Source organism: Rhinoderma darwinii, chromosome 1 (genome assembly GCF_050947455.1).
Source record: "Rhinoderma darwinii isolate aRhiDar2 chromosome 1, aRhiDar2.hap1, whole genome shotgun sequence".
Taxonomy (NCBI): domain Eukaryota; kingdom Metazoa; phylum Chordata; class Amphibia; order Anura; family Rhinodermatidae; genus Rhinoderma; species Rhinoderma darwinii.
In genome coordinates this window covers 449,515,515-449,803,872 of record NC_134687.1, presented here as the reverse complement: position 1 = coordinate 449,803,872, position 288,358 = coordinate 449,515,515, and the positions used below count along the sequence as shown (strand labels likewise).

Here is a 288,358-nt window from a genome sequence, read left to right as displayed (position 1 = left end):
CATGGACTACGCGGAGTCAGGTCGTCTTCTGCTGTACAATACCTTCTAAAAACCAGCCTAAAGACATTTTTTCTTCTTCTACCCCTCTTTAGTTTTTCTAATCAGCCTGCTGGACCAATGCTAGAAAATCCCTTTTGTTCAGCATGGCGTTGCACCGTGGTGGTGTCTGTTTTCTGTGGTACTATATGAATATTATGTTTAAGCTATAACATTTGCTTTTTGCGGTTTGCACATTTTCCTGTTTGGATGTGATGAGCACATTATAGGGCACATGATTTTTATGTGAAATGCACGAGTTATAAATTTGTTGCATGTTGCACTCAGGTTTGTGTATATAAAGCATGCACGTTCCAACGTGGGGTTTTCTTTGGACATTGGTGGGCTTTAACTAATGTGTGGTTTAGAGGAATTTTCACAACTATTAGGAGATTGATGTATTGTCTTACAGGCTGCAGTGGAGTCTGGTCTTGACTAACCAGTGCTATATAAAGCCTTACTACTCAGGCGGAGCCACCCATAACTTGGTGGTCACAGTAATGTGTCCTATGTATAGAACTTAATATCTGTAAATAGATTTTATTTAAAAAAAACTGTGAATTGTATCTCATAGGAATATGTCCTTGTCGTAAAGGCTGTTTTTGATGTCATTTTTAATTTAATTGGAAAGTGAAAATGTTGAGATGTACATTTGTGGGTCAGTGTCCTATTGCACCTTTAATAAATGTCCGTAACAAAGAAATGTGTTATGTTTAAACTTGAAATGCCTCTGGGCCCATTTATTTGTGACTGTTAGGATATAATCTACGTATCACAAATTTATAGAAAACACTACCAATGCATGATAAATTAAGATATCATTTTCACTAAAATATCGCTGCTTGAAGATCTCTCGAGGTTGTGACAAGGTGAAGGCTCCAGTCAATGCGGAGTGGACTGCTAAATGTTTTTACATTTCATCTCCGCATGGACCTAATTCCGTATTCTGTGACATATTGGATGAAGTTGATCTAGAAAATTCTCTTTAATGCATTATTAAAGGCTATGGACACCTTTTGAGGGCATTTTTTTTAATACAAATATATTAGTCAGTGTGTTTAGTGTAACTTTGTAGTTAGTCTTTATTAGAAAATCACTTTCATTTTGGAGATACAGCGGCTTTGTATTCTCTATACAGAACAGCTGTATCGTTCGTTTTACGCTGAATCCGTCAGTCCCACGGACATAACTGATCCAGTGTCGGCGGGTCCTGCGTGTCTCTGACATGCAGGATCTACCTGAAATCGATCACATCTATGTTATGAACTTAGATGTGATCGATTACAGGTGGATCCTGCATGTCAGACACGTAGGACCCGCCGATACTGAGCTTAGATGTGATCGATTACAGGTGGGTCTGACCCGCTGACACTGAACCAGTCAAATCCACGGGACTGACTGAGCTGTTCTGTATAGAGAATACAAAGCAGCTCTATCTCCAAAATGAAAACGATTTTTTAATAAAGACTAATTACAAAGTTACACCAATCACACTGACTAATCTATTTATTAAAAAAAAAAAATGCCCTCAGTGTCCATAGCCTTTAACCCCTTAATGACCGCCAATACGCCTTTACAAGGCGGTCATCAATGGTTTTTATTCTAGGCCGCCGCCTTTTCACGACGGCCTAATCAACGTCCTGCACGGGTCTCCCCTGCAGGCTGGAGCAGGGGCTCGGCTGTCTGATGACAACCAGGCTCCTGCTTCAACGGTAGCCATCGTAGTTTACTTCGATCACGGCTGTTTAACCCCTCAAATGCCACGGTCATTAGCGACCGCTTTGAGTTGTTTACAGAGGGAGTGAGCTCCCCATCGGCGGCCCGCAAATATAATTGCGGGCATCCGATGGGGTGCCATGGCAGCTGGGGGCCTAACAAAGGCCCCCAGGTCTGCCCTGGCTATATACTTATAAGGCTGTGCCAGAGCCATGCCCTAATAGATGCCTGTCCGTTTTATACGGACAGGCAATAATGCTCTGGTATACAAAGTACACCAAAGCATATCTGCGATCTAAAGATCGCATAGTGAAGTCTCCTAGTGAGACTGAAAAAATAAATGTGAAATAAAAATTAATAAAGGTACACAAAAAAATAAAACCATTTTTTTGCCATAAAAAAAATGGTTTTATTTGGTAAAAGTGTAAAAATAAAATAAAGTAAACACACCTATATGGTATCCCCGCAATCGTAGTGACCCAAAAAATAAAGTTATCATATTATTTAAACCGCAAGGTGAACCCTGTAAAAAAAATAAATTGTATTTTTTACATTCCCCCACAAAAAAAATTATGATTAAAGGTTAATCAATAAGTCCCATGTACCCCAAAATGGTAGAAATGAAGTCCCGCAAAAAACAAATCCTCATATGGCGACAGTGACTGAAAAAGAAAAAAAAGTTATAGCTATTGGAAGTTCAAAAGTGTTTTTATTCTGCAAAAGTAGTAAAACATAAAAAAAAAACTATACATATTTGGTATTGCCGTAATCGTACCGACCCATAGAATAAAGGTAGCATTTTATTTACGCCGCACCGTAATCCGCCTAAATGTAAAATGCATAGAACAATGACTTAATTGCTGGGTTTTTTTATACCCCCCCCCCCCCCAAAAAAAAGTGAATTAAAAAATTCTATATACGCCAAAACGGTGTCGTTAAAATACAACTCATCCCGCAAAAAAAAAAAAAGGCCTAGTACAGCTATGTCCACGTAAAAATAAAAAAGTTAGAGCTCTTTGAATGGGACGATGGAAAAATTAAACAAAAAAATTGCTTGGTCATTAGGGCCCAGAATGCATGCAGGGGGAAGGGGTTAAACCGCAAGGTGAACACCATAAAAAAAACAACTCTCAAAAGACTATGGTGGAATTGCTATTTTTTTCCGTTGCCCTCCAAAAAAAAGTAATAAACGTTAAATAAGTCCCATGTACCCCCAAAAAGTACCAATGAAAAATATGTCGTCCCGCAAAAAACAAGCCCAGATATAAATACATTGACGGAAAAATTAAGTTATGGCTCTTTGAAAGTGACAATGCAAAAACAAAATAATTTTAGTTCAAAAGTGTTTTTATTGTGCAAAAGTAGTAAAACATAAAAAAAAAAAACGTAATAGTAGAATAAAGGAAACTTTAAAACTCCTAAAACAAAGGCGGATTTTTTTTCTGTTACCCCCAAAAGTTAATAAAAAAAAGCAAATACATTATAGGTACCCCAAAATGGTGCCATTAAAAAAATACAACTAATCCCACAAAAAAGTCCTCCTACCGCTATGTCGACGGAAAACTAAAAAAGTTAAAGCTCTTTAAATGAGACTATGGAAACACTTAAAAAATTGCTTGGTCATTAAGGCCTAAAATAGGCTGGAAACGAAGGGGTTAAAGTGAAATCATGGATTCTTGATGCGCAAAATAGTGAAATGTGATCATCACTAAGCAATTTTTAAGTTCATTACGAAACTTGCAACATATCGTAATTTAAACTAGAATTCCACTTCTACCTATATACAATGCAAGGTAGTAGTAGATATAGCAATGAATACCTTACAAAGTCGACGTTTATTTCAATGAACCACTCTTCCTTTAGCTCCTACTATTTATTGAGCTCATATATTTTATAAGATGACCTCTTTCTTCATAAAGTTATTATCCAGTAATGTGCAGGAAAGATGACGTGAGGTGTTTTCTGTCCATAAAGTTATAGTGAGCCGTGTGATATCATTATTCCTAGGGGCTCCCATGATAACAGCTGCACTCACCTCCCGCCCATGACTCGTATGGCTGCTGGATGTGAATTCGCCGTCCACTTTGACTTTGATGTGTAAACGTCCTTTTGTCGTCGTGTGGCCTTGTGTCTCTGGTCTTTCCTCTGTGTCTGGCCTCTCCTCCCCTCGCTGCTTTTCATTCCCTCACCCCCTCCAAATCCCCTTTTCTTCCTCTCGCCTCTTCTAGACGACCTGACAGAGAGATACACAAAATGTTGGTCCACTCTGAGGAGGACTTTTAATATGTATTGTACCAGATGCCCTACATTGCTGGAGAATTACATTTATTTTTTTATTTTTTTATACCAATTTTGGGGTATTTATACTATACTATAGTTATACTTATACTATAATTTTAGAAAATTATTATAATTCTACACAAAACTCCAGCAAATGAATAGTGTGGAAAATGTATAAATAGTGTAAGTTTATATCTGTAAAAATGTTGCCATTTTCACAAAAACATTAGAGAAAATTAGCATGGATGTATGTGAATTAAGTACCATATACTATAAACCACAGAAACACAAGTGACTTGTCACATCTGCAATGTATTGTAAATCTGGAGAAGGTTTTTGACAAATTAAGGGTCCCTTTGTTTTTTCTGTTACGTTCGTCACATGTGCCCAAAAAATATCTCCATATATATATATATATATATATGTGCCAAAGCTCTGATGTTTGCAGCTGTATAGCATACAATTACGAACATTAATTTATTGTTTAAAAAATATGTATACCTCGCAGTATACTTTTTTTTGAGGTGCGCCTATCTGTTTAAAACAGGGTTGGCGCGATCCCGGTTAGAAAAAGATATTGGTATGTATTGAGGGACATAGTAAACATATATGATCAAGTGAGAGTATAACATCTATCTAATGTAGAGTGTCAAGGGGTACTGCGATACGGATCTACCAGCAACTTTGCTTGTTGTATTTTATATTTAAAAAAATTCTTACTTATACATATAGTGCATACAGCAAACAAGGGGAAGTCAGACTCCCACATCGGTGGGTTGGTAATGGAACTATAACATTCCATTTTTTCATCCCGGTGATGCCTCGTGTGACTCATTTTTATTTGTTTTGTATGTAATTAACAATAAAGTCTGTAACAATTTTCTACTATTGCCATTTTCTGTCTCCTGTCATTTTTGTAGGTATATATAGTCTCACACAAGAATTGGGCTCTGTTCACATCTGCATTGGGGTCCCATTCTGATGTTCCGTCGGAGGTTTCCGTCAGAACGGGACCCTGAGCAGACCCAAACTGACACCGACGGAAACCAGAGGTTTCCGACTCCATCACCATTCATTTCAATGGTGACGGAGAAGGTGCCGATGGTTTACGTTTGCCTCTTTTGTGCACCGTATCAGTCGACTACGCTATTGCTTCCGGCAAAACGAAGGGTCCGGTGCACCGGCTCCGTCACCATTGAAATCAGTATTTTGTTTCAGTATTTGGAAGCCAAAACCAGGAGTGGAACCTACACAGAGAAAAACTATAAGGGTATGTTCACACGTGCATGTCCGTTACGGCTGAAATTACGGAGCTGTTTTCAGGCGAAAACAGCTCCTGAATTTCAGACGTAATGGCAAGTGCAGGCGTTTTTCGCAGCGTCCATTACGGACGTAATTGGAGCTGTTTTTCTATGGAGTCCATGGAAAATGGCTCCAATTATGTCCCAAGAAGTGACAGGCACTTCTTTGACGCGGGCATCCTTTTTACGCTCTGTCTTTTGACAGCGGCGCGTAAAAAAAATGACCATCTGCACAGTACATCGTAAAACCCATTCAAATGAATGGGCAGATGTTTGCCGACGCTTTCAAGCAGTATTTTCGGCCGTAATTCCAGGCGTAAAAAACGCCTGAATTACGTCCGTAAATAGTGCGTGTGAACATACCCTAATGGAAAGATTTGTACTTTTTAACTCTGTTTTGGATCCACGCCTGGTTTTGGCTTCCAAATACTGACCAACATACTACCATGTGAAAGTAGGCTTTGGAGTTTTTCTTCCCAGTCACAGCACAACTTCATACCCAATTGAAGTGAATGAAGCTCAACTGCGATACAAAAGAAAGCGCACGAACAAGAGTGGCACCTTGTTCTTGTAAACAGTGGGGGTTTTCGGCTGGGTTCCTACGTAGCGTAAACGCTGTGGAATTTTCGCAACGGGAATCTGTGCGGAAATTCCGCAGAGTTTACAGTAGCAGCAAAGTGGATGAGATTTAGAAAACCTCATGCCCACGCTGCGGGAAAAAAAAAGCAGCGTAAACGTTAATAACTTCACCTGTGGTGCGGAATTTAATTCTGCAGCATGTCCATTTATGCTGCGTTTTTGTTGATTTTTCCATTGTGGGTTCTCCTGGGATGACGTTGCATCCCATGTGACAGCTGCAGCCAATCAAAGGCTGCAGTGTCACAGGGCCTGAAACGTCATCTATGGAGGCCGGAGTGGATGTCAGAGATGGGGGGGGGGGGGCTAAGTATGAACGGCTTTCTTCTGCAACAGAATTTCACCCGAAAAATCGTACCACGACAATGTCCTGCGGGTTCCAGGTCGGACTTGCTCCGTGATTTTTACGCAGCGTATCCGTCCCATGGGAACCTGGCCTTAGTATTTGCACTCGCATCGATCACATACAGAACCCCTAAAACAGCTCATATCTCAGCTGCTTAGTTTTGGAGAGAACGTAAGGAATGAGGAGGAATCGATCCTGGGAAATTTAATTGTTCCTCCTCATAATGACGGAACTGTACGTAATAATGAGTGAGAAGTATGGAGCAGGTCTCCGGAGCTGAGCCTGCTTCGTGCGCTGTGGGTGTCAGCTGTTTATTACAGCTGACACAGTTGTCTAACAGAATTGGAGATAACTCAGATCCCGGCCGTTTACCTATTTAGAAGCCGCGGTTGCATATAAGCTGTTAGAAAGAAGAGGGCCCCTGTCATCCCAGATTGCGGGGTGCTGATGTTTGTCATGGCACCCTCGGGGCTTAACAAAGGCCCCCAGGTCTGCCATCTTTCTCCTCCTATTAAGCCCAGTTGTGCTATTCCTCTGTTATGCCTCCTAGTAATGTATGAATAAATTGACAATTGGGTGTCACCAGTTGGGGGTGTGTCTCCAGTTTCACTCTGTCAGCACTGATTCACTGATTGGACAGTGTCAGACTGTGTATAGACACAACCCCAACTGGTAACACTGTTGTCAATTTATTCATAAATTTCTAGAAGAAATAACAAAGGAAAAACGTAGAGTTCTAACTAAAGATGGTACAGAATTTTTATTTCATGGGGAGTACATGCAGAGCTGCTGGACATCACACTTAGGCCTTATTCACACGGACCTGTCCGTATTGCGCATGCAAAAAACGCTGCGTTTTGCGCGCGCAAAATGTCCGTGTGTCATCAGCATATGGTGCGCGGCTAGGTGATTTTTGCGCAGCCGGCATCATTATGACACTCTGGTTTTATGTTTACAAACAGAAAAGCACGTGGTGCTTTTCTGTTTTCATTCATTCATTTATTTTCCTACTGCAGCGCGCATCACGCGTGGCACCCGGAAGTGCTTCCGTGTGCCGAGCGCGATTTGCACGCACCCATTGACTTCAATGGGTGTGTGCTGCGCGAAACACGGACAAATATAGGACGTCATGAGTTTCACGCAGCGCACAAACGCTGCGTGAAATTCACTGACAGTCTGAAGGCCCCATTCATTACGGGCGTAGCGCGGACGTATAACACGTTCGTGTGTATAAGGCCTAAGGCTATATTCACACGACATTGAAAAACAGCCATGTGACTGGCTGTATTCAAAATGTTTTTTTTTAACCCCTTCAGGACTGAGCCTGTTTTGGCCTTCAGGACGAAGACTATTTTTCAAATCTGACGTGTTGCTTTATGTGATAATAACACTGGAATGCTTTATTATTTATTTGTAAAAAAAACACCCAGATTTGGAGAAAATGTGCAAAAATTAGCATTTTTCTAAATTTAAATGTATCTGCTTGTAAGACAGATAGTAATACCACACAAAATAGTTACTAGTTAACATTTTGCATATGTCTACTTTGTTTGCATCGTTTTTTGAACGTCCTTTTCTTTTTCTAGGACGTTACGAGGCTTAGAACTTTAGCAGCGATTTCTCATATTTTCAAGAAAATTTCAAAAGGCGATTTTTACAAGGACCAGTTCAGTTCTGAAGTGACTTTGAGGGCCTTATATATTAGAAAGTCCCCATAAATCACCCCATTTTGAAAACTGCACCCCTCAACGTATTCAATACAGCATTCAGAAAGTGTTTTAACCCTTTAGTCGTTTCACAGGAATTAAAGCAATGTAGAGGTGAAATTTACAAATTTAATTTTGTTTTTTTATAAAATTCATTTGTAATACATTTTTTTTTTTATACCACAAAGTTTTACCCGAGAAATGTAACTCATTATTTATTGCCCAGATTCTGCAGTTTTTAGAAATATCCCACATGTGGCCCTAGTGCGCTAATTGACTGAAACACAGGCCTCAGAAGCAAAGGAGTACCTAGTGGATTTTGGGGCCTCCTTTTTTTTTTTTTAGAATATATTTTATATGTCAGGTTTGAAGAGGTCTTGTGGGGCCAAAACAATAAAAACCCACAAAAGTGACCTCATTTTGGAAACTACACCCCTCAGGGAATTTATCTCGGGGTATAGTTAGCATTTTGAACACACAGTTTTTTTGCTAAATTTATTTGAATTAGTATGTGAAGATGAAAGTCTACTTTTTTTCTGAAAAAACATAGAAATGTTTAATTTTTTCAAGGAATAAAAGAGAAAAAACAGCCCAACCTATGTAAAGCAATTTCTTCCAATTATAGCAATACCCCATATGTGGTAATAAACTGCTGTTTGGTAATAAACTGCTGTTTCCCAGCAGAAGGGAAGGAGCACCATTTGGATTTTGAAATTCTGATTTTGCTGGAATAGTTTCCAGTGTCGTGTCGCGTTTGCAATGCACTGGAGGGAACAAAATAGTGGAAACCCCCGAAAAGTGACCCCATTTTGGAAACTACACTCCTCAAGGAATTTTTCTAGGGGTAAAGTTAGCATTTTGACTCCACAGTTGTTTTGCTGAATTCATTGGAATTATTCTGTAAAGGTAAAAATCTACTTTTTTTTCTGAAAAAGAGTAGCCATTTTTCATTTTTACAAGGAATAAAGGAGAAAAAGCAACCCAAGATTTGTAAAACAATTTCTCCCGTTTACAGAAATATGCCATATGTGGTAATAAACTGCTGTTTGGACCCACAGCAGGGCATAGAAGGGATGGAGCGCTATTTGGCTTTTGGAGCTCAGATTTAGCTGAAATGGTTTTTGGGTGCCATGTCGCATTTGCAAAGCCCCTGAGAGGCCAAAACAGTGGAAACCCCCCAAAAGTGACCCCCATTTTGGAAATTACACCACTTAAATAATTTATCTAGGGGTATAGTGAGCATTTAGACCCCACAAGTATTTTTCAGGATTTATTAGAATTAGGCCGTGAAAATGAATATCAACATTTCTTCCACTAAAATGTTGCATTTTTTCAATTTCACAAAGGATAAAGGAGAAAGGAGAAAAAAGCCACCCAACATTTGTAAAGCAATTTCTCCCGAGTATGGCAATACCCCACATGTGGTCATAAATGGTTTTTCATTAGAAAGTAATTAACCCTTTCCGAATGGAACCATTTTTTTCTTTTCCTTTTTAGTTTGTCCCTCCCTGCTTTCCAAGAGCCATAACTTTTTTTTATTTTTCCGTTACTAGAGTGGTGTGAGGGCTTATTTATTGAGGGACGAGCGGTCGTTTTTTATTGGTACCATTTTTTGGTACATACAACTTTTTGAGCACTATTTATTAAATTTTGTGGTAGAGCAAAGGTGACTACAAAACAGCGATTTTGTTGTTTTAAATTCTTTATTTTTCACATGAGCCCACTCCATACATCACCTGCCACACTACGACATGCTATGTCGTGGTGAGCGAAGGGGTTAATGTGCAGCGGATGGTGCAGAGTGAAAGTTACAATTTTCCACTGATATGACATTTTAGTGCACTATATGTTATGCCCAGTTTGTGCCACTGAAGACAAATACCTCATAAAATATTAACCGGGTTCTCCTGGGTAGGGCGATGCCATATCAGTGGACATAAACTTCTGTTTGGGAACGCTGTAGGGCTCAGAAGGGAGGGAGTGGCATTTGGTGCGCAGATTTAGCTTGTTAGTTCTGTTTGGGGTTTTACTGGTATTTCAGTTTATAATGTAGGGGCATATGTAATCTGCGCGAAGAACATCAGGGCATAATAAGAGGGTATAATAATGGGGTAAATAAATAATAATCCGCAGATATGTGGCCGGTGTCGCACTGATAAATGTGCCCAATCTTATCCGCTTTTGGAACACTCTGCACATTTTGCAGCGCCATATTCTGGGAGCCAGAACTTTTTTATTTTTTCTCCACCTGAGCTGTGTGAGGCTTTATTCTTTGTGGGACAATCTGTAGTTTTCATTGATACCATTTTGGGGTACCAGAAATTATTTTGATCACTTTTTATTCCCTTTTTTGGCAAGCAAGGTGACCATGTTTTTTATTTATTTTTTTATGGCGTTCACCCTGGGCTATAAATGACCATTTCACTTTTTACTGCGGGTATATATATAGTTTTTTCATGTTTTATTATAGGAAAAAAAGGATTTTTTGTTTATGTCACTTATAACTTTTATTTTTACAATTTATAAAAACATTTTTATTATCTTATTTTTACTTGTCCCACGAGGGGACATTTAGACTTGAAGCTCTGATCGCTGCTGGAACACATTACACTACCTACGTAGTGTAATGTGTTCTAACTGTCAGGCCGGGTTTACACGAGCATGTGCGTTTTGCGCACGCAAAAAAATGCTGCATTTTGCGTGCGCAAAAGGCACTTAACAGCGCCGTGTGTCATCCCCGTATGATGCGTGGCTGCGTGATTTTCGTGCAGCCGCCATCATTATGAACCTCCGTTTGGATGTTTGTAAACAGAAAAGCACGTGGTGCTTTTCTGTTTACATTCATAGTTTGACAGTAGTTGCGCGAATCACGCTCGTCCCACGGAAGTGCTTCCGTGTGGCATGCGTGATTTTCACGCACCCATTGACTTCAATGAGTGCGTGATGCGCAAACAACGCACAAATATAGGACATGTCGTGAGTTTTTCGCAACGGACTCACATTGCGCAAAATCACAGACTGTGTGCACTGCCCCATAGACTATTACGTATTACACGTTCGTCTAAACAAGCCCTCATTGTGACGTGACAGTCACACTGACAGGAAGCCTCGGAGGACGGCCGGTGGCTGCTCCTCCGAGGCTTCCATACATGGCAGCCCGGAAGCCATTGTCTGGCCTCTGCTTGCCGTGATAAGGATCGCCAGCCCCCGCAAATGCATGTAGGATGCTGCCGATCTGCTCTAAACCTCTTCAATGTGGCGATTGCAATCGACCACCGCATCGAAGGGGTTAATTGCCGATTTCATCGGCGATAGGCCGCTGATCGGCAACGGGGAGAGTAGGGCATACACCCTGCACAGTTAACCGCCGCTGCAGAGTAGCGCCGCGTGGCGGTTAACTGTGAAAGCGCGGATGTAACTGCACGCCCAGGTGCGCGGTTACTGCTCACCTGGGCGTTAATGTATGCCAAGGTGCGGGAAGGGGTTAATGGCCCGTGAATACTGGTCGTCAAAAAATAGAACATGTTCTATTTTTGGCCGTTTTCACGACCCAACGGCCCCTATCGAACTCAACAGACGGCCGTTAAAGGAAATTCAATCGTATCCGCGGCCTTAGGTCACGGATACAATTGACAGCGCTGGAGAGGCAAGGAAACCAGCAGATCCCTTCCTCACCGTTCAGTAGGCAGAAGTAAATTCATCATGGACATTAAAAAGGCCAGTAATGACAAGACCCTCTGTGTGATACATTATAGTATTTAAGATCACAAGTGCAGGCGATTTAGGTCAGAGAGAATAAACTGTATTTGAATAAGAGGTAAATGGAATATATAGGCCTACAGTGCCATTAGCATCAGGGCCACATGGGTTCCCGATGCCTTTTATTATTATTTTATGCTGATGGACCTTCTCTATAACCCTGGACTTTCTGGAGATTCGCGGTCTTGTTCACCTGGAGCACTGCGGGACCTGTATTCTGTATTGTAGTCGCGGTCTCTATAGTGGGGTTGTCACCCATTTAAATAGGGTTAGACAAAGGTTATTCTGCTATTTTAATGAACTTTTTGTGGCTTGAGTCATTTGGGGCTAAGCCTTATCTTTATTGGTGAATTTTTATTTGATTTAGGGTTATTTATTAAAATGTTAAGGTAACCCAGAACAAATACCATGGCAATATTTAATCCATATTGAAGTCTCTTATGACTTATTATTATGTCTGCATTTGTTTTACGGCACCTGTGAACCAATGGGTTTTTAAATGTATTTCATAGAATTAGTCCCTGTGACTCCTCTACGCAGAGCATTTTTTCCTTCGGAGCGTATAAAGGACAATATTCTGCAGTTGTCATGACAACTGAGTGTATAACAGTCTCTCACACTCATACCTGTGTGCACACGTGCTGTACACCTGCTGGGCAGCACATTCACCGCCTCCACGTCAAATATTCTACCACAGGAACCTCGGCATAATTTCTCTTTACAATATCAGCCCCATCTGCGTCGCTGTGAAAGAGACTTTGGCTAATTTAATGTAGATATTTAATTTTTCTAAAAAAACACAGTCCAGTGAATTCTTTTATTGTGGCCTCCATTTGGAAGGGACGCTCATTAAAAGTTAGGACGGGTCATCCTCTTACCGGGTGCTTTATTTCTGAACGATCTCCTCCGATCCCGGCCATCGTTAGGTCACACGGCTGGTCGATTTCTACAGCGTCTGCTGGGTGGAGCGGTAATCACTTTCACTATGCATTCCTAGGAGACTCACATTGAGCGTCTCATAGGAATGCATAGTAAAAGTGACTTCCGGTCCACCCAGCAGACACTCTAGGCATTAGGAAATGACTGCGGTCACAGGACATAGAGGTAGCCAAGATTGGCGGAGATAGCTTGGAAACTAAGCGCACAGTAAGAGGATGACCTGCTCTACCTTTTACCAGGTGTCCTTCACCAATGGAGGCCACACCAAAATAATTTACTGGAATGTTCCTTCAAAGTTTAGGAAAATTAATACTATAAAACAGTATTGGAGAAGATATTGAGCAACACAGTAATGTGGATGGTCAGCTGGAGAGGAGATTGGTTACAATCCCCTTGCTTGTATGCTACGACCCATGACACATCTACAACTTACACTACATGGTGCATGTTTCAGGCTCATTCAGACGAGTGTGTTCCTCCTCCGTGTTTGCACGAAGGTGAAAAATGGATGCCAGACACAAATCGCACTGATGGCAGACGAACATGAAACTCAGGAAATACGCTATGTTTTTTGTGCGCGCAAAACAGACACGCTCTTGTCAATGTAGCCTTAGATGAACAGTTGTAAATCAGAGCATTATTGACACATGGGAGACCTACGTAGGGGCCCATGCACAATGGCACAGAGTTTGTAGGGCTCGTTTAGTATGGAGCCATACAGGCTCCATGTATAAGGAGATTTTTATTTACTTTTTTCCCTAGAAGCAATGATTCTAGCAGAGAATATCTCTAAACTTTTTTTTTTTTCCCTGTCAGATTCAAATGGAATCCAACAGAAAAAAATTTGCCATGAAATTGGGAGGCAAAGTAGAGGACTCATGTACCTGTAAGGAAGCCCTATTACAGTTCAGTAGAAAATGAAGCCACTTAGGCCAGTGGTCTCCAACATTTGGCTCTTTAGCCTTGTAAAACCAGAACTCTGGAAGTTTAAAACTCACGACAGCTGGAAAGCCACAGGTTGGAGACCACTGCCTTAGGCCCCATGCACATGGCCGTGCCTGTAATCCCAACCCATGATTGCGAGTACAGCTGGCCGCCGCTGACGACCGTCCGCATTTTCAGGCCGTGCTCCCATACAAATTATAGCACGGCCCGTAAAATACGAAAAATAGGACATGCTCCATATTCCCCAGTAAGGACACCCATTGGTAGCGCTACGGAAAGGTGTCCGCAACCAATAGAATCTAATGGGTCCATAAAACCATGGGGCTTAGGCCCCGTGCACACGATCGTAATAAAGCTCAGTAATTGCGGTCCGCAATTACAGACCCGGCCATTCTATTGGCCGCAGACACCTTTTCCGTAGTGCTACGGAAGGGTGTCCGTGCCGTAGAACCGTGCCAGGAAACATGTAGCATGTCCTACTTTTCTGATTTTACAGGCCGTACTCCCATACTTTGTATGGGAGCACAGCCCAAAAATGCAACCAGCAGCTATCAGAGGCTGGCCAAGCCCACAATCGCAGGCAGTGATTACGGGCACGGCCCTGTGCATGAGGCCTTAGAAAGCGATAAGGCCAGCCACCAGAGCACCTCACGTCACATACAAGATTTTATCACGCTTGGGCAACGTTCATTTTATTTAGCAAGCTACACTTTAGGGCCATAAAGAGCACGTGAACCTTTCTAGCCATTTCCTTAACCCGACATTTTAAAATATTTTTTTTCTGGCTACTCTGGCTATTAAAGAGGCTCTGTCACCAGATTTTCAAACCCCTATCTCCTATTGCAGCAGATCGGCGCTGCAATGTAGATAACAGGAACGTGTTGTTTTTTTTTCAAAAACAAGAATTTTTGGCCAAGTTATGACCATTTTTATATTTATGCAAATTAGCCTTTCTTAAGTACAACTGGGCGTGTTTAAAGTTAAGTCCAACTGGGCATGTATTGTGTATGTTACATCTGGGCGTTTTTACTTGTTTTACTAGCTGGGCGTTGTGAATAGAAGTGTATGATGCTGACGAATCAGCATCATCCACTTCTCTTCGTTACCACCCAGCTTCTGGCAGTGCACAGACACACAGCGTGTCCTTGCTCATCCGACGCGATGCATTTCCTGTGGGAGGAAGTGAGTGACGTCACAGCGTGATCTCGCGAGGACACGCTGTACGTCTGTGCACTGCCAGAAGCTGGGTGGTAACGAAGAGAAGGGGATGATGCTTATTCGTCAGCATCATACACTTCTATTCACAACACCCATCTAGTAAAACAAGTAAAAAACGCCCAGATGTAACGAACACAATACACGCCCACTTGGAAATAAGATTAAAAACGCCCAGTTGTCCATAAGAAAGGCTCATTTGCATAAATATAAAAATGGTCACAACTTGGCCAAAAATGCTCATTTTAAAAAAAAATAAAAACGTTACTCTTATCTACATTGCAGCGCCGATCTGCTGCAATAGGAGATAGGGGGTTGAAAATCTGGTGACAGAGCCTCTTTAAACTGTAATTTGGTGAACATGGATGTGCAGAATACGTGCAGCGCTTTCGCAACATACATGGAGAGGCCACGGAATTAGATTCTTTAGAGAATGTCAATATCCGCACATCTTTTCTGCAGGGATTTTCAGCAGCGTGTGGATGAGATTCGTTTATTCACTTTGCTGCTACCGTTAGGCTGGGTTCACACGACAGGGTCCCGCCCGAGTGTCGGCCGGTAAAATCGGCCATTTTGCCCGGCCGGTTTGCATAAAGTTTTGCATCCGGGCCAGGCCGATCTGGACAGTGACATCAGCGGCAACTCCTGAAGGGGAATCCCCATGTGTTTGGGGATTCCGCTTCAGGAGTTTCCCCTGATGTCACTGCCCAGATATGGACAGAGACATCAAGCGGTCTGTCCAGGAGCGAAATCCCCGAAAATACGGGGATTCCGCTCCTTCAAGGAGCTAAAGTGGGGCTAGCACATAGCAGAGCGGGGCGATACCTCCCTGCTCTGCTATAGTGGCATCGCTACAGTAGTAGCAGCCACCGCAGCTGCTAGCGACGCCATGGACGCTGTCGCCGGGCCAGGGCGCTTTTAAAACAAGGAGGGGAAGGGAGCCAGCGCAGGGCTCCCTTCCACCTGCTGTACACCCCGGCCCTGCCACACAGTGTACAGCGTACAGCCATTCGTCCGAATGGCATAAACTCCTCCTCCTCACATGCACTCTGGGATGTGAGGAGGAGATAGAGCGCAAGCGACAGATAACCCGGCCATCACTCGGGACACATTCCGGTGATGGCCGCGTATTACCCGGCCCCATAGACTATGGGAGCCGGGCGGCCGGGTACCCGGCCGAAAATAGAGCATGTCCTATTTTTTTTGACGGCCGGTTTTCCCGGCCGTCAAAAAAAATCGGTCGTGTGAATAGCCCCATTAGGGGTCTATTATTCCTAATGCAGCCGGGTGCCGGCCGATTTATGAACGGCCGGCACCCGGCCGGGAAACCCTGTCGTGTGAATGAGGCCTTAATGTTGAGGAATTTCCACAATATTTACTCTATGTGTGGCCTTGACCTAGTAACATCTTCCGCAGCAGATCTCAACATTTCCCCCTACCCACAAAACGTTCCTGCTGGCGTTTTAAAAGTATGTCATTACTGAACAGACCGCCTCACGGATACTGGTCAACTCCGACTAGCTGTGAATGGCACCACACAGCCAATAATCGTTTCAAACAACTATTGGCGGTAAGTCTATGCAAGTTCTCAGTGCTGTTCAGAGAAACGCAACATCTCAAGACAGTTCAGTAAGCAAGATTATGTAGGAATACGCTACTGGAGGAATTGGCATTGATCCTGCTGTGGAGGCAAACAGTGTACTCAGGGCTGGTCTGTAACCATGTCTGTATAGGAGCTGTATACACAAAACAGACAGCTATTTTTAAGTCAAGGCTATTTAAAAAGTTGCAAACGGTGGACATCGCTTTTAGTTTGGCTTAAAGATTGCATATTTCAAACACGTGATGAGAACTCAGGCCAGCCCTCAAACCTGAACGTATTGCATGTCAGCAGTGAACTCCATGTTTTGGGTGAAAATGAGAGGATTAGGCACTTTGCAGAGATGTCCTATGAGGTTAAAAAAAAATAATAATCTAAGAGCTCTTAGGCCCAGTTCACACGCAGTTTTGACACTTGACGCAGAAACCACGTCAGAAAACTCGCCAAAAGACGGCCGAAAAATGCCTCCCATTGATTCCAATGGGAGGCAGACACGTGTTTTTTTTTCCCATGAGCGGGAAAAAGAAAAAAAAATAAGAGATATGGCCTATCTTTGGGCGTTTACACCTCTGACATCAATGGGAGGCAAAGAAAGCATACTTTGCTGCATTTTTTTTTTTTTTTTTCCCAACGGGCATGAGCGAACGGAATTTTTAGGCAGAATTTTCTGCCTGCCAAATAAAAGTGTGTGAACTCCACCTAATAAACACTACTGACCAACAGTGTGACTGGCTAACCAGAGCTCTGGTGGAAACATTTAAACAGACATTTCGTTGCCATAGAAAATATTTTTCTTTAAAAAAAAATAAAAAATTTAAATTTGTTTTCTGTATTTAAGCGGTCATTAGCACCACCCTGTGGCCAATGCTCCTGTTACACCTAACTATGAGTGAACTCCAGCTGTGGAATCTGCAGGCACTCATATCTATGGGTACAGCAGTCCACTGATCGAGGCTTCTCCTCCCACTCCCACCCCAAACCCAAACCGCAGGCACACGTTAGATTTGGTCAAAAAAACAAAATATCAGCCGTGTGATATATACTTAATGCTCATCGCACATACCAGGCAAGGCACTAGAAATACAGAATTTATGCAAACTAATTGAGACTTCTGCCCCCAAAAGAGTCATTACAAAAGTGTATCTATGCTATTATAACTAAAGGAGCAGGGACGTCTTGTCTATTGGGATTTAACAGAAAAAGTTGCTTCTAGAACTTTCTATTAGGCCCCCTGCACACTGGATGGAATGCTGCGGATTTGCTCATGGAAATTCTGCAGCGGATTACAATACCAGCCATGTAAATGAGATCCAACCAAATTCCAGAAGCGAATCAGAGCATGCTGCAGATTTTTACATTTGCAGCGTGCTCATTCTGTTATGGATGTTCACCGCGGATTTTACCCTTTTCAATGGAACCCCTCAACGGAAAGACAACACTGATGTGAACAGGCCCTTAAAACAATTCATTCTGATTAGAAAGGTCCCCTGATAAGCGGAGAATCCCAGCAATCAGCTGTAACCTATGGGAAAATCTGACCCAAAAACAAAATTTAGGGCACTTAGAATCTGGCGACAGAGCCTCCATCCCCTACATAATCTGATCGGCGCTGTAATGTAGATAAGTGGTTTTTATGTTGAAAAACTATCATTTTTGAGCAAGTTATGAGCAATTTTAGATTTATGCTAATGAGTTTTAGACAACTGGGCGTGTTTTTACTTTTGACCAAGTGGGCGTGTTTTGTACAGAGGAGTGTATGACGCTGACCAATCAGTGACTAATCAGCGTCCTACACTTCTCATTGTTCCAGCCCATTGTTAGTGTGATTGTGCAGTGAAAGAAGCTGGGCTGGAACAATGAGAAGTGTATGACGCTGATTAGTCACTGATTGGTCAGCGTCATACACTCCTCCGTACAACGCCCAGTTGGTAAAAAGTAAAAACACGCCCAGTTGGTCAGTAAGAAACTAATTAGCATAAAACCTAAAAACGGTTTATAAAACATGGTAAAAAATTATCGTTTTTCAAAATAACAACCAGTTCTCTATATTACAGCGCCGATCAGATTATGTAGGAGATCGTGCATTTATAATCCGGTGACAGAGCCTCTTTAAGCGGCACAGCATCTATGCGAACAGCAGCAGTATTTAATGCTACACTATCAGTTTATTACTGTTCCGCATAGCCCATATACTGCAGAGGACTAACTTGTGAAGAAACGCGTAGGTCTCGGATAACGTAGCTTACCTGTCTACTCGCCATATGTACATAGCCTCTGCTCTTTCTAGAAATCTTGCTCTCCCTTACTCTACTGGGTGTTAGGGTATGTTCCTACTGCTAGTTTTCAGCTGTTTCTCGGGCCATAAATGGAAGGAAAACTAAAATAAAAAAAATCGGAAGCAGAACGCCTCCAAACACCTAGCCATTGATTTCAAATGGGAAAAACTGCGTTCTGTTCTGACAGGGCGTTTTATTGTGCAGCCGTTTTGAAAAACAGCCGCATTAAACATTTGCCCACGAAAAAGAACTGCATGTCACTTCTTGAGCCGTTTTTCATTGCTTTTATAGAAAAAACACTCCAAAAACAGAGCAAAAAACGCTAATTAAAAACCGGCTGAAAATCAGGAGCTGTTCTCCCTTGAAACTAGCGCCGTATTTTCAGATGTTTTTTGCCAAGCGTGTGAACATACCCATAAAGTGAAAAAAAATTAAAAAATGCAGAGCCCACTGTGGCTGTGAACTCGTACCAAAGAAAAGGTATCCGTAGACAATGGAGTGCAGCGGGAATACAATTAGACGCTCCTGTCACTTCACGCACCCCAATACATAGGTCATGGGTGTTTGTTTAAATTACCTTGAGATTGTTTTTTAATCTAAATGTAATATTTTGAGGTTATAATCCCCATACACAAAAAACCCCCAGAACATTTCAGTCAATTGTTTCATGATTGTCCAATAGTTAAAGCAAACCAGTTATTAAAAGTAGATACATCTGAAACATTGTTAATAGTGTAGTCCAAATGAATGGCTGAAAGGAAAAAATTTATTTATTTTTTTTTTTTTTGCAATATAGAGTTTGGAATTACAGTTACGCATATTGCACTTGTACCCAACAGACCTTGGAACTGACAAACCTGGCTGATCAATTCACTGCCATTCAGCGTAGTCGGAATTCTTTTTTACGTACACATAATGAAGACACTTTGTATTCTAAGAATATAAGTCATTTAATACTGTTAATTTTACAGCACAAAAAAAATAAAACTCAAAGCTATGATTTCTTCCCCCTTCAAAAACAAATTTAAAAAGCATACACCTACAACAACATGTATTCTACGTAACCAAAATTGAGAAACATGACCCTCCCGGGTCACCCCCTCGGAACAGTTAGAGAAATCATCACGCAGGAAGAAAACCTGCTGCTCATGAACTTGACGTCAATGGCTTGAAAACAGTTAAAAATGTTAATTACATTGAAACTGAAAACATAAATCCCTCCTGTAAAAAGGTAAATACAATATAAAATTACAATTTACAAGAAAAACCAAATGGCACAGACATAGTTTAACCTCCCTTTACAAAAATAAAATGAGACATTGCCCTCCATTAGCAAATGTTCCCAAGTGACAGATTCCCTTTCGACATTTGTTGGATTCGTAAACAACCAGAAGAATAATGAAATTCTAAAACGCGGAGCGTGGCCAAAGCAGCGACTCGATGGCCCTTAGCTGGAAATGTCCCAGATCCAACAGAACCCATTATTAAGCAGCAACCGATCTGGGTCACATTGGCATAATATTACAGCGGTGACACTGAACAGGCAATGTTCTCAATTTCTCATTCAAATGTATAGGAAACCAACTCTTGCTGCCGGAGAGGCCTGGAAATTAGATTGAAGACCCCCAAACTCTGGAGTCAAGGCAGTTTTCCCTTGCATAGTCTTTTTGCAGCATTCCAGGGAGTGGGCAAAACAGGATTCAGACAGAATTAAGGAGTTGGCTCATTGTGAGAATCGGTTTCCTCCTTTTGTGCTATTACGCCGCAGCAGAGCACTAGTGCCCCCTGCATAAAAAGGCCAACAAAGGAATAAATTAATAGATCTGGGATATCCCAAGGATCGGAACACATGCAGAAACTATTTTATACTTGGATTCTTAGGCAATACAGACATTCGGCAACGGAGGGGTTAAGCCTGTCTTGTTTTGATGACGCAAAACAAAAAAGTCCAGAAAAATCACATTCAAATGTAGAATCCCTAAGATCTACCCGCTAAACAACTCACAGTACAAACTGATAATGGCACCAAGTAGTTAAGAATCACACTGCAGCAGAGCGCAATAGAAAACTGGGATCCCGTCATTTGCTGGAAGGACCGGCACGTGGCATCATCTTCTGCTGCAGCGACACCACTCTGCATTTGAAAGGGGAAGTAGTCATCTTAAATTCCTGCGCAGAACAACAATTGCCATGGTTTGCAGTATAAATAAAGGCCTCAGTTTAACGATCACACACCTAGATCTCCCCACAAGCCAGAGGGATTGTAGCGATCACAACAGATCGGGCACAGATAATCTCTTTGTACTCAGTGATTTATAGAAATGTATCCGCTTCTGTCATTTCTATTTTGTAGCAATGTGCGGGTCAATAAAACAATAATGCTTTAGGCATGATTTCAAATTGTTCGAGAAGAAAAAAAACCAGTAAGCTTCAGAATGCCACCACGTATTGTTCTCCACGGTAACGGGATTAGCGGCTGGCAGCACGGCATGTCTAAGTAAGCTTGTTCTGACCCTTGAAAACGGGGTAAGCAGCAGCTTTGCATTATGGACAAACACGGCTATGTTACATGCGTCAGTAGGTGAACTTTGCAGTGTTATTTTCAGAAGTGTCAAATAACCAGGCAGCTGAAGGATTGACTTGTAGAATGGGCCAGGGAAGCTTCATAGGACCTGGAGGAGGGAAAAGGGAATAAAAGGAGCTACAAGTATATTAGACCGGTCAGTCACTCGTTATCATCCGGATTCTGAGGGTCAATTATTTTCACATGCGTGAAGGGAAAAAGCCCTTTTCGGCCATTCACTTCTCCTTCCCACTGGCCGTTAATATTCATGCGAGTCACTTTCACCAGGTCACCCACCTAAAAGAGAAGAAAGATGGATTATAGGACAGAGCAGGAGATATGCAACGTACCTGTACAGTGAAATCAGGACTAGAATTTGTGCACCAAATAAAAAAAGCAGCCATTATTTATAAACGGTGACTGTGCATAGTCCTATACACCAATTACTTCTAACAAAAAGGAGTTACCAAGGGCTAATGCTTCCCAGCAGCAGGACACTGAACGGCTTAGAATTGGAAAATTATTTGATCAAAAAAGGTATTATCCAAGGTAGGTTGCCTCTTAACCCCTTCCCGACATTTGTCGTAAGTATACGTCATGGAAAGCCAGTGCTTCCCGCAAAATGTTGTATACTTACGACAAATGTTTGGCACCGGCTCAGAAGCTGAGTCGGTGCCATCATCCCCGGATCTCAGCTGTATCTGACATCCGCCTGTAATGGCGGGGACCGAAATTAGCTTCGATCCCCGCCATTAACCCCTTCAATGCAGCGTTCAGACGTGAACGCTACATTTAAGCTGTATGCAGCTCATCGGAACCCCAGAAATGAAATCGCCGGGGATTCCGGTGGCTGCAATTGCAACCGGAGGCCTAATACTGGCTTCCCGGTTTGCCTAGCACGGAAGCCGGTCAAGATCTGCCCGGCGGCGGCGGCGCCTGATCGGATTCCGTAGCCGCCGGCAAGATGGCGCCGGCTCAGGTGCTGATCCGGCGTCATCAGCGGTGGAAGTCAGCTGTATGTTACAGTTGACATCCACCTGTAACGGCAGGAACCGGAGCTAGCTCCGATCCCTGCCATTAACCCCTTCGATGCAGCAATCGAAAGAGATTGCTGCATCATAGCGGTTACTAGCAGATCGCCAGCCCTGACAGGCAATCAGGACTGGCGACTGCTGCTATGGCAACAGGAGACACAATGGCCTCCTGCTCTGCCATTACAGAAGCCGATTAGGCTCCGCCGGGAGGCGAAGCCTAATCGGCTTGCCGTCAGTGAATAACTGACAGATCTAATACATTGCACTACGTAGGTAGTGCAATGTATTAGAAAAAAAATAATCTGACAGTTGGACCATCAAGTCCCCTAGTGGGACTTGAGAAAAAGTGTAAAAAAAACATTTGAAAACAATAAAAGTTTCAAGTAATAAAATAAAACACAATCCCCCTTTTACTCTCATCAAGTCCTTTATTATTGAAAAATAATAAACCATACGTATTTGGTATCGCCGCGACTAACGACCTGAGGTATCAAAATATTATATTATTTATTGCACGCGGTGAACAGCGTAAAAAAAAAACGTAAAAACTATACCAGCGTTTGTTTTTTGGTCACTTTGCCCAACAAATATTGGAATAAAAAGTGATCAAAATGTCACACGTATCCAAAAATGGTACCTATAAAAACTATAGCTCGTCCCGCAAAAAAACAAGCCCTCATACAGCTCAGTCGACAAAAAAATTGAAGTTATGGTTCTCACAACTTGGCGACAGAAAAATTACATTCTTTTTACAAAAGTGATTTTTATTGTGCAAAAAGTTGTAAAAAACATAAAAAAGTTCTATAAATTCGGTATCGCCGGAATCGTACTGACCCGCAGAATAAAGTGAACATGTAATTTAGAACGCGTGGTGAATGCTGTATATAAAAAAAAACACAAAGAAAAACTATGCCAGAATTGCGTTTTTTTGTCTACCTGGCATCCCAAAAAAATAGGATAAAAGGTGATCAAAAAGTCACATGTACCCCAAAAACGGTACCAATAATTACAGCTCGTCCCACAAAAAACCAGCCCTCATACCGCTACGTCTATGAAAAATAAAATTAGTTAAGGCTTCAATAAGTCAGGAAATAAAAAAATATGCAGTTGTGCCGACCCGGAGGGGGAACATTTCTTCTGTTTCAAGAGACGATTTATCAAGGACCTAAAATTAAGGAACCAGGATGGGGAGACCCCAAACATATCCGCTGGAAGCGACGGTGCCCATATTATACCAGGACAACACTTTCCCAGCAAAGTTCCCCAAACTGCAAAGGTGCGGAGTGTGGACCAAAAGGGGCATAAGAAAGGACGCCATATATCAGTGCGACACCAGCCTGTGCAGAAAGGATTGCTTCACAGCGTAACACACATCTATGGATCATTTTATTGTTTTTTTACCCCATTATTATACCACCTGACTATGCCCCTTATATACTCCGCCCCGCTTACATGTACCCCACATTATAAATGGAAACACCAGCAATACTCAATCAAATCTACTACCAAGAAAAATCCGCTCTCCAAAAGCCAAATGGCGCTCCCTCCGCTCGGAACCCTACAGCGTGCCCAAACAGCAGTTTCCTTCCACATATATGGCATCGTCATACCCGGGAGAACCCTTTCAACAATTTGTGGGGTGTGTGTCTCCAGTGGCATAAGCTGGGCATTACATATTTGCCACTGAATGGTATATCTAGTGAAAAATATAAAAAAAAAAAATTTGCACCATCCGCAGTGCAATAATTTATGGAAAAGACCTGTGGGGTGAAAATGCTCACTACACCGCTTAAATGCCTTGAGGGGTGGAGTTTCCATAATGGGGTCACTTCTCAGGGTTTTCTTTTTATTATTTCACATCGGAGCCTCTGCAGTTGTGAACCAATACTTTGTATATCGCAAGATTAGGCCTCAATTTTACATGGTACGCTTTCACTCCTGAGCCTGGTCGAATGTCCAGGCAAAAGATTAGTGCCCCATGTAGGGTGTTTCTAAAACCAGGAAACCCAGCATAATAATTCTAGAGCTGTCTTGTTATGGTGGCACAAGCTGGGCACCACATATTGGCATATCTATGGAAAAAAATCCCATTTTCACTCTGCACACCAATTTCTACAAAACACCAGCAGGGTTAAAATGCTTACTACACCCCTAGGTAAATGCATTGAAGGGTGCAGTTTCCAAAATTGGGTCACTTCTGGGGGGTTTCCACTGTTTTGGGCCCACAGGCGCCCAGAAACCAATTCAGCAACATCTGCACTCCAAATGGCGCTCCTTCCCTTCGGAGCCCTGCCGTGTGCCCAAACAGCAGTTTATGAACACATATGGGGTATTGCCATATTTGGCAATAAATTGCTTTACAAATGTTGGGTTCTTTTTTTCCTTTATTTGTTGAGAAAATGAAACATTTTGCGCTAAAGCTACATCTTATTGAAGAAAATAGGATTGTTTTTATTTTCACTGCCCAAGTCTAATAAATTCTATGAAACATCTGTGGGGTCAAAATGCTTACTACACCCCTAGATGAATTCCTCAAGAGGTGTCGTTTCCTAAATGGTGTCACTTTTTGGGCGTTTTCATGGTTCTGTCCCCTCAGGGGCTTTGCAAATGTGACATGGCCTCTGCAAACCATTCCTGCTAAATGTGATCTCCAAAAGCCAAATAGCGCTCTTTCCCTTCTAAGCCCTGTTGTCTGTCCAAACAGCCGTTTATTACCACATGTGGGGTATTGTTTTACTCGGGAGAAATTGCTTTACAAATTTTATGGTGCTTTTTCCTCCTTTAGTCCTTGTGGAAATGAGAGAAAAAAAAACAAAAAAATAAAAACGCTAAACCTACATTTTCTTTGTAAAATCAAAATTTTAATTTTCACAGCCTACTTCCAATAATTTCTGTAAAAAACCGGTGCGGCCAAAATGCTCACTATACCCCTATATAATTTCCTTGAGGTGTGTAGTTTCCCAAATGGGGTCACTTGTGGGAAGGGGGGGGGGGGGGTGTTTCCACTGTTTTGGCACCACAAGAGCCCTTCAGACCTGACATGGTGCCTAAAATATTTTCTAATAAAAATAAGGCCCCAAAATCCTCTATGTGCTCCTTTGCTATGTGCTATGTGCTTCAGCACATTAGCACGCTAGGGCCACATGTGAGATATTTCCTAAAACTGCAGAAACTGGGCAACAAATATTGAGTTGCATTTCTCTGGTTTCCGTTTGTCAGTCAGGGCCCCGTTCAGACGATAAGCTCCGACGGAACATCTGAAGGGGACCCTGGCGCAGATGTGAACGAAGCCTAATGGGTTTATCCCATCACAACAGCTTATCACCTATTCACAGGATAGGTGATATGTGTTTGATCGCTGTGGGTCCCACCGATGGTACCCCCACAGATCTAAACAGGGAAGGGGGTATCTCCAGCAGTCCAAGAGAGAATGAATGGAGCAGCATGCGCGACCGCCACTCCATTCAGGGGGACTTGATCGGTGGGACCCCCAGTGATCGAACCCTTATCCTGTGGATAGGTCCTAAGTTGCTGTGGTGGGATAACCCGCTTATTATCCCTACCGTACATAGATATCAGTGGGCAGGTGCACACAACTAAGCTCCTCCTTGGCTGGGAAGAGGACACTGCTAGTTAGAAATGGAGCATGAATGACTGAAAAATCAGGTATATATACACAAGTTAATATTATCCAAGCTCCATTATTACTGGTGTCCTATTCGCGTCCTGCAGTGGAGTAGTCATCATTGTAAAATTAGGTTATGCTGTTTGAGAATATTTCTTATACGGACTCAGAGCGGTGCTGTCCTTCAATTATTATGGTAGCACAGGCTGTAGCTGCGGCCTAGTAGGGGAAACCAGGGAATCTCTGGAACGGCATCATTCAGGTAAACTAAACTTTGGTGGCCTGTAGAGCTCCATGACTGACCAAAAGCTGAATTTTTAGTTTATGAATGGAATGATCCTTCAAAGCTCTGCCATGCACAGGAAACGTGGTCACTGATTTGACTAGTATTCCAAAATGTTTCGCTGGTCTAGAGGGAAATCTACAATGTAAGGCCCCATGCAAACGACCGTAGATTTAGTCCGTAATTACGGACCCATTCATTTCTATGGCAGACGGACACCTTCCCATATATTTACGGGAAGGTGTCAGTCGGTGCCTTAGAAGCCATCCGTAAAAAACAGGACATCCTATTTTTTTTATTTTACGGACTGTGCTACCATATGTTATATCGTTATATCGGGAGCATGGCCCGCAAATGTGGATGACTGTCCGCACCCGGCATCACGGACCGTGATTACGGACACGGTCGTGTGCATGGGGCCTAAGTGTAACAATGGCAATAATTTTACTATTTATATACACAGCTGCCCATTTTCGTCTCATGCAATATCTGAACACTACTTCTGCAGTATTTATTCAACGTAATAAAAAAATACCCAGATTCCAATTGGTCTGAACCAATAGCTGTGACACAACATTAAAGGGCTTATCGGACATCTGAAAAAAATAAAATAAAAAAGGCGGAAAATACAATGGAAACAAAAACAAATACTCATTTCCCCACCAGGCTTTGTTTACGAGCGGCTTGTACGTGACTAAAGTAGTCAAGTAGTGACCTCAGCATGATGCCATGATGTCATGATGCCAGTAGTACAGCACATTAATGCTGAGGCTATGGATTGGCTGCAGCGGTCACATGCAAGACGCTGGAAAACAAGGGCTGAAGGGGACAGCCTGCGCTGGATAGGCGGCGGATCAGTGAGGCAAGTATTTTTATTACTTTATAACGTTTGCTGCTGTTTAATAATAGTACTTTAATAGTTAATTATGAAAATTAAGAATAATTGTATATGGACACCATGGCAAATGATGCAGGTTATTGTCGAAGCTCAGTCTTCTCAGTCTATGATTTTTTAGAGTAGGGCCATATGAACATGGCAGTAGCCGGCGATTGGCTCATACCATACCTCCAACTTTATACAGAAGCAGTTTCTCAAGGATTCATAGGATTGGTGAGAGAAAAAAATAAATGACATGCTCCATTTAATACCATACCAGCGAGTTTTCCCCTAGATGCACCCATATCAATGCTTCTAAGGGAAAACTCAGTCCACGATCACACACCCCACACGGAACTACAACACGGTTTCAGGTGATCTGTATTACAAGCCGAAATGCAAACGGTCGTGCGCATAACCTGAATCAGTAAAGAGCAGAAACTATTTTATTAAAATTTGAATCAACATTTCAGAATTATATTTAGAAATATTTTAGTATAAACGGTTTACCGGATATCGCTATATATTTTTTTTCAAAATAGCAGAAATAACCAGCCCGGCACTCACCCAGATCGCTTTACGACTTAACTTCATGTTAGTCCACATCCAGAGATGGACACATTCGGCAATAGAGCTAGCAGAGCTCCGTCTATAGATGCCGGTTCTGGTTATTTCTGCTATGCTATTTCCTGAATTAATTGCTTCTGTTCTTGCACTGAGCACCATCGGATCCGGTGTTCCGCACCATTATCCATTTGTCTACCTGGAGCCTGTATATGGGTATAGTGCAGATTACTAATTTCAGAATAGATTGTCATTTTTGCTGTGTACAAGGCGTGCCCATTATTTACCAATAGAACATTTTTAATTTTCTAAAATACCTCCGTGTTCAACATCTGTGCAAGAAGAATTTTAGGAATTTAGAGGGGGGGGGGGGATTTATCAACTTTTCGAAGGCTCTGTTCACATCTGCATTGGGGTCCCGTTCTGACGTTCCGTCAGAGGTTTCCATCAGAACGGGACCCTGAGCAGACAAACTGATAGACGGAAAGCAGAGGTTTCCGTTTCCATCACCATTGATTTCAATGGGGACGGAGCTGGTGTTCGTGGTTTCAGGCTGTCTCTTTTGTGCACAAGATCCGTCATTTTGCCGGAAGCAATAGCGTAGTCGACTATGCTATTGCTTCTGGCAAAAAGATGGATCCAGTGCACAGTTTGTCTGCGCTCAGGGTCCCGTCGTGACGGAAACCTCCGATGGAACGTTAGAACGGGACCCCAACGGAGATGTGAACAGAGCCTTAGTCAGGTTTCTAGCATAGAAGAGAAAAGAAAAAAAAAAGTCAAAAGCATAAATTGTCACAATTTGCTCAAAAATAAAAAGAGAATATGACTATTGATGCATTTACAGTGCTCACGCCACGGTGGAGCCAAGGAGTGGGGTCTGGGGCCAATATTTCCCTTTCTGGCTATTGGACAGCAGAAGACGCGACAAACCTATTAAGAGGTGTGCGCCTCTTAATAAATTAGCCGCATCTTACTCCTGTGGGCTTAATACCAAGATTGGCATATAAAATGATAGTCTTAGTAAACCTGCCCCTTAGTGTTCACTGCTATCAATAGCTACTTCTTTCTATCAAGCCATGTAACATCTCATATACATTAGACATGCGTATTACGCATCAGTATTTCTAAGCCAAACCAGGAGTGGAACAAACACCGACCTAACTTTGTGTTTTGCATTGTACATTTGGGGGTGGTGACTGCCTCCATCTTGGTCACGTCCTCCCACCTGTCTATGGACCCTTTGTTAAAAAAAAAAAAAAAAAAAAAAAGCACTCCCGCAAAAGTTTTTATTCTCTGGCCCCTTGGAGGCACATTATGTAGTTTGTAGTGAAGGTATTTTTCTTACCAGTGGCTGTATTTGAGTTATCCACTCCCTTCTGCTTATCAGCTGTGTCATGTGACCAGCAATAGGACTCTCCGACAGCCACAGCGTCTCATGTGGACAGGAAGTCAGTTTCTCCATTCATTCCTATAAGACTGACATCGAGGCTGTGATAGTAATGGAGAGAAACAAACTTCCTGTCCACACGAGACGCTGTGGCTGTCGGAGAGTCCTATTGCTGGTCACGTGACACAGCTGAGGAGCAGAAGGGAGTGGATAACTCACAAATACAGCCACCGGTAAGAAGAATACCTTCACCACAAGTTACATAATGTGCCTTTCCAACGGGCCAGAGTATAAAACTTTGTGGGAGTGCTTCTTTAATTACTATAGAATAAATCTGGTTCCGATCTACCCTGGGATCGTTTTGTAGGCCTACACCCAAGAGAGAGTAGTCTTTGTACATACAGGTATAATGTTTAGTGTAGGGACCCATCCGAGAGAGGCCGCCTTGTCGTGGCAGGTGGGTCAACAAAATTTTATTAAAAATGTGCACGAAGAGCCTCACATTTACAATTAGAGAATAAGGCAGTAATGCAGTTTAAAAAAATAAAGATATTAAATGCTTGCATCTATCTTCAGACTCGCATCAGTGCCGCTGCATCATTGTGTTTGTTTATACAAACACGGACAACATACGCCAGTGTGAATGAGGCTTTATGAAGGAGCAGGATCTTTTTGAAAACGTTTGACCACCGTTGGCAGAGTGAATTTTTTGCAACTTGTATACGTGTAGCTCCCAGTGAACATACACCGTATTAAATTCAATTGGAGACTCAAAAATGCCGGTTTTATCAAGCATTCTAAATTGAAACTTTAGTTGGTTTTTAATTTTCCGCTTGCCAACTGTAACCAATTATACAATCCATATTACGAAGGTGTCCTTGAAAAAACATGACATTAACAAGCCATAATTGGCTCTCGTCTTTACTAGAAATCCTTGCTATTGTTTGCACCACGCCCAAAAGAAGGCCGCAGGTAGCTTGCAGTGTGATCTGCGCTCCATGGGTTATTCCTGGAATCCTTCCCCTCAGGGAACAGTGGTTTAGAATATGACAAGCCTCCCGGTCACACCTGAGAACACGCATGTGAGTCAGTGAGGCGCTGTCCTGCCATGTGTCACTTCCTCCTTACTATATATTTACTGAGAAATCCTGTCCTTTCTGGCCACAGACTCACGGACAAACTGTTCTGGCTGAGAACACCAGTCTCCTTCTGAGAGAGTATTCATGACCACTGGGCGGTGGAACAGAGACGCCACATTTATATTACATTGATGCTACTGTAGCATGTAAGTGTCACAACAAAAAATGAACTCAAAAAATAAATATCAACTGATATAATGTATCAGTCACTATAGGTTGCTCATGTTTACATAAAGTTACGATAGTTTCCGTATTTTAGCTACGGCTAGGACCACTCTATTTTCACTTGTATAACGTGTATTTATTCTCTTCTGCTATATGATAACTGCCCTCCAAAAAAGCACTAATGTAAGCAAAGTTTTACCAAGATCCGATACTAAACTGGAAGCGTTGTTACACGTACGGGACTAAATACAAGAGGCCGGTTAATACTCTACTGCCCTGGTCTGAACACTTGATGGCACAGACATCTATATAATCCACACCATCTATACAAATACCTAATATGAAGCGGATTACCCCAAACATTGTCCAAAGTCAACACTTATCTTATCCCCTCCCTTCCCTCCGCAGCCATTATTCGGATCTTCACTTTTGTTTTTTCCTCCCCACCTTCCAAAAGCCATAACTTTTCTTATTTTTTTCCATCTATATAGTCCTATGAGGGCTTGTTTTTTGCGGGACGAGTTGTAGATTTTCACACCACCATTTTTTTTGTACCATATAATGTAGAGGGAATCGAGAAAAATAATAAGTATATGTGGGGTGGAATAGGGAAAAAAAAAACAGCGATTCCTCAATCTTTTGGGTGGTTTTGTTTTTACGGCGTTCACCGTACGGTAAAAACGGCATGTTAACTTTAGCCTGCGGGTCAATACGATTGCAGCGATACCAAATTTATATTGTTTTCCTTCTGTTTTACAAGGAAAAATACTGATTGTTAAAAATAAAATTTGAACTTTGTCGCCAGTCTGAGAGCCATAACTTTTATTTTTCCGTCGATTTAGCGGTAGGAGGGCTTATTTTTTGCAGGGCGAGCTGTAGTTTATATTGGTACCATTTTGGGGTACATGACTTTTCTTTTTGATCACTTTATGGGAGATGAAGGGACCAAAAACAGCAATTCTGATGGTTTTTTTATTTTTTACGGAATTCACCGTGCAGACTAAATAATGATATATTTTTTTACATTGTACTTGAGGGAAAAATGGAAAAGCAGGGGTTTTTTTTATTATTAAAAAAATAAATAAAAAAAAAATATTTTAATGTTTTGTTTTTTTTTACTTGTCCCCCTAGGGGGACTTTAACCAGTGATCTTTAGATCGCTTGCACGATATTCTGCAGTACTAATGTATTGCAGTATATCGTGATTCTGACAGTTACCTGTGAAGCCCTGCCGGAGGCACTGCTTCATAGGAGTACAAAGAGTAAAAGGAGTAAATTCATCAGGCCCCCCCATGCCAACCAGCACCCCCCCCCCGATCTCATTGCGCGCAGCTGGGGTGGTTCAGTGGAACGTTACAGGGTGTCGTCCCCCGTTTTTAGTGATTTAAATGCCACGGTCACTATTGATCGCAGCATTTAACGAGTTAAAGCGGGATCGCGCTCGAGCGGGAACCCGCTTGTTACCCGGAAGTGTCGGCTGTAACACACACGCTCTATGGAGCGGGCTCAGCCCGTGAGCCCGCTTCATACTCACCCACCCGGCGCGCAATGTGTATATATACGGCGGATGTCAGGAAGGGGTTAACCGTAATACATGCCAAGACTATAGAACACTGTATACTGGTAGTCAAGCTGCTCTTTGAGAGTTCACTTAGAACAAGCCGACCTACTTGTTAGCCTTCCAAAGTGCCTCATTCTTTCCAGCTAGCAACCTAATTAGAATGGCAATCCATGGAGACTGGTGCGATTATGATACTAATTGACACACTTTATATAATAAGATGGCCCAGACCTAGTTACAAGGATGTGAAGAAATCTTTACGCAGCTAGACAAACTAAAAACTACATTTTCCCAGGGTTAAAGGGACATACCGACCAAAGGCATTTATGGAATATCCACATGCTATGCTATAAATGTCTGATAGGTGAGGGTCCTAAGGGTTGTCCTGTGGTATCTTCCGGTTTTACAAAACAGTAGGACAGCAGAAGCCCCAAATGGGGTAACCAGATGTGCAGCCAGCTCTTCCCCCGCTGCTGCTCCTCCTATTTAAAGCGGTTGTCAGCCAACTACCAAAAAGTGAGAGCCCCACATAAGAAATATACAGCTTCTCCTGTGGACATACAAGGAGGGTACGTCCAGCAGTCTTTCAGGCCGTAAACGTATTGAAAAATCGGAAGCAGAACGCCTCCAAACATCTGGCAATTGATTTAAATGGGAAAAACGGCGTTCTGTTCCGACGGGGCATTTTTTTTTACGCGTCCGTTTTTCAAAACAGAAAGCACCGAGGCACGTTCATTTCACTGGGGCCATGCACACTTCCGTTGTTTTAAAGGAACCGTGCAGCCGTTCTGTCAAAAATAAGACTGGTCCTACTCCTGTCCGTTTTTGACTGCACAGTCTCGGCCTTTTCATTGATTTGTTCCATGAAACGGACTGCACACGGAAGCGGTCCGTGTTTCACAGAACAGTCATTAGCGGCCGTACAACGGCCGACGGAAGTGTGCATGAGGCCTAAAATGTACAATTCTCACTGACATTAGACATTCACATGCATGACACTTCTGCAAAGTAAAAGTCAGCTCATGTCTAGAGGGGCCTGTTAAATTAAAGGGGTTTTCCAGTCCCAAATTTTTTTTTTTATTGACTATCCTCAGGATAAGCCATCAATATGTGATCAGTCTGGGTCTGACTCCCGGTACCCCCACCGATCGGCTGTTTTGAAGGGGCTGCAGCACTCGTACGAGCGCTGCGGCCCTTCAAAACAGCCGATAGGCAGGAATGCCGAGAGTCGGACCCTGACCGATCACATACGGAGGATAGGTCCTTAATTTTGTGTTACTGGACAACCCCTTTAAACTTACCGTGCTCTTTCCTGGGCTCACTGTAACCTAACTTTAGCAGGCAATGCCCAGGTACAAGCATGCGGCACATGAGTTGGAGTGGATTTCTTTTCTGCCCTGTTGTGTGTGCATTTTTACTGTTTGGAGAAGACCTACAACGAGCAGTAAAATCAATAAGTCATTAACTTCTTGCAATGAAAGTAGAGAAACTCCGTCAGTAAGCGACAGCGCTGCATTTCCGATTCCTCGGAATGGTGCAATGGGCAGGACACTTACCTCTAATGCAAGGGCCGTTTTATCATAAGCGCAAGGAACTCGTTTCTGAATGGCTTTAGCATAGACAGGTCCATTCTGCGTGGATGGTAACGGGTTGATGACTGCGCCTGGAGGGGTAGAAGAGACAGGCAGGGGACTGGGAGTCTGAGGCTGAGCATAGGCATGTGCAGGCTCGGGGATGCCATAGCTGTTTGAAATCCGGTTTCCCATCATTCCATGAAGCGACACGCGAGGTAGCTTCTCCACATAGGGCACAGGGATCATACCAACGCGACCTTCCTTGTTGCGGGCACTCCACCATTGTTCCTCAGGCTTTTCTACAATTATCAAGATTTCCCCTTTTTTAAAAGGAAGGTCCTCAGCGTCATTACCAGGGAAGTCATAAAGAGTCCGTACATACTCCACGTTTTCTTCCGTTGCGTGTACATTAGGGGCAGAACCTGTCCCCACCGGTGGGCTTGGATATCTGTTAAGGGAATTGAAAAAAAAAATATATATATATATATGATTAAATTAACAAAATGATAATAATGTCTACCTGGAGGCCATGTCTAGATCCAATAAACCGGAATATGATCAATAGGAGAGCACTTCCGGTTGCCCTGATATAGACGATGCCTTCCGCGTGTCCTTACTAGAAAGTGGGATAATGGTTCTATGACTTGCGTGTCACAAAAGACTTAAAGCTGAGATAACAAGGACACAATACCCAAGTAATCACATTCGGTAAATGAGTTTAGCAAATAAATACAAAGAATCTAAGAGCCAACTAAGTGGATTATCAGATTAAGAACAGATAAACGCATCCGGCTGAGATTATGCCAGCTGCTCGCTTCATTCCATGCGCTGCTACCAACTCTGGATACCTTGACAACTCGCCCAGCTGCCCAGAGTGATGCAATGCAGTGGTCACAGAGTAAAGCACGCTGCAGTCTGGAGGTCTAGAAGAAATACTGACATCAATACATTCATTTACTTCTTCACCACCAGAATACATGGTCAAATCCTAGATCCCCACTAAGACGGTCCTCTTAAATGGCTGTAACATTGCAGACGCCATTGATCAGTTTAGATGTGCGCACAAGCTCTCCACATCCACTGCACGCTAGTGGCGGATCAGCAGTTTCACAGCCTGGGATGTGAAACCAGCAAAGTCTGCATCAGCAACTTGTTTTATGTCCCTGAACAAACTACGGACTCGTCGTCTGACACTGAACAGGAGTAATGATGCCGGCGGCAAACAGGCCACTGACTATTTACCACACAGAACACTGGGAATGCCCAAGAATGGCAAACCGCTCTGCCAACTGTAAACCTGGCGCTGCTTGTGTACACACCGGAGGCCAAGAATTTACATCTCGCACAGGACGACTTCCAACTATTTAGTTTAGGGACCAAAACAAGTGCATGACAATTTATACACCTTAACATTGAAGCCAGGCACCCCAGCAGAGGTATGCAGCTTGTTGCTATCCAGCTATTGTGAGACTACAACCCCCAATATGCTCTGACAGCCACCAGCTGTGACATGAAGGAACAGGAAAGCCATTACGGTTCAGGAATGGGAGAACAATCTTTAGACTTCTCAGAAAGTCTTTCAAACTTTTTGCTATGGCATAGAACACCAGTTGGTGTGAACATAGTGTACTCTCCGGGACCGGCAGGCTATCCCCTGATCGGGACTGGCAGGCTATCCCCTGATCGGGACCGGCAGGCTATTCCCGGGACTTCCGTGTCTACTAAAAAAAAAAGCAAACACCACAGGATAGGGATTTAGATGTGTCCCTTTAAAAATAATCAACTATTGCTTGGATATGTGAAAAAAAAAAAAACATGAAAAATGTATTCAACTTCTAACAACCACCAATGATCAATAATTTGACAAAATCGTTACATCTCTGACCAGCTTCAGTAAGGACTGGATTCAACCTCTTCATTGACAGTAGATCCCACTAGATCTCCCGAGAAAGCTCCTCATTAGTCACAGCTCTGTCAATGAATTGACTTCCTCACACAAGGAGCTTCCTGAAAACTCAGAAGGGGAAACCCCCATAGACCGGCGCTATTCAGAAGTCAGGGGGCTCACCTGGGTGCCGGCTCTATGAGAGTGGTGGTGTCCAAGTAATGGATCTTGTAGAAGTCCAGCAGAGCAGGTAAGTTGTCGAACTCCTGGTCGCCGATCTTGAAGTGACGTCCGGGCAGAGAATTGATGATGTAGTGGGAGACCCGCGAGTTCTCAGAGACGGATAACACGTGATCCCCGGGGCAAGTGGACGAATCTCGGACAAGGAAGACCCCGTGTCGCTGACCCTGCAGTCGCGTCTGTGCCTCCTGTCGCGACACCGGACCGAAGTACCAGCTCGGACGATCCGATGATTCAAAGCGGGCGGACGACATGATGGGCGCAATCGCCTGGGACAATTGGGAGATAACGGTTGTGAGCGGCGTGAGGCTCTGCTGAAGCTGGCTACTGACAGGCGGCTCCTCCAGCTGCTCTGGGTTTCATGGTCACGGCGGAAGCAGCAGGTCCTGTCAGGCCCGCGTAGTCTGTTTGTAACCCTCCTCGGGTCCTCTCGCTGCTCTGATCTGATCTGTAAGACCACAGGGGAGACACTAAAGATGGCGGAGGAACTGCAGGCTTTCACGTACAGCCAAACGGATACGCGTCACCGACAAGCGGCAGCCAATCAGCAACCGGCTGTATTCACACAATTGGATGCTGCTGCAGTCAGTTCACAGAGGGTAGACGTGAACGCGCGTTTTCATATGGTCGTACAATCAGCAACCTGGTCATGTAGCCAATCAGCAGAAGCTTGGCTTTGACGTCAGCGAACGTTAAGCGTCCGGAATCTGTATTGGTTGCTATCCCCTGCAGGGTGTTCTTAGCTTGTGACGTCAGTGTCATCCATAGATTACATCAGTCTTTAAATTTAGGGTGTTTGACAATTCTAGGAAGCGCTCACACTATAATCATTTACTCGCTTTTCTCAATCAGGGAGGAAGAATTATAGTTAAGCCCCGCACTAAAAAGCTATTACCCTCCCCCCCCCCCACTATTTTCATAAAATCATGTCAAAATGGTTTTGCAGTTTTTCGCAGCAAAAAAGTTCATTTTGATGTCTGAACCCAGCATAAAATAGATGCAATACAAAAACATTATCTAAACGTGTCTAAAGTCTTTAAAAGGCAGGACAGAAACCTTTTTTTTTAAGGCCTTATTCACACTGTGACCGATTTTGTATCCAGAAAAAAAACTCATGCATCCGTGTGTATGTTTTTCTCATCCGGACAGCCAAGGCATCAAAAGCGCTCTGGCCGGGGACTCCAGGAAAGGAGGAGCCCCTGATGTCAGCCAGGGACTTTTAACTACGGAGTTCCCATGCCAGAGCATTGGTAGTGGGGAAGCCCCTAACGTCACTGTCCATATATGGACAGTAACGCTAGGGGCTGTTCCAATCTCGAAGTCGGGGACTCCGTAGTTGAAAGCTCTTGACACCACTGCGTGATGCTTTTGGAAACCTGGGAAAGCTCCCCAAGGTATACGTTTAACGTATACTTGTTACGCATTACATACAGTGGCACCCGTCACATATAGGCTCCCATGTAAAAAAAAAAACTGCATACCGTGCGGTATACATTTTTTCTTGAGATCCCTCAGGATAGAATAACGTAGTATACTACATTATTCCGTCCTTCAAAAAAAAAGTTATATCGACGCATACAAGCCCGACGGAGGTCAAAATGACACTCTTTTGGACTAACGGATAGAGCTTTCTCAACGTGCGTGCTAAACGTACGGCCAAAACGTGATTTGGACATAGCCTTATTGGCCTAAAAACCACTGTAAACAAGAAAAGTTCTACAACTTTATAATATACATTGGCGGGAATATATCACAAACGAAAATTTGCGACTTTTTGCTTTTCTCGCTATTTTCTGAAATTGGCAAGAAAGGGGGCGGGGTTTAACCAAAGAGGACGGGGGCCTCTGATAGAAGAAAATAATTACCATAATTAACACCATAAACTGTTATAGCAAGTAGATTTGCATGTCTGTTGCGCGTATAGCCAAAGATGCACTAAATTTATTTAGAGGTGGGCACCTATTAATAAATTTGGCGCATTTTCCACCAACGGAAATGAGTTTAAGACTGGCATTCGAAACGCAAGTCTTAATATATTCCTCTTTTTGTTTCACATCACGTTTTAGCCCAACATTTAGCGTGTACATCGGGAAAGAGTGTACATCCATTAGCCTGACGAAGACCAAAAGAGTGCCCTTTTGGCCCCCTGTTGGGCTGGTGTATGTCAGTATAGTTTTCTTTTGGAGGATGGAATAAAGTAGTAGACTACGCTATTCCTTCCTGAGGGATACTGCAAAAAAAAAAAAACATATACTAGTTTTGTTTTTTTTTAGCATGGGAGCCTTTGTGTGACGGTGTCTGATATATAGATACCTCGGGGAGCTTCCCCGGGGCCGGAGTTCCCAGGAAGAGCATCAGGTAGCACTCAGCCCGGGGATTCCGGCCCTAGGGTAGCCCCTGGTGTCACTGTTTATAAATAGGCTGCTGATTCCGGGTTCGTAAAGCTCTTAACGACACTGTCCATATATGGACAGTGATGTCAGGGACTCCTCCAAGGGTGGAATTCCACACCACAGTGTTGCCGACGCTCTGGGCAGAAAATCTGGCATCTTAACGTCTCTAATGTCACTGTCCATACATGGCTCAGAAATCCGGCATTGAAAAGCTCTTGACATCACTGTCCACATATGGACAGGGCGCTTGTAAAGCTTTGGCCAGGGACTTCGGCATTGTAGCTTCTGACATCACTGTCCAGTGACACCAGGAGCTTCCCCGGGCACAGTGCTCCAAGTAGTGCTCTGCCTGGGGGGGGGGGGGTGGTTGTGCTTCGTTTCCCACCGTATGCCTATACATCTCTACTGCCGACGGAAGGTAAAAACTAGATGTAAGTGAGGCCTTAGAAGTGGATTAACTTTATTAAGTCTCGGCAGACCGGTGAAATGTTTGAAGAATAGAAACACAACGGAGGAGATTTATTAAGACTGGGTTTCCCTGGAATAAGATGTGCCTAATTTATTAGTTGGCGCACGCCCCTCGCGCATCTTTGGCTGTGTACCAGTGTAAAAACTATGCCAGTTCATAGATTTGCGCTATTATTTACGCCTTTTTTTGAGCAAATTATAGTAAATGTGTCACACCAAGGTGGCCTCGCCCCTTTCACTAAGTCCCGCCCACTTTTCTAAAAATAAAAAATAAAATAAAAATTAAAAAAAATTTAAAAAAAAAAAACAAAGAAAAAACTGCCACTACTGGGGGAAATGGCACAAAAGTCTACAGTTTTACCGCAGATTGCGACTTTTGTGCCATTTGCGACTTTTTCTTGACAGAAATCTGGCGTACATAAGTTCAGAAATTCCTCCTAATGGGGAAGATTAACTAAGGGTATGATCACACGTAGCATAAACACTGCAGAATTTCTCTTGGGAATTTACGTGCGTAAATTCCGCAGCGTTTTCGCAACTAAAATTTAAATGCTATGGATTGAAAATCAATATATCAAGTCAATATCTTCACGTCTTTTGTGGTGTTTTTTTCTGCAGTGTGTGGATGAGATTTGTTGAAATCTCATACACTTTGCTGCTACTGTTATACACTGCTGAATTTTCGCACAGAAAATCCGGATAGAAATTCTGCAGTGTTTACACTTATTGTGAATTACGGTCACAATACCAGAATTTGGACTGCAATACGAATACTTTGTGTAGTATTGCGATTCTCGATACCAAGACGATACTTTGCCAACAACAAAAAAAGTCCTTCCATTTTCTGATGTGAGGCACTTGGTGTGATGAATCCTGTACCTCCATGTGCCTCACATTAATAGTAATTAACCCATCATGTACCTCAGTCATAAGGGGCAACATTGGGTTAATGTGTGAGCTACATAAATAGAGTTAATTACTTTTAATGTGAGGCACATGGAGGTTCAAAATTCATAACACTTCATGCCTCACATTAATAAGTGAACGAAAGCAGTTTTTTTGTTTGTTATGCTTTTACAGCGTACACATCATAAATGACGCTATAAATTTGTTGTGCAGGTTATTACGGTCGTGACGATACCAAATATGTGTATTTTATTTTATGTATTGAGACTTTTATTTTAATAATGTTTATTGTAAAAAATGTGTGTGCATTTTGTTTTACAGATTTTTTTATTTAACATTACTTAGTTTTTTTACTTTTCTATTTGTAAACATTTAATGTGTCGGCATACATGCCAGCAATTAGCCTGTGTACTAATAGTACACAGGCAGTTGTTAGGGCATACCTAAGTATGCCCTAACAGGATATATGGTCAGACAGCCCTGGGTTCCTTCAATGGACCCTGGGCTGTCTGTCCATATAAGGTATGAGCTTCGATTGATAACAGGGATTCCCTGTGACTCAATGAAAGGGGTGTCCCCCCTTCCCATTTAACCCTTGAATGCTGCTGTCAGCTTTGATTGCGGCATTCAAGAAGATAACAGCGGAGATCAGAGGTTTCTCTGATCTCCGCCGTTCGAGCGCGGCTGCGGTTGTGTATTACATCAATTGCCCAACTCCTGATCGCATGGGCACACTTGCTATGCCCGCACGATCAGCATGATATGATGCGGCTGGTGCTGCACTAATGAGTATCTGCACTGAAGACAGGGAACATGGGCACCATGTTCTCTGTCCTCAGGGCCAGTGCCGCCGCTCATTAGTGCAGCACCAGCCGCATCACATCATGCTGGTCACCAAATTCATGTATTACAATACTAAGCTGTGCAGCCGCACAGCACAGTATCGAAATACATGAATTCACTGTATTGAACCGTTTGAAGGTGCACAGCATCGAAACAGTATTGATATTTTGATGCATCGTGAAACCCTATTGTGAACATAGCCTAATACTATCTAAGATTTAGACAGTGTAAACGCTCTATGACAAATTTGGCACATCTTGCTAGACATGTTAGACACTTTTTTCTTCCTTATACCAACTCGTTGGCTTAGCGTACGACAGTTTTTTTGCATAAAAATTTTGGCGCACGTCGGTGCATTTTCACTTGCACCCTTCCCGAGTGTGGCGCAAAAAGTGTCTAAAACACTAAATAAATGTGGCACACAGCATGTGCACCAAAATTCTGGTTGAATAAGGGTATGTTCACACGAATAACTAAAAACGTCCGTAAAATCCGTAGCTGTTTTCAAGGGAAAACAGCCCCTGAATTTCGGCCGTTTTTAAAGCATCATGCGTTTTTTACGGACGTTTTTGGAGCTGTTTTTCTATTGAGAAAAAACGCCCCATTGGATTGAAATGCTGTTTTTCCCATTAAAATCAATGGACAGATGTTTGGAGCCGTTCAGCCTCCGTAATTGTAGCCGTTTTTTCAGGGGGGGTTTACAGCCCAAAAATGTCTGGAAATAAGCCGTGTGAACATACCCTTAGAATAGTAAATCTGCCCTAATGTATATGAGAAAGGCTGCTTTCACATTATATATAATCAATCACTTAGATGCTGTGGTCGCTATTGACAGCAGCATCTAAGGCAGCGGTCCCCAACCTTTTATACCTTGTGAGCCACATTCAATTTTGAGTGATGGCCGGGAGCCATATTTAAAGAAGCGTTAAAGAGAGTCTGTCACCAGAATGTACGTATTAAACTAGTAACAGGGTATTGTAGAGGAGAAGGGTGGCGTAACTACCGCTATAACGCTATAACGGCTTCTACGGGGCCTGCGGCATGAGTGGGCCAGTGCCGCCCAACGACACAGCCCCCATATGCCCGGTGTCGCCGCTAGCAGACGTTATGGCAACTACAGCGGTAGCGACACTACTACGAGGCCCGCACCGCCGAGCCTCTAACATTTATGGACCGGGAGGCACGGGCCCTCTCATGCCCGGTGGCGTCGCTAGCATCGGAGGGGGCCCCGGTGCTAGCTAAAGCCACCCCCTCTTGCAGTAATTGTACCTGCGGCTATAGAACGCAGGTATAAATACATGCATTAGCGCTGAATGGCCGGGCACGTTCTTTCACGCCTTTCAACGACGCTAGCAGCGCGATGCATCGTTCAGCTCCAGCAGGCCTGCTTAGAAGAGAACAGGTCTGCATTGCCACCGGACTGTGCGGGAACGGGATCAGGGTATGTAAAGTTTTGTTTTTTTCTACTAAAACTGTGAGTGGCATTATCTACAGTGGGGACTCTATCTCCTGGGTGTTCTATATGTGGGAATGTGGAACACTATATACAGGAGGAGCTACAGTGAAGGAAATAAGTATTTGATCCCTTGCTGATTTTGTAAGTTTGCCCACTGTCAGTCATGAACAGTCTAGAATTTTTAGGCTAGGTCAATTTTACCAGTGAGAGATAGATTATATTTAAAAAAAAAAAACAGAAAATCACATTGTCAAAATTATATATATTTATTTTCATTGTGCACAGAGAAATAAGTATTTGATCCCCTACCAACCATTAACCCCTTAATGACCAGCCTATTTTGGACCTTAATGACCAAGCTATTTTTTACGTTTTTCAATCGTCGCATTCCAAGAGCTATAACGTTTTAATTTTTTCGTCGACATAGCTGTATAAGGTCTTGTTTTTTGTGGGACGAGTTGTATTTTTTAATAGCACCATTTTTAGGTACATATTATTTATTGATTAACTTTTATTAACTTTTTTTTGGGGGGGAATAGAAAAAAAGCATAAATTGCGCCACTCTTTTTTGCGTCCTAAATCTACGCCGTTTACCGTGTGGTATAAATAACACAATAACTTTATTCAGCGGGTTGTTACGATTGCAACGATACCAAATTTGTATAGTTTTTGTATGTTTTACTACTTTTACACAGTAAAAACGCTTTTTTTTCAAAATTATTTGTTTTTGTGTCTCCATATTTGAAGAGCCGTAACGTTTTTATTTTTTCGCCGATGCGGTTGTATGAGGGCTTTTTTTTTGCGGGACGACTTGTAGTTTTTATTGGTACCATTTTGGAGTAGATGCGACTTTTTGATCACTTTTTATCACATTTTTTTAAAGTCAGTATTCACAGAAAACAGCAATTTTTCCATAGTTTTTTATTAATTTTTTTACTGTGTTCACCGTGCGGGTTAAATAATGTAATAGATTTATAGTCTGGGTCGTTACGGACGCGGCGATACCAAATATGTGTAACTTTTTAACTTTATTTTGTTTTTTTAATAGTAAAGCAGTTTGTAAGGGGAAAAGCTGGGTTTTTCATTTTTTTTCACATTTTTTTTAAATTAACTTTATTCAACTTTTTTTTCACTTTTTTACTAGTCCCATTAGGGGACTATAATATGCGATTCTGCGATCGCATTTATAATACACTGCAATACTTTTGTATTGCAGTGTATTACTGCCTGTCCGTTTAAAACGGACAGGCATCTGCTAGGTCATGCCTGCGGCATGATCTAGCAGGCATTCACTCCAGGCAGACCTGGGGGCCTTTATTAGACCCCCGGCTGCCATTAGAGACACAGACACTCGGCGATCGTATCGCCGGGTGTCGGTGGGGGAGAGAGGGAGCTCCCTCCCTCTCTCCAAAACCACTCAGATGCGGTGCTCGCTATTGAGCACCGCATCTGAGGGGTTAAACGTGTGAGATCGATACTAATATCAATCTCACACGGCAGAGCAGGGACGCTCCCAGCCCTCAGCTACCTCTGGCAGCTGAGAGCAGGGAGATTTGACAGCTCCCTGCTCTGTTTACTTGTTCCGATGCCGCGACGTAAAAAGTCTATGGCATCGGAATAAGGCCCGTTAGTGACCGACGTAGAAACACGATGGGCCGGTCACTAACGGGTTAAGAGTTCAGTCTCCTCCAGACCAGTTACACGCTCCAAATCAACTTGGTGCCTGCATTAAAGAGAGCTGTCTTAAATGGTCACCTGTATAAAAGACTCCTGTCCACAGACTCAATTAATCAGTCTGACTCTAACCTCTACAACATGGGCAAGACCAAAGAGCTTTCTAAGGATATCAGGGACAAGACCATAGACCTGCACAAGGCTGGAATGGGCTACAAAACCATAAGTAAGACGCTGGGTGAGAAGGAGACAACTGTTGGTGCAATAGTAAGAAAATGGAAGACATACAAAATGACTGTCAATCGACATCGATCTGGGGCTCCATGCAAAATCTCACCTCGTGGGGTATCCTTGATCCTGAGGAAGGTGAGAGCTCAGCCGAAAACTACACGGGGGGAACTTGTTAATGATCTCAAGGCAGCAGGGACCACAGTCACCAAGAAAACCATTGGTAACACATTACGCCGTAATGGATTAAAATCCTGCAGTGCCCGCAAGGTCCCCCTGCTCAAGAAGGCACATGTACAGGCCCGTCTGAAGTTTGCAAATGAACATCTGGATGATTCTGAGAGTGATTGGGAGAAGGTGCTGTGGTCAGATGAGACTAAAATTGAGCTCTTTGGCATTAACTCAACTCGCCGTGTTTGGAGGAAGAGAAATGCTGCCTATGACCCAAAGAACACCGTCCCCACTGTCAAGCATGGAGGTGGAAACATTATGTTTTGGGGGTGTTTCTCTGCTAAGGGCACAGGACTATTTCACCGCATCAATGGGAGAATGGATGGAGCCATGTACCGTCAAATCCTGAGTGACAACCTCCTTCCCTCCACCAGGACATTAAAAATGGCTCGTGGCTGGGTCTTCCAGCACGACAATGACCCGAAACATACAGCCAAGGCAACAAAGGAGTGGCTCAAAAAGAAGCACATTAAGGTCTTGGAGTGGCCTAGCCAGTCTCCAGACCTTAATCCCATCGAAAACTTATGGAGGGAGCTGAAGATCCGAGTTGCCAAGCGACAGCCTCGAAATCTTAATGATTTACAGATGATCTGCAAAGAGGAGTGGGCCAAAATTCCATCTAACATGTGTGCAAACCTCATCATCAACTACAAAAAACGTCTGACTGCTGTGCTTGCCAACAAGGGTTTTGTCACCAAGTATTAAGTCTTGTTTGCCAAAGGGATCAAATACTTATTTCTCTGTGCACAATGCAAATAAATATATATCATTTTGACTATGTGATTTTCTGTTTTTTTTTTAATATACTCTATCTCTCACTGGTAAAATTAACCTAGCCTAAAAATTCTAGACTGTTCATGTCTTTGACAGTGGGCAAACTTACAAAATCAGCAAGGGATCAAATACTTATTTCCTTCACTGTATATGTAGGGCACTATCTACAGGGGTGGGCTATATGTGGGACACTATATACAGGGGTGGGCTATATGTGGAGGACTATCTATAGGGGGAGCTATTTGTAGTGCACTATCTATAGGGGTGGGCTATATGTGGAACACTATATACAGGGGTGGGTTACCTGTGGGGCACTATCTAGAAGGGGGCTATATGTAGGGCACTGTCTACAGAGGTCGTCTATATGTGGGACACTATATACAGGGCGAGCTATGTGAGGCACTATCTACAGAGGTGGGCTATATGTGGAGCACTTTCTATAGGAGCTGTTTGTAGGGCACTATCTACAGGGGTGGGCTATATGTGGGACACCATATACAGGGATGGGTTACCTGTGGGGCACTATCTACAGGGGGGCTATATGTAGCGCAGTGTCTACAGGGGTGGGCTATATGTGAGGCACTATCTACAGACGTGGGCTATATGTGGAGCACTATCTATAGGGGAAGCTATATGTAAGGCAGCATGGTGGCTCAGTGGTTAGCACTATTGCGTTGCAGCTCTGGAGTCTATATGTGGGCACTATCTACAGAGGGCTGTATGTGGGGCAGTATCTACAGGGGCTTCTATGTAGGGCACTATCTACAGAGGCTCTATGGGGTCACTATCTACAGGGGGGCTATGGTGGCACTATCTACAGTGGGCACGGTGTGTGTGTGTGGGGGACACAGTGTATGGTACTATTATAATCAGGGACACAGTGTATGGCGCTATTATAGTTAGAGGTGCAGTGTATGGGGCTATTATATTTAGAGGTGTTGAGAATTTTATCTTCGTTTATAGGTGCAGAAATGTTTTAAAAGTGAGAAGCTGAAGACATCTGAGCGGTAAACTGCAGAAATGGGTCGTGGCCGGGAGAAATCCATCATAGAGGTTTGGACCGGAGGGAGAAGAAAAGAGAAAAAGAACTAGAATCTGAGACGTCACCGGTGAGTCAGTTAATGTAGATGTTTATTCTGCCTCTAATCAGTACTGTAGTCACTGTATCATCTGCACCGAGATGATGGGTGGTATGATTTTTTTTGTGAAACAGCATCTCCCAGCATATCCTTACTATTGTTTGGGCCATGCTGGGAGCTGTAGTTTTACGCCGTACAAACCTATATGGCAGGGGTTGTGCTAAATTGAGCTATATTTGTTCTGGTGCTGTATATATGTACTAAGCTTGGTTCTGATGCTGTATATATGTACTGAGCTTTGTTCTGGTGCTGTATATATGTATGAGCTTTGTTGTGGTACTGAATTTATGTACTGAGCTTGGTTCTGGGGCTGTATTTCTGTACTGAGCGTGGTTCTGGTGCTGTAAATATGTACTGAGCTTGGTTCTGGGGATGTATATTTGTGCTGAGCATTGTTCTGATGCTGTATTTATGTATTGAGCTTGGTTCTGGGGCTGTATTTATGTACTGATCTTGGTTCTGGTACTGTATATATGTATTGACCTTGGTTTTGGTATTGTATATATGTTCTAAGTATCACGTTGGGTATGTGGACCCACTGGGCCGTACAGGCTTGACGGTATGGCAGCTGGCCAACAGGACACAGGTCACAGTCTATAGTTCGTATAGTGTACCTGTGGTAGCACAGACCGTAGCAAGACAGGCTCGGCTGGGACTAGGCAGCAGGCAGGTGCCAGGCGTGGTGTAGCAGGACAGGCGTGGTATACAGCACAGCACGACTTCAGCTCAACACGGCACTTGACCAGGATAGCACGGGATACAGGTTACAGGTAGCAGGAACGGGGAACACTGGGAACTGGAAAACACTAGGGGACCATTTGCATAGACAAACATTGGGTATGACAACAACGCTCAGGCATGAAAGGAAGGGGCTGGGCCCTTCCTATAGTCCAGGGTACTCATGGGCTTATTTTACATAAAAGTCCGGCATAGGCAGTAAGCAGAAATTGAAAATAAACGCTAGAAACAGGTTAGCCTCCTCTACAATACCCTGTTACTAGTTTTATACGAACATTCTGGTGACAGACTCCCTTTAATATATTAAATGTAGATAAATCATGAAATTTCAGTTTGAAATTTAACACACTGGTATTCCACCATCCAAACTGGTACTTTGCTGGGGATAGGATGTCTGCAATATTGTTAATGTAGATGTCATATTGTAGCAAAAGCATATGGTTAGAACTCAGGTTTCCTATAGCGAGCCACACAGCAGAGGGGTGCAAGCCACTGGTTGGGAACCACTGATGTAAGGGGTTAAACAGCCGGGATGAGCAGTAGTTTTCTTTTTAAAAAATATTTTGGGGTACACTGCGGGTGTGAAATACAGTGATTGTGTCAGTCTTGACTTCTGTTGGCCACACAGAGCAGCATTGTGGGCCCTAGTTTTAGGGCATAGTAAACGTTATGCAGATCGCAATATCATTTGTCCACGTAAAGGAACCACTGTATATGAGGCACATGTCCCCTTTTGTATTTTTCAGTTTCCTTTCTACATGCTTACTCTTTCCAGAACTGCCTGATAGTCGCTAATCTACCCCTGCTTCATAGAATTAAAGGATTATTCCCATCTAAAACATTTATGGTTTATCCATAGGTTATGCCATAAATGTCTGACATATGCCGATCTAGCCGGGGACCGATACCTATGTTGAGAATAGGGGTCTCTCGACCCCCATCCTGCTTGGTGAGGCGGTCGCCACATCCATGCAGGACTAGGGTGGGTCGGTTGACCCCCTGTTCTCAACATACAGTAGACATAAAAAAGTCTACACACCCCTGTTAAAATGCCAGGTTTTTGTCATGTTACAAAATCAGTCCAAGATGAATCATTTCAGGACTTTTTCCACATTTAATGTGACCTATAATCTGTACAATTCCATTAAAAAACAAACTGAAATCTTTTAGGGTAGAAAAATAAAAATAAAGAACACAAATAATGTGGTTGCGTATATATGCACACCCTTAAACGAATAATTTGTTGAATTACCCTTTGACTTTATGACAGCCTTTAGTCTTTTTGGGTAGAAGTCTATCAGCATGGCACATCTTGACTTGGCAATTGTTCCGCACTCTTCCTTGCAAAAGCGCTCCAAATCTGTCAGATTGCGAGGGCATCTCCTGTATACAGCCCTCTTCAGGTCACCCCACAGATTTTCAATGGGATTCAGGTCTGGGCTCTGGAAATGCTAATGCATACTGCAGAGGTGTTCAATAAGCTGCCTTATTGTAGTGTACGATCGCAAAAAAGTACCAGCTGGCTCTGGGTGGTCACATAAAGAGTGACATATCTATTTGATGTTACTGGTGAAAAGACCCCTTCAAACATTTTCTACAACGGAATTCATTTTTAGGACAAACTGCTTAACACTAAAGTCTAAAATGAGGAAATTAAGACCCCGCCAAAGCAGTTTTTGATCATCTTATGCCAGTGCCAATCCATCGCAACCAGTCTTCACGATTAGGTTGTCAGTTAGCAAATCCCTAGCAACCAGTCTGTTTCAGATTACGCTATAGCTCAACTAAGGGAGAGAAGTGGCAAGTAGGCTTGGCAGGACAAAAACCACAAATTTCTCTATGTTATAGTATTGCATTAAAGTTTATGTCCTGAAGCGAACTGAAAAATGACATGTAAGCCAATACTTCTAGAAGAAGATTACCTGATATTTATTTTCCTTTGTACTTGCTGCTCGGCTGCGGTTTAGCTCAGCTCCATTAGGTCAGAGCTGTTATCTGTAACTTCAGATTAACTACAGTGTCTACAGAGAGTCTGAAATTCACCTCCTGTCTCATCATTGGCTTAGGCTGCTGCTCCCGCCCCACTGCAGCACCGCCTCTTCAGATTGGCTGCTGTGAAACACAAGTCCATCACATGATCACCAGGAAGTCAGTGCATAGAAAGATGATTTCCATTAGAGCAAGAGCAGAATGATTATAAAGTACTGACTCCCAAACCATTTCTGAGAGCACAATTAATTGAAAAACATATAATATAGTGAAGCCCTGTTCACAATGAGTTTTTTGCAGGCAGAAAATTCTGGCTGTAAAAATCAGCTCCGTTTTTTTTAGTGGTTTTGCACCACACGCTTTTTTTTTGCGTTTTTGACGCGTTTTTTTGCCGCGTTTTTTTAGGCTTTGTTTTAGCTATCTCTTTCAACGGAAAGATGGAATAACCGCAAACTTTTTTTGCTGAAAAACGTATCAAAAAATGCGTTTATTTCCATCTTCCATTGATTTCAATGGGGTTTTTGAGGTGGAAAACGCCTCAAGATAGGGCATGTCTCTTGTTTTGCGGTAAAAAAAAACGTCTCCATTTCCCATTGAAATCAATGGGAGTCAATTTCGGACGTTTTTTGCCGCGGCAAAAAACTTCATGTGAACAGGGGGAGCCTGGTGCCTGGAGAGTTTATTACACCACGTTCAACGGGATCGTTTCAACCCTTCTGCTATTGACGTACCTTGTGTGATGTTTTTGTTTTTTTTTGCATTGAAAAGTGTGTGCTTTTCAATATAGTTGAAGCAAATGTATACTGATGTAAACCGTTGAAATGTATGCCAAAAATGTATCCAGATCGTCCTCTTTTGGTATTGGAGAGCATGGTTCTTCTGGCTAAAGAATCTAGCCATAGCATAGCCCTGGGTGCTGCCGGAGCAAAAAGGCCTTTTATATCAGGAGCAATTCTCCATCCAAAGACCAAAAATCGGCATGGATTCTGAAAGGTCCTTACTGAAAAAGAAGGGTCTGTCTGTCGCCACCTCGATCAAAAACCTTACACCAATCGCATCCATATCTTAAATTTTTGGGTTTTGCATTCCACAGGTATTAGACTTCCTTCTTTCAGGGTTAGATAGAGGTTCGAAACCAGCCACCCTTAGGGTATGTGCGCACGATAACGACAATTACGGCTGAAATTACGGAGCTGTTTTCAGGAGAAAACAGCTCCTGCATTTCAGACGTAATTGCTCGTACTCGCGTTTTGCGAGGCGTCAATTACGGCCGTAATTTGGAGCTGTTCTTCATTGAAGTCAATGAAAAACGGCTCCAATTACGTCCCAAGAATTGTCCTGCACTTCTTTGACGAGGCTATTATTTTACGCGCCGTCTTTTGACAGCGACGCGTAAAATTACAGGTCGTCGGCACAGTACATCGGCAAACCCATTGAAATGAATGGGCAGATGTTTGCCGATGTATTTGAGCCGTGTTTTCAGGCGTAATTCGAGGCGTAAAACGCCTTGTTTACGCCTGAAAATAGTTTGTGTGAACCCAGCCTTACGGTGCAGTCACACGTGAGGTATGTGCCTTGACGTATTTTGCTGCAGAAAACTTTAAAATGTAATACAATGGAGAAAATATTCCCCAACCCAGACAGATTTCTGAATTGCTTGCGTTGAGGAATATTTTTTCCACAGGAGTGCATTGTAAAGATTTCAAAGGCAAATTCACCAGGTGTCACTGAACCCTTAGGCTTTATTCAGACGAACGGGAAATACGCGCGTGCAACACGCGTGATTTTCACGTGCGTTGCACGGACTTATATTAGTCTATGGGGCCGTGCAGACATGTGCGTGAGTTTTGCGCTGCGTTAAGTCCGTTGCAAAAAAACTCACGACATGTCCGTTGATTCAGCGTTTTCAACGCATCACGCACCCATTGAAGTCAATGGGTGCGTGAAAACCACGCATGCCGCACGGAAGCACTTCCGTGCGAACTGCGTGATTCGCGCAACAGCTGTCAAAAGGATGAATGTAAACAGAAAAGCACCACGTGCTTTTCTGTTTACAAACATCCAAACGGAGTGTCTTTGAGAAGAGCGAACTCGGCAAAAAAATATCCGGTACGCGACGTCAGGAGATAGTCACTGTCCAGGGTGCTGAAAGAGTTAAACTGTTTCAGCACCCTGGACAGTGACTTCCGATCACAATATACATGAACGTTTAAAAAAAAAAAAGTTCTAACTTACCGATAACTCCCGGCTTCTTCCTCCAGTCTGACCTCCCGGGATGACAATTCAGTCCAAGTGACAGCTGCAGCCAATCACAGGCCAAGCACAGGCTGCAGCGGTCACATAAACAGCCGCAAAAACGCCACGTTCGTGTGAATCCAGCCTTAGGCCCACTGCACACGCACATAGTTTTTTTCAGTAATTTTGGCGACTCAAAATCAGTTCCATTTATCTTAATGGGGTTGTTTCTGCAGCAAGTACATCTGCCACGTATGAGGGGGCCTTGGGTGGATTCACTTCTGCAGCAAATTTTGCTGCAAAAATTTCTGTGACTGAAATCTGTTGCATTTATCTGAATGGATCTTGCATATATCTATGTGCTTGCTGCAGAAACAACCGCATTTAGATGAATGGAACTGATTTTCAGTTGCAGAAATTTCTGCAACAATATCTGTTGTGTGTGAATCCCCACTAAAAGTTCAGGTTTTAGCTTTATTCCATCAAAAGCAGTTTAGTGATCCATGGATAGGAAGATTCGTTAAAGCAGACTCCAGCATTACTCCAGTCTGCTATTCCAGGGCGTCATCCTGGAACCTAAGCATGGATGTCAGGCGTGTTCTCCAGTCAGTTTCTGGAGAGCACAAAAGGCTGGAGGTTTGTTAAATTCTGTGGAGAGAACGAGAGTAGAGAAGAAAACAAGCAAGGATATCATAGCCAGACAAGCTGGGCCATGGCTTCTTTTTAGTTGGACAAAATGGAAGCTTCCTTCAATCAAATCTGGGGGCAGTTCTGTGGTCCTCCTCTACTTTTTTCCGATACCACAGGCTGAATCCGATGTTCATCTCTGCTTTAACTTTGGACGTAAAGTTGTTCAGACCGTGGTCCCCTTAAGAGCTTGACTGACATTACTCTTTATGATTAATGCCCACGATGCATATTACGTGTGCTTTTGCCATGCATATTTGCTTGCGGCAAAACCACAGCATAATACAGTACCAGCATATTCAATGAGATTCTCATGTACACGCTGCGGTATTTTCTGGCAAGTTAATTGACCTGCGTTGCGGATTTTAAAATCTGCAGCATGTCGATTTATCTTGCATTTCCGCTTGCGAGTTCTATCTGCCTAGTGCAGAGGAAAATCGCACCAAACCACACAGCATGAAAACGCAGAAATTTATGCATCAAAATGTTAAAACCGGACCAAAAACCGAATCAAAAAACGCACATTCATGTGCGTTTTTTCCCTGCGAATTTCTTGCGTTTTGCTGCGTATTTTCAGAGCAAAATACGCAATCTGTGCATGTAGCCTAAGGCTGAGTTCACACGTGGCGGATACACTGCGTAATAGCACGCAGCGTATCCGCCCTGTGCGCCGCAGGGAATTCCAGACGAAAAAGCGCACCAATCTGTGGTGCAGTTTTTCCCCCGGAATGTCCGCTGCAAAAAACTGCAGCACTTACCTGGCAAGCAGCAGACCGGCCTCCTGGGATGACGTCTCATCCCAGGAGACCGCTGCAGCCTGTGATTGGCTGTAGTGGCGGTCACATGGGATAAAATGTCATCCAGGCCGGCCCTCTGGGGTGACGTTTCATCCATGTGACCACCGCTACAGCCTGTGATTGGCTGCAGCGGCGGTCACGTGAGATGAGCTATGTGTGTATGTGTAGCAGGGCTGTGTGTGTGTGTGTGTGTGCGGCAGAGCTGTGTGTGCGCGCGCGTGTGGCAGAGCTGCGTGTGCGCACGCGCGTGTGGCAGGGCTACGTGTGCGCACGCGCGTGTGGCAGGGCTGCGTGTGGCAGGGCTGCGTGTGTGGCAGAGCTGTGAGGAGCTGGTGTGCAGGGTGCTTGTAAAGGGGGTTGTGTGATGGCGTGCGTGCGTGTGTCAGAGCTGTGCGTGTGCGCCATGTCTCTGTGTTTTTTTAATACTTTATTACCACCTTAGTAATGCCAGTTGTCTGTTTGACGACGTCCATTACTAAGGCGGGGCTTAGTGTTAGTAAAAAGCTAGCACTAACCCCCCATTATTACCCCGGTACCCACCGCCACAAGGGGTATCGGGAAGAGCCGGGTGCGATCCAGTACCCGACCATCTCTTGTGACGGCCGCAGGCTGGTATTATTAGGCTGAGATAGGGCCGGAAACTGTGAACCTTCCTACCCTGGTAATGCTAGCCTGCTGCTGCTGTATTGTATCTGGCTGGTTATGAAAACGGGGACGTCGACCCCGCGTCGGTTTTTAAAAAAAATTAAAAATGACGTGGGGTCCCCATTTTTTTTTTAAAACCAGCCAGAAACAACACAGCAGCAGCCTAGCATTACCAGGGTGGGAAAAGTCATGGTTTTTGGCTCTTCCCAGCCTCATACCAGCCAGCGGCCGCCCCATTACTACAGATGGTCGTGTACTGGATCGTACCCGGCTCCTCCCGATACCCCTGGTGGCGCTGGGTACCGGGGTAATAAATGGGGGTTAGTATTAGCCTTTTTACTGGGTAAAATTAAGCCCCGCCTCAGTAATGGACGTCGTCAAACAGACAACTGCTATTACTAAGGTGGTAATAAAGTATTAAAAAAAAGAGACATAAGAAAATATTTTTAATCTGTCACCACATTATAAGTGCCCTGTCTCCTATATAAGGAGATGGGCGCTGTAATGTAGGTGACAGTAATGCTTTTTATTTAAAAAAACAATCTATTTTCACAACGTTAGGAGCGATTTTAGTTTATGCTAATGAGCTTTCTTAATGCCCAAGTGGGCGTATTTTTACTTTCGGCCAAGTGGGCGTTGTACAGAGGAGTGCATAACGCTGACCAATCGGCATCATGCACTCCTCTCCATTCATTTACACTGCACTAGCGATATAGATATATCACTATGTGCAGCTACATACACAAGCCCTAACATTACTACAGTGTCCTGATAATGAATACACATGACCATCCAGCTTGGACGTCATGTGTACTCAGAATCCTGACACTTCTGACTCTTTTTTTGTGAGATTCCGGCAAGTGAAACCAAATCTCGCGAGATTATGGAGCTAAACGAGATTTGGTTTCACTTGCCGGAATCTCACAAATAAAGAGTCAGAAGTGTCAGGATTCTGAGTACACATGACGTCCAGGCTGGATTTCATGTGTATTCATTATCAGGACACTGTAGTAATGTTAGGGTTTGTGTATGAGGCTGCACATAGTGATATAACTATATCGCTAGTGCAGTGTAAATGAATGGAGAGGAGTGCATGATGCCGATTGGTCAGCGTCATGCACTCCTCTGTACAACGCCCACTTGGTCGAAAGTAAAAGTACGCCCACTTGGGCATTAAGAAAGTAATTAGCATAAACCAAAATCGCTCCTAACGTTGTGAAAATAGATCGTTTTTTAAAATAAAAAGCATTAGGGTATGTTCACACGGCGGGGGTCCGTAACGGCTGAAATTACGGGGATGTTTCAGCCTGAAAACATCCCCGTAATTTCAGCCGTACCGGCATGTGCAGGCGCTTGAACGCCGCGTCAATTACGGCCGTAATTAGCGCTGCTATTCATTGGAGTCAATGAATAGCGGCTCCAATTACGGCCAAAGAAGTGACAGGTCACTTCTTTGACGCGGGCGTCTAGTTACGCGCCGTCATTTGACAGCGGCGCGTAAATATACGCCTCGTGTGAACAGACAAACGTCTGCCCATTGCTTTCAATGGGCAGATGTTTGTCAGCGCTATTGAGGCGCTATTTTCAGACGTAATTCGGGGCCAAAACGCCCGAATTACGTCCGTAAATAGGCCGTGTGAACATACCCTTACTGTCACCTACATTACAGCGCCAATCGCCTTATGTAGGAGATAGGACACTTATGATGTGGTGACAGAGCCTCTTTAAACAAAAACCGTAGATCATCGCAGTAGTCCACCGAATCTACAACGTAGTCCAATAGGTCCAGCGGAATCTACATAAAAAATAAAGTTAGGCCTAAAGCACACTTCAGTGAAATGCTTCAGTATGCGATCAGTGTTTTTTTTTGTTTTTTTTTTTAACGGATAGCACACTGACCCATTTATTTTTATGGGGCCATGCACACTTCCTTTTTATTTGCGTTTTTTTTGCAGTCTTTGTGTGCGCTTTTTACAGTCACTGGTTGCTCCTACCTGGACATGTTGAAGGAATGGCTTATGCCACAGATAGAGGAGGATCTGGCAAATGTAGTCTATCAGCAGGATGGTGCACCTCCACATTTCCATTTGGAAGTTCGCCGATAATGAAACAATTCACCAATGTTGCGCTGGCCTTCATGATAGCCAGATCAAACACCCTGCGATTTCTTTCTGTGAGGCTACATTAAGGACTCATCAGTCTATCTGCCCCCCCCCCCCAGGCACAGGATCTAAACTACCTGTGACAACGCATCACTGAAACAGTGGAGTCTATATCCAAGGATATGCTGGCACGCGTCTGGACAGAACTGGACTACCACCTAGACATCTGCTGTGTCACCAATGGAAATCACTTTAAACATTTGTAGTTTATAGATAAAACATGGATAGATAGTGTGTCATGTTCTCTAGGATATGAATACCGAGGCTATAATTTTGCACTATCCTTTTTGAATCACCCTGTATATAGAAGCTGCAGCAGCATGGAGGAGATTATACAGCAGTAATGGGCAGTGTAGCTGAGAATCCAGCACTGGGATGAGATATAACTCTTACCAGAAGATGAAGCACACCTCTCCTTTGTATCTCTTTCACTCTGCTCCTGCACCCTCATCTCTCCATAGACTTATATGGGCAGCTGTAACATGATCCTTCAGTGAGCTGAGAGTCCAAGAAACTAGAGTGCTTAAACAGGGTGTCAGTCACTACGTTATGCTGCCCTCAGTGAGGGCAGCATAACTAAGATGACAGATTTCCTTTAAATGCTTAACAAAAGCTTTACTGCTTTTTATATAATACATTTTCAGGAAAAGCAATTAATCTGCCTAGTAGACAAAGAAAAGAGTATGTATTTAAAAAAAAGCCAAAGCACCAACTTTGGTCAAGTTTGTCTCAGTGTGTTATCTAAGAATGCCAACAGGTTCACTAAACATGAAAACAAATCAATTTAATATGCCCCAGCAATTTGTTATAGAGGGAAATTTCATGTGCTTACAAATTTAAAAAGAGGCAAAAACTAAAAACCAAAACAAAGAAAAAAAACATATGTATATATACATATATAAATGTGTCAAGATGCATAGGATCATTTGCATCATGTGACTGTGCAATAGGATGTGTAGTTTGTGCAGATATGTCAATGTGTCCTTATCCAAGATTAGATTTTACCATCTTAGGTGTAAGACACTGAAAAATATTGCAGTAATTAATACTGTACATCCTGGTTTACATTTGGCATTGTGTTATCCATCGTGCAAAAACTTGGTGCTTCCAAAGTCAAAAAGTGAGAAAACGAGACTAAACTCTATTCCAGGAAAAAGTTGGGAACGTGAACAGCACCATCCCATGCAGAGGACAAGTCTGTTGAAATATGGCACTCTACATGTTACGTGGAAAAAAGATGAGCAAATAATTTCCTTTATAGTTCCTGTACGGTACTATGGGAAAAAAAAATAGATAAAATAAAAACATGTAGAGCCAAGGGATACCTAACTATATGGAAGGAGGCGATAAAAGGGTCCGAAAAACTCTTAAAGAGGATCTGTCACTAGTTTAGTAATGGCCAATCACCTGGCTAATCTAATATGTACTGTCACACTGATAATGCTAGTGACAATTGTGTCACAAATCTTTTATTATTATTAAAAGTTATGAGCTTTTTCTTTTTAATATGCAAATGAGACCATACTAGACAAAGGGCGGCAATGTTGCTCTCTTTCTCTGTGCGCGGTGTCTTTGTTGTCTGTTCCTCACCACATCGCCTCAACACTCATCCAGGAAGATGGTCTCTGCTTCGAAGATGATTGGCCATTACTAAACTAGTGACAGATCCACTTTAAAGGCAAACATTGCTGATTTTACACAGATGTCAATCTTCTCCAGAATTATCAAGGTCCTCCCAGTCTGAAACACTGATCCCTTGAGATATATGGTCAGCTGGATGCTGCACTCTCTCCATGTAATGCATGTACATCTCCTGCGTCCAGACATCTGCATCAATGAGAATAGATCTGGGAAGAGTCAGAACACAGGCTGCCATGCCTGAAACGTCGTCCTCTAATTGAGGTCCTTCCTCCCATAAGTCTTTTTCTGCATCATATATATGTACGTAATCCATACGATCGCCTTGGTTATGTGATCTTCCTCCTAGAACGTACATTTTATTTTCAAGAACAGCAATCCCAGGCTCTCCATGACCTGCTGAAACAGGTGTCACCAATGACCAATGGTCTGTCTTTGGACAATAACAGGCCACCTAGGAACAGTACAAACGACACAATCATTGACAGAAGGTCAAAAAAAGATAGTGTATAGACAATATATTATTGTTAAGGTACTCTTATACTTATGGCAACTTATAATTAATTGTTCGCTAGCACAAGCAGTATATATATACATATATATATATATATATATATATATACACACACACACACACACACACACACACACACACACACACACACACACACACACGGACGCACACACTTATAAAAATATACATTGTGTTCTGTGCATTTTCAGCAAGTACAGCTGTATCTAACTTATTCTTAGTTTGGTGGGCCCATTATGAAATTGGCCGTGTGTGTCGGAGATGATGAAATTGCAATGAGAGACTGAGGCTAGAGATCAAGGTTAGTACATTCTCTGTACAGAGCTACGGAATACGTTGGCTCTATATAAATAGCGTAAGTAAAGCATGACGTCTGTAAATCCTAGTATCATTTTACCAGCAGTAAGCGTTAGAAGAACAAGGTTCTCTCAAATTTGTACCTCCAAGACATCTTGCCGAAAGCCCTCATCATCATTGCTTCCTCCTATGGCATAAAGTTTATCCAGAATTGCCACCAAACCATGCCAAGCCCGTCTCACTGGCCCCTGAGCAACATGTGTCCATTGATCTCTCTCTGGGTCATAACAGCAGGTTTCTTTCAAATATGTGTTCTCTCTCCTGCCACAAGCAATGTACATTTTACCATCCAAAGCAGAGCCAGCATGTGCGTGCACCTGTAGTCACAGAAATAGCAGATTTTGTATAAAAAGAAACATATAATTGTATTGTAATACTGTTATGAGCCTTATGAACCGTTTCCTCTAGTTGTTGGATAGATACAATTCCTTTGCTGTGAAAATAAACCTACTAACACATAATTTCTTCTGTATTACTTTGACTGCTAGTAATACGTAGACATAAGCATGAATGCCTGGCATGGATAATATGCCCAGGGTTATAGGCCCACGTTTATCAATGAATTTGCACCTTGATTTGGTGTATTTTACTCCAAAATAATGTCTAATTTGATATGCGACATATTAACCATTTGCGCCAGAATTTATGCCAGTTTGTAAAAGTGTAGCAAAAATTGTGAGGATTTACACACATTTATGAACTGAGACTTTTATGGTTAGTTTATCCTCATTTTACCTGTGCAGCAAGTTTAGTACAGTCATAGCTATTTTGTATATTTATGGTGACAACCAAGTCACTATTCATGGGTGATTCGGTGGTATGCGTTCGAAAATGGATCTGGAATAGCGGTCATGGCTCCATTAGAAATGCTATGAAGCTAGTGTGAATAGAGCCTAATACCACTGAACGTGTAATACTTCTTCGTTTTAAGGTCATTCAGAACAAAGTTCTGGGGCGGTAGAATCTAAACTGATTTAACGGTAACCATCGATTTAATTTTTTCACCATAAATTAATAGTACAACCGGTGAGAAGAAACTTTGTAATAAATCTTATTACAGAAAAATGCATCTCTCAATTTATCAGACACCTCTCCTCCCCCTCGAACTGGTCATTGACTCTCAATCCTCTGGTAAAATCAGTATTCAGTGAGGCAGAGATTAAGATGGATTATCAATTTACTTAGAGATCAGATTTCAGCTGCTGCCCATAAAAGTCTATGGAGAAGGGAAGGGGGAGGCAGAGGAAAGAGCAGCTGCAGAGAGGCAGATACTAGAAGCAACAGCAGCATCTGTCTCACCCCAAAGCTGGATTTTCAGCTACAATGCTCATTACTGCTGTATAAATGTCCCCATGCTGCTGTAAGCTTTTTTTTCTCTCTTTCTCTCTCTCTTCGCCCCCTGTGAAGGTGAGTTCAGTGAAAACTGACGATAAATGCAGGATACATACACTATATGGACAAAAGTATTGGGACACACCTCTTACTCTTTAAATTCATGTGTTTCATTCAGTCGCATTGCCACTGGTGTATAAAATCAAGCCCCTAGCCATGTAGTCGGTCATTACAAACATTTGTGAAAGAATGGGTCCTTCTAAAGAGCTCACTAAATTCGAATGTGGTACAATAATAGGATGCCACTGTTGCAGCAAGTCAGTTTGTGAAATTTCTTTCTATTTCATGATAAATGGCGAGTAGTATTATTGCAAACTGGAAGCATTTACGAACCACAGCAACTCAGCCACGAAGTGGCAGACCACGTAAAGTTACAGAGGGAGGTTGCCGAGTACTGAGACGCATAGTGCATAAAAGTCGCCAACGCTCTGCTGACTCAATAACTGCAGAGTTTCAAACCTTCTCTGGCATTAATATCCGCACAAAAACTGTGCCCGAGGAGCTTCGTGGCATGGGTTTCCATGGCCGAGCAGTTGCATACAAGCCTTACATCACCAAGCTCAATGCCTAATGTTGGATGGAGTGGTGTAACAGTTCGGGGAAGACCCTTTTCTGTTCCCGCATTAGGTCCATAAAGGCATGGCTAGGTGAGTTTGGTGTGGAAGAACGTGACTGGCCCGCACAGAGCCCTGACCTCAACCCCATCGAACACCTTTGGGATGAACTAGAACGGAGATTGTGAGTCAGGCCTTCTCGTCCAACATCAGTGTCTGATCTCACAAATGTTCCTCTGGATGAATAGGCAAAAATTCCCACAGGCACACCTCAAAATCTTGTAGAAAGCCTTCGCAGAAGAGTGGAAGCTGTTTTAGCTGCAAAGGGGGGGGACCAACTCCATATAAATGCCTATGGATTTAGAATGGGATGTCAAAAAAGCTCTTGTAGGTGTAATGTGTGAGTGTCCCAATGCTTTTGACCATATAGTGTATAATGGTCAGTTATAGTGTTACGCGACGGCTTATTCTTAAAAAAATAAATAAAAAAAAAGTCACCTGAAACGACAGTTACATTTTAATCTAGAGAAAACGATCTTTGAATTCCAGTGATCAGAATGCAAAGTAAAGTATGTAGACAGGCAAGAACTTGCTTAACTCTAAGCCGAAACATAGAACTAACCACAAATAAGTAGTATTTTTTCTTTTTAATGAATCTGTTAGAAAGCAAACGTAAACTTTAATTTTAACAACCAGTTCACCTTAAAGGTGTTATCTCATCACAGGCAATATGGGAGCCACTCAAACCCCAGAGATCCTCAGCAAACAGTAGATTTTGCTGGGGAAAGTTGCGATCAGCTTTAGAAATATCGTATTACCTGCGGCCATTCAAATAAATGGCCGTCTGTTTTTTACATGGATGGACTGGATCTGCCATAGTGAGGGAACACCCCAATAAGATATCAATATTCTCTAATGAGGCATGTGGAAAGGGGTTGATGAGACTATCCCAGTATAAAATGACCACCTGTTATCTGTTGGTTTCTGAACTCCCACTGAAAGACATTAAAATTTATTTACCGAAACAATAAAGCACATGTAGAAAAAAAAACAAAAAAGCACAGTATGAACCCAGCCAAAGACTTCTTGATCATAGAGATCAGATCTAGGGGATCTAGAGAACCAAGGCTAAGGAGACACCCTGTTTGTTAATACTGTTGCATCTGTAAATGTAGCTTTCAGATTGAGATGCATATAAAGAAATGAAAATACATCGCTGTTTATAGGTGCTGTGTACATGGACACAATAGTAACACAAGGAAATCCAGTTACTTAGATCTGACAGAAAGAGTTCAGAAGCTTTTCTATGGCTCTGTTCACATTTGCTTTGTGGCTTCCTTTTATAATGGCAACCACGACATATAGCTGCATCCTTTGGATGACAGATACCATTGGTGCCTGACGGCCCTATTGACTTACAATGGGGTCCAAACATGTAAAGATCATTATGGAAGGACAGCACTCACGTCTAAGCTCAAGTTGTAGTCAATCTTTACTGCACCAATACCGTTACATAGAGATGTTTCGACTCATCCTCACAACAGAATCTTTCTCAAGCAATGAAGAAGTATTAACATACCTCACCCCCACAACAAAATATTTAATTTTAAAACAGACCAATCACATTAGTATCTTAATCAGCCAATCCAGTGCGAACAATGTCATACATTTTTTTTCAAACAATCAACATCTGCATTAGTAATAAACATATTAAACCGGTGTATGTTAATATATTATCAATCCCTCCTACCTAATTATATATATATGTACACACACACACACACACACACACACACACACATATATATATACTGTGAGACAGTGACAGGTAAAGTCATTGAGGGAAGGTACATTTCCCCTAGAATCCTGTCATATGTATCCTAGGCTCCAGGGAATGAGTATTTTTTGCAATAGAAAGCTCTAGCTTTCCAATCTCGGCTTAAGGAAAAGCCGGAAAAAGGGCCTGGAGTTGGATTGGGGAAGAGCAGGGCGGGTTCCCCAATCCCTAGTCCATCTCTGTTTGTAGGACAAGGCTGCTACTCAATTAGCTGCACCTGCAGCCTGTGTATAAAAAGGTGCAGACACAGTGTGTGTGAGTCTCACCCCTGACTCAGACTGGAGACTACTAAGTCTGAAGTAGCCTGTATTCTATGTGAGTAAAGACCTGTGTTACTTTGTGTCCAGTGCCTGGTAGGAAGGCACTCGGTATAGTTAGATAATATCTTGTTTAGTTAGTGCTCAGCCGAGCAGGATTTATTTTTGTATTTTGCCTTGTTGTACAAGAGGCTGTTTCTTTGACAAGAATAAAAGACAGGCAAAGCCCTGTTATGAACTTTAATGCACGGTGTCCCTGTCTCTGGCTACTAAGAAACCGCTGTACCAACCTCTCCTGATGCTAAACCCTCACAATACACACAAAATTAATAAAACCAATCTCAGAGCCAATTTCCCTAGAACATATTCATACCAATTGCTTCTAAGAACGAATCTACAAAATGGAATCTATACAGAGCGTACTCGATTAACAAAACAGACAATGTATCCACATACACTAGCTTCTTTATGTGAGTCTTATAATAAGTTTGATATTTCAAAAACAGTTTTGGAGCTCGCTCACCGCTCCCAAGAGTATTTGGTCTCTCCTCCGATATTCCGTGTTGTTACAATGCTCCGTCTCGGCATCCTCCCAGTAGACACTCGCTCTCCTCACTTCTGCAGCTACGGATCCAGTGATCCAGATTCCTCATAGGTCGCTTGGGGAATCATGACCCAGCATTCATTATATGCTGCAGGTGAAAAACCACGGAGAAAAGAAAAAGCCGTAAGGTAAAACCGGTCAGGTACCACTTGTGATATTTTTATTTATACGCCATTACTAGCTTCATATCCTGTTAGTAGAATAACGAAGCAGGAATTACTCCTTTTTAATCTGGTTCCACTCAGTGTTGCTTTCTATTTTCTCTGTGGGTTTTCACCTGCAGCATATACCGAATACTGGGACGCGATTACCCAAATGACCGTCAAGGAGTCTGGATCACTACGGGTATCTGTAGCTGCAGAAGTGAGGAGAGCGACTGTCTACTCGGCGGACACCGAGACGAAGCCTTGTAACAATGTGGAGTATACGAGGACCCGAACGCTCTTGGAAACGAGCTCCAAAAAGTTTTTTGACTTATCGAACTTATTATAAGACTCATATAAAGAATCTAGTGGATGTGGCTACATTCTGTTAATAGAGGGCTAAGATTGAGGGCTACGTGCTCAGTCGGATAGACAATATTTTAGAATTAAAAATTATGGAATATATATATTTTCTTTCTTTTTTATAAGCATTTAGTATGATCAGGTTCTAGGAAAAATTGTCTCAGAGATTGGTTTTATTTATTGTCTTTTGGAAATATCCAAAGAATGGAATATTGGTTCATCTCGTGGAAGCCATATTTAGTACCGATCACTCTATTTTCCAGTGATATATATCACCGCATGTGGACTGATAAATAGATGCCGTGCTTTAGTGTACTGTATTCCCTATTGCACATGCACACAGAAGTACATCACAGCAAAACTGTACATGTGAGTTGTCATAATAATTTCTCGTAATAGGCTGCCTTTGTAACGCACACACAATTCAGATATCCAGCCCAAACGCAGTATCCAAGCCAAGTTGCCAGTTCTTACTAGGAGGCAGTTGTTTGTTGATCTAGGCCTGCTAGAAGAGTTGGACTGTTAGAGCTATAGCGGGCTTTCCCCTAAACATGCATGCTTATAACATCTGAGCGTGCAAGTTTACTGCTAAAGGGAGATAAGCTGAAGCCAGACACCTCTGGCAGCGCTTATATGCCAGGGGAAGATCGGGTATGTTGAAATCAAACATGCCTGATCCGCTTACCCACCTTAGCAAATGTTAATAGAGAATCGAGTTGCCCACATACACATTTGACTGTCAGTCACCCCACAGAAATGGCCGGCATATCTGTAGAAAGCTAGTAAATATTACCAATAAGTAAGCAGAAAAATTATTTTCTTGCCTGTTTCTGAAGCGATGCCACGTATTCCCATGAGTTGGTGTATGGATCATACCTTTCCACCTCCTTAAGCTCATCATGGTAATCTCTCCCTGCAACTGCATATATAAATTTTCCTAAAACACAGACAGTTAGGTCAGCCCGAGGCTGCTGCATGGACTGGATCTGGAACCAGCGGTTGTGCCGGGGGTCATATCTTTCGAGTTGTGGGGGAAAAAAAAAAAAAAAAGAGAAATATTTTTTCTTTTCATCGGTAAAGAACACAATCTCAAGTACAAAAAAAAACCATTATGAGTTAAATTTAAAAAAAATAATAAAAAAAAACAAAAAAAACATGCAAGCTGCATTTCCTTTTACTATAGGTACAAAGACAAAATCATTGGTCCTAGAAAAACAAAAAAAAAACCATAACATGTTGTGGTGTTGGACTATCAAGAATCTGTCTAAATAAAATATCAAAACAAGTCTAAACTGCAATACAGGTGAATTCAAGAGGAATCAAACACTACTTTCCCAAATGTCCTTTCTGATACTTGCCTAAAACAGCACTAAAAGTATGAGCTTTACAACACCTATAAAATTATGGAAACAGATATATTCAAATAGAATGTCATCTGAAGAACTCTAGCCAATAAGGCTCTGTTTACACGAGCGTCATGGCTTCCATTTCTAAAAGGGTCATTCTCAGATTTTCTGAATCAGTTATGATGACGTATCGGCGCGTCATTATTAGAAAAGCTCCAGGACTTCCGGGAACAATTCACGAGGTTTGAACCGCACAATTTAGTACAGAATTTAAAATTAAAGTACATTAGTAAGTTACTTCTTTTCACATAAATATATTATTGCAGTGCAATTTGTGGTCCCAGATAACACCTTTAATCACAAAAAAAACATTTCCACTGCATTTTAGCCCTGCCACAAGATGACCTGCTAACATCATTTTAGTGATCTTCTCGTTAGCTCAGGAGAAAGTGTTAATGAGGAAAAGGCAGCTGATTTCTCTCTGTCATGCTGATTGAATTATAAGAGCAGACTGGTTGCTTTAAAAGGAGGATGGTGCTTGAAATCATTGTCTTCTTCTGTTAACCATGGTTACTTCCAAGGAAACACATGCAGTCATCATTGCTTTGCATCAAAATGGCTTTACAGGCAAGGACATTGCTGCTTGTAAGATTGCCCCTAAATCAACCATTTATAAGATCATCAAGAACTACAAGGAGAGAGGTTCAATTGCTGTGAAGAAGGCTTCAGGGCGCCCAAGAAAGTCCAGCAAGTGCCAGGAGCGTCTCCTAAAGAGGATTTAGCTATGGGATCGGTCCAACATCAGTGCAGAGATTGTTCAGAAATGGCAGTAGGCGGGTGTCAGTGGATCTGCACGCACAGTGAGGCAAAGGCTTTTGGAGGCTGGCCTAGTGTCAAGAAGGGCAGCAAAGAAGAACATCAAGAAAAGACGGACATTCTGCAGGAAGTACAGGGATGGTGTAAAGAAATGTTCTCTGATTAAGCCCACTTCAGACTGTTTGGCACAGCTGGAAGAACGATTGTCCGGAGAAGAAAAGGTGAGCGCTACCATGAGTCCTGTGTCATGCCAACAGTAAAGCATCACGAGACCAGTCATGTGTGGGGTTGCTTTTCATCCAAGGGAGTGGGATCACTCACAATTTTGCATCTAAACATCCTCCAAGAATAACTTCCCCCGATGACTTAAGAGCAATTTAGCGATGAACAATGCTTTTTCCAGCATGATGGCGCACCATGTCACAAGACAAAAGTGATAACTGAGTGGCTCGGTGAACAAAACATTGAAATTTTGGGTCCATGGCCAGGAAACTCCCAAGATCTCAATCCTATTGAGAACCTGTGGTCAATCCTCAAAAAGCGGGTGGACAAACAAAAATACAGAAATTGTGATAAACTACAAACAGTGATCAGGCAAGAATGGGTTGCCATCAGTCAGGACTTGGCCCAGAAGCGGATATCCAGCATGCCAGGGTGAATTACAGAAGTCTTGAAAAAGAATGGTCAACACTTTAAATATGGAATCTTTGCATAAACCTGATGTATTTGACAATAAAAGTATAAAAACTTATGAAATGCTTCTAACTGCACTTCAGTATACCATAGAAACATCTGACTAAAGATCTAAAAACACTGAAGCAGTAAACTTTGTAAAAACTAAAATACAATAAACTAAGCTTTTATTATTGAGAGATAAAAATATATGATAAAAAATATATACAACTAGGAAAGCTGTTACTGCCACTATACTTCCGTTAGATATCGCTAAATCAATTCCTATATTACGGTCTGAATGCTCACTGACCATATATAATAATTTAAATGTTATTAACATTACTGATAATAGTAATCTGAAGAGAATTCTGTTCCATTCACACACTGTAAAAAGCAGTCACATAGGAAATAGTGACATTAATAAGAACTGTCTAACAGTATTACGGTCCTTGTTGCCCATAACAACTAATCAGAGCACAGCTTTCATTTCTTAAACTGCTCTGTAAAAGTAAACGCTGAACTCTGATTGGTTGCTATGGCCAACAACAGTTTTACTGTTAGACAGTCGTGATAATATGTCTAAACAAAAACTACTGATCACATAAAAGACAGAATTCAAAAATGGAATATGCCCTCACCTCCAGCATCGTGATTCTGCACGGTACCCCCTCACATTGTTGTCTCCCCCAATCAAGTAGACAAAGTTATTGAATACAGCAATGCCTTGGTTAGACATACGAGGTGCCTGAGGGGAGGTAAGTGGCCTCCATTCCCCGATCAAAGGATTCAAATATTTGGCTTGATCGCTGAGTACAGTATAAGGAGTAGAATACATTCCGCCGAAGCCCACAACACATTTGAATTCAGAACGCAGTTGTGTGTGGGTCCCCTGTAGGATTGGCTGCATGATTTCATTCTTGTGATATTCCAAAGCATTTGATACTGTCACTTTAAGAGGACATGGTCCCAACTTGTCATGTAACCTTTGCAGCACTGGGAACTCAATCAAGGGAAATCGAACGGTTTCTAATAACTTCGGAGACTCAGACAGGCTCACCTGGTCTGTTTCCACTTGCTCTGCAGTGTAATGATATAGCAACGCTCCCTCGTAAACCTCATTTTCAGAGCCTACCTGAAAAAAAAAAAAATATGCATATGATCAATTGGTTGTAAATATTAATCATTCAACCTACACCGCGTTCTAAATTATTATGCAAATGTTATTTTTCGCTGATTTTCCTAAATAGTTGATGCAAATAACAGTCAGTATAATCTTCAAGCCATCAACCGTTGGAGTATAATGTGAATTTTATTGAACAAATCTCCTAATGATAACAGATTTTTTTTTAGAAGTAAAAAACTCAAAATGCACTGTTTCACATTATTATGCACAACAGAGATCAAAACATTTTAAAGGTTGTAAAGGGAACTAAAATGGTAATTTGTTGAATTTGCAGCATCAGACGGTCAGATTTACAGAAATCAAAAGCTCTTTCAATCAATAAAAACTTAACAGGCCAAGTTACATGTTAACATAGGACCCCTTCTTTGATATCACCTTCACAATTCTTGCATCCATTGAATTTGTGAGTATTTGGACCGTTTCTGCTTGAATATCTTTGCAGGATGTCAGAATAGCCTCCCAGAGCTTCTGTTTTGATGTGAACTGCCTCCCACCCTCATAGATATTTTGCTTGAGGATGCTCCAAAGGTTCTCAATAGGGTTGAGGTCAGGGGAAGATGGGGGCCACACCATGAGTTTCTCTCCTTTTATGCCCATAGCAGCTAATGACACAGAGGTATTCTTTGCAGCATGAGATGGTGCATTGTCATGCATGAAGATAATTTTGCTACGGAAGGCACGGTTCTTCTTTTTGTACCACGGAAGAAAGTGGTCAGTCATAAACTCTACGTACTTTGCAGAGGTCATTTTCACACCGTCAGGGACCCTAAAGGGGCCTACCAGCTCTCTCCCCATGATTCCAGCCCAAAATCATGACTGCGCCACCTCCTTGCTGACGTCGCTGCCTTGTTGGGACATGGTGGCCATTCACCAACCATCCACTACTCCATCCATCTGGACCATCCAGGGTTGCACGGCACTCATCAGTAAACAACACGGTTTGAAAATTAGTCTTCATGTATTTCTGAGCCCACTGCAACCGTTTATGCTTGTGAGCATTGTTTAGGGGTGGCCGAATAATAGCTTTATGCACACTTGCAAACCTCTGGAGGATCCTACACCTTGAGGTTCGCGGGACTCCAGAGGCACCAGCGGCTTCAAATACCTGTTTGCTGCTTTGCAATGGCATTTTAGCAGATGCTCTCCTAATCCTATTAATTTGTCTGGCAGAAACCTTCCTCATTATGCCTTTATCTGAATGAACCCGTCTGTGCTCTGAATCAGCCACAAATCTTTTCACAGTACGATGATCCCGCTTAAGTTTTCTTGAAATATCCAATGTTTTCATACCTTGTCTAAGGTATTGCACTATTTCACGCTTTTCGGCAGCAGAGAGATCCTTTTTCTTTCCCATATTGCTTGAAACCTGTCGCCTGCTTAAAGGGGTTGTCCGAGATTTATTTTTTCAGTACATTTAAACACACATTGCACATATTTACAGTTGAATAATATACTTACCTGTGCAATCTTGCTTCTGTTCTTCGCTCTGGCTGTTCTTTTCTTCGGATCACATGAATTCTGACGTCACTTTTTCAGGCTCCTCCACTGTCGTGTCGTATCCCGATCACATGGTCTCGCCCCAGAGAGACCTCGGATGGGATACGACACGTCACTGGTGATGTGTCGTTTCGGCGTGTGCTGGTTGATTACTGCCCGCCCAGCCTATGTAGCTTTTCACTTTGAGCGCGCCTATGACCCCAGTCAGAACGCCGTAATTTCCTGGCTCTCCCTAAAGCTGCTGCATTTGTCCGACATACGGGGCACCTGTCAGCAGCGATCAGCCCCCCCGCGCCGAAGAGCAGCTGATCGCTGCTGACAGGCGCCCCTATGTCGGACACCTGCAGCAGCTTTAGGAAGAGCCAGGAAATTACGGGGTTCACAGTCACCTTACCTGTCACCTGACCTCACGTCAGTGACATGAGGTCAGATGACTCAGGTCAGGGGACAGGTCCACTCCCGTGCTGCAGCCTTCCAGCTCTGCCTCTACTCTGTGCTACACACGCCGAGAAGCAGAGAGGAAGCTCCGCCCACAGCCCATCCTGACCTGTGATGCTGTCAGCAAGGAGACATGGTGAGTGTCTGTGTGTTTATGTGTGTGTAGTGTGTAGTGTGTAGTGTGTGTGTGTGTGTGTGTCTCTGTCTGTCTGTGTCTCTGCATGTGTTTGTCTCTTACATTATCTGTTCTCAGAGAGTTATCACTTTGTTATCTGTGATGTTACATAGGACTGCAGGGAACAGCTACTACATTATCTGTAATCAGAGAGTTATCAGTGTGTTATCTGTGGTGTTACATAGGACTGCAGCTAACATCTACATTACAGGGGATCATGGGTATGGTGGGTTACAAGACAGGAAACAGACAGTAAGGGATGTAAACAAACAGCAAGGGATGTAAACAAACAGAAAGAGCAGCAGTGACTATGGAAATCAAACAGAAACTGGTTAGAAGTTTAATAGGGGGTATTAGGGAAGGCAAACCAAGTATGGGGGACACTTTTTAGATTTTTTTTTTCCTGGACAACCCCTTTAATAATGTGGAACGTCCTTCTTAAGTAGTTTTCCTTTGATTGGGCACACCTGGCAAACTAATTATCACAGGTGTCGGAGATTGATTAGAATGATCCAAAGAGCCCTAAGACACAATACCATCCATGAGTTTAATTGAAAAACTAATAATTAAATGTTTGACAGTTAAATCCAATGTGCATAATAATTTGGAACACGGTGTATTGTTCAGCGCACATCTCTGATTCTTCCAGATGTTCACTTCTAACAGCAACTATCATAGTGATCTCACTCATCAGTATCTTCAGAGAGGTCATGACTGCTCAAAACCAAACATACCTCAGTCCATAGTTTTCTAACTTTCTCTGTCACCAGAAACTTGCCTATCAAACCAGCAGCACAGTAATAGTGTAGCTTCACCTAAATCGAACGCATTTTTTAATTTTCAGCGGGGTGACTCCGTTGCAGCGATAATCACTTTGTTCCTTATACGCAAATGAACTATTTGGAGCAACGAGGGCATTACCATTACTCCAAACAACTCTAACTTCTATGCCCAGTCTGACCCTCCCTTCTTTGATTGACAGGGCCAGGCAGTGTAAAAGCCGTGATCACACCTGGCCCCGTATTCTCCATGAGCGCGTCCATGCCTCCGCTGCCGAATCGGCGCATGCGCAGTACATCCCTGAAGATTCACTGGTGTAATCGGCTGTGCTGCGCATGCTCCGATTACGGTACACTACACTTGGGTCTAGTGGTGTGACGTAATCGGCACATGCGCAGTACAGCATTAAACTGGTGAAACTTCAGTGATGTACTGCGCATGCGCCGATTCGGAAGCAGATTAGCGGGAGTGCTCATGGAGAATACAGGACCAGGTGTGATCACGGCTTCTACACTGCCTGCCCCTGTCAATCAAAGAAAGAAGGGAGGGTCGGACTGGACATAGACGGTAGCGCTATTTGGAGCAACGGTGACACCCTCGTTGCTCCAAATAGCTCATTTGCATATAAGGAATAAAGCGATTATTGAGGCAACGGAGCCACGCAGATGAAAAATGAATAAAAGCGTTAGATTCAGGTGAGGCTGCAATATATTACTGTGCTGCTTCTTTGATAGGCAAATTTCTGGTGCCAGACTCCCTTTCATTTTACTATTCTATGTGCTGCCTACTACTAGGTATACATTAGTAAGTACAAGGGGTCCTTCTGTAACAAATCACTGCTTATGGATGTTTCTTTTATCACTTCTTGAACAAGAAAAGCAGCAAAAAGCAATGGTTTGGAAACTTACCTCCAGCCGGTTATTGCTAAGCAGAGAGTACACTTTTTCCAGAGGAAGCTGCCTGTATGTTTGAGTGCGTGAAAATGTGATAAAATTTTTAAGAACAAATGTATCCAACTGTTCACTAAGTTGGTGTAGGTGGAATAATTCGGCTAGCTTGTACACTTCCACAACATTTTCCTCATCCACCCAGGAAACAAGAAAGTCACAGCAGTAGCTGATGACTTCAGAGATCTGAAAAAAAAGGGCCTAGAATAATAAATGTATCAGAAACTTTGCTAGATAGGAGCTGCAAACATGAAAATAGCATTAATACCAACATAATTGATGTTGAAGAGTATTTAACAGTTTACATACAGCATGGATCTATATAAAAAGTTGAGAAATTTTGTAATTATATTACTTTACTTGTACTAATCTGGATTTACAGCCTGTATTATAGTCCAGTGGTGCATTCAAAATTCTGCAGGTTGTCATTGAAAACAGTCGACAGCCTGTTGTCAGACACACCTCTAACAACTTAGATGAGGTCATATAATACAGTGTGACAGTTGTTTCATCATTAAAATTACTGTACAGTTCCTGGTAAGATGATGTTTCCAAGAATTGAAATAACCAAGTACATGATATGCAAATATTGGGCCTGCTAGCAATGGTGAGAGATTCCTACTCTAAAAAGGTGGCCATACACATTAGATGTTTGTCGGTCAAACCTGCCGATTTCAGCAGGACCGGCCGACCATCTTTTATGCCCGTACGGTAGATGTCGGGGAGAGAGTAGGAACAGGCTTTTGAATTTCCCGAGATGCCTGATACTTTTATTCGAAGGGCTTTCTCCCTTCTCCCTATTGAAAACACATGGACGTGTATGGGGGGGGGAGTCATTGTGAATAGCGGTCGGCCGAACTATCTTATGGCCAGCCTAAAGCCTGCTGAATTGGGCATGAAACTTTAAAATGAATGTCCACCATTTCAAAGCATTTTTTTTTATTTGAAAAGTTAAAAAATGTTGTATTGATGATTTTCTTAGTCAGAGCTTCATTTTTCTAATACATAGCTCTAAATCCCCAGAATAGACACGTACACGGTTGGTTTAACAGGTTATTTATGATTTTTTCCACCTATTGTGAGAATCAGGGGCGTAACTAGCACTCATAGGGCCCCATAGCAAAATGAGGTGGGGGCCCACCACCTAGTGACAGAAAAATGAAAAAGCAACATAAGTAGCAATAATTCAAGTTATGGATAATAACGCTATATATTAGAGAATCCAAATAATAGTGCAAGATAGAAAAAAAGTCACCAACTTGTTATTCCTCTGAAAAAGGAAGAATGTTGTTGCCCCTGAATGGGCCCCCTCAACCTCTGGGCCCTATAGCAGCTGCTATGGTTATAGTTACGCCCATGGTGAGAATGGAATCACCTGATCTTCTTTGGCGATGGACACAAGAGGAGATGGAGTGGAGAACTGGCTGCACTCTGTTATTTCATTGACTCCCAAAGATTTCAATAGAGAGTTGCGTGCAATTAGCTGAATGGCGATCAGGGAACCCATTTTATATGTGAAGGTTTACACAAGATTAATCTTTACACGTTATTTGGTTTTAACAATGAAAACAGTGAACCTAAGGCCTTATTTACACGAGCGTTGCGCACGTCGGACATAAAGGTGCATCCGTGCTCGGTGCTGCAGGACGTGATGTCACGCATCCCCCATAGTTGAGAGTCTATGGAGGGATGCGTGATGCATGAAAAGAATGGACATGTCCTATTTTCCCACGGACCCTCCACACGGCCCGTTGAAACAACGGCTGTGTGAACAGCCACATTGAATTACATAGGTCCGTGGGACGGCCCCGGTTTCAACAGCTGTCCCACAGACGTTTAACACGCTCGTGTAGATAAGGCCTTAATGAACATATTTGTCAATTTTGGAAATCCCCCCCTCCCATCATTCTCTGATTCAAGTTCTAGACCTCCCAACTGAGCCACACAGATTCATTATCCATGGATTCATGTTGGTTTTGTCAAACCCCACAATCTGTATGACACAAGTTTTCTCAAACTTTTAAGCCATCAGGAGGTAAAGCTGTAGTTGTTATTGCTCATCTATATACTATATATTTTATATAGTCAGTCATCTACTTGGGAAGTGTAACTTTTACAGTTACCCTGCCACATCAGGCATCGGCAGAATGTTTTCAACAGCAGAAATGCTGCTGCTTCACTTAATTTTTTAGGTATAAAAGTATAAACAAGAAACATTGCCATAAACAGGATATTTAAAAAGGTTCATTCACAGTAGGGAAAGCCGGTTTTCCTTTTTTTCGATCATTCTTACATTTATCTTTGTACCCACCTGAAGCTGGCACGCTGCTGCAAGTATCTCCTGCACATTGTGAATGCCAAGTTCCAATTCAGAGGTGTATATGAAATCCAGAATCTTGCACATAGCATTATAAGTAATACCATGGATCTGCACTTCATGTTGATCCATTTCTCTCAAGCCTCCTGCAAACATCCCCCTAATAAAGCACATTCAATTGTAAAAATGAGTATTTGACAGCATCATTTGCTTCCAGCTGAAACTCTATGGTAAAATATAAAACATACTACAAGCAACGCTTTGTTGTTTGTGGCATTTGTCTGGCCTTTTGGTGCGCTTTTTTGGGTCAGTGGCATTTTTCTCAAAACGCAGCATGCTCTATCTATGGTGTTTTTCACATAGGCTTCCCTATAGGACTTGAAAAATGTCAGAAAACACATGTTATACATGTAACTAATATATATATTTTTTAAAAAGCCACAATAAAATGCATTAAAAAGAACGTTGGCAGCTTTCACATTTTTTTTTTTAACCCCCCCAAAAAAAAATCATTCAAAAAAATGATGTGTGAAGGAAGCCTAATGCACACGACTGTGGTGATTTTGCGGTCCACAAAACCACGGATCCGTTGTTTGTATTTGCGGTCCATTTGTCCTCAATAAACCTTCTGTAGTGCATCCGTGCGTCATCAGTATACACGGATCCACAAAAAAAAAAAGGCAGGTTGGAATTGATGTCACCAGTTTGTACCAACCCCCTGAGTAGGTCACATGATCCGCAAATACAGACAGTAAAATGACATGTCCTGAGTTTTTACGGCCAGGACTCGCGAACATCACAGACATGTGCATGGGGTCATAGAAATGAATGGCTCTGTGTGATATCCACAAAATTGATAAAAAAAACACGATAGTGTGCATTAGACCTTAGACACACTTTTTTGCTAAAATTAAAATAAAAATGTATGGCAAAATGCTAGTGCGTCCAGGAATTTATTATAAACTCTCTATCTACTGCCCACTTGCAAGTTCTGCATGTGTCCTTATTCCTCCCCCTTATAGATTGCAGCCTATTGCATGCCGACATTCATGGTCACATCGCAAGACAGGAGATCTTTTTTAACCTTGTCCGGGCTCCAATCATCCATGTCTCTTTACCTTTGACAGTTAACCCCTTCCCGCTCCTGGACGTACTATTAGGTCATGGTAGCTGTATCGTCCGCGCTCCATGACCTAATAGTAAGTCTCGGGTGTAACGGCCGTTTCGGCCGTCCTTCCGACACATACAGGAGCGGTGACAGCTGCTGTCTCGTACAGCAGCTGTCACAGCTCCTACAGCGGGAACAGATAGCTGTGTCCCCGCTGATTAACCCCTTAAAAGCCGCGTTCAATAGAGATCGCAGCTTTTTAGGGGTTAAGCTGCCATCGCCGGCCTGCTACACGATAGCAGCCGGCGATGGTGACTATGGCAACCGGACACCAAACAATGGCGTCCGGATATGCTATCGACAGAAGCCTAGTGGGTCCTGACGAAGTCAGGACCCACTATGCTTGCTGTCAGTGAGTAGCTGACAGTTCTAATACACTGCATTACGCATGTAGTGCAGTGTATTAGAATAGCGATCAGGGCCTCCTGCCTTCAAGTCCCCTAGTGGGACAAAGTAATAAAGTTAAAAAAAGATGTGTAAAAATAAGAACATAAAAGTTTTACAAGTATTAAAAGTAAAAATCCCCCTTTTTACCTTATCAGTCCTTTATTATTAATAAAAATATATAAACAAACAAATAAACTGTACATAATTGATATCGCCGCGTCCGTAACGGCCTGAACTACAAAATTATTTCATTATTTATCCTGCGCAGTGAACACCATAAAAGAAAATAATAATAAACCGTACCAGAATCACAATTGTTTGGTCACTTCACCTCCCAAAAAATGGAATAAAAAGAGATCAAAAAGTCGCATGTACCTAAAAATGGTACCGATCGAAACTACAGTTCGTTACGCAAAAAATAAGTCCTCGCACGGCTTTATTGATGGAAAAATAAAAAAGTTCTGGCTCTTAGAATAACTCAAAAAGTGAATGATTTTTTACAAAACGTATTTTATTGTGCAAACGCCATAAGACATAAAAAAAAACATCTGGTGTCACCGTAATCGTATCGCCCCGCAGAATAAAGTGAATATGTCATTTATACCGCACGGTGAACGCTGTAAAAAAAAAACGAAAAAAAAAACAATAGTAGAATTGCTGTTTTTTAGTCACCACGCCACCTAAAAATAGAATAAAAACTGATCAAAAAGCCGCATGCACCCCATGAAAACTGCAATGAATTCCTCAAGGGGTCTAGTTTCCAAAATGGGGTCACTTTTGGGGGGTTTCCAATGTTTTGGCACCACAAGACCTCTTCAAACCGGACATGGTGCCTAATAAAAAGGAGGCCTCAAAATCCACTAAGTGCTCCTTTGCTTCGGAGGCCGGTGCTTCAGTCCATTACCGCCCGAGGGCCACATGTGGGATATTTCTCAAAACTGCAGAATCTGGGCAATACGTATTAAGTTGCGTTTCTCTGATAAAACCTTTTGTGTTATAAAATTTTTTAATAAAAAGGATTTTCTGACAAAAAAAAAATTTAAATTTCACCTCTACTTTGCTCTAAATTTCTGTGAAACACCTAAAGGGTTCATAAACTTTCTAAATGCTGTTGTGAATACTTTGAGGGGTCTAGTTTCTAAAATGGGGTGTTTGATAGGGGTTTCTAATATATGGGCCCCTCAAAGCAACTTCAGAACTGAACTGGAACCTAAAAAAATTAATTAGGCAATACTTCGCTTCTTAGATTATACTGATGAGCAGTGCCCATCCCGAGATGACCCCAGTTTTGACCGTTTGTACAAACGGAGACCCCTATTGGACCATTTCAGTGCCCGGTTTTCCCAAGCATACACCCACGAGAAGTGTATTTCTATTGATGAGTCCTTGGTACATTTTAAAGGGAGGCTTCAATTCCGCGAGTACCTGCCGGGTAAGAGGGCAAGGTATGGCGTGAAGATGTATAAGCTGTGTGAGAGTGCATCAGGGTATACCTACAAATTTAGGATATATGAAGGGAAGGACAGCAGTATTCAGCCCCCAGAATGCCCCCCCCTTACTGGGAGTTAATGCAAAAATTGTGTGGGATTTGGTGCATCCACTGCTGGACCAGGGTTACCACCTCTACCTGGATAATTTTTATACCAGCGTCCCAGTCTTCAGGTGCCTCGCTTCCAGTCCTGCTGCATGCGGCACTGCTAGAAGAAATCTGAGAGGCCTCCCTAAGACTTTGCTTGGGCAAACAAGAAGGAGTGAGAGCAGGGCACAATCCAGCAGCAACATATTGTGTGTCAAGTACAAGACAAGAGAGATGTCACACCAGTACCCATGTACCTGTACGAGGTACCAGTACAGAGACCCCCAAACCAGACTGCATCCTGGACTACAATAGGTACATGGGAGGGGTGGACTTGTCAGATCAAGTCCTGAAGCCCTACAGTGCCATGCGGTGTGGTATAAGAAGCTGGCCGTGCACATCATACAGATGGCATTGTACAATGTGTACGTGCTGCATCGATGTACAGGCCAGACGGGAACTTTCCTGGAATTTCAAGAGGTGATTATCAAGAACCTAATCTTTAGGGACCAAGAAGGGGGGGGGGCACCGAGTACTTCTGGAAGCGAAGCCACGTGCATCGTACCAGGGCAACACTTTCCAGCAGAAGTTCCCCAAACTGGCAAGAAAGGAAAAAGTCAAAAGTGGTGCAAAGTCTGCTATAAGAGGGGGATAAGGGAGGACACAATATATCAATGTGACACGTGTCCCGAAAAACCAGAGCTCTGTATGAAAGAGTGTTTTAAAATTTATCATACATCCCTTGGTTTATAATTTACCCCAATTTTACTTACCCTGATGTACTCCGAACAGCTTATCCCCCCTTGTCTTTCCCCTCTGGGCCCTGTTGTGTGCCCAGGCAGCTGATAACAGCCACATGTAGGGTATTGCCGTACCCAGGAGAACCCACATTACAGTTTATGGGGTGTAGGTCTCCCGTCAAAATGCTCACTACACCTCTAGATGAATGCCTTAAGGGTGTCGTTTTTAAAACGGGGTCACTTCTTGCGGGTTTCAACTGTACTGGTACCTCAGGGGCTTGTGCATACATGACTTTGCACCACAAATCCCCAGTAGGCCAAATGGTGGTCCTTTCCTTCTGAGCCCTCCCATGGGCCCAAACCGCAGTTTATCACCACAAATGGGGTATTGCCGCACTAAGGACAAATTGGGCAACAAAATGGGGTATTTTGTTCCCTGTGAAAATAAGAAATTTTGATAAAAAGACATCTTATTGGAAAAAATGAAATTTTTTTAATTTCACAGCCCAATTCAAATAGGTGCTGTGAAAAAACTGCGGTCAAAATGGTAACAACAACCATAAATGAATTCCTTGAGGGGTGTAGTTTCCAAAATGGGGTCACTATTGGGGGATTCCTACTGTTTTGGCACCTCAACACCTCTTCAAACCTGGCATGCTGCCTAAAATATATTCTAATAAAAAAGAGGCCTCAAAATGCACTAGGTGCTTCCTTGCTTCTAGGGCTTGTGTTTTATTCCACGAGCGCACTAGAGCCACATGTGGGACATTTCTAAAAACTGCAGAATCTGGACAATACATATTTAGTAGTGTTTCTCTGGTAAAACCTTCTGTGTTAAAGAAAAAAAATTGAATAATATTGAAATTCAGCAAGAAAAATGAAATTTGCAAATTTCACCTCCACTTTGCTTTAATTCCTGTGAAATGCCTGAAGGGTTAAAAAACTTTCTAAATTATGTTTTGAATACTTTGAGGGGTCTTGTTTTTAAAATGTGGTGTTTTATCAGGGTTTCTAATACATAGGCCCCTCAAAGCCACTTCAGAACTGAAGAGGTACCTTAAAAAAAAAGGCTTTTGAAATTTTCTTAAAAATATAAGAAATTGCTGTTTATGTTCTAAGCCTTGTAACGTCCAAGAAAAATAAAAGAATGTTCAAAAAACTATGCCAATCTAAAGTAGACATATGGGAAATGTGAACTAGTAACTATTTTGGGTGGTATAACCGTCTGTTTTACAAGCAGATGCAATTTTTCACCAATAAACACTGAATATATCGACCAAATTTTACCACGAACATGAAGCCCAATGTGTCACGAGAAAACAAATCTCAGAATCGCTTGGATAGGTTTAAGCATTCCGATGTTATTACCACATAAAGTGAAATATGTCAGATTTGAAAAATGGGCTCTGAGCCTTAAGGCCAAAACTAGGCTGCGTCCTTAAGGGGTTCAGAGGCTGCAACTGCTCAGGGCCCAGTCATAGCCTCTACCCTCCCCTGACATAACATGGCTATTGACACCTGTGCACTTGAACTCTCAGGACCAAGGTCAGTATTAGGACCTGTTCAGATCAGCGTTGGCTTTCCGTTCCGGGTTTCTGTCGGAGGTTTCCGTCGGGTGAACCCCGCAACGGAAAGTCAAACTGAAACCACAGCTTCCGTTTCAGTCACCATTGATATCAATGGTGACGAAAACATTGATAATGGTTTCCGTTCGTCACCATTCCGTCAGGTTTCAGTTTTTCAGACGGAATCAATAGCACAGTCGACTGCGTTATTGATTCTGTCGTAAAACGGAAACCTGCCGGAATGGTGACGAATGGAAACCATTAGCGATGTTTCCGTCACCATTGATATCAATGATGACTGAAATGGAAGCTGTGGTTTCAGTTTGACTTTCTGTTGAGTGGTTCACCAGACGGAAACCTCAGACGGAACCCCGGAATGGAAAGCCAACGCTGATGTGAACAGGCCCTTAGGACTGGACCATAGACACTGGGCTATAGTGGGCACATATCTCAAATGCCTTCTCGGAGACCTCCAAATCACCACAGATTTAGTGAATTATTGCTAGACTCTAGGCCCAGCTGTGAGATGGTTCCTACAAATGTAGATATAGTAAAAAAAAAATCTTCAGATTTTTCATACCCGGCAGAAGAACTACATTAAAAAGGTAATTAAAACATAAAACACGTCTTGAGAACAGTAATTTACAATACTGTGGGATTTTTCAACTTTACAAGGATTTAGACAGGATCAAACAAAAGTGTAGGTACATTATTCTAAACATACCTCAGCTTTTCATGTATTGTGAGAGGCCACAAAATAACCAGCTGTTATAACCAGCTGATACCTTTGCCATTTTTTGAGGATGCGCGGATTTCAGCACTTCCTGTTTGTGGTTTCCTGTATTGGCGCTCTCCACATGCAAACTCTTTTTTTTTCCTATTTCGAAGCACTTCTGAAAATATTGAAGTCTTGAAAATACATTTTGCACGTTCAACTTTAATGGAAAAGGATTCAAACAGACATCAACATATAAAAGGAAAGATTTATTCGATGGGTTGTAATACACAACCTACTACATTCGTCACCGTAGAAAAGTGTGGGTCATAAAATAGGTAGTTGTTGCCTGTGGCTTTAGCGTTGATGAATGAAGGTAAACAACACTCTCGGTCATAGATATAAAGATGTCCCAGCAATACGACCAGAGTTAAAAAATTATTTTATTTTTTTTTACAATTGGTCAGTTATGGTATTATATTGAGTAACGTAGGCTCTGGAAGTCACCTGTTAAACCTGTTTACCAACAAAAGACAATACTATGACCCATTCCTTTCTGACAATTGAAACAAAGTATATGAGATGAAATATGATAATAATAATAAAGTTCTCTGACCCAAATTATATGTATCAGAATTAAACCCTAATCCCCCCCTATCACCACCCCCCAGCTCCAGGTATATTCATACAATGTACATAAAACAATATCACAATGGCATAGGTGGCTACCACACAGGTTAGCAGGCAAGAACCTCCACAGGCGGAAACACCATTACAAATACGCACATACCTTCAAATATTCCCCACATTGTATATATATCCCACATCCCAGGGAGTATCAACATTCCCTATCTACCCCCCGAACTCGGAAGATTCAGTAGCATGGGTACTCTGCAGATCCTGTCTCTCAACAGAGCGACGTTTGCCAAACCAGGCGTATCTAGCCAAGGTTGCCAATTTTTTAAGCTTTTGAGCTACCTTACGTTTGCAAAACACAGCTCTTTCATTCATTAGCATAATATTCACATTTCCAATAAACTCGGCCTTGGAAGGTGAAAACCGACTGTATCCAATGGAGCACTATCAATTTTCTCGCCACATGTAAGAGAGGACCTACTGCCGTCTTACCCTGTGCATCCAAAGGAAGCTCTTCCACGTATCACAAAAAACAGATCTTAGGGTCTCTAGGTATACACACTGAGTATGCTTCGTCTATGACTTCCAAGACTCCAGACTAGTACCTACGCAGTTGTGTGCAATTCCATAGCATATGTATAACATCCGCTGTTTCTTGTCCACACCTCGGGCATCTGCACGCACACCTATGCGGTAGAGTAATTGAGGTGTTTTATATACCATGTGTAAAATATATAAATGTGACAACCCATTGATCCGACGTAATGCCGGGTATGCCATCCCACTTATGCATTCTAACTAAAGGGAATTTCTATAAATATTTACACAATAAGAGGCGGTACAAAACCGAAATGAGCCTTTCATATAGCCTATCGAAGCAATATAATGGAACATTGCATCCTCTTGATTCGCCAAGGTCTCCTTTTAACCTGAGCCTCATAGGCATGTCTCAGTTAGAGGAACCTGTAGAAACTCTGATGGGATATATTAAATTTCTCCTGCAACTGTTGAAAAGATTTAAAATCACCATCGGCCAGCAATTGTCGCACCCTTGTCAACCCCATGGAATGCCAGAACCGAGCCCCATCCAAACCTGCAAATTCTACTAGCAAGTGATTGCTCCATATAGGAGTAAACTCCGTACATTTAGTAATGGTACGCAACTGCTTTAACTTCCACCATAACTTTTTAATCAGCCATACCGTCGGGAACGGAGACTGTCTTAAGCCAAATCCCTCTCGTTCCAAGATAGACAATAAGGCATCCTCTTTTAAAAACGATTTCACAATAGCCGCTGAGACCCCCTCAACCTTCTCATCCCCCCACCACTTCAAATGTTGGACCTGCGCTGCCAAAAAATACAACCATGGGTTTTGAAGGGAAATTCCTCCTTCAGTCTTGGCTCTTTGACCTCCAGACGAAGCCTCGGGTGCCCTTTCTTCCAAATGAGATCTCTAAAATAAGGGCTAATCCAATGGAATCTTTTAAGAGGTCGCCAAACAGGGGAGTTGTACAACACAAACAAGAGCTGCGGCATCAGTACCATCTTAATTAGATTGATATGTCCCACCACCGATAGGTACTGCTTACACCAAGCAGCCACCTTAGATTTTAACTTTTGAAGTAGGGGGTTGCAAGTTTAAGTCTTCAAAATCACCCACAGAAGCCGTCACCTCAATACCTACATTGCCGGACACATGAGATAGCCACCCCCCCTATATTTTACGGTGGCGTCTAACAGGTCCCCTGGCAATAGGGCAGATTTATGCCAATTAATAATCAACCCTGACAAAGTAGCAAAGACATAGCGTCCGACAGGCATGGACCAGTATCTCCCAGAAAAAGCAAGGCGTCATCCGCATATAAGGCAACCTTTATTATCTACCTCCCCATACTTGAACTCTTGGATAGCCGCAGAGATTCTAATGGCTGCCGCCAATGGCTCAATGGCAAACAGCAGGGGGGACAGCAGGTATCCTTGTCGCGTTCCTCTCAACAACAGAAAGTTTTTTACATCCCACTATTAGCTCTAATACGGGCTCATGGCCCCGAATATAACACCTGAATCCAAAAGATGAACACTGGTCCAAAACCCATACAGCGCAACACCTGCCACAAAGAGTGGTTAAACACCGCCAGCAACTTAGGCAAAATTATTTCTCCATACGGTTTATAGAATTCTGTGGGCAATCCATTCACCCCCGGGGCCTTTTCATTAGCCATGCTAACAAATATACGATAGACCCTTGGTAGCTGGCAGGCTGGATATATCAACGAACAAACAAATGCCAAAAGGCAAAATAGCCTTATTTCCCAGCTACCATTAAAAAGTATTTTATAATCTTTATTGTGCTATATTCAGCAAACAGACCAACAGACAAACCAAACATAAAGAGTTAAAATTTTCAATGCATGGAGCGGACCAATGGACATGAGTAAGTATTGCAGAGTGCACGTGTATACGACGCCTGTCAAACAAGACGTGCAACCTAAACACAGAGACCGCTGGTGTTAACAGCAGTCACTTAGGTAGATTAGTATTGTGCCCAATATCCAAGCATGTATTAAAATTGTAAGAGAAGCCCCCCCGACATGTTTCGCTACAGATGTAGCGTCCTCTGGGGTTATCGGGGCTAATGACGGCACGCCAGAAAGTTCTCTCTGTTATGAAAATATTATGACCAGGTAGGTCTACAGACACAATCATTCAGATGTGACGGCCCCAATTTTTCTCTCTTTCCCGATTTCCTTTTTTAATCTAAATAATTGTTTGTATCAAGACGTATCGGGATCTCGCAGGGAATTTCCCCTTCTATTTTTAAGGTGAAATAGACATATTAACATATTACCATCTAAATCCTGATAAAGCACTTGTCAAAATCTACGTGGGGTTCACTTCCTAATTTTGGCACCCCCCCCCTCCCCTTCTTTGTGACTTTACATTGATGTTCACACAGATAGGTTTTTTAACCCTATCCGGCACATTATATATACATACATAAGATAAACACTTTAATATTAGGTCTTTGGTCGGTTGTGATCATGCCCCCCTATATATACAATAGCACTTTATTTATTATTATTTTTTGTTTCTCTTTCATAGTTTAGACTTAGCAGAGTATCCATTGTACAAATGCTGATGCGATTATTCTATCTTATTCAAACGAAGTCTCTGTACAGGCACACTATCTTCCTTAGCTTTGATTCATATGAGACCGTGGATTTATTTTCTATGTGCTAAAGTATACACAAGCGCAGCGTTAGTATCCATTGTATGAATGCTGATACGATTATCCTATTTTAAGGAAGGCAGTAAAGTTTTGTGTAGTAAAGGGGACTTAAAAAGATGCTAAATACTGAAAGTATAGTGTAAAATGCAAAGACTGAAAAGATGGCTTTTGTCCCCAAAGTTTTACTCATCTGAATGATGCCATTCCAAATGAATAAAGACAGTTTTTATGAAAACATGACAAAAAGAGGACAGTGGGCATCTCGGGAACAGTGCCATTCAGATAAATGAGACTTTGGGGGCATGTGGAATGCCATAATTCTGGCCAAAAACTGGTATTTTTCCCAGAGTTCTAAAAAAAATCTCACTTTGCAGTCCGTGGAGCAACGAACATAATTTTCACACATTTTACATTTCTTATCACGTTTACCTTCTAGTGGCTCTGTACCATATTGAACAACCAAAAATACAACTTTGAACACTCCATCGCAAAAACAAAAGTCAACGGCCCGTGAAAACCAGGGAATTATCTTTTATTGAACAAATATTATTGCGTAGAACGTGTGGAGATCTTATTAAAGCCTGATCAATATTAAGCAGGGTTACCTTTGAATCAGATTTTAAACAAATTTTGCAGTAAAAGTATCTCGTATTTAATCAATTCTCTGTAAAACAAAAATATTCTGAAGACATTAAATGCACTCTCCAAAAACATAACAAAAGTCACACCTATAACTCACAAAGTAATTATAGAAAAACATAAGCAAGTTATTCATACAAGATTGGAAATATACTATACCTGAAATAATCACAGGATGCAGCTAAGAGTATTCGATGAGCTTCCACACATCTTCCTTCCAGCTTGAGGACCACATCAAATAATATACCTCCATCACGGAGCCCAACAAGACCATCCAGAAGAGTTTGTGAGTGCTGTGCACTTCTATATATAGTGTTTTGTGGAACGGACAGCTCCTTGGGCACATGATTAGGTTTTACAACTTTATGGTCCTCTGCCATTTCTGCAGGAGTATTCTGAACCTAAATCTGGTACTTCTGTCAGTATCTCATCCATAAGAAAAAAATGAAACCAGCACTGACCTCAGATCCCAGATTTATCTGAAAGAGAAGTTTTACTGTGAATGGAAGTAAAAGTCATTGTATGCTATAAAGCTGCAAAAAAAAAAAAAAGCCAATACTGTCTGTGTGGGTTTCCTCCAGGTTCCTCCCACACTCCAAAAACATACTAACAGGTTAATTGGCTTCCTATGAAATTGGCCCTAATGTGTCGGATTGGGAAATTATTTTGTGATCCCAACTGGACATTGTTATGATGTGAATCATGACAAGCTCTGTCCAGTGCTACAGAATACTTTACGGGTTTCAATCATGTTTCAAGGCTCTGTAAAGCAGAGGTGAAATACCTGTGGCCTGCGATGCTGTTCTGTGTGAGATTACCCGCCAATCTTACAGCGCCAGCCACGCAGGACCAGCATTGACTAAAGTGCCTGAGGAAGGTCAATGTTTTGACCGAAACGTTGCACGCACTGTCACTGGCTACAAATAAATAAATTCATTACTTGGATAAATAATTCCATATTGGTGTGCATAGTACTTTGTTTCTTTACTGGATCGGGTTGGGCCCCTACTCATGCACCCACACCATTACCTAGTGCTATCCGAACCTTGTAACTACAATTGTAGACTGGTTACCTCGGACCACAAAAGATTGTGCACCTCTGCTATAAAAAAGTCAGACATTAACTTACAGGATAGTCACCTAAAGATGGCACTTGAGGGACAGTCTTTAACTTTTTGGAGAAGAGCTATTTTGCACGTAGAATACGTTGACACTATATAAGCAAAAGAAAAATAAATAAATGCAATTGCTTGTTCTGACTGGCCCAGCGCAATAATAAAGACAGATTTAGATATTAGTAGCCAAATTTGATGAACATCCTAGGGCTCGAATGTGAGACCAGAAGAGGACATCTAAATGTAGCAATAGATGCAAAGATTTCCCCTCGTGCTGCACAGCCGTAGATAAAAACGGTTCCTGAGCTTCTTAATACCTGGTATCTTAAAATATCAAAGTTGAACCTTTGTTTTTTCTATTTAGACTCTAGAGACCTGATCAGCAGCCCCTCCCCCCACCGTAAACCTTCTCAGACTGTTTTGAAATGACTTTGGCAACCCAGTGTTATTACCCTCTTCAAAAAATAAATAGCAATGTACCAGAGAAGGAGAAGAAGAAGAAGCATGGTAGACCACGTGTTTATCTCTACAGAACAAAAAGGCGGCATTGACTACATATCTGCAAAAAGTACCAAAAACACTACTATGGAGACTAGACAAAGAAATACTATTGTATGCTGAAAATGTAGGCCAATGTTAGGAAGTGAGTAATGATAAAAACGGAAAGTGATGTTTTCTTTTTAAGAAAAAAAAAATGAAAAAATGTGAAATATGTAGTTTTCTGTGGTTTTTTTTTTGTGCACCGGCTGACATGTGTGATTCCCGACCATGAAGAAAACAGCTTAAATGGCTGAGCTGCGCTGTTTCCATAAGTCCCACAGTAGTGAACGGTAGTTACGGAAGCAGCGTAGCACGCGAGCTACACTGTTTCCGTAACTACCATTCAATACTATGGGACTTACGGCGAGCTACGCTGTTTTCTTCTTCATGGTCGGGAATCACACGTGTCAGCTGGAGCACAGAGAGGTAGAATAGGGTTTAGGGGGCCCCGTTCTAGAGATAGGTGCGGGTCCCTATCGGACTGCTTCTAGGGGAGCATATGGTGCCATATGTAGAAATCATACAGCAGCACACAGAGTCACTATGACTCTGTAATATGGAACTACATATGCCACCATACAGGCTCCGTGTACATGATTGTGCTGTGTGCATGAGGTCTAACTTCCCCTTGTCCCAGCCACATATAAACCTCAATGTACAAGCAATATATAATCCGGCTGTCCGAGGCGGCCCGTGGCATATCCCGGTTTAAACTGTATCTTCGTCTTTAGGACAGAGATTGAGTTGAGTCCAATGGTGGAGCAGGTAGCCGTCAGTTATGGGGGCATTATTCTGTGTGTGGGAGGCACTATAAGGGCATTATACTGTGGGGAGGCTGCTACGGGGGCATTATACTATCCGGGGGCGCAGCTATGGGGGCAGGGCACTAAGGGGCATTATACTGTGTGGGGGAAAGCTATAGGGGAAATTATACTGTGTAGGGTGCAGCTATGGGGGCATTATACTGTGTGGGAAGGAATTATACTGTGTGGGAGGCACTATAGGGGCATTATACAGTATGTGGGGCAGCTATAGGGGCATAATACTGTGTGGAGACCATTATGTGGGTGTTATACTGTGTTGGGCTACTACAGGGGAATATATTGGGTGGGGGCTCTATAGGCGCATTATGTTGTGGGGAGGCCACTATGGGGGCGTTATACTGTGTGGGGGCGCTACAGGGGAATATATTGTGTGGTGGCTCTATAGGGGCATTATATTGTGGGGAGGCCACTATGGGGGTGTTATACTGTGTAGGGGCACTACAGGGGAATATATTGTGTGGGGCTCTATAGGGGCATTATATTGTGGGGAGGCCACTATGGGGGCGTTATACTGTGTGGGGGCGCTACAGGGGAATATATTGTGTGGAGGCTCTATAGGGGCATTATGTTGTGGGGAGGCCACTATGGGGGCGTTATACTGTGTAGGGGCGCTACAGGGGAATATATTGTGTGGGGGCTCTATAGGGGCATTATATTGTGGGGAGGCCACTATGGGGGCGTTATACTGTGTGGGGGCTCTACAGGGGAATATATTGTGTGGTGGCTCTATAGGGGCATTATATTGTGGGGAGGCCACTATGGGGGCGTTATACTGTGTGGGGGCGCTACAGGGGAATATATTGTGGGGAGGCCACTATGGGGGTGTTATACTGTGTGGGGGCGCTACAGGGGAATATATTGTGTGGTGGCTCTATAGGGGCATTATATTGTGGGGAGGCCACTATGGGGGTGTTATACTGTGTAGGGGCGCTACAGGGGAATATATTGTGTGGGGGCTCTCTAGGGGCATTATATTGTGGGGAGGCCACTATGGGGGCGTTATACTGTGTGGGGGCGCTACAGGGGAATATATTGTGTGGTGGCTCTATAGGGGCATTATATTGTGGGGAGGCCACTATGGGGGTGTTATACTGTGTAGGGGCGCTACAGGGGAATATATTGTGTGGGGGCTCTCTAGGGGCATTATATTGTGGGGAGGCCACTATGGGGGCGTTATACTGTGTGGGGAAGCTACAGGGGAATATATTGTGTGGGGGCTCTATAGGGGCATTATATTGTGGGGAGGCCACTATGGGGGCGTTATACTGTGTAGGGGCTCTACAGCGGAATATATTGTGTGGGGGCGTATTATATTGCGGGGAGGCACTATGGGAGCATGATACAGAATGTGTATGGGCGGAGATTGTGCAAGGTTAGAGGCGTGGCTAAACAGGAAAAAATGCTGCAGTTTGGAAAGCTGCATCAGTTGTCCCTCTTTACAACACCTAAAAGTTGGGAGGTATGACGCAGGTCACGCGTGTTCTTCTGGGCTGTAAATGTCAGGAGACAAAGTCTCCGTGTAGCCCTGGCCTCTATTGTCGCTGATCGGAGTGATTATGTGGATTATTATTGATGGATCGGTCACTGCTGCACTTCCCCAGTCCTTGTGAACTTGCAGGCAGAGCATTGTCATCTTGTGTTGGACTGTACATCTCTATGTGATCACTGGATGTTGTGGTGACTTGTACTGTATTGTACAGCTGTAGAATATGTCAGCGAGGAATACAATTATAAGTATTGCTATACAAATAACAAGAGGATATAAAACATGGAAACCGTGACCAGCAGGAATGGAATATTTTCAGTTTCAACCTCTCCTACTATGTAAACACATACAGACGTATAAGTGTAATGACGTTCTCAAGAAAGTGAAAGGACACAAAGTCAAGACAGCAACTACAGAAAGTAAACAGAAATGTTTTCCATATCTCATCACCCAAATAAGAAAGGGAATATAGAAGGTATATAAATAACAGCAGACATCACTATCTACATTACTGAGAGGGCGAGCCATCACCATAGCACCACCTGGCACCTTCACTACTGAGAAGTATAGGAAGATTCACCACAATGTACCCACCTGGTGTCACCCAATATTGTCAAGTACAGCCTGATAAGGTAAACACTTCAAGGCACCAACTGGTTTCCTTACGAAAAAAATGACTGTGGCCTTATGTAATAATCTAGACTGGCATTGGCACAGTGCGCTATGGCATTATTCACATCATGTCACTGCCATGGGAGGATACATGAGGCGTTTACACAGAACCCCGCCCACATTGGCTGCAGTCTACCTGTGAGTCCATGTCACGTGACCAGGGCTCGCCTCTATTCCTAGTTATTACCTGTGCCCTGAGCAGCTCCCCTCACCTGGCACTCCGGTGCCAATACCTGAGCATTAGCGTCACTTCCGCAAACATGGCGACACCCGGGATACAGACTGCAAATAGAGAGAGAGAAGTGACTCACATTGTAGTACGGGATTAGGCGAACAGGACGATATGTGACTACAGCCGTCCCCAGGACGGCTACGACAATCACTGTCACTCATAAACAGTAGACGAGATTTCTAACCAATCGGCGTGAGGGGGCGTGGCGTCAGAACCGCTCTGTTTGTTCCACGCCTCGTAGGAGTATGCTCACCGTTTGTCGCTTCTGACTGAACAAAGTCCCACGCTGCCTTGCGACACTTCCGGTCGGCTTGTGGAGCTACGGTTCCCACTTGGAAAGAGAGCGCCAGAACCGAGAATGGACGTGACGGTCCCTGACAGTGACTGGCGAAGCGTAGGCTTTAGGCAGAAGCTGGTCAGCCAAATGTAAGTACCCAGCTGGGAGTCACACACTGGACCTAGTGGTAGGCCTCAGCCTGGACCTCTCGCAGAGCCCTAGCCGGCAACATGCTGCTGAGAATTACCTCATAGGGATAACGCCAGCGCAGGTTAGGGAAGTGTGTCTTATGGAACTCTAAACATCTGTTCCGATCTATACAAATCTGTTCAATCGGTCGTAACCGGTATAGGTCATGGTCTATTTTTTTCCCCATAGGCTTTACGATCGTGTTATTCCTCAGTAGCAGTGGGTATCATAAGAGAAGATCCTATTCTGCAGTACACAAATTATATTCACTACAACCACAATAAAAATGTGATCGCTGCTGATCTCTAGTAATATGTGCCCCGGTTGTGTTTGGATCTGGGGGAAATTGACCAGTGGTTTACAACTCGGCTGTACTGGAGAAGGAGCGAGCCCCTGGGGTGCGCACAGACGATCGCTGGGAGGTGTCTCCATGTATGAAGCAAGGCCGTCAAACGTTAAAATATGCCTATAGATTTTCCTCTCCTTCCTCGTCTTACCCCACATTATTATCACTTCCTATCCCTTACCGTCTAGACTTGCTGCAGGTTATAAGCAGAGAGTCTGTAAATCGCTGCTACTTATACTATTTTCTGTGCTAATTCGTTTCATTAGAGATCGGTGAAGGAAACTCAGCAGGTGTGATTTATTACCGATTATCCTGAACGGCTCCAGGATGTCTTAAAGAGGCTCTGTCACCAGATTTTGCAACCCCTATCTGCTATTGCAGCGCCGATCTGCTGCAATGTAGATTACAGTAACGTTTTTATTTTTAAAAAACGAGCCTTTTTGGCCAAGTTATGACCATTTTTGTATTTATGCAAATGAGGGTTGCAAAAGTCCAAGTGGGCGTGTTTAAAGTAAAAGTCCAAGTGGGCGTGTATTATGTGCGTACATCGGGCGTTTTTACTACTTTTACTAGCTGGGCGTTCTGATGAGAAGTATCATCCACTTCTCTTCAGAACGCCCAGCTTCTGCCAGATCACGCTGTGACGTCACTCACAGGTCCTGCAACGTGTCGGACGAGCGAGGACACCGGCACCAGAGGCTACAGTTGATTCTGCAGCAGCATCAGCATTTGCAGGTAAGTAGCTACATCGACTTACCTGCAAACGCTGATGCTGCTGCAGAATCAACTGTAGCCTCTGGTGCCGGTGTCCTCGCTCGTCTGACACGATGCAGGACCTGTGAGTGACGTCACAGCGTGATCTCTCGAGAACACGGCTGTGTCTGCACTGCCAGAAGCTGGGCGTTCTGAAGAGAAGTGGATGATACTTCTCATCAGAACGCCCAGCTAGTAAAAGAAGTAAAAACGCCCCGATGTAACACACATAATACACGCCCAGTTGGACTTTAACTTTAAACACGCCCAGTTGGACACTTGCAAGCCTCATTTGCATAAATAGAAAAATGGTCATAACTTGGCCAAAAATGCTCGTTTTTTAAAAATAAAAACGTTACTGTAATCTACATTGCAGCGCCGATCTGCTGCAATAGCAGATAGGGGTTGCAAAATCTGGTGACAGAGCCTCTTTAAGCCTTGTTCACACAGTGCAGATTTCACATGTATTTTTTTTGTAAGCCAGAAACGGAAGAAAAACAGAATAAATATATAGAGGAGTGCTTTATAAGTCTGCACTCCTGGGGCCAATTCTGGTTCTGTCTTAGAAAATGCATGCAAAATCTGCACTGTGTGAACAAGGCCTTAGACATCTTGGATGCCCTATGAGCAGAACAGCTCAGGAAAACGATCTGGAGGGGCCATTCTCTGGACCAGAGTGTGATTAGTGACACGGGATGCATAGAAATATTGATACTATTTTGATACTGTGCAGCCACAAAAGGTTCAATACAGTGAATTCATGTAATTCAATACTAAGCCTATGTCCACGTCTGCGTCAGGGCTCCGTTCCGTAGGAGCTTTCTGTCGGAACGGAGCCCTGACAGTCAACTGCGCTATTCATCCTGTCAAAACGACGGAACCCTTGCACAACTAAGACAAACTGAAACAATTGGCACCGGATCCGTCACCATTAAAATCAATGGTGATGGAAATGGAAACCTATGGCTTCAGTTTGTGTCAGTCAGGGCTCTGTTCTGACGGAAATATCAGTCGGAACGGAGCCCTGACGCAGATGTGAACGAAGCCAAAGCTGTGCAAGCCGCCCAGCTTAGTAATGTAATACAATCATTTTGTTGCTAATACTGCAGAGAACATTGCGCGTGCGCTGCACAACGCCCGCCATGTTCTCAAGTGTGCACTCAGGAGCGGGGCAACGGCTGTAATACCCAGCCGCAGCCCCGCTCTAACGGCGGAGATCAGAGAAACTTCTAAGCTCCGCCGTTATCCCCTTGAGTTCCGCGATCAAAGCAGATCACAGCATTCAAAGGGAAAATGACAAGGGTGACTTCCCTTGGATCACGTCACAGGCAATTCCTGTGACGTGATCAAGGGTCATACCTTATGGGCAGACGGCCGCGGGTCTATGTTTGGCCCCCGGGGCTGTGGGGTATGCCCTAACAACTGCCTGTGTACTATCAGTAAACAGGCCAATGTACTTGCGTATAGCTACATGCCAGTACAATATGGGTATGTTCACACTGGCTATTTTCAGCCGTAAACGTCCCGAAAATCGGAAGCAGACCGCCTACAAACATCTGCCCATTGATTTCAATGGGAAATACGATGTTCTGTTCAGACGGGGCGGTTTTTCCAAAAACGGCACGTAAAAAGACGCCTGCGAAGGAGAAGTGCATGTCCCTTCTTGGGATGTTTTTGGAGCCGTTTTTTATTGACTAGAAAAACAGCTCCAAAAACGGCTGTGAGAATCGCGAGTTTGATTTAAAAAACGGTTGAAAATCAGGAGCTGTTTCCCTTGAAAACCGCTCCGTAATTTCAGTTGTTTATTCTTAAGCGTGTGAACATATCCTAAAGGGTTTGTCCAGGCATGGGGCGTTTTTTCATACTGCTGATGTGTTCACAGGATAGGTCATCAGTATATGATCGGTGAGGTTCTGACACCCGGACCCCACACCAATCAATTTTTGGCTGCCTCCGGGCACCGACAGTATGCAGTGGTCGGTGCTGGGAGCAGATGGCTCCGATCAAAGTATAGTGGCTGTACTGCAACCCGGCTGCTATACAGTGTATGGAGCCATCAGCTTATGTCACCGACCACTGTATAACTTCTGGTGCCCGGAGGCAGCCCAAACAGTTGATCGGTGTGGGGTCTGGGTGTTGCACCCCCACCAATCCAAAACTTATGACCTCTCCTGTGGATTAGTCATCAATGTAAAAAACCACCCCCGTGCCTGGACAAACCCTTTTAAAATTAAAATCAGAATTAAAAATCCCTCCATGTGATTAAAAAAGTGTGAAATTAATAAATAAAAAAAAACAGTAAAAACAAATGCACTTTTTTTTTTCCCCCCAATAAATAAACGTTAAAATATCCCAAAACACAAAATAATATACACACATTTGATATCATCATGACAGTAAAAACCTGCACAACAAATGAATAGCCTAATTTATGATCGGTGTATGGTGAAAAAAAAGGAATAGAAATGAAACAATGTAAATGTAGCAAAAAAATGGCCTCCGTCGGGTGGTATACAGCTGGTATATCCTCCTTTTTTTTCTTGGATAGATTAGAGTAATAGAGTACGGCTACGCTATTCTATCCAGAGGGCATTAGTAAAAAAAAAAAAAGGCTACGTTAAGTGTTTACGTTTTTTACCGTGGTAGCCTATGGGGAATGGATGCCACTGTATGGCATCCGTCACAGGTATCCATTAAACGAATATGTCATGAGCTTTTAAAAATCTTTTCATGACATATCTGTTAATCGGATGCGATGCCGTAATAGCTTGGGGTGACCGATGCGTTAAACGGATGGCTAACAAATAAGTCATGAAATGGTTATAACAGTTCATGACTTATCCGTTAAACGTATACCATTATAGTCTATGGGTGATGGATGCCACTGGGGTAGGCATCGGTCACAGTCTCTGTTTAACGTATACATCGGTGACTTTTTTTTTTTTTCCAGCATATATGTCAAACAGACCACTAAACGCAGTGTGATAAGAGCCTTAGGCCTCATTCACACGGCAGGGTTTTCCGGCCGGGTGCCGGCCGTTCATAAATCGGCCGGCACCCGGCTGCATTAGGAATAATAGACCCCTAATGGGGCTATTCACACGACCGATTTTTTTTGACGGCTGGCAAAACCGGCCATCAAAAAATAGGACATGCTCTATCTTCGGCCGGGTACCCGGCCGCCCGGCTCCCATAGAAGTCTATGGGGCCGGGTAATACACGGCCATCACCGGGATGTGTCCCGAGTAATGGCCGGGTTTTCCGGCGCTTGCGCTCTATCTCCTCCTCCTCACAGCGCAGAGTGCATGTGAGGAGGAGGAGGAGTTGATGCCATTCTGACGAATGGCATCGCTGTACACTGTGTGGCAGGGCCGGGGTGTACAGCAGGTGGAAGGGAGCGCTGCGCTGGCTCCCGTCCCCTGCTTGTTTTCCTGGCCCGGCGACACCTTCGATGGCGCCGCTAGTAGCTGCGGCTGCTACTACTGTAGCGACGCCACTATAGCAGAGCAGGGAGGTATCTCCCCGCTCTGCTATGTGCTAGCCGCACTTTAGCTCCTTGAAGGAGCGGAATCCCTGTGTTTTCCGCTCCTGGACAGAGCGCTTGATGTCTCTGTCCATATCTGGGCAGTGACATCGGGAAACTCCTGAAGCGGAATCCCCGAACACATGGGGATTCCCCTTCAGGAGTTGCCGCTGATGTCACTGTCCGGATCTGCCCGGCCCGGCACGGATGCAAAACTTTATGCAAACCGGCCGGGCAGAATGGCCGATTTTACCGGCCGGCACTCGGGCTCGGGAACAACCCGTTCGTGTGAATCCCACCTTAGACTGATACATAGTAAACTATAGCCAGCTAGAAGAGCAGGAGAGAGAGTTGTGCTTATGAAGTATTTCGCTCACAGGAGATTGTTTAGACTGGATACTCTTGTCATGAAATTTCGGTTGTGTTTTTTTTTTATTCTAGCCAAATGTAACATTGTACAATTCTAAATGTTGTTGCACCTTCAAAGGTATTGGACTCTGTTCACACTGGCGGCTTGGCATTTGCGCTATTTTGAATGGAAAGTGACACTAAACCCAAAAGAATACACCTCTATGTTAATCTTAAAGCGGAACTGTGGACTTCTTATTATGCTGCTCTATGTAAGAGCCGCATATTGTAGCTACAGGGCCACACTAGTAGCTAGTTTACATTCATCCCCAATGCTATATCTCCCCACTACCCCATCATCCAGGAGTGGATAGGGGACTACTAGCCCCCACACACACATGACAAACATATCCATAGGGCCATGGTGTTCTTTTGGCATACATCAGGGAGGTATGCGTCCATGTTGTGTGTTTATTTGAAAAGCCTAGTCGGCTAAATTATTTAATTCTGCAAAACAAGTATAGCATGGTATGTAGCTTTATATAATGGGCGTATAAGCTAAAATGGGCAATGTGTGCCACTGTATGCTTATAAAGTGGCTTAGGTCCGAGGTCTTTATTGGGCGTATATGACAGGAATATTTGTTGATGCACACGCAGTGTAAACATAGCCCTATGCTGCCCGTACATTTTAGATGGCTTTTGGCCGACTGCTCGTTCTACCGACAGCGATTCCTCCCGACTACTCCATATATATGCCCGCTCAACTGGGTGAATGTGTTCTCAATCGGGAGAGGGGAATAGGCTGCTGGCATACACTTCTGCCAGCATCTTATCTCCTGCAGGTACAAATGGTTCGGCCATGTTAAAATCCAACATGTCGTTTAATTCTTTTCCACTAAATCTGCCATTGTGGGATGTTCTGGACACCCCCATACACATTATATAGTTCTCCCCTCCGGCAGGTTGCGCCCAACTTTCATCTTATTTGTATGGACACCTTTAAATTGTTGACCCCGGTGAATATGCCAGACGTTGGCGCACATTATTTTAGTGTCTATAGTTCATTACTTCAAAACTAGGTTTCAAGCTCCGTATTTTTTTTTTGTTCTTGTTTTTGAGCTCTGTCTACAAGCTGCATCCTGTGGAGTCTGCAAAGCCCAGGAAAAGGCAATGACTTGTTACTAAAGATCTTGAATTCCTCTGATTTCTACTACGGAATTCTGGACTTCCGATGATGTCGCGATCGTTCAGCTCTCTTCTGTTCTTCTGGCCCGCTCCCGGAACGGCCACATCATCAATGACACCTGTTTAGTGGCTTGACCCAGTCGACAAGGCATCATGCATGCGGGGTTCAAAGAATCTCTTTGAATTATGCAAGCTCAGTACATGGAGTACATTGAACCTGCATATTTTCAGATCCCGCTGGACTTCTGCCATATACCCGCATTTCAGGCATCCTATTGGTCCATGGTGTCCTCATTGCCTGTCCCACTTGTTTTGGCCCGATGCCTGTACCAATGGTATATACAGGGATGATGGGGGTTATACACAGGGATATATACCAACCATCATACTGGGCGGGTCTGATGCAGCCTTCACTTCTGGCACACAGCATGTTGGGAGAGAACCAGTGCATGCTGGGAACGAAGACGTAAGCGGTCATAGAACCAATGGAGGGATGTCAAAGTGTGGGGTGTCAACAAATGAAGTTTATAGGAATGAAATTACTGGAAATTTAAAAAAAAAAAGGTATTCAGGGGGGTTTATGTGGGGAAAATTTAAGGCAGCCGCAAATAACTTAAAATAAGTGTGATCTCGAAAAAAAAAACATTAAACTAAGAGACTATACAATTCTACAGTGTGTGTTTTTCTTTATTTTTTTTGTTTTTGGGGCTCACATTCGGGAAGTATTTTTTACAGCAGTTGAGAGATTTCTGTCTGGGTAAATGCTTTCTCTTTGCGTTCTAGTGAAGAAGCGATGCGCAAAGCTGGAGTTGCTCACAACAAGTCTAGCAAGGAGATGGAGAGTCATGTCTTTCTGAAAGCTAAAACGAGAGTAAGTATCTCCGGACTTTCACTCACTGCTTACTGAAATATTATCTTTTGAGTATCGCCTGGACTTACACCTCTCCCTGCACCCCTGAAATATGACCTTGCATTGTGGCATCATTCTTATTTACTCTACAGTCTCTATTGCACGCTTCTTGAGTGTGTAAAGAAGCTTCGCCCACACTCATGTTGTTCCTTTTTGAGCCAAACACAGGAGTGGTTAAAGAGGCTCTGTCACCACATTATAAGTGGCCTATCTCCTACATAATGTGATTGGCGCTGTAATGTAGGTGACAGTAATGCTTTTTATTTAATAAAACGATCTGTTTTCACCACTTTATTAGCGTTTTAGATTTATGCTAATGAGTTGCTTAATTCCCAGGTGGGCGTGTTTTTACTTTAGAACAAGTGGGCGTTGTACAGGGGAGTGTATGACGCTGACCAATCAGCATCATGCACTCCTCTCCATTAATTTAGTCAGCGCATAGGGCTCCTTTTAGATCAGTATGTGCTGTCTTATACTAACACATTAAAGAGGCTCTGTCACCAGATTTTGCAACCCCTATCTGCTATTGCAGCAGATAGGCGCTGCAATGTAGATTACAGGAACGTTTTTATTTTTAAAAAACGAGCATTTTTGGCCAAGTTATGACCATTTTCGTATTTATGCAAATGAGGCTTGCAAAAGTACAACTGGGCGTGTTGAAAAGTAAAAGTCCAAGTGGGCGTGTATTATGTGCGTACATCGGGGCGTGTTTACTACTTTTACTAGCTGGCCGTTCTGATGAGAAGTATCATCCACTTCTCTTCACAACGCCCAGCTTCTGGCAGTGCAGATCTGTGACGTCACTCACAGGTCCTGCATCGTGTCGGCACCAGAGGCTACAGTTGATTCTGCAGCAGCATCAGCATTTGCAGGTAAGTAGCTACATCGACTTACCTGCAAACGCCGATGCTGCTGCAGAATCAACTGTAGCCTCTGGTGCCGATGTGTCCTCGCTCGTCTGACACGATGCAGGACCTGTGAGTGACGTCACAGATCTGCACTACCAGAAGCTGGGCGTTGTGAAGAGAAGTGGATGATACTTCTCATCAGAACGCCCAGCTAGTAAAAGTAGTAAACACGCCCCGATGTACGCACATAATACACGCCCAGTTGTACTTTTACTTTTCAACACGCCCAGTTGTACTTTTGCAAGCCTCATTTGCATAAATACGAAAATGGTCATAACTTGGCCAAAAATGCTCGTTTTTTAAAAATAAAAACGTTACTGTAATCTACATTGCAGCGCCTATCTTCTGCAATAGCAGATAGGGGTTGCAAAATCTGGTGACAGAGCCTCTTTAACAATACTGAAGTGTGTTTAGACATTCCACGGGATGTCTATTCACAATCCCTGCACTTCGTTACTGTTTCTGTGGTAGTTACAGCAGAGGAAGCGTAATCTCGTTGTAACCTGTGATTTACCGCGAGATTACGCTTCCTCTGCTGTAAGTACCACAGAAACAGTAACGAAGTGCAGAGATTGTGAATAGACATCCTGTGGAATGTCTATTCACTGTCTAAATACTTCAGTATCGTTAATGTTAGTATTCAGACAGCACATAGTGATCTAGCAGGATCCCTATGCGCTGTGTAAATGGAGAGAAGTGTATGACACTGATTGGTCAGCGTCATACACTCCTCTGTACAACGCACACTTGGTCAATAGTAAAAACATGCCCACTTGGGCATTAAGCAACTCATTAGCATAAATCTAAAATCGCTAATAAAGTGGTGAAAACAGATCGTTTTTCTAAATAAAAAGCACTGCGGTCACCTACATTACAGCGCCGATCTCCGTATGTAGGAGATAGGGCACTTATAATGTGGTGACAGAGCCTCTTTAAATAGAGGAGGCAGATCAGTCTTTCCTTTATACGTTTCCTTCTTTATGGATATACTCCTGTTAGTCTTAAAAAAAAAAAAACGCCACTAAAACGGCATGCGTGATTTCAGCCTAAAGAGGTTGTCTCACCAAGGCAACCCCTTTTTAATTAGAAGCCGGCAATTAGCTATTATTGCCGTTGGAAGCCGTGCCTGGCCACTTATTTCTCGCGGCCACGGATGTGTTGCATTGAATTGTACAGCGCTATACTACTAATTTTAAAAAAAAATGACCATCTTTGTGATGCTTGAACGGGCTGGGTCTGTCCAAGAGGGAGCTACTTTAAGGGCTCGTCCACATGTAGCGGAATTGCTACGTATTTTCTTTCCGGAATTACGGACGGAAAATAAGCAGCGGAATACAGTAGCAGCAAAGTGGGTGAGATTTAACAAATCTCATACACGCGCTGCGTAAATATTCCGAGCAGAAATTGACCTGCGGTGCGTATTTTTCGTACCACGGCATGTTGATTCCTGCTGCGGAAAGTGGACTGAATTGCTGCGTTTTTCAGAGGAGATGTCACCATCCCCCAACATTGGGAAAAATGCAGCAAAATACGCATCGTTTTCTGCAGTTAAAAATGGTGTGTTTTTGCTGCAGCGGAAAGTCTGCTGCTTCCAGCGGAATTGCTGCAAAAATTTTCTGTAGCAATGCCGTTGTGTGGACAAGGTTTTGTACAGGAGCCCTCTGTATGCCTTTAACCCCTTCCCTCTTTAGCCACTTTTGACCTTCCTGACAGAGCCTCATTTTTCAAATCTGACATGTGTCACTTTATGTGGTAATAACTCCGGAATGCTTTCACCTATCCAAGCGATTCTGAGATTGTTTTCTCGTGACACATTGGACTTTATGTTACTGGCAAAATTTGCTCGATATGTTCAGTATTTAATTGCGAAAAACACCAAAATTTAGCGAAAAATTGCAAAAATTAGCATTTTTCTCAATTTAAATGTATCTGCTTGTAAGACAGGCAGTTATAATACACAAAATTGTTGCTAATTAACATCCCCCATATGTCTACTTTAGATTGGCATCGTTTTTTGAACATCCTTTTATTTTTCTATGACCTCACAAGGCTTAGAACTTTAGCAGCAATTTCTCACATTTTCAAGAAAATTTCAAAAGGCTATTTTTACAGGGGCCAGTTCAGTTGTGAAGTGGTTTTGAGGGCCTTATATATTAGAAACCCCAAAAAAGTCACCCCATTTTAAAAACTTCACCCCTCAAAGTATTCAAAACAGCATTTAGAAAATGTCTTAACCCTTTAAACATTTCACAGGAATTAAAGCAAAGTAGAGGTGAAATTTACAAATTTCATATTTTTCTGCAGAAATACATTTTTAATACAATTTTTTTTATAACACAGAAGGTTTTACCAGAGAAATGCAACTCAATATTTGTTGCCCAGTTTTTGCAGTTTTAGGAAATATCCCACATGTGGCCGTAGCGTGCTACTGGACTGAAACACCGGCCTCAGAAGCAAAGGAGCACCTAGTGGATTTTGGGGCCTTATTTTTGTTAGAATATATTTTAGGCACCATGTCAGGTTTGAAGGGCTCTTGCGGTGCCAAAACAGTCAAAATCCCCCAAAAGTGACCCCATCTGGGAAACTAGACACCTCAAGGAAATTATCTAGGGGTGTAGTGAGCATTTTCACCGCACAGGTTTTTTACAGAAATTATTGGAAGTAGGCCGTGAAAATTAAAATCAACATTTCTTCAAAGAAAATGTAGGTTTAGCGATTTTTTTTCTCATTTCCACAAGGACTAAAGGAGAAAAAGCACCGCAAAATTTGTAAAGCAATTTCTCCCGAGTAAAACAATACCTCACATGTGGTAATAAACGGTTGTTTGGAGACACGGCGTGGCTGAGAAGGGAAAGAGCGCCATTTGGCTTTTGGAGTTCACATTTAGCAGGAATGGTTTGCGGAGGCCATGTCACATTTACAAAGCCCCTGAGGGGACAAAACAGTGGAAACCCCCCACAAGTGACCCCATTTTGGAAACAACACCCATTGAGGAAATTATCTAGGGGTATAGTGAGCGATTTGACACCACAGTTTTTTTGCAGAAATTATTGGAAGTAGGCCCTGAAAATAATAATCTACATTTTTTCAAAGAAAATGTAGGTTTAGCTAATTTTTTCTCATTTCCAGAAGGACTAAAGGAGAAAAAGCACCACAAAATTTGTAAAGCAATTTCTCCCGAGTAAAACAATACCCCACATGTGGTAATAAACGGCTGTTTGGACACACGGCAGGGCTTAGAAGGGAAAGAGCGCTATTTGGCTTTTTGAGATCACATTAAGCAGGAATGATTTGCGGAGGCCAGGTCACATTTGCAAAGCCCCTGAGGGGACAAAACAATGAAAACGCCCAAAAAGGGACTCCATTTAGGAAACTACACCTCTTGAAGAATGCATCTAGGGGTGTAGTGAGCATTTTGACCCCACAGATGTTTCATAGAATTTATTAGAATTAGGCAGTGAAAATAAAAACAGTCCTTTTTCTTCAATAAGACGTAGCTTTAGCGCAAATTTTTTCATTTTCTCAACAAATAAAGGAAAAAAAGAACCCAACATTTGTAAAGCTATTTCTCCCGAGTACGGCAATACCCCATATGTGGTCATAAACTGCTGTTTGGGCAAACGGCAGGGCTCAGAAGGGAAGGACCGCCATTTGGAGTGCAGATGTTGCTGGATTGGTTTCTGGGCACCTGTGGGCCCAAAACAGTGGAAACCCCCCAGAAGTGACCCCATTTTGTAAACTACACCCCTCAATGCATTTACCAAGGGGTGTAGTAAGCATTTTAACCCTGCAGGTGTTTTGTAGAAATTAGTGTGCGCTCAATGTTGCAGAGTGAAAATGGGATTTTTTTCCATAGATATGCCAATATGTGGTGCCCGGCTTGTGCCACCATAACAAGACAGCTCTCTAATTATTATGCGGTGTTTCCCGGTTTTAGAAACACCCTACATGTGGCCCTAATCTTTTGTCTGGACATATGACAGGGCTCAGAAGTGAAGAGTACCATGCGGAGTGGAGGCCTAATTTGGCGATTTACAAAGTATTGGTTCACAACTGCAGAGGCTCAGATGTGAAATAATAAAAAGAAACCCCTGATAAGTGACCCCATTATGGAACTGCACCCCTCAAGGCATTTATTAAGGGGTGTAGTGAGCATTTTCACCCCACAGGTCTTTTCCATAAATGAATGCGCTGCGGATGGTGCAAATTAAAAATTTATATTTTTCCCTAGATATGCCATTCAGTGGCAAATATGTCATGCCCAGCTTATGACGCTGGAGACACACACCACAAAAATTGTTAAAAGGGTTCTCACGGGTATGACGGTGCCATATATGTTGAAGGAAACTGCTGTTTGGGCACGCTGTAGGGTTCAGGGCCGAGGGAGCACCATTTGGCTTTTGGAGAGCGGATTTTGCTTGGTACTATATTTGTTTGAGTATTGCTGGTGTTTTATAATGTGGGGGTACATGTAAGCGGGGCGGAGTATATAAGGGGCATAGTCAGGTGGTATAAAAAAATAAAAATAATCCATAGATGTGTGTTACGCTGTGAAGCAATCCTTTCTGCACAAGCCGGTGTCGCACTGATAAATGGTGTCATTTCTTATCCCCCTTTTGGTCCACACTCCGCGCCTTTGTAGTTTGGGGAATTTTGCTGGGAAAGTATTATCCTGGTATAATACGGGCACCGTCGCTTCCATCGGATATGATTGGGCCCTCCCTTCCTGGTTCCCTAATTTTAGGTCCTTGATAAATCGCCTCTTGAAACAGAAGAAATGTTCTCCTCGGGCACAACTGCATATTTTTTTATTTCCTGACTTATTGGAGCCATAACTAATTTTATTTTTCATAGACGTAGCGGTATGAGGGCTGGTTTGTTGCGGGACGAGCTGTAGTTATTATTGGTACCATTTTGGGGTACATGTGACTTTTTGATCACCTTTTATCCTATTTTTTGGGATGCCAGGTAAACCAAAAAACGCAATTCTGGCACAGCTTTTTTTGGGTTTTTTTTATACAGAGTTCACCACGCATTATAAACTACATGTTACCTTTATTCTGCGGGTCAGTACGATTCCGGCGATACCTCATTTATAGAACTTTTTTATGTTTTACAACTTTTTGCACAATAAAATTACTTTTGTAAAAAGAATGTATTTTTTCTGTCGCCAAGTTGTGAGAACCATAACGTTTTAATTTTTTTGTCGACGGAGTTGTATGAGGGCTTGTTTTTTGCGGGACGAGCTATAGATTTTATAGGTACCATTTTTGGATACGTGCGACTTTTTGATCACTTTTTATTGTAATATTTGTAGGGCAAAGTGACTAAAAAACAGAAACTCTGGTAACGTTTTTTACGGGTTTTTTTTACGCTGTTCACCGCGTGCAATAAATAATATAATATTTTGATACCTCCGGTCGTTACGGTCGTGGCGATACCAAATACATATGGTTTATTATTATTTTTCAATAATAAAGGACTTGATAAGAGTAAAAGGGGGATTGTGTTTTATTTGATTACTTGAAACTTTTATTGTTTTCAAACTTTTATTTTTTGCACTTTTTTTTACACTTTTTTTATACTTTTTTTACACTTTTTCTCAAGTCCCACTAGGGGACTTGAAGGTCCAACGGTCAGATTTTTTTTTTTCTAATACATTGCACTACCTATGTAGTGCAATGTATTAGATCTGTCAGTCATTCACTGACAGCAAGCCGTTTAGGCTTCGCCTCCCGGCGGGGCCTAAATCGGCTTCCGTAATGGCAGAGCAGGAGACCATTGTGTCTCCTGTTGCCATAACAGCAGTCGCCAGTCCCGATTGCCTGTCAGGGCTGGCGATCTGCTTGTAACCGCTACGATGCAGCAATCGCTTTCGATTGCTGCATCGAAGGGGTTAATGGCAGGGATCGGAGCTAGCTCCGGTTCCTGCCGTTACAGGTGGATGTCAGCTGTACAGTACAGCTGACTTCCACCGCTGATGACGCCGGATCAGCTCCTGACCCGGCGCCATCTTGCCGGCAGCTACGGAAGCCGATCAGGCTCCGCCGCCGGGCGGATCTTGACCGCTTCGGTGCTAGGCAGACCGGGAGGCCAGTATTAGGCCTCCGGTTGCCATTGCAGCCACCGGAACCCCGGCAATTTCATTACTGGGGTTCCGATGAGCTGCAAACACCTTAAGTGCAGCGATCGCGTTTGAGCGCTGCACTTAAGGGGTTAATGGCGGGGATCGAAGCTAATTTCGGTCCCCGCCGTTACAGTCGGATGTCAGCTGTAAGATACAGCTGAGATCCGGTGATGATGGGACCGGCTCAGCTTCTGAGCCGGTGCCAAACGTTTGACGTACATGTACGGCAAGATGCGGGAAGTCAGTACTTTCCATGACGTACATGTACGTCAAATGTCGGGAAGGGGTTAAAGGGAATTTATCACCAATGTTTTTTTCTCTAAGGTATTGAAATCTATTTTATCTTTTTCTAATCTGTTTTTTTTATTTTGAGATTGTAGATTTTTTTTTTAATTCTATCTTCTGTACATGACTATGTGGGCAGCCATCTTGCTTGAGCTGCTAACCGCATTTAGAGATCAGCTTTACGGCAGCCGCATGGACCATAGTTCCGTTGACTTCTATGGGAGAGTTTTCCATGCATGCTTTGCGACCTGTTCAGAGGTCATTGTACAGGAAGGGATAGGAGGGGAGCTGTGTCCATTTATATAGGGGTGTTCTCTTTTATTGTAATCCTGCCTCTACAGAAAAGGAAGTGTCCGTCTATTGTGAAGCTCCGTGGCCAGAGTGAATACTGCAAGATTTTAGGATTAGTTTTTAATAATGACATGGGAAAAAAAAAATCTCTGAAAAGAAGTTTAACAAAAAATAATAAATAGGTAATTTTCTGATGACACATAACATTTAATGGGGCATATGGTCAGGGGTTGATTTTATGGGATTTCTAAATACTGAGGAGGGTGGTCCTTGTAAGGCCTTGTCTTCCAGCAGTACTGATAAAATGAATAAACAGGTTTGCCTTTGCAGGAAATCTCCAAAACCCATCCGTAGTGCCAGGTAATACTTCATGAATGGCAAGAGCAACTGGACAAACCTCTTAGGGCTTATTTACACCAACGTTGTTTTAATGGGCCGTGTGACGGGTCCCTTGAAAAATAGAACATGTCCTATTTTCTTCCGCTTTCACGGATCCCTCAATAGACTCAATTCTATGAGGGATCCATGAAAACGCGTCCCACATGGGTGCAACCCGGATGTGAAAAACTGCCGTTTTTCACGTCCGAGTTTGCACTCGTTCGTGTGAATAAGCCCTAAATCTACCCCCAAATTTAAAGCTACACAGGAATGGCTCTAAAACTGAATTGTTAATGTTGGAATGAAAATCTGTAAACTTGGGGTCTTCCCATGCAACGTGACAGAACTTGAACAGTTCTGCAACTCCAAATGGGGAAGAATTACTGTATCCACAAACCTGATTTACCTGCCTAGACCTATCCGTATAGACTAGAGGATGTAATTGTGGCCGAATATTAATCTACAAAATAATTTTGTGCTTCATTATAATGTAGAGAACGTTGCAGAGATGTCTGTTCGTGTCTCAAAACTGATTTTAATTCTGTGTGTTCGTTGTTGTTACACAATAAAACTGTAAAAATATTTTTTTTAGCTACTGCAGGCAGAAAAAAAGTTTTTTTGGGGTGTATTTTACATATTTAAAATCACTGAATTTCTTTGGTTGCTAATTTTCCTTGATCCTTGGTTACAGGAGGAATATCTGTCTTTGGTGGCCAGGCTGATTATTCACTTTCGAGATATCCGTAAGAAATCGTTCAGTACATTTTAAAAGTGTTATTGTTCGTTGTTCTCCAGAGAAAAACGTAACTTCCTCCGCCCCCCCCCCTCACTTACTCATCTGTTATATTTTTAGATCAAGTGAACCTAACTTAAAGGGTAACTAAAACTTCTACTATGTCATAGTGACATGTCAGAACTTTTGATCGTTCGGGGTCTGAGCGCACTAAAACAAAGTGGCAGACCCGCTCGGGTGAGTGCTGAGCTGTTTGGTTTCTGATTAGCTTTTCTTGGAAAGCCTAGAAGTTGGTGTAGGGACTCAATAGAAAGTCTATGGGCCCGTACACCAACTGCTCGGCTTTCCGAGAAAAGCTGATCTAAGACTTAGTTTTAGCGATCTGTGGGGGTCTCCGTTCTCGGTCCCCCACAGATCAAAACTTCTGACGTGTCACTATGACAGATGTTTTCTGAAAATTTAGTTACCCTTTAAGTACCTCCAAACTAGAGGTACCCTATAAAATGTCCTGTAATCATTTTGAAAACCACTTCCATCTGTCGTTCGCCTGAAATTAGTAGCAGTTTATAATTTACATAAATGTCCTAATAATAGAGCTTTCCAACAGACATTATGATATCATACATAAGAAGTTACTACTCATAACTTTTCCAAATGTATTCGCTTGTGTCCTTTCAGATAACAAGAAATCGCAGGCATCTGTCAGTGGTAAGATATATATTTGTGTTTTTGTCCCTTTGCTGTTGTACAGATCCATCATTTAATAGTTAGGATTACATTTAGGTAACTTTTATATATTTTTGTTATTTAATAATCCTACACCCAATAGATCCAATGAACGCCCTACAAACATTAACAGGCACAACACCTGTAGGCGTACAAGGGATGCCCATGGGGGTCCGTCCCCCTGGTGCTCAAATGGGAGGCATCGCTGGAATGCCACAAATGGCCCAACAGATGAGTCTTCCTGGTCAGCCACAGCCTGGGGCATCAGGAATGGCACCACATGGTATATCTGGAGTATCAACAGGAAACCAACCTAGTAAGTTCTCAATACAAGGTCTTTTTTTTTTTCCTTTTGCAGGTTGGAAATTTAATAATCAATCTAGATTGGTCATAAATATCATTCTTAATTTTACGTTTCAGAATGCCATGGAATCTGAATAGTTGGCATTATTAATCACCGATACATCTCTAATAAATATACTGCAGTTCTTTATTTGGTTGTAGTTTCCATAGCCCTGTGGGGTAGTACAACCTCCAATGAGGTGTCTTTTTAAAAAACGCCTTAAACACCGCATCAGAAACCGAAAAAAAACCAAAATGGGATAGATATTTGAGGCAGATTTTTTTCTGCCTGACAAAAATCTGTGTGAACTGACCCTAACTGTCAACTGAGTTCACGCAACACACTGCTACCTTGTAAGGCCCCATGCACACGGCCGTGCCCGTAAACACAGCCCGTGATTGCGGGCATGGCCGGCCGCTGACGGCTGCCCGAGTTTTCAGGCTGGGCTCCCATACAAAGTATGGGAGCACGGCCCGTAAAATAGGACATGCTCCATAATTCCCGACGGGGTTCTATGGCACGTGCACCTATCGGTAGCGTTACGGAAAGGTGTCCGTGGCCAAAAGAACCGAATGGGTCCGTAAAACCGCGTACCGTAGTACGGTCCGCGGTTTTACAGTTGTGTACATGGGGCCTAACAGGAATCCGGAAGAACTTTAAAATTTAGCTTTATGTCTGAACTGAGAATTGAGACCTGGTAGAATTGTATTTTTGATGTGGATTTCCACAGCAAAAAATACCTTCTATTCGCCTGACTTTGGATTGGAACTAATTCAATGCGTAGAGCACAAGAGGGATGCCTGAAACTTTGGGTACTGCAGGGTTGTGTGTGGTACAGGCTACGTTGGTGGCTTTGTTGTCGACTACAGTATTCATCCCGTCAAAACAACTGAGACAAACTGAAACCATTGGCACCGGATCAGTCACCATTTAAATCAATGGTGATGAAAACGGAAACCTTGGTTTCAGTTTGTGTCAGTCCGGTCTCCGTTCCGACGGAACGGAGCCCTGACGCAGATGTGAACATAGCCTTAAAGATGTAGTTATAGGAAATGTTCTGTAGAGGACCACAGTTCTGTATGAAAAAAAATAAAGCAATTACATGCAACTTGCGGTCATTGGGGTGAATCTGTGAGAAATCTACTATCGATGCTGCAGTGTAGTAATAATAATATTGATCATTTAAAAAGCTGGAATATGTGAAGTGTTTTTAAAAATCCCGCTAACTAATCTGGCTGCTGCGGTAATTGACCATAGCTGCAAATCCTGCGCTCTGTGACTTTGGATATATATATATACTTGTTTATTTCTGTCCCATGCTCTTTTGCTTCTAGCTCAGCTCCAGCTCCAGCAAATGGCTCAGCAGCAGCAACAACAGTTTCAGCAGCAGCAAGTAGCTGCCCTCCAGCAGCAGCAACAGCAGCAACAGCAACAGCAGCAGCAACAGCAACAGCAACAGCAGCAGCAACATCAGCAGCAGCAGCAATTCCAAGTCGCTCAGCAGAATGTTATGCAACCACAACAGCAGCAGCAGTTTCAAATGGCGGTGGCTGCAGCACAGCAGCAGCAACAACAAGCGCAGCAACAGCAGCAGCAACAGCAGCAGGCACAGCAGCTTCAAGCAGCAGCCCAGCAGCAACAGCAGCAGCATATGTTAAAACTACAGATTCAACAACAGCAAAACCAGCAGCAAGTGAGTAAAAAAAAAATAGTGGGGTTATAATATCTCAAGTTTTACAGTTCAGTTTGTCTACTTCATTCACACACCCCATAGTTTTATGATGGAAAGCCATTGTGTGGGATAGCAAGCTACCTTTATTCCTGGAGAAGCCATGCATGGCATCATTATTCTCTGGTCAGGGCCACAATTTATATATGGTTAGCAATTTTTGACTCGTCTATTTACCCAGCTTCATACTATTAAGCGTGCCTGTACACTGTGCCACGCAGCTGAAACCGTGTGGTAAATATGCGCCCGTTTTCTCATGAATTGCTGCTATTTTAGGAATGCGTCTTTTGGCCGCGTGGCTTCTAATGGTGAAGCGCATGGTTTCAATACCTGTACAAGCTGCATGGCTGAAAACTGAATCATAAGTTTGTGTGCGCTTTTACTGCACGGCACCCTTCCACAGCACTGCGTGTGTGGGCACCCTCATTGTCAATGCAGTGTACTTGATGCCTTAATCTAGGAACATTTGGTTACTTTTGCAATTTCATAGGAATCCAAGTACTCCTATTAGTATATTTTTTTGGAGAACACGGGAAGAACATATCAATTCTGTTAAGAGGTCTCATATCTGGCCAAGGGCAACCTCAGTGCTGCAAGGCAGCAGTGCTAACTACTGAGTCGCCATGCTGCCCGGTTGTGGGGAAATGGCTGTCAATTCCTCATAACTAATGAGACTGGTATGACCGATACATTCCTTTGGTATTTTGACAGTATTTTCCATTAATTTATAGACCTAATTAGCTGGATAAAACATTTTTGTTTGTTCTTAATCAGTGTCTTTTGGATTCTTTTTATGTTTGTTTTTTACGGGAAACTGTTTTTCTTTTAGCAGTTACAGCAACAGCAAATGACTCAACAAATGGCAGCGCATATCCATCGAATACAGCAGCAGCAGCAGCAGCAGCAACAACAACAACAACAACAGCAGCAGCAGGTTTTACAACAGCCTTTGCAACAACAGCAAATGCAACAACAGCAGCAGCAGCCACAACAGGTGATGCAGCTTCAGTTGCAGCAGCAGCAGCAAGTCGCACAAAGTCAGCAGCAGCTGCTTTCCACGCAGCCCCAGACCCAGTCCCTGATACAACCAGGTCAGACCCTGTCAGGACAAATCCCTTCACAGGTTATGTCTGTAACACTCACACCACAGCAGCAACAGCAGCAGCAACAGCTCAAGATAATCCAGGTATTCATCTGCAAATGGAGCAGTTCTTTACTCCAATTTTTTTTAATCCGTTTGCTTGCAACAAGTGTTTTAAATCCATCAAATATTTTGCTATGTCAGCAGATTCGAGCGCATGTGCAGGCACAGCAGCAAGCGCAGCAGCAAGTGCAGGCGCAGCAACAAGCCCAGCAGCAGGCCCAACAGCAAGCTCAACAGGTACAGCAAGCGGCCCAACAAGCTGCCCAGCAGGTGCAGCAGCAGGCAGCTCAGCAGCAAGCCGCTCCGGCTCACATGGTAGCTGCAGGGAACCAGGTACGTTTCTGCAGCAGCTATACAATGCGGTCTCTGCATGGATTTTTTTTCTAACTCCAGTCAAAGCCACTTAAAGCAGCATTGCAGGTTTATATTCATGAAGTCCCTTCTAAATTAGTTTACCAATTTGAGTATACACTTTACTAAACCTCCTCCCTTCAGATATGTGCGCCTTTGTTCGTATTCAACGAAATCCTATCCCTTTTAACTTGCACTGCTCCTTTAAATCTAATTTCTATGGGTTTCTCTGTGGTGGGTGCAATACTAATTCCTGCTGGTTTTAGAGGAGCTATGGTGGTTATTTCTGCAAAAACCCAGATCTCTAAATAAAACAGATCGGATCTAATTCTGTGCTCCATGTTAAGCATGAAAAAGTACAATATGTACAGCAAGGTGCGAGGGTATACCTGATGTTACTGCGTTAACTGGGTCCTGTAATGGTAAGAGGAGAATGTGCCTCTACTCGATCCAGATCTTGTTTGGGTCTTGCTTATTGGACAAGTGTGTATTCATCAGCTGAGATTCTTCTAGAGGAAGAGTTGGCGATTTCCGTTGTCACTTCGTTATTGTGCCAATTTTTTTTCCCTTGTTAGCAGCAACATCTCCAGAAGCAGTTCGATACCTTTTGTGGTAATTTATCAACCTTTCTACGCCACTTTTCTTGCGTAGAAAAGCAGCAAAAGGACCCAAAAGGCGCAATTTGCTGAAAAATGGGACTCTTAAGACTTGCGTATGAAACAAGTTAAATGAATGAGGAAGACTTTTGTGTCTCGTTGGAATTGATTGGAATGCTCAGTGTACAGAGAACTCTTATCTGCCATATATTATGACTGGGCCCATTAAAACCAATGATGGCTGGTAATGGGCTGTAGATCAAATCATAGGTCCTTAAAGGGGTTTTCCAGGCACTAAAAATAAATGGGTTGAGGTCCGACTTTCGGGACCCCGTCGATCAGCTGTTTTGAAGGGGCCGCAGGGCTTGTACGGCGATTCACAGGTATTGCAGCCTTTTCTCCCCTTGAAGTGAATGGGAGAAAAGGCTGCAATAATTGTGAACTGCCGCTAAATGCGTTTCAACATTACAGGTTCCCTTTTAAGAAGAGCTTGTTTGTGTCTATAACACTGTATCCCCTCCGTTTCTATATATCCTCTACAGAAGCTGTTGGGGTATGTTCACACAGAGTTTTTTTTTGCAGGCCGAAAACGCTGCCTGGAAAAATCAGCGCCGGTTTTTTTTTAAAGTGATTTTTCACCACACGTGTTTGTCACTTTTTTATAAGGCGGTTTTCTTTACCTATTTCTTCAACAGACAAAGGGGAAAAACCGCGTTTATTTCCATCTCCCATTGATTTCAATGGGGTCTTTGAGGCGGAAAACGCCTCAAGTTGGGGCATAGGTGGAGGCGTTTTTTTCCCGCGAGCAAACCAAAAAACTCCATCTCCCATTGGAATCAATGGGAGTCCATTTCGGCTATTTGCTGCGGTTTCCGCTGCAAAAACCGCGGCACAAAACTCTGTGTGAACAGGGCCTTATACTTCTAGTCCAAAATATTTGACTTTCCTAGAGGCAAATGTTAGGGAACTGCTTTCGCGTCTGACGGCGTGTCATTTGGGCAGTAATATTGATTTTACCATCCATTGTCCTTCTTTTAAATTTTACATTATGAACATTTAATTCACAACAAAAAAAAGAAAAAATCTCATAATGACCAGAAAAAAAATTCTACGCACCCATGCTACCTGGTTTAACTTTTAGGTTGTTTGCTATTGATTTTTGTGAAGGTTTTTTTTTTTATTTTTTTGTGTTTTTGCTTGCCACTTGTTTTGGGAAAGTGTTTCCTAGTTCTATCCCATCCTGGGAACTGAATATACGGCTCCTGCGCAGGTAGGGTAGGGTTGGCATTAAAAAGTGACATTTCGTTACTCCAATTCCACATAATCATGGCTTTATAAATAGTTGAAATCCATTCCAGTGCTTAGTATTAGCAGCAGAATAGTTTGCTGTATAGTGGCTGGAGAGTACTTGCTATATTTTGGCACAGAGCTTTTATTGGTGTAACCTATTACTTTAGCGCTTATACTGGTCCTGGCCTGGACAGAGCTGTATACCCAAGGGACGCTGCTTAAGTGAACTGAGTTACCTTCTATTTTGCAACTAGGTTGAAATTAATGGTAGCCAGGAGGTTAGGTTGTCTAAAAGGCGACCTCCTAACAAAGGAGAGAGAAAATCTAATCAACATAACAATATAATGCAGCAGAGTTATCAAAAACTGTCTAAGAGTAAAACTGGTCTTGTTGCCCATAGCAACCGATCACAGTACAGCTTTCATTATTCAAGGACAGTTTAAAAAAATGTATGTTGAGCTCTGGTTGCTACGGGCAACATGACCGCTTTACACTCAGACCGTTTTGATAAATCTGCCCCAATGTTTTCACGAATTGCGCTGCAAAAACACTTTCCTATCTGAACGGCAGGACCAAGGTGTAATGGTTGTCTGGGGTCACAGGATAAAATCACGTGACTGCGGAATTCGTTTTATTGAATTATCTATTTTCCAACACAAACAAAATATGAACAATTCCTCATCCCCCCCCCTCCCTCCCTTGACAAAAAAATATCAGCTTCAACAGGAGCAGAAACCGTCCACGTTAAAATATCTTTACTCCAACGTCGGTACAATGGCAATCCTCAAACATGTGGATATCATTTCTACTGTACAAGTACGGAGCTTAGATATGCCACATATTACCTGCAAAGAAAAGATTACAGACGGGTTGTCGCCAATCTGTCGGTTAGCAGGCGCAATCCCTGAAAATGTACAGAGTAGAAAGAGAAAGCAGCAGTACAGAATGGTACTTAGTATTACACACTTGTATTCCTTGGCAGCCTAAAACCACCCAGCAATCTTTCCCTGGTCAGTTAGTAGAGCCTAACCCGACATATATCCTGCAAATTAGCCCACAAGTCTGCAAACTTTTTAAATCTCTCGTTTCACATATATCCCCTTCTCAAGTGTCACTAACTACTTAAATGGGGTTGTCTAGTTTTAAAAAAAAAAAAAAACGTATTACATATTCTATTAGGGAATTCTGAGTTAACGGAGGGGATCCTCATTTGTTGGCCGGCAAGAAGAGCGGTTAGAAAGAACGTCTCTTGGTCTGGATGGACATGTCCTCCTGTATTATGCAAACAACCCGTTGATTTGAATGGGCACTGTGTAATGTTTAGGCTGAGTTCACGCAGAATTTTTGTGCAGATTTTTGCGAAAATTACATTTGTGTGAGGTTTTGAAAACCCCATCCACCTGTAGCGGAATTTAGGGCATGCTGAGAATTTTTAAATGTGCCGTCGACTTTGGCACAAATTTTCTTTAACTCCGTGACTTGTAAACGCGGCCTTAATTTCACCTGTGGTGGCTCTGCAGTCTGTTGTATGTAGTAGATAAATATGGGAGAGTCTGTGAGTTTCACTGAGACACGATTTGGGGAGAGCCTCTAATACCCCTCTTCCTCAATCAATCATATCCCCTTCATACTATTCCATCAACACCGACAGGAACCCTGCCAGATGTTTAGAGACCAAAAGATAATATAAGAAAGCGATCATTCCTTATTAAGGACATTTGTTATATTACGCTCCTTACCGAGTTTAGCTACCGTTTTGTTTTTTAAATAAAATAATTAAGCAACTTTGCAAACGGTTATAAAGACAAAACTCTAGTTTTGTGTCTACATCTCCTATGCAGACCTAGATGTCTCCATGGTAACAGACTTCATACAGGCCCTGTGTAGTCTGATCCTGCAGTCATATTTTCCATCTGTCCCCTAATTCTTACTAACATGCATTCGGTAGGTTGGCGAAGAAGGAAGAAAAGATAAATGGCAATATCACTGTAGGATCAGACTAAGGGTATGTGCACACGTAGTGACCAAAAACGTCTGAAAATCCAGAGCTGTTTTCAAGGGAAAACAGACCCTGCTTTTCAGACGTTTTTTGACCAACTCGCATTTTTCGCGCCGTTTTTTACGTCCGTTTTTGGAGCTGTTTTCATTGGAGTCTATGAGAAAACAGCTCCAAAAATGTCCAAAGAAGTGTCCTGCACTTCTTTTGACGAGGCTGTATTTTTACGCGTCGTCGTTTGACAGCTGTCAAACGACGACGCGTAAATAACAGTACGTCGGCAAACCCATTCAAATGAATGGGCAGATGTTTGCCGACGTATTGTAGCCCTATTTTCAGACGTAAAACGAGGCATAATACGCCTCGTTTACGTCTGAAAATAGGTCGTGTGAACCCAGCCTTATGCTACAATGGAGACAAATGTATAAAAGAAAGAGAAGACCAAAAAAAAAGTTGTGAAGGTGGAACTTTTCTGTGACTTTCTCATTGGTTTTGATGATATATTCTATTATCTGCTGCATTATTGAATCCATGTTTTCTATTCTTATGTGTAGAAATCGGAGCAATGTAATTTTCAATGCAAGGCGTGAGCCACTGTTAAGCCAGAAATTGTAACTAGGAGTAAGACCAGGGATTTGTAATCTGAATGCTATGAAAAGTTAGAAATGCTTTTCTTGAGACTTGCGGAGAAGCGTTGGACCAGCTTCTAGTGGTTTCAGCAGCGCTAATGCTGCTATTGCAGTCACAGAACCTTGTTAAGAATTCTATGAAGAAACGAGGAACAAACCTTTTACAGGTTGTCGTCTTTGGTAGCACTACGTTGTACTTTTTTGGAGCAATAATAAATGAAGTTCTTGAAAACTGATTGGTAAAAACAATAGACAAGTGGTCTTGATGATCTGGGAACTCTGGGGCTGATCTTTGAGTCTGCAAGGTTTTAGTGCAGGTGTTCCATGCTTGGGATGCTGGTAGAACTCCTCTGTAGTTTGTAGGGTGCTTTTGGGCCCCCTTACATCTGGCTTTTGCATGCACTTCTCCCCCACTCGCCCCTTGCACTGCATTTCTTGTTTTACTTTTGTCTGTTGTCACTCTGTCCTCCCAAAGATGATCACCGCAGCTATGGCTCGAGGTGGGATGGCAATAAGGTCGCGGTTCCCGCCCACCACTTCATCTGACACGCCTCCAAGCTCCACCCCAATGGGAGGATCGCAGATCCCACAGGTATTGGCTGACTTGTGGGTGCCAGAGCTGTGACAGTCGTTCAGTCCCTCTTGATTTAAACCTGTTCATAGGGGACAGTTAAATGATCTGCTTCTTTTCTGTGGGCTGTTAAGTAGTTTCCTCTGTAGTTTTCTGATGTTTGCGTTTTGGACTGTGGGGCTTAATATTGGTCTGGTAGTGTATGTACTATAGTAACCGTGTGCCTGAGACCTTGCTTTCTTCTTTTAATCCATAGAATAGATAATCGTAATGTGAACCAACATATATTTCCATAAGAGTTCCCTTTTTTTAGCTGAACAACCCTGACCTTTCCATCCCCTTAGTGAATTATTTGCTTTCTGCTTTGCATTACTTTTCTATATTTTAGGTTTATTTCAGTTGTGGTGTTTATTGCAGTTGTAAGGCACAAAAGTGCTGAAGCCTCCCAAGTATAAAGCTTGATTTCTAGGCTGCTCTGTGTCCGTAGTTGGGCTGTCCTGAAGAGCACTTCTAGTTGAATTCAAATACGTGCAAGCTTTAAAATGTATTTGCCATCAAGGAATCTAGCTTAATCCATCCCTTGTCATTATTTAGGTTTCTTTTATACAGGTGGCTGTGTGAAGATATCGTCCACATGCACTAGATATCTCTCTCTACAGGTCCAGCAACTCATGATGCAGCCGACTAGTACACAATGTGTTTAATATACTTTGCTTTGCTCATGAGCTCTTAATGTGTTTTTATGGTGGTTTGTTTTCCCCCAATTGTAATTTTTCATTTCAGGTAAATCAAAGCAGTATCTCTTTAATGTCGTCGCCATCGCCTGTACAAGTACAGACTCCACAATCCATGCCACCGCCTCCGCAGCCATCCCCACAGCCCTCCCAGCCAATGTCTCAACCCAACTCCAACGTCAGGTGTGCAACTCCTCCTTATGAATTTCAATGGGTTCCTGCCTTTATAATTTGTCATGTGTTTTATATAAAACAATGAATACATGGATAACACCTTCGCATTGTCCCTTTTATCGTTCACGGCCAATGCCTCTTAAAGAAGTCATCATATTGTAGTGATGGTGAGGGGGTAGAAGGCCATTTTCATGATAAAACTAGTTAAGAAAAAAAGGAAAATAAGTATAAATTATGTAATTGTGGTAAAAAGGAAACAAGCCCCAGATGCACGCTAGATTTTGAATACATCACTGATAATTCATTTTTCCAGTGCAGTAAGTTTCCCTATTCGGCTGGAATCGCACATTCAGTTTTTGTGGCAGTTTTTTGAGCATAGGAGTGGCTCTGAAAAGAGGATATTTTTTTTTTAAATAGTTTTTGGATTCACTCCTGTGTTTGGCTCAGAAAAGCGGTCACAAAAACTACATGTGTGATTCCAGCCTTAAAGGGGTTCTCCGGGATCAAGAAAAAACAGGGAGGGAAAAGGTATAAAAATAATAAAAGAAGCATTATTTACCTTTTTAAATACCCTGCCACTACAGCATTCCCACTGCAGTGCTCTCTGCCAGTTTTTTTTTTTTTACTTGAGCTGCAGTGATGACATCACGTCGATACATGTGACTGCTACAGCTAACCATCACTTGCCTTAGTGGTGGCTGCAGCGGTCCTGTGCATCGACGTGACATCATCGATGCAGCTTAGTAAGCAAAGACTGGTAGGGAGCCTGGGAGAAGGGGCGCTAGAGCAGCAGGAGATTTTAAAAAGAGAAGTAATGCTGCTTCTATTTTATGCATTTTTACCCCCTTGGCCATTGTTTCATGATCCCGGACAAGCCCTATAAGCATTATCTAGGGAAGTGTTTCTTAAGCCAAGTACCCCTTACTCAAAGAAAATACATCAACGTAACCCCAAGACTACGATCATACACTATGCTGCTTATGAAAAGCACAGCATAAGTGCAGTGCCAGTAACCCTTAGAGACATGGCATGTACCTACCCCCTGGGGCACACTTACCAAAGATTAGGATGATGTGACATCAGAAGTACTGTTGAGCAATTTTTGTGGGCGTTTGAAACTTATTTCACACCTAAAAGTTCTAATCACGTGAACAATAAATGTCAATTAGTCATGCGTTACGGCCTAATCGAACCATGCTGTGTATGTGTGGAGGTCAGTGACCCAATATCTGCACAGCTCAGTGTTGGTTGGCATTAGAATGATGAAATGCTACATCGTTTCGGACCAAACCTCAAAAGAATTAAAAAACCAAGCATAAGTGACAAGAATATGGTGATGGCAAGATAAACCTGCATCAAATTCAGCATCTTTTGAACACTGCGATGCAATGTATGCATTTTGGATTGGAATTTCATAGAGATTAATTTGCTTCTTGATGAGATGCTCACACTTCTGTTTCTTTTGTTTTTCAGCTCCGGTACAGCACCCTCACCAAGCTTCATGCCCAGCCCATCCCCACAACCCTCTCAAAGCCCAGCTTCTGCCCGAACCCCTCAGAATTTCAGTGTGCCCTCTCCAGGACCCCTCAATACTCCAGGTAAGCGATGCAGTCTCTGCACGTGGCCCATATGCAGTCCATATAGATTTGACAGAATAAAGATTTAGTCTTTCACCTCTCTCTGCTCTGAAGTTGGGTTCAAAGGAGAAAATCTCTGTGGTACCAAAAGGGGGTTTGTGTGATCAGAAGAGCGCTGTGTGTCTCAATGTCTTAAAGAACAAGTTCAGGTCCAAGCTTCGTTATACACTGATGTTCTGTAGACAAGGCGGAAAGTGACTTGTCCGCAAATGACTTGAGCTAAATTTCCTCTTCAAATATGATGGCTTTTTTTTATGTGACGCTAGCTGGTTTTCTTATGATCATTCAGGAAATCCAAACTCTGTGATGAGCCCTGCAAGCACCAACCAGACAGATGAACAGCAATACTTAGAGAAGCTGAAACAACTGTCCAAGTATATAGAGCCTTTGCGACGCATGATTAACAAGATTGATAAGAATGAAGGTGAGCTTTCCAATTAGGTTACGTTATTCTTTAAGCCGATATATGCAAAGCGTGGTACGTTCTTTTGAGTGTTCCAAATATTCTGCGGAATAATTCAACCGTACCTTCTTTCAGATCGCAAGAAAGATTTAAGTAAAATGAAGAGTCTTTTGGATATTCTGACTGATCCATCTAAGAGGTATATATGTATTCATGCTGCCCTCCAAGAACGTCTTATTCCAGACTCCTGTATTTTACGTGGTTTTATTTTTCTTGACAAAGGTGCCCCTTACAGACCTTGCAGAAATGTGAAATTGCGTTAGAGAAGCTGAAGAATGACATGATAGTGGTAAGAAAATTCCTTTCGACTAATCCTTGTGCATTTGGTATTTCTTAAACCCACTTAATTGTTGAATAGGTTACACCGCTGTTACCACGACCTCAAAAAAGAAAAACGGTAGCAGATCTATAATTCTTTATAAATTAGCCACTTATTTGGCAAATAATGGATATCTTCCAAGACTGGTATATCTTTCGCCTGTCTGTCTACAGTAAATAAAGGAGATGGTGACTTGCGCAAAATGTATTTTAAGGCCAATTCCTCTTGAAAATGCACCACATTTATTAACGGTCTGACGGTCGTAAAATCTATGCGTGCTATGTGCCAAAATTTGTGCTATTTTCCTTAATAAATGTGGCCTATACTACGTCCACTCTTTTCGTCTTTTTCACACGTCAGTTTGTCGGAAAATTTTCCTATGTTGGGCCTGCTTGTGGTTAAGTTGTAATTGAACGATTAAACTTTAATTGATAATCATTAAAATGGGCCCTTAAGGTCAAATATACCAGGCTCAATCATAAGGTCAGCAGCAGAGACACGGCCTAAAAGCAATAGGTAGCATTAACCCCTAGACCAGTCTCTCCTATTGTATTATATTCACTGAACCACAATAATTGAATGATAGTTGCGCTGTACCACGCTACGCCATGCGCTACACCACGCTAGTCCGGCTCTTAAAGCCAAGTACAGTGATATGGTCAGCAATCGAGACCAAGACCTCCGGTGATAAGTAGCATACACCTTGTTATAAAATTGCTGACCCACATTCACTCAATGTTTATTGTGCTATACCGCGCTAATCCTACGCGTTTCTGCACCTCCAGTATTTGTGGAGCATCATCGGGGATTGTTGGTATTACAAATTGTTGTTCCACATAATTGCCGGATCGCACAGTTGTGTGCTTAATAAAACCTCCCGGCCCGTGCACGACTGAGGTATAATAGTCGCACACGAGCCGGCGAGGTGCCGGTCTTTTAAACGGCTTTAGCCCTCCTCCTGCAGTGACATGCCCACGGCCCATACGAGATATGTTCATTGAGGCCCAGGGGAGTAGTGGTGCGCAGCCGAAAAATCCACTGCGCCTCTTTTTGAAGGATAATTTTATTCATATCCCCACCTCTCATTGTAGGTCTCATATGTTCAATGCCTTGGAATCTGAGACAAGAACTGTCCCCATTATGAAATTCCCATACATGACGAGATATCGGGGTGTCCTCCTTCCTTCTACAATCCCCTATATGATCCCTGATCCTCCTTCTGAACTCTGATGGTTTTACCAATATACTGTTTCTCGCATACACATGTCATCAAGTATACAATGCCCTTTGTTCGACAATTAATATAGGTTCTGTTCTCAAATGTTCTTCCTGTAGTGGTACTTTTGAACCTATTGCTACACTGAATGGAAACACATGCCTTGCAGGATCTACATCTGTAGCTCCCCTTCAGGTTACTATTCAGCCAAGTAGTAGGGGAATCCTGTCCACCCATATGGCTATGTACTACATGATCCTTAACATTCCTCCCCCTCCTAAAAGTGATCAGGGGAGAATGTCCTACCAAATTCCCTATGTCAGGATCAGCTTCTAAAATTCCCCAGTAGCGTTGGAGGATTGCTCTCACCTCCGTGCTGGCTGAATCGAAAGTCCCAATGACCCTGGTCTGGGATTCAGTAAGTCATCGCGATTACACTTTGTCAACACTGCAAATGGTGTGCATATAGCACTCTGGTCAAGAAAAAACAATACTGTATATAGTGTTGGGCCGTGAGCACAGTGATGTTCTACGCTAGGATTGCCTCTTATGTTTCAGTGTTATATCCCCATGTTGATTTATATATCCGCTTCTCGGATCTCCAATGTTACGAGGGACGCTGTTATAAGACTACACCTGATTGGCTGCCGATACAGGGAGGCGCGCCGCAGTCCTGACAGGTCATTAGTGACGTGTCATATCTGGATTGGCGGTGGGCCGTGGGCATGTCACTGCAGGAGGAGGGCTAAAGCCGTTTAAAAGACCGGCACCTCGCCGGCTCGTGTGCGACTATTACACCTCAGTCGTGCACGGGCCGGGAGGTTTTATTAAACACACAACTGTGCGATCCGGCAATTATGTGGAACAAAAATTTGTAATACCAACAATCCCTGATGATGCTCCACAAATACTGGAGGTGCAGAAACGCGTAGGATTAGCGCGGTATAGCACAATAAACATTGAGTGAATGTGGGTCAGCAATTTTATAACAAGGTGTATGCTACTTATCACCGGAGGTCTTGGTCTCGATTGCTGACCATATCAATGTACTTGGCTTTAAGAGCCGGACTAGCGTGGTGTAGCGCATGGCGTAGCGTGGTACAGCGCAACTATCATTCAATTATTGTGGTTCAGTGAATATAATACAATAGGAGAGACTGGTCTAGGGGTTAATGCTACCTATTGCTTTTAGGCCGTGTCTCTGCTGCTGACCATATGATTGAGCCTGGTATATTTGGCTTTAACCCCTTAAAGAGGCTCTGTCACCAGATTTTGCAACCCCTATCTGCTATTGCAGCAGATAGGCGCTGCAATGTAGATTACAGTAACGTTTTTATTTTTTAAAAAACGAGCATTTTTGGCCAAGTTATGACCATTTTTGTAGTTATGCAAATGAGGCTTGCAAAAGTCCAAGTGGGTGTGTTTAAAAGTAAAAGTCCAAGTGGGCGTGTATTATGTGCGTACATCGGGGCGTCTTTACTACTTTTACTAGCTGGGCGTTCTGAAGAGAAGTATCATCCACTTCTCTTCAGAACGCCCAGCTTTTGCCAGATCACGCTGTGACGTCACTCACAGGTCCTGCATCGTGTCAGACGAGCGAGGACACATCGGCACCAGAGGCTACAGATGATTCTGTAGCAGCATCAGCGTTTGCAGGTAAGTCGATGTAGCTACTTACCTGCAAACGCTGATGCTGCTGCAGAATCAACTGTAGCCTCTGGTGCCGATGTGTCCTCGCTCGTCTGACACGATGCAGGACCTGTGAGTGACGTCACCGCGTGATCTGGCAGAAGCTGGGCGTTCTGAAGAGAAGTGGATGATACTTCTCTTCAGAACGCCCAGCTAGTAAAAGAAGTAAAAACGCCCCGATGTACGCACATAATACACACCCACTTGGACTTTTGCAAGCCTCATTTGCATAACTACAAAAATGGTCATAACTTGGCCAAAAATGCTCATTTTTTAAAAATAAAAACGTTACTGTAATCTACATTGCAGCGCCTATCTGCTGCAATAGCAGATAGGGGTTGCAAAATCTGGTGACAGAGCCTCTTTAAGGACATAGCCTGTTTTTGCCTTTAGGACACAGCCAATTTTTTCAAATCTGACGTTTCACTTTATGTGGTAAGAAATTCGGAATGCTTTTACCTATCCAAGCGATTCTGAGATTGTTTTCTCGTGACACATTGGACTTTATGTTACTGGCAAAATTGGCTCGATACATTAAGTATTTAATTGTGAAAAACACCAAAATATCGAAAAATTGCAAAAATTAGCATTTTTCTAAATTTATATGTATCTGCTTGTAAGACAGATAGTAATACCACACAAAATTGTTGCTAATTAACATCACCCATATGTCTACTTTAGATTGGCATTGTTTTTTGAACATCCTTTTATTTTTCTATGACATCACAAGTCTTTGAACTTTAGCAGCAATTTCTCATATTTTCAAGAAAATTTCAAAAGGCTATTTTTACAGGGACCAGTCAGTTGTGAAGTGGATTTTAGGGCCTTCTATATTGGAAACCCTCGATAAGTCACCCCATTTTAAAAACGTCACCCCTCAAAGTATTCAAAACAGCATTTAGAACGTTTCTTAACCCTTTAGATATTTCACAGGAATTAAGGCAAAGTAGATGTGAAGTTTTTTTTTTTTTTTTGCAGAAATTAATTTTTTATCTATTTTTTTTGTAACACAAAGTTTTACCAGAGAAATGCAACTCAATTTCTATTGCCCAGGTTCTGCAGTTTTTAGAAATACCCCACATGTGGCCCTAGTGCACTTATTGACTGAAGCACAGGCCTCAGAAACAAAGGAGCACCTAGTGGATTTTGGGGGCCTCCTTTTTATTAGAAAATATTTTAGGCACCATGTCGGGTCCGAAAGGCTCTTGCATCGCCAAAACAGTGGAAATCCCCCAAAAGTGACCCCATTTTGGAAAGTATACCCCTTGAGGAAATTATCTAGGGGTGTAGTGAGCATTTTGACCCCACAGGTGTTTCATAGATTTTATTAGAATTGGGCAGTGAAAATAAAAAAAATCCTTTTTCTTCAATAAGACGTAGTTTTAGCTGAAAATGTTTAATTTTCTCAACAAATAAATGAAAAAAAGCACCCCAAAACTTGTAAAGCAACTTCTCCTGTGTACGGCAATACCACATATGTGGTCATAAACTGCTGTTTGGGCACAGAGTAGGGCTCAGAAGGGAAGGAGTGACATTTGGCTTTTGGAGTACAGATTTTGCTGGATTGGTTTCTGGTCGCTATGTCGCATTTGCAAAGTCCCTGGGTGGGACCAAAACAGTGGATCCCCCCCAGAAGTGACCCCCATTTTGGAAACTGCACCCCTCAAGGTATTCACCTAGGGGTGTAGTGAGCATATTCACCCCACAGGTGATTGGCAGAAATTGGTGTGCACTCGATGTTGCAGAGTGAAAATGGGATTTCTTCCATAGATATGCCAATATGTGGCGCCCAGCTTGTGCCACTGGAGACAAACACCCCAAAAATTGTTAAAAGGGTTCTCCCAGGTATGGCGATGCCATATATGTGGAAGTAAACTGCTGTTTGGGGACGCTGTAGGGTTCAAAAGGGAGGTAGCGCCATTTGGCTTTTGGAGCGTGGATTTTGCTTGTAGTAGTTTTGTTTGGAGTCTTACTGGTGTTTCAGTTTATAACGTGGGGGTACATGTAAGGCGGGCGGAGTATATAAGGGGCATAGTCAGGTGGTATAATGGGGTAAAAAAAACCAAACAATAAAATAATCCATAGATGTGTGCTACGCTGTGACACAATCCTTTCTGCACAGGCCGGTGTCGCACTAATAAATGGTCCTTACTTATTCCCCTTTTGGTCCACACTCGGGATCTTTGCAGTTTGGGGAATTTTGCTGGGAAAGTGTTGTCCTGGAATAATACGGGCGCCCTCGCTTCCAGCAGATATGTTTGGACCCTCCCCTTCCTGGTTCCCTAATTTTAGGGGCCTTGATAATTCGCCACTTGAAACAGAAGAAATGTTCCCCTCGGGCCGGCACAACTGCATATTTTTATTTTCTGGGTTATTGGAGCCATAACTAATTTTATTTTTTCATAGACGTGGTGGTATGAGGGCTGTTTTTTTTTGCGGGACGAGCTGTAGTTTTTATTGGTACCATTTTGGGGTACATGCGACTTTTTGATCACTTGTTATCCTTTTTTTTTTGGGAGGCCAGGTGACCAAAAAACTGCAATTCTGGCATATTATATAAATTATTTTTATACAGCGTTCACCATGCGTTATAAATTACATGTTAGCTTTATTTGGCGGGTCAGTCCGATTCCGGTGATACCTCATTTATAGCACTTTTGTATGTTTTACAACTTTTTGCACAATAAAATAACTTTTGTAAAGAGAATGGATTTTTTTCTGTCGCCAAGTTGTGAGAGCCATAACGGTTTTCAATTTTTTTGTTGACGGAGCTGTAACAGGGCTTGTTTTTAGCGAGAAGAGTTATAGTTTTTATAGGTACCAGTTTTGGATACATGCGACTTTTTGATCACTTTTTATTTCAATTTTTGGAAGACAAAGTGACCAAAAAATAGCAATTATGTCAGTATTTTTTAGGTTTTTTTTATGGCGTTCACTGTGCGGAATCAATAACATAATATTTTTATAGTTCAGGTCGTTACGGTCGCAGCGATACCAAATATGTATGGCTTTATTATTTTCTTCAATAATAAATGACTTTATAAGGGAAAAAGGGCGATTGTGTTTTATTTTATTACTTGAAACTTTTGTATGTTTTACAACTTTTATTTTAACTTTTTTTTTTTACACTTTTATTTAGTCCCACTAGGGGACTTGAAAGTTCAACTGTTTGTTTGATGTTCTAATACATTGCACTACCTATGTAGTGCAATGTATTAGAACTGTCAGTTGTTCACTGACAGCAAGCCGATCAGGCTCCGCCTCTGGGCGGGGCCTAATCCGCTTACGTAATGGCAGACAGGAGTCCATTGTTAGGGCTCCTGTTGCCATAGTAAGTCGCCAGCCTTGCCATCGCATGGCAAGGCTGCTGATTTGCTACAAACCTCTAGGATGCAGCGATCGCAATGGATCGCTGCATCGAAGGGGTTAAAGCCAGGAATCGGAGCTAGCTCCGGTTCCTGGCGATAGATCGGCTGATGACGCCGGCTCAGCTTCTGAGCCGGTGTCATCTTGCCGATGGTACCGGAAGCCTCCTGGGCCCCGCCGCCGACGGGGCATAGGAGGATTCCGTTACAGGCAGACCAGGAGGTAAGTATTTGCCCTCCGATCGCCTTTGCAGCCACCGGCAACCCAGCGATCACGTTGCTGGGGTGCCGGTGGCTATAAACTCCTCACATGCTGCGATCTCTATTGAACGCAGCATGTGAGGGGTTAATCGGTCGGATCGGAGGCTAGCTCCGGTCCTGGCCGATACCTCAGGGTGCCAGCTGTAACATACAGCTGTTACCCGGCGGTGATGTCGCTGGCTCAGCTCCTGAGCCAGCTTCATCTCCTTCACGTACAGTTACGTGGAATTGCGGGAAAACACCATCTCCCATGACGTAACTGTACGTGAAATTGCGGGAAGGGGTTAAGGGCCCATTTTAATGATTATCAATTAAAGTTTATTTTAATCGTTCATTTCAGGCAGTAAACTTATAATTTAACAGAACGAAAACTAGCCTATCAAGTTGGTACTAATTTAATATTAAGTTGTAATTGGCGATTTGCTGCAGAAATTTGACCTTGTGTTTTTGTTTTTTGTTTTTATTTCACCTCCAGACAACTCCTCCTCCTCCAACTGTTCCATCCTCTAAGCAGCAATATTTGTGTCAACCACTGTTGGATGCAGTTCTGGCAAATATTAGATCACCTGTATTTAACCACTCTCTGTACCGAACATTTGTACCCGCTATGACGGCTATTCATGGGCAGCCCATCACGTAAGTTAGTACAGCTCTGCCTGATGCCACAGAATCCGCATAGTATTAAACAACTATTTAGGCAGCAACTAGCTTATGTTTCCTTTGAACGTCCCCATGACACCACGAGCGAAGTGTGAACTTCGACCTCTAGAGACCAGAAAACACACAGCGGATAAAAATTCCCCATCCCACTTTTTTTTTTTAATAGAGGTTTATGAGATTAGTAAAACATAGCTGCTTTTGTTTCAGAAACCACGCCACCCTTAGGCTGTGTTCACACAGAGTTTTTTGCAGGAGGAAAATTCCTCCTGCAAAAACTGCTCCAGTAGGTTTTTGCACAGTGGTTTGACAAAAACTCGTCAAAACACTCGTCAAGGTTTTTTTTTCCTCTTTCTGACTCATGGAAATGGGGTTTTGGAGGCGGAAACCGCCTCAAGATGGGTTATGACGCTTCTTTTTACCACGACGAGTTTTTTTTACTCGTGGTAAAAAAAACTTGTCTGCCTCCCATTGAAATCAATGGGAGGCATTTTCGGGCGGTTTTTGAGGAGTTTTTTGGCGCGGTTTCTGCCCCAAAAAACTCGTCAAAAAACTCTGTGTGAACAGGGCCTTAAATATGTGAAGCGTTTCCCTTAAATATTTTGATAATCCTTAAGATTCCACGTCAAGTGAAGCCCAAACGCTGCTTGTTGCTGTTTATGATCGTATGTAGAAGCATAATTAAGATCTTAAAATAGTCGCTAATCCAGTTACCCATTCTAGAAAATACATCTGATGCAGAGTTGTTGTTGTATTTTTTTTTTTAGAGCTCAAACAGTTATTCCCCGAAAAAGAAAGTTTGAAGATGATGAAAGACAAACTATCCCCAATGTTCTCCAGGGGGAGGTTGCCAAATTACACTCCAAATTTTTGGTCAACCTAGATCCTTCTCACTGCAGTAATAATGGAACTGTCCATCTTATTTGTAAATTAGGTGAGTATTGACATCCTGGAACCTGTATTTGTGTATATAGAAATTGCCTTTGTCATGCCACTTATACCATAAGCCAAATTGACTTCTCTTACTATCTCACATTCTCTCCCTGCTCTGAGTTAAATAGGACTTGTCAGCTCGCCTGCCATGTTTGTTTTAGTAAATAGTTGCAATTCCCATGAATAATTCTAGAGCACCTTTTCTTAGAACTCTTAAAATTGTCTGCCAAGGGTTTTTGGACATTTTGCACCTCCTAGTAGCGAGGACCATTTTCACACTTTTTTAACATGTACAAATAAAACCTAAAATACAAAATGAGAAAAATTCATACTTCAACATTATACCCAAGTACATTCCTCAACATTAAAATTGCAACACCAAGAAGGAAAAGTTTTGGGATTGTAGAAATCACAGGATCAATAGGAGTGTTAATGATATGCAAATGCTTAAAAAATGGAAATAAAATTTTCCAAACATCTTGATTTATGGAGTATGAACGCGATGTGGAGAAATACTCACTTACACGCCTTGGCTGGCATGCTACCAATGAGGTTATTAATGGTTGTCTGAGGAATGTTATGCCACGCTGAATGTACTTGGGCACGCAAATCCTCAAGATTGGCTGCTAGCAGCTCACTTTGCAATTGCCGACCAGTGACGTCCCAGATGTGCTCGATGAGGAGGTTCAGCATGCTATGGTAGCACGTTTAGGCCATGCAGGCTGCTCACAGTAGCACGAGCAACATGGGGCCTGGAGTTGCTCACTCCACGACCAAATCGATGTAATGTCAAGCTGTCAGTGTACCTGAAGTAAAAACTAGAGTGGTCCAGCTACCGTACATTATGCCACACCATAACCCCAGGAGTAGGACCGGTGTGACGTTCGCTTGTTAAGGCCTCTTTATGGCGTTGCCCACGTGGTCTCCAAACCAATCTACGGCTATCATTGCGTCCAAGCCAAAAGCGGGACTCATCGCTGAAGAGGATAGATCTCCATTGCCGTCTTGCTGTTCACCATGATAGCCTTTGAGAGTGGTGACATGTGGTCAATGGAATACCTGTAGCTGGACGTCTGGCTCGTAGCCCAATGTCGTGCAAACGCATTGTGTTGGTTTGTGTCGACACTGGTTGCCGCCCAAGACTTCGGATGTGACGTCCAATCTCACTTGCAGTACAGAATGGATCACTACTCGCCATTCTTCCAATCAGACAATCTGTCCAAGCAGAGGTTCGCCTCCGCGTGGCTTTTACTGTGATTCCCGTTCGTTGTTGTTCTCTCAATGTCCAGGACACACAACGTTGAACAGTGCTGACATCTTGGCCTAGGCACGTAGCGATCTGCCAGAGTGATAAACCAAGGTCACTCAGTTCAAGGATTCTGTCCCTCTGTTGCAACAAGTGGCAATAACTGGCGCGTCGACAAACGAGGCATCGCATAATCATCCCACACCACTTCTTTAGGTTTCATGCGGCTGGATTAACGGTCAGAGATTAATTTAGGAATGGGGTTCCACACCGACTCGGCTTGGGTATACCTTCCTCCAGATAAACTGTCCACACTGCAGCATAGAGTCCAGGCTCTCCTCTCTCTCTACACTTGTTTTCAGATTCTGTGCACCGTGACGTCTTCCATCAAGGCCATTACCTTTGCCCGGTGTCCACTCCAGAAGGCGAACCTCAGGTGGAACTGCTCTCCGGATTTCATAGACTGTCAAATCGTTTTTCTCTTGAATGCGCCGGTCTCTTATCTTGTGGCTCTTCCCCTTTCCCCAGGCAATCCTTCGGGGCTGCTTTTTCTTACGCTCTGCTGGCAGGTCCTCATCACGGATGACTCTTTGGGGTTTGGGAGGTGAGGCACGTAGTTCAGCGACGATGGTGGAAGCATCCAAGATTCTGGAATGGTTGGAGTTTCACATTCCTGCTCTCCTGGCAGTCCACACCCCGGGGTCAACAATTGTGTCGGCGGTTTATCTGAGTCCTAAACGGGTCAACCCGGGGTAGTGGGACCTTAATCCTAAGCTGTTCGAACAAATATTTCCAGGTGGGGCACTCCAGACGTAGACTTGCTGGTGTCTCACCCCTATTGCCAGGTTCCCCTCTTTGTCTCCAGATCTCAGGATGCCGAGGCATATGCAGTTGACGCTCTGGTGGCACCTCAGCCTGATTTTACATGTTTCCCTTGCTGCCTTTTCTTTCTAATCTCCTCGGGAGGATCAGGGTTGAGGGGGTTCCAATCATCCTTGCCACCCTGGACTGGCTGAGCTTTTGCTGGTACGGTGACGTGGTGGCTCTACTAGCTGACACTTACCTCTAAGGAAAGATCTGCTCTCTCAGGGGCATTTTTCAACCCGAGTATGCAGTCGCTACGTTTAACGGCGTGGCTGTTTTAAGCCGAATTGCTGAAAGCTCGAAGCTTATAGCAGTTGGTGACTTTAATTGTTTTAAAGGCCCGAAAGCTGCCTTCGACCTGCATTTATCCCAGTACCTGGAGGGGTTGGCTCTTGGGCTTGCCCTCAACTCTCTTAAGGGGCACGTATCCGCTTCCTTTTTTTTTTTTTTTTTTTTTTTTTTTAAACACCCCTGGCATCCAAATTTGATGTACAAACTTTTTTGCAATGCTTTTCACACGCAATGCCCCCCTATCGGCACCCGACTCCATCTTGGGATCTTAACATTGTTCTCTCTGCAATGCAATCGGCTACTTTTGAACCTCTTTGTGAGATTTTGTGCCAACACAAGATGGTGTTCCTTGGCGGGGTGACATCAGTCGTCTACTAGCTTACGTCCCTATCTTCTCAACCTCTATTTGACTCTCTATTAAGATAGGGCACTGTGCGGAGCACCATCTTATTTTTTTGCCCAAGGTAGACTCCTTCCACCTTAGAATTTTGCCATCCTGCCTGGCTCTGTTGCACCCTAAGGTACACTCTTTTCACAATTTGGATGTTGTCTGTGCCTTGTTGGTTTACCTTTTGGTCACTTCCACCTTTTGGTCACTGACTGCTTGTTCATGGTCTCGGAGGGTCAGAGGAAGGGCTTGGCAGCCTCTAAGGCTGCAGTTGACTATTCGAGAGGTCTACCGGATCAATGCAAAGGAATCTCCCTTTCCAGATTATGTCCCATTCCACTAGAGCGGTTGGTAGATCCTGGGCTGTGCACCAACAGGCTTCATCTTTTAAGCTCTGCAAGGTGGCTACTTGGTCGTCTTTGCACACATTGAACACATTTTACAGGATGCATGCCTTGGCGTGTTCAGGCGCTTCCCTTAGTCGCAAGGTGTGCAGGCATCTGTGGAGTAGATGCTTATGTCCTTTCTTTTTGGTTTCCACCACTGTGGACTGCTTTGGGATGTCCGATGGTCTGTGTCGCCCAATGAGACGAATGAGAAAATTTTAATTTTTGAGTCCAGTCCATTGGAGAATACAGCTCCCACCCTTTTTTGGTTATGAAATTCATAAGGTTGTTCGATGGACATTATTTTATTTTTTTATAGAATTCTGATGTTCTGCGTCTCCTACTGCTTCTTATAGACTGACTAGCTCAGTGCCTAAAGGAAGGGTGTATATACTGTAGGAGGAGCACAGTTAACCAGTTAACTGCCAAAAAAAAACACCCCCACCCCCTTGGGGGCGGGTGCACCAAAATCTAAAATGACACGGGGGGGTCGAGAGGGGGCTAACTTGGAAGCTCTTTTTAATACAAAAACAATAGCACAATTGATTGGCATTTTTTTTTTTCGCTGAGATATTTAACTTTATAGTTCTCTTCTTCATTATCGGCTACCACCGGTGTTAGCATTACCCAAAATCCTAAATGTGTGTGGGAGCGTTGTGTGTGTGAGCTTGGGAATGTTACATCAAGGTGACTTTAAATTACGTATTATTACAATCGGCCTCGGCGATACAAAATGGACCTTGTCTACGATTGTAACATGATTTAATGCGTACACATTTCGGTAGTCACTTGTGAATTTCAGAGCGCGCTAATTCGGAGAGTAATTTTCGTGTTTGGTACATTTCTATTGTCCTATTACAAAAGGCATTTGACCGAAACGGAAAGGATCATTTTATTGATGATGAGCGGGTATGGCAAAGAAAAAATAAGATCCGATCGAGAAGTAGCGGCTTTATTCAATGCCACTTATCCTATCCGTGATACAATTTCATTGTCAACTGTTAAAATAACTTTTCATCGTTTCAATTAAAGACGCACCAAGATCCGGAAGACCCAAACATGCGAGTAATGCTGAAAAAGCTTTAGATGTTCTGCCCACTGTACATGATAATCCTCATACATCTGTCTCGTGTGGAGCACAAGAAGTGACTACCGAAATGTGTACACATGAAATCATGTTACAATCGTAGACAAGGTCCATTTTGTATCGCCGAGGCCGATTGTAATAATACGTAATTTAACCACTTCCTGACCAGAGGCTTTACCCCCCCCCCCCTTCCTGACCAGGCCCATTTTCAAGTTTTAGCCATGTGCCAATTTAAAAGCAAATTGTTTTTCTATTACTCCTCCAATCTACATGTATTTGGGCTTGTTTTTCTCAGAACATATTGGGCTTCCACATTGTATAAAAAAAATAATCGGTATATTTTACTTTTTATAAAATATCTAAAAGGAAAAACGTGCATATGTAATTTTTTTTAATATTTTTTTTATACATCTGGTGCATGCCACTGGGTAAACACCACACCTAAATACATATTTGGCAACTTCTGCCGTGTTTAACGATATCGAATATGTGCGTATGTTTTACACTGAATGGTGCACAAACTGGCTTTTGGAGAGCAAATTTTCCATAGCTGGTTTGCGGGCACCATACGACCATTACAGATGTTGTGAAGAGCCAAAACACTGTCAACACCTCCAAAATAACTCTGGAAATTAGACCCCTCAAGGTATTCGTTTAGTGACATATAAGAGATTTAACCCTCTATTTTTTTTCCAGACAGTTCGTTGACTTTGATGGAAAAAATTAAAACTGGTATTTTTTTTCCCAAATATGTGAATTTAGGTGACCTTTTTTTATTTATTTTTTACATCTGGTGCATGCTACTGGTAAACCTGAATACATACTTGGCAACTTCTGCCAACTTCAACGATGCCAAATGTCATATGTGTGCATTTCATACACGCTGGGCGCAACGCGGAGCTTACAATGAAGGGTTCACAAACTGGCTTTTGGACAGCAAATTTTCCAAAGCTGGTTCTATAGCGATCTTTGTGTATGCGATCAGTGTCTCGGCCAATGTTGCGGTGTTGCCCCAACCTAAAACTGTACAATACATCAATATATATGATATGAAAGTTATAAGTAGATAGAAATAATAATATTCTTCGTATAAAACAAAAAATAAATAAATCTCAATTTAGATCTATCTCCTATCTATCTGTGTGTATCTGTCTATGTAATCTCTCTATCTATGTAATATCTATATATGTATCTATGCAGGGCCGGCGTCAGCAGCCTGCGAACACGGGCAAGGGTCGAGGCCCACTACCCTTGGGGGGACCCATTCGTTCGCTGGGTGCTGACGCTGCCGTCGTCACAACATCACTGTCTATATATGGACAGTGATGCCAGGAGCAGAGGAGGAGTCCCAGGTAGAGCGATAGAAGCCGCTCTGCTCCAGGACTCAGTGTCTGGGGAAGCCCCTGACCGTCAGTTGCTTCCCCAGAGACGGAGTCTCTTAGAAGAGCCGCTTCTTGCGCTCTGCCTGGGACGCTTCTCTCCTCCTGACTTCACGGTCCATATATGGACCGTGATGTCAGGAGGAAAAAAGGCGTCCCAGGCAGAGAGCCAGAAGCGGCTCCTCTACGGGACTCTGTCTATGGGGAAGCCCCTGACATCACTGTCCATATATGGACAGTATTGTCAGAAGCAGAGCAGTGTCCCAGGCAGAGTGCTAGTAGCGCTCTGCCCAGGACTTTGGCTCTGGGGTTGCCCCTCACATCACTAGCCGTATATGGACCGTGATGTCAGGGGATTCCCCAGAGCCAGAGTAGTGGAGCAGAGCTTTTTCTAGCGCACGGGACTTCAGCTCTGCTCCAGACATTATTATCCATATATGGACAGTGATGTCAGGAGCAGAGGGGGGTGGGGGCGCTGCGACGATGGGGGACAGTATAGTGATTGTGACAGTTGTCACAATGATCACATGCCCAGAGACCTCATTGATAGGTCTCTGGGCAGAGCTCCGTGATGTCAGCTGTCTAGAGACAGCTGTATCACGGAGCTAAATACACGCGCACACACACACTTTTCCATTCATAGTTTCTGCCTGCAATATTTCATACTGCCATCTGAATGTTCTTGTGGTTTACATTTTATAATTGTATTTTTTTTTTTTTCATCCAGATGATAGAAACCTCCCAAGTGTGCCACCTCTGCAGCTCAGTGTTCCAGCAGATTACCCAGAGCAGAGTCCACTGTGGATGGACAATCCACGGCAATATGGTATGTCAATGACTATTCCTGTTTCAGTTGTATTTAACATCTACTTGTAGTTTTGGAGAGCTGAAGTTACAATGGAGGCTCACTTAGTATGTAGGCCTTTTAACGGAAAGTGCGTACGCACAGTAAATACAGTGATGTAATAAAGTATTTGCCTCTCACCCGAATTCTAATGCTATTTCTGCTAATTTGTCACATTTTAAATGTTTCAGATCATCCAACTAATTTTAATATAAGATAGACAACACGAGTAAACACAAAATGCCGTTTTTAAATGATAATTCCATTTATTTGGGAAATAAGATTTATTCCAAATCTACAGTTCTTGCCAAAAGTTAAGACTGACACAAATTTTGGTTTTCACAATGTTTGCAGCTTCAGTGGTTTTAGATCATTAGTCAGATGATTCTATGGTATTCTGAAGTACAATTCTAAGCATTTCATAAGTTTTTAAACTTTTTTGACAAATACCGTATTTTTCGGACTATGAGACGCACCTGACCATAAGACGCACCCAGGTTTTAGACGACAGAAAATAGGAAAAAAAATTATTTGTTAAAAAATAATTTATTCGGTTTCACCACATTCTGAGAGCCAACATTTTTTGTAATGTTTTTTTTCATCGATTGAGCGGTGTGAGGGCTTATTTTTTGCGGGACGAGCTGTAGTTTTATTGGCACCATTTTTTGGTACATACAATTATTTTTTTTTGATCACTTTTTTTTTTTTTTTTCTTTTTCATATTTCAAGCACTAAGGTGACCAAAAAACTATTTTGATGTTTTACATTTTTAAACTCACCGTGCGAGTTAAATAATGGTATAGTGTAATAGATCGGACTTTTACGGACGCAGTGATACCAAATTATTTTATTTTTTATATTGTGCTTGGGGAAAAATGGGAAAAGGTTTTTTGGTGTTTTTTTCAACTTTTTTAGTATTTATTTTTTACCCATTTTATTAGTTCCCCATAGGGTACTTGAACCAGCGGCTACTTGGTTACATGTGGAGTACGCTGTTTCCCTAACTACCATAGTAGAGAATGTTAGTTACGGAAGCAGCGTAGCATGCAAGCTACGCTGCTTCTGTAACTACTGTTCAGTTCTATGGGAGTTACGAAAACAGTGTAGCTCCGCGAGTTACGCTGTTTTAGTAACTTCACATGCAATCAAGTGGCCGGGAGAGCACAGAAAGCTAGAACAGGGTTTAGGGGGCCCCGTTCTAGAGATACGTGCAGGACCTGCATCTATCTGACATTTATGACAAATCCTGTGGATATGTCATAAATATCCTTCATAGAAAAACCCGTATAAATGCCACGGTCGCTATTGACCACAGCATTTAATTCGTTAAAGGGGTTTGCCATAAAACACATTTATCCCCTACCCACAGGCTACATGTGAGATCGCTGGGGGTCCGACCACTGGGGCCCCCAGCGATAAGGAGAACAGGGGACCGAAAGTCACCCAGAGCGCTACATGAGAAGCCTGGATTCTGTGTCCGGCTTACCTGTTCCGCAGCTCCATAGAGATCAATGGAGAGCCGCTCTCGCATGCGCAGAAGAATCCCATTGATCTCTATGAAGCTGCCGGACACAACGCGGAAGTCACAGCTTCTCATGCAGCGCTCTTGGTAACTTTCGTTCCCCGTTCTCCTTATCGTTCACACATGTATCCCCTATCCTGTGGATAGGGGATGCATGTGTTTTATGGTACAAGCCCTTTAAACTGCCAGGAACAGTGAAATTGCTGTTCCTGGCCGTTAGAGCAACATGTCAGAAGCTGACACCTGCAGTGTATGGAGCGGGCTCAGCGCGTGAGCCCGCTCCATACATCACCCCCCTCCAGCTCCATGATGTGCTGGCACGTCATGGGTCGGGAAGGGGTTAAGTAATGAAGCGGTCATGGGGCCTGGCGACGCCGGGTCGCTTGACTGTGGACTATAAGACGCAGGGACTTTTTAACAAGATTTATTCTTGCTAAAAACTGCGTCTTATAGTCCGAAAAATACGGTACATTGTTTCTGCAAAGACACAATATTTACATTGTTGAGATCTGGGAAGTTTCTGGTCCATGGACACACAATTCCAATGTTTTATTTACCGAGCCACTTAGTTATCACTTTTGCCTTATGACGTGATGCGTCATCACCACCAAATTGCTCCTGGATTGTTGGGAGAAGTTGCTCTTGGAAGATTTTCTTTATTCATGGAGGTGTTTTTAGGCAAAATTTTGAGTGAGCCCACTCCCTTGGATGAAAAACGACCCCACACATGAATGGGCTCATGACACAGGACTCTTGGTAGCGCTCCTCTTCTTCTCTAGACAATCATTTTTACAGATGTCCCAAACAGTCTGAAGGGGGCTTCATCAGAGAAAATAACTTTACCCCAGGCCTCTACAGTCCAATCCCTGTACTTCCTGCAGAATGTCAGTATATCCTTGATGTTTTTCTTGGAGAGCAGTGGCTTTTTTGCTGCCTTTCTTGACACCAGGCCAGCCTCCAAAAGCATTTGCTGCCATTCCTGAGCGAGTTTTACACCAGTGCGTGGCTATCTCGTAGCGGAGTCCTCTTTAGGAGTTGGTCCTGGCACTTGCTGGACTTTCTTGGGTGCCCTGAAGCCTCCACAGCAAGTGAACTTCTCTCCTTGAAGTTCTTGATGAGCCGATAAATGGTTAATTCAGGGGCAATCTTACAAGCAGCAATGTCCTGATCTGTAAAACTTTTTTGATCCAAAGCAATAATGACTGCATGTGTTTCCGTGGAGGTAACCATGGTTAACAGAAGAAGACAATGAATTTAAGCACCATCCCCATTTTAAAGCAAGCAGTCTGCTCTTATAATACAATCAGCATGACACAGTGATATCAGCTGCCTGCTCGCGAGAAGATCGCTGAAATGATGTTAGCAGGTCATTTTGTGGCAGGGCTGAAATGCAGTGGGAATTGTGTTTTTGTGATTGTTATTTTTCATGGCAAGGAATGACTTTGCAATAAATTGCAATTCATCTGATCACTTTTCATAACAATCCAGAGTTAATGCAAATTGCCACTATAAAAACTGAAGCGGCAAACTTTGTGAAAACCAAAATTTGTGTCCGTCTCAAAACTTCTGGCCAGGACTGTAGACCCCCTTTGTGAGAAAGTAATTGCTCCCCTTAACTTAACGGTTTGTGCCACTCTTGGCTGTAACAACTGCAAGAAAATGTTTGCAAATTTTTGGCTATTCTTTGCAGAATTGTTTAAATTCGGCTAGATTTGAGGGGTTTCAAGCACAAACTGACAGTTTAAGGTCTTGTTACAGCGTCTCAAGGGGATTCAATTAAGGATTTTGACTCAGCCACTCCAAAACCTTTAATTTTTGTTTCTTTTAAGCCATTCATTGGTGGACTTGCTTTTGTGCTTTGAATCATTGTCTTGCTGCATAACCCAAATGCGCTCGAGTTTATGCCACGAATTGACGGTGGGACATTCCCCTTCTGATAGCAGAATTCCTGGTGCCATCAATTATGACAAAACATCCAGGTCCTGCAGAGACAAAGGATCCTCACGCCATCACTCTACCACCACCATATTTGACTGTTGGTATGATGTGCTTATTGTGGAATGCGGTGTGATCTTTGTGCCAGATGTAACGAGACCTATGTTTTCCAAAAAGTTCCACTTTTGAGTTTTGTCAGTCCACAGCATATTATCCCAAAAATGTTTTTCGGCAAATGCAAAACGAGCCTCTGTGTTCTTTTGGTCAGCAGTGGTCTTCTCCTTGCAACTCTCCCATGGCTGCCATTTTTGCCCAGTGTCTTTCTTATACTGGAATTGTATTTATTGACCCTACCTAAGGCAAGTGGGGCCTGCAGTTCTTTTAGATGGTCATTTGGGACCTCCTGAATGAGTCATTGATAGGCTCTTGGGGAAGTTTTTGTTGGCTGGCCACTCCTTGGAAGGTTCACCACTGCTCCAAGTTTTCTCCATTTATGGGTAATGGCTCTCACTGGTTTGTTGCACTCCCAGACTCTTAGCAATGGCTTTATCATCACCCTTTCCAGTGTGGTAGATTTTGAAGACTTTGTTTGGCATCTATACTTATTTTAAGGGTATGTTCAGGGCGGATACGCTGCGTAAAAGCACACCGCTTGTGATTTAGTTGCTGCGGTCACGTGGGATGAAATGTAGTCATCCCAGGAGGCTGGTCTGGATGAAGAAGCACAGAATTCTGGGTACGTATATATATATATTTTTTTTTGTGTGAAGAGTTGCGATTTTTGCATCTTTTCTGCCCCAAAAATCACAACATCTATTTGTTGTGGGTTTTACCTCCCCATTGAATTTAATGGGGAAAACCTGCAACAAAAAAGCAGCGATTATGCAAATACAATTGACCTGCTGCGGATTAAAAAAAACGCACTGGTTCTATTTAAAGGGGTAGAATCATAAACGATAACCTTAGCCACAGGTCAGGCGATTTGTTTTCCGATCTATGGGGGTCCTCACTGATCATGAGAAAAGGTGTTTTGAGCCCCCAGATCCTCCTCACTACACCCCTTGCAGTGAAGAAGAGCTTGAATGAAGTAGCGTTCGAGCATGTGCCCGCAGCTCCATCCAATGTCTATGACAATGACTGCAATGCTGTACTCGGCTGTTTCCGTCATTCCCATAGAGTGAATAGAGCAGCAGCATGCACATACCATGGGTATATGAGATGGCCACTAGGATGCTTGACGCTAAGAATTAAAGTGTTAGCCCCTCCTATAGACACTGCACTATCCAGTCTGTTCGTAAGCAGTAGGGGGAGCAGAAAGCACAAGGTAAGGAATGTAAATTAGAACCAGAGAGAAAAAAAAAATCCCCTGACGACAACGACATCTTGCATAAAAAAAACTAGGGTGGGATCTGTGTCTCCTACTGAACTGGACAGGAAAAGGATTTTGCGGTGAGTACAAAAAAAAATAATCCACTTTTCTCATTCCTATCATTGGTGGACAAGGATCATGGGATGTCCTTAAGTAGTTACCAGGGGCGGGAACAGAAAGGAAGGACAGGGTCAGAAGGTCTTGCAGGCATCTGTTGAGTATGTGAAGCATCTGCAGAGGCAATGGTGTGTAAAACGGACCAGGTTGCTGCCTTGAACGCCTGAAGAGTAGAAGTCTGATGGCACACAGCCCAGGAAGCTCCGACCCACCTAGTGGAGTGTGCTGTAAGCGGTTGATCCGGTAGGCCTCACGAATGGCCAATCTAATTCAGCGGGCAAAAGTAGTCTTCGAAGCTTCCAGACCCTTCCGGGACGATAAGGAAGCAGTTTGCGAGAGGTAGACTTGCAAGGCGTAGACACATCCAGGTTGTGAAGAGACAAGATCTTCATTAAGGTGAAATGAAGAGAGACCACCTTGGGCAAGGAGGAGGGAACTGCTTGAGCACCGCCTTATCAGGGTGAAGTGACAAAAATGGAGGATGGCAAGGTAGAGTTGGCAGTTCTGAAACTCTACGGATGGAGGTTACTGCTACCAGAAATACCAACTTCCTGGAGAGAAGGCGCAGAGTGATCTCCTGAAGAGGTTCAAATGGGGCTGATTGGAAGATGTCCAGAACCGGGTTGTCCCATGTAGAAGTCTGGATTTTTTTTTTTTGCAGGAGGTTGTTTACACTGCTCCCCCTTATCGTTTCTGAAGGTCCGATTTAGAAGTCAGTGGACAACTACAGAGGAATGAAAGTGCCAATGCCTGTCCCTTAAGGGTAGCAAGGGCAAGACCCTGATCCAGGAACCCCTGCTGGAAGGAAAGGAGACTGGACATATACAAATGCAAAGTAGGGAGGTAATGATTCTCACACCAGCAGAAGTAGGCCTTCGAGGTGTGGCGATAAATGTCAGCAGGGAACGGTTTGCTTGCCTTGAGCATTGTGCTGATAAACCACATGCCCTCAGAACAGCTGCCTCAACAGCCACACCAGTAAATGTAGCAGCCTTAAAGGGAATGTGGCGCTAGAAATCTTTTTTTTTTTTTAGTTAAACAATTATTATTTGAGTAATTAAACATTGTTTTAATTTTTTCACAAGTCAGGAAATATTATAAATTAGATTCAAATTTATAACATTTCCATGTGCTGGCCACTAGAGGGAGTAGTTCCCAAAATTGCAGGATGGTCAATGTGGTAAAGCAACCTCATTGCTTTATGCTGCAAATGTGGGGTAGACTCTCTCTAGTGTCCTCACACAATCCCCCCTTCCTTATTCTGGCTAGTGCCAGGAGAAGGAGGGGTTTGAATCTTCAAACCTCCTACACTGTGTGCTGCCATTTTCTGAGCGACTGCACAGTGTAGGAGGATTAGATACAGTGATCAGCAGACAGTATAACACGAACATAATACACACATCACATACACAAACATAAATTACCTGCTCCTGGCGCCGCTGCCACCTCCGCTCCTATTCCTTCGCTTCCTTGAACATATGGCCGGAAGTCGTTATCTTACTGTCCGACGGCGGCTTCCGGTTTACAAGAAAATGGTGCCGGATTTTGCTCTGTGAACGAGATTTGTTTTGGTCTGTGCGGGAGTGGCCCACGCTGCAGTGAATGGAACGGCTCCCGTTCGCATTCTCTATGGGGTTGTATGTGCCGTATTCTATCTCTGTATGTGTTGTTAATCGACACATACAGAGATGAAAAGAAAATTGCAGTCCCCATACAGAAGTAAAAAGTAGAACACAAGAATATAAGTAAATAAAATTTATGTTAATATCAAAAGCAATATGATAAAAAAATATTCCATGACACCTTCCCTTTAAATCTGGTGGAAAAGAGGTTCCTGGGAGAGTGGTCCCCTATTAGAGAGACCACTTCGCTCGGTTGACTTGTTAGTGGCTGAGAAAGTCTGCAACTTAGTTGTTGACTTCTGGAATGTGCACTGCCGAAGGGGTGGGAGTGTCTGCTCAGGTTAGAATCCTTGTGGCCTCAGAGCACAGCGGTGATGGTAGAGTCTCCTTTGGTGATTCAGAGAAGCCACGGCTAGGACGTTGTCAGTTAGTACTTGCACTGGAAGGCTGGCAAGAAGGTATGTCCAGTGCAACGGAATATCACTCACAATTCTAGGAGAGGTTGTTAGGGAAAGAGGCTTCTGGGTGATACCACAGAACGTGAGCTGTGTGGTTCTTGAATGTACCTCCTCATTAATCCAACGGAAACAGGTTAAGGTAGCCAGAGAGCGGTTATGTTTCCCTACCTAGACGAAGACTTTATTAGAATGTCGTCCAGGTTCTTGAAGTAACGCCATCACCACGGAGAGAATCTTAGCCCCGTGTGTCATCGTTGTTGCCAGACCAAATTGAAGCACTACAAATTGATAATGAAATGGAATTGCAAAGCGCAGGAAGTGCTGATGGGATCTGCAAACAGTAACATGAAGGTATGAGTCCTTTTATGTCCACAATGGTCCGCACGGATAAACCGCATATGGAAATAATGGACCTGGATGTTTAGCGGTCAGCCTTTTCAGATCCAAAATGGGGCGAAGCGACCTGTATTTCTTTGGTACAAGTAAAAGGTTAGAATAGAAGCTGCAGAATCTCTGATCTGGAGGCATGGGGATAATTCCTTGCAGCAGAGGAACTATTGTGTTAAAAAAAAAAAAAGTAGTGGTTGCTCTGGAAGGTGACCAAGTGTGGACTGCAAGAAACAGTCGGGAGGAAGACTGGTAAATTCGATTTTGTATTCTGAGGATACTACTTCCCAAGTGTCCTAAATGTGCGAGCCAAACATTCTCATAATGCAGAAGCTTGCGCCTCATCCGAATCAAGGTGCACCGTTAGGCTAAATTGGTCTTTTCCATGCTGGAATTGGAAACCTTAGTGCATGGGTGCCAGGAAAGATGGGGTCTTGAAGGAAGGCCTGTTTTTGGAATTCTGATAGGACTGCTATCTGGAAGGCAAATTAGTGGTGAACCTACAAAAGGGCCAAAAACGAGACTAGGCTTTTTTTTTTCCCCATAGGAGTGGTACGACAGAACTTATCCTGAGGTATGGGGGAGAGTTTATCCTATCTGTGGCTTTGGAGAAGGGATACTGATAAAGGTTGGCAATACAGAAGCCTGTTGTACAGATCTTTCCTGCTTTTGAGGCCTACCAGCCGAGGATGACTTGGGTGGAGAATCCTGAGGGGGCTGGTCACAGGCCAACCAAAAAGCCCATCATAGACCTGGGTGACAGAGAGGTTACCAACAGCCCTGGTTTGGCCCCACCGTCACTAAGCGTGAGCAACACTGGGGTTGGTGGGGCCTCAGCTGCTTGGCTTAGGGGCATGTCACAGCGTTGGTAGTTTGGCCACATGAAAAATTGCATTTAGTGCAGGTATAAACAGTAATGGCCGAGAGGGGGCTGTTTTTGGCTGTAATGGCCTAATTACCACCCGTTCCAACTTCAAACCTTGCTCCCAGCAAGTTGGAGACCAGCAGCGATAGCGTGAATGCTGGTGGAAAGCAGTAAAGGGATGCTCCTTAGGCCGGTGGGCGACAGCGGAGCTTGCAGGGGGACAATGGTGTAATGGGATTGATATCATTTCCCCGCCTGGAGGGAAAGTCAGGGGGACAACGTTGCCCACCGTAGGAGAAATAAGGAAAATAAAACTTAAAAAAAGCAGCTGATATTCTGCTGAACCATTTTTATTTCTTCGGGTATGTTCACACACAAACTCAAAAACGTCTCAAAATATGGAGCTGTTTTCAAGGGAAAACCGCTCCTGATTTTCAGACGTTTTTTTTTGGCCATTCACGATTTTCACTACATTTTTTTTATGGTCGTTTTTGGAGCTGTTTTCAATAGAGTCCATGAAAAAAACAGTCCAAAAACGTCCCAACAGGTGACCTGCACTTTTTTCGCAGCCTTTTTTTACACGACCATTTTTCAAAACGGCCGCGTAAAAAAACGGCTCATCGGAAAAGAACTCCGGTTTTCTCATTGAAATCAATGGGCAGATGTTTGGAGGCGTTCTGCTTCCGATTTTTCGGACCAAAAACCGGCTGAAAATAGCCCGTGTAAACATACCTAGTGGCAACAGTATATACCCATGGTTTGTGTCTCCCCCCCCCCCCCCCTCCTTTGTGTTTAATTGGGTTGTCTTTGTCTAATAAGTGTGACAAATATGCAAAAATAGTAGAAATTGGGATGCTTTTTACAGCACTTCATTTATGGAGAATGTCTTTGTGGCTGTTACCACAGACAACTACGCTCCTAGAGATGGATTCACTTTGTTAGTGCATTCTGCCCGAATAAGACATAAAAGTGGTTGTAAAGAAGGCAGCTCCTTTTTATAATCCACAGGTAGTCATTAACTAATGCAAACTTATATACTTATAATAACTTATATACTTCACGATCTAGAGAAATAAACTGTGATAGGTTCTTAATGTTTTCCGTTTAATGTATTCTTTTCAGAAGCAAACCCATTCCTGCAGTCTGTATATCGCTGTATGACATCTAAACTTCTCCAGCTTCCTGACAAGCACTCGCTCACAGCTCTTCTGACAACCTGGGCACAGAGTATTCGGCAAGCCTGCCTCGCGGTGGCATAGACGGCAATAAAAGGAAGTTCCTCTGGACTGTCTTCATACTCCTGCATATCCTAGCTTATTGCCACCTGCCATTAAGAGTTATATAACCGTGTGGGATTGGACAAGTTAAATAAGGAGTGCATTGTCTTGCTACATTACAGCTCTGTGCCTATGTTAATTGTATAAAATAGACACTTTGCGGTGGTGAGCATCTAGCGCAGAGCATGTGATCTAATATGTATAAGAATTAATGCTTGATGTCAGGCATATTTTGTACATATGTTTTTGCATTTTGTTTATTATAATAAATCAAAGATTCCCTCCAATGTGAGTCATAACTACTGTACCAGTACAAACATGTTAGGCAGCCATTGTCAGTTGGGGGAAACTACTATCTATTCATTAACCCTATCCAATCTTAATGCCTTAAAGGGAATGTGGGGTTAGCAAAAAATGTATTTTTTTTTTTTAGTTAAACAATTAGTGTGTAGGTGATTAAACATTGTTCTAATTTTTTTCACGAGTCAGGAAATATTATAAATTAGATTCTAATTTATAATATTTCCCATTGCTGGTCACTAGATGGAGCAATTCCCAAAATTGCAGCATTGCATGTGGTAAAGCAACCACATTGCTTTATGCTGCAAAATTGGGAAAAAATCCCTCGCTCTAGTGAGCTCTCAGTGCACAAGTCCGGAAGCCGCGACCGGTAGTAGTAATATTACTGTCTGGCCGCAACTTCCGGTCCACAGGAAAATGGTGCCGGCCGGCGCTCAGTTCAACTTGGACTGTGTGGGAGCGGCGCATGCGCCGTTCCCACACAGACGGCGAACACCATAGTGGATGGAACGGGCCCCGTTCGCATTCACTATGGGACTGGGGCTGCTGTACTCCATGTCTGTATGTGTCGTTAATAGACACATACAGAAATGGAGTAAAAAATGGCAGCCCCCATAGGGAAGAAAAAGTAAAAAAGTAACACACAAACACAAGTTTTTTACAAAACGCTAACCTCAAACTGATATAAAAATTTTTTTTTGCTGACACTATTCCTTTAAGGAGGACCGATCTGTTTTTCTCAACTAAGTGACAGATGAAACTATAACCAAATCTTTTCTCAAAGACGTATCTTTAGCAGTACAGAGAATTTCCCTCACTATTACAAGAGACAATAGGTTTCGCTTTCAGCAGCGTGAGGTCTAAGGGTATGTTCACACGAGGGCGTCCGTTACGGCTGAAATTACGGGGATGTTTCAGCCTGAAAACATCCCCGTAGTTTCAGCCGTAACGGCATGTGCAGGCGCTTGAACGCCGCGTCCATTACGGCCGTAATTAGCGCTGCTATTCATTGGAGTCAATGAATAACGGCTCCAATTACAGCCAAAGTAGTGACAGGTCACTTCTTTGACGCGGGCGTCTATTTACGTGCCGTCATTTGACAGCGGCGCGTAAATATACGCCTCGTGTGAACAGACAAACGTCTGCCCATTGCTTTCAATGGGCAGATGTTTGTCAGCACTATTGAGACGCTATTTTCAGACGTAATTCGGGGCAAAAACGCCCGAATTACGTCCGTAATTAGTGCGTATGAACATACCCTAAATCTCATGAGATTCTCTGACTGAGGTGAGGCAGCTGTTTCTATACAGCCTCTCAATAGAAAAGTAGATACTCGGGCTCAGATCTGGACAGGATTAGGGGTGAGCAATTCAGTTTGCCTGTTTTTCTGGTCCACAGAATATAATGGGAGAATAGATTCACCTATTCTCATTAATTCACAAAGCAAATCCCAAACCCAGTGACATTTTTCAATGCATCCTAATACGTGAGGAATTTAACAAACCCCATGTACAAATAAAACAAAAACACAACACTGAATTAAAGAGTTACAAACTATATTTTATAATCTGTATGATCTCCGTCTGAGGCCTCACTTGAACGGTTCAAGTGAACTGAACTTAGATCATAGGGTTCTATGGTAGTATATATTCAGCATACTTGCATAATGGGTAAACCCTGGGGCTTGCAGCCAAAATACAGAAGCAAAAATGTGGCAGCATTATGATGGAATGTGGCTTTAGAACGGAGTAATTCCTTAGACACCCATGACAGAAACCAGAGGGTCTAAAAGATTCCTTTCTTTAGTTGGTTCATAAACACATACACAATGGGAAAAACATATTTTAATTCACATTATCCGTTTTTTTCCCCATTAAAAAACAAACTGTTTACAGCATAAAACTTTTTTTTTTATAATAAAAGAACACACATCAGTCCTGGTGTGGTCTCTCCTGTTGCATGAATAAAGTCATGATAGCTGCATAGAAAATGTACACAAAAAGAAGAAAGAGTGAACAGGAAACCGGTCCCATAGACAACATGCGGACACATGCAAAGTAGAAAAGAACCAAGTACATCAGGACTCGATAACTGGCAAGGAATCGTAGACTTAGTCGGGGAATTGTTGGGTCATAGAGACTACTGGATTGCATGGGGCTCAGCCTCTGTGCAATTGGTCTGCTGATCAGATGATAACTACAAAACCTTCCCAGAAAGTCCTCTCTTCTGCACAGCGAAGCACATGTACTGCCAAACTGGAAGATAAAAAGATCAACTAATCAAGGTGCAGAAGCATTACAATCTGGACATTGGGCAAGCAGACACCAACATGCCATTTATCAAAATAAAAATATTTAAGACCTTACCCTTTCATTTAATACACTGGAAAGCTGGTACAGGAATCGAACTAGTGTTGCATTCTCATAGCTCCGGATTGGCTGGAGCTCAGGATCACCTTGGTACTGTACATCAAACTTGCATAATCCATTCATTATCTAAAATTAGAAAACCAAGAGGGACCTCAGCCAACACAAAAAGTAAGTTTAAAAGGGGGTAAAGCTTATCCAGCGCTAGAAAACCTTTGCTCCACTAAATGTGCTGCCATTTATACGGAGTACAGGTAACTTCATTATCTCTTCTCTACCTGTCAAAGAACAGTGTGATACACTTGTACCATAGACCTTTTACTTCCTGGTGTTGAGGATAAAGAAAGGCATCAGTCACCTGTCAGTGACTGGGCAGGAGAGTTCATACACACTGAGCACTCCACCTTATCACAGGAAATCCCCCTCAGGTCAATGCAATTCATCACAACTTGATTTCTATCAATACAGATACTAAAGGTGTGCTGCGGGATCGTTTCAGAACGGTAACAAGAAAATATCTATCTATCTATATCTCTGCGGTGTGTATCTGCATTTTCTTGTTACCATTCTGAAACTCTCACATCAGACCTTTAGTATCTGTATTATACGATAGAGGGATAGAAAGATATGATATATACACCCACATTCATTTATTGTTTATTATGCATTTTTATTGCATTACTGCTATAGTTATGTTAATAAATGTGAGGTTCTTAGCGCTCAGTTTGAGCAAAATGTGCGAGCCCACCTGCGACGACAAGGCGACCTCTATCAGGGGGGGTCCCTACACTGAACATTGTATCCCTATTTTGGAGACTTACCTCTCTCTCTTGGGCTGAGCCCAGGACAGGTAGGAACCAAATATATTCTAATTAAGAACAGCCCAGGACATTTGGGTGGAGAGCACGACCAAAATGGAAGCAGTCACCGCCCCCATTTTTGTTTAGAGCTTCAGAATGACCAATCCACCAGCAATTATGGTTCATAATATGGGTCAAATATGTTTTATTATTAAAGAAGTAGACCTATTTGGACAAGCCCCTTTCTAAATGTATCTATGGTTGCTGTAAGCCCCAGTCAGGTGACAATGCCAGAGGGGGAGGGGGTGCCGGCAGCTGCAAGTGGCTATGCATTCCTCCTGCAGACACCCATTCAAGCAGAGTACACGTGGCAATATTTCTCAATGATAAACCTTTTAAAAACCTCAATGAGCCAGAAAGGATCTAATTTATTAAATCCACCATCTCATGCGTTGGACACTATAAAACTAGTCAATTCTCATTACAGACAAACTGGACACTGCAGAAGTTTATCATCATCAACTTGGAACTAAACTTCTGATGATCAATCCCTGTCACTGCCTCTTCCAAGTGGAGTCCTAAGCAGTTAAGAAATAATTCCCCTAAGGCTGGGTTCACACAGTTTTTTTTGCAGGCAGAAAATTTGCCTCAAAATTCCATTTGGAATTTTGAGGCAGATTTTGCTCTGCCTGCATGCCGTTTTTCACCCACGGACATTGAACGCCGCAGGCAAAAAACGCAGCGAAATACGCTTTCTCTACCTCCCATTGACTTCAATGGGAGGTCAGAGATGTAAACGCATGAAGATAGGGCATGTCCCTTTTTCCCGCGAGCTGTTTTTTTTCCACTCACGGGAAAAAAATAAAAACAAAGGAAAAAAACCGCCCCTGCCTCCCATTGAAATCAATGGGAGGCATTTTCGGCCGTGTTTTGGCACGTTTTCCGACGCGTGAAGTGACCCCTAATTCGTTTTGCAGATAAAAAGAAGATACTGGTTTGATATTTTATTTATTAAATAAAGTTCTTTCATGTTAATGTTATTTTACTCTGGAAACATCAATCATTTTGACTGAGCTTTCTTCATAACAACTGCTTTTCAGTAACCGTCCTAACTCTCCCAGCAAGTTTTTTTTTTTGTTTTTTTTAAAGGGGCTGCCTACCACTTCCTGGTGTGCCCCTATTTGGTAGGCCTAAATATTCATGCTGCCGATTCAGCTATATACTAGCCCCACAGCAGCATCGGTGGTAGGCACATGTAGTCAATGGCTTTAGGGCTGTTAAGAGGAGCGTTCCAGAGACACCGGCCATCCTGTACATTACAGAAATATGCAAAAACCACGCAAGCGCAGGCAATGCTGCACAGGACCAGGGTTGGAATCAACAGGAGATGGCTACACTTTGAAAGAAAAAAATTATTTAATTTATCCATCATATTAAATAGGCTGTCGCCACTTTATAAGTGCCCTATCTCCTACATAATCTGATCGGCGCTGTAATGTAGGTGACAGCAGTGTTTTTTATTTAGAAAAACGATCATTTGACGGAGTTATGACCTATATTAGCTTTATGCTAATGAGTTTCTTCATGGACAACTGGGCGTGTTTTACTTTTTGACCAAGTGGGCGTTGGAGACAAGTGTATGACTCTGACCAATCAGCTTCATACACTTCTCCCCATTCATTTACACAGCACATAGTAATCTTACTAGATCACTATGTGCAGCCACATACACACAAACACACACTAACGTTACTGAAGTGTCCGGACAGTGAATAGAGATCACTACCAACCAGGACGTCTATTCAGAATCCTGACACTTCGGTAACGTTTGCGTGAGATTTACAGCAAGGCAAGCGTAATCTCGTTTTAAATGACAGTTTTGCAGCGTAATCTCGCGAGATTACGCTTGCTTTGTTGTAAATCTGCGTAAAAAATCCAGCGAAAAAGAAGTGCATGTCACTTCTTGAGCTGTTTTTCATTGACTATAGAAAAACAGCTCCAAAAATGGCCGTATAAAATGCTGCGAAAAACGCGAGTTGCTTAAAAAGACGTCTGAAAATCATGACCTGTTTTCCCTTGAAAACCGCTCCGGATTTTCAGACGTTTTTGGCTAAGTGTGTGAACATACCCTAAGTTACATCTCCACAATGGGAGCTGTGATGCCAGGTATATGGAATGTGACCACTAAGTCCTCTGATTGGCTGCAGTGGTCACATGCAGGTCGCTTGCAAACAAAGACAGGAAGGACAGCCAGAGTGTCAGCGCTGGATGGCTGGGGGAAAGTAGAAAGTACGGATTTGTTATTTCACATTTGTAGCGGTTTTAATATTTTTCCACAAGTCGGATAACCCCTCTTACCTGCTGTCTGCCCAGTGGGGTCAGATAGACCCCGTTTTCATTTTGTATAAAATCGGGCAGTTGATTTCTCTGGCTTTCATTCTGCGCATTGCTGAAGTTTACTGTAAGCTGACTGAGCTGTGCAGAATTCAGCTAAGAAAAAAAGATTGCAAAAATTAATTTAGGGAAAAAACAAAAACTTCACCATAGTTAGTGTCATGCGCAACACTTGCCTTTGATGCCATATACAACCTTTTCACTGATGCAAAAAATATGTGGCTGCTTTTACAATGGAGTCTTCAGCTAGAATTAAGAGGAAGCTGTGCTGCCACATAAGTTTCTACATTGATGCCATCAATTGGTCATCACTAGGTCCATTACTATGTAGTGGTTCAGATCGCACTAGACTTGGTAGGTGCACAGATAGGGTCCCAATCCAATCGTAATTAACAAAAAGTATTTGGCACACAGTGTTTAGAAAATAATTTTTAGTTTTTATTCAAACTACAAAATTTGCCAAAAAACTTAGTGCCTAATGAAGGTCATAAGACCGAAATGTCGCACTGAGTCCTACTGGCAAGGAGTTAATCCTGCAGTTGGCGTTTTGGGTATAATTGCGGCTTGCCGAAAGTAATGGCACGATCACTAGCGACAAGCCGCAATTATACCCAAAGCACCAACTACAGGATTAACTCCTTGCCAGTAGGACTCAGGGCCTGATGGTCATAAGACCAAAACGTCGCACTAAGTTTTTTGGATAATTTTTAAAATAAAAAAATAAAAATTATTTTCTAAACTACAAACACTGTGTGCCGAAGACTTTTGTTCATTAGGTCCATTACTATGTCAGAACTAATAGGGCCACAAAAATATATAGTGAATCTGTGTGTATGATACAAAACAATCTTGCATGGATGATTGAGAAGCACTGCAGGCCTCAGTGGTGAGGAGCCTCTCAGTGGTCGGTAAAGCACAGCCAGTGAGTTAGTTCTGACAGAAGTGAACACATGCTACACAGGCCTTTCTCTACATAAACCAATCTCTGGTTTAAAGATATAATTTTCTGTTTATTTTAATATTATACTGACTTCAGGAGCTAAATGTTAAGATAAAAAGGTCATTTTTAAAATATTTGGGCATGGATTATGACCAATAGCGAGGCCCACCAAATCACCATGTTCTGGCCAGTGAGGCCTCAGGAAAAAAAATTGAGAAGCCATGCTTTACACCAGGGCTTCTCAGTTGATTTCTACTATTGGGGCCTCACCAGCCAGAACACGTTAAAGAGGCTCTGTCACCACATTATAAGTGCCCTATCTCCTATATAACCCCTTAACGCTCCAGGACATACTATTATGTCATGGTAAGTGCATCGTTCGCGCTCCATGACATAATAGTATGTCATTGAGTAAACACGGCGCCGTTCGCGTTCATGAGCTGTGATAGCTGCTGTTTCCGACAGCAGACTATCACTGCTCAATGTGCCGGGACCGATCACGGAGCTCCCCCGCCGATTAACCCCTCAGAAGCCGCGTTCAATAGCGATCGCGGCTTCTTAGGGGTTAATCCGCCATCGCCGGCCTGCTACACGATAGCGGCCGGCGATGGTGACTATGGCAACCGGACACCAAACAATGGCGTCCGGCTATGCCATAGACGGAAGCCTAGTGGGTCCTGACAACGTCAGGACCCACTATGCTTGCTGTCAGTGAGTAGCTGACAGTTCTAATACACTGCACTACGCATGTAGTGCAGTGTATTAGAATAGCGATCAGGGCCTCCTGCCCTCATGTCCCCTAGTGGGACAAAGTAATAAAGTAAAAAAAAAAGTTAAAAAAAGTTGTGTAAAAATAAGAAAATAAAAGTTTTAAACGTAAAAATACCCCTTTTTCCATTATCAGTCCTTTATTATTAATAAAAATATATAAACAAACAAATAAACTATACATAATTGGTATCGCCGCGTCCGTAACGGCCTGAACTACAAAATTATTTTGTTATTTATCTCGCACTGTGAACGCCGTAAAAAATAATAATAATAAACCGTACCACAATAACAATTGTTTGGTCACTTCACCTCCCAAAAAATTGAATAAAAAGAGATCAAAAAGTCGTATGTACCAAAAAATGGTACTGATCGAAACTACAGTTCGTTACGCAAAAAATAAGTCCTCGCACGGCTTTATTGATTGAAAAATAAAAACGTTCTGGCTTAGAATATGGTAACACAAAAAGTGAATGATTTTTTACAAAACGTATTTTATTGTGCAAACGCCATAAGACATAAAAAAAAACTATAAACATCTGGTATCGCTGTAATCGTATCGCCCCGCAGAATAAAGTGAATATGTCATTTATAGCGCACGGTGAACGCCGTAAAAAAAATAGAATAAAAAAACAATAGTAGAATTGCTGTTTTTTAGTCACCACGCCACCTAAAAATAGAATAAAAACTGATCAAAAAGCTGCATGCACCCCAAGAAAACTACAATGGATTCCTCAAGGGGTCTAGTTTCCAAATTGGGGTCACTTTTGGGGGGTTTCCAATGTTTTGGCACCACAAGACCTCTTCAAACCGGACATGGTGCCTAATAAAAAGGAGGCCTCAAAATCCACTAGGTGCTCCTTTGCTTCGGAGGCCGGCGCTTCAGTCCAGTATCGCACTAGGGCCACATGTGGGATATTTCTAAACACTGCAGAATCTGGGCAATACGTATTGAGTTGCGTTTCTCTGATAAATCCTTTTGTGTTATAAAAAAAATGGTATAAAGAGGATTTTCTGACAAAAAAAAAAAGTAAATTTCACCTCTACTTTGCTCTAAATTTCTGTGAAACACCTAAAGGGTTCATAAACTTTCTAAATGCTGTTGTGAATACTTTGAGGGGTCTAGTTTCTAAAATGGGGTATTTGATAGGGGTTTCTAATATATGGGCCCCTCAAAGCAACTTCAGAACTGAACTAAAACCTAAAAAATAAATAAATGAGGCAATAATTCGCTTCTTACATTATACTGATAATGAGCCGTGCCCACCCCGAGATGGCCCCAGTTTTGACCGTTTGTATAAACGGAGACCCCTATTAGACCGTTTCAGTGCCCGGTTTTCCCAAGCATACACCCCCGAGAAGTGTATTTCTATTGATGAGTCCCTGGTACATTTTAAAGGGAGGGTTCAATTCCGCCAGTACCTGCCGGGTAAGAGGGCAAGGTATGGCGTGAAGATGTATAAGCTGTGCGAGAGTGCATCAGGGTATACCTACAGATTTAGGATATATGAAGGAAAGGCCACCCCAAACCAGACTGCATCCTGGACTACAATAGGTACATGGGAGGGATGGACTTGTCAAATTAAGTCCTGAAGCCCTACAGCGCCATGCGGTGTGGTATAAGAAGCTGGCCGGGCACATCATACAGATGGCTTTGTACAATGCGTACGTGCTACGTCGATGTGCAGGCCAGAGGGGAACTTTCCTGGAATTTCAAGATCTAATCTTTAGGGACCAGGAAGGGCCAGAGGGGAACTTTCCTGGAATTTCAAGATCTAATCTTTAGGGACCAGGAAGGGGGGCACCCAGTACTTCTGGAAGCGAGGCCACACGCATCGTACCAGGGCAACACTTTCCAGGAGAAGTTCCCCAAACCGGTGGAAAGGGAAAGAGTCAAAAGAGGTGCAGAGTCTGCTATAAGAGGGGGATAAGGAAGAACACAATATACCAATGTGACACGTGTCCCGAAAAACCAGGGCTCTGTATAAAAGATTGTTTTAAAATGTATCATACATCCCTTGATTTTTAATTTACCCTGATGCACTCCGCACAGCTTACCCCCCTCATCTTTCCCTTCTGAGCCCTGCCGTATGCCCAGGCAGCTGATAACAGCCACATGTAGGGTATTGCCGTACCCAGGAGAACCCACATTACAATTTAAGGGGTGTATATCTCCGGTGGCGCATGCTGGGCACAATATATTGGACTCTGAAATGGCATATATATATATATATATATATATATATATATAAAATTGCAAATCTCACACTGCACCATCTGCTGCACATTATCTTTTACACAGTACCTGTGGGGTCAAAATGCTCACTACACCTCTAGATGAATGTCTTAAGGGGTGTAGTTTTTAAAATGGGGTCACATCTCGGGGGTTTCAACTGTACTGGTACCTCAGGGGCTTCTGCATACATGACTTAGCACCAGAAAAGCTCCAGTAGGCCAAATGGTGGTCCTTTCCTTCTGAGCCCTCCCATGGGCCCAAACGGCAGTTTATCACCACAAATGGGGTATTGCCGCACTAAGGACAAATTGGGCAACAAAATAGGGTATGTTGTTCCTTGTGAAAATAAGAAATTTTGAACAAAAATGACATCTTATTGGAAAAAATATAATTTTTTTCATTTCACAGCCCAATTCAAATAGGTGCTGTGAAAAAACTGCGGAGTCAAAATGATAACAAAAACCATAAATGAATTCCTTGAGGGGTGTAGTTTCCAAAATGGGGTCACTTCTGGTGGGTTTCCATTGCTTTGATACCTCTGGGGCTCTGCAAATGTGACATGGCACCCGAAAACCAATCCAGCAAAATCTGGACTCCAACAAACACATAGCGCTCCTTTCCTTCTGAGCCCTCCAATGGGCCCAAACGGCAGTTTATCACCACAAATGGGGTATTGCTGCACTAAGGACAAATTGGGCAACAAAATGGGGTATGTTGTTCCCTGTGAAAATAAGAAATTTTGAATAAAAATGACATCTTATTGGAAAAAATATAATTTTTTTCATTTCACAGCCCAATTCAAATAGGTGCTGTGAAAAAACTGTGCGGTCAAAATGATAACAAAAACCATAAATGAATTCCTTGAGGGGTGTAATTTCCAAAATGGGGTCACTTCTGGTGGGTTTCCATTGTTTTGATACCTCAACACCTCTTCAAACCTGGCATGCTGCCTAAAATATATTCTAATAAAAAAGAGGCCTCAAAATGCACTAGGTGCTTCTTTGCTTCTAGGGCTTGTGTTTTAGTTCACAAGCGCAGTAGGGCCACATGTGGGACATTTCTAAAAACTGCAGAATCTGGACAATACATATTTAGTAGTATTTCTCTGGTAAAACCTTCACTGTTCCAGAATTTTTTTTAATAAAATTGAAATTCGGCAGAAAAAATGAAATTTGCCAATTTCCTTTCCACTTTGCTTTAATTCCTGTGAAATGCCTGAAGGGTTAAAAAGCTTTCTATATGCTGTTTTGAATACTTTGAGGGGTCTAGTTTTTAAAATGGGGTGTTTTATGGGGGTTTCTAATACATAGGCCCCTCAAATCCACTTCAGAACTGAACTGGTACCTTCAAAAAAAAGGCTTTTGAATTTTTCTTAAGAATATGAGAAATTGCTGTTTATGTTCTAAGCCTTGTAACGTCCAAGAAAAATAAAATAATGTTCAAAAAACGATGCCAATCTAAAGTAGACATATGGGAAATGTGAACTACCGTGTTTCCCCGATAGTAAGACACCCCCGATTGTAAGACGTATCGGGGGTTTCAGGGGGGTCGGCTAATATAAGCCGTACCCCGAAAGTAAGACATATGTCTTACTTTCGGGGAAACACGGGGGTATTGCCGCCTCCTGCCCACTTCCACTTAACGCCGAAGGACGGATATATCCGTCCTCAGCAGCTGCTAGTTCGCGCAGGAGGACGGATATATCCGTCCTGTGATGGCGCGGGTACTGAGACTGTACCCACGCGATCAGCGGCAGGAGCACGGCTGTTATACACAGCCTGGCTCCTGCTGCAACTGCCGGAATCGAAGCGCGCGCTGATTCCGGCAGTTTAACCCATTAAATGCCGCTGTCAATAGTGACAGCGGCATTTAATGTGTTTGACAGAGGGGGGAGCTCCCTCTGTCACCTGATCGGCGCCCCCGCAAACAAATCGCGGGTCGCCGTCGGGTTTCCATGACAGCCGGGGGTCTAACAAAGACCCCCAGGTCTGCCTTCAGCATCTGCCTGTTAGGCGATGCCGGAGGCATGACCTAATAGGTTGCCTGTCAGTTTTACACTGACAGGCAATAATGCTTTGGTATACGAAGTATACCAAAGCATTATATATGCGATCGGCACATCGCATAGTGAAGTCCCCTGGTGGGACTAAAAAAAAAAAAATGTAAAACAGTTAAATAAAGTTTGTGAAAAAAAAAAAAAAAAAAATAAATAAATTTTTTTCCAATATAAGACATAACCCGAAAGTAAGACATAGTGGGGCTTTTGGGGATAAAAAGAAAGTAAGACACGGTAGTAACTATTTTGGGTGGTATAACCGTCTGTTTTACAAGTAGATGCATTTAAATTCTGAAAAATGCTATTTTTTGTAAATGTTCTCTAAATTTTGCAATTTTTCACAAATAAATACTGAATATATCGACCAAATTTTACCACAAACATGAAGCCCAAAGTGTCACGGGAAAACAATCTCAGAATCGCTTGGATAGGTTTAAGCATTCCGATGTTATTACGACATAAAGTGAAATATGTCAGATTTGAAAAATGGGCTCTGAGCCTTAACCCCTTAAGGACGCAGCCTAGTTTGGGCCTTAAGGCTCAGAGCCCATTTTTCAAATCTGACATATTTCACTTTATGTGGTAAAAACATCGGAATGCTTAAACCTATCCAAGCGATTCTGAGATTTGTTTTCTCGTGACACATTGGGCTTCAAGTTCGTGGTAAAATTTGGTCGATATATTCAGTGTTTATTGGTGAAAAATTGCAAAATTTAGAGAAAATTTAGAAAAAATAGCATTTTTTAGAATTTAAATGCATCTGCTTGAAAAACAGACGGTTATACCACCCAAAATAGTTACTAGTTCACATTTCCCATATGTCAACTTTAGATTGGCATCGTTTTTTGAACATTATTTTATTTTTCTTGGACGTTACAAGGCTTAGAACATAAACAGCAATTTCTCATATTTTTAAGAAAATTTCAAAAGCCTTTTTTTTAAGGTACCAGTTCAGTTCTTAAGAGGCTTTGAGGGGCCTATGTATTAGAAACCCCCATAAAGCACCCCATTTTAAAAACTAGACCCCTCAAAGTATTCAAAACAGCATTTAGAACGTTTTTTAACCCTTCAGGCATTTCACAGGAATTAAAGCAAAGTGGAGGTGAAATTTGCAAATTTCATTTTTCTTTCTGAATTTCAATTTTATTCTATTTTTTTTCTGTACCAAAGAAGGTTTTACCAGAGAAACACAACTAAATATGTATTGTCCAGATTCTTCAGTTTTTAGAAATGTCCCACATGTGGCTCTAGTGCGCTCGTGGACTAAAACACAAGCCCCAGAAGCAAAGAAGCACCTAGTGCATTTTGGTGGTGCTTTTTTATTAGCATATATTTTAGGCAGCATGCCAGGTTTGGAGAGGTGTTGAGGTGCCAAAACAGTAGGAATCCCCCAAAACTGACCCCATTTTGGAAACTGCACCCCTCAAGGAATTAATTTATGGTTATTGTTACCATTTTGACCCCGTAGTTTTTTCACAGCGCGTATTTGAATTGGGCTGTGAAATTAAAAGAATGACAATTTTTCCAATAAGATGTCATTTTTGATCAGAATTTCTTATTTTCACAGGGAACAAAATGCCCCATTTTGTCCTGAGTGCGGCAATACCCCATTTGTGGTGATAAACTGCTGTTTGGGCCCATGGGAGGCCTCAGAAGGAAAGGAGCGCTGTGTGTTCTTAGGAGTCCAGATTTTGCTGGATTGGTTTTCGGGTGCCATGTCGCATTTGCAGAGCCTCAGAGGTATCAAAGCAATGGAAACCCACCAAAAGTGACACCATTTTGGAAACAAAACCCCTCAAGGAATTTATTTATGGGTGTTGTGACCATTTAGACCCCACAGTTTTTTCACAGAACTTATTTGAATTGGGTTGTGAATTTTAAAAAAAAAACTTTTTTCCAATAAGATGTAGTTTTGGCTCAAAATGTCTTATTTTCACAACGAATAAAATACCCCATTTTGTTGCCAAATTTGTCCTGAGTGCGGCAATACCCTATTTGTGGCCATAAACTGCCGTTTGGGCCCATGGGAGGTATTAGAAGGAAAGGAGCGCTATGTGTTCTTTGGAGCCCAGATTTTGCTGGATTGGTTTTCGGGTGCCATGTCGCATTTGCAGAGCCCCAAAGGTATCAAAGCAATGGAAACCCACCTGAAGTGACCCCATTTTGGAAACTACACCCCTCAAGGAATTCATTTATTGGTGTTGTGACCATTTAGACTCCACAGTTTTTTCACAGAATTTATTTGAATTGGGCTGTGAATTAAAAAAAAAAATATTTTTTCCAATAAGAGGTAGTTTTGGCTCAAAATTTCTTATTTTCACAAGGAATAAAATACCGCATTTTGTTGCCCAATTTGTCCTGAGTGTGGCAATACCCTATTTGTGGTGATAAACTGCCGTTTGGGTCCATGGGAGGGCTCAGAAGGAAAGGACCACCATGTGGCCTACTGGGAATTTTCTGGTGCTAAGTCGTGTGTGCAGAAGCCCCTGAGGTATCAGTACAGTTGAAACCCCCGAGAAGTGACCCCGTTTTAAAAACGACACCCCTTAAGGAATTCATCTAGAGGTGTAGTGAGCATTTTGACCCCACAGGTATTGTGTAAAAGATAATGCGCAGCAGATGGTGCAGAGTGAGATTTGCAATTTTCTATATATATGCCATGTCAGTGTCCGATATATTGTGCCCAGCATGTGCCACCGGAGACATACACCCCATAAACTGTAATGTGGGCTCTCCCGGGTACGGCAATACCCTACATGTGGCTGTTATTAGCTGCCTGGGCACACGGCAGGGCTCAGAAGGAAAGGACCACCATTTGGCCTACTGGAGCTTTTCTGGTGCTAAGTCTTGTACGTAGAAGCCCCTAAGGTACCAGTACAGTTGAAACCCCCCAAGAAGTGACCCTGTTTTAAAATCTACACCCCTTAAGGCATTCATCTAGAGGTGTAGTGAGCATTTTGACCCCACAGGTATTGTGTAAAAGATAATGTGCAGCAGTTGGTGCAGAGTGAAATTTGCAATTTTCTATACATATATGCCGATTCAGTGTCCGATATATTGTGCCCAGCATGCGCCACCGGAGATATACACCTCATAAACTGTAATGTTGGCTCTCCCGGGTACGGCAATACCCTACATGTGGCTGTTATCAGCTGCCTGGGCACACAGCAGGGCTCAGAGGGGAAAGATGAGGAGGGGTAAGCTGTGCGAAGTGGATCAGAGCGAGTAAAACTGGGGTAAATTAAAAATAAAGGGATGGATGATAAATTTTAAAACACTCTTTCATACAGAGCTCTGGTTTTTCGGGACACGCGTCACATTGATATATTGTGTCCTTCCTTATCCCCCTCTTATAGCAGACTCTGCACCTCTTTTGACTTTTTCCCTTCTTGCCAGTTTGGGGAACTTCTCCTAAAAAGTGTTGCCCTGGTACGATGCCTGTGGCCCCGCTTCCAGAAGTACTGTAAGGCTTCAGGACTTGATCTGACAAGTCCACCCCTCCCATGTACCTATTGTAGTCCAGGATGCAGTCTAGTTTGGGGGTCCCTGTACTGGTACCTCGTACAGGTACATGGGTACTGGTGTGGCATCTCCCTGGTCTTGTACTTGACACACAATATGTTGCTGCTAGATTGTGCCCTGCTCTCACCCCTTCTGAGTGTTTGCCCAAGCAGAGTCTTAGGGAGGCCTCTCAGGTTTCTTCTAGCAGTGCCGCATGCCGCAGGACTTCTGGAAGCGAGGCAGTTGAAGGGTGGGACGCTGGTATAAAAATTATCCAGGTAGAGGTGGTAACCCTGGTCCAGCAGTGGGTGCACCAAATCCCACACAATTTTTGTATTAACTCCCAGTAAGGGGGGGCATTCTGGGGGCTGAGTACTGGTGTCCTTCCCTTTATATATCCTAAATTTGTAGGTATACCCTGATGCACTCTTGCACAGCTTAGACATCTTCACGCCATACCTTGCCCTCTTACCCGGCAGGTACTCGCGGAATTGAAGCCTCCCTTTCAAATGTACCAGGGATTCATCTATAGAAATACACTTCTCGGGGGTGAATGCTGGGAAATCCGGGCACTGAAATTGTCTAATAGGGGTCTCCGTTTATACAAACGGTCAAAACTGGGGTCATCTCGGGGTGGGCACGGCTCATTAGGAGTATAATGTAAGAAGCGAAGTATTGCCTCATTTTTATTTTATTTTTTAGTTTCCAGCTCAGTTCTGAAGTTGCTTTGAGGGGCCCATATATTAGACACCCTTATCAAACACCCCATTTCAGAAACTAGACCCCTCAAAGTATTCACAACAGCATTTAAAAAGTTTATTAACCCTTTAGGTGTTTCACAGGAATTTAGAGCAAAGTAGAGGTGACCTTTAATTAATTTAATTTAATTTATTAGGCACCATGTCCGGTTTGAAGAGGTCTTGTGGTGCTAAAACAGTGGAAACCCCCCAAAAGTGACCCCTTTTTGGAAACTAGAGACCTTGAGGAATCCATTGTAGTTTTCTTGGGGTGCATGCGGCTTTTTGATCAGTTTTTATTCTATTTTTAGGTGGCGTGGTGACTAAAAAAACAGCAATTCTACTATTGTTTTTTATTAAAAAAAAATTACAGCGTTCACCGTGCGTTATAAATGATATATTCACTTTATTCTGCGGGCGATACGATTACGGCGATACCAGATGTTTATAGTTTTATTTTATGTCTTATGGCGTTTGCACAATAAAATACATTTTGTAAAATATAATTTATTTTTTGTGTTACCTTATTCTAAGAGCCAGAACTGTTTTATTTTTCCATCAGGAAAGTCGTGCGAGGACTTATTTTTTGCGTAACGAACTGTAGTTTCGATCAGGACCATTTTTAGCTACATGCGACTTTTTGATCTCTTTTTATTCCATTTTTTGGGAGGTGAAGTGACCAAACAATTGTGATTCTGGTACGGTTTATTATTATTTTCTCTTACGGCGTTCACCGCGCGGGATAAATAACGACATCGTTTTGTTGTTCAGGACGTTACGGACGCGGCGATACCAATTATGTATAGTTTATTTGTTTATTTATATATTTTTATTAATAATAAAGAACTGATAAGGGAAAAAGGGGGATTTTACTTTTATTACTTTTAAATCTTTTATTTTCTTATTTTTACACAACTTTTTTTTACTTTTTTTACTTTGTCTCACTAGGGGACATGAGGGCAGGAGGCTCTGATCGCTATTCTAATACACTGCACTACATACGTAGTGCAGTGTATTAGAGCTGTCAGCTGTTCGCTGACAGCAAGCATAGTGGGTCCCGATTTTGTCGGGACCCACTAGGCTTCCGTCGATGGCGTAGCCAGAGTCCATTGTTAGGATTCTGGTTGCCATAGTAGCCATCACGGCCCGCTATCGTGTAGCAGGCCGGCGATGGCAGCTTAACCCCTAAGAAGCCGCGATCGCTATTGAACGCGGCTTCTAAGAGGTTAATTGGCGGGGACCACCGCGATCGGTCCCTGCACACTAAGCTGTGATAGCCTGCTGTCAGAAACAGCAGTTATCACAGCTCAAGCACGCGCCGGGATTAAATGGCGCCGTGTTTACTCAGGTCAGTAATAGTACTGACCTGAGCGCGAACGTTCTACTTAGCAGGACGTACTATTACTGACCTGAGCGCGAAGGGGTTAAGGCCCAAACTAGGCTGCGTCCTTAAGGGGATAAGGAGATCGGCGCTGTAATGTAGGTGACAGCAGTGGTTTTTATTTAGAAAAAAAACGATTTTAAACCACTTTATGAACTATTTTTAGATTTATGCTAATGAGTTTCTTAATGCCCAAGTGGGCGTGTTTTTACTTTAGACCAAGTGGGCGTTGTACAGAGGAGTGTATGACGCTGACCAATCAGCGTCATGCACTTCTCTCCATTCATTTACACTGCACTAGCGATATAGTTATATCGCTATGTGCAGCCACATACACACACTATAACATTCCTGCAGTGTCCTGATAATGAATATACATCCCTACCAGCCTGGACGTCGTGTATTCAGAATCCTGACACTTCTGAATCTTTTCTGTGAGGTTCCAGCAAGGCAAACGTAATCTCGTTTGAAATGACAGGTTAAATCATAATCTTGCGAGATTACGTTTGCCTTGCTGGAAATCTCACAGAGACACATCACGAATACACATCACGTCCAGGCTGGTAGGGATGTATATTCATTATCAGGACACTGTAGTAACTAGGGATGCACGATGCATCGAAACTTCGATGCCGTTTCGATACTCTGCATCTCTAAACGGTTCGATACCGCTATTTCCTGTATTTCGATACTTCGCTGCGCAGCCGCACAGCTCAGTATAGTAATACATGAATGTATGAGAGCGAGGCTGCAGCTGTGTGATACAGCCATTGCTCCGCTCCAGAGTCCTGATAACAAGTGCCGCGGGGTCAGGATGATGCGATGCGGCCGGCGCTGCACTAATGAGCGGCGGCACTGAAGACAGAACATGGCGGGCGCACTACAAAACACCCCCATGTTCTGTCTTCAGTGACTGAACCGCCGCTCATTAGTGCAGCACCGGCCGCATCACCTCATGCTGACCGCGCGCACACTTCCTGTCAGGAGCGGGGCAATGGCTGTACTACACAACCTCAACCCTGCTCTATAATGGCGGAGATCAGAGAAACCGCTCATCTCCGCCGTTATTCCCCTGAATGCTGCGATCACAGCTGACTGCAGCATTCAGGAGAAAATGAGAAGGGGGGATGCCCCTCGATCGCGTCACAGGGAATTCCTGTGACGCGATCGAGGGCCATACCATATATGGGCAGACAGCCCAGGGTCTATTGACGGACCCCAGGGCTGTCTGACCATATTTCTTGTTAGGGCATACTGAGGTATGTCCTAACAACAGCCTGTGTGCTATCCTCCACAGGTTGATGTACTGGCACATATCTGATATATGTCAGTACATTAAAGTTTAAAAATAAAAGTAAAAACTAAGTATTGTTCAATTTAAAAAAAATACATTCACCTTTTTTACAATAAACATTAAAATAAGTCTCAATACAGAAAATATACACATTCAGTAATGGCGCGCACAACAATTTTTTTTGCATCATTTATGATGTGTACGCTGTAAAAAAAAAAAATGAAATAAACACTGCTTTCTTTCACTTAATGTGAGGCGCGAGGTGCGATGAATTTAACCTCCATGTTCCTCACATTAATAGTAATTAACCCCATCATGTACCTGAGAAACAGGATGGGATTAATTACTATTAATGTGAGGCACGTTCAAAATTCATCACACGTCGCGCCTCACATCAGAAAACGGAAGAAAATTATTTTTTTTATTACTGTTGGCAAAGTATCGAAATTGGTATCGAAATCGCAATACTAAACGAAGTATCGGTATCGAAGTCCAAATTCTGTTATCGTGACATCCCTAGTAGTAACGTTATAGTGTGTGTATGTGGCTGCACATAACGATATAACTATATCGCTAGTGCAGTGTAAATGAATGGAGAGGAGTGCATGATGCCGATTGTACAACGCCCACTTGGTCTAATCAGAGACCAATCAGCGTCATTCACTTCTCTCCATTCATTTACACTGCACTAGCGATATAGTTATATCACTATGTGCAGCTACATACACACACTATAACGTTACTACAGTGTCCAGATAATGAATATACATCCCTACCAGCCTGGACGTGATGTGTACTCAGAATCCTGACACGTCTGTAGCGTCTCTGTGAGATTTCCAGCAAGGCAAACGTAATCTCGCAAGATTACGATTTAACCTGTCATTTCAAACGAGATTACGTTTGCCTTGCTGGAATCCCACAGAAAAGATTCAGAAGTGTCAGGATTCTGAGTACACATGACGTCCAGGCTGGTAGGGATGTATATTCATTATCTGGACACTGTAGTAACGTTATAGTGTGTGTATGTGGCTGCACATAACGATATAACTATATCGCTAGTGCAGTGTAAATGGAGAGAAGTACATGACGCTGATTGGTCAGCGTCATGCACTCCTCTGTACAACGCCCACTTGGTCTAAAGTAAAACACGCCCACTTGGGCATTAAGAAGCTCATTAGCATAAAGCTAAAAATCGCTCATAAAGTGGTTTAAAATAGATAGTTTTTCTAAATAAAAAGCATTACTGTCCCCTACATTTCAGCGCCCATCTCCTTATATAGGAGACAGGGCACTTATAATGTGGTGACAGAGTCTCTTTAAAGGAATTTTCCAGAGAGAAAATTGATGACTTATCCTCAGGATAGGCCATCTATCTCAGTCAAACGCCAGTATTGAGCATTTAAGGAAATGAAGGGGAAGCAGCGATCGCACAAGCGCCATGGCCCCTTCAAAACAGCTGATCGGCAAGGGCACCCAGAGTCAGACCCCTACTGATCAGATATTGATGGCCTATCCGGAGGATAAGCCTCAATTTTCTCATTGGAAAACCCCTTTAATGCTTGGGCCTCACAAGCAACCAAAGTCACAGCAAAATTAAAAATATATCTCAATTTACTTTCATTTCTCTCCTGAACCCAGTATTACATTTAAATAAGCAGAGATTCGGTATGCTGCTAAACCAGAAAACGTTGCAGAGAAAGGCCTGTGCAGCTGCTTATCACTGCTGTTAAAACAGCCTCCCCAGCAACTAGGGGGTCACTTCACCATTGAGATCCACCTCACAGTTTAAGAAGCAGATAAACCCTAGTATCCCATCACTTCTTGTCCTGTTCAGTTTGTATACATTTCTACTCGGGACAAATACACATATAAAAACACTTACCCGGAAAATTTGACAGAGATACTCCAGTGCTTTTTCCAGGTGTTCATCAGTTTTCCGAATACTATCGTACCCTAGCTCATCAAGGTCATTGCCTGAGTAAGTGGTGTTCTGATCTTGATTGTTAAACCCAAACCAAGAGAGTACTGTCTGGCTGCCTGAGGTATCTGGGTACTGGTCGGAGATGGATTTAGCCGTTTCCTTGGCTTGTATGATCATTTGAGCAAGTCGTAGAACCTATGCAAAAAAGTAAAGTGCATATAAAATTGAAACCAGCATGCCTAAATGGAAAAAGCCATTATTATATGCGCCATGTATAACAAGTTTTTTTGATTTTTTTCTCCTCATGGGACCAAGTAAATGTTCAGGGGAAAAAAAACAACCCAAAAAGCAACAACCAGGGCACAGCACATTTGAATGTAAATAATTGCAAGTTTTCATAAAATAAATATATTATAAAAATAACATCCCTACAAAATCAGCAATGAAGCATATTCACATTGAAAGAGTATGTCCTATTTTGGTAAAAATCTATAATCAAGCAGGCCTGTAGAAGACGAACATAGGCCTCATGCCACCAAAACAGCTTTGACCTGTCGAGGGTTGAACTCTACAATATCCTGTGGTATGTGGCACCAAGACATTAGCAGCAGATCCTTTAAAGGGAAGGTGTCATGATTTTTTTTTAAATTATTATATTGCTTTTGATATAATGTAAACAAAAATTTTATTTATTTGTGTCGTCACTTTCTAATTTTTACTGTATTCTTACTTTTACTGCTCTATGGGGGCTGCCATTTTTTTTTAATCTCTGTATGTGTCGATTAACGACACATACAGAGATGGAATACGGCAGCTCCAGTGCATAGGAGTCAATGAACGGCTCCCGTCTATTACCTCTGCTATCTGGCTCTGTACTGCGCATACGCAGGTCAGAGTCACAGCAGAGAAGCTGTTTGCAGGGAGATAGCAGGCGCCATCATGAAGAGCAGCTGCACTGCAGGTAAGGAGTGTGTCCCTATATCTCTCACAGACCCCCGACGCCCTCCCCCCCCCGTCTCTAAATGTATTGTCCGTGTGGACGGTGTGCAGAGCTAAGCTTGTCAGATGTAGTAGAGCGGAGTGCGTGTGTGTATGTATATGTATGTATGTGTGTAGCAGTGCCGAGTGTGTGTGTGTATGCGCATGTATGTATGTATGTATGTATGCGCGTGTATGTAGCAGTGCCGTGTGTGTGTGTGTGTGTGTGTATCTATCAGTGCCGTGTGTGTGTGTGTATCTATCAGTGCCGTGTGTGTGTGTATCTATCAGTGCCGTGTGTGTGTGTGTGTGTGTGTGTGTGTGTATATCTATCAGTGCCGTGTGTGTGTATATCTATCAGTGCCGTGTGTGTGTATATCTATCAGTGCCGTGTGTGTGTATATCTATCAGTGCCGTGTGTGTGTATATCTATCAAGTGCCGTGTGTGTGTGTATATCTATCAGTGCCGTGCGTGCGCGTGTATCAGTGCTGTGCGCGCGTATCAGTGCCGAGCGTGCGTGCGCGCATATCAGTGGTGTGTGTGTGTGTATCTATCAGTGCCGTGTGTGTGTATCTATCAGTGCCGTGTGTGTGTGTATATCTATCAGTGCCGTGTGTGTGTGTATATCTATCAGTGCCGTGTGTGTGTGTGTATATCTATCAGTGCCGTGTGTGTGTGTATATCTATCAGTGCCGTGTGTGTGTGTATATCTATCAGTGCCGTGTGTGTGTGTGTGTGTATGTATCTATCAGTGCTGTGTGTGTGTGTGTGTGTGTGTGTGTGTGTGTGTGTGTGTGTGTGTGTGTGTATCTATCAGTGCCGTGTGTGTGTGTGTGTGTGTGTGTGTATATATCTATCAGTGCCGTGTGTGTGTGTGTGTATATCTATCAGTGCCGTGTGTGTGTGTGTGTGTGTGTGTGTGTGTGTGTGTGTGTATCTATCAGTGCCGTGTGTGTGTGTGTATATCTATCAGTGCCGTGTGTGTGTATATCTATCAGTGCCGTGTGTGTGTATATCTATCAGTGCCGTGCGTGCGCGTGTATCAGTGCTGTGCGCGCGTATCAGTGCCGAGCGTGCGTGCATATCTATCAGTGGTGTGTGTGTGTGTGTGTGTGTGTGTGTGTGTGTGTGTGTGTGTGTGTGTGTGTGTGTGTGTGTGTGTGTGTGTGTGTGTGTGTGTGTGTGTGTGTGTGTGTGTGTGTGTGTGTGTGTGTGTGTGTGTGTGTATCAGTGCCGTGCGTGCGTGATGCCAAGTCAACACCTTGAACTCTTGGTTACGTTCCTCAAACCATTCCTGAACAATTATTGCAGTGTGCCAGGGCACATTATCCCATTGAAAGAGGCCACTGCTATTAGGGAATACCGTTTTCATAAAGGGGTGTACTTGGTCTACAACAATGTTTGACATGTACCACCCACAGTAAAGTAACATCCACATGAATGCCTGGACCCAAGGTTCTCCAGAAGAACTTGCCCAGAGAATCTCAATGCCTCCGCTAGCTTGCCTTCTTCCCATAGTGCATCCTAATGCCATCTCTTCATCAGGTAAGCAACGCACACGCACCCGGCAGCCCACAAGATCTTAAAGAAAATGCGATGCATCAGACCAGGCTACCATCTTCCTTTGCTCCATGGTCTAGTTTTGATGCTCACGTGCCCATTGTAGACACTTTTGAAGGGTGGAGAGGTGTCAGTATTTGTCTTATGGTTGCAAAGCACTATGACTAGACCATTTAAACGCAGCAAGATGCAATGCACTGTGTTCTGACGTCTTTCTATCATATCCAGCATTAACTTTTTCAGAAATTTGTGTTGCAGTAGCTCTTCCAGGAGGATCAAACCAGACGGGCTAGCCTTCACTCTCCACATGCATCAGTGAGCCTTAGGCCGGGTTCCCACGGGACCAAAAACGCAGCATAAAAAAAAAAATAATCACACAGCGTGTCCGATCTCGAACCCAAAGTACATTCCATTAGAAAAATTGCACCACATTGTGGCGCGGTTTTTATAACTGAATTGCCGCTGCAGAGGAATGCGCTCATACATACCCCCCTCTGCGCATAGTCCAGCCGCCTACGATGACGTTGCAGGCCATGTGCTGCAGTGTTCACATGGGATGAATCATCATCCCAGGAGGCCGGAGTGGAGGATGAAGGAGGGCGTTCTGGGTAAGTATGATTTTTGCGGCGCAATCGCTGTGATCACGCCGCAAAAGTCGTAACACTTGGCTTCCTGTTGCGGGTTTTGCATCCCCATTTAATTCGATGGGGAAAACCCACAACAGAAAAACAAAAATGACATGCTGCGGAATTAAATTCCACACCACAGGACAATTTAACATTTACACCGTTTTTTTTCCCCCCGCATTGTGGGCATGAGATTTTAAATTTCATCCACTTTGCCGCTACTGTAAATGCAGAGGAATTTCCGCACACAATTCCGTTGCGGAAATTCTAGTGTTTACTCTACGTGGGAACCCGGCTTTAGGTATCAATAAACATGTGGCCGTTTAACCGCTTGTCCTTCCTTGGACGACCTTTGCTAGGTACTAACCACTGCATACCCTACAAGACCAATCATCTAGCCATCACAATTTGGCCCTTGTCAAAATTGCTCAGATCCTTACGACTGCCCATTTTTCCTGCTTCCAACACTTCGGGGGGGAATTTTTAAGACTGGCGTTTTGCACTTATTTTTTTTTTTTTTTTTTTCCCCTTATTAAGAGGGGCACACTTAATAAATTAGGCACATTCATGTGCCAGAAAGATAAATCTACACCAGCTGCCTAAATGATAGTGAATTTATAGTGCTAAACCCTGTCGACTTTAAAAAAAAAAAAAAAAAGGCTCGTGTCGAAGGCAGTGTAAAACAGCAAAAGGTGGCATATTATAGCGCATACATGGCGTTCAACATAATTTGTGACTTACCATAATACTAGTGTATAGCCGCTGATAAATCCCCCTATAAACCTCAAGAGCTCTGTTGCCTTATATATCCCCCCCATTGACAGGTGCCATGTTTGTGAGATAAGCAAGGGCCATATAGTTAGAGAAACAGATTGCAACACAGTGGGGCAGATTTTAAATGAGCCAGAATTCTGGGAACATATGCTGGGCACCACATTGGTTAGCAGTTTTTGACACCTTTAACGACGGAGTGTGACTTAGTGGGGTAGAGGCATGGTTGTTTAAAAAAAAAAAAAAAAGTCATAAGCTAAGCCAACCAAATGGTATAAGGAAGGGAAAAGGGTCTATCTAAATGCACCAACATTTAATATACAGAGTAAACCACTTAAATAAATGTGTCGCATTTTGTGACTGCCTTGTCTAAAACGTACACAGCTTAGTAAATCTGCCCCAGTGGAGCAGGCAGATCTGTAATATTGATAATACTGCAGCCGGGATCAGTCCATCAGTGTTCCATATGGAAGAATTCGGGAACTGAAGCCCACAGATGTACACGCTACACTTGGAACAAAGTAAAAAGGTTTCTAAACTTCTTGTTCTACTGCTCTTTTATTTAGCTGCCAACTATCTGAGCGTGCATTTTTTTCCTATAGCCACTACACTTACCAGAGTTCTTGTCTCACTACCAAACATTTGTGTGTACTGGAAATCCTGCCCCTCCAGGCTGTACACATGACTCTTTATCTTGAAAGAAGCATCCATAATTGGTGGCTGCCAGGATGAAAGAAAGCTTCCACCAAGGCTCGGGGACATAAGAAGTCGGTGCTGCCGGTGGGGCATAACAGCTTCTGGTTCTAGGAGCAACTGCTCACCTGCAAAGAGTGCGAGTTAATGTTTATACAAACAACAGAGCGAGAAAATGCACTTCTGACACGATTAGAAGGTTTTATTTTTTTACCTTTCTGGATCATCTCTGGTAGATTGGGTTGGCAAAAAACTTTTGCTGCTCTGTAAAGCATTAGTGCATTCTTGGGACTGACAAGGTCACTACGGATGGCGCGGTTCAAGTAACGAAGGAAGAGCTTTGTGTACATAAGCAAGTTGTCCTGCACAAATGGAGCCCTGTCGTAAAGAACATATCTATAAATTAGTTACATAGTAAGGTTGAAAAAAAAAAAAAAAAAACACATGTCCATCAAGTTCAACCAAGGGATGGGAAAAATGATAGAACTTTGTTTTGCCCCTATTGATCCAGAGGAAGGTTAAAACATTCATTCAAAAATTCTACACATTGAAATAGGAGCGGATATTTTTTTGTTCTAGGAAATTATCTAACCCTTTTTTAAAGCCATCTACTGTCCCTGATGTGACCAGCTCCTGCGGTAGACTATTCCATAGATTCACAGTTCTCACTGTAAAGAAGCCTTGTCGTCTCTGCAGCTTGAACCTTTTTTACTCCAGACGGAGGGAGCGCCCCAATGTTTTTTGAGGGGTTTTTACATGGAACGGGTTTTCAGTGTATTTCTTTTATGGGCCATTCATACATTTATATAAGTTAATCATGCCCCCCCTTTGTCATCTCTTTTCAAGGCTAAGTTATGAGGAAAAATTAAATCCATTTAGATTCTCCATGCCACTTATTCGTTTAGTTGCTCTTCTTCGTATTTTTTCCAACTCCAGGGCATCCTTTCTATGAACTGGAGCCCAGAACTGAACTGCATATTCTAGATGAGGCCTCACTAATGCTTTGTAAAGTGGCAATATTACATCCCTGTCCCGCGAGTCCATGCCTCTTAATACACGACAATATCCTGCTGGCCTTTGAAGCAGCTGATTGACATTGCATGCTGTTATTTAGTTTATGATTTACAAGTACACCCAGATCCTTCTCAACAAGTGAACCCCCCCAGTGTAGCTCCCCCTAGGACATATGATACATGCAGACTGTTGGTACCCAGATGCAAAATGTTACATTTATCCCCATTAAACCTTATTTGCCAAGTGGATGCCCAAACGCTTAGTGTGTCCATATCCGCTTGCAATTCACAAACATCTTCCATAGACTGAACTATATTACATAGCTTGGTGTCATCTGCAAAAATAGAAATAGTGCTATTTATCCCTTCCTCTATATCATTAATAAATAAGTTGAATAATAGTGGTCCCAGCACTGAACCCTCTGGTACACCACTTATAACCGGGGACCATTCAGAGTAGGGATCATTGACCACCACTCTGGATACGGTACTTGAGCCAATTCTCAATCCAAAATTAGCAATGTAGTAGGTATACGTTTCTTTTTATTAAGGTACAATTATTCTGCCTGTGTAAACGTTTAAAATAAGTTTTAATTATCAAAATTTATCAATAAAAATAGTAGGGCATAGAGTGCCAAAAGATCCAGATACAGGCGTTAGCAAACAGATCCAGATTGCACACGAAAGCCTGCGTAGTATAGACATACAACATGCACCTATTCAGAAGTGCCTGATATGTCAGATAGAATTTATAGCATTGTCTTGCCACGTGTGCTGGCAAATATTAAAGTAAATCTGCTTGCCACAGATATAACAGACACACTTCCCAACGCGTTTCTGCACCACATAGGGGAGCGTCCTCAGGGGTATGATTTGTCCAATTATTCAGTTTATAATTAAAGTGCCGGTCAGCGTGTATTACGCTGTTCATTTATTTACGGCACGCACAAGACAACTGATATCGGTCCCAGTACGCGCCGGGGAACCACTGAAGTCTTATACACCCCAGGTCCCACCTCCCAGGCTTAGAGCAGTATCGAGCCAAACCAATAGGATCTTACAGCGTCTAGACTGACGCCTATCCATATGGCCGGCTCCCTATTAACCACACGGCCAAAGGGATCGATGCATACCGCATCCTTAGTAACAGGGAGGAGCTAAAGGCGGCCAAACATACAAGGCCGACATAGCACCGAAATGGACACTGTGCAACAGCAAGGAGAGAGCTCATCAAATGACACTACTAAAATCGTGAATGAGAAGTAAAGAACCGATAAATCGCTGCAAAAGGATAATCCAAAAAGAAGTGCCAAGATCATGCGCGGAGCGCTGACACCGTGAAATAATGAAACATGATCCGTTGAAAAAGGCCATCCAGAGGGAGTGCCATAATCCAACAGGGAGTGCTGCTGCATTATGATGGCACAGCACATAGTGTCCCTGCCAGACACGGCGCCAACACAGTAAAATGGTGAAGCATGACTCGTTGTGGAAAGGCAATCCAAAAGGAGTGTCATGATCTAACGAGAAATGCTGATGACTAAAGATGGCAATAAACACGGTATTGATGCATTACGATGGCAAAACACATAGTATCAATGCTGGATAGAGCCGTGTACAAATGAAACAATCTTCTAGCGCAACCAGTATATTAGATGAATGGAAGATAGGAGATCGATTCATTAAGGCCCAGTGGTCTGATAGTTTGCATCCTGAAGATCCACTGGGCCTCCTTCTGTAGGATACGTCTATCCCAATCACCTCCCCTAGTTGGTGCTTTTACGTGTTCCATACCTTGGAATTTAATAACAGAGGAGTCTCCCAAGTGACAATCCCACACATGCCTCGAGACGGCAGTGTCAGTTCTGCTATTGATGTCACAAATGTGGTTGCGAATTCTTCGTCTGAATTCCCTTTTTGTTTTAACCACATATTGCAACCCAGTCACAAGTGATGAAGTATACCACCCCTTTAGTGAGGCAATTGATGAATGCCCTGTTGTGAAACACCTCTCCTGTTACATTGCTCTTAAAGGTCTTGCTCTTAAGAACAGAAGTACACGCTTTACATCGACCACACTGGTATGAACCCACAGTGTTGGTAGAAAGCCATGTAGTAGCAACAGCACCTTCCAGATTTGACTGTGTACCAGTCGGTCCTTTAGATATCGGCCTCTACGAAATGTAATTTGGGGCCAATTTCCTACCATATTGCCTACATCAGGGTCAGCTTTGAGGATGTCCCAGTATGAGGTAAGTATTTTTCTAACCTCCTGATGTGCAGCATCATAGGTACCTATTATTCTCATTGTGTTATCCTCCCTTAAGTAGGGATTCCCTATCAGCCACCATGGCATGCTGGTATGCTGATTTCAAGACATCCCTAGGATACCCCCTGTGCTCGAATCTGTTCCTTAGACTAATGGCCGATGTCTTAAAATCGGACAGTGGTACAGTTCTGAATAGGTGCATGTTGTATGTCTATACTACGCAGGCTTTCGTGTGCAATCTGGATCTGTTTGCCAACGCCTCTATGCCCTACTATTTTTTTTTTATAAATTCTCTTTTATTAAGGATATTGACATATAAAACAACAATTAACAACATTCCATACATCCATCGTAATAACATTCTTACAATGAAGCAGGTTACAAGAATCAAAATATCATTAGTAAGATTGTCTCTGAGCGAAAGGGATAATTCCCGACATATCTTCATGAAATATATTGTGAAAGAAAAATCAGAGGTATGCATTACAGGTCAAATATCAGTAACCTACTGTGTGCTTACCGCAACACAAAATATAGGATAGAAAATAATAATACATAAAAGGATAGATACAAAACAAAAAATATACATTCATATACAGTCTCCCTGATGGCGGAAAAAATTATGTAATGTCAGCACTTTGCTACGTCCCTGGTCTCGTCCGTCAAAATAAATCCAGTATCATGGTGTAGAAATTATTCATCCCGTAGTCCCCACATATTAATTTACCTTATCACAACAGGGCTTCCAGAGTTATTTCTGGAAAATTTTTCTAAATATTGCTTCCATGGTTGCCATGTCTTAAGAAAGCTGTCCCTTGTGAAAGTATTCCAGCCTACCAACTCCTCAAGTCTATATAGTTGATGCATTTTAGACCACCAGACCTCTATCGTAGGGGGGTCTGTTTTCCTCCAATACAAGGGAATTAGAAGTTTTGCAGTGGCCACCAGAAAAGTAATCAAATTCTTTTTCGAAGGCGTAAAATCTTTCACTGGTAACCACAACAGAACCAACTCCGGAGTTAACCGGATATTATTTCCTGTTATCTTTCCTATAGCTGTTTCCACCTCCTTCCAAAAAATCTTAATTTTAGGGCAAGACCACCATATGTGTGCATGCGTCCCTGTCTCCAGGCCACATCTCCAACAAACGTCCGTGCTAACTAGATGTATTCTATAAAGATAAGCAGGTGTCCTATACCATCTCGTCACCAGTTTATACGAATTTTCCTGATACCTCACACATCTAGAGAACCCGTGAGCGTAAGAGAGTATCGTATCAATCTCCATTTGCGAGAAAATGGAGCCCAGCTCTACCTCCCATTCTCTAATGAAATGTGGTTTAGATGGAGCTCGTTGTAGGAGGAGACCAGAATATATCCTAGACAGAGGCTTAGTCAGAGTATTGGGTAAGAGAGAATAATTTTCAAGCCACGTAGGATCCGGATATGAGCTTAGGTTAGCTGACAAAAATTTACGACATACTGATTTAAAATTAAGTTGATGTAGAAAGGGGACCTTAACCTTATGAGTGGGAGAATTCGGATCATTTCCCCTAAGTCTTGTCCTAAGAACATCCAATTCAGGTAGATCTGCTACCCCTAAAATCTCCGCTACTTTATAAGTTTTAAGTGTCTGCCACATTGAAGAACTCATACTATGCGTTTTATTTACATAATGTGGTAAAACAGCCAATGGAGCCAATGAAGAAAGATTTCCACTAGACATGGCCAAAGCACCCGATTTCTGGCAAACTTTAAGCATTCCCCTAGTCAGTACACTAACCAGTGCCTTTAGTGGAGGTAATGGTAATTTCACCCACAGCAAATGAGCCAAATCCTCCGAGAGGAGCGCTCTTTCCATATCCAGATGAAGAGCTCCTATAGACAAATTAGCTAATTGTGACCATCTAGACAACTGGACCGCTTCATAGTATGTCTTTAAATCAGGCAATGCCATTCCCCCTTGCTTTTTTTTAAGAGTGAGGAGCCGATAAGCCAACCTGGGGTGTTTATCCTTCCACAAGAACTTAACAAAAAGACTCCTGAAACTGTTGAAAAAGCTATTTGGCATCTCAATAGGTAGACTCTGCAGCATATACAGGATCTGTGGGAGCACATAAGTCGCCAATAAATTTTTTCGTCCTATCCAAGAGACATAAGGTATGTTCAATTGAGAAATATATCTATGAATCCTGGAGAGAAGGGGTTTAAAATTAAGTTCGAAGAGTTGGGATACATCCGCTGAAATCATTATCCCCAAGTATTTAATAGCCTGCGAAGGCCATTTAAAGGGCGACATAGATTTCAGAACCAAGAGCTGACCAACCGGTACATTAATGCTCAAGGCCTCCGACTTATCGTAATTAATCTTAAAGTTAGATATCTCTCCAAATTCATTAAAGACGTCTATTATTTTTGGAAAGGCCTCAAGTGGATTTGTAATCAACAATAGCAAATCATCCGCAAAGGCTGCCAGTTTATGATTATGACTCCCCATCTTCAATCCTTCAATCTCAACGGTCTGTCTTAATTTCGCAAGTAATGTCTCCATCACCATACAGAACAGAGACGGGGACAAGGGGCAACCTTGGCGTGTTCCATTTGTAATAGAAAAATAGTCTGACAAAGAACCGTTCACTTGAATTCTAGCAGATGGGGAAGTATATAGAGAAAATACAGCCTCAATAAACACAGGAGGAAAATTAAATTTAAGTAAGGTAGCTCTCATGTACTCCCAACAGACCCTATCAAATGCCTTCTCTGCGTCAGTACCAAGGAGAACCATAGGGTGCCCCCGACGCCTTATTTGACATATTGCATGCAACACCCTGCTCACATTGTGTCTACCTTCTCGACCCTTCACAAATCCCACCTGTTCTTCATTAATTAGTTTCGGCAATATTGGTTGAATGCGAAGAGACAGAATTTTAGCCCACCACTTCACATCACAATTCAAGAGCGAGATAGGTCTATAGCTCCCACAGCATTCTAGATCCTTTCCCTCTTTAGGAAGAATAGTTATAAAAGCTTCCAATGCTTGCTTAGGTAATGAAGCTCCCATCATCAGAGAATTACATACTTCCACAAACTTCGGTACTAATTGCTGACTAAATTTTTTGTAGTACGAAATAGGTAGACCATCTGGCCCCGGGCTTTTTCCAGACGGTATCGAATGCAACACTTTCTCAACCTCCTCTTTAGTAATAGGCGCCAGGAGCTCCCCACAGTCCAACTCAGAGAGGCCAGGAACCGTGATAGAATCTAAAAAACTCCTTATTTTGCTAGTCTTCTCCTGTGGTGTCAACCCCCTGTCCCCAACCGGGTTTCCCAGATTATACAGTGAAGAGTAAAAGGATTGAAAAGTCTTTGCTATAAGCGGGGTGGTAGTCACCCTTGCCCCTTTGTCATCTTTTATGGTCTCAATAAATGTTTTGGACTGTTTTTGACGGATCAAACGGGTCATTAATTTGGAGCCTTTGTCTCCATGAAGATACATGTGACTTTGAGCAGCCAAAAAGGCCTTAGCCGCCTTTACATTCAAATGATCCTTAAGTTCCTGACGTAACTGACTTAATTCCCTATAATCCTCAGACGAGTTAGTATTTTTATGTGATACTTCCATTTGAGATATCTTATGAAGTAAGTCTAGAATTTGAGCATTCCTTTGTTTTTTAACCCGTGAGGACAGGGCAATAAGTTCTCCCCTCATAAAGGCTTTTTGCGTCTCCCAAAGAATTGGCCTGGAGATTTGTGGAGTATCATTAAAGCCATAAAATTCCTCTATTTTTAGGCCAAGTGCTTGACTATGCTCTTTGTTTGCGATAATGGTATCGTTCAATCTCCAGGTCCATTCCCTACGAGGTAAATTAATCAATTCTAAGGAAAGCGAAATCGGAGCATGGTCTGAAACCGTAATGTTTCCTATATCCGCCTGAAGTAACGAAGGAACAAGGACCATAGGAATGAATATATAGTCAATTCTATGATAAGTCTCGTGTGGTGTAGAGTAAAAAGTGAAGTCTTTTAAGGACGGATTCCTAACACGCCAGGCATCTACTAACCCCAATTGTGACAGGCTAAGTTTAAGGCGACGCATGGCAGGTATGGAAAACCTCATGCTAGAAGAGGTGGAATCCAGAGCAGAGTCCAAAGATACATTAAGATCTCCCCCAAAAACAAGATAACCTTCGCTAAACGTTTTAAGAGAACAAAGAGTTTTGCGCAACCACTTCAATTGTCCTACATTAGGTGCATATACAGCTGCTATCGTAAACTTTGTGTTGGAGATGTGACCCTTCAAAAAAACAAACCTTCCCATAGGATCTAGCAAAGAAGCTTCTACTTTAAAAGGAGTGTCTTTGTGTATGGCAATAGAAACCCCCCTCGATTTTGAAGAGTAAGTGCTATGGAACCATTGTGTGTATAATTGCGTAGGTAAGTTTGGGATATGTGTAGGCCGAAAATGAGTTTCTTGCAGCATTAAGACATCCGGAGTATTCAACTTTAAGGAATGAAAAATACGAGATCTCTTTTGAGGAGAGTTCAACCCCATCACATTGAAGGAGCAAATACGTAATCTACCCATGATATTTTACATTTAGAACCATTCTGACTGTAGGAACATTTGTTAAGTGCCCCCACCAGGGAGATAAGACCAAATCAACAATAAAACGTATAACAACAAAACAATAAGGAATGGTATCAAAAGGAAACCTCCATATCATCCCGGAAATAGGAGGTGCTATCATGATGCACCTAAGCATCCAACAAATCCCCTGCCAGAGGGGAGGGGGGGGAGAAGAAAGTTGCCATTTTGTACAAAACAACACACCAATTCTTCATAACTCTTAAGACATAAACCAAATACTGATTCACATATTAACCCCTTCCCGACATTTGCCGTACATGTACGTCATGGAAAGTACTGACTTCCCGCATCTTGCCGTACATGTACGCCAAATGTTTGGGACCGGCTCAGAAGCTGAGCCGGTCCCATCATCACCGGATCTCAGCTGTATCTTACAGCTGACATCCGGCTGTAACGGCGGGGACCGAAATTAGCTTCGATCCCCGCCATTAACCCCTTAAGTGCAGCGCTCAAACGCGATCGCTGCACTTAAGGTGTTTGCAGCTCATCGGAACCCCAGTAATGAAATTGCCGGGGTTCCGGTGGCTGCAATGGCAACCGGAGGCCTAATACTGGCCTCCCGGTCTGCCTAGCACCGAAGCCGGTCAAGATCCGCCCGGCGGCGGAGCCTGATCGGCTTCCGTAGCTGTCGGCAAGATGGCGCCGGGTCAGGAGCTGATCCGGCGTCATCAGCGGTGGAAGTCAGCTGTACTGTACAGCTGACATCCACCTGTAACGGCAGGAACCGGAGCTAGCTCCGATCCCTGCCATTAACCCCTTCGATGCAGCAATCGAAAGCGATTGCTGCATCGTAGCGGTTACTAGCAGATCGCCAGCCCTGACAGGCAATCGGGACTGGCGACTGCTGTTATGGCAACAGGAGACACAATGGTCTCCTGCTCTGCCATTACGGAAGCCGATTTAGGCCCCGCCGGGAGGCGAAGCCTAATCGGCTTGCTGTCAGTGAATGACTGACAGATCTAATACATTGCACTACATAGGTAGTGCAATGTATTAGAAAAAAAAAAATCTGACCGTTGGAACTTCAAGTCCCCTAGTGGGACTTGAGAAAAAGTGTAAGAAAAGTATAAAAAAGTGTAAAAAAAAGTGCACAAAATAAAAGTTTGAAAACAGTAAAAGTTTCAAGTAATCAAATAAAACACAATCCCCCTTTTACTCTTATCAAGTCCTTTATTATTGAAAAATAATAATAAACCATATGTATTTGGTATCGCCACGACCGTAACGACCGGAGGTATCAAAATATTATATTATTTATTGCACGCGGTGAACAGCGTAAAAAAAAACGTAAAAAACTTTACCAGAGTTTCTGTTTTTTGGTCACTTTGCCCTACAAATATTAGAATAAAAAGTGATCAAAAAGTCGCACGTATCCAAAAATGGTACCTATAAAAACTATAGCTCGTCCCGCAAAAAACAAGCCCTAGTTTTTTTTTACCCCGTTATTATACCACCTGACTATGCCCCTTATATACTCCGCCCGGCTTACATATGCCCTACATTATAAACGGAAACACCAGTAAGACTCCAAACAAAACTACTACCAAGCAAAATCCACACTCCAAAAGCCAAATGGCATTTCCTCCCATCTGAACCCTATAGCGTCCCCAAACAGCAGTTTCCTTCCACATATATGGCATCGTCATACCCGGGAGAACCCTTTTAGCAATTTTTGGGGTGTGTGTCTCCAGTGGCATAAGCTGGGCACGACATATTTGCTACTGAATGGCATATCTAAGGAAAAATATAAATTTTTAATTTGCACCATCCACAGCGCATTCATTTATGGAAAAGATCTGTGGGGTGAAAATGCTCACTACACCCCTTAAAAATGCCTTGAGGGGTGCAGTTTCCATAATGGGGTCACTTCCCAGGGGTTTATTTTTATTATTTCACATCTGAGCCTCTGCAGTTGTGAACCAATACTTTGTAAATCGCCAAATTAGGCCTCAATTTTACATGGTACCCCTTCACTCCTGAGCCTGGTTGAATGTCCAGGCAAGAGATTAGGGCCACATGTAGGGTGTTTCTAAAACCAGGAAACCTAGCATAAAAATTAGAGAGCTGTCTTGTTATGGTGGCACAAGCTGGGCACCACATATTGTCCACATATCTGTGGAAAAAATCAAATTTTCACTCTGCAACATCAAGTTCACACTAATTTCTACAAAACACCTGCAGGGTTAACATGCTCACTACACCCGTAGGTAAAAGCATTGAGGGGTGTAGTTTCCAAAATGGGGTCACTTCTGGGGGGTTTCCACTGTTTTGGGCCCACAGGCGCCCAAAAACCAATCCAGCAACATCTGCACTCCAAATGGCGGTCCTTCCCTTCTGAGCCCTGCCGTGTGCCCAAACAGCAGTTTATGACCACATATGGGGTATTGCCGTACTCGGTAGAAATTGCTTTACAAATGTTGGGTTCTTTTTTTCCTTTATTTGTTGCGAAAATGAAAAAATTTGCGCTAAAGCTACGTCTTATTGAAGAAAAAGTATTGTTTTTATTTTCACTGCCCAATTCTAATAAATTCTATGAAACATCTGTGGGGTCAAAATGCTCACTACGCCCCTAGATGAATTCCTCAAGAGGTGTAGTTTCCTAAATGGTGTCACTTTTTGGGCGTTTTCATTGTTTTTTCCCCTCAGGGGCTTTGCAAATGTGACATGGCCTCCGCAAACCATTCCTGTTCAATGTGATCTCCAAAAGCCAAATAGCGCTCTTTCCCTTCTAAGCCAAGCCGTGTCTCCAAACAGCCGTTTATTACCACATGTGGGGTATTGTTTTACTCGGGAAAAATTGCTTTACAAATTTTGTGGTGCTTTTTCTCCTTCAGTCCTTGTGGAAATGAGTAAAAATAAGCTAAACCTACATTTTCTTTGAAAAAATTTAGATTGTCATTTTCAGGGCCTATTTCCAATAATTTATGCAAAAAACCTGTTGGGTCAAAACGCTCACTATACCCCTAGATAATTTCCTCAATGGGCGTAGTTTCCGAAATGGGGTCACTTGTGGGGGGTTTCCACTGTTTTGTCCCCTCAGGGGCTTTGTAAATGTGACATGGCCTCCGCAAACCATTCCTGCTAAATGTGAACTCCAAAAGCCAAATAGCGCTCTTTCCCTTCTCAGCCTCGCCGTGTCTCCAAACAACCGGTTATTACCACATGTGGGGTATTGTTTTACTCGGGAGAAATTGCTTTACAAATTTTACGGTGCTTTTTCTCCTTTTGTCTTTGTGAAAATGAGAAAAAAAATCGCTAAACCTACATTTTCTTTGAAGAAATGTTGATTTTAATTTTCACGGCCTACTTCTAATAATTTCTGTAAAAAAGCTGTGCGGTCAAAATGCTCACTGTACCCCTAGATAATTTCCTTGAGGTGTGTAGTTTCCCAGATGGGGTCACTTTTGGGGGATTTTGACTGTTTTGGCACCGCAAGAGCCCTTCAAACCTGACATGGTGCCTAAAATATATTCTAACAAAAATAAGGCCCCAAAATCCACTAGGTGCTCCTTTGCTTCTGAGGCCGGTGCTTCAGTCCAGTAGCACGCTACGGCCACATGTGGGATATTTCCTAAAACTGCAGAAACTGGGCAACAAATATTGAGTTGCATTTCTCTGGTAAAACCTTCTGTGTTATAAAAAAAATTGTACTAAAAATTTATTTCTTCCAAAAAATATGAAATTTTTAAAATTCACCTCTACATTGCTTTAATTCCTGTGACATGTGTAAAGGGTTAAGACATTTTCTAAATGCTGTTTTGAATACTTTGAGGGGTGAAGTTTTTAAAATGGGGTGACTTTTTGGGGGTTTCTAATATATAAGGCCCTCAAAGCCACTTCACAACTGAACTGGCCCCTGTAAAAATGGCCTTTTGAAATTTTCTTGAAAATGTGAGAAATTGCTGCTAAAGTTCTAAGCCTTGTGAGGTCATAGAAAAATAAAAGGATGTTCAAAAAACGATGCCAATCTAAAGTAGACATATGGGTGATGTTAATTAGAAACAATTTTGGGTGGTATAACTGCCTGTCTTACAAGCAGATACATTTAAATTGCGAAAAATGCTAATTTTTGCAATTTTTCGCTAAATTTTGGTGTTTTTCACAATTAAATACTGAACATATCGAGCAAATTTTGCCAGTAACATAAAGTCCAATGTGTCACGAGAAAACAATCTCAGAATCGCTTGGATAGGTGAAAGCATTCCGGAGTTATTACCACATAAAGTGACACATGTCAGATTTGAAAAATGAGGCTCGGTCAGGAAGGTCAAAAGTGGCTAAAGAGGGAAGGGGTTAATACTAAATTGAGTCACTGCATGATAACACTGGAGGATTGAGAGAAATACACACACATAAAGGGAGTACAAGTCATGGCCGACTTTATCCTTGTTATAACAATCGCCTCCAGCTCCCCCATAGAACCGTATTACACTTTCCTCCCCCTTATCACCGTGAATTTGTCCCAGTATATTGGATCTACCTGAGTAAAATATATAATGCCCAACATATATAAACAATCTCAACAGTCTCAGCATTTCTGTGAAGAAATATAAACTAAATCACATTAAGACATCATTCAAGTGTCCTCTGCCATACGCGTCTTCTTGCCTCTCGGAGACTTGGGCTTGGGAGTAGCTTGCCACGGTTCTTGCACTGAAGGCAGTCCCAAATCCAGCGACACCGGCATCCAGGACGGAATCTCCATAGGCTCTATCCCCAGCTTTTTCCATGCAGTGTCCAGATCTTCAGGTGTGCGGATGGTGATCTGCCGGCCTTCTTTCATTGTAGCCAGACCGAATGGATAAAGCCAACGAACCGGTAGTTTCTTAGCACGTAGCGCCTCTGTAACCGGCTTCAGAATGCGGCGTTTGGCCAATGTGCTCGCAGCCAGGTCTTGGAAGAGTAAGATCTTAGTCCCTTCATATACAACTTCCGGAGCATCTCTTGCAGCTCTTAAAATGGCCGCCGTGTGAACATAACTCAAGATCCCACATATGACGTCACGTGGAGGTTCACCAGCCCCAGGCCTGGGACGCAGGGCCCGATGTACTCTTTCTACTGTGATATCCAAAGCCAGCTCGGGACCTATTAATGAGCGAAAAATAGAATCCACCGCTGCAGGTAAGGCATCATGGTCAGTTGACTCGGGGATACCTCGAAGGCGAACATTCCTCCGTCTACTCCTATTTTCCTGGTCTTCCATGTGAAGATAGAGATTATTCAAGTGCGTGTGATGAGCAGATAGCTCCTGGTGAACCGAAACACCATATTTAGCATTAGAAATGTGAGCCTCCTCCAGCGCCATTACTCTATGGCCAATGTGATGCATATCGGTTTTGATATCTGATAAGTCTTTCATCACAGGCATAAGTGCCTGAAGCAGTGTTTTCTTCAGATAAGCCCTAGATATCGGTACAGAGTCTGCATCCCCCGCCGAGTCTGAAGGCGCACATGAGCTATCTGAATCCTCTCCCTGCTCACAGCGTGAAGATGTCGGCGCCATCTTGGATCTGCTCTCTGCAGGCGACATCTTTTTGCCGAAGTATTTGTCCATGTCGGACGATTGTTTGTGGGATTTGGGGGTACCTGCATGTTCCTTGGACTTATCTCGTCCTGTCCTCACCATTTTAGCCGAAAGAAGTGGGCAATATCCTGAAGAATCGGTGGATGTAGTGTGGAGCGCCGGGATTACACGTCCATCACCTTGCTCGGCAAGCTCCGCCCCCCTATGCCCTACTATTTTTAATGATAAATTTTGATAATTAAAACTTATTTTAAACGTTTACACAGGCAGAATAATTGTACCAATTCTCAGTCCAATTACAAACTATACTTTCTAAACCTATAGTCCTTAATTTACCCATTAGGCGTCTATGAGGGACAGTGTCAAATGCCTTTGCAAAGTCAAAAACACTATATCCACAGCGGCCCCTCTGTCTAGGCTTCTGCTCACCTCTTCATAAAAACAAATCAGGTTGGTTTGACAACTTCTGTAAGTAAATCCGTGCTTGCTGTCACTTGTAATACTATTTTTTATCACATACTCCTGTTTATAGTCCCTCAAAATTTTTTTCCCCAAAATGGGTGTCAAGCTTACTGGTCTATAAACTACCCGGGGAAGACCTAGAGCCCTTTTTTAAACTAGACACCACATTTGCCCTGCGCCAGTCCCTTGGCACTATACCAGTCACTAGAGAATCTCTGAATATTATGAAGAGGGTGCCAGAAATAACTGAACTAAGTTCTTTAAGAACTCTTGGGTGTAACCCATCTGGTCCTGGAGCCTTGTACACATCTAATTTTATTTAACTGGTTCCCGACCGCTGGCTGTATATTTACGGCCTGCGGTCAGGGTCCTTAAAACCCGAGCCATAGACTTTTTACGGCTCGGGTTTTAACTTGCTGCCCGCGCGATTGGGCAGCTGAATGTCGGGTCTCCGGCTGTCAGTGACTGCCGGGGACCCTGAGGAGAGGATAGAAGCAGCTTTCACTGCTTCTGTCTTCTCCAATGTCTTTTTACACAGCGTTCAATGAACGCTGTGTATAGGAATAGAGACAGCAGCAGCGGCGCTGTCTCTATTCCTCCCGGTGATCATGTGACAGGTCATGATTGCCGGGTGCCGTTAGTGGCAGGCTGCTGCTGGGTCTTACAAGACCCAGCACAGCCCTATTAGTGACAATCGTCACTATGAGAGGGCTGATTTCCCCTGTAACTGGGGCTGCTGTGCAGCTCCAGTTACAGTGGAAAAGATGGTGTAAAAGAAAGAAAAAATATATATAAAGTTCCCCAAAGGTCTTTTTTGACCTTTGAGGGACAGACCATAGTAATAAAAAAATAATAAAGTATAGTGCAAAAAAAAATGAAATAATAAATACACATAAAATACCCAGCCCCAAAAAAAACGTTCCCCCCCCCGCCAATCATTGTTGTAACGCTAGCGCTGACCCAATTACCCTAATATAGACATGTAATATATTAAAATTTACGGTAGACAATGACGATCACAAATAAAAGGTCTATTTTAGAGTAAAACTATGTTATTACCCCAAAAAAATAGCTGAAACGTAAAAAAGCTTATTTTTTTACTATTATTTTCAAACTTTATGAATAAAAATTCTAAAATAGCAAAAAAGGTGTGTATAAAAACGATAAAAAAATGAAACCTGCATTGTCTACGGAAAAAATGTCGCAAAAATCACGTCGTTAGCCCAACAAATAAAAACTTTATAGCCATTTAACTAACACGTGCTAAAAATGGCTAAACGGTGTCTGGTCCTGAAGGCGCAAAATAGCCCGATCCTGAACTGGTTAACTTGCCTGAATGTAGATATGGTCCAAGCTAATTCAGAATATCAACTGACATATTAACAGCACTGGCACCGGCTACATCAGCTGCTCTTTATTCCGTTGTATATACAGAGCTAAAGAACCCATTTACTAACTCTGCCTTATCTTGATCCCCTGTGACCAACTCCCCATTACCACTATTTAGGGATTCTACATGTTCAGAACTTGGCTTTTTTGGCATTTATATACTTGAACTTTATATTGAGATATATTACATAACCGAAACAGGAGTGGCCTTCCTTTTCTTCTGCCCCTAACTACATTAACCCAGCTACTTGCCTGGTCCTGCTGACCCATATCTTCACCCTTCAGATCTACCACACTGCTTGCTCAGTGAGCAGCATGCTCCGCTCAAGATTGTCAATCACCCTCACTGTTGCATTTTGCTCCTACAGATCTCAAATGCAAGCTTCCACAACTTGCTCACATCTGCCACGGAGGTATTCACCCTGGAACTCTGGCTCCAGTCGTGCATACATATGGGAAACTGCACTGAAGAAAACCTCCAGTCTTGCTGTCCATTATCCCAATTACAAAGAACCGTGAACAATTTTGAAAAAGTAAAAGAAAAGACGAGTACTTACAGGGACTTTAATTCCTCCATTTAACTCTGGTTTAACAACTCCACTTATACACAAGCCACTTGTCCAACAAGCCCAGTGAGAGAAGGTATTGTACGGTTAACATGGCATGTTAATAGCTTGAGCTGCACTCCTAATACGTTCAATATAATATCAAGCAGGAAAACTTTCAAAAAGGATTATACAGATATTCTGACATTAATTTTCAAAGTAAGTACACCAGCTTCATCAGGTCTAAGAGATCGATTTCATAATGTATGCAGTTTGCATTGTGAAGTCTGGTGACAAATCCTATTTAAAAGCGACACCCGGGGGGAGGGAAGTGTAATCTGACATGTAACGTCCGGGCTAAATAGACATATTCAGCCTGATATTTATTTTTTTCCTCTAAGGTTATATTGGAAAAAGAATTGTCCAACACTGATAACTTTTTTAAATAACAGAACACACAGCCCTTTGCTTCATTTATTCATGGTACGCAGCAAGACGGAGCTGGTGGTAAGTAGAGTACAATGCGACAGCTTACCTCCCAACTTTCAGGAAGAAAAAGCATGGACAGTAGCCTGCAGCGTAATTGCTATCCTAGGTAGTTTTGCCACACATCCTAAGATTGCCAGGTACAGGGTGCAAATAGAGTTAAAAGTCCTAGCACTTCATTCAGGGTTAGCGATGTGTGTACACACACACACACACACACACACACACACACACACACACACACTTTCTGGTGTATAGTGTCAGCCACATTCCCACCTAGTCAGCAACTGCAGTCAATATCGAAGAAACCATAACCATATCCCTTTCCTTCATCCACATCCTCTCCCATCCCTTGTTTATACTTGGACATATGTAGTTCTTAACCCCTTAGTGACCACTAATACGTGTTTTAACGTGATTCACTACTGGGCTTTAGGCTAGGCTGACGCCTTTTCACGTCAGCCTAGTCTAAGTCCTGCACGGGTCTCCCGTGCAGGCAGGAGCCGGGGCTCTGCTGTCTGATGACAGCTGAGCTCCTGCTCCAACGCCCGCGATCGAAGTTTACTTCGATCGCGGCCGTTTAACCCGTTAAATGCCGCCGTCAATAGCGACCGCGGCATTTAACTTTGTTTACAGAGGGAGTGCGCTCCCTCTGTCACCCATCGGCGGCCCGCGAATGAAATCGCGGGTCTCCGATGGGGTGTCATGGCAGCCGGGGGACTGATAAAAGCCCCCAGGTCTGCCCTGGACATATGCCTGTTAGGACGCGCCGGAGGCACGTCCTAACAGATTGCCTGTCAGATTTACACTGACAGGCAATAATGCTCTGGTATACGAAGTATACCAGAGCATTATAGCAGCGATCGGAATATCGCACAGTAAAGTCCCCTAGTGGGACTAATAAAATCAGTCATCAAAGTGAAATAAAGATTATTAATAAAAAGTACAGTAAAAAAATAAATAAAACCATTTTTTTCCATAAAAAGTGGTTTTATTTAGTAAAAGTGTAAAAAAAAAAAAAAAAGTACACATATATGGTATCGCCGCGACCGTAATGACTCCATTAATAAAGTTAATATGTAATTTAAACCGCAAAGTGAACACCGTAAAAAAAAAACGCCAAAAACTATGGCGAAATTGCAATTTTTTTCCATTGCCCCCCAAAAAAGTCATAATAAAAATGAATCAATAAGTCCCATGTACCCCAAAACAGTACCATTCAAAACTACGTCTTGTCCCGCAGAAAACAAGCCCAAAAAATCACTACATTGATGGAAAAATAAAAAAATTACGGCTCTTGGAAAGCGACGATGCAAAAACAAATAATTTTAGTTCAAAAGTGTTTTTATTGTGCAAAAGTCGTAAAACATAAAAAAACCTCCACATATGTGGTATCGCCGTAATCGTACCGACCCATAGAATAAAGGTCACATGTTAATTACGTCGCACAGTGAACGGCGTCAATTTAAAAACGCATAGAACAATGGCGGAATTTCAGTTTTTTTTTATAATCCCCCCCAAAAAGGTTAATAAAAGTTAATATAAAAATTATATGTACCCAAAAATGGTGCCATTAAAAAGCACAACTAATCCCGCAAAAAACAAGTCCTCATACAGCTATGTAGACGAAAAAATAAGAACGTTATAGCTCTTTGAATGCGACTATAGAAAAACGAATAAAATAGCTTGGTCATTAAGGCCTAAAATGGGCTGGTCACTAAGGGGTTAAACTGTGCTTACTATGTAACACGAGTCATTGTTGGTATCTACTCACCATTTTTCTGCACGGTTCTGTAGTTCATTGCTTAGAGGTGAAGTAGATCTCTCTGAAACATATCTCCAGGGCTGCACGTAACTCAGCCACATTTCCAATACCTGAAAAGAGGAGATATCTTTCATATATTACCAATCTATAAAATGTAAATACTCAGTGGGCAATGTACAAAAAGAAGTGTCCAAAGGAACAGGGGTACTGATTTGCCAAATATAACAAGAGGAATTACTCAATTTTGGATTGAGGACAGTTTCACGCCCGAGGTGCATCCGTGCGCTGCACTGCGGGACGCGATGTCACGCATCCCCCCATAGATTAGAGTCTATGGAGGGATGCATAAAGCGTGGAAAAAAGATAGGACATGTCCTATCTTCTCACAGACCCTTCACACGGTCCGTTAAATTACGTGTGAACGGCCACATTGAATTACAAAAGGTCTGTGTGACGGCCGTTGTTTCAATGGCCTTCACACGGACGTTTAACACATTCGTGTAAATAAGGCCTTATCCTTTCACAGTTGAACACACTTTAGGTTGTGGGAACGGCTCCCTGCCTATGACCTAAATATACAACTCGTATGGTGAAGGGGGTTCACGTAAAAAATTAAAGCAACCATCAATCTGGTTATCCTGGGCAGCAATACTTTTTTTTTACCCCCACTAGCCTTTATAAATTACCCGTAAAAAATGTACATGCACATACTGCTCTGAAGGAGGCATCCAGAGGCCAGTGCCCAAAGCAATGTTGTAGAAAGATGTACAGCTTTGGCTGGATGAATCTTGGAATAACAACCCTAAGAAGGAAGCAAGAGGAAAAAAGAAATAAAAAAAGCATGAGAAACTTAGATTATTGATATTAGCAGTAGATTGAATAACTTTGGAACTATACTACCATTGGTGCCTCTATGGTAATAAATAACTGGTGTAACTTAACTGGACAACCTGTTCACATACCCCATTAGGACAAGTTTGGACCCCTCTATTAGCCAGAGTAGAGAGCATCTCTCCCTCGGAGACTTTATTACATGGTTGCACAGTTATTTGAAAGGATGCAGTGCAATGCCACATTTCTCTGGAATACGTGTGCCCCCTTTCACCAGCTGGAAGTTACCAGCTCGACTGCTGATACCACGGGCAGAACACTGGTTCGACTTGCTGTTGAGGAGGGGTTCGATGTTAGAACATCTTTCTAAGGCCAAGTCCACATCTCGTTTTTACTGTGCGTCTGACGTGAAGGTTTTGACATGAAAAAAACAGTGTCAAAAAGTGTAACAGCGCATACATTGATTTCTATGGTTAGGACGGATGCCCTAATAGTGTGGTTTGTTCATACGTTGTGTGCTTACGGTCTATATTTTTCCCCCCCTCATGTACTGAAAAGCGTAGTCTACTACGCTTTTCAGTACTTTTCCAAAACGTCTACGTTTTTACTTGTATTGAAGTCAATATGCAACGTATGGACAACGTATGCAAACGTATACATTTTACGTACGCAAACGTAGGGTTTAAGTTTTTGGCACCATATATGGGAAATCTGGACTGCAAAGTTTGAGTTCGCTCAAGAACAAAAAACACTGTATACGGTTGTAGAACGACGGACAAGAATGTATAAGATGTATACTTCAAAAAAACGTAAGCGTAGGTTACAAATGCATACGTTTTTTGTAACTTTAAAAATGTATACGTCGTCGTATACCACAAACGTGTGCACAGGTGAACTTCGCCTTACATGACAAACTATATTACAAAAGGAATAGAAAATGTTCTGCTAGGCTAGTTAAAAACTTCACAGACCGATGTACACTCAAAAAACACACCCACTCACCTTTTTAACTCTTCCATTGGACTTGGTGCGTGAGAGTGAGCAGAGGCGGATGACTGCTCAGGTCGTAGGCTATTGGCAAAGGTGTGCAAGTGTTTCACAAGAACTCTGATCAATAAGACATGTTCCTCTGTGGGCTGGAAGGACTCCTACAAATCAAGTATTAAAGGGTAACTTCACTACTGTGCAAATCTTCCATGAGTGTACTAAGAGCAGCAAAAAGCCAGAGAATAAAAAGAAGCATTGCACTTGAATATGGGGAGTCAGACTCCTAAAATATTAGTGTACACTACATTCATTCTTATTACCCAGTAGATTAAATTCTTAGGCCCAGCAGCCAATCACAGTGCCTAAAAGACTTGTTTAGGTTTGTGGTTTATATTTAACCCCTCAACGCCTTACGCCATGAAGGTACAGCACAGCTGCTTGCTCGTTCCCGCAAGTCACCATACACCTTGAGCACAGTGATGGCGCTGGCTCACGAGCAGATCCGGCCACTTAACTCCTGAGATGCTGCGGTCAATAGCAACTGCGGCACTTAAGTGGTTAGACAGAGGGATGGGGCTCCCTCTGTCACCCCATCGTGCCAATTACTTGTCATGGCAGCCAGGGGCCTCACAATGGGGCCTTCATCCTGCTTAAAAAAAAATAAAAATAAAAATTATATATATATATATATATATATATATATATATTAATTCCAGAAGATAGGGAAAAAAAATCGGCACTGCTTTGGCTCCTGAAGGACCATGAGTCCCAGTAATAGACAGAAGCATGTGTCTAAACAAATTCATTTAAATCCACAACAGGTGGTGCTCAGTGGTGAAAAGGCTAAGTATAGGTTCAGCAATATTGGTAGAGAAAATCCACGGCACTCAGCATTTAGTAGAATTATTCGTTTATTTTTGTGGCAAGACAACAAGTGTGGGCACACGCGAAACGGTCGTAGGCATGAGCTCCCCATCCATACTGCTTTTACTTGTCTTGCCGCAACAATAAATGAATAATTCGACTGAATGGTAAGTATACAACTCCTCTCGCAACGCTGACGAAAAAGATTATAAAAAAAAAACTATAAAAATAAACGTTATGGCTTTCAGTACACGAAGATAAAGAAAAACACCTGGAAGAAAAAAAAAAAAAAATTGCCATGTCTTGAAGACTAAAATAGGCCACATCCTTAATGGATTAAAGGCATTTCTTGTACGGTTATGTAGAATGTACCACCACGTTATTTCTCTGCTGGGCTCTACATGGGATGGATTACTAATGAGAATGAATGCAATTTCCGGTTACAAATTATATCCAAAAATCATACATTGTTGAGCAAAAGCAGTTGATTGATGATCACAGTCCCAGCCAATAAAAAAAAAGGCAAAGTGTACCCCCCCTGAAGCCGCTATGAAAAAGAGAAATAAAATGCTATTTTGAAAGGCATAAAGAGAGTTAGCATCTACGGAAGCATAAAATCATAAAGAAGCAAAGCTGCAGCAATACACCATAGTCAAACAACTGTTAGAGCCCTTAATGCAGCCTGTGCCCATCATTCCCTAGATTGCATTGGCTAAAGTGATGTAAAATGGCAGAATCCCCATCCTTCCCCCACAGCTACAATTTACAACATAGAAGTGTGTCCCAGACAACTGGAAGTACTTGATATGAATGGAAGGAGCCGGACAGAGAAGGACTAATGTAGAAAGTACTGGACACACTGAGCCGGTGTTGAAGCGCTTCCAGCTGTGGCACACGGGAGCCAACGAGTGATGAGAAATTTGGGAGAAGTAGGGACAAAAAAAAATAAAAATAGAGAGATAACAAAAAAACACAAAACATGGAATGAGAGAAAACATACGGAGCGAGAAAAAGACTGGGCAAAACATTGTCAGAATGCGAGATACAAATATTCTATTCAGTCTTTTTTTGGCCCAATTAAGTAATAACTGGGTGAATACGATTGCACTGCAATTACACTGGATGCCTCTAGGCTGAAAAATTGGGTTTTTGTACGCACTATAAAAACCCTCTGTCGTTCAATTCATTGGAAGACACAGCACCATGGGTACAGGACCTTGCTACTGGGAGGCTGACGCTAGGTGGGAAAAGTCTCGAGTTCACCCAGGCAGGCCGTACCTTACCACAGACACTGGCTTAATCAGTTCATATAGAATCATTAGGGTATGTGCACACGGCTTATTTTCCGGCGTATTTCGGAGCAGAAGACGCTCGTATTATGCTTCAAAATACACTTTGAAATCACCTGAGAATAGCCTTTGATTGCTTTAAAATGGTAAAACTGCGCACTTCCTACAAGGCATAATTTGAAACGTTGCATAAATGTACAGCTTAAAGAAAAAAAAAAAAAGGAAGAAGCGCACGTCACTTCTTGAGGCAATTTTTAAGCTATTTTCAACATTTCCCAAAAATAAATTTGAAAATACACTTCAAATGGACACTAACTTTTTAAACAACTCATGTAAACCGAATAGTATACCAGATATAGATCAATTTTAATCGTAAGTAAATTATTCAAAATTGGAGTGGTTTTATCCATGCAAATGTGTGAAGTTACTGCCACTAGGTGTCTCCCTTCCTGTAATCAGCTGTCCACAAGCGGTTGTCCCCGATTACAGAGCAGAATTCACAGACTGCAGAAAGTGGGGAGGGGGGGGGGGTGTCTCTTCCCAGCCTGCCCTTAGAAGTCTATGGAGGGGGATGGGGGAGGAGGGGCAGTGTAAAAAATAAATGCTGCGGTATAATCTCCTCTATACTGCTGCATCCTCTATAGATGTGATCGATAGAAGAGGAAAATCCTGCTCTATTTCTACGTGTGCTGTGTATATAAAACATGATAGTGGTTAGGCTCTGCCCACTAACTCAGAGAGAACAGTAAATAAGAATACAAGTCCTATAACGGACACATACACACATTTCTCCAAAAACGTCCCGCTTTAGAAGGCGGATTTCTTTTTAAAATTAACCTCGTATTTTTTTGCATAAAAATAGGCCATGTGAACATGCCCTTAGGAGAAGACAAATACCAACAGGTCTACGATCCCGGGAGAAAAAAAAACAAAAAAAAACACACCAACCATAACCAAAGGTCCAGGGGTCTGTGACTCCAAACAAGTGCAAGGAGAAGAGGATTTTACAGCAAGTACAAAAATCTAGTTCTCGCATTATTATTATTGGGGACACAGCATCATTGGACTTTCTAAGACAGTCCCAGTGGGAGGGTAAAAGAAAAACAGCCATGCAACCTGCCTAAACACACAGCTGGCTGCAGACCAAATTTTGTGTAGGTTTTCTCTGAAGCCCAGGCAGCAGCCTTGAAGACTTGAGCGACTGAAGCTTGATGCCTCACCGCCCAAGAGGCACCCAATAGGCAGTAAGCCAAAAAGAAACCAAAACACACTTGCGAGGCCCTTCAGGGCAAAGAAAAAAAAAGAAAGAATTGGGAGCGTCTAAATGACTCAGTAGCAGCAAGTTAGAGGAGGATTGCTCTAACCACATCGAAACAATGCAAAACCCAGGTGAGGAGCAAGAGGAAGGAAAGAAAGACTATATCCTTGTTGATTTGGAGGGCAGAGACCACTTCTAAGAGAAAAGATGGGACAGGACAGAACACCACTTTATCCATATGAATAATCAGAAGAGGAGACTTGCAGAACTGAGCAGCCAGTTCCGAACCCCGTCTAATGGACAGAATAACCACAAGGAAAGCAACCTTTCAGGACAGGAGTGATATTTCAATTAAAGTGTAGCTAAACGTTTGACAAACTTCTGACATGTCAGAAGTTTGGATTGGTGGGGGTCCGAGCACTCAGACCCCCACAAAATCGCTACACCGAAACAGCTGAAGCACTCGTGTGAGTACTGAGCTGCGTCGTGTGTTCGGCTTTTTCCGGAAAGCCGATGTATTAGAGTACGGGCTCATAGACTTTCTATTGATACATTTATTTCCGGAAATAGCCAGACACGAAGCGGCTGAGCGCTCACACGAGCGCTTCATTCTAGCGATTGGTGGGGGTCTCCATTCTCAGACCCCCACCAATCCAAACTTCTGACATGTCACTATGACATGTCAGAAGTTTGTCAAACTTTTAGCTACACTTTAAGGGTTCAAAAGGGATGGGACTGAAGAACACACAAAACCAAGTTAAAGGGAATGTTTCACTAGAAATTATTATTTTTTCTTCAGTTAAACAATTAGTATATAAGTGATTACACATTGTTTTAATTTATTCACAAGTCAGGAAATATTATAAATTAGATTCTAATTTATAACATTTCCATGTGCTGGCCACTTGAGGGAACAGTTCGCAAAATTGCAGCATGGTCACTGTGGTAAAGCAACCTCATTGATTTATGCTGCAAATTTGGGGTGGACACACTCTCCTCTAGTGACCTCACACAATCCCCCCTCCCTTCTTCTGGCTAGTGCCAGGAGAAGGAGGGGTTTTTGAATGTCTTCAAACCTCCTAAAAGGTGTGCCGCCATTTTCTGAGCGAATGCACAGTGGCAGGAGGATTAGATACAGGGCTCAGTAGACAGTATCACACATGAACACACAAACAGAATACTCACATCATACACTAACATAAATTACCTGCTCCTGCCTCCGCCTCTGCTGGTCTAAAAGTTCTTGCCGCCTACGCTCCCCTTCCTTGCGCCTTCGCTTCGTTGAACATATGGCCGGAAGTCGCGGCCGAAAGTTGTCATCTTACTGTCCGGCAGCGGCTTCCGGTCCACATGAAGACGGCGCCGGATTTCGCTCTACGAACGAGCTTCGTTTTGGTCTGTGTGGGAGCGGCGCATGCCCCCTTCCCACACAGACGGCGCACACTTCTGAGAATAGAACGGCTCCCGTTCGCATTCTCTATGGGGTTGTATGTGCCGTATAGCATCTCTGTATGTGTCGTTAATCGACACAGATGACAAAAAAGAAATGGCAGCCCCCATAGAGAAGTAAAAGTATGAATACAGTAAAAAGTAAAAAATGAGAACACAAAATTTTTGTTGATATCATATTAAAAGCAATATAATAAAAAAAAAAAAATAATAAAACATTACACCTTCCCTTTAAGATCCCAGGATTCAGTGGGATTTCGGAAGAAACCACGTGAGCCACCCCTTGCGAAAAAATCTTTACCGGAGTTAAAGAAAACAAAAAAAAACCAACGAATAACATTCTTTGAAAAAGGATAGTCCGAGCAGAAACCTGACCCGTAACCCCTTCACGACGGCATACGGCTATATACATTCCAACTGCCAATGTCCCATGCAGTTGTCACGTGTATAAATGTTGGCAGCCTGGAACGGGGATTAATGTGTGCAGTGCTGCTTCAGTGTGAGAAGCGCTGCACTCACGTGTGCCGGGGCTTTAAAGGGGTTGTCCAACTTCTGACAACTGATGACCTATCCACCGGATCGGTCATCGGTGCGGGTCTGACACCCGGACCCCACACCGATAAGCCGCTCCGGAGGCTTGCGGGCACCGGATGTCGTGGCACATAATGCTATATACGGAGCCCAGAAGCAGTTGGCTCCATACATGGCATAGCGGCCGTGCTGTAGAACGTCAGGTCAGTACTGCAGCTCGGCCGCTATTCCATGGCTGGAGCTAACTGCATCCGGCTTGTACATCCGGTCAGCTGGAAAACCCCTTTAAGAGCCCCGGAATACACCCCCACTGTAGATCGCGCGCACCCCACGCACACGCGTAAAAAACCCCTTGTAGATAGCGCCACCTCCACTCCCTTATGGAGCGGAATCCCCGGCCAGCGCTCTGGCCACGGATTCCCCCGACGTTTTAATATTCCCACTGTAAATAGCGCATATATGGACATATATGGACAGAGACATCAGGAACTCCCCCTAGGTGCGGAATCTCCAGCCAGAGGGATTCTACTCCTACAGGGAGCTACAGTGGTGTTATATACAGGGGGTGTGGCACTATCTACATGGGCACTGTGGCATTATATGGGCACTACCTACCAGAGACACTGTAGTGCTATATACATGGGCACCGTGTGTAGCACTATGTGGGTACTATTTACAGTGAGAACGGTGTCACTATGTGGGCACTGTGGCACTATTTAGATTGGGCACTGGAACTACAGTGGGCAATGTGGCACGATCTACAGTGGAATTGTGTCACTATCTACATGGGCACTGTGGTGTTTTCAAGTTTCACCCTAACGAATAAAATTCATCCATTTTTTTTAGTTTATTTATGGATTTATTTATTTTTTTAACGTCCAGGAAAAACGGATGGCAAATGACTGTTAAAAACGGTCAGACGGCGGGAAATTGATTCAAATTTTGAGATACCCTGATGCAAAACAGCCATGAAAAACCGACATTTGATCAGTTAACTGCCCTTTTTTTCACGTCGTGTGAATATAGCCTTATAGTCCTCTTCATTCTCCGCTCACAGCAATCCAGGCTGACGGAGAGAGAAGACTAATTGTTACAGAGCTGTACAGTGTATATATCTATATACATATAATATAGATGAATACATGTAAAAAAAATAAATGTTTTTTTTCAAATTTTTTGTGATTGGTCTGCTCATAATAAAAAATTGAAAACATGGAATTAATTAACTCAAATCTAGAAAATGAAAAGCCTCATAAGTCTTATAAAAAAAAAAAAAGTAAAAACAGTTGTGATATTCAAAGCGATTCCAAAGATATTGTTTAAAGAAGTGCATATCAGAAATGGAAAGTTTGACCTGGACATAGGGGCATCAATAACCCTTGGTCATGAAAGGGTTAAAGATGATCTGTCACTAGTTTATTAATGCCCTATCTCCTAACTAACCTAAAACACTATGATGCTGATAACTAGTGTTTAATTTATTTTCCAAAAACTTATTTGCAAAGTTATGAGGATTTTATCTAAATATGCTAATTTGGCTACACTTGCCAAATTGGAGGTTACTCTTTCTTGTCACTCTGGGCGGTGTAATGTTTTCTATATGAAACGGTCTAATCAGCGTCATACATTTCTCCTCAGCCCAGCAACACAGCGTAATCATATAGTATACAGCTTCCATTCCCGACTGTTTTCAACAAGTGATACCTCCGGTTGTTTCACAGCTAGAACTGCGATCCTGGTGCCATATGAAAGATTAGAATCTCATCTTTCACATGCCACTGTTCTAGGTGGTGCATAGCCCGAGATATAGCTATTTTAAGTGATCCCCCCCCCCCCTTTCCTCCAGCCTCATTCTCTCATACTGTGTGTGAAGCAGCTTCATGTCGATAGTACAGCGTCAGAGGCTGTTAAGTAGCCTCTTTTGCATATTTAGAAAAAAGCTCAACTTTTAAGATAAAACTTTTTGGAACATAATTTTCACTAGCATTATATTAGATTAGCTAGGATGTTGGGCATTACTAAACTAGTGACAGATCCTCTTTAAGAAAAGCGAAGCCAAGTCCCTGACAGACATGATTGCAAGGACCAGATCCTAGGTGTGAAGCATACCATGGGATGGAAACTGCACTGTTCAACTAAAAGAAACAAGCCATCCACGAACGGTGGCACACATTAGCCAATTGAGGTTTTCTGGCCTTAAACAATGTTTGGATGACTAGTTCAGAGAGACCTCAGACACTCAAAACCTCGGCGTCAACAGCCACGCCGTTAAACGAATCTGAGGTCAAGTGGGGTGGAACAGCAGACCTTGGGAAACATTGCAACAAAAAGTCAAAAAGGGTCCTCGCCAAGTAGATTGACTAGGTCAGTGTACCAGGCTCGGTGAGGCCAGTTTGGAGCAACCAGAATCACAAGTACATCCTTTTACCTTGATCCTCTTGAGGACCCTGGGCAGTAGCGGAAGGTGAGTGAAGAGATAAAAGAAAAAAAAAAAAAAAGAGAACCGTCTCCAAGGAATGACCAGGGCTTCAACTGAGACAGCCTTGGGATCCCACACCCTGGACATGTAGGCTGGGAGTTTGTGGTTGAGACGCAAAGAGGTCCACGTCTGGAGTGCCCTACCTCTGGAAAATCAGAAGGAAGATTCCCAGGATAGAGCCTTCCTCGACTGCAAAAATTTGCAGCTCAATTGTCCACTCCTGACACGTGGACTGCAGACAGAGTAAACATGTGAATATCCACCCAGTAGAGAATCAGAGAGGAGTCCCACAGCAACCACAATCAAGGTGTCACGTGGAATTGTCTGCATGTACCCTGGAGGCTTGGAAAATGGCTCTCTATTCCATTAGGTTGATGTCTCCTCTGGCGACTGTGTGAAGGTAAAAAACTGCTCCCCACACGGACAGGTTGGAATCCGTCGAGATGACAAGCCACTGGAAGGGAAGAACAGTCCTTGAAGAATGTCTGGCAAGGTCTTCCACCAGAATGCCTGACAAAACCAAAACGGCAGAAAAAAAAAAAATCAACCTGTCCAGTGTGCCCTGAGACTTGTCCCAGCACGAAATAATCATCCTCTGAAGGGACCTCATGTGGAATTGCACGTATGGAATGGCCTCGACTGTAGCCACCATCTAGTACAGCGCCCACATGTGTCAGAGGGAGCTTTCCAGCAAAGGAGAGCCACCACAGCTAATCTTGTCCTCTGGAAGGTGGACCTTGGTTATCATGGTATCAAAAATCACTCCTAGAAACTCCATGCGCGAGTTGGATCCAGAGACGACTTCGCTATTAACGCACCAGAATATCTTCAATGTGTCCAGGGTGATGTTGAGCCTGGAAAGGCAGTCCTCTCTGGAGGGGGGCCTCCACTAAGTGGTCATCCAGGCAGGGTATGGCAGCAATTCCCTGGCACAGAGGAGTGTTATGAGATTCACCAGGACCTTGGTGAAGGTCCTTGGAGCCGTGGCAAGAACAAAGGGAAGGGCAACAAACTGGAAATGTTGATCCGACAGCAAACCTGAAGAAATGTTCCTGGGCCCTTGCTATAGGTATATGGAGGCAGGCATCTAGAGGAAAGTAATCCTCCCAATTTGACCACTGACCGCAGGGATTCCATGCGAAACCTCAGAACGCAAACTAAATTGTTCCGTTTTTTTGGATCCGGAATGGGTCTGATTGATCAGTTCTTTAGAGGACTGAAGAGCATTCAGTAGAATTCTTTAAAATTGCTCCTCCTTCCTGGAGACAAGCATGAGCAGCCAGGTAAAAAACAGAAGCGCAATCTGGTGCCAAAGGTTAAGTCTAAAGAAAAAAACAGACCTGGGAAAAGGGTTGAGACTTCTGTTTTGTACCCAGTCGAGACCACCTCACAAACCCAGGCTTTGTACACATAAGCAAGCCATACCTCCTGATAGGAAAAAAAAAACAAAAACAACATGTCCCCAACTCTGACAGCAGAATTCAGTGGGGAGAGCGTTTCAGGCTGAAGAGGTCTTGAAAGATGAGGGCATCTGGGGTCTAAGACGCGGTTGCCAAAACGGGATTAAGGCAAAGTCTCTTGTCTAGGAGAACGGTCTCCGAGAGGAAAAGTTAGGAGAGGACCTTTGAGAACAGAGAAAAACCTGCGGACATCAGAGACTGTTCTGAGGCAGAAGAGAACTCTTAGGCCGAATTCAGACAACCGTAGTATACGACCGTGTGACAGCTGTTAAAACAGTCATCACACGGACGCTTGTATTTCATTGGGGCTGTTCACACGGCCGTTGTTTCAATGGACCGCGTGACGGGTCTGTTGAAAAATAGAACATGTGCCATTTTCTTCCGTTTTCACAGATCCCTCGGTAATAAAGCCTATGAGGGACCCGTGAAAACGAGTCCCGCACGGGTGCAAATTCAGATGTGAAAAACGTCAGTTTTTCACTCGTACGTGTGAATCTGGCCTTACCGACAGTAGCCTCAGAAATGATCTCATCCAAAATTTTTACAAAAAAGAGTCAGCCCCCAACAAAAGGCATCAAACAAAGGCTTTTTTGAAGAAGGGTTTTGCCACCCAAGACTAACAAAACTGAACGTTGGATAGCTATAGAATTAGCGGATGCTCTGGCAGCAAAACAGGCTAAGGCCTCATGCACACGACCGTATTTTTGTCCACCCTTAAATACGGGTCCTTGGTCACACGTATTCGGCCCGTATTGCACCAGTATTTACGGACCCGTGCCCGTAAATATGGGTCCGGTGTCACCCGTATTCCACCCGTATTTACGGGCACAATTTTGGCTGTAAAATTGAACTGCACTAATCGGCAGCCCTTCTCTCTATCAGTGCAGGATAGAGTGAACGGACAGCCCTTTCCGTAATAAAAGTAAAAGAAATTCATACTTACCCGGCCGTTGTCTTGGTGACATGTCCCTCTCTTGACATCCAGTCCGACCTCCCTGGATGACGCGGCAGTCCATGTGACTGGCTGCAGCGGTCACATGGGCTGTAACGTCATCCCAGGAGGCCGGACTGGAGGAAGAAGCAGGGAGTTCTGGGTAAGTATGAACGTCCTTTTTTTTTTACAGCTTTATCTATATTGTGATCGGAAGTCACTGTCCAGGGTGCTGAAACAGTTACTGCCGATCGTTTAACTCTTTCAGCACCCTGGACAGTGACTATTTACGGACGTCGCCTAGCAACGCTCCCGTAATTACGGGTGCACACCCGTAGTCACCCGTAATTACGGGAGCCCCATAGACTTCTATTCTATGGGCCTGCCCGTGCCATAATTACGGCCTGAAATAGGACATGGTCTATATTTTAACAGCACGGGCACCTTCCCGTAAGCATACAGGGAGGTACCCGTGGCCAATAGAAGTCCATGGGCCCGTAATTAAGGGAGTTTTTACGGTCGTGTGCATGGGGCCTAACTCAGAGGCCTCAAAATTTTGAAGATAGGCCTTGCTGCAACAAAGGCAAACTTTGCCTGGGAGTACAGCTTTTTTCGAGGGAATTATGACAACGATGATGATGAATCGGACAGTGGAATGGTAGTGCTTTTAGATACCCTCGATATAGGTGTGTCCAATGAAGGAGAAACAGCCCATTTAAAACAAACTCCTCTTGGAAAGGAAACAGTATTCTGGAGAAGCGATGGTGCGGGAAGGAGCACGGCCATCTAAAAACCTCTGCTTTGAAGAGAACGCCCAACGTCTCAGGGAGTCGTCCCCACCAGAACCCTCCTCCTTAACATCCAGCATGTCGGACCAAGGCTGGGAGAAGACACACAAGCAATGTAGGAGGGGCATACAGCTATGGAATATGCAGGCTAGGCAATTTAGTCGGTGACTAAATTTAAGAGCCCCGGCCGGCCGCGTTGATGGAATGAACGGTGCGCACATTCCAGCATTCTAGGGATAGCCTGGGAAGTAGCAGAAAAAGCCCCAAAAGGCATAGTTGGCCAAAAAGATCCACATCCCTGATAAAAAAAATGCCCCCTTCACTCCCCTAAACTAGGTTCACTCCGAACAGGCCTGGGAACAGTGGGATAGGGGTCTGTCAGGAAAAATGTAATGAAGTCTATTGGAGATATATCATACTCACCCTCCGAAGTCTTTGGATGTACGCAGGGTTACCTCTTCAGTAACCAGTCACACAGAGGGGGTACTTGCACTCCACCTGGGGAAAATAGATTATGTGATGGCGGCGAGGGTAGCACAGTGCAGAGGACTGCCTAGTTTCCTGGCACCTGCAGGGGTTTAAAGCTGGCAGTCCAGGCTGACAATCCATCTGTAGCCAAGGAGAGAAAAAAAAATAAAAAATATCAGCAGACCTGAGAATCAGGTGATGTCTGCCTCCTACGGACACTAGGCTAAAAAGTGATTATGCCAGTGTCTAAGGAAAGAGTATGGCCTGCCTGGGCAGAGTCAAGACCCTTTCCAACCTAGGGTCAGCCTACTAATGGCAAGAATCTATATCCGTGGTGCTGTGTCCCCCAATCATATCAACGAGAAACAATTCTACAAAGCAAAACCCAGACAGTGTATTGCCATCAACTTCCGCAATGCTTACTCGTCAACATAAAACAATTAAAAAAAATAAAATAAAAATGTTGCAGGGATAAAACATACACTATATGGACAAAAGTATTTGGACACCTACACATTACACCTACAGGAGCTTTTCATTACACATTACACCTACAGGAGACATCCCATTCTAAATCCAAAATGTATTAATATGGATTTGGCCCACCTTTGGCAGCTAAAACAGCTTCTACCCTTGTGGGAAGTCTTTCTACAAGATTTTAGAGCTTGTCTTAGGGACTTTCTTGCCCATTTATCCAGAAGATAATTTGCGAGGTCAGACACGGACGTTGGACGAGGGGCCCTGGCTCGCAATCTCCGTTCTAGGTCATCCCAAAGGTGCTCAATTGGGGTTGAGGTCAGGGCTCTGTGCCTACCAGTCATGTTTTACCACCACAAACTCACCTAACCATGCCTTTATGGACCTTGCTTTGTGCACGGAGGCACAGACATGCTGTAACAGAAAAGGGCCTTCCCCAAATTGTTCCCACAAAGTTGGAAGCATAAAATTGTCCAAAACGTCTTGGTATGCTGAAGCATTGAGATTTCCCTTCACTGGAACTAAGGGGCCTAGGACAACCCCTGAAAAACAACCCCATAGCATTATCCCCCTCCCCCAAACTTTACAGTTGGCCCAACGCAGTCAGGCAACATTCTCCTGGCATTCACCAAATCTAGAATCGTTAATCAGACTGCCGGATAGAGAAGCGTGATTCATTACTCCACACAACAAGTTTCCAGTGCTTTACACCACTCCATCTGACTCTTGGCATCGTGCTTGGTGATGTAAGGCTTGAATGCAGCCTCTCGGCCATGGAAACCCATGCCACGTAGCTTCCAGACGCACAGTTTTTGTGCGGATGCTAATGCCAGAGAAGGTTGAGTCAGCAGAGTGTTGGCCACTTTTATGCACTATGCGCCTAAGCACTCAGTGACCCCACTCTAACTTTACGCGGTTGCTCTGGTTTCCAAGCCCTTCCAATTTGCAATAATGCCACTCACAGTTGATCGTGGAATAGAGAAGACATTTCACAAGCTTACTAGTTGCAACTGTGGCATCATATTACAGTACCACGCTGGAATTCAGTGAGCTCTTTAGAAGGACCCATTCTTTTACAAATCTTTGTAAAGGCGACTACATGGCGAGGGGCTGAATTTTATACATCTGTGGCAATGGGACTGAATGAAACACCTGAATTCAATGATCAAATACTTTTGTCCATAGTGCGTATATACACATGCATGCATACAAACATATAAAATACTTGGACAAAACTAAGAGACTACCGCAGGAGAAAGGCTTATAAAATCAGTGCACAGGGCCTGAAAGGTCAGGTAGCTAATAAAGGAATTCTCAAGACCATACATAAAAACTAGAAAACAGTCAGGCATCAAAATATAGTCATTGGCATCTAAAATGGGTTGTTACCTTTGCATGTGGAGACTGCATTTTATGGTACATTTCGAGGGAATAATGGTGAAGCCACATTTCTACAAATATCTGCGGAAATAAAAAATACACATTGAAGCATTTTGCCACATATCACAATCACTAGTGAGAGATCAGTAAGTTATAAATGTAAAGATAGGTAGTCCCGTTTAAAATGTACATATGCTTGATGCCTGCCACCCCCCCCCCCCCCTTGGCCCTCTTCTATTGACAAGAACATTATAATCCTAAACAAGCTTAAGTAAAAACTATCTTTACAACAGAATAAATAAAAAAAATCTATCAAAATCCTCACATTTTAAGAAATTGACAATATCAATAAAGACTTCATCTAAAGATCGGAGATTGGGGCCCTCATCACAGACCGAGTATGTCCTCACACATCATCGCTAAAACTCACCTGCAATAAGGTTTCCGACCTCCATATCTCCTGAGCCGCAGGATCAGCATTCACCACGTGCTGGTGGGAAATGTGTCTCTTTAAAAGGCTGGGACTCGTCCCATATGAAGTTAATGAAATTGATGGAGATCTGTACATACAAAAAGGACATCAGTCAGATTCATTCTGAATGCCTATAGAGACTCAACATTAATAAACAGAGTGAAACCACTACTGTGTTGGCTCCCTAGATGCGAATTTGTTGTAGTTAGCCAACAGGGCGTGAATTCCCCTCAAGCTGCCTCGTGCTGAATGGTTAGCATCAGAGGCAGGGAAGCTAGCTCCACCCCGTTGGCTAACGACCGGTAATTAGCATAGAGGGAGCCAACACAAGAGTGGGCCGTATCTCTGGTACAGGGGGGGTTCCAGGAAAAAATAATAAAAAAAATAAAAATAAAACACAGCGCTGGAATCAGCAGTAAACCAGTTCAATTTATATGACATAGTGACAGGTCCTCTTTAAGCAGAGGGGGCAATGAGGGGTTATATACAAGGGTTTTTAGTATAAGAAAATTGTGTAAACAGTTTAAGAAGTTACTTATTTGCAAGGTTATAAGTGCTTGATGTTAAAGGCTCAATGCCTGCAGATGCTCTAATGCTTCTCACACATACAATGGCCTATAGAACGGGACATTGCATAAATCCAAACGCAGATCAATAAAAACATCTTAATTGACTTGGAGAGAGGGAAATACATGTGCAAATTGATGTGGATGGTGAATAGGATACACTAAATGGCCCTTTGCCAATATAGAGGCCAGATGGGATGTCACGGATACTAGGAGCATAAAAGCTGAAAGCTTCTGGCAATCCAACCCCTTGCCAAACAAGTATTCAGGATTTAGCAAGATCATCCTGGATTCCTAGCACATTTCCAGAATGGATCACTCACACCAGTGCTCTGTAACTTACTGTTAGAGTAGACCACAGTAGGACACTGCATTTTTGTATGGCAATATATTACGGGTATTTCTGAGTGGTGGGCTCTACACACACACACACATATATATATATATATATATATATACACACATATATATATATATACACACACATATATATATATATATATAGCAAAAGAAAATTTGCAGCACTCCAATGTGAAGAAAATGGTGGTTTATTCAATCCAAATACAAAAGCAACGTTTCAATCCTACGATAGGATCTTTATCAAGCCTAGTGACACATCTAATACTGCGAACATATATAGGGCTGAGACCACTTTGCATAATTGGTCTCATTACAATACAAATAAAGTGCTAAGTGCATAGAATCATTATTAGCAAATGGTTTAAAGGGAATGTGTTGCCAGAAAAACATGTTTTGTTTTTTTTTAATTAAACATTTAGTGTGTAGGTGATTAAACATTGTTCAAATTTTTTTCACGAGTCAGGAAATATTATAAATTAGATTCTAATTTATAATATTTCCCATTGCTGGTCACTAGATGGAGCTATTCCAAAATTGCAGCATTGCAAAATTGGGTAAAAAGCCCTCGCTCTAGTGAGCCCTCAGCATCCCCCCTCCTTTATCCTGGCTAGTGCCGGGATAAACGAGGGGTTTGAACGGTCTAACCTCCTACACTGTGTGTCGCCATTTTTTGAGCTAACACACAGTGTAGTAGGTTTACATACAGTAGTAAACGTACACAAACACGAACATACATTGAAATCTCTTACCTGCTCCTGCCGCCGCGGCTCCCTCCGGCCCGTCCGCTCCGTCTGCTGCCGCTGGTCCAAGTGCACAAGTCCGGAAGCCGCGACCGGAAGTAGTAATCTTACTGTCCGGCCGCGACTTCCGGTCCACAGGAAAATGGCGCCGGACGGCACCAATTTCAAATTGGACTGTGTGGGAGCGGCGCATGCGCAGTTCCCACACATACGGCGTACACAGAAGTGGATGGGACGGGAGCCGTTCGCAGTCCCTATGGGACTGTGGCTGCCGTATTCCATGTCTGTATGGGTCGTTAATCGACACATACAGAAATGGAACAAAAAATGGCAGCCCCCATAGGGAAGAAAAAGTGTAAAAATAAGAAAAAGTAAAACACAAACACACAAATAAATATAAACGTTTTTAATAAAGCACTAACATCTTTAACATATGAAAAAAAAAATTTGTGATGACACTGTTCCTTTAAGGTATCACAAAATACAAAATATAAATATATATAAATATGATACATAAAGTGCTGATGTGCATATACAATAATGTGAACAACAATACATAATACAACAATCGTTAAAAACAAATGATTAGGACATAATCATTTTATGCCTCAGCAGTGTTGAAATAAAGCATCACAGATCCGCTCGCCAATCAGAACTTCAGATATTTCTTAGCATGCAGAACCATAGGAATCCATAGCGTTGTTCAGCTGTACAACTCGTGGTAATCAAGGTGTAGTGTGTCTGTGTAATGACTAGAAGCATGTCGTTGCTAGGCAACAGGGCGCACAAGACGCATAATGATGATGCAGCAATGCGTTCCACTGGCTAGATCATGTAAAAGGCGGCGTCCTCGGTTGCCGAGCAACTGATGCAAATCCGCCACATCTCATTGGTTACAGAATGGGATGGCATTGTCATATATAACTACCCTATATTAACATCGCTATATCAAGTCAAAAGGTCCAAAAATGGAAAAAAACATATATACTATTGAATGCTCATACTGGTAAGTAATGGAGATATCATAAGGAAAGAAAGAGTAGCGGTTAAACATATTTTCGTCATTATGATGTGAGATTACTATTGTTGATCCACACGTGGGTATATAGATCTCTGCTCACGGTTACAAGACAGCAACAAAAGGACTCTGCCCAAATAGTGGTAAATATTTCTAGTCATCAGTTGTCTAATATGCAATTACAATTACTGTCTAAGGGGTTGTCTTTTTGCCCTAACCAACATGTTGACTGGTTTCAGCTAGAATTGGATGTGCAGATTCATTAGAGCTATTAAATTGAAGGTATGGTTTGACACGCAACCCATTAATGCAGTGGTTCATGACACTCTCCCAATGTTATCTTTAAATGAACAGTGTCACGAAAAAAAATTTTTTAACATCAGTTTGATTTTAGTCTTTTATTAAAAACTTTTATATTTATTTGTGTGTTTGTGTTTTACTTTTTCTTCCCTATGGGGGCTGCCATTTTTTACTCCATTTCTGTATGTGTCGATTAACGACACATACAGACATGGAGTACGGCAGCCCCAGTCCCATAGTGAATGCGAACGGGGCCCGTTCCATCCACTATGGTGTACGCCGTCTGTGTGGGAACGGCGCATGCCACACAGTCCAAGTTGAACTGTGCGCCGTCCGGCGCCATTTTCCTGTGGACCGGAAGTCGCGGCCGGACAGTAAGATTACTACTTCCAGTCGCGGCTTCCGGACTTGTGCACTTGGACCAGCGGCAGCAGACGGACCGGAGGGTGCGGCGGCGACTGGAGCAGGTAAGTGATTTCTATGTATGTTCGTGTTTTACTGTGTGTTTACTAGTGTATGTAAACCTTCTACACTGTGTGTTAGCTCAAAAAATGGCGACACACAGTGTAGGAGGTTAGACCGTTCAATCCCCTCGTTTCTCCCGGCACTAGCCAGGATAAAAGGAGGGGGGGGATTCTGAGAGCTCCCTAGAGCGAGTGCGGTTTTCCCAATTTTGCAGCATAAAGCAATGTGGTTGCTTTACCACATGCAATGCTGCAATTTTGGGAATTGCTCCATCTAGTGACCAGCACTGGGAAATATTATAAATTAGAATCTAATTTATAATATTTCCTGACTCGTGAAAAAAATAAAAATAAAATTTGAACAATGCTTAATCACCTACACACGATTATTTTACCAGAGAGTCAATTAGCCATAACAAAGGGCTTGATGCTGTGAGACGTAAATTAATGACTTCAAATTATGATACCGCTTCATGTGAGTTCATTAGGTCTTTGGTGGAGCTCATTTTGACTTCAAATTATTTTTTATTTAATGATATCTATTATATTCAATTGAAAGGAGCGGCCATGGGGTCCAACATGGCTCCGACCTATGCCAATATTTTTATGGACACTATGGAGGAGATGTCGATATATGTATACCACCACTTCTCACATGTTTTGAGGTGGTGGCGATACATAGACGACATCTTCCTCATTTGGACAGACACTGCTACTACATTAACTGACTCACCAACTTCTTAATTCTATGGATGAGGATATCCAATTTACTATGACGTATTCAATGGATAACATCCAATTTTTGGATGTTACAGTACTGATTGATAAGAATACACTAAAATCGAAAATGTACACCAAAGAAACAGACCGGTCATCCAAAAAATATGGTTAAATCTTTACCGTATAGTCAAATGATTAGGGCCAAACGGAATACTGACAAACAGGAAGATTTGGACATATCACTAGACATTATGACTAGTAATTTTCTACAGAGGGGTTATCCTAAATTACTATTGCTGTCACATAATAAGATTTGCAACATTGCAAGGGATAGTCTGCTTCAGACTGCAAAATCCTCAACACAAAGAAAACAAAAACGTATTCCTTTTATCTCGACTTACAATGATGTAAGTGGAGACCTTTCTAGGATTGTGAATAGACACTGGTCGATCATTAGCAATAGTTTTGGTCATATTGAAGAATTGAATAACAATCCTCTAATGTCTTATAGACGTTCACAAAACCTCCGTGACAGATTGGTTAAGACTAGGGTGTCAGAACACAGAAAAGGGTCACAATCCATACTTAAGCCTCTAAAACCTGGAAATGTCACGTGCCATAGATGCGTTAACTGCTCTTTAATGTGTAGGGGCAACACCTTCAGACATCCACTAACTGGTCAACAGTTTAATATTAGACATAATTTTACTTGTGACTCAGACTGGGTCATATATATCCTATGGTGTCCCTGCGGCCTCTTATATGTGGGTGAGACCACCTGTGCTTTTAAAACTCGTTTAAATAATCACCGCTTCTCGATTCGCAAAAAGAAACTTGATTTGCCTGTAGCTAAGCACTTCTCGGAGCATGGACATAATGAAAGGGATCTAACATTTATGATCCTTGATCATATCCCGCCATTACAATACGGTGGTGATAGACACATGGCTTTACATAAAAAAAAGAACTGAGATGGATATTCTTATTGAACACATTGAGACCATTTGGCCTCAATGTAGAGTTCAGTGTAGATAGGATTGCCATCTGATGTTCTTTTCTCTGTAATAATTTAGGACACATTATAATGTTTATTTTTAATTTTGTGTTTATATTTAATTTTTATGAACACTAATTTCCACATTTTTGTATTTTTTTAGATCCAAACACCACTCCCAACAGAACTTCAGAATCTCTTATATTTATACCTAATAATAAAGAAGTTGTTAAACAGACATTGTTCATGGCTATATTATGAGCTTTTGGTCCTTAATCATATCAATAAAGTATGTATAATTTTTTAACTGATGTATTTTTCTAGTCTCCTTTTCTGGATTTAAGTAACGTGGAGATATTGCGGTACTATTTACATATTCTTTAATTTTACTACGATACTATGTCGCCAACGAGGTACTATGGGTCCGTTACGCATGAGAGGTTGACGGGATATCCTGTGCACGTGAAAACGTTGCCAGTGGATTCTGGAAACCCTGGGAGTATGATCGTTCTGAACACGTAACCGTGAGCAGAGATCTATATACCCACGTGTGGATCAACAATAGTAATCTCACATCATAATGACGAAAATATGTTTAACCGCTACTCTTTCTTTCCTTATGATATCTCCATTACTTACCAGTATGAGCATTCAATAGTATATATGTTTTTTTCCATTTTTGGACCTTTTGACTTGATATAGCTATGTTAATATAGGGTAGTTATATATGACAATGTCATCCGATTCTGTAACCAATGAGATGTGGCGGATTTGCATCAGTTGCTCGGCAACCAAGGACGCCGCCTTTTACATGATCTAGCCAGTGAAACGCATTGCTGCATCATCATCATCATGCGCCTTGTGCGCCCTGTTGCCTAGCAACGACATACTTCCGCTTCTAGTCATTACACAGACACACTACACCTTGATTACCACGAGTTGTACAGCTGAACAACGCTATGGATTCCTATGGTTCTGCATGCTAAGAAATATCTGAAGTTCTGATTGGCGAGCGGATCTGTGATGCTTTATTTCAACACTGCTGAGGCATAAAATGATTATGTCCTAATCATTTGTTTTTAACGATTGTTGTATTATGTATTGTTGTTCACATTATTGTATATGCACATAAGCACTTTATGTATCATATTTATATTTTGTATTGATACCTTAAACCATTTGCTAATAATGATTCTATGCACTTGGCACTTTATTTGTATTGTAATGAGACCAATTATGCAAAGTGGTCTCAGCCCTATATATGTTCACAGTATTAGATGTGTCACTAGGCTTGATAAAGATCCTATCGTAGGATTGAAACGTTGCTTTTGTATTTGGATTGAATAAACCACCATTTTCTTCACATTGGAGTGCTGCAAATTTTCTTTTGCTATATCTGACATTCCGTCCGAGGATCGGAACGTTTTGCTGGGCACCTGTTCAATGGGTTCTTTGTGAGTGCTGCTGCCTTCTCACATTATATATATATATATATATATATATATATATATATATATATATAAATTTATTATAAACACATTTTTTAAAACCTACAGAACGCTCTGTAAATGGCATTTTCAACCACACTGTGCGAATGGGAAATCTTGCCATATATAACATCCTAGCAAGAAATCCTTTTCTGTTTCACTGGGAGTAGATCAAGGCAGAATGCTGGCAGGAGGATTTTTCTTTTAAATCTACCCTAAAAAAAAAGTAATCCTACCCCTTAGTGTACTTGCATGACATAAAATTATGTCGTTGTTTGACAATTGTACGCTATTAACCCTCAAATGTGTCCACCAATGCAAAGTAGTACCTAGGTGCAGGTGACGGTACAGCTCCTCCGGGGTTGGAGAAATGCGGAGGGGGGACATTTCCTTCTATAGGAAGAAACCAACTCAAGTATTTTTCCACCAAGATGTAGTAGGCGTTATGAGAGAAGTTGCAAACTTGTCCGGTGATAAAGTTCTGTATGGGGGAAATTTATAGGTACAGAAAAACAAAATGCTTATTACTAAATTATATTCCATACTGAAGGGAGATTAAACAAACATGTCAGACAGTACACTACATAAAGGATTAGTCAGAAATCTGGTATTGTATACTTGGTACGGTTTATTTTAGCAGTACAATACAGATTAATCCTGCGTTTTGCATCATCTTTGTTGTCAGACTAATATGGTCAGTAGAATAATTCATCTTATTTCAAAAGTTCACATGGGCCCCATTTATAACAAGTAGTGAAAAAAAATACCAAAAACTTCCCTACCATATTATATGAGGGACCCAACACTCTCTACAGCTCTAGGACCACATACCAGCCGTGATCCGCCTATTCCAAAAATTAGAAACTCATGCTGACCGGCTATCAGAAGAAAAAAATAAAAAAGTGGATTCACACAAGTAGTTTTATTTCCTGTTCGATCCACTAGTGTGTGAATCCAGCCTAAGGAGTCTCAATGCTTTACAAACACCAAAGCTCACTTCTGTTAACCCCTTCCCAACATCCGCCGTTTATATATAGCAGTATGGCGGGTGGGAGTGTATGGAGCAGGCTCATGGGCTGAGCCTGCTCGACAGAATGAGCGCGTCGGCTGTGTGTGACAGCCGCCACTTCAGTGTAACGAGCAAGATCCAACTCTTAACACCTTAGCTGCCGTGGTCCCCAGGTCTGCTATATTTGTACTCCTATGATAGGACTGTCAGTACAACGATATACTGCAATACATGAGTATTGCAAGCCCCCTAGGGGGAACTAATAAAGAAAAATACAGTTAGAGGTTACAATATATATATATATATATATATATATAAAAAAAAATATTAAAAGTTAACAAAAAAAACATTTTTCCATCTTTCCACGAGTAAGTTTAAAAATAAAAAAAAAGTAAAAAATTAACTTAACTGGTATTTCCGCGTCCATAAAAAAGTCAGAACTGTTACAATACAACATTATTTAACGAGGCTCTGTCACCACATTATAAGTGGCCTATCTTGTACATGATATGATCGGCGCTGTAATGTAGATGACAGCAGTGTTTTTTATTTAGAAAAACCATCATTTTTGACGGAGTTATGACCTATATTATCTTTATGCTAAGGAGTTTCTCATGGACAACTGGGTGTGTTTTACTTTTTGACCAAGTGGGCGTTGTACAGAGGAAAGTATGAGGCTGACCAATCGGCGTCATACACTTCTCTCCATTCATTTACACGGCACATAGTGAACTTACTAGATCACTATGTGCAGCCACATACACACACATTAACGTTACTGAAGTGTCTTGACAGTAAATGGACATCGCGTCCAGCCAGGACGGGATGTCTATTCACAATCCTGACACTTCGGTAATGTGTGTAACTTACAGCACAGCAAGCGTAATCTCGCGAGATCTCGCTGTAAATGACAGCCCAGCGTGATCTCGATGTGCTGTGTGAGTTTGTCACACACAAACATTACCGAAGTGTCTGGATTGTGAATAGACATCCCGTCCTGGTTGGACGCGATGTCTATTTACTGTCAAGACACTTCAGTAACGTTAACGTGGGTTTATGTGTCTGCACATAGTGATATAGCTATATCGAGATGTGCGGTATAAATTAATGGACAGCAGATACTAGGAGACCCTAGCAATTGGCAGGTATATGTTGAATATAGAAGGAACAAGATGTGCCTAAAGCACATTGAAACCAATTTCCCAATTGCTAAACAATGTGGTTAAAATATAACTTTTATTATTTTGCTATTAAAGATGTCCATGAGGACATAACACTCAGCACAAACGGTTAAAATTAGTAGCCAATATTGCTTCAGCACACGCTCTGTATTCACTCGGTCTGCATGTGTTGCCAGACGGAGTGTAAAATACTCAGTTGCCAAGTCTCGTGTCAGCAGCTGCAGACTGCCGAACTATAGTGGATATGATGTGATATGCGTGCTCAGAATTGCCAAGCAGGTTAGGCTTATTAAAATAGATTTAGCCCCCCCGACATGTTTCACTGTCAACACAGCGTCCTCAGGGGATCAAAACGGGGCTAGTGAGCGTGTCTACACGCGCGCTCACTAGCCCCGTTTTGATCCCCTGAGGACGCTGTGTTGACAGTGAAACATGTCGGGGGGGCTAAATCTATTTTAATAAGCCTAACCTGCTTGGCAATTCTGAGCACGCATATCACATCATATCCACTATAGTTCGGCAGTCTGCAGCTGCTGACACGAGACTTGGCAACTGAGTATTTTACACTCCGTCTGGCAACACATGCAGACCGAGTGAATACAGAGCGTGTGCTGAAGCAATATTGGCTACTAATTTTAACCGTTTGTGCTGAGTGTTATGTCCTCATGGACATCTTTAATAGCAAAATAATAAAAGTTATATTTTAACCACATTGTTTAGCAATTGGGAAATTGGTTTCAATGTGCTTTAGGCACATCTTGTTCCTTGTATAAATTAATGGGGAGCAGTGTATGACGATGATTGGTCACTGATTGATCAGCGTCATACACTTCTCTCCACAACGCCCACTTGGTCAAAAAGTAAAACACGCCCAGTTGTCAATTAAGAAACTCATTAGCATAAAGCTAAAATCGCTCATAACTAATAAAAACACTGCTGTAATCTACATTACAGCGCCAATTACATTATGTACAAGATAGGCCACTTATAATGTGGTGACAGAGCCTCTTTAATCCACACGGTGAACACCTTCGGAAAAAAAAAAAAAAAAACACCACCAGAATCACTCTTTTTTGGTCACTTCACCTTTTATCCATTTCTTCGTGGGAGATGATCAAAAAGTCTCATGTACCCCAAAATGTTACCAGTAGAAACTGCAGCTCGCCCCCCAAAAATAAGCCCCATACCGCTTAATCGATATGGCGATAAAACACAAATTTTATTTTTAACAAATCCGTTTTTTTCTTGCAAAACCAGTAAAACAAAAAAAAACAAAACTATATAAATTTGATATTTCCGTAATCAGTGACCCGCAGAGTAAAGTGAACATGCCGTATTTACCGCAGTGAATACCATAAAATTTAAAGCCCCCCCCAAAAAAAAAAATTGAGGAATCCGTTTTTTTCCCCATTCCACCCCACAAATAATGTTTTTTAAATGTTTTTTCAGTTTCCCACTACATTACACGGTACAAAAAAAAAAATAGTGCTGGGAAATTCTAGAACTTGACCCACAAAAAACAAGCCCTCATACGGCTAGATCGATGGAAAAAAAATTACAAAAAAAAAAGTTATGCCTTTTTGAATGTGGAGAGGAAAAAACAAAAGTGAAAATCCGAAAAAGCTGCAGCGGTAAAGGGTAAAGAAGTCTTGGGAAAAGAAAGCTTTATTGGATACATAAAAGCTGGATTTTCCTTTTAACAGGCGGCTTCTAGTTGTGCATTTCTTGGCGTATTATCGAACACGTCATACTGTTCCTGTTAATTGTACATGGTATTTTCCAGTAATAATTTGGTTACTTACCCTCTGTATGGTTAAGAAAATGGCAAAGTGGAACATAAAATACTCAAATGCATCTGAGGAGGTGATTAAGAAAAAAAAGAGGCAAGTAAAGCATCATTCCATGCAAAGCAAAAGGTCATGCCATTTAATGAGAAATACCAATTCATCTTTCTTCTTCTGGTAACTAGACAGTCAGAATTATTATTTTATTAAAAAAAACATTTGCAACCAATAAAAAAAGTGGAGCAGCTTTGAAATTAGAGGTGGGCGATTTTTTTTAATTTTCATTTTCTTTGAAAGGGGGAACCAATGTTTCCATGCTAGAGTCAAAGCAAGTAAAAACATGGTTAATGTTAGAGACTACACTCACTCCAGGTATAAGAAGGATGGACCAATAGTCAGTTCCGTAGCAAAACCTGCCTGAGCACTGCTTAGAAGACTATACCTTGATATCTCCGTAAACTGTAAGGCCGGGTTCCCACATAGCGTAAACGTTTCTGAATTTTCGCAACTAAATGGTGTGCGGAAATCCCGCAAAGTTTACAGTAGCAGCAAAGTGGATGAGATTTAGTAAATGGTGATTTTCTGTTGCAGGTTTTCCCCATCTAATTCAATGGGGATGTAAAACCCACCACAGAAAGCCAAGTTTTGCGGCATAATCGTAGTGATTATGCCGTAAAAATCGCAACTCTGTATAAAAACAAACCCATACTTACCCAGAACGCCCTTCTCCTTCCTGTAGTCCGGCCTCCTGGGATGATGTTTCGTCCCACGTGACCGCTGCAGCCAATCAAACGCTGCAGCGTCACATGGCCTGCAACATCATTGTAGGAGGCCGGAGCGGACGTCAAAGGAGGGATGGGGTAAGTATGAGTGCTTTTTTACACAGCAGAAATTCCATCCGGAAAACCATTTTTTCAGACGGAAGGTGCTGCAGGTTCTAGGTTGGATGCGCTGCGTGATTTTTACAAAGCGTATACGACCAGTGGGAACCCGGCCTAAAAAGAGCAATCATGTCTCATCACTCCATCTTTCTTCTGAACACACAGGACACAAGAAACACTGCTTGTGCAGATGTCCATAAGGGCCTGCTCACATCAGCATTTGGTTTCCATTGTTTGGTTCCGCGAGACCACCTTTCCGTCAGAGGAACCCATGAACGGTAAGACAAACGGAAACCATCGCTTTCCGTTAGCATTACCATTGATTTCAATGGTAAAGCTTCCGTTGCAAATGGTTTCCGTTCTGTAAGGTTTGTTTTTTTTCACGGAAACAATAGCGCAGTCGACTACGCTATTGCTTCCGGAATGCTGCAACGGAACCCATGAACGGAAAAGCAACACTCATGTGAACAGGCCCGTAGCTCTTTCCCTCTACGGTATAATTAAAAAAAATATATATATATATTTTCTTTATGTGGCAGTGTAAAGGATACTAAGAGATAAATGTAGACCAACTCCTCCAGAGGATGGAAACTGGATCTTATTATGATAGAAAGGACACTCAGGCAAGACTCTCTCCTGTATAGATGCACGGACAGGACCCTGGACAAAGCAAAATATTGCAGGTTCAACATAAAGAATCTGAAAACAAGCGTTGATGGAAAATAATAGATTTGGAAATTGAAGATCAATTAAAGGGGGATTTCCATCTGATTATGTTATGGAATATCACTGGGATATACCATAACGTTATAATCAGATGAGGTTCCCGAGAATGAGACAGAGGTTCTTTCGGCTTTTTCCATGCACCGTGGCGCTCCCGGCCACCCACTGTGCAGGTAACTGCAATACAGCTCAATTTAACCACCACTGCGCAGGGGGAACACTGAATTGCAGCCCCTTTTTTCTAGTGGGGGTTCCAGTAGCTGTACACCCCCATCAATCAGGACGTGATGGCATATCCTAACAGTATGGCGGAAAAGCCCCTTTAATTATTTCTCCCATGGATTCCAAATGAAGCTTCACTTACTGGTAGGAATGATACAGGAAAATCATATCTGTATTCCTCGGCTTGAAGCTTGTAAACTAGTTTCATCATTGCACCACTAAATAATAAGAAAAAGAAGTTCAATCTAAAACAAAAAAAACAACACATAAAATGGATCATAAACAATGTAGGGATAGACTGACCTAGGATCTAAAAAAAACAAGGTGGAATGGAAATCCAGAGGAGTAGTCTTCTCCAGTAGGCATCTTAGGTTCCAGCCTACAATGCTGCCATCTAGGCTGCCAAAGACCTGCTCAACTAGCCATGGGAAGATGGCATGCAGTTCCTTTATTAAAAGTAAGAAGAATTGGAATGAAATGTACACAGTCAACTCCACATTGCAGAGAGAAGAGGATCTTTCACTACCAGCATCAAGCTATTATCATAGTGAACAGAAAAATAGGTACCTTTGAGGGGAAATCTTCAATAACTCGGATAAGGTCCTGGCATCTTTGGTGAAAGGGTTTATTGACACAGTCAGCCTTCAGTGTGGCCTAGTTAAGGAGAACACAAAGGATATATGGTTATTATTAAACCCAATACCTAGCATAATCCTCTGCATTGTATAGAGGGCACTTAAAGGGGTTGTCCCACGAATGACATTTACCACTTATCCGCAGGATAGTTGATAAATGTCTGATCGCCGGCGGCCCCACCACTGGGACACCCACTTATACTGTGGACAGATGATAAATCTCCTTTGTGGGACAACCCCATTAAGTAAATGATGTTGGCAGCACTTAAGATTTGTGAAGCAAAAGGCAACTTTTATTCACCCATTTGAGATCTACTGTATCCAAAGCTCCAGAATTCAGTACTGGTGCCTATAGGGATAGTATACTAAATATCGGAGCCTTGGGGACAGTGCCACGCACGGAGGATTGACCATACACATCAGATGAGTCATCCCAACCAGCTAATTTCAGAGGGAATGGCTGATTATCTAAAGTGTATAGGGGTCTCCTGATGGCAGTTGTTAGGAGATAAAGATGGATCAGGCATATTGGATTTCAACATGCCCAATCCTTTGCTCACGCGGGAGCTGCTTCAATTATTATTGCCAGGCCCCAAATAAATCAAACCGGCTCCTGAAGTGGTCCTATCTGGCAACCTAATGGTTTGTTCACACTGGCAACAGGTTCTCTTTTTAAGGATATTATCTATAAAGCAGATATCTAAAAAAATAAACAGTCATCTGCTTGTTTCTTTAAAGTGTAACCTTAGGAGTAGGTTAAAAGACAAGCTCATTTAACAACCTGCATGAGGAAGCTTCTTACTATCCTAAGAAAAGGAATCATCATAACCCTCCGGAGTTGGCCATGGAGGCTTTAGAGGTAAGAAGTGGTTAATACAATTGCTTTCAAGGGATTTTCTCCTTAAAATCGAAATTACTTTTATTTTTTTCTCATACTGTATAGGTTGAGGCTTCAGAACTCAACTATTAGCAAGAAGGGTTTGGGTCCTTAGGGAGCCACGCTCATCCGTGTAGGGCGGCTCCCTCGCCGCGCTCATCCGTGCAGCGCGGCGAGGGAGCCACGCTCATCCGTGCAGCGCGGCGAGGGAGCCACGCTCATCCGTGCAGCGCGGCGAGGGAGCCACGCTCATCCGTAGTTTAGGCTGCTTTAACCCTTTTCTGACATCCATCGTATATGTACAGCAGGAGCTGGAAGGGGGAAGTATAGGGCAGACTCATGGGCCGAGCCCGTTCTATCTGCTGTCGGTGTCAGCTGTGTATTGTAGCTGCCACCCTTCTCTAATAGCCAAGAGATGCCACAGTTAATAGCGACCGTGGCATCTAAGCCGTTAGAGCGGAGCCCCATCTGTCCTCTCATTGGCCACGACGTGATCACCTGTGTTTCCATAGCAACTGGTGGCCTAACAAAAGGTCTGCGGTAGCTGGATGGGTCTATACTGTATGCTATAAATAACATGCTAACTTTATTCTTCTACTTGTGAGCACAAATATGGCTATACTAAAAAATATATATATATAGATAGATTTTTTTTTTTTTTATGTTGAAGTCATTTTTCACAATAAAAGCATGATTACATTTCTTTTTTTTTTCTTTCAGAAATGTTGCAGTTATGGCGCAAAAGTACTAAAACAAAAAACTATCCATTTGATATCACCTTGTTCATACTGACCGGAACTTACACTATTCTGCCTCTCAGAGATCAACAAAAACAGGCAGAAAAGACCCCAAATAAACAGAGCCTCAGCCTTATCTGTATCTCTGCAGCTAGATTAAACATTTGCAGCCCATGCACATACAGTAATCTGGATATGATGACTTTCAGGAATTCAACGGCGTCTAAAAACTGTAAAAAAAATAAACGCCCAACGGTACACTGGTAGTGGGAGGCAGCGAGGATAGACATCATGTCCGTACAACATCTCGCCTGTGACTCACCAACAGGTAGCTGGGCTGCGGACTCGCTCCGGGGAGACTCATTGTCCAAGCCTTTTCCGACAGTGCCCGTTTAACTCCCGCGCCAGACACCTACGTTACTTAGTTCGTCTCACTGACGTCATCACAATGCGTCCACAGGGTTATTCGAATTCGAAAGAAAATCCATGCTCACAATTAGTCCATGAATGACTTTGATTTGTGGCCATTTTCTCGAAGACTCAAGTCACGTCGTAGGCAAAATGCGCGTTTTACCGCGATTCGCGTCATAAACGCACCATGGTAGCGCACTTTTGCCAAAAAAGCAAACCGCATTTTCATCGTGAAGTGTGAACTTAGTCTAAACTTCGTATAGATGTTCACTGACTCCGTCCATGGTCACCAAGTTAGTATAAGGGACTGTGCTGTGTATGTGAGCGAGATAAATCATGTCTATACCTAAGGCATCATTGTACACCTAAGTAACCGATTCACGCGTGTGAAAATCGCACGTGAATTGGATCCGTGTGTGCGCCGTTATGCATCCGTGTGCTTTGGGAGTGGCATGCGTTATTCACGCACTCGCAAAGCACATCTTTCTTTATTATTTTCAACTGAATTGATGCGCAAATCGCGCACTGAATCCGTGTGCGGTGCGTGGTTTTCACGCACCCATTGACTTCAATGGGCGCGTAGGTGCGTAATATCGCACCAATATAGGACATGTAGTGAGTTTCACGCAGCAGACTCTCGCTGTGTGAAAATTCACACGTGTGAATCGCCCCATTGAAATCAATGGGTCCATGTGCTGTGCGTTGTTTCAACGCACAGCACACGGACGTGTGAATGGGGTCTAAGGCACTGAACGTTCAGTCAGACAGCTTCAGTATAGCTCACACATAGTAATTAATACTGTGGATTTTCCACAACGGATTTCATTGCGGAAAATCTATAGCATGAGGCCAGATTCACACGAGCGTGTGCGTTTTGCGCGTGCACAAAATGCGGCGTTTTGTGTGCGCAAAAGGCACTTAACAGCTCCGTGTGTCATGATCATATACGTGGTGCTTTTCCGTTTTCATTCATACTTTTTACTGATGTTGCCCGAATCACACGCGTCACACGGAATTGCTTCCGTGTGGTGTGCGTGATTTTCACGCACCCATTGACTTCAATGGGTGCGTGATGTGCGAGAAATGCAGAAATATAGGACATGTCATGAGTTTTACGTAGCGGACACACGCTGCGTAAAAATCACGGACTGTCTGCACGGCCCCATAGGCTAATATAGGTCCGTGCGAGGCGTGTGAAAATCACGCATGTTGCACGGACGTATTACACGTTCGTCTGAATAAGCCCTAACACAGTAGCAGCAAAGTGGATGAGATTCGAACAAATCTCATCCACACGCTGTATAAATGATAAGCGGAAAAAACCGCTAAGAAATTGACCAGCGGTGCGTTTTTTTAATCCGCAGCATGTCAATTGTATTTGCGTGATTGCTGCTTATGTGTTCCGGTTTCTCCTCATTGAATTCTATGGGGAGGTGAAACCTGCAAGAAGTGACAGATGTTGGGTTTTTTGCGACGGAAAAGCTGCGATTCCGCACGATGCTGAAGTTCGTTTCTTATTCGTCCAGTTTCTTATTCGCATTTTCAGTATTTTTGTTTTTTTAAGAATATATTAAAAGGGAAAACTTATATTAGGGCCTGTTCACATCACCGTTCATTTCCGTTCCGGGGTTCCGTCGGAGGGTTCTGTCGGGTCAACCCCGCAACGGAAACATCGCTAATGCTTTCCGTTCTTCATCATTCCGTCTGGTTTCCGATTTTCCGACGCAATCAATAGCGGAGTCGACTACACTAAAATATAAAATATGTTGCACTGAGCTGCCAGAGGTGAAAACACTTTAAAGGGAAGGTGTCATGAAATTATTATTATTTTTTATCCAATTGCTTTTACGCCTCATTCACACGACAGGGTCCGAGTGTCGGCCGATAAAATCGGCCGTTTTAGACCGTTTTTCCCGGCTGGTTTGCATCAGTTTTGCATCCGTTCCGGTTCCGGGCCGTGTTGCCATTTTTAACGGCCGATTTTGACCCGTTTTGCATCCGTTTTTTTCCCTAGATAGGAGTAAACCAACCGCACCCAGATCTGACTCTGCTGTCAATCTGGAGGACGGCTCCCGCATACCGCCTCTTGGCTGACAGCTGAGTGCGGCTGCAGCACATACTACGGCCGCTCCCCACGCTGCTGCTCTGTTTCGCAGGGACACCGGCGTGAGGGTGCGGTTAGTTAACTAACTGTTCACACTGTATTGCAGCAACAACGCATGGCAGTGCGTTTTGCAAGGCTTGCCTTTGCTCACCGCACTGTCACAACTTGACATCAATACCAAATTGCAAGGCATACTTTAATTGTTCCAGCTGTGCTGCCTGTTGAAATTAATAGCCCAGTAAAGACAATCTGAGCCTGAGCTATATAGCATAATCTTGCTGTCTTGAGACTGACAGATTGCCACATGTTGCAGCCTATTGGCTCTATTTAAAGAGGCTCTGTCACCAGATTTTGCAACCCCTATCTGCTATTGCAGCAGATCGGCGCTGCAATGTAGATTACAGTAACGTTTTTATTTTTAAAAAACGAGCATTTTTGGCCAAGTTATGACCATTTTTGTAGTTATGCAAATGAGGCTTGCAAAAGTCCAAGTGGGTGTGTTTAAAAGTAAAAGTCCAAGTGGGCGTGTATTATGTGCGTACATCGGGGCGTTTTTAATACTTTCACTAGCTGGGCGTTCTGATGAGAAGTATCATCATCCACTTCTCTTCAGAACGCCCAGCTTCTGGCAGTGCAGACACAGCGTGTTCTCGAGAGATCACGCTGTGACGTCACTCACAGGTCCTGCATCGTGTCAGACGAGCGAGGACACCGGCACCAGAGGCTTCAGTTGATTCTGCAGCAGCATCGGCGTTAGAAGGTAAGTCGATGTAGCTACTTACCTGCAAACGCTGATGCTGCTGCAGAATCAACTGTAGCCTCTGGTGCCGGTGTCCTCGCTCGTCTGACACGATGCAGGACCTGTGAGTGACGTCACAGCGTGATCTCTCGAGAATACGCTGTGTCCGCACTGCCAGAAGCTGGGCGTTCTGAAGAGAAGTGGATGATACTTCTCTTCAGAGCGCCCAGCTAGTGAAAGTATTAAAAACGCCCCGATGTACGCACATAATACACGCCCACTTGGACTTTTACTTTTAAACACACCCACTTGGACTTTTGCAAGCCTCATTTGCATAACTACAAAAATGGTCATAACTTGGCCAAAAATGCTCGTTTTTTAAAAATAAAAACGTTACTGTAATCTACATTGCAGCGCCTATCTGCTGCAATAGCAGATAGGGGCTGCAAAATCTGGTGACAGAGCCTCTTTAACTCAACCTGCAACGTATTTTGGCATCTAGACAGCTCAGAAATCTATGTTTTGTCACTTGAGCAATATTGACAGCACAATCATTTATAACAATACTTCACTACACAATTCATGGCCAAAGGTATGTGAGCTTGGGGGTCACTCACACATACCAGTTTGCACCACTGGACTTTTAATTATTTTAATTCTTTTAATGCAAATCAATAAAAGTTAAATATTAATTTACCCATAGACCACATTCTTTCCCCCTTTTCCCATTTCCTGACCTATTATAGTCACTCACTTCTCCTGTGGCGGAATCCCTGGCCATGGGGTCGGGGATTCCGCTTCAGAAGTGAGTGACGTCGCTGTGTCCATATATGGACAGCGTAGTCTCTCACTTCTCCTGTAGCGGAATCCCCGGCCACAGGGTCGGGGATTCCGCTTCAGAAGTGAGTGACGTCGCTGTGTCCATATATGGACAGCGTAGTCACTCACTTCTCCTGTAGCGGAATCCCCGGCCAAGGTGTTGGGGATTCCGCTTCAGACGTGCGTGATGTCGCTGTGTCCATATATGGACAGCGTAGTCACTCACTTCTGTAGCGGAATCCCTAATCCCCGGCCGGGGATTGCAGATTCCGACTTCTACAGGGAGCAAAAAAAGACCCTCCTCCTCCTCACATGCACTCTGCACTGTGAGGAGGAGGAGGAGAGAGAGCGCGAGCGACGGAATACATGGCCATCACTCGGGACACATTCCGGTGATGGCCGTGTATTACCCGGCCCCATAGACTTCTATGGGAGCCGGGCGGCCGGGTAAACGGCTGAAAATAGGGCATGTCCCATTTTTTGACGACCAGGTTTCCCGGGCCGTCAAAAAATCGGTCGTGTGAATAGCCCCATTAGGGGTCTATTGTTCCTAATGCAGCCGGGTGACGGCCGATTTATGAACGGCCGTCACCCGGCCGGGAAATCCTGTCGTGTGAATAAAGGCTTAGTATGATATTAAAATAAATTTTATTTATTTGTGTTCTTGTGTTTTACTTTTTACTTTTTTCTTACTTTTACTTCTCTATGGAGGCTGCCATTTTTTTTTTATCTCTGTATGTGTCGATTAACGATACATACAGAGATGTAATACGGCACATACATCCCCATTGAGAATGCGAACGGGAGCCGTTCCATTCACTACAGCGTACGCCGTCTGTGTGTGAACGGCGCATGCACCGCTCCCACACAGACCAAAAGGAAGGTTTTTGGCAGAGCGAAATCCGGCGCCATTTTCATGTGGACCGGAAGCCGCGGCCGGATAGTATGATGACGACTTCCATCCGCGGCTTCTGGCCATATGTTCAAGGAAGCGAAGGCGCAAGAAATAGGAGCGGAGGCGGCAGCGCCGGAAGGAAGATATAAGTTATGTTCGTGTATGTGATGTGTGTTTTACGTTCGTGTATGTTCATGTTATACTGTCTGCTTAGCACTGCATCTAAGCCTCCTACACTGTGCAGTCGCTCAGAAAATGGCGGCACACAGTGTAGGAGGTTTGACGATTCAAACCCCCTCCTTCTCCTGGCACTAGCCAGAATAAGGGAGGGGGGATTGTGTGAGGACAGTAGAGGAGAGTGTGTCTACCCCAAATTTGCAGCATAAAGCAATGAGGTTGCTTTACCACATTGACCATGCTGCAATTTTGGGAAGTGCTCCCTCTAGTGCCCAGCACATGGAAATGTTATAAATTAGAATCTAATTTATAATATTTCCTGACTTGTGAAAAAATTAAAACAATGTGTAATCACTCAAATAATAATTGTTTAACTAAAAAAAAAAAAAATTTCTAGCGACACATTCCCTTTAAAACAGTCTTTGTGACTTTGGGCCACCCATTTCACACTGTCAACATACAGAGAGGAATGTCACACATCAAAATCAGTCAATTTCAGCCTGGCCCGAACAGGTTCTGGGCATGAAAGATGGCATCAAGATGGGCAAATTGACAATTTTTACAGATTTGAATAAGTGACTGATGTTTTTGAGGGGTTAAATGACTTTGGGCCACTCATTTTACAATGCCAATATATAGAGAGGAATGTCCCGCATCAAAATCAGTAGAGTTCATCCTGGCCCGAACAGGTTCTGGGCATGAAAGCTGGCAGCAAAGTGGGAAAATTATCACTTTTTCCAGATTTGAATAAGTATCTGAAGTTTTTGAAGGGTTAAATGACTTTGGGACACTAATATCATGCTGCCAACATACAGAGAGGAATGCCCCGCTTCAAAGTCAGTAGAGTTCTGCCGGGTCCGAACAGCTTCTGGGGATGAAAGCTGGCATTAATGTGGGCAAAAATGAAATTTTTCCAGATTTGAATAAGTAACAGACGTTTTTGAAGGGCTAAATGACTTTGGGCCACTCATGTCACACTGCCAACATACAGAGAGGAATGCCCCTCATCAAAGTCAGTAGAGTTCAGCCTGGCCCGAACATGTTCTGGGCATGAAAGCTGGTATGAAAGTGGGTAGACGGATACTTTTTCCAGATTTGAATAAGTTACTGATGTTTTTGAAGGGTTAAATGACTTTGGGACACTCATTTCACACTGCCAACATACAGAGAGGAATTCTCTGCATCAAAATAAGTTGAGAACAGACTGGCCTGAACAGCTTCTGGGCATGAAAGCTGGCATCAATGTGGGCAAAATTAAAAAAAATTTAGATTTGAATAAGTAATAGACGTTTTTGAAGGGCTAAATGACTTTGGGCCACTCATGTCACACTGCCAACATACAGAGAGGAATGCCCCTCATCAAAGTCAGTAGAGTTCAGCCTGGCCCGAACATGTTCTGGGCATGAAAGCTGGTATGAAAGTGGGTAGACGGATACTTTTTCCAGATTTGAATAAGTAACTGATGTTTTTGAAGGGTTAAAGAGGCTCTGTCACCAGATTTTGCAACCCCTATCTGCTATTGCAGCAGATAGGCGCTGCAATGTAGATTACAGTAACGTTTTTATTTTTAAAAAACGAGCATTTTTGGCCAAGTTATGGCAATTTTTGTAATTATGCAAATGAGGCTTGCAAAAGTCCAAGTGGGTGTGTTTAAAAGTAAAAGTCCAAGTGGGCGTGTATTATGTGCGTACATCGGGGCGTTTTTAATACTTTCACTAGCTGGGCGCTCTGAAGAGAAGTAACATCCTCTTCTCTTCAGAACGCCCAGCTTCTGACAGTGCAGATCTGTGACGTCACTCACAGGTCCTGCATCGTGACGGCCACATCGGCACCAGAAGCTTCAGTTGATTCTGCAGCAGCATCAGTGTTTGCAGGTAAGTCGATCTTACCTGCAAACGCTGATGCTGCTGCAGAATCAACTGTAGCCTCTGGTGCCGATGTGGCCGTCACGATGCAGGACCTGTGAGTGACGTGACAGATCTGCACTGTCAGAAGCTGGGCGTTCTGAAGAGAAGAGGATGTTACTTCTCTTCAGAGCGCCCAGCTAGTGAAAGTATTAAAAACGCCCCGATGTACGCACCTAATACACGCCCACTTGGACTTTTACTTTTAAACACACCCACTTGGACTTTTGCAAGCCTCATTTGCATAACTACAAAAATGGTCATAACTTGGCCAAAAATGCTCGTTTTTTAAAAATAAAAACGTTACTGTAATCTACATTGCAGCGCCTATCTGCTGCAATAGCAGATAGGGGTTGCAAAATCTGGTGACAGAGCCTCTTTAAATGACTTTGGGCCAAACATTTCACAATGCCAACATACAGAGAGGTATGCACGCGTCAAAGTCAGTCAAAATCAGCCTGGCCTGAACATGTTCTGGGCATGAATACTGGCACCAAAGTGGGTAGACGGACTCTTTTTCCAGATTTGAATAAGTAACTGATGTTTGTGAAGGGTTAAATTACTTTGGGCCACTCATTTCATACTGCCAACATACAGAGAGGAATGCCCTGCATCAAAATCAGTCAAGATCAGCCCTGCCCAAAAAGGTTCTGGGCATGAAAGCTGGTATGAAAGTGGGTAGACGGGAAAGTGGGATACTTTTTCCAGATTTGAATAAGTTACTGATGTTTTTGAAGGGTTAAATGACTTTGGGACACTCATTTCACACTGCCAACATACAGAGAGGAATGCTCTGCATCAAAATAAGTTGAGAACAGACTGGCCTGAACAGCTTCTGGGCATGAAAGCTGGCATCAATGTGGGCAAAATTAAAAAAAATTCAGATTTGAATAAGTAACTGACGTTTTTGAAGGGCTAAATGACTTTGGGCCACTCATGTCACACTGCCAACATACAGAGAGGAATGCCCCTCATCAAAGTCAGTAGAGTTCAGCCTGGCCCGAACATGTTCTGGGCATGAAAGCTGGCATTAATGTGGTTAGACGTACACTTTTTCCGGATTTGAATAAGTATCTGGTATTTTTAAAGGGTTAAATTACTTTGGGCCATACATTTCACACTGCCAACATACAGAGAGGAATGCCCCACATCAAAATCAGTTGAGATCAGCCTGGCCCAAACAGGTTTTGGGCATGAAAACTGGCATCAAATTGGGCAATTTGACAGTTTTTATAGATTTTAAAAAGTAAGTGGTATTTTTAAAGGGTTAAAGGACTTTGGGTCACTAATCTGACACTGCCAACATACAAAGGGGGATGCCCCTCACCATATTCAGTATCGTTCAGACTGGCCTGAACATGTTGTGAGTATCAAGGCTGGTAACAAATTCTGAAGACGGACACTTTTCGTTGAATTGGATAAGTTTGACTGGGTCTTGTCTGTCTTCTCATTTACTCCCCCCCCCCCCCATTAGGCACAGATTAGTTAAAATGACAGCGGTTCCAAATTTGTTACATAAAGGACACAGCCTATGCCAGATGCACTACATTTACTATAATGAAGTCTATCATGTTTTCTTTGTTGTGTCCAATATTTTAGTGGATTAGTGCGGCATGTTGAGCTTTATTTCTACCATTTATGACAGAAATCTACAATAGAGACTCTTTAAAGAGGATCAGTCACTAGTTTTAAGTAACCAAATGCCATATCTCATATTTAGTATATATAAATATCTGATATTCTAGCATTTTGGTGTTAGGCTATACTAACCATGGGATGGTAGAAATATTGTCTCTCTACACATAGAAACACCGCCCCAGGAGAAAGAATATTGTTAGCGCCCCTGTGGCTGCATATAACTAATGGGGCTTATATCTCTGGAACGGCTGAACCGATTTTGACAAAACAAACACCAAAATGCTAAGGCTTCGTTCACATCTGCGTCAGGGCTCCGTTCAGGCGTTCTGTCGGACCTTTCTGTCAGGGGAACCCATGAACAGAACCTTGACTGAAACAAACCATAGGTTTCCGTTTGCATCCCCATTGATTTCAATGGTTACGGATCCGGTGCCAATGGTTTCCGTTTGTCTCCGTTGTACAAGGGTTCCATCATTTTGACGGAATGAATAGCGCAGTAGACTACGGTATTGATTCCATCAAAATGACGGAATCCTTGCACAACAGAGAGAAGCGCAAACCATTTGCACCAGACCCATCACCATTGAAATCAATGGTGATGCAAACGGAAACCTATGGCTTCCGTATGTTTCAGTCAGGGTTCCGTTCTGACGGAAAGCTCCAAAGGAACGCCTGAACGGAGCGCTGACGCAGATGTGAACAAAGACTTAGGGTGACGTCAGATGAGATATTGCATTTGGGTACTTAGAAGTGGTGACAGATCCTCTTCAATGAGTGTCCGATACACATGTGAACAGACTTTTAGTTATGAATGGATAAGACTCAGGTAACATTTGGGTTAGAGGCTCCGTCAAAATTTCTAGTCACAATTATTAAACAGATAATGATGTACGCAGCGTTATTGTAACTGTAAGGATGGGTTCACACAACCTATTTTCAAACGTAAACGAGGCGTATTATGCCTCGATTTAAGCCTGAAAATAGGGCTACAATACGTCGGCAAACATCTGCCCATTCATTTGAATGGGTTTGCCGACGTACTGTGCAGACGACCTGTCATTTATGCGTCGTCGTTTGACAGCTGTCAAACTACGACGCGTAAATTGACTGCCTCGGCAAAGAAGTGCAGGACACTTCTTTGCAACGTAATTTGAGCCGTTCTTCATTGAAGTCAATGAAGAGCAGCTCAAGATTTACGAACGTCACAGACACCTCGCATAATGCGAGGAGGAGCTTTTACGTCTGAAACGACGCAGCTGTTTTCTCCTGAAAACAGTCTGTCTTTTCAGACGTAAAAGCCTCTCATCGTGTGCACATACCCTGACAATGACTGAACCGCCAACCCCGAAGTCAATTGGGTCCAGCACACACTGGTGTTAAGGTCATAGTGTTTGATGTCAAAAATCATGTTGAGGAATGATAGGGAAAAATTAAGCAATTCAACTTTTTGCTAATATATCGATATGGAGAATGGTAACCATTTATTTATTCTGTTGTGTCAGTTAACAGATATGAAGTGACAGGAATTCCATCTTTTTACATAACCTTCTCTTTATAACATTATGTAAATGTTACGACGCGGGGTGTGTCTCTTTCAGCAGCCTCCTCCTCCCCTCTCTATAGACTTCAATTTTAAAAGCAGGAAAGAGCAAAGCAGCCTGATAAATAGAGAAAGTAATATATTTATTTAATAACATATATTACAAAGTTCCTTATATATTTACCAGTACTATCCATTCATGAAAAGTTGTTTTATAATTAGACAGCGTAAACTCAGACCAGACAGTATTTACTGATGCAAATTTAACACAGTGGCTGATGCTGGATGATAAATGTTTTTAACAGGTTCCCGACCGCTGGCCGTATTTATACGGCCAGCGGTCAGGGCCTCTGAAGTCCGCCGTATAGACTATTTACGGCGGCACTTCAGAGACTGTGCACGCGCGATCGCGTGCACACAGCTCTGTGCCCTGGCTGTTGCTAACAGCCATGGGCACTGGGCAAAATGTCAGGGGTCAATCTTTTGGCCCCTGAACATGTGATCGCTGTGACAACCAATCACAGCGATCACATGCATTTCTGCATAGAAAACAGTGTGCACGCGATCGCGTGCACACAGCCCTGTGCCCACGCTGTTACCAACAGCTCTGGGCACTGGGCAGAGTATAAGGGACCAATCTGATGGTCCCTGAACATGTGGTCGCTGTGAAAACCTATCACAGCGACCACATTTGTTTTATTTTGACTTTTCTGGCAGTAAATCTCCTGCCTCTTTTCTTCTCCTCAAACATTGTTTCAGTTTGAGGAGAAGAAGAGACTCGGGAGAATTGCTGCCAGAAGATTACAGTGAAAAAAAATACAGTTACACTATAAAACATTCTCTGTATAGATAGATTTTTATCTATCTATACAATCTATCTATCCATCTATCATTTTTTCTATATATCTACCTTTCTTTCTTTTATTCTATTAGAATAGGCAGGTAGGGAGTATATAATTATATATATATCCACATATATATAATATATATAGCAATAGCGGTTTATTTTTTTGTTAGCGGTAGTGTAGATATATATACCAGTTAGTTTGTGTGTTTTATATAAAAAAAACTAAAAAAAAAACAATTTGTTTAGTTAGTGTTAGTGTTAGTTACGTTATGGCGAGGAAGTTGTTTAGCGCCGAGGAGGCATACGCCATGCTGTGGTCTGAGTCGGAGACCGCATCAGAGATGGCGTCCGAGATGGAACCTGTTTTAGGTAGTGACGATGACAGCGTCACTTCAGGTTCATCTTCAGGGGACGTTGTCCCTGATGCAGTTGAAACTGCAGAACTTGAAAGCGCAGGGCCAAGTAGCGCTGTAGCACGGGACAGCCTGGTCCCTTCAGTCCAGGCTCTTGTATGGGCACCTGCCCCATCTTTTGGGCCTAGAATCCACGGATTTACTGCCACTCCTGGCATAACCGTGGACAATACAAATTTTGTCCAAATGGATTACTTCCATTTATTTATAACGGACGACATCCTAAATCAGATTGTCCACGAAACAAATTTATATGCCACTCAATATATAAGGCAGAAACCTTCATCCACCCATGCCAGAGATTGGACGCCCACCAATTTGCTGGAATTAAAAAATTTTTTGGGGCTTACCCTAAATATGGGTATTGTCAAAAAGCCCTCCATTAGGTCTTACTGGTCAACAAGACCCGCCCAAGCCACCCCAGTATATTCTGCAGTAATGCCCAGGTCTCGTTATGAGACAATAATGAGGTTCCTCCACTTCAATGACAACGCACAGGCCCCCCCAAGTACCGATGCAAACCGGGATCGGTTGTTCAAAATAAGACCGCTAATAAATTCCCTGAATAATTTATTTCTGCAACTCTACACCCCTGAGCAGAATGTAAGTGTGGACGAATCCCTCCTCAACTTTCATGGCAGACTTAGCTTTCGCCAATATCTACCTTCAAAAAGGGCAAGATATGGCGTTAAGCTCTACAAATTGTGTGAAAGCGGGTCAGGATATACCACCGCCTTCAGAATTTATGAAGGGCGGGACCGCACAATAAATGTTCCTGGATGCCCCCCTGATCTTTCCACCAGCAGTAAGATTGTGTGGGAGATAATGCAGCCTCTGCTTCACAAGGGGTACCACCTGTACTGTGATAATTTTTATTCGAGTGTGCCCCTGTTTAGGCATTTGCATGCTGCAAGGACTGGGGCATGTGGTACCATGCGCAAAAACAGAATTGGTTTTCCACAGCAATTAGTGGGGAAGCGCATGGTAAAGGGGGATTCCTGTGCTTATGCATCTGAAGAATTGCTGGCGGTCAAGTTCAGGGATCGCAAAGATGTGTATGTGCTAAGCACGATTCATACCGCAGGAACAGTGGCAGTGAGGGAAAGTGGGGCAACATCGGACAAGCACAAACCAGTGAGCGTGTCCGAATATAACAAGTACATGGGGGGGGGGGTGGATTTAAGCGACCAGGTTTTACAGCCCTATTTAGTAAAACGCAAAACTAAAACCTGGTACAAAAAAGTGGCCATTTATTTGTTACAGGTGGCCATCTACAACTCATTTGTGCTCTACAAAAAAAACAGAGGCGGAGACACATACCTGGATTTCCAGGAAAAAATTATTGAAGGCCTCATTTTTGATGTTCAAGACACCCGAGAATGCCCCCAGTCTGAGGATGTCACGCGACTGACTGAAAGACACTTCATCAGTCGGATTCCCCCAACACCAACCAGAAGCAACCCTCAGAAAAAGTGCCGCGTCTGCAGAAAAGACGGGCACCGCAAAGATTCCCGATATTTCTGTCCCTCATGTCCCTCGCAACCAGGCCTGTGCATTGAGCCATGTATTAAAAAATACCACACTGTTCTGAATTATTAGATTTTAGTTAATTCGTTGAAAATATATTTGCCCTACATAACGTTTTTATTTTTCCCCTGATTTTACTCCAAGGGTGAGGGAGGGAATGGGTGGGTGGGGGGTGGATGTCATGTTTGCATATTCTCTAAAGTTCATCTGCTGGAGAGCTCCATTTGCATAAACCTGCAATTTCTTATTTTAGAAAACCCCAAAAAATACATTCCCATTATACCCCTAGATGAATATTTTGGGATTTCTGCTTCAAGAGCAGATATTTTGGAAGTGTTATAGAAACTTTGTTGAGTTTTGTAAAACCAGCTTTGAAAAAAAGCGATTTGTGAAATAAGCTTCTTCTATCGTCCGCCCTCCTACATCTCTATGTGATAATAAGGCACACATATTTGTTATCCCCGTGCACGGGAGAAGTGGCAGAATGTGAAAGGAGATGAATTTTGTCCGTGGTCTATGCCGTGTGTGAAAAATGCTGGTATAAACTGACGCATTTGCTAAAAAATTGCTAATTTTATTTTGATCCATCTTATTCAAGAAACTTTCAGAAGAAAACTGGACTGTCTAAAAATATGATAAACCGCTTGAAGAAAACCTTGTGGGGTCTACTTGCGTGAATGAAGTAATTTATGGGGTGATTCTAATCTTTCAGCAGCATTAGGCCCCCCAGAAAACAGTATGCGGCTATAAAATCAAGTGCAGAATTCCTGGACCGAAAAGGCCAAAAAGCCTCCTTTTATGCCAAGCCCTGGCACATGCCTGTGAATAAAGCACACATATTTGGTATCCCCATGCACAGGAGAAGTGGAAGAATGTGAAATGCGATGAATTTTGTCCTTGGTCCATTTTGCGTGTGAAAAAGCTAGCATAAACTGACGCATTTGTTAAAAAAAAAGGTAATTTTATTTTGTTCCATCTTATTCAAGAAACTTTCAGAAGAAAACTGGACTGTCTAAAAATATGATAAACCCCTTGAAGGAAACCTTGTGGGGTCTACTTGTGTGAATGAAGTCATTTATGGGGTGTTTCTAATCTTTCAGCAGCATTACGCCCACCAGAAAACAGTATGCTGCTATAAAATCAAATGCAAAATTCCTGGACCGAAAAGCCTCCTTTTATGCCAAGCCCTGGCACATGCCCGCACAGTGAATAAGGCACACATATTTGGTATCCCCATGCACGGGAGAAGTGGAAGAATGTGAAAGGAGATGAATTTTGTCTGTGGTCTATGCCGTATGTGAAAAATACTAGCCTAAACTGACGCATTTGCTAAAAAATAGCTGAATTTTTTTTGTTCCATCTTATTCAAGAATCTTTCAGAAGAAAACTGGACTTGCTAAAAATATGATAAACCCCTTGAAGGAAACCTTGTGGGGTCTACTTGTGTGAATGAAGTCATTTATGGGGTGATTCTAATGTTTCAGCAGCATTACACCCCCCAGAAAACAGTATGCGGCTATAAAATCAAATGCAAAATTCCTGGGCCGAAAAGCCTCCTTTTATGCCAAGCCCTGGCACATGCCCGCACAGTGAATAAGGCACACATATTTGGTATCCCCATGCACGGGAGAAGTGGAAGAATGTGAAAGGAGATTAATTTTGTCCGTGGTCCATACCGTGTGTGAAAAATGCTAGCATAAACTGGCGCAATTGCTAAATTCTTGCATTTTTTTCCAATTTTGCCCACTTTAGAGAAAAAAATAAAAATGATATATACTGACAAATGCTACTAAAAGAAAGCCCTATCTGTCCTTTAAAAAGAGTGTCAAATTCAAAGATGAACTTTATTCACCTGCTGAGTTATACCGTGTTTCCCCGAAAGTAAGACAGTGTCTTACTTTCTTTTTATCCCCAAAAGCCCCACTATGTCTTACTTTCGGGGTATGTCTTATATTGGAAAAAAATTGTCGAATTTTTTTTTTTTTTTTTTTCACAAACTTTATTTAACTGTTTTACTTTTTTTTTTTTAGTCCCACCAGGGGACTTCACTATGCGATGTGCCGATCGCATATATAATGCTTTGGTATACTTAGTATACCGAAGCATTATTGCCTGTCAGTGTAAAACTGACAGGCAACCTATTAGGTCATGCCTCCGGCATCGCCTAACAGGCAGATGCTGAAGGCAGACCTGGGGGTCTTTGTTAGACCCCCGGCTGTCACGGAAACCCGACGGCGACCCGCGATTTGTTTGCGGGGGCGCCGATCGGGTGACAGAGGGAGCTCCCCCCTCTGTCAAACACATTAAATGCCGCTGTCACTATTGACAGCGGCATTTAATGGGTTAAACTGCCGGAATCGGCGCGCGCTTCGATTCCGGCAGTTGCAGTAGGAGCCAGGCTGTGTATAACAGCCGTGCTCCTGCCGCTGATGGAGACGTATGGAGAGGGGGGCGGCGCGGAAGTGGGCAGGAGGCGGCAATACCCCCGTGTTTCCCCGAAAGTAAGACATATGTCTTACTTTCGGGGTACGGCTTATATTAGCCGACCCCCCTGAAACCCCCGATACGTCTTACAATCGGGGGTGTCTTACTATCGGGGAAACACGGTAGTCATCTAAAGAAGCGCATAGCAAAATTGTGAAATTTGCTCTGGTCATTTAGCTGTAAAACAGCCTAGTCCTTAACCGGTTAATGTCTAGTCTAAAGGCCCTTTTACACCTGCTGCCGATATTCGGCCGGTGCAGCGAGTGCCAATCAACGAGACATCGTTAATCGGCGCTCGTTTGCTCCTGTCACACGGATCTATGGATGGGGACGAGCGGTCGTTACTCCGATCGCTCGTCCCCATACGTTATCATCATGTCGGCAGCGTGTCTCCCTGTTTACAGAGGAGATGTGCTGCCGACAACGATAATATTTAACTTTTTTAAATCTATACGATCAGCAGATGATTAAGCGTTTGCTCGTTCATCTGCTGATCGCTGCCCTGTTTACACAGAGCAATTATCGGGAATGAGAGTTCTATGAAATGCCCATCTACCCAATAGTCACCCAGTGTAAAAGGGCCTTTATACAATAAACATATAAAAAATAAAAAATAAACTTTATTGGGATGACCAGTTACTTATTCAAATCTGTAAAAATTTTCAATTTCATACTTTGATGCCAGCTTTTATGCCCAAAACCTGTTAGGGCCAGGCTGATCCCAACGCATTTTGATACGGGGCATTACCCTCAATATGTTGGCAGTGTGAGCTCATGGCCCAAAGTAATTTAACCCTTTAAAAATACCTGGCTGAACTCTACTGATTTTGATGCAGGGCATTCCACTCTGTATGTTGGCAGTTTGAAATGTGTGGCCCAAAGTCATTTAACCCTTTAAAAACATCACCTACTTATTCAAATATAGAAAAAGTGTACGTCTACCCACTTTGATGCCAGCTTTCATGCCCAGAACCTGTTCAGGCAAGGCTAATCTTGACTGATTTTGATGTGGGCATTCCTCTCTATATGTCCGCAGTGTAAAATTAGTGTCCCAAAGTCATTTCACCCATCAAAAACATCAGTTACTTATTAAAATCTGTAAAAATTGTCAATTTGCCAACTTTGATACCAGCTTTCATGCCCAGTCTGATCTCAACTGATTTTGATGTGGGACATTCCTCTCTGTATGTTGGCAGTGTGAAATGAGTGGGCCAAAGTCATTTAACCCTTCAAAAACATCAGTTACTTATTCAAATCTTGAAAAATTGTCAATTTGCCCACATTGATACCAGCTTTCATGCCCAGAACCTGTTCTGGCCTGGCTGAACACTACTGATTTTGATGTGGGAGATTCCTCCCTGTATGTTGGCAGTGTGAAATGAGTGGCCCAAAGTAATTTAACCCGTCAAAAACATCAGTTGCTTATTCAAATCTGGAAAAAGTGTCCGTCTACCCACTTTGATGCCAGGTTTCTTTCCCAGAACCTGTTCGGCCAGGCTGATTTCGACTGATTTTGATGCGGGCATACCTCTCTGTATGTTGACAGTGTGAAATGTGTGGCCCAAAGTCATTTAACCCTTAAAAACATAAGTTACTTATTCAAATCTGGAAAAAGTGTCCGTCTTCCCACTTTGATGCCAACTTTCATAGCCAGAACATGTTCTGGCCAGGCTGATTAAGACTTATTTTGGTGCAGGATATTCCTCTCTGTATGTTGGCAGTGTGAAATGTGTGGCTCAAAGTTATTTAACCCCTCAAAAACATCAGCTACTTATTCAAATCTGGAAAAAGTTTCAATTTTCCCAACTTGATGCCAGCTTTCACGCCCAGAACCTGTTCGGGCCAGGCTGAAATTTTCTGATTTTGATGCAGGATATTCCTCTCTGTATGTTGGCAGTGTGACATGAGTGGCCCAAAGTCATTTAACTCTTTAAAAATACCAGTTACTTATTCACATCTGGAAAAAGTGTCCATCTACCCACTTTAATGCCAGCTTTTATGTCCAGAACCTATTTGGGCCAGGCTGACCTCTACAGAATTTCATGTGGGGCATTATTCTCTGTATGTTGGCAGTGTGAAATGAGTGGCCCAAAGTCTTTTAACCCTATAAATTACACTTTGTAGTGCCCACTTTGATGGCCATTTTTGTGCCAGCTCTTTTTTTTGTTAGGCTGTTTTAAAGTGTTTTCACCTCTGGCAGCTCAGTGCAACATATTTTATTATTAATATAAGTTTTCCCTTTAATATATTCTTAAAAAAAATAATACTGAAAATGCGAAGAAACGGCTGAATAAGAAACCAACTTCAGCCCTGAATAAGAAACTGGACGAATAAGAAACCAACTTCGATTCCGCCACATAAATTGCAAATCAAAAGAAAAAATAAATTAATCTTATACTTACCCAGAATTCTGTGCTTTTTCATCCAGGCCGGCTTCCTGGGATGACGTTAGGTCCTGTTTATGACCCCATATAGACGTTAGGCCCTCAGTTTGTACCCCCAAAAATGTGCCCTCTCTAAATAGTGCCACACAGCCCCCCTCCCAGGTAGTGCCACACAGCCCCCTCCACCCAGTTAGTGCCACACAGCCCCCCCAGGTAGTGCCACAAAGCCCCCCTTCCTTGTAGTGTCACACAACCCCTCTCCCTTGTAGTGCCACACCGCCCCCCTCCCAGGAAGTGCCACACAGCCCCCACCTCCCAGGAAGTGCCACACAGCCCCCCTCCCAGGTAGTGCCACACCGCCCCCTCCTCCCAGGTAGTGCCACACAGCCCTCTCCCTGGTAGTGCCACACAGCCACCTTCCCTGGTAGTGCCACACAGCCCCGCTCCCTGTAAGTAGCGCCTTTGGGGTTCCCTCTAGGAGTGGAATCACCAGCAAGAGCATTGCCGACGCTCTGGCTGGGGATTCTTTTTTTAAATCCAACAACTTTTTATTAGATGTGAACAACATAGAATAAACATCAGGTACAAATCAACAAAATACTTTGTCTCTTTGGTTACAATATACACGATGCATGCATAACCCACCTGGACCACCGTCACAGTACTGTACATACCATATCCCTCCCTCCCTCGTTTCTTTGCACCCGACCTCATCAGAGAATCTGCCAAACCTCTATCCACCCCCTCCTATCACTCTTCCTACCCCCATGGGAATAGATGCCAAGACGTTCCAATTGTAAGCCATCCACTGCATCTGAAAGTAGACCCCCGTTCCCTCCCCCCTAACTCACCCATACCCCCCCTCGCAGTACCCCCATCTTTCCCAGGCACTACCAGCCAACCGTCTCGTTGCGTTAGACATGTAGAACAGAAGCCCTTGCAGAGTTACCCTGAGGAGGCTCCTACTGACCTGCCGTTCCATGACAGTGCAACCATTTACCCCATTGCTTGTCATATGTGTGTATTGCCCCACGTTTCATATATATCCGTTGTTCCAAAGATACCGTACGATTAACAGAACTCACTAGCTCAGACACCTCCGGGGATCCGCTTGCAACCAGTATTTTGCTATCAGTTTCCTTGCATGGTATAGTACCTTTTTGATAGACAGTAATTCAGCTCTATCCCCTTCTGCCCCACCCATTCATCCCAGAAGAAATATCTTAGGGTCCAACGGAAAATCTCTACCATACACCATCGTTACCATTACTCTAACCTCCTCCCAATATCCATTTAGCATTGGACAGCTCCAGAACATATGTTTCAAGTCCGCCCCATCCGACGAACATCTTGAGCACTCCATCGTTGGTCTAAGCCGCATTTGCCATAGCACCTTAGGCGTTCTATACACCCTATGTAGCAAAAAGAGTTGCGACCTCCTATGTGCTACACTGATGGAGAGGACTTTTGACGATTCAAGTATCTCTTCCCACTCGTCCTCAAAGTCCCCACATCCCCTTCCCATTTGCATTTGATCTCTGCCAGCGGATCACCAAGAAACAACGGGGTCAACGACTCCTTACCAAACACCTCCAACAACCATTTTTCAAAGTAAGAGTCCGGATTAGATCCTTCCACCTTCTCAGGTATCCCCACCATCCTCACATTGTTGCGATGTAAATGGTTCTCTAAGTCATCTGTTTTAGACAAAAGGTAGTTAACATCCACTGCCGTTGCATTAACATCCCTCCTCATGGGCAGCATTCTATCCTACAGCTCGCTAACACGGCCTTCCACCGCCGTCGTGCGTTTAGACACTTTTTGTAGATCATGGCGGATGATGGAGATATCTTCCTTTATCCCCCCCACCTGGGATGTAAGTTTGGCAAGCGTAGTATTGCATTGGCTTACCGCTGAAAAAACATCTGCCAATGTGGGTCCAGGCTTTTCCGGGCCTTGTGGGCCATCCTCCGAACCACCTCACGAGTTTCCTGGTGTATCCTCGCCGGTCTCCTCCTCATCCGACTCCATCTGCGTCCGCAGTGGCTCAAACCGGGACCCTGAGCCTCCAGCCATCACCTCTCTACCACCCGACGTCCCTCTAGGGGTACCGGACTTCGTGGGTGTCCGCCGGGCAAAGCACTCCAGTCTGGAAGCCGCCGCCCCTCTCACATCTCTGCTCTCTGCAAAAGAGCACGTGTCGGCGCCATCTTGTGCTTTCAGCTCACCGTCGTCCGCCACTTTAGATCTCCTGGATCGGGTCATAGCAGCCGCAAATGGTCCGGAATGTCGTCCCCAGGGTCTCCTCGTCTCTCCTCCTGTGACAGGTACAGTACCCCCAGCAAATTTCACCCACAGGATAAAGATTTAGGATATCGGCAGCGGGAGCTCCGGATCCTGCTGCTGCTCACATACGCTGCTAGGCCACGCCCCTGGCTGGGGATTCTGCTTCAGGAGAAGCCCCAGGCGTCACTGTGTTGTCAAGGGCCAAGTCAAGAGCCATAGTCCCGGGCAGAGCACTACTAGCACTCTGCCTGGGACTCCTGCTCTGCTCCTGACATCACTGTCCATATATGGAGAGTGATGTCCGGAGCAGAGCTGAAGTCCCGGGCAGAGCGCTAGTAAAGGCTTTGCTCCGGTACTCCGGCTTTTGGGAAGCCCCTGACATCACTGTCCATATACAGCTAGTGATGTCAGAGGCAAACCCAGAGCGAAAGTCCCGGTCAGAGCGCTACTAGCACTCATTTGGGACACTGCCTTATACAGCTATGTTGACGCAAATATAAAAAAGTTATAGCTCTTGGAATGCGACGATGGAAAAACGCAAAAAATAGCTTGTCATTAAGGTCTAAAATAGGCTGGTCATTAACCCTTAACCCTCCCGCCACAGCCTTTTTTCGGATTTTCACTTTTGTTTTTTCCTCCCCATATTCCAAAATCCGTAAGTTTTTTATTTTTCCATCAATATTGCCGTATGAGGGCTTGTTTTTTGCGGGACGAGTTTTAGATTTTCACAACACCATTTATTGTACCATATATTATAGTGGAAAGCGAGAAAAAAAATATATGTGGGGTGGAATAGGAAAAAAACTGCGATTCCTCAATCTTTTGGGTGGCTTTGTTTTTACGGCGTTCACTGTGCAATAAAAACGGCATGTTAACTTTATTCTGCGGGTCAATACGATTACAGCGATACCAAATTTATATAGTTTTCTTTATGTTTTACTACTATTACAAGGAAAACACTGATTGTTAAAAATAAAATTTAAGCTTTGTCGCCATAGTCTGAGAGCCATAACTTTTTAATTTTTCTGTCGAGTTAGCAGTATCAGGGCTTTATTTTTGCAGGGCAAGCTGTAGTTTATATTAGTACCATTTTGGGGTACATGAGACTTTTTGATCACTTTTTATTTAATTTTTTGTGGGAGATGAAGTGACCAAAAAACAGCAATTCTGATGTTTTTAATTTTTTACGCCGTTCACCGTGCGGGCTAAATAATGATATATTGTAATAGTTAAGACTTTTACGGGCGCGTTGATACCAGTTATGTTATGTTTTTATTTTTTTTACATTGTGCTTGAGGGAAAATAGGAAAAGGTGGTTTTTTGAACTTTTAATTTTTAACATTTTCTTTATTTATTCAAAAAAACATTATTTTGTTTTACTTGTCCCCCTAGGGGACTTTAACTAGCTTCATTCTCCTATGAAGCACTGCCTTAGGCAGGGCTTCATAGGTGTACAAAGATGGCGGACCTGGGGGCCATGCCAACCAACGGCACCCCCCAATCTCGCCACGGGGGGGCAGTTGCAACGTTACAGGGGGCCGCCCCCCGGTTTTTAGTCATTTAAATGCCGCGGTCGCTATTGACTGCGGCATTTAACGGGTTAAACTAGCGGGATTGCGTTCGAGCGATATCCCGCTCGTTACCCAGAAGTGTTGGCTGTAACACACAGCCAACACACTCGCCCTATGGAGCAGGCTCAGCCCTTGAGCCTGCTCCATACTCCCCCACCCGGCGTGCACCGTTGTCACAAAGGGTCTGTGGACTCGGCTAGGACTAGGCAGCAGGTAGATGTCAGGCGAGGTGAAGCAGGTCAGACGTGGATACAGCACGACACGACTTTGGCACAGCACAGTGCTCGACCGGGATGGTATCCAATGCTAGGGAGAGGAACAGGAACTGGAACAGGTACAGGAACAGGAACTGGTAAGGGAACAGGTAACACACTAGGAGGCCATCACATAGGCAAACTACGGAACAACAACAACGCTCAGGCATAGAGACCCCTCTTATAGTCCAGGGTACTTACGGGTCAAAGTTCGTCAAAAGGTCCAGTGCATACGCTGCCCCTTTAAGAGCGGGCATGAGCGTGCACGCGCACCCTACGGGATCCGGCTGAGGTGAGTGGACGTGAGCGCTGGCGTCTCCTGAGGAGGAGGCTGGGGCCAGCGCTTGCCAACTCGTGGCTGCGGCTGTCAGGAAGGGACCGGAGCTGACAGCCCGCAGCTACGGACATTACAACCGTATATATACGGCGGATGTTGGGAAGGGGTTAAGGGGTTAAGTTCTTCCTCCTTTCTCCGTTCACCTGTATACAATAGCACAAGATACGAAAGAACAGTCAAGACACTAAGTGCATTTTGGAAGTTTTACAATGGTCAATCCTCTTCTCTCCTAGTGGGTTAACCCTTTTGGCGCAGGTTTGCATGGGATAACATACACAGCCCCCCAAAAACCTTAAATAAAAAACAAGCATACAAAATAGTTGGAAGTAAAAGGCTGTGGTGTTTATTATGGGTAACATGAAATATATTAATAAATCTGTAAAATCAACTTCTTCAGATGAACTGCTAATCCGACCAGACAGCAGGGCCTTTTATCTTCCAGGATTTCCCGCCGCTCAGCTGCTCAAACCAATCCCTGGACTGTTGTCAACATCTGCCTGGTCACAAGTTGAACCTGAGCACCAAGAGACATAAAATAGGGAGGGAAAAGCAGAATATAGAAAAACAGGGGAGCAGAATAAGAGGAAAGGAAGAAAGGAAAAGGGGGTGAAGTGATCCCATGTGTCCCCCACGCTATTCGCTCTAAAGGGGGGCCCCTCATGGGATAATATACGCAACCCCCCAAAAACCTTAAATAAAAGGCAAGCATATAAAATAGTTGGAAGTAAAAGGCTGTGGTGTTTATTACGGGTAACATGAAATATATTAATAAATCTTTCAAATTAACTTGAATAAATTAATAAATAATATCAAATCCAATAATAAAATGTCCAATAAATAATCACTTGTCCACACAGCATTAGCTGTGCGACAACCCACCAGCCGGAGCAGCCCTACGCTGCCATGGCCCACCCAAAACCCATAGCCTCTTTAATAATACTCTGGACGCCCAGGTTAAAAATATCCAGGCCAATCTCAGAGCGATGGACCAGATCACCTCTATACAAACCAGCAACATAGCCTTCCAAATCAACGTGACAGAAGGAGATACCATGAATAGAGGACATGAATTTCATCATGCCTCTATTGAACTGTTTACGGATTTTATCCAGAAAAGAGTACTTGGCACAAGACCAAGCTAAACGAGGAACTATCTCAGAAAAACATAAGACTGCATTAGCGAAAAGACCTTCAAAAATTAAAAATTACCTTTTCATTTCAGCCACCAATTGGACCGTGGGAACATCATTTCCTCCTGCATGTATGATCACAACATCTGGCGGCTGCCAAAGCAAGCATTTCTCCTGAAAAGCATCCTCCAGCTGATTCCATTTCAAACCCCATATACCTGCCCAATAAACTTTACAGCTATTACTATCAAAGGTAAGTGTAACGTCGTTCAGACTTACCATGGCTCCGGCCATGAACGTCTGTGTTCCCGGCGGCATCTCCCTCCAGGGAGACGCCGGCACTCACTTCCGGGTTCTGTGACTGGTTCCCGCAGGGCGCGCGCGCCCGCTCGTGCACGGCCTTGAAGGGCCAGTACTCATCCAGCTGTCTATTATCAGTAATTAACCCAGAATGCTGCTGGACTATAAAAAGGGCTCTGCCCACTTCTTCCTTGCCTGAGTGTTGTATACCTAAAGTTTGTCTTGCAAATGGTCTCCCAGTGTTTTTCTCTTCCCAGTGTTACCCGTTCCTGCTGCCTGTACCCTGTATCCTGTACTATCGTATCTACTGTGCCATCTACAGTGAAAGTCAAGTCGTGTCTTCCGCTGCATCTACTGTGCCATGTACAGTGAGAGTCAAGTCGTGTCTTCCGCTGCATCTACTGTGCCATCTACGGTGAAAGTCAAGTTGTGTCTCCGCTACTGTCTACATTGCCTCAGGTACCCTTTCTGGACTATAGACATTGTTTCGTACCTAGTTGGCCAGCTGCTATCCCGCTACGCGGTATGGCCCAGTGGGTCCACACCCCGCGTCGTGACAGTAAGGTTCTCATTATATGTCCTGGAAACCGCTCATCTATGGTCGCAGAATACAAAGGAATGGCCTATAATCTAGACCACTAACTTCATTGGACCTATAAAATAATCAAGAAATAATTCAATTGGGCCGAGCATATAATTTAAATCTATCCGATTGCCATCTACCAATTCGTTTGATGACCGAGTCCGAAAGAGCCAAACTCACTGCCTCAGTAGCGGCACCAATTCTGAACGAGTGAGAGGAAAATTTAAATTCATCAAGGCGTAAAACCAATAAGCATTTCTTCAAAACGCTGTTAAACTGAAAAATAGTAACCGGTGAAGCATCAACGTGTGAAAATAAAGAAACAGCACTACAACACCTAACTTCTAAAATACTTTTAATACTACAAACATCACAAAACCTGACATCCTGTTACAATTAATCCGAACAACCGAACCTTTTCCATGCTGATCCATTTTTGACCTTCTAAGAAAAAGCGAGATTGAGCTACTTTCTACTTGTATATCTGCAAAAAATAAACTAGCCACGCTGGTTCTATTGATAGACACCAGCTCGCTAATCCTGAAGGCTCCAAAGATAGCTGTCTAAAATAAAGCTTTAAAGAGGCTCTGTCACCAGATTTTGCAGCCCCTATCTGTTATTGGAGCAGATCGGCGCTGCAATGTAGATTACAGTAACGTTTTTATTTTTAAAAAACGAGCATTTTTGGCCAAGTTATGACCATTTTTGTAGTTATGCAAATGAGGCTTGCAAAAGTCCAAGTGGGCGTGTTTAAAAGTAAAAGTCCAAGTGGGCGTGTATTATGTGCGTACATCGGGGCGTTTTTAATACTTTTACTAGCTGGGCGCTCTGATGAGAAGTATCATCCACTTCTCTTCACAACGCCCAGCTTCTGGCAGTGCAGACACAGCGTGTTCTCGAGAGATCACGCTGTGACGTCACTCACAGGTCCTGCATAGTGTCAGTCGAGCGAGGACACCGGCACCAGAGGCTACAGATGATTCTGCAGCAGCATCAGCGTTTGCAGGTAAGTAGCTACATGGACTTACCTGCTAACGCCGAGGCTGCTGCAGAATCATCTGTAGCCTCTGGTGCCGGTGTCCTCGCTCGTCTGACACGATGCAGGACCTGTGAGTGACGTCACAGATCTGCACTGCCAGAAGCTGGGCGTTGTGAAGAGAAGTGGATGATACTTCTCATAAGAGCGCCCAGCTAGTAAAAGTATTAAAAACGCCCCGATGTACGCACATAATACACGCCCACTTGGACTTTTACTTTTAAACACACCCACTTGGACTTTTACTTTTAAACACACCCACTTGGACTTTTGCAAGCCTCATTTGCATAACTGCAAAAATGGTCATAACTTGGCCAAAAATGCTCGTTTTTAAAAAAAAAAAACGTTACTCTTATCTACATTGCAGCGCCGATCTGCTGCAATAGCAGATAGGGGTTGCAAAATCTGGTGACAGAGCCTCTTTAAACATAGTACATTCATATGAGGAGAAACAAACGGAAACGCAAGAAGAGACCAATTGCTGCAACAATTTAAATGTAATGGGACGTCTATTATCCTTAACGACTGTAGTTCTCTTATAACCCTTCAAAGCTGCTTAAAGAGGCTCTGTCACCACATTATAAATGCCCTCTCTTCTACATAATGTGATCGGCGCTGTAATGTAGATAACAACAGTGTTTTTTATTTAGAAAAACGATCATTTTTGACGGAGTTATGACCTATTTTAGCTTTATGCTAAGGAGTTTCTTAATGCCCAACTGGGCGTGTTTTACTTTTTGACCGAGTGGGCATTGTGGAGAGAAGTGTATGACACTGACCAATCAGCTTCATACACTTCTCTCCATTAATTTACAAAACACATAGTGATCTTACTAGATCACTATGTGCAGACACATTAACGTTACTTAAGTGTCCTGAGAGTTAATAGACATCACTACCAAGCAGGACGTGATGTCTATTCAGAATCCTGACACTTCGCTAACGATTGTGTGTAATTTACAGCACCTCAAGCGTAATCTCACGAGATTACGCTGTAAATGACAGCCTAGCGTGATCTCGATGTGCTGTGTAGTAAATCACACACAAACGTTACAGAAGTGTCAGGATTCTGAATAGACATCGCGTCCTGGCTGGTAGTGATGTCTATTAACTCTCAGGACACTTGAGTAACGTTAAAGTTAATGTGCCGGGGCCCACTACCCTTGCCACCAGGTGCTGACGCTGCCGTCGTCACGGCATCACTGTACATATATGGACAGTGATGTCAGGAGGAGAGGAGTCCCAGGCAGATCGCTAGCGGCTCTGCTCCGGGACGCCTTCTCTGGGGAAGCCCCTGACATCACTGTCCATATATGGACAGTGATGTCAGGAGCAGAGCAGTGTCCCTGGCAGAGTGCTAGTAGAGCTCTGCCCGGGACTTGGATCTGGGGTTGCCCCTGACATCACTTTCCATATATGGATAGTGATGTCAGGGTCTTCCCCAGAGACAGAGTCCCGGAGCATAGCCTTTACTAGCGCTTTGCCCGGAACTTCAGCTCTGCTCTGGACATCACTATCCATATATGGACAGTGATGTCAGGTGCAGAGCAGGAGTCCCAGGCAGAGTGCTAGTAGTGCTCTGCCCGGGACTATGTCTCTGGGGTTGCCCCTGACAAAACTGGCCATATATGGACAGTGACATCAGGGGCTTCTCCTGAAGCGGAATCCCCAGCCAGAGCATTGGCAATGCTCTGGCTGGGGATTCCAATCCTAGAGGGAACCCCAAAAACGCTACCTACAGGAGGGGGGCTGTGTTTCACTACCAGGGAGGGTGGCTATGTGGCACTACCAGGGAGGGGTGCTGTGTGGCACTACCTGAGAGGTGGGGGCTGTGCGGCACTACCTAGAAGTTGGGGGCTGTGTGGCACTATCTGGGAGGGGGCCTGTGTGGCACTACCAGAGAGGGGGGCTGTGTGGCACTACCAGGAAGGGGGGCTGTGTGGCACTATCTGCAGAGCTCACTAAATATATGCGGGTACAAACTGGTGGCCTAACTTCTCTATGGGGGCATAAACAGGGCCTAACCTCTATATGGGGGCACAAAGTGACGTTTTCTGCCATTTTACTGCTGCTGTGACTTCCCCCGCAAAGGGGCTTACTAAGTCTGTGTCGCCCAAGGGCCTACATAAACCTGGAGCCGGCCCTGTATCCAGACCATGTTTTTTGGGAGACCGAACCTTTTAAGGAATCAAAAATTACTCCCATATCAAATCCCACAGATGCTTCGGACACTCTATTCCTTCCATGTCGGCTGTTGGGACCAAGGAACGAAATTTTTTCAGCTGGCAACGTGAAAGAGAATCAGCTATTACATTGTGAATACCACTCAAATGTCTAAGTTTTTACCATATGTTAAACTTCAGGCATATCAACACTAGATGGCGGAAGAGCTTAACTACCATGTCACATTTAGAGGATAAGCAATTAATAGCAAATACTACACCTTTATTATCAGTGTTCAAAATAATACGTTTGTTCTGAAAAAACTGACCGCAAATTACAATAGAGACCACAACAGAGAATAATTCCAATAAAATTATATTTTTTGTGACACCAAGAGAAATACAGGCTTCATTCCATGTTTCAGCACACCAATGGTCATTCCAAAAGGCACCAAAGCCAATAGATGCAGAAGCGTCAGTGTAAAGGCCTAACGCCTCGGAATCAACAAACTTCCTGCCACAGAGAATGACCATTAAAATTTTCAAGAACAGCCAACCACATTTTGAAATCTTTTTTTAAAACTCTATTAAGCCTGATATGAGACAGGGGCAGATTTGGAGCTTAACCCCTTCCCTCTTTGGCCACTTTTGACCTTCCTGGCAGAGCCTCATTTTTCAAATCTGACATGTTTCACTTTATAATCAATATATAGACTCCAAACAGATTTGTAACAAGGGCTGGGAACTGTTTAAACCACAACTGTCCCCCCATATCATCTAGGCAGCTCCATGATAATCCATATACCACAAAGAAACAAATAAGAGCCTTTATCGCCAATGTATATATAAAAGTTTAAATCTTTATTACACAAACACTGTACATAGTTAAAATAACATAAAGAGACAACTCTAGTATAATGAGCGGAGACCGCACCAAGTATTGTTACTACCTATCATCCAAGGGTAGCTATATGACTATTTAAGTAAGCATCTGATTCAAAATCAACATAACAGTAATACACTATTACTCAGAAGTAAGAAAGAAGAGAGAACAATGTCTCCATAGGTAAACGGTTGTGAGTAGGGAAAGGTGCAATACATATCATAGCAGATAGTGATTAAATCAAGACAAGACTGCTGGGTCACAGGCTTACCCATAGGTAGAATCAAATAGGTATAGACAGGTGGTGTCCGCTCCGCTGCATAGACCCCGACGCGCGTTTCGCCACGTAGTGCTTCCTCAGGGGGATGTAGCGATTCTGAGATTCTTTTCTCATGACACATTGGACTTTATGTTACTGGCAAAATTTTCTCAATACATTCAGTATTTAATTGTGAAAAACACCAAAATGTAGTGAAAAATTGCAACAATTTTCATTTTTATACATTTAAATGTATCTGCTTGTAAGACAGGCAGTTATACCACACAAAATTGTTGCTAATTAACATCCCCCATATGTCTACTTTAGATTGGCATCGTTTTTTGAATATTGTTTTATTTTTCTGGGACGTTACAAGGCTTAGAACTTTAGCTGCAATTTCTCTCAAGAAAAAAATGTCAAAATGCTATTTTTACAGGGGGCAGTTCAGTTGTGAAGTGGCTTTGAGGGCCTTATATATTAGAAACCACAAATAAGTCAGCCCATTTTAAAAACTTCACCCCTCAAAGTATTCAAAACAGCATTTAGAAAGTTTCTTAACCCTTTAGATGTTTCACAGGAATTAAAGCAAGTAGAGGTGAAATTGACAAATTTCCTTTTTTTCTGTTGCAGAAATTAATTTTTAATCCATTATTTTTGTAACACAGAAGGTTTTACCAGACAAATGCAACTCAATATTTATTGCCCAGAGTCTGCAGTTTTTAGAAATATCCCACATGTGGCCCTAGTGTGCTAATGGACTGAAGCACCGGCCTCAGAAGAAAAGGAGCACCTAGTGGATCTTGGGGCCTCCTTCTTATTAGAAAATATTTTAGGCACCATGTCAGGTTTGAAGGGCTCCTGCGGTGCCAAAACAGTGGAAATCCCCCAAAAGTGACCCCATTTGGGAAACTAGACCACTCAAGGAAATTATCTAGGTGTATAGTGAGCATTTTGACCCCACAGGTTTATTGCAGAAATTATTGGAAGTAGGCCATGAAAATTAAAATCTACATTCTTTCAAAGAATATGTAGGTTTAGCTAATTTTTTCTCATTTCCACAAGGACTAAAGGAGAAAAAGCACCGCAAAATTTGTAAAGCAATCTCTCCCGAGCAAAACAATACCCCACATGTGGTCATAAACGGCTGTTTGGACACACGGCAGGGCTTAGAACGGAAAGAGCGCCATTTGGCTTTTGGAGATCAAATTTACCAGGAATGGTTTTCGGAGGCCATGTCACATTTGCAAAGCCCCGAAGGGACAAAACAGGGGAAACCTCCCACAAGTGACCCCATTTTGTAAACTACACCCCTTGAGGAATTAATCTACGGGTATAGTGAGCATTTTGACCCCACGGGGGTTTTATATATTTTATTAGAATTGGGCAGTGATAATAAACACAATCCTTTTTTTTCAATAAGACGTAGCTTTAGCTCAAAATGTTTCATTTTCTCAACAAATAAAGGGAAAAATTAACCCCAACATTTATAAAGCAACTTCTTCGGAGTACGGTAATACCCCATATGTGGTCATAAACTGCTGTTTGGGCACACGGCAAGGATCAGAAGAGAGGGAGCGCCATTTGGCTTTTGGCATACAGATTTTGCTGGATTGATTTTTTGGAACCATGTCGCTTTTGCAAAGCCCCTAAGGAACCAGTACAGTGGAAACTGCCTAAAAGTGACTCCATTCATGAAACTACACCCCTTGGAGAATTCATCTAGGTGTGTAGTGAGCATTTTTACCCCACAGATGTTTTATAGATTTTATTAGAATTGGGCAGTGAAAATAAAAAAAATCCTTTTTCTTCAATAAGACGTAGCTTTAGCTCAAAATTTTTCATTTTCTCAATACAGAAAGGAAAAAAGAACCACAACGTTTGTAAAGCAATTTCTCCTGAGTATGGCAATACCCGATATGTGGTCATAAACTGCTGTTTGGGCACACAGTAGGGCTCAGAAGGGAAGGAGTGTCATTTCGCTTTTGGAGTACAGATTTTGCTGGATTCGTTTCTGGTCACTATGTTGCATTTGCAAAGCCCCTGTGGGACCAAAATAGTGGAAACCCCCCAGAAGTGACCCCATTTTTGAAACTACACCCCTCAAGGTATTCACCTAGTGGTGTAGCGAGCATTTTAACCCTGCAGGTGTTTTGCAGAAATTAGTGTACACTCGATGTTGAGTGAAAATGGGATTTTTTTCCATAGATATGCCAATATGTGGTGGCCAGCTTGTGCCACCATAACAAAACAACTCTTTAATTATTATGCTGTGTTTCCCGGTTTTAGAAACACCCTACATGTGGCCCTAATCTTTTGCCTGAACTTTCGACAGGGCTCAGGAGTGAGAAAGTACCATGCGAAATTGAGGCCTAATTTGGCAATTTACACAGTATTGGTTCACAATTGCAGAGGCTCTGATGTGAAATAATAAAAGAAACCGCAGACAAGTGACCCCATTTTGGAAACTACACCCATCAAGGCATTTATTAAGGGGTGTAGTGAGCATTTTCACCCCACAGTTCTTTTCCATAAATGATTGCGCTGCGGATGGTGCAAAGTAAAAATGACAATTTTTCCCTAGATGTGACATTTCAGTGGGAAATATGTCGCTTATGCCACTGGAGACACACACCCCAAATTTTTTTAAAAGGGTTCTACCAGGTATGGCGATGCCATATATGTGGAAGTAAACTGTTGTTTAGGTACGCTGTAGGGCTCAGAAGGGAAGGAGCGCCATTTAGCTTTTGGAGCGTGGATTTTGCTTGGTAGTAGTTTTGTTTGGAGTTTTACTGGTATTTCAGTTTATAATGTGGGGCATATGTGAGCTGGGCAGAGTACATCAGGGGCATAGTCAGGTGGTATAATAATGGGGTAAAATAATGCATAGATGTTTGTTATGCTGTGATACAATCCCTTCTCCACAGGCCAGTATCGCACTGCTTAATGTCATTTCTTATCCCCCTTTCGGTCCACACTCCGCACCTTTGCAGTTTGGGTAATTTTGCTGGGAAGTGTTGTCCTGGTATAATATGGGCACCCTTGCTTCCAGCAGATATGTTTGGACCCTACCCTTCCTTGATCCCTAATTTTAGGGCCTTGATAAATCTCCACTTGAAACAGAAGAAATGTTCCCCTTGGGCCTGCACAATTGCATATTTTTCTTTCCTGACTTATTAGAGCCTTAACTTATTTTATTTTTTGATAGACGTAGTGGTATGAGGACTGGTTTTTTTCGGGACGAGCTGTAGTTTTTTTTATACAGCGTTCACCACGCATCATAAATTACATGTTGACTTTATTCTGCAGGTCAGTACGATTCCGGCAATACCAAATTTATAGAACTTTTTTATGTTTTACAACTTTTTGCACAATAAAATTACTTTTGTAAAAATAATGTATTTTTTCTGTCGCCAAGTTGTAAGAGCCATAACTTTTACATTTTTTCGTCGACGGAGCTGTATTAGGGCTTGTTTTTTGCAAGACGAATTATAATTTTTATAGCTACCATTTTTGGATACATGCGACTTTTTGATCACTTTTTATTTACATTTTTGGAAGACAAAGTGACCAAAAAAATGCAACTCTGGCATTATTTTTTAAGTGTTTTTTTACGCCGTCCACTGCGTGGGACAAATAACATAATATTTTTATGGTTCAGGTCGTTACGGATGCGGCGATACCAAATATGTATGGTTTTATTATATTTTTCAATAATAAATGACTTGATAAGGGAAAAAGGGCGATCGTGTTTTATGTTATTTATATATACTTGAAACTTTTATTTTATTTTTTTACAACTTTTATTTTTACTTTTTTTACACTTTTTTTTTTACACTTTTCTTTAGTCCCACAAGGACTTGAAGCTCCAACTGTTTGATTTATGCTCTAATACATTGCACTACCTATGTAATTCAGTCCACTTTCCGCAGCAGGAAGCGACATGTAGTGAAGTGACACCAAAGGTAAACTTCTTGTCAGAAATTTTACGCAGCATGTGGATAGGATTTGATAAATCTCTCCCACTTTGCTGCTACTGTATTCTGCATATTTTCCATCCACAATTCCGGATGGAAAATATGCATCAATTCCGTAACGTGTGGACAAGCCCTAATGCAGTAGCAGCAGAGTGGGTGAGATTTGAACAAATCTCACCCACACGATGAACGGAAAAAAGGCTCCGAAATTGACCTGCGGTCCGTTTTTTTAAATTCGCAGCATGTCAATTGTATGTGCATAAACGTTGCTCATTTGTTTCAAGTTTTCCCCATTTAATTCAATGGGGAGGTAAAACCCGCAACAAATAGCAGATGTGTTTTTTTGCGGCGGAAATGCAGAGATTCCGATGCAAAAAAAATCGCAACTAAGGAAAAATGTAAATCTTATACTTAGAATTCAGTTTTTTTGACCGGGCCGGCCTCCTGGGATGAGGTTTCATCCATGTGACCGCTGCAGCCAATCGCAGACTGCAGCGGTCACATGGATGAAACATCATCCCAGGGCTGCAGGATGTAGGAGGGAAGCGTCGCCATGGTAAGTATCCATTTTTTTCTGCTCAGTTTTCCGCAGCGGCCATTCCTGGCCGAAAAACTGCACCACAATTTGGTGCGGTTTTTCAGCTTGAATTCCCTGCGGCGCACAGGGCGTATACGCTGTATGCTTTTACACAACGTATCCCTCCTGTGTGAACATACCCGTACAGTATATAGATATAGTAGCTGCTGTCTTAGAACGATACAGCTGCAAACCACGTCAACATGCTGCATTCCCACGAGTCAGTGCAGTTTTCAAATGATTGTTAACCCCTTCCCGACATTTGACGTACATGTACGTCATGGAAAGCATTGACTTCCCGCAAAATGCCGTACATGTACGTCAAACGTTTGGCACCGGCTCAGAAGCTGAGTCGGTGCCATCATCGTCGGATCTCAGCTGTATCTTACAGCTGACATCCGACTGTAACGGCGGGGACCGAAATTAGCTTCGATCCCCGCCATTAACCCCTTAAGTGCAGCGCTCAAACGCGATCGCTGCACTTAAGGTGTTTGCAGCTCATCGGAGCCCCAGCAATGAAATTGCCGGGGTTCCGGTGGCTGCAATGGCAACCGGAGGCCTAATACTGGCCTCCCGGTCTGCCTAGCACCGAAGCCGGTCAAGATCCGCCCGGCGGCGGAGCCTTATCGGCTTCCGTAGCTGCCGGCAAGATGGCGCCGGGTCAGGAGCTGATCCGGCGTCATCAGCGGTGGAGGTCAGCTGTACTGTACAGCTGACATCCACCTGTAACGGCAGGAACCGGAGCTAGCTCCGATCCCTGCCATTAACCCCTTCGATGCAGCAATCGAAAGCGATTGCTGCATCGTAGCGGTTACAAGCAGATCGCCAGCCCTGACAGGCAATCGGGACTGGCGACTGCTGTTATGGCAACAGGAGACACAATGGTCTCCTGCTCTGCCATTACGGAAGCCGATTTAGGCCCCGCCGGGAGGCGAAGCCTAAACGGCTTGCTGTCAGTGAATGACTGACAGATCTAATACATTGCACTACATAGGTAGTGCAATGTATTAGAAAAAAAAAAATCTGACCGTTGGACCTTCAAGTCCCCTAGTGGGACTTGAGAAAAAGTGTAAAAAAAGTATAAAAAAAGTGTAAAAAAAAGTGCAAAAAATAAAAGTTTGAAAACAATAAAAGTTTCAAGTAATCAAATAACACACAATCCCCCTTTTACTCTTATCAAGTCCTTTATTATTGAAAAATAATAATAAACCATATGTATTTGGTATCGCCACGACCGTAACGACCGGAGGTATCAAAATATTATATTATTTATTTATTGCACGCGGTGAACAGCGTAAAAAAAACCTGTAAAAAACTTTACCAGAGTTTCTGTTTTTTGGTCACTTTGCCCTACAAATATTACAATAAAAAGTGATCAAAAAGTCGCACGTATCCAAAAATAGTACCTATAAAAACTATAGCTCGTCCCGCAAAAAACAAGCCCTCATACAACTCCGTCGACAAAAAAATTAAAAAGTTATGGTTCTCACAACTTGGCGACAGAAAAAATACATTCTTTTTACAAAAGTAATTTTATTGTGCAAAAAGTTGTAAAACATAAAAAAGTGCTATAAATTAGGTATCGCCGGAATCGTACGGACCCGCAGAATAAAGTTAACATGTAGTTTATAATGCGTGGTGAACGCTGTATAAAAAAAAAACAAAAAAAGCTGTGCCAGAATTGCGTTTTTTTGTTTACCTAGCATCCCAAAAAATAGGATAAAAGGTGATCAAAAAGTTGCATGTACCCCAAAATGGTACCAATAATAACTACAGCTCGTCCCGCAACAAACCAGCCCTCATACCGCTACGTCTATGAAAAATAAAATTAGTTATGGCTCCAATAAGTCAGGAAATAAAAAAATATTCAGTTGTGCCCGAGGGGAACATTTCTTCTGTTTCAAGAGGCGATTTATCAAGGACCTAAAATTAGGGAACCAGGAAGGGGAGGGCCCAAACATATCTGCTGGAAGCGACGGTGCCCGTATTATATTAGGACAACACTTCCCAGCAAAATTCCCCAAACTACAAAGGCGCGGAGTGTGGACCAAAAGGGGGATAAGAAATGACACCATTTATCAGTGCGACACCGGCCTGTGCAGAAAGGATTGCTTCACAGCGTAACACACATCTATGGATTATTTTAATTTTTTTATACCACCTGACTATGCCCCTTATATACTCCGCCCCGCTTACATGTACCCCCACATTATAAAACACCAGCAATACTCAAACAAATACAGTACCAAGCAAAATCCGCTCTCCAAAAGCCAAATGGTGCTCCCTCGGCCCTGAACCCTACAGCGTCCCCAAACAGCAGTTTCCTTCAACATATATGGCATCGTCATACCCGGGAGAACCCTTTTAACAATTTTTGGGGTGTGTGTCTCCAGCGTCATAAGCTTGGCATGACATATTTGCCACTGAATGGCATATCTAGGGAAAAATATAAATTTTTAATTTGCACCATCCGCAGCGCATTCATTTATGGAAAAGACCTGTGGGGTGAAAATGCTCACTACACCCCTTAATTAATGCCTTGAGGGGTGCAGTTCCATAGTGGGGGTCACTTATCAGGGGTTTCTTTTTATTATTTCACATCTGAGCCTCTGCAGTTGTGAACCAATACTTTGTAAATCGCCAAATTAGGCCTCCACTCCGCATGGTACTCTTCACTTCTGAGCCCTGTCATATGTCCAGACAAAAGATTAGGGCCACATGTAGGGTGTTTCTAAAACCGGGACACACCGCATAATAATTAGAGAGCTGTCTTGTTATGGTGGCACAAGCCGGGCACCACATATTGGCATATCTATGGAAAAAAATCCCATTTTCACTTTGCAACATTGAGCGCACACTAATTTCTACAAAACACCTGCAGGGTTAAAATGCTTACTACACCCCTTGGTAAATGCATTGAGGGGTGTAGTTTCCAAAATGGGGTCACTTCTGGGGGGTTTCCACTGTTTTGGGCCCACAGGTGCCCAGAAACCAATCCAGCAACATCTGCACTCCAAATGGCGGTCCTTCCCATCTGAGCCCTGCGGTTTGCCCAAACAGCAGTTTATGACCACATATGGGGTATTGCCGTACTCGGGAGAAATAGCTTTACAAATGTTGGGTTCTTTTTTTCCTTTATTTGTTGAGAAAATGAAAAAATTTGCGCTAAAGCTACGTCTTATTGAAGAAAAAGGACTGTTTTTATTTTCACTGCCTAATTCTAATAAATTCTATGAAACATCTGTGGGGTCAAAATGCTCACTACACCCCTAGATGCATTCCTCAAGAGGTGTAGTTTCCTAAATGGAGTCCCTTTTTGGGCGTTTTCATTGTTTTGTCCCCTCAGGGGCTTTGCAAATGTGACCTGCGCAAATCATTCCTGCTTAATGTGATCTCAAAAAGCCAAATAGCGCTCTTTCCCTTCTAAGCCCTGCCGTGTGTCCAAACAGCCGTTTATTACCACATGTGGGGTATTGTTTTACTCGGGAGAAATTGCTTTACAAATTTTGTGGTGCTTTTTCTCCTTCAGTCCTTCTGGAAATGAGAAAAAATTAGCTAAACCTACATTTTCTTTGAAAAAATGTAGATTATTATTTTCAGGGCCTACTTCCAATAATTTCTGCAAAAAAACTGTGGTGTCAAATCGTTCACTATACCACTAGATAATTTCCTCAATGGGTGTAGTTTCCAAAATGGGGTCACTTGTGGGGGGTTTCCACTGTTTTATCCCCTCAGGGGCTTTGTAAATGTGACATGGCCTCCGCAAACCATTCCTGCTAAATTTGAGTTCCAAAAGCCAAATGGCGCTCTTTCCCTTCTCAGCCTCGCCGTGTGTCCAAACAGCCGTTTATTACCACATGTGGGGTATTGTTTTACTCGGGAGAAATTTCTTTACAAATTTTATGGTGCTTTTTCTCCTTTAGTCCTTGTGGAAATGAAAAAAAATTAGCTAAACCTACATTTTATTTGAAAAAATGTAGATTTTCATTTTCACAGCCTACTTGCAAAAATTTCTGCAAAAAACCTGTGGGGTCAAAATGCTCACTATACCCCTAGATAATTTCCTCAAGGGGTATAGTTTCCAAAATGGGGTCACTTGTTTGGGGTTTCCACTGTTTTGTCACCTCAGGGGCTTTGTAAATGTGACATGGCCTCCGCAAACCATTCCTGCTAAATGTGAACTCCAAAAGCCAAATAGCGCTCTTTCCCTTCTCAGCCACGCCGTGTCTCCAAACAACCATTTATTACCACATGTGAGGTATTGTTTTACTCGGGAGAAATTGCTTTACAAATTTTGCGGTGCTTTTTCTCCTTTAGTCCTTGTGGAAATGAGAAAAAAAATCGCTAAACCTACATTTTCTTTGAAGAAATGTTGATTTTAATTTTCACGGCCTACTTCCAATAATTTCTGTAAAAAACCTGTGCGGTCAAAATGCTCACTACACCCCTAGATAATTTCCTTGAGGTGTCTAGTTTCCCAGATGGGGTCACTTTTGGGGGATTTTGACTGTTTTGGCACCGCAAGAGCCCTTCAAACCTGACATGGTGCCTAAAATATATTCTAACAAAAATAAGGCCCCAAAATCCACTAGGTGCTCCTTTGCTTCTGAGGCCGGTGCTTCAGTCCAGTAGCACGCTACGGCCACATGTGGGATATTTCCTAAAATTGCAGAAACTGGGCAACAAATATTGAGTTGCATTTCTCTGGTAAAACCTTCTGTGTTATAAATTTTTTTTTATTAAAAATGTATTTCTGCAGAAAAATATGAAATTTGTAAATTTCACCTCTACTTTGCTTTAATTCCTGTGAAATGTGTAAAGGGTTAAGACATTTTCTAAATGCCGTTTTGAATACTTTGAGGGGTGAAGTTTTTAAAATGGGGTGAGTTTTTTGGGGTTTCTAATATATAAGGCCCTCAAAACCACTTCACAACTGAACTGGCCCCTGTAAAAATAGCCTTTTGAAATTTTCTTGAAAATGTGAGAAATTGCTGCTAAAGTTCTAAGCCTTGTGAGGTCATAGAAAAATAAAAGGATGTTCAAAAAACGATGCCAATCTAAAGTAGACATATGGGTGATGTTAATTAGCAACAATTTTGTGTGGTATAAGTGCCTGTCTTACAAGCAGATACATTTAAATTGAGAAAAATGCTAATTTTTGCAATTTTTCGCTAATTTTTGGTGTTTTTCACAATTAAATACTGAACATATCGAGCAAATTTTGCCAGTAACATAAAGTCCAATGTGTCACGAGAAAACAATCTCAGAATCGCTTGGATAGGTGAAAGCATTCCGGAGTTATTACCACATAAAGTGACACATGTCAGATTTGAAAAATGAGGCTCTGTCAGGAAGGTCAAAAGTGGCTAAAGAGGGAAGGGGTTAATGTCCATGCAGTTTTTTGCAAACCATAACAATCATTTGAAAACCGCACCGACTTTTGGTAAAACTGCATGTGCTACGTGTTGTACTGGATGATGGTTGTTAGTAAAGACCTGATTTCGAAGTGGATCTTTTTAAAATAAAATGGCAGTCAGTGTGTTTTGTGCAACTTTATAATTCGTTTTTATTAAAAAATCTTTTTACTTTTTGAGATACATCTGCTCTGTATCCTCTATACAGAGCAGCTGTATCTTATGCTGAATCCTAAACACGTCAGGTGCGTGGGACTGACGGGTTCAGTGTCAGCGTGTCCAGTGTGTCTCTGACACGCAGGATCCACCTATAATAGATCACATCTAAGTTACTTAAAGGTGGATACAGTCGACTACTCTATTGATTCCGCCAAAAAAACGGAAACCTTGCGAAACTGAGACAAACGGAAATCATTAGCAACGGAAGCGTTACCATTGAAATCAATGTTAATGGTAACGGAAAGCTATGGTTTCTGTTTGGTTTCAGTTCGTGGGTTCTCCTGACGGAAAGGTTTGACGGAACCCATGCACGGAACCCCGATGCAGGTGAGAATGAAACCTATTTATTACTGTATGATCTGTACAGATGATGGAGGGTACTATTTTTTGGGGTATAAGCAACTCCAAGTATATCATTACCATTGTTCAGGTCATACTGGAAGCTGCTAACCTGACTTTGCAAATTATCTCTGTACTGAAATTTATTTGTACTGAGCTTTGTTCTGGTGCTGCATATATGTACTGAGCTTGGATTTTGTGCTGTATATATGTACTGAGGTTTGTTCTGGTGCTGTATATATGTACTGAGCTTGGTTTTGGTGCTGTATAGATGTACTGAAATTTGTTCTGGTGTTGTATATATATATATGTACTGAGCTTTGTTCTGGTGCTGTATATATATATGTACTGGGCTTGGTTCTGGAGCTGTATATATGTACTGAGCTTGGTTCTGGTACTGTATACATATACTGAGCTTTGTTCTGTTACTGTATATATGTACTGAGCTTTGTTCTGGTGTTGTATATATGTACTGAGCTTGGTTCTGGTACTGTATACATATACTGAGCTTTGTTCTGGTGCTGTATATATGTACTGAGCTTGGTTCTGGTGTTGTATATATGTACTTAGCTCGGTTCTGGTGTAGAGCATTGTTGCAATTCATTGAATGTTTAATCAGAACCTGTCGGGTAGTTTTAACCCCTTGAACCGCCACCATACAGTAATACATGACCTGACAATAGTTCCAAACATTCCCCTGTATGTTTGTTTCAGATGCAAATCTTTAAAATCACTGAAACCAGCTGCCGCCATCCCCTCATGCACTAATTGTATCTGCTTTACATAAAGGGGGGGGGGGGGTTTGTAAATGTACTTTTTCGTGTATTTGCACTATTCTTTAAGTTGTGTTTACTTATTTCTGTTACATTAACCCCTTAGTGACCACCAGTACGCCTTTTCACGTGAGTCACTAAGGGGCCTTAGGCTAGGCTGATGCCTTTTCACGTGAGCCTATTCTAAGTCCTGCACGGGTCTCCTGATGACAGCTGGGCTCCTGCTCCAAAGCCCGCGATCGAAGTTTACTTCGATCGCGGCCGTTTAACCTGTTAAATGCCGCCGTCAATAGCGACCGCGGCATTTAACTTGTTTACAGAGGGAGTGAGTTCCCTCTGTCACCCATCGGCGGCCCGCAAATGCAATCGCGGGTCTCCGATGGGGTGTCATGGCAGCCGGGGGCTTGATGAAAGCCCCCAGGTCTGCCCTGGACATATGCCTATTAGGACGCACCGAAGGCACGTCCTAACAGATTGCCTGTCAGATTTACACTGACAGGCAATAATGCTCTGGTATACGAAGTATACCAAAGCATTATAGCAGTGATCTGAAGATCGCACAGTAAAGTCCCCTAGTGGGACTAATAAAATAAGTCATCAATGTGAAATAAAGATTAATAATAAAAATTACAGTAAAAAAAAAAACATTTAAATCCATAAAAAGTGATTTTATTTAGTAAAAGTGTAAAAAATAAATAAAAGTACACATATATGGTATCGCCGCAACGGTAATAACTCAATTAATAAAGTTAATATGTAATTTAAACCGCAAGGTGAACACTGTAAAAAAAAAACGCAAAAAACAATGGCGAAAATGCTATTTTTTTCCATCGCCCCCCAAAAAAGTCATAATAAAAATGAATCAATAAGTCCCATGCACCCCAAAACAGTACCAATCAAAACTACGTCTCGTCCCGCAAAAACAAAGCCCAAAAAACCACTACATTGATGGAAAATTTAAAAAGTTACGGCTCTTGGAAAGCGACGATGCAAAAACAAATAATTTTAGTTCAAAAGTGTTTTATTGTGCAAGTCGTAAAACATAAAAAAAAACTCTACATATGTGGTATCGCCGTAATCGTACCGACCCATAGAATAAAGGTAAGGTGATACTTACGCCGCACAGTGAACGGCGTCAATTTAAAAACGCATAGAACAATGGTGGAATTTCAGTTTTTTTTTATAATCCCCCCAAACAAAGTTAATAAAAGTTAATAAAAAAATTATATGAACCCAAAAATGGTGCTATTAAAAAGTACAACTAATCCCGCAAAAAACAAGTCCTCTTACAGCTATGTAGACGAAAAAATAAAAAAGTTAGAGCTCTTTGAATGCGACTATAGAAAAACGAATAAAATAGCTTGGTCATTAGGGCTTAAAATGGGCTGGTTACTAAGGGGTTAAAAATGTATGATATTGTTTGTCTGTCACAGCTGGCGGTTTTGGAAGGTAAATTATTATGTTGATAGGCCGGCATACGGGTGTTTACTTTAAAAGTTAACGTTATGTTAAATATTTGAATTTATAAATAAAAGCTGTGGCCGACCCCGAGTCAACTCACGTTGAAGGGAAACAGCTATGGTGTCCTGTTTCAAATTTAATGATAGTTATCCCTAGCTCATTTGTTAATTGGTTTAATGGTATGCATACAGTCTCACTGGCGTCAGTGCTCTTGGAAACCGAGTCTTTTGTCCTTGATTGCAGCTGAGCTGTCTGATTGGCCTTTTTGAGGCATCGCACCATGGGATGTGATCCTGCACAATGTGAACATTCATGACGGTAGCGACAGCTTTGATTCCACTTACATTGAGCTTCATTGAAGGCAAAACAGACACCTTTGCGAAAATTAGCAGTCTGGCCAAAAGCCAACTGTTTAGAGACACTAGTCTTTTGAGGGATCATTAAAGAGGCTCTGTCACCACATTATAAGTGCCCTATTATATACATAATGTGATCGGCACTGTAATTTAGATTACAGCAGTGTTTTTTATTTAGAGAAATTATCTATTTTCACCAAGTTATGACCTATTGTAATGTCGGAGAAGGGAGACGGACAGGTGAGCCCTAATCTACCCGCCACTTCGTTAATGTTTGTGTGGGACTTACAGCACATCGAAATCACGTTGTGCTGTCATTTACAGCGTGATCTCGCAAGATTACGCTTGCTGTCATTGAGTCCCACACAAACATTACCGAAGTGTCGGGATTATGAATAGACATCCCGTCCTGGTTGGAGGTGATGTCTATTTACTGTCAAGACACTTCAGTAACGTTAATGTGTGAGTATGTCACTGCACATCATGATCTAGCAAGATCACTATGTGCAGAGTAATGAATGGAGAGACGTGTATGACACTGATTGGTCACTGATTGGTCAGCGTCATACACTTCTCTCCACAACGCCCACTTGGTCAAAAGTAAAAACACGCCCAGTTGTCTATTAAGAATGTCATTAGCATAAAGCTAATATAGGTCATAACTTGGTGAAAATTGATTGTTTTTCTAAATAAAAAAACACTGCTGTAATCTACATAACAGCGCCGATCACATTATGTACAGGATAAGGCACTTATAATGTGGTGACAGAACCTCTTTAAGTTAATCCATAAACCAAAATCCTTTTGCCCCATCTAACATTGGGGTGGACAGCCAATTTCTGACGGAACCTCTCATCATAAGAACACCAGGCAAAACCGCCAAAATTCCTGAACCCTTCCAGCACTATATCCAAATGCTGGAATAAACCAGAACATTTCTCAGTACATCTCTCGCCCATGATCAAAGAATAAATACAAAATGCCTGCAACCAATTATTAAATGATTTAGGAATATTGGATCTTTTCTTATCATCATCCTTCTAATCTTTTTTTTCATTTTTAATCTCTTTATACGAAGGAAAAAAAGAAAAGATATCCACATAATCACCTTTATAAATTTTTTCCTTCACACTGCAAGATAAATGAAATCCTAGTGGGGATACATCACAAGTCAAAGCCTCCTTAAAGAGGCTGTGTCACCACATTATAAGTGCCCTATCTCCTACATAAGGAGATGGGCGCTATAATGTAGGTGACAGCAGTGCTTTTTATTTAAAAAAATGATCTATTTTTACCACTTTATTAGCGTTTTTAGATTTATGCTAATGAGTTACTGAATGTCCAAGTGGGCGTTTTTTTTTAACTTTAGACCAAGTTGTACAGGGGAGTGTATGACGCTGGTCAATCAGCATCATGCACTCCTCTCCATTCATTTACACAGCGCATAGGGATCCTGTTAGATCCTTATGTGCTGTCTTATACTAACCCATTAACAATACTGAAGTGTTTAGACAATGAATAGACATTCCACGGGATGTCTATTCACAATCTCTGCACTTCGTTACTCTGTCTGTGGTAGTTACAGCAGAGGACGCGTAATCTCGCGAGATTACGCGGTAAATGACAGGTTACAACGAGATCACCCTTCCTCTGCTGTAACTACCACAGACAGAGTAACGAAGTGTAGAGATTGTGAATAGACATCCCGTGGAACTGCAGCTGCTACAGCGGTAGCGACGTCACTATAGCAGAGCAGGGAAGTATTTCCCTTCTCTGCTATCTACTAGCGCCACTGTAGCTCCCTGAAGGAGCAGAATCCCCGTGTGACCGGGGATTCCGCTCCTGTACGGAGCACTTGATGTCTCTGTCCATATATGGACAGTGACATCAGGGGTAACTCCTGAAGCGGAATCCCCGTCCACATCGTTACCGACTCTGTGACCGGGGATTCCACTCCAGGAGAAGCCAGTGACGTCACTGTCCATAAATGGACACAGACGACAGGGGCTTCTCCTGGAGTGGAATCCCCAGTCACAGCGTCGGCAATGCTGTGGACGGGGATTCCGCTTCAGGAGTTGCCCCTGATGTCATTGTCCATATATGGACAGGGACATCAAACGGAGCGCTCCAGGAGCGGAATCCCTGGACTGTGTGGCGCTACCTACAGGGGGCTGTGTGGCACAACCTACAACTGGCTGTGTGGCACTATATACAGGGGGCTTTGTGGCACTACCTACAAGGGGGCTGTGTGTCACTATCCACAGGGGGAATCTGTCAGTGGGGGGCTGATGGTCATTTTACTGTGAGTGGCGGGCTGATGGTCATTTTACAGTGAGTGGGGGCTGATGGTCATTTTACTATGAGTGGGGCTCATGGTCATTTTACTGTGAGTGGCAGGCTGATGGTCATTTTACTGTGAGTTGGGGCTGATGGTGATTTTACTGTAAGTGGGGCTGATGGTCATTTTAATGTGGGGGGCGGGCTGATGGTCATTTTACTGTGAGTGGGGCTCTGATGGTCATTTTACTGTGAGTGGCGGGCTGATGGTTATTTTACTGTTAGTGGCGGGCTGATGGTCATTTTAGGGTATGTTCACACGACAACGCCAAACACGTCTGAAATTACGGAGCTGTTTTCAGGAGAAAACAGCTCCAGAATTTCAGACGTTTTTACAAGTGCATGCGTTTTTCGCGTCGTCTTTTACGGACGTAATTGGAGCTGGTTTTCATTGGAGTCAATGAAAAATGGCTCCAATTACGTCCCAAGAAGTGTCCTGCACTTCTTTGACGCGGCCGTAATTTTACGCGCCGTCTTTTGATAGCGACGCGTAAAATGACAGCTCGTCTGCACAGAACATCAATGGGCAGATGTTTGCCGTCGTATTGGAGCCGTCTTTTCAGGCGTAATTCGAGGCGTGAAACGCCTCCATAACGCCTGAAAAGAGGTCGTGTGAACATACCCTTACTGTGAGTGGGGGGCTGATGGTTATTTTACTGTGAGTGGGGGGGGGCTGATAGTCTTCAAGTGGTTTCCACCTGTGAGCTCCAATTAAAATGAATAGGAGGCAGAAAATACCTGTGGCGCACGTTTGGTGCTTTTTTTGCCTGCGTATTTTGCATTAGCTTCAACGGCTCAAACAAAAGCAAAAAAACAGGTCAAACAACTCTGTCAATTCCTGAAGGAATTTTGAGGCAGATTTTTTTTGCCTTACAAAAAACGCTGTGCGAACATACCCTACGAGTGTAGTGCTTGTTTTTAGCCGTTTTCTGTCTTTCTCGAAACAATTTTTGGTAGGGGTGCCCTGAGGAAATTGTATTTTTCTAGTGGAGCCTCAAGTCCGAAAAGATTGGGGAAACTCTGTACTAGGCTACAGGATCATGCCGGCCTACGCAAGGATCCGTGGAGCAGCTAAGTTCGTCGTAGGAACGGGGCCTAGGTGAGTACAATTTTTTTGTTTGGGGGCACTGACTACAAGGGGGAGGTGGGGGGCTGTATAGCACGATCTACAAGAGGGAGGTTGGGGATGTATGGCACGGTCTACAGGGAGGCTGTATGGCACAATCTATAGGGGGGCACTATCTACAAGGGGGAGCTGTGTGTGGCAGCCAGGGGAGGGGGGCTTTATACTGTGTTGGGGCCACTAAGCGGATATTATACTGTGTAGGGGTACTACAGGGGGCAATAAACTGTATGGCACTTAGGGGGCATAATACTGTGTAGGCACAATTAGAGGACAAAATACTGTGTTCTTGAAGGGGTTATATTATATTATTAAATATTATTATTATACTGTATGGGGGGCACTAGAGGGGCATTATACTGTGTAGGGCACTATATAGGGCATTATACTGTGGGGGCCTTATACTTTTTTTATGGGGCATTTTCTTTATGATGGGGTGGGGCGCCGAAAGATAATTTCGCACAGGGCGCCATCTATCCTAAGGCCGGCCCTGAGTAGTACTTGGTATAGGCCTTCAAATCTGGGTACCAGATGCTTCCTCCTTATTATAACAACCTTTTTTTTTAAATTGCAGGTGGTGAGTTCTAGTTATGTCTTCAAACGGTTTCACTTTGGTGTATGTCTCATTGCAAATAGAGCTATTGGTAGGGCTTGTACCCAAGTAAGTTTTGTTTGCTCAGAGATTTTATCTATCTTGTTTTTCAAGAGGCCATTTGCCCTCTCAATCTTCCCTGATGACTGTAGGTGATATGGAATATGTGGATATTGGTTATTTTGCAACCCTTCAACATTTCTGCAAATACCTGCCCGGTGAAATGTGTCCCACGGTCAGACTCTACCGTCTCATGTAGGCCATATCAGCACACAATCTCAGATATTATTTTCTTAGCTGTCACTACAGCCATACCTCCCAACTTTTGAATTCGGAAAAGAGGGACATTTTTAAGTCCAATATCCAGCATAAACACATCAAATCACGGCCAGATCCTTCTGCAAATAACAAGCGCACATTCTCACTGCGGATCCCTAGACTGTCTGGATATCACAGATATTATGGATCCGGTTATGTTGTCTTTATGTTACTTTTCCTAACTCGGGTATAACATTTGCTCATCACGGCAGCAGCAGCTGCAGGACAAACCAAAAGGCTGAGAACAATGAAAGTCAAGAGGGAGACCCTGTGGTTGATGACTTTTCAATTGACAGGTAACAGAGTTACATGATGTGGGATTTTTTTTCCCAGTTGTGTAACTCTGCTATTGGTCAATGGAAAAATCATCCATCAGAGCCCCCATGTAGTTAGCTCCAGATACAGCCCCCCTGTAGATAGCTCCACACACAGCCCCCTGTAGATAGCGCCACACACAGCCCCCCAGTAGATAGCTTCACACACAGCCCCCCTGTAGGTAGCGCAACACAACCCCCTTATACTTTGTTCCACAATGCCGCCAGAGCGGAGACAGGTAGAGGTAGCCGGCCTACTGCTGCCACTCTCCACTCTGCTTTGTCGTCACTCATCAGAAGAAGAAGGCAGGAGTCTTGCGGCGGTGTTCTCACTGGTCTCGATGCCGGTCCGGGAGTGAACCAGTCCAGTCATCTGACCTGTCACCTGACCGATAAGGTAGTTGAATGTAGTCTTTTAACCCCTTCCCGCTCCTGGACGTACTATTAGGTCATGTTAGCTTTAGCGTTTTTGCTCCATGACCAAATAGTACATCATGGGAGGAACGGCCAACACATACAGGAGCTGTGACAGCTGCTGTCTCATACAGCATTTGCCGCAGCTCCTATAGCGGGGACCGATTGCTGTGTCCCCACTGATTAACCCCTTAGAAGCGGTGTTCAATAGCGATTACGGCTTTGTAGGGGTTAAACCACCATCGACGGCCTGCTACATGATAGCGGGCAGCGATGGTTGCTATGGCAACCGAATGCTTAATAATGGCGTCTGGCTATACCATCTACAGAAGCCTAGTGGGTCCTGACAAAGTCAGGACCCACTATGCTTGCTGTCAGTGAGTAGCTGACAGCTCTAATACACTGCACTATGCATGTAGTGCATTGTATTAGAATAGCGATCAGGGTCTACTGCCCTCAAGTCCCCTAGTGGGACAAAGTAAAAAAGTGTGAAAAAGTAAAAAAAGTTGTGTAAAAATAAGAAAATAAAAGTTTTAAAAGTAATAAAAGAAACAATCCCCCTTTCTCCCTTATCAGTCCTTTATTATTAATAAAATAAATAAATAAATAAACAAATAAACTATACATAATTGGTATCGCCGCGTCCGTAACAGCCTGAACTACAAAATTATTTAATTATTTATCCCACACGGTGAACGCCGTAAAAGAAAATAATAATAAACTACCAGAATCACATTTGTTTGGTCACTTCCCCACCCAAAAAATTGAAGAAAAAGAGATCAAAAAGTCGCATGTACCTAAAAATGGTAATGATTGAAACTACAGTTCGTTACGTAAAAAAACAAGTCCTCACACAGCTCCTCTTGATGGAAAAATAAAAACGTTATGGCTCTTAGAATAAGGCAACACAAGAAGTAAATGATTTTTTACAAAAAGTATTTTATTGTGCAAACCCCATAAGACATAAAAAAAAAACTATAAACCTATGGTATCACCGTAATCATATCGGCCCGCAGAATAAAGTGAATATGTCATTTATAGCGCACAGTGAACGCTGTAAAAAAAATTGAATAAAAGACAATAGCAGAATGGCTGTTTTTTAGTCACCACGCCTCTTAAAAATAGAATAAAAACTGATCAAAAAGTCGCATGCACCCCATGAAAACTACAATGAATTCCTCAAGGGGTCTAGTTTCCAAAATAGGGTCACTTTTGAGGGGTTTCCACAGTTTTGGCACCACAAGACCCCTTCAAACTGGACATGGTGCCTAATTAAAAGGAGGCCTCAAAATCCTCTAGGTGGTCATTTGCTTAGGAGGCCGGTGCTTCAGTCCATTACCGCACTAGGGCCACATGTGGGATATTTCTCAAAACTGGAGAATCTGGGCAATAAATATTGAGTTGCGTTTCTCTGGTAAAACCTTCTGTTTTACAGTAAAAAATGGAATAAAAAGGATTTTCTGACAAAAAAAATAAATATGTAAATGTCACCTCTACTTTGCTCTAAATTCCTGTGAAACACCTAAAGAGTTAATAAACTTTCTAAATGATGTTGTGAATACTTTGAGGGGTCTAATTTCTAAAATGGGGTGTTTGATAGGGGTTTCTAATATATAGGCCCCTCAAAGCAACTTCAGAACTGAACTGGAACCTAAAAAAAATAATTAGGCAATACTTCGCTTCTTACATTATACTGATAATGAGCAGTGCCCACCCCGAGATGACCCCAGTTTTGACCGTTTGTATAAACGGAGACCTCTATTAGACCATTTCAGTGCTCGGTTTTCCCAACCATACACCCCCGATAAGTGTATTTCTATTGATGAGTCCTTGGTAGATTTTAAAGGGGGGCTTCAATTCCGCCAGTACCTGCCAAGTAAGAGGGCAAGGTATGGCGTGAAGATGTATAAGCTGTGCGAGAGTGCATCAGGGTATACCTACAAATTTAGGATAAATGAAGGGAAGGACACCAGTATTCAGCCCCCAGAATGCCCCCCCTTACTGGGAGTTAATGCAAAAATTGTGTGGGATTTGGTGCACCCACTGCTGGACCAGGGTTACCACCCCTACCTGGATAATTTTTATACCAGCGTCCCACCCTTCAACTGCCTCGCTTCCAGAAGTACTGTGGCATGCGGCACTGCTAGAAGAAATCTGAGAGGCCTCCCTAAGACTCTGCTTGGGCAAACAAGAAGGGGTGAGAGCAGGGCACATTCTAGCAGCAACATATTGTGTGTCAAGTACAAGAGAGATGTCAACAATACATGCCCACACCAGTACCCATGTACCTGTATGAGGTACCAGTACAGAGACCCCCAAACCAGACTGCATCCTGGACTACAATAGGTACATTGGAGGGGTGGACTTGTCAGAAGTCCTGAAGCCCTACAGCGCCATGCGGTGTGGTATAAGAAGCTGGCCGTGCACATCATACTGATGGCATTGTACAGTGCATACGTGCTACTTCAATGTGCAGGCCAGACAGGAACTTTCCTGGAATTTCAAGTGGTGGTTATCAAGCTAATCTTTAGGAACCAAGAAGGGGGGGCACCCAGTACTTCTGGAAGCGAGGCCACACGCATCGTACCAGGGCAACACTTTCCAGGAGAAGTTCCCCAAACTGGCAAGAAGGGAAAAAGTCAAAAGAGGTGCAAAGTCTTCTATAAGAGGGGGATAAGGAAGGACACAATATATCAATGTGACACGTGTCCCGAAAAACCAGGGCTCTGTATGAAAGAGTGTTTTAAAATGTATCATACATCCCTTGATTTTTAATCTACCCCAGTTTTACTTACCCTGATGCACTCTGCCCAGATTATCCTCCTCATCTTTCCCTTCCGAGCCCTGCCGTGTGCTCAGGCAGCTGATAACAGCCACATTGAGGGTATTGCCATACCCGTGAGAACCCACATTACAGTTTATGGGGTGTATGTCTCCAGTCAAAATGTTGAATGAATGCCTTAAGGGGTGTAGTTTTAAAATAGGGTCACTTCTCGGGGGTTTCAACTGTACTGGTACCTCAGGGGCTTCTGCATTCACGACTTAGCACCAGAAAAGCTCCAGTAGGCCAAATGGTGGTCCTTTCCTTCTGAGCCCTCCCATGGGCCCAAACGGCAGTTTATCACCACAAATGGGGTATTGCCGCACTCAGGACAAATTGGGCAACAAAATGGGGTATTTTATTTCTTGTGAAAATAAGTAATTTTGAGCCAAAACTACATAATATTGGAAAAAATGATAATTTTTTTTAATTCACAGCCCAATTCAAATAAGTTCTGTGAAAAAGACTATGGGGTCTAAATGGTCACAACACCCTTTCCTTCTAAGCCCTGCCGTGTGCCCAGGCAGCAAATAACAGCCACACGTAGGGTATTGCCGTACCCAGGAGAACACACATTACAATTTATAGGGTGTATATCTCCGGTGGCGCATGCTGGGCGCAATATATTGGACACTGAAATGGCATACATATATAGAAAATTGCAAATCTCAAACTGCACCATCTGCTGCGCATTACCTTTTAGTCAATACCTGTGGCGTCAAAATGCTCACTACACATCTAGATGAATGCCTTAAGGGGTGTAGATTTTAAAATGGGGTTGCTTCTTGGGGGTTTCCATTGCTTTGATACCTCTGGGGCTCCGCAAATGCAACATGGCACCCGAAAACCAATCCTGCAAAATCTGGACTCCAAAGAACACAAAGCTCTCCTTTCCTTCTGAGCCCTCCCATGGGCCAAACGGCAGTTTATAACCACAAATGGGGTATTGCCGCACTCAGGACAAATTGGGCAATAAAATGGGGTATTTTGTTCCCTGTGAAAATAAGAAATTTTGATGAAAAATGACAACTTATTGGAAAAAATTAAATTTTTTAAAATTCACAGCCCAATTCAAATAAGTTCTGTGAACAAACTGTGGTGTCTAAATGGTCACAACACCCATAAATGAATTCCTTGAGGGGTGTAGTTTCCAAAATGGGGTCACTTTTGGGGGATTCCTACTGTTTTGGCACCTCAAAACCTCTTCAAACCTGGCATGCTGCCTAAAATATATTCTAATAAAAAAGAGGCCTCAAAATGCACAAGGTGCTTCTTTGCTTCTGGGGCTTGTGTTTTAGTGTACAAGCACATTAGAGCCACATGTGGGACATTTCTAAAAACGGCAGAATCTGGGCAATACATATTTAGTAGTGTTTCTCTGGTACTCTTTTAATAGAAAAATATAAAACATTACAAAATAAACGGTATTTACAAAACAAACACAACAAAACAAAACAAAACTTATGTACATTTCTGTACAATTTACCCAGCCTGGCCCTTCTTACATAAATCCCCATGCATACATAACTATGATCCCATACTCATTCATACACACACCTAAACCCCCCCAACCCCAAGAAAACATAACTATAACACTATATACAACATACTCTTAAAAACCATGTGCCAACCAATGGCCCCCTAAAAAAACAAAACACCACATATATAAAACAAAATAAATAATAATCATAATAAAAATAAACAAAATAATAATAATAATAAACTCTAAAAATAAAAGTTACCATCTCATGGTGCACTTACTTCAGTGCACCATGTAAATGAAAAGAAAAGAACAAAACATAAAAAACAACAAAACAAACCCCAAAAAACAAAGATTTTTTTTTTAAATTTTTTTTTTTTTTTTTTTTTTTTTTTTTTTCTTTTTTTTTTTTTAAATTTATTTTTATTTTTTTTTACATTTTTTTTTTATATTTTTATTTATTTATTTTTTTTTTTTTCTTTTTATTAACTTATCCACATTCATACCTAACCCTGTACATACTACCTTATCCATCACCACCCATCACCTCCCCCAACCAGCATCACGCCTCATGTCCTTCCATGTCCGCATAGTTCAGATGCTGGCCCCCACCACCCAACACATCACCCAACCAGCCCGATCCCACGTCTCATGTCCTCCTCACGTCCACATAGTCCAGAATCAGGCTGGGCACACCCCCAGGCCCCCCACCCCACCTATCTACTGCCCATCTTACCTAAACATTCACACAAACCCATGCATAGACCTATACACCATATCGACACATAACTATAACCAAATACCATACTATATACATAAACCCGAAAACCTAAGTTTGGCTGCTTGTAAGCCCTTTTTCTGTCTCCAAAAAGCTCAAAACAAAAACCTACTTGTGCTTACTCAGCCCATCACCAGAGGAGAGAGAGAGGAAAGCCCCCCTAGAGCACCAGACCAGAGGCCAAAGCCAACCCCCAACCACCACCCCGGTCCCTATCGCTAAACCTATCCTGCTTGCCCTATCTCTATCCCTTATTACTTTATAAACTAATCTGTCCCTCCTGCTGTCTCTCATTCTGTCCCTATCGCTATTTCCCGGTGTCATGGCCAGGTGCAGACCCCCACCTCCAGTCTAATACCCAGGGGCACTCCCTCCCCTCCCCCTGAAGGTTGGTTCCACCTAGGGCACCCTAAAATTGAAGCCCCTCCAAAGTCGAGAGGCCTTGGATGCACCCAGTTTCTCAACCTCCAGAGACCGGACCTTCACCAGGTCACCCATGATATTCCTACACACCTCGTCCTCCAGGAGGATTTTACACTGAGTCGATACTAAGCACCGTGCGTTCCACGTGAAATACCTGATCACTAAACTAACTAAAAAAGAAGTGCAATGATCCCTTCCACCCAGGTCTCCGAATGCCCCATAGGCCCAACCAGCGTAGGAGAGGTTGGTCAGACCGGGCCAACCGATGGAGGCACCCACCCGTTTGTAAACCTCTGCATTGAAGGGACACTGAAGCAAGAAATGGTCCATGCTTTCCAGCGTGTCATCGCACTCCTCCCGAGGACAACCTCTTTCATCGGAGTTTCTAAACTTCAGATTGCCCCTTACATACAGCCTCCCATGGAAGCAGCGCCAAGCCAGATCCCAAAACTTCTGGGGAATCCTCACAGAGTTTAAAAGTTTTAATCCCACCCCGAGGTCGCTACTTGGGCAGTCCCTGAGCGCCAGGGGCTTCTGGAAGCAGGTCAACAAGACCTTTCTGTCAAGAAATTTTCTCGACATGGTCTTGATCTCCCTCGCCTCCAGACCCCACCGACGAACAACCTTCAGAACCGGGGCGGCATAAGCCGGGAGGTGCCCATGGGGTACACGCAGGTCTTTCGCTTGGCCTCCTGTCTCCCATTCCTGGAAGAAAGGCCGAAACCATCCCCTGCAGGAGGATATCCACAGAGGAGCCCTTTCTCTTTCAAAGAGGTTCGCCAAATTAATTTTAATGAAGGTGTTTACTAGAAACACCACTGGGTTAACCATACCTAACCCACCTAGTTTCCTCGGTAGGTAAGTAACCTCCCTCTTGATTAGGTTAAGCCTGTTTCCCCATAACAGTTGGAAGAACAGGCTATAGACCCGAGTCCAGAGAGGCTCTGGCAACATGCACACGCTGCCAAGGTAGAGCAACATGGGCATCAGGTAAGCCTTGGCCAGGTGAACCCTTTCCCTAAGGGACAAAGACCATCCCTTCCATTGGCCAACCTTCTGGGCAGCTATTGATAGCCTACCTTCCCAGTTTTTCTTGGGGTAATCACCCGGGCCAAATTCAATGCCTAAGATTTTAGCAGACCCTTTGGGCTCTGGGAGGGTGTCCGGGAGATCAAAACTAGGATCCCCTCCCCCCAGCCAGAGACTTTCACACTTGTCCCGGTTGATCCTGGACCCAGATGCCCGTGAGTAGCGCTCAACTTCTGACATCACCCACTCTGCCTCCCCTCTCGAGGAGACAAAGATAGTGACGTCATCCGCGTACGCAACCACCCTCTGAGTGGCTTCCGGCTCCTCCAAGTCCATCCCCACCCCCGCCAATGGCCCACGATCGAGCCGCCTAAGAAAGGGGTCGATCGCGAAAACATACAGCAAGGGGCTTAAGGGACAACCCTGGCGGACACCAGACCCAACCTCAAAGGGGGTTCCAGTCCAACCGTTCACCAGTGCAAAAGACTCAGCCCCAGCGTATAGGGTCTGGAGCCAATTAACGAACTCACCCGGTAGGCCATACCTCAGAAGGACTGACCATAGGTACTTGTGATTCACCCGGTCAAAAGCTTTGGCCTGATCCAAGGACAGCATGTACCCCTCCCATCGGCCAGAATGTCCCTGCTCCACTGCCTCTCTGACACTGAGGACAGCACTAAAGGTGCTGCGGCCTGGAACAGAGCAATGCTGGGCCGACGAAAGGAGCCGGGGTGCAAACTTCACCAGCCGATTAAACAGTACTTTTGCGAGAACCTTTCTGTCCGTATTGAGGAGCGCTATGGGACGCCAGTTCTCAATACGGGTCGAATCCTTACCCTTTGACAGAATGATCAAGGCCGACTTGCCCATTGACTTTGGCAGAGCGCCCGAGGAGAGGCACTCATTAAAAACCGCAGTCAAGAGGGGAACTAAGGTTCCCTTAAAAGCCTTATAAAACTCAGATGTTAAGCCATCTGGGCCTGGCGACTTTTTGATGGCCAACCCATCAATCGCCAGCATCACTTCCTCTTCCTTGATCGACTCTGTCAAAACACCAAGCGAGGGGTCTGCTCCTGGCTCAGGGATGGTTTCAGCCAGGAAAGCCGACATTTCGTCTCGGTTTAGATCCTGCTCACCCAAAAGCTGCGAATAAAAGGATCTGATGACCTCCAGGATCCCTGATTTGGATCTCATCAGGGAGCCTGTACTATCTACCAGTCCTGTCACCACCTTACGACTCACTGACATCTTGCAGTTCTTGTAAGGGTCGGGCGAGCGGTACCTCCCGAAATCCCGTTCAAGAACCAAAGACGTGTGCCTATCATATTGGCATCTTTTGAGCAGAGCTTTCACCACGGAGATTTCCTCACGGCTACCTCCGGTTGAGACTAGATGTTCGAGTTTCCTCCTCATGTCTTGATACAGGCGATACCTGCTCATAGACCTGAGGCACGAGATCTGACGGAAAAACTCAGCCACCCGTTCTTTGAACACCTCCCACCACTCAGACTTAGTACCACCTAGATCCAATAAAGGTACCTGGCTCTGAAGAAAATCCTCGAAGGCCTGTCTTATCTCTGCTTCTTCCAGGAGAGTAGAATTCAGCCTCCATATACCTCTTCCCATCTGGAGGGACTCTGCAACATTCAAAGAAAAAATAATCATACAGTGATCGGAGAACTCCACCTCAACGACGGACACTGCCGAAGAGATGGCGTCCTCCTTTAAAAAAAACCTGTCTATCCTGGACCTACGACTACCACTATGATAGGTGAACCCCGAGTGGCCTGGGGTATACCGAATGTGGATGTCCTCCAGGCGAGCATCACTAGCTATTCTATTCAACTCGACACTATCATAGGCCAGTACCTTTCTGGAACCTCCTCTGTCTTGGGGCCTAACGACAGTGTTAAAGTCCCCTCCAAAAATGACTTGTCGGCCTGTAAAAAGGAAGGGCTTAATCCTCATGAAGAGACTTTTCCGGTCCCACTTTGTCTGGGGACCGTAGATGTTAATGAGTCTTAGTTCTTGTCCCCTCATGAGAACATCTAAGATCAAGCACCGCCCCATTTCTAACTCGATCATCCGCCGGCATGTGACCGGTGCGGTAAAAAGTACCGCCACCCCGCTATATGGCTCAGCCGCAAGAGACCAGTAGGAGGGCCCACGTCGCCACTCCCTCCTAGCTTTCACGACCTCTGCCAAAAGTGACAGTCTGGTCTCCTGCAAAAACAAAATGTCAGCTTCAACCCGGCCGAGAAAATCAAAGGCTGCAAATCTAGCCATATTCGACTTAATGCTGGCAACGTTAATCGATGCCAGCGTCAACGGAGTGGGTGCCGCCATCATAAATGATTGAGTTAGACGGTTTTCTTCTTCCCACCCCTTGCTTTCTCCTCTGAGGAGGACCCCTCACCCTCTTTACCTCTTTTTTTTGTTTTTGAGGAGTCCATAACCTCCACCACCCCCCTCCCATTCTCATCTCCTGGGTCCGGGCCGACCCCCTCCCCCGGGGACAGTGGCCCCCGCAGAAGAGGAGGCTCAACGACACCTAGACTCCCTACCGTGCTCTCCCCCCCGGCCTGGGGGTCTGGAATATCCATGAGAACACGGTATCGGTTGGGGGAGCACACCAGGGGGGTGCAGGTTTTGCCTTCCTTGGCCGGGGCAGGGCCAGATGTTTTTAGCCCTGTTTTGATGTTACCCGGTGTCCCCTGTTTTGTTTTAGGCTGTGACCTCCCTTCCTCTTCCACACTTTCATAGTGGGAGGACTGGGAGTCCTCAGCCCTCTGCTCTCTCTCTATCCTCCTTATCTCCTCGTCCAGTACGGCCCCCCCAAGAGCATCAGTATCCTGGGGGGCATCCAGGTCCGAGCCAGAGGAGTCCCCAGTTTCCTGGGTCCTCCTCAGCTCTCGTTCCCTTCTGCGTTTTTCCGCCCTTCTCTGACGAGAAGGGGGTCCCCTCCCGGCGTTCGTCCTTTGCTCTTGGGCTCTATCGTCTCTGTCCACCCCCTCGCCCACGGAGACCTCCCTCCTTACATTCTCCGTAGGGTTGGAACAGACATTGACGACTGAGCGCGGACACCGACTGAAAGGGTGACCTAGGTCACCACACAGGTTACACCTAATCTGCTCACACGATGCGGCCAGATGGCCTACCCCCCCACAATGAGCGCACTTCTGCACAGTGCAGCTTGCGCTCAAGTGTGAGGGGTCGCCACACCGGTGACACAGCTTCGGCTGCCCCTGGTAGAAGACAAGGATTCGATCTCTTCCCAAGAAAGCAGATGATGGTATGTGGGACACCGTCTGCCCCAGACGCTTAAGTTTGACCATAAACGTCCAGGCTCCCGACCAGATGCCAAACTCATCGCAGTTCTTCCGTGGCATCTCTGCTACCTCACCGTATCTTCCCAACCAGGTCATGATGTCCACACAGGAAAGCGACTCGTTACGGGTAAGAACGGTCACTTTCCTGAGACCATTCTGGCGAGAGATTGCTTGCGCAGCAAACCCTCGCCAGCCGGGCTCGCTTTTCACCAGCTCATAGTTCCCCCAGAAGACCTCAAGGCCCCCCGGCTGAACAAAGCTGATGTCAAACTCAGCCGTACCATGAGGATGTATCAAGGCGTAGATGTCACTCGCCTTGAAGCCCATCTCCAGCAGCAGCTCCACCACCCTCTTACGAGGAGGGCACGCATCATTGCCACGCCACTGGAGACGGACCACATTCCTCCTGGCCACGGCCGGCCCGGTTGTTGGGAGCGACCACTGATCTCCCCGTCTCTCTCGGAAGGCATCCAGACCATACCTATTTATCCAAAAGGATAGGTCCTTCTGCACTCCCCCTACTGTTATCGTCTGCTTCCCCTCCCTTAAGGCTTCTAGGAGGCGCTGTTGCAAACTGCCGTCCCCGGGCCCAGAAGATGAGGATGGGTGTGCCGACGGTCCCCCCACCACAACGCCCGCATACGACCTGCCGGGCGCTCTGGCAGAAGGAGCAACCGGCCCGCCACTGGTTGACACTCCCCCCACAATATTACAACCCACATTAACATCCACAACATTACCACCACCAACAATATTACCAACACTACTAACATTACCATTAATATTTACATTTTCACTTACATTCCTCTCCACAACTTTCATACCGGCCAGGCTGGTTACAGAGTTCTTCCTCTTGTCGATGGGCTTTTTATAAGTTGTTTTTGTCGTTTTTGGGGTCTCCACATCATCAGGTGCCGCTACTTCTGGGGTGCCGCCGGATATCTCAGGCGGCAATCCCTCAGCACCCTCCGCTTCACCGACCTCCATTTCTGCTGCGCCACCAATGCAATGTTCGGGAGGAGGGGTGCCGTCACCCCCCGTGCCCGCTAAACCCCTCCCACCGCCTTGCGGCGATGCAGATGGAGGGGCCGCAGGCACAGCTAGAGCCGCTCCCGGCACCAAACCACCCCCCCCTCCCGTCGGGGGATGGCCAGCAGTGCCGAAGCCTCTCCTACCGCCACCATTTGCTGCCGCAACACTTTCTGGTGCGTCCGCCGGCCGAGTCACATGACCAGCAGACTTCCGGTTTTCCGGCGCCACATCCGGTTTCCGGTTCCCCCCGTCCCCCGGCCTCCGGCTTGCGCCAGAGACCGGCTTCTGAGGTTCCCCATCCGCCGGACACGGGGACACGCCCCCTAGCGCCACGTGGCCATCGACGCCACCTCCTTTACAGGAGACGGCGTCTGGCGCCATCTTGGCCACATTGCTCAAAACCAGCACCATATCTTTCTGCCCACATACCCGCCACGACCCCACTGCAGAGGCCGGAGCTGGGGGATTTGCGGGGTTTGCGTCCCGAACCGAGCTCTCACCCGGTCCGGAACGCAAGGAAGACAGGTAGGAATATTTGTAAGATACTCCACCTGTCTTCCCCTTTGCATTTTTCCGCCTCAACTTCCATAATTTTTTCTTTTTTTTTTTCTCCTCCTCCGGTGGCAACTCATCTCCAAAAGTAAAGTTCTGGAGGGACACTGGGGACTCCTGCAGCCGTATTTGCGTGAGCAACCCCGGGGGGTGCCCACTGCCCGATTCAAAGTTTTGCACAACTTGGCTGCAGGAAAGTTCCCCACTTGCCCCTCCGTTACTGCCTTCCCAGGGGTCCTCCGAGCCCGTCTCCTCCCGGGTTGGCGTCCTCTCCACCTCCACGCTTTCCTCCATTTCTGTGGCCCCCACTTCTGCGGCCTCCAATTTTGCGGCCTCCATTTTTGCGGCCTCCATTTTTGCGGCCTCCACTTTAGCGGCCTCCACTTTTGCGGCCTCCACTTTTGCGGCCTCCACTTTTGCGGCCTCCACTTCTGCGGCCTCCACTGCCTCTGCACTTTTAGCAGCCAATGCCTTTACTCCCCTTTTGCAGGGGGTTTCATTACTTTGCGTGGGGGACGCCATCAGGGAAAACCTTTCATCATTCTCCAATTTCTCCCCGAAGGCTCCCCCACCGACCACAATCTCCATCTTCCTCTTCTCCACCATATTAATTTCCTCCAAAATTGTCTTTACCTGTAGATTATACCGGGACCTCTTGGCGCCTGATGTTTTCGCGGCTCGTCCCCTTGCGACCGCCAGATCTTCACGAAGCCGCCGCAGGGACTTACCGAGGTCCCGGTATTCTTCCAGCCGGGCAGCTAGGCGGGAGCTGAAGGTTTCCACCGACTCTCCCGACCGCAGTAGCCCCCATTCCTCTACCGTGCTCTGGTCCTCAGGTCTGGCATCTGGCCTTGCTGGGCCTTCTGGTCCTCCACCTGGATGATCCGCCATGTCTCTCCTCCTGGCTCCTTCCAGAGCCCCAGCATCAGGGGGGGCCGCACAGATCTTTCCACGGGATGACCTTCTCACCCCTGATGCTGGCTGCACGCTCCCAGCAGGTTGGGAAGACCCCCTACCCCCCGCCTGCATGCTCCAGGGGGTAGAGGTCTGAGGCTCCATGTATGAATGGAGCCTCCTTCAGGGAAGCTCCCTTAGCCCAGGCAGGTGATAGAAACCTGGGCTGGTGAAAGAAAGGAAACTCCCTGGATTCCGGGTGTGGTCCACACTCACAGCACACACTCAGCAGCTCTCTCACACACAACCTCCCTCCTTGCTAGTCACTGCTGGTGTGGTGTTTCTCTGGTAAAACCTTCTGTGTTACAAAAAAAATTGAATAAAATTGAAATTCAGCAAGAAAAATTTAATTTGCAAATTTCACCTCCACTTTGCTTTAATTCCTGTGAAATGCCTGAAGGGTTAAATAAACTTTGTAAATGCTGTTTTGAATACTTTGAGGCGTCTAGTTTTTAAAATGCGGTGTTTTATGGGGGTTTCTAATACATAGGCCCCTCAAAGCTATTTTTTCAAAATTTTCTCTACATTTTGCAATTTTTCACAAATAAGCACTCAATATATCTACCAAATTTTACCACTAACATAAAGCCCAATGTCTCACGAGAAAACAATCGTAGAATCGCTTTGATAGGTTCAAGCATTCTGAAGTGAAATATGTCAGATTTAAAAAATGGGCTCTTAGCCTTAAAGAGGCTCTTTCACCACATTATAAGTGGCCTATCTCCTACATAAGGAGATCGGCGCTATAATGTAGGTGACAGGAGTGCTTTTTATTTAAAAAAAACAATCTTTATTAGCGATTTTAGATTTATGCTAATGAGATTCTCAATGGACAACTGGGCGTGTTTTACTATTGACCAAGTGGGCGTTGTACAGAGGAGTGTATGACGCTGACCAATCAGTGACCAATCAGCGTCATACACTTCTCTCCATTCATTTAATCAGCGCATGGGGATCCTTTTAGATCAGTATGTGCTGTCTTATACTAACACATTAACGATACTGAAATGTTTAGACAGTGAATAGACATTCCACGGGATGTCTATTCACAATCCCTGCACTTCGTTAATGTTTCTGTGGTAGTTACAGCAGAGAAAGCGTAATCCCGCTGTAACTACCACAGAAACATTAACGAAGTGCAGGGATTGTGAATAGACATCCTGTGGAATGTCTATTCACTGTCTAAACATTTCAGTATCGTTAATGTGTTAGTATAAGACAGCACATAAGAATCTATGTGTAAATGAATGGAGAGGAGTGCATGATGCTGATTGGTCAGCGTCATACACTCCTCTGTACAACGCCCACTTGGTCAATAGTAAAACACGCCCAGTTGTCCATTGAGAAACTCATTAGCATAAATCTAAAATCGTTAATAAAGTGGTGAAAATAGATCGTATTTTTAAATAAAAAGCACTGCTGTCACCTACATTATAGCGCCCATCTCCTTATGTAGGAGATAGGCCACTTATAATGTGGTGACAGAGCCTCTTTAAGGCCAAAACAATGCTGCGTCCTTATGGGGTTAAAATAGGTAGTCAGGTTTTACAAGGTGTGCCATATGTACCCTAGTTATTTTACCTAGAATGTGCTTGGCACAAATCATGCATTTCTTGTACCATTCTGTCGCAAATTGAGAAAAGTCTGATGCAAACCAAAATCTACTGACAAGACAATAGCAACCATTCCTCCTTTGGGAACATGAGATAGAAGATGACATAAATTTACCAAAAGATGATACAGAGCCACAGAGCCGAGGGGGCACACAATCGACCATTCTCATGTTTCCAAACACCATTTTCAGTTTACAACCTGTTTTGCTCTATTTGCTGTGTATCTGGGGACCTGCCCGTTTTTGCAGGGTTATGAGAGTGTCCATCATCAGATTTTATTAGAATTTTAGGGACTCTCGGATGAGCCTAAGAACAGTCTTTATGGCCGCTACATATGCCCTGTTGTTACCCATGGGGATAGGATCTTTTGTGCGCTGATGTGCCTGGCATTTGATAACAGCTACGGCTCAAGGCAGATTTACCTTTTCCAGCAGCTCCTGTATGAGGTCTGCATGTTTTACAACTTTACCACTAGAAGTTAGGAAACCTCTGTGCTCCTGCAGAAAACCCAAATCATACGGGAGTCTGTATGTATGTGTGTATAAATAAATATATATACTAGTGTGTATACATATATATAGACATATAAAAAAAATAAATAAATAAATAAATAAATAAATATATATATATATATATATATATACACAGTCTTTCCCTTTGCCAATTCACGTACCTTGGTCATGGCAAGCAACTCTGTACTCTGAGCAGAATGTATCCCAGGATCAAGGGTTTCAGAGTACAAAACAGAGGTGTCATCTGTTACAGCAAAACCCGCAGCTAACCCTCTCTATGGCTTTTGATGTTTTAAACCCATCCACATAGAGGGTCATTTAACTGGAATGGGCTCATCCTCCACAGGATTAGAAGGGGTATAGAAAAGTCCCACCACCTGCTCACAATCATGCTACGGATCCTGCCCAGATATATTAGTCGGAAGTGGCAAGAGAGTAGCAGGATTTAGCACATTACATCTGACTATGGTGAGGTTGGTTGGTGCTAATAGAGACATTTAATATTTGGTTAATCTGGCAGCAGAGAGATATCTGGTGGTTTGGCAGCAGAGAACTACCTGTAGAGCATTACATATATCACTTTTCTCGATTCAATCTATAGATGACGTAAAGCTGTTTTACTTTGTCACAATAGCTATATGACCATTTTATGTTTCTGTCCAATAGTTTTAAGAACAACTTCACATTTCTTATCACACTAGCAGCTGTCCTCCCCCTCCCATCTCTTATCACACTTGTAGTTGGAGCACTAAGCATCTCAGCAATTCTAAATTATATAGAAGGCAACACACTAAAGGTTATTTAAAACTGCAAGACAAAAATTCACTTCTACATCTAAGGCTTCATTCACATCTGTGTCAGGGCTCCTTTCTGGCGTTCCATCTGAGCTTTCCGTCAGAACGAAACCCTGACTGAAACAAACGGAAACCATAGGTTTCCGTTTGCATGACCATTGATTTCAATGGTGACGGATCCGGCGCAAATGGTTTCCGTTTGTCTCCGTTATTCAAGGGTTCCGCCGTTTTGACGGAATGAATCGTGCAGCCCACTACGGACAGTATTGATTCCGTCAAAACGACGGAACCCTTGCACAACGGGGACAATGGAAACCATTTGCACCGGATCCGTCACCATTAAAAATCAAACCTATGGTTTCCGTTTGTTTCAGTCAGGGTTCCGTTCTGATAGAAAGCTCCGTCAGAACGAGACCCTGACGCAGATGTAAACAAAGCCTAACTTTGCTTCAAACTTTACTTTTTAAAGTATCAATCCCCTCAGACAAATCTCCTGCACTTAACTTCAGTTTTTTTCGGGCTACATACAATTGGCACTGGAAGATGCTAAACAGTTCAATGAAGTTAGTGAATACACAAAATAACTGAGATTATTAAAGTAAATATTCTGTTCCGTGACTGTTGTCCATAGCCCTGCTATAATGGAGGGGACTCGTACCCTTCTCTCTCAGGTTTTTCCACGGCACTATTCTATGGCTATTGGCTGTTAGGGAAAGTCCTACACTACCACATTAGTTAGGTAAATTCCACCACTACCACACTAGGTAGGGAAAGTCCCATACTACCACACTAGGTATCCCCATTTTTGATCCTTACAAAGTTTCCAAAAGAGAAAAATGATAAACCGCAAACAAAGAATCCCAAAAAGCATCTGCCCTCTTTTCCCATCTAACTTTAACCTCAGGACGCAGATATAATTGAATACTATGGCGGAACAGGGAGCCTTCTCTCTGCTCTGCCATTCACTAGATTACAGGCCACTTTAGATGCTAGGATAGGATGCCTGTGCATGCCGTTGCAATGACAACACTGGATCGCACCGGCCTACGCAAGGATCCCGCTTCGGCGCCTCATAGGCTGCAGCACTGAGGAGGCTGTGAAGCTCTATTCTTCATGGGAATGGAGCTAGGTGAGAATAAGTTTTTTTTAATTTGTTTGGGGGCACCCGGACACTATCGATAAGGATCTGTGGCACTATCTACAAGGGGGGTATGAGTGGCACTATCTACAGGGGGAGTGGCACTATCTACATGGGTGTGTGTGGCCTTATCTGTGGCACTATCTACAGGGGGAGTAGCACTGTCTACAAAGGGGATGTGTGCCACTATCTATGGGGGGCTGTGTGGCACTTTCTATGGGGGGCTGTGTGTAGCACTATCTACAGGGGATGTGTGGCACTATGTACAGTGGGCCATGTGATACTATCTACAGGGAGCCATGTGGCTTGATCTAAAGGGGGGCAATGTGGCTCGATCTAAAGGGGGCTGTGTGTGGCACTGTATACAGGGGGCACTTTGGCACTATCTACATAGGCTGTGTGTGGCACTATTGACAGAGGGCAGTGTGGGGCAAGGGGCACTGAGTGTGGCAATATTTACACTTGTTTTTACGCTACCAGTAGTGGTCAGCACATATCGCCTAGCCCTCTTTTTATTAGAACTTGGATTTTAAAGGACTCGGCTGGTGTATACCTGCAGACCAAGACTATTAGGCTGGGTTCACACAACCTATTTTCAGACGAAATGGAGGCGTTTTACTCCTCGAATTACGTCTGAAAAAACGGCTCCAATATGTCGGCAAACATCTGCCCATTACTTTCAATGGGCTTTACAATGTACTGTGCCGACGACCTGTCATTTTACGCGCCGCTGTCAAAATACGGTGCGTAAAATTACAGCCTCGTCAAAAGAAGTGCAGGACTCTTCTTGGGACGTAATTGGAGCAGTTTTTCATTGACTCCAATGAAGAACAGCTCCAAATTACGTCCGTAAAAGACACCCCGCAAAACAAGAGTACAATCAATTATGGTTGAACTTGATGGACATGTGTCTTTTTTCAGCCGTACTAACTATGTAACTATGTAACTATGTAACTATGTCTGAAATTCAGGAGCTGTTTTCTCCTGAAAACAGCTCCGTAATTTCAGACGGAAATGCAGTTATCGTGTGCACATACCCTTAGCGTAAAAAAACATTGGGTAGTGGGAGCATGACGAAAATAACTAGTCTGAAAAGTAATCATTTGAAATCCCCCCTTTAAGTATTATTACTATTCTTATCGTTTACCCCTGACAATATACTTACCAACCTCGCACCTGAGTTGGGTCCAGGCACAGCAGGGATCCTAACGCTTTTCAGTGTGATGACGTCACAACATTAAGTGCGCTGCACATGACATTGTGATTCTGAACGGCATCATGACCCTCACTGGGCCCAGAAGAGAAGGAGACTCGGCTCAGGAGCGAGGAGGGTAAGTATAAGAATACTGTCCGCTGGGGCACTGTATCTAAGCCTACCATGTGAATGGCTTAGATACAGGGCCCAGAACACAGTATCACACAAGTCTGCTGGCAATAAAGAGAAGGTGGGGGGTGGTTCAAGAAGAATTTTTACACTGGGGCCCGTATGTCCGCCCCCACTCCGAGCTGCTATCGTTCTTTGTCTTGTCCAAGGCTGTTAACCCCGTGCTGCTCGGCCTGTCTTCGCACCGACTACATGCTCCAGTCCTGGACTGGAACTCTGGAGAGGTTCTCCAGTGGGGTCCCGAGTGTCACAAGCATTGCCTGGGACAGATTCGTTCGGCTCAGCCTCCTCTGCCTCAGTCATTGGCAGGATTGCCTGGTCATTATGCTGCATTTTCGGAGATCTTCAGCAAGAAGGAGGCGGAGACGCTGAGCTCACACCAGACGTATGACTGTCCTATCGAGTTGATTCCTGGTGCATCCCTTCCCCGTGGTAGGGTATATCCTCTCTCCTTGCCAGAGACTATGTCCATGTCCTCCTATGTTAAAGAGAACTTGGAGTAGGGCTTCATACGGAAGTTTTTCTCCCCAGCAGGAGCCGGGTTCTTCTTCTTCAAGAAAAAGGATGGTTCTCTGCGTCCCTGTATCAACTACCGGGGTCTCAACCAGATCACGGTGAAAAATAAGTATCCATTGCCATTGATCTCTGAACTTTTTGACCGTATACGTGGTGCCAAGATTTTTTCCAAAGTAGACCTGCGTGGGGCTTACAACCTAATCCGGATTCGCCAGGGTGACGAATGGAAGACTGCATTTAACACCCGTGATGGACACTATGAATATCTAGTAATGCCCTTCGGCCTGTGTAATGCTCCCGCGGTCTTCCAGGAGTACGTTAATGACATCTTCCGTGACCTCCTCTATGTTTGTGTAGTAGTCTACCTTGATAACATCTTGATTTTTTCTCCAGATCCTTTGAATCATCAGAGACATGTCCGTCAAGTTTTGCTGCGGTTCAGGGAGAATCGTCTGTACGCTAAGAAGGAGAAGTGCGTGTTTGAGAAAGACGCTCTAATTGCCCATCATTTCTGGTGGCCCACGCTGCCCAAAGACATTATGGACTTTGTTTCTTCCTGCTCAGTGTGTGCCGCTAACAAGGTCGCTCACTCCAGACCTGCTGGCCTGCTCCAGCTATTGCCTGTCCCCGATGCTCCCTGGAAGCATATAGCTATGGACTTTATCACTGAACTGCCTCTCTCTGCTGGATGCAGTACTGTCTGGGTGGTGGTGGATCGATTTTCGAAGATGGCCCACTTCGTTCCTCAGACTGGTCTTCCTTCTGCTCCTCAGCTGGCCAAGCTTTTCATCGAACACATCTTCTGCCTGCACGGCTTGCCGCAGCATATTCTGTCTGATCGGGGGGTTCCGTACACCTCAAAGTTTTGGAGAGCCCTCTGTGGACTCCTAGGTGTAAAGTTGGACTTTTCCTCAGCCTACAATCCTCAGTCCAATGGTCAGGTCGAGAGGATCAAACAGATCTTGGAGAACAACTTACGCCACTTCATCTCCAAGCAGCATGATGACTGGGTGCAGTTGCTCCCGTGGGCTGAATTCTCATACAATAATCACACCAGCGAGTCCACAAGGCATACACCGTTCTTTTTTATCTTTGGCCAACACCCACAAATTCCTCTCTCGGTGACTGATAGGTCCGAGGTACCAGCTGCTGACTCTGCTTTTAGGGACTTTCTGCGGATCTGGCAGCAGACTCGATCCTCCATCCTAATGGCAGTGGTCCGCATGAAACGGAATGCTGACACAAGGAGAAGATAGCCTCCTCGGTTTCTTCCCGGCACTAAGGTCTGGCTGTCATCCAGGAATATCCGACTGAGGGTGCAGTCATGCAAATTTGCCCCCAGGTTCCTCGAACCATTCGAGATCCTGCAGCAGCTCAACCCTGTCGCCTACAAGCTTCGGCTGCCTCCTACCCTCAAGATCCTCAACTCCTACCATGTATCCCTTCTGAAACCGGTGGTCCTGAACCGCTACACCAAGACTCCCAGCCCTGCGGTTGCCTCCAATGGCCCTTCGGAGATCTTTGAGGTCAAGGAGATCTTGGACACCGAGAAAGTGAGAGGAAAGACCTTTTATTTGGTGGATTGGAGGGGGTTTGGTCCTGAAGAAAGGTCTTGGGAGCCAGAGGAGAACCTCAATGCCCCTGTTCTTCTGAAGAAGTTTCTCTCTCGCTCTGGTCCCAAGAAGAGGGGGCGTAAGAGGGGAGATACTGTAATGTCAGTGGCTGCGGGCTTTCAGCTCCAACCTCCCCCTAACAGCCGCAGCCACGAGTCGGCAAGTGCTGGCCCCAGCCTCCTCCTCAGGAGACGCCAGCGCTCACGTCCACTTACCTCAGCCGGATCCCCTAGGGTGCTCTTAAAGGGGCAGCGCGCGCACCGGACATTCTTGTTCAACTTTGACCCGTGAGTACCCTGGCTATAAGAGGGGTCAACCGCCTAGTTCTATACCGGAGCATTGTTGTGTTCCCTAGTTTGTCTATGTGATGGCCTCCTAGTGTGTTTCCTGTTCCAGTCCCTGTTCCTGTACCAATACCTGTTTCCAGTTCCTGTTCCTAGCAAACCATACATCCCTGGTCTAGCACTGAGCTGTGCAAAAGTCATGCTGTGCTGCATCCACGTCTGACCTGTTCCACCTCGCCTGACGCCCGCCTGCTACCTAGCCCCAGCCGAGCCTGCCCTGCTGCTGTCTGAGCTGCCACAGGTACCCTATACGTACTATTGACATTGCCCTGTGCCCTGTTGGCCAGCTACCTTACCGCTAAGGCGGTACGGCCCAGTGGGTCCACAGACCCTTCGTGACAGTACGCTCAGGCCATGGACCCTGCTGGTCGATTCAAGACTATGACGACATCTCAAGAGATGCGGACGGATATGCTTAACCTCCGGTCTCGACAGGACCAACTCCTCCAGGCGTTAAACCTTCTTGCACGTCGGCAGGAGGCACAAGCTGCTGTTCCTCCTACTACACCTCCTTGCAATATTGTTCCTCCTACTACACCTCCTGGCAATATTGATCCTCAGACTACACCTCTTGGCGGTATTGACCCACGTGTTTCTTTGCCACTTCCTGACCGCTATAATGGAGAAGCAAGTACCTGTCGTGGTTTTCCTAATCAATGCCAGATCCACTTCAGCCTGTATAATAGGACATTTTCATCTGATTGCGCCAGAGTCACTTTTATCATCTCTCTCCTCACTGGCAAGGCTCTTGCATGGGCGAACCCTATCTGGGAGAGACAGGGACCAGAGACTCATGACTTCCCTGCCTTCCTCCGGACTTTTCGCATTGGTATTTGAGGAGCCTGGACGGGTCTGATCTGCAGCGGCCTCTTTGATTAACCTACGTCAAGGAGACACCTCCGTGAGTGAGTACGCCATCCACTTCCGCACCCTGGTGGGAGAGCTGTTATGGAACAATGAGGCTCTGGCGGCTGTATTCTGGCATGGACTATCTTCCAGAATTAAGGACGAACTTGCCGCCCGGGATCTGCCGTCAACCCTGAATGACCTCATCCTTCTGTCTGCCCGGATTGATATACGGATTCGTGAAGTCTCCAAGAGGTTCGACGGGAGGGAGCCCTTCCTACTCTGGCCCCTAATTTGCAGCAACCCCTGCTGTCCTCAGATGTCGATCCTCCTAAGGAGTCCGTGACAAAGGACGAGTATAAGTTATCTACCCAAGAGAGACAACGCAGACGCACATCTGGACTCTGTCTTTATCGCGGTCTCGATGGCCATCTTGTGCTCCTGTGCCCCCAAAAATCCAAAAACCCATGGTTGCGAGGAATGTCAACCTTGGGTAAAGATGGACTTCCGTCTAAATTGTCCATACCTGCGACCATAGTGTCCGGTGAGAGAACGTATCAGGTCTCTGCGTATCTGGACTCAGGATCCGCTGCTAATTTCATCCGCAGAGATCTGGTGGACCTTCTGCAATTGCCTACCACCCCTCTGGAGAGGCCGTTGACAGTTTCCTCAGTGAATGGACTACCCCTGCCAGACCCTGTTATCGCTACGACCAAGCCACTGAGGCTCCAAGTGGGAGCCCTTCACTCCGAACTTTTGTCTTTCTTTGTCCTGTCCAAAGCTGTTGACCCTGTGTTGCTGGGTCTGCCTTGGCTCCGACTGCATGCCCCAGTCCTGGACTGGAATTCTGGAGAGGTTCTCCAGTGGGGCCCTGAGTGTCAAGGTCAATGCCTGGTGCGGATTCGTTCGGCTCAGCCTTCGCTGCCTCTGTCATTGGCAGGATTGCCGAATCATTATGCTGCATTTTCGGACGTCTTCAGCAAGAGGGAGGCGGAGACATTGCCCCCACACCGTGCGTATGACTGCCCTATTGAACTGATTCCTGGTGCATCCCTTCCCCGTGGTAGGGTATATCCTCTCTCCTTTGCAGAGACTCTGTCCATGTCCGCCTATGTGAATGAGAACTTGGAGAGGGGCTTTATACGAAAGTCTTCCTCCCCGGCAGGAGCCGGGTTCTTTTTTGTAAAAAAAAAGATGGCTCTCTTCATCCTTGCATCGAGTACCGTGGTCTCAACCAGATCACGGTGAAGAATAAATACCCGTTGCCACTGATCTCTGAACTGTTTGATCGTGTAATGACGGGGGTAGGGAAACGGACAAGTGAGCCCTAATCTACCCGCCACTCTGTCCCTGCCTACTTGCAACGACCCGCCCTAGGCGACGGGGTAGAACTGGGCGGCGGTCCCTACGCTCAGTAAGTGCACGAGACAAACAGACAAGGGAACACAAAGCAAAGGGAAATGGGGCAGTTGCCCACGGCAACACCATGAGCAACAAGAGAGGTGAACGAGCCGAGTCAAACCAGAAGAGCACGAGGTACCAAACGCAGAGCAGGAGAGTAGTCAGTAAGCCAGGGTCAGTATGGAGCAGGATCAAATAGATAGAAGCTGTAGCTGGGCCAGGAAACCACACGAGAAGAATCACAAGCAAAGGAGGAACAGGAAAGGCAGGTATAAATAGACAGAGGGCGGGAGCTAGCTCCGTCTTACCAGGCTGCGATAGGCTCTCCCACTCCTAAGCCTGCCATCCTGAGTGGTGGAAGATGGAGTCAGTCTCAGAGACATAGACTCAGGTGCAGACTGATTACCTATGGGCGTATACACAGAAGTTGTGCCTAGCAGATCCTTTACAGATCGTATACGTGGTGCAAATTTTATTTCTAAACTAGACCTGTGTGGGGCTTACAACCTAGTCCGAATTCGCCAGGGTGATGAATGGAAGACTGCATTTAACACCCGTGATTGACACTATGTGTAAAGGATCTGCCAGACACAGCTTCTGTGTCGACGCCTGTGGTTAATCAGTCTGCATCTGCTCCTAGTTCTCATAGAGTGACTCGATCTGCTACCACTCAGGCTGGTAGGCTGAGGAGTGGGAGAACCTATCACAACAGTACAAGGATATGACCCCTGGTAGTTGGCGGGCACAATATACAATTACACAAGAAAAGGTTGCCTGCAAGCAACCAAGCCCAATTTCCCAACTACCAAAAATATATAGTAAAATAAATAACCTTTATTCAGCTGCGTATAGCTAGACAGACCACAACAATGGGTTAAAATTATCACTACCTGATGGCCGGACGTAAACATATGTTCCCTGTGTTAACAGGCACATGTAGTAATTGACATAGGAGCACTAGTATCTTCCCTAGCCAGTTAGATTATTAAAGTAACTAATATATGACAGTAAGTCCGGTTAGCGGTGAGTGTTTAAAATCTTAGCAGCCCCCCCGACATGTTTCGCTACTAAGTAGCGTCCTCAGGGGTACACGGGGCTAATGGCGGCGCGAAATGAAAGAGATCCTGATATAGATGTGTAAGATGACAGATCTGAGGGTGTGTCAGGACAGGCAGCCTATGACAGCAAGGAAGACACTATGGCCTCCCAGCTGTAGCTGACCAACGAATAAGCAAAGGGATAAGATACTCCAATGGGAGACAGGAAGCGGCGCATGCGTATAGCGGTGAAACAAAGACTTAGTGCAATCGACATCACCCGGACAGTAACTATCCGAGTGAGTTTCGGGCGCATGCGTAGATAAACAAATTTTCAACTTAGTGCCAGCAGGTTCACTCTACCAGCCCAGGATTTAATCAATGGATAAAGAGGTATGTAAATTTCTGTCATCATTGGACTGCCGAGGACCGGCATATGTGCATTCTCAGGACAAGTTGGTACTACAGAGAATAAGGATAAGGGGCCTATGGTTATGTAAGGGTGGAATAGATATTTACTTGCACCAATAAACAATAAAGTGCAAAAATTAATATAGTAACAGAAAAAGCGAGACCCATGTATGTCCTATATCACAACAACCGTAAGTATAGAATTAAACTGACAGCACCTATGCCGTAAATCAAATTACAAGCAGAGTTTTAATGTAAGCAAGTAGATTATTCCGATTTGATGTTCAGAATATCACTGAGAAATAGCGCATGCGTATTACTTTGGTAGACGAACTTAGAATTAGGGCTAGAAAGGGCCGCTTCCTGTATAGAATGTGGTAAAAATATTAAATAGCAAGACTAATCCCCTATATATAGAAAACTGCTATTCGCAAGCTTTGACAGTACTCCAAAGATCCCCATATGAAGACATGTAATACATCTGACAAACATCTCAGGATCAATAGCAGATATAGCGTGTCTGTGACAACAAGCCGCTGCCACTATGTGGTCAAGATGGTGGTATAGTTATAAACGTATCACCAGACCATAACATTAGAATATGCATGGTCATCATATTATTTGGAAAAATTCTTAAAGTACCTATAATTCACTTGGTATATGGCAGGTACACGATAGTATTAAAGTTTTTATATATGTATATGTGTCTCTCCAACCACCTAGTAGTGTAAATAGAGATGAAACTGAAAATGAAATCTCAATTTATTGCTGTAAAGTCAAAGAAACGCACTAAAGGTAAAGCCCTCATTTAGACCTGAGGGAGACATGGTGTTAAGTCGGTGAATCCACCGCGCCTCTTCTTGCAGAAGTCTCCGGTCTAGATTACCCGCTCTAGGACCCATTTTGATTTGGGCAGTGCCCCAGAACTTGAGCAGCTTAGGGTTACCCCCATGAAATTTAGCAATATGTCTTGAAAGAGTCGTATCCTCATTACAATTTATAGTACTTATATGTCTGGAAACCCGTCTTCTCAACTCCTGAATGGTTTTACCCACATATAGCTTCGGGCAGGGACATTTGGCAATATAGACAACCCCACTGCTCTGGCAATTCAAAAATTGTTCTATTCGGTACAATTTACCATCGATAGGATTGGAGAAGTTCTTAACGGTCGGCATCAGGGGGCAGAAAGAGCATCTGCCACACGGATGAAAACCCTTTAATGGTGATTTAAGCCATGTGGAAGGAGTGTTAGATTGTCTAGAATAATGGCTATGTACTAGGAACTCCCGTAAGTTCTTTCCCCTATGGTAGGTGACACTAGGATTAGCCATCACTGCATCCTTAAGGTCAGTGTCAGCAGTGAGGATAGCCCAATGTTTTTTTAGAATTTGGACAACCTGGGGAGAACAGGCATCAAAGGTGCCTATGCAACGAATGGCACTGGATGATCCGGTTTTAGTAGATTTACTCCCCTTGTTCGATAATAGGTCGCTTCTCTCAGAGGCCCTCGCCCTAGCATATGCCCTGTGTAGCCACTTTTTTGGGTAGCCGCGTGCTCTAAACTTATTGAAGAGTCCATCGCATTCAGCTTGAAAGGATAGTTCGTTAGAACAGTTGCGTCTGGCCCTCAAATACTGGCCTATGGGTATCCCTTTCTTAAGGGCAGGAGGGTGGTGGCTTTGCCAATGTAACAGGCTATTGGTCGCAGTAGCCTTACGAAAAATGTCCGTTTGGACACCGCCATCAGGATCCAAGGAAATCTTGAGATCAAGAAAATTAATAGCATGATCATGAATTTCATACGTAAATTTCATGCCAATAGAATTGGCGTTGAGCATAGACATGAAGTCACCAAAAGTGTTGACATCCCCATCCCAAAGGATGAGAATGTCATCAATGTATCTTCCCCAGAAAGAAATATGTGAAGTGAAAGAAAGAAGATTATCAGAAAAAACAATGGTGTCTTCCCACCACCCCAAAAAAAGATTCGTGTAAGTGGGTGCACAGACTGTGCCCATGGCCGTGCCCTTAATTTGATGATAATATTTATGATCAAAAATGAAATAATTGTGAGTAAGTAAAAAACGTAGGAGTGACAGAACAAAATCGTTGTGTCGTTGGAATTGAGTGCCTTTAGTGTTTAAGAAATATTTAACAGCAT

General features: G+C 43.3%; 4 protein-coding genes across 13 annotated transcripts; 1 reads left to right on the top strand and 3 right to left on the bottom strand.

Moving 5' to 3' along the window:
• Nucleotides 1-19,680: 19,680 nt before the first annotated feature.
• CRKL (CRK like proto-oncogene, adaptor protein) lies at nucleotides 19,681-36,236 on the bottom strand. Its single transcript, XM_075832034.1, has 3 exons — nucleotides 35,596-36,236; nucleotides 33,510-33,975; nucleotides 19,681-21,615 (listed from the first exon to the last, which is right to left on the bottom strand). The coding sequence occupies exons 1-3, from the start codon at nucleotides 35,904-35,906 to the stop codon at nucleotides 21,481-21,483; spliced, it is 912 nt and encodes a 303-aa protein (XP_075688149.1). The 5' UTR covers nucleotides 35,907-36,236; the 3' UTR covers nucleotides 19,681-21,480.
• Nucleotides 36,237-55,757: 19,521 nt separating this feature from the next.
• On the bottom strand, nucleotides 55,758-88,578 carry KLHL22 (kelch like family member 22). 5 transcript variants are annotated; one of them, XM_075832014.1, is made up of 9 exons: nucleotides 88,473-88,575; nucleotides 84,654-84,737; nucleotides 83,684-84,003; nucleotides 72,863-73,028; nucleotides 70,513-70,737; nucleotides 66,170-66,663; nucleotides 63,519-63,711; nucleotides 57,628-57,861; nucleotides 55,758-57,109 (listed from the first exon to the last, which is right to left on the bottom strand). In XM_075832014.1, exons 3-9 carry the CDS (start codon nucleotides 83,902-83,904, stop codon nucleotides 56,723-56,725), a joined length of 1,920 nt encoding a protein of 639 aa, XP_075688129.1. In that variant the 5' UTR covers nucleotides 83,905-84,003; nucleotides 84,654-84,737; nucleotides 88,473-88,575; the 3' UTR covers nucleotides 55,758-56,722. The 5 variants fall into 5 exon arrangements, with proteins under 5 accessions (XP_075688129.1, XP_075688121.1, XP_075688112.1 ...); XM_075832006.1 differs by having other exon boundaries at nucleotides 88,349-88,565; XM_075831997.1 differs by lacking the exon at nucleotides 84,654-84,737 and having other exon boundaries at nucleotides 88,473-88,578.
• Nucleotides 88,363-141,795, top strand: MED15 (mediator complex subunit 15). Of its 5 annotated transcripts, none has more exons than XM_075831959.1 (18): nucleotides 88,365-88,819; nucleotides 95,800-95,887; nucleotides 104,607-104,658; nucleotides 105,327-105,356; nucleotides 105,478-105,690; nucleotides 107,052-107,410; nucleotides 108,279-108,632; nucleotides 108,732-108,923; nucleotides 113,928-114,044; nucleotides 114,807-114,940; nucleotides 116,405-116,529; nucleotides 116,858-116,992; nucleotides 117,107-117,170; nucleotides 117,254-117,320; nucleotides 124,357-124,517; nucleotides 125,306-125,472; nucleotides 131,840-131,938; nucleotides 141,354-141,795. In XM_075831959.1, the coding sequence occupies exons 1-18, from the start codon at nucleotides 88,752-88,754 to the stop codon at nucleotides 141,488-141,490; spliced, it is 2,562 nt and encodes an 853-aa protein (XP_075688074.1). In that variant the 5' UTR covers nucleotides 88,365-88,751; the 3' UTR covers nucleotides 141,491-141,795. The 5 variants fall into 5 exon arrangements, with proteins under 5 accessions (XP_075688100.1, XP_075688074.1, XP_075688082.1 ...); XM_075831967.1 differs by having other exon boundaries at nucleotides 108,276-108,632; nucleotides 108,735-108,923; XM_075831951.1 differs by having other exon boundaries at nucleotides 88,369-88,819; nucleotides 108,276-108,632.
• A 1,552-nt stretch (nucleotides 141,796-143,347) lies between these two features.
• Nucleotides 143,348-215,729, bottom strand: SMPD4 (sphingomyelin phosphodiesterase 4). 2 transcript variants are annotated; one of them, XM_075831927.1, is made up of 19 exons: nucleotides 215,616-215,729; nucleotides 213,612-213,698; nucleotides 213,348-213,490; nucleotides 213,187-213,262; nucleotides 212,651-212,759; nucleotides 211,237-211,289; nucleotides 207,574-207,725; nucleotides 200,554-200,683; nucleotides 200,133-200,204; nucleotides 188,415-188,498; nucleotides 186,765-186,910; nucleotides 185,643-185,733; nucleotides 184,941-185,041; nucleotides 167,046-167,209; nucleotides 166,754-166,959; nucleotides 162,164-162,397; nucleotides 147,333-147,464; nucleotides 144,175-144,303; nucleotides 143,348-144,063 (listed from the first exon to the last, which is right to left on the bottom strand). In XM_075831927.1, the coding sequence occupies exons 1-19, from the start codon at nucleotides 215,655-215,657 to the stop codon at nucleotides 143,740-143,742; spliced, it is 2,475 nt and encodes an 824-aa protein (XP_075688042.1). In that variant the 5' UTR covers nucleotides 215,658-215,729; the 3' UTR covers nucleotides 143,348-143,739. The 2 variants fall into 2 exon arrangements, with proteins under 2 accessions (XP_075688042.1, XP_075688050.1); XM_075831935.1 differs by lacking the exon at nucleotides 188,415-188,498.
• Nucleotides 215,730-288,358: the final 72,629 nt, after the last annotated feature.

Coding starts and splice junctions, on each gene's coding strand:
- CRKL (XM_075832034.1), bottom strand. CDS start 35,906: ATGTCGTCCGCCCGCTTTGAATCATCGGATCGTCCGAGCTGGTACTTC. Junction 33,976..35,595: donor CTCATAGAGCCGGCACCCAG/GTGAGCCCCCTG, acceptor TTCCCTTAACAG/ATATCCAAGCCCACCGGTGG. Junction 21,616..33,509: donor AAACGGCCCTTGCATTAGAG/GTAAGTGTCCTG, acceptor CTTCTCTTTTAG/GTGGGTGACCTGGTGAAAGT.
- KLHL22 (XM_075831997.1), bottom strand. CDS start 83,904: ATGGCAGAGGACCATAAAGTTGTAAAACCTAATCATGTGCCCAAGGAG. Junction 66,664..70,512: donor TTAGCAATAACCGGCTGGAG/GTAAGTTTCCAA, acceptor TTTTTTTTTCAG/GTAGGCTCTGAAAATGAGGT. Junction 57,862..63,518: donor TGGCATCGCTTCAGAAACAG/GCAAGAAAATAA, acceptor CTGTGACTACAG/GTGCACGCACATGCTGGCTC.
- SMPD4 (XM_075831927.1), bottom strand. CDS start 215,657: ATGAGTCTCCCCGGAGCGAGTCCGCAGCCCAGCTACCTGTTG. Junction 186,911..188,414: donor GCTCCTTCCATTCATATCAA/GTACTTCCAGTT, acceptor CTTGATTTGTAG/GAGTCCTTCCAGCCCACAGA. Junction 185,734..186,764: donor CCAATGGAAGAGTTAAAAAG/GTGAGTGGGTGT, acceptor CTTCCTTCTTAG/GGTTGTTATTCCAAGATTCA.
- MED15 (XM_075831951.1), top strand. CDS start 88,752: ATGGACGTGACGGTCCCTGACAGTGACTGGCGAAGCGTAGGCTTTAGG. Junction 116,530..116,857: donor AGGACCCCTCAATACTCCAG/GTAAGCGATGCA, acceptor ATGATCATTCAG/GAAATCCAAACTCTGTGATG. Junction 116,993..117,106: donor CAAGATTGATAAGAATGAAG/GTGAGCTTTCCA, acceptor ACCTTCTTTCAG/ATCGCAAGAAAGATTTAAGT.